The sequence below is a fragment of the Saccostrea echinata genome, unplaced genomic scaffold (genome assembly GCF_033153115.1).
Source record: "Saccostrea echinata isolate AGI-Se365-2 ecotype Australia unplaced genomic scaffold, CSIRO_AGI_Sech_v1 ptg000001l, whole genome shotgun sequence".
Lineage (NCBI taxonomy): Eukaryota > Metazoa > Mollusca > Bivalvia > Ostreida > Ostreidae > Saccostrea > Saccostrea echinata.
The window spans coordinates 51,683,010-51,890,614 of record NW_026889750.1 but is presented as its reverse complement, the minus strand read 5'-3'; the positions used below and the strand labels follow the sequence as shown (position 1 = coordinate 51,890,614).

Here is a 207,605-nt window from a genome sequence, read left to right as displayed (position 1 = left end):
TGCTCTGCTCCTATTTTGTATTGTTTGATGGACTTTTGAGCCTGAATACTGTTCGTAATCTTAATATATTTTACCATATAAATTGAGGTCCAGTGTTGCAGTAAGTGCTGGCACAAAAAAAACATCCGTCACTGCTCAATGACTAGGTGCCGGGTAAAGGTCTATATTTGCAGCCCTCCACCATCAAGTGGCGTTTCAATATGAGTGAAAAATTCTCGAAAATGACATTAAACAAAAAACAAACAAACAATACACCCAGACAAGATGTAGTCAATGACATCGATCATACAAAAGACCAAAAATACATGATGTCTCTTTTGATTCACTTTCACCTTGCGTCAAAAACAATTAGGTCTTCATCACATTCGCACTAATCTTTCCTTAAATATTTTGAATAGACTATTTATAGTCTAAGCTAAATCAAATCCATACTTGGATTGTTCATCTAGTGTTTGTGGTTATGGATGTTGCCCAGCACAGGCTCTTTAAGCCACCCCACGTATCAGAAGATGAAAATTCCTTAAAGTTGCCAACAAAGCCAAAGGAATAGATGTTGTAAACATTAGTAATAAGTACTACTAATCATAAAAAAGTTTAGTCTTGTATTCCACCATATTTTCAAGTTGAAGTCTATACTCTGCATTTCCTAAAGATATTCTCAAAACTGTTGCCTCCAAACTTTTCAATATAAACAAACATTTATTTAGTGCCTTGATATTGAACATCTAAAACATTTTCCTCTAAAGTGATCTTGTTCTTTTTTCAATTACAGTCCTGCTGGACATCTCGTTACCGGTGATGTAAATATACAATTTACTTGAAAATGACGACCTAAAAGCAATTATCTTAAAAGATCCTAAATACAGGGAGCCCCGATCTTTCAATTGGCGAGAGAACTTCATTTCTGTTATGAATTCTGTCGAAGATTATGCCAGACGTTGGGATAAAAATGAAGAGGAAGACTTGAACACTTTCCCAGAATGGATTCTTTTAGAAATTTAATAAAGAATTGTTTAGAAAGTTAAAAGGCAATATGCAAATCATCTATCGGAAGAATAACTGATTTGCATATTGCCTTTTAACTTTCTAAACGATTCACTAAATTAATCGGAGGTGATAAAATAACCAGAAAGAGTACATGAACAAAATGCTATGGCTCCAGCAGACAAGGCTTATAAAAATATCATCTGTTTGTAAGGCTAATTATCATAACTATATTTTAGAAGAACTGGGTTTTAATTCTACGTCTGGAAATCCAACTTAAACTCACGGTTCACTTTCTCCTCCATGGCACCTGACCCCACCTCTAAATTTTGAGGTTTGCTCTGCTCCGTATCGTTTCATTGGACTTTCGAGATTGAATACTGTTCGTTATCTTCATATTTCATTTCTAAGGATGAAATTTTTCAACATCACATTTCAGTGTTTAATACTTTTACTGTTTCCCTAAAGTGAACTTTTCGCATATTATCGCCACAGGCAATAGTACTATTTTTATTTACCGGTGGAGAGGCAATCTACAAAACTATACAAAAAAGAAAAAAAATATCTGACAATCACAAGATAGGATGAAATATGAAGATAACGAACAGCATTCAACCCCAAAGCCTATTCAAACAATGAAAAATTAGAGCAGAGCAAACACAGACCTCTAAAAACATCAGAGGTGGGATCCCCTAGTTTCTTTCTTCTTGAAGAAGTTGTCTACTATATCAAAAAACACAATCTTTAATTTTATATCCTGAGGAATGCTAGTATAATGTGTTCAAAAATCATACAATTTTTGTGTTACTGACTTTGAAAAAAATTGTTATTTTAAAATTTTTTAGCGGTTTTTGAACGTCTAGATTTGATTTACTGCAGTACACAACTTCTTGAATATGCTGTAACGTAGAACGCCTGCAATTTCTCCTTCATAGCAGTTAATATTTTTAATATTAAGAAAGAGGCTCGTTAGAACATTTACTGGATCCCGTTATGTATCTTTATTTGTAAAAGCTTTCATTTCGTTTAGGAATCGAATCCAGTTTTGACAGGGTAAATTGGAAGTCACTTTCGTTGACTGGAACGTTAAGAGCATTTTTTATAGACTGGAGCATGATATTGAAAAATTTCATTCTCAGAAAGTGAACTAGGAGTTTAAGTTAGTTTTCCAGAAGTAGAAAAAAAAGTTCTTCCAGCAAATCCCTTACAAGATGTTCTTGAGATGTGTAAGCTATGCATTGATGTAAATTCTTATGTTTAAGAGATTTACTTTACAGTCAATTGATTAGAATATAGGTATCAAATACATACAGATAAATACTGTAAATCTGGTTAATTTTTTGTTGTAAAATTTAAATGAGCTGTTCCATTATATGTATATATACTTGTATACTGTAATCGTTATAGAAAAAATATCTACCTTTTGTCCCAATTTGAAAAAAATAATAAATGCAAAACTTTTCTAGGCACCAGTATACAGTAAGCTGTATAGCTGTATCTCATAATAGACATCAGAAAGGGGGGAGACGATGAAGGGTCTTGTATATGGTCATTCTAGTAGTTCATCTTTAATAACTTTTGTCAAAGATGACCATGAAATAAGAGATAATATGTACTGAACAACAGTTAACTTTCACATGCATGTATAATCGGGATGCTGTAGGTTTGCTGATTTCAGTGCGATATCTTATTATTATGCTAGAAGACATTCAAATTCTGAAACTGATAAATATATTTAGCAGATCTGATACAAGTACATATAAATCATGTTTAACAACTTCCAGATCGGACACAGGGTAAAAATCTGTAGTTTGGGTCAATATTCAACGGCGTCTATTTTCAACACATTGTTGACTTCAGTGCCGAAAAAATAAACTACAAGGCTGTAAAAAAATTATTCCCTGGTGCAAAATTCAGTACGTTTGGTTTTAATTTTCAAAGTTGAAAAGTCATCCTTGGTTCACTGTTCAACTTTGAAAAATAAACCCCGAGTCAATTTTCAACCCAGTTCAAAATTCTTCGTTACACCCGTGTCCAGCAAGTGCTCTACCTAGCCCCTATATTCACTGCTTACAAAATATTAACTGCTGTAAAGGAGAAGTGGTACAGCATACTCTAGAAGTGGTGTAAATCAGATGTAGATTCTCAAAAACTCCCAAAAAACTTTTCGAAAATTTAAAATCACCTAATTTTTTAAAATTCAGTAACATCTAAGCGTACGACTTTTCTACACTTTAAACAACCATTCCTTACGATGAATTAAACATAGGTAATCAGAGATTACAGAGCTCACCTCAACGAATGTTGTCTTTAAGTAAGGCAAAGTCCCACACTAAACTAATAATCTAGGAGTGTGCATCCCTAGATGCAACATTTATGCAATTTTGGTCTGATAGGACTTGCAGTTACTTGGGAATAGACTTATCTGAAAACTTAAAACTAGTCACTCATCCAGAAAATGTAAGTCAAATCCAGCATCCGAAGCAAGTTTTGAGATTGTTCGTCCCTTGATGCATCATCCATGTAAGTTTGGTTCAGATAGGCCTTATAGTTACTTGGAAATGAGATCTGCTCCAAAAACTTTAACCTGGTTACTCATCCGGAAAATGTAGGTCAGATCCAGCATCCGAAGCAAGTCCAGTAGTGTGAATCCTTAGATGTATCATCCATGCAAGTTTGGTCAATATAGGGTTTATAGTTTCTGGAAATGACATCTGCTCCAAAAACTTTAACCTGGTCACTCATCCGGAATATGTAAGTCAAATCCAGCATCCGAAGCAAGTCCAGTAGTATGCATCCTTAGATGTATCATCCATGCAAGTTTAGTCAATATCGGGCTTATAGTTACTTGGAAATGAGATCTGCTCCAAAAACTTTAACCTGGTTACTCATCCAGAAAATATAGCTCCGATCCAGCATCCGAAGCAAGTCCAGTAGTGTGCATCCTTAGATGTATCATCCATGCAAGTTTGGTCAATATAGGGTTTATAGATACTTGCAAATGACATCTGCTCCAAAAACTTTATCCTAGTCACTCATCCGGAAAATGTAGGTCACATCCAGCATCCGAAGCAAGTCCAGAAGTGTACATCCTTAGATGTATCATCCATGCAAATTTGGTCAATATAGGGTTTATAGTTACTTGGAAATGACATCTGCTCCAAAAACTTTAACCTGGTCACTCATCCATAAAATATAGGTCAGATTCAGCAACCGAAGCAAGTCCAGTAGTGTGCATCCTTAGATGTATCATCCATGCAAGTTTGGTCAATATAGGGCTTATAGTTACTTGGAAATGAGACCTGCTCCAAAAACTTTAACCTGCTCCAAAAACATCAACCTGGTCATTCTTTAGCTGAAATTGCAGCATCTGAAACCTTGACTGGTACAATAAAACACACTAGAAGCATCCTCCATGCATCTCTGACTAATATAGGCCATAGAAGTACTTGAAAAGAAAACTGCTCCAAAAACCTTAACCTGGGACGCCGACGCCGAGGGTATTACATAAGCTCCCCCAACTTCGTTGAGGTGAGCTAAAAACTTGGCTTTGTGATGTCATAAAACCACTGCTTTTTCAATAAAAATGGAACTCGGACATTTTCATATCTTGTGATTGGTCATCAAGAAAATGACTTTGTTAAAAATCACTCTGATTTTACACACAAGTACTTTGAGGTTGATATTTTAAACAAATGCCAGAGTTCCTCTTTGACAATATCTAGGTAGTCTTTGGAGACCATGTCTTACAACAATCTGTTGGAGCTTCGATGGAAAGTAGTTGTGCTCCTTTATTTGCCGACCTGTTTTTATATTCCTAGGAAGCAGAATTTATTCAAAAACTTCTACATAAAAAGAAACATTTTCTGTGGCCTTAAATTGGACATTCTGATATATCAACAATGTTTTATCAATTAGAAATAGTTCATATGGCGACGATTGAAAAAATGAAGTTATCACGTTTATCATAAAGCTTTGATGTTAGGTTACCATTAAATTCTTTCTCTAGTAAAATATCCAAATATGAAACAGATGTGTCAGACTCTGTAGTATCTTTTATTTCAAGCTCACTGAGATATATCGAATAGACATATGAAGGGAAGTAACTTTTGTTAATTGATAATATGTCGTCGATATATCTAAATGTCGAGTTGAAGGCCACAGCAAGTGTTTTCTTCTCATGTAGAGGTTTTTGAATAAATTCTGCTTCATATGAATACAAAAATAGGTCTGCTAATAAGGGTGCGCAATTGGTACCCATGGGAATTCCAATAGATTGTTGGAAGACCTGATCTCCAAAAACTACATAGATATTGTCAATTGGGTATTCAAGCATCTTTTAGATATCAACTCCAAAGTACTTGTGTCACTTTTTAGGAACCTGATTCACCTCTGGCTTTCCAGCTGCAGAGGTATGTTTTTTAAAATTTGTTCATGATTTGTATTGTTTTAAGGATTCATAAGATTGAATTCTGCTCGTTTTCTTCACCTTTTTCATTACATTTTTGATATTGCGTTGATTTTACCTGTTTACACATTCCTGCGTAAAATATGATATCTTTCTTGTATCTAGTTTTACAAAACGTAGCACACAATTAAATGGACTTTGAATTTAAATATCCCATTACTCAGCTATTCAGTCCGTCTTATTCTTCTTTGATCGAAACACTTCCTGGTCCGTTATAAATAGTTATGACAAGATGGTTGAGAAAAAGAAACGAAAACTAACTCAGAGCTATTTGTATTTGTGTTTGATTGTGCTAGTTTTAACTGTCCAGACAATATACACAAAAGTGGATACATGTTCGTTGTCTAACTGTGTTGAGGGTAGATGTATGAATGGATCGTGTGTGTGTGACGTAGGCTGGGCGCCACCTGAATGTAAACATTGTACTGGTAGAATCAGGTAATGACTTTTTGTGTAGGTTTGGTCTGTAATACGATTCTTTGGTTTCGTTAGCCTAACTGTTTGCTTTTTTCCCCATTGATTGCACCTCTGAATGCGCTACTGCCAGAAAGGGTCAGGTTCATATTGGCAATAAATTCTTATAATTCAATTTTGGTTGTAACGCGTCATTTGTTTGGATAAAAAAATTCGACTAAAGGGTATAACATGGGTTGCCTGCGTCACAATGACTTACGTCAAAAACGTATCAAACCGCTTGACGTTACATTTAAAGCAATATGAGCTGCAAACAGAATGACAAACGAGGAGACTTTAAATTTCCTTACTTTATGTATTAATATACCGCTAACACCTGCATACTAAAATAGTCCTCAGAGTGATCGGGAGGCCCAGGTTCGAATCAAGTTCGCAGACTTAAGACGTAAACATAGGTAGTGACTGTTCCTTCGCCAAGTGCCCGGCACTAGAAGTGAAAGTCATGGGTCTATGAGACCCTAAAAACAGAGGTTCCGTGTCACGCAGTAGGCGTTGGCATGATAAAGAACCTCACTGCTCAAAGGTCCTGAGTGCCGAGTATAGGTCAAAATTTGAAGCCCTTCGCCATATATGATGACGTCTATATATGAGTGAAAAATTCTCAACGTAAATTAACATACAATTATTCAATCAATCAGATTGCCCCGTCTATCTGATCAGTATATAGGGCTCATGGTAGATGTGACTGGTCAACTGGGGATGCTTACTCTTCTTAGGCATCTGATCCCACCTCTGGTATTTCCAGGGGACCATGTTTTATGCCCTGTTCACTTTGTGTCTTTAAGAATTTTATTATCATTTCATTTTCTTTGACATCTTTTACTTTTTGTTGAATTATTACCAATCGGCTATCTTGTAAACCTGGATTGGATTCCATTATATTTTCATAGTGTTGGTTATTGTTTGGTCCTGAATGCAATTCAAACAGAATTTTTATCCACGCAATTTTTAAAAAAGAAAAGTTGAAAATTGAAATTTCCATGTCATCTACTTGAGATTTTATATAAAAAAGTAGAAAAACTGCAACTTGCAAAAATACATAGTTTAAAACAGCTTGCTAATTAAGCTATTTGGAAGAACTTAAGAAAACTTTAACTAATACAAACTATTTAGCTGAACTGAGCAAGAGTCGGACCTGCCCAAGATGATATAGATGATGGGGAATGGTGAATACTTTTTATCTACCCTGAATAGGTAAATGCTGTGTTACTTAGATTCCTTCCCTTGTTGATTTACTGTAAGAAGACATTCTGGACATACTTACCACATTCTTTACTGGGTTTCCATGTGCTTGTATTTTTACCTTGTGCTCGTTTTGATCTGTTTATAAGATTTCTAAGGTTGATCACTGTTCGCAATTTTCTCCTTTTCACTACTTATGTACTTAGTATTAAAGAATCTGTACCTTATCGAAGTTTCCTAAAATTATGTCATTTTTAATGTTCAGACTTGAGTTGATTGTGACCCAATTTTTGTAGGCTTCAATGCTTTTTGAAGCATCTTCATTCAGAATAACATGTAAGCCAGTTTCACGGTACAATTTTGATTGGTGGTTGGGCTTTCTGGACTGGTTGTCTGATGGGTCCAATTGCTGTTTTTCAGATTGTGATTGTGTTTTATAAAGGATACATTTTTTATTTATAGATTACAAAATACAGATGGGATAATCTCTGATGGTCACGGTAACTACTCTGAGGACAATAAATGTACGTGGTTGGTAGACACGGGGCGTGAGAACACCTCTTTGTGGTTCCAATTCCATCAGTTCTCCACGGAGTGTGGCTGGGACCACCTCTATATCTACGACGGGGACTCTGCCTTCTCTCCCTTACTGGCAGCTTTCAGGTCGTGATTAAACCTCAGAATTCTTTTCCTTTTTATTGCGATAATTTTATTCACAAAATGAGTAAAAAATAAAGCGATCGTGGCTTTTTCGAAAAGAAAAAGGACGCTTGACGTACATGTAACGTTTTTCTTTCATGAATATTCTTTAAATTATCATTATAGTGGTTTAATACATAAAGATTACACGTCCACTACTGAACTACAAGAGATCCGAACCAGTTCTGGCAAGGCTTATCTGTACTTCTACAGCGATGCTGCGTACAACATGTCAGGGTTTAATATTACGTACAGGTAAAAACACTTAGATCTTCCGATGTTCAAAAATGTTCATTACTGTAGTGCATATTTTTATACAAAATCTTGAATTTTTCTATAGAAGACAGGTTGCTCTTTTACAAAAAAATTACGACTAAGACAAAGATTTTCCCATTCCTCAAAAAGTATCTAAGCTGTAGTAGAACACAATAAATCTTATATTTCTATAACATTAGATTACACTGTACAAAAAATTGAGAAAAAAGTAAATATGTTTATTAAACAAAAAAAATTAAGTTTATCAAACAAAAAATTAAAGAGCTGTCAAATTTTTATCTTAAAACATATTGTGAAAAGGGCCATTGATTTAAGACACTTGTTAAGTGTTAGGTTCTCTTTTAAGTTTTTCTTGCACACAGTCGAAGTATTTTTAATCACGAAACGTAATTTTCGCGAAGCACTGACCATGAAATTTCCATATTTGTAGAGGTTACTTCTGCATGAACAGTCACCTAGTCACCATCCACAGACAAAAAATTTATTTACGCGAACTCAACTAGAACTGAATCACCTTTTTTTTTGTTCCATGAAATTGACTGATTGTAAGTTGCTTATCAGTTATTTGGCAGGTATTGGTACTGCAAATTAAAATCGCGTAAATAACGTTCTCGCGTATAAAAAGCGATTTACAATAGCTAAACTTCTTTATGATCTAAATTTAAATGTGTTAATCTTCTCTCCCCTATAAATATGGAAACAAAAACATATTAAATATATGCAATCACATTTCCAAATTATCCTATTGTGAAGTTGTTAATAATTTCCTCTTCAACTGCATTTTCAAGTTTACCATTTCATTGTGTATATTAATACACAACTGTCATTAGTTCTAACGTAAACATGATTTATGTACAAAAACTTGAAATTTCCTTGTCGTTTGATAAATTTGATGAATAATTAAACTCCTTTGCATCACTAGGACTGGTGGTTGCCCTGAGAACTGCTCAGGGCGAGGGAACTGCTCAGGGGACGTCTGTATCTGTTACTCGGGGTACCAAGGGGAGGACTGTAGTGAAATCATCTGTCCCGATAATTGCTCCCTCAATGGGGACTGTCTCAACAATCATTGTCAGTGTCACACGGGATTCACAGGTTCGGGGAGTTATTTACCAAATTCTTTCTAGTCTTTGTTAGTCAGTGATGGAAGGGTAATGAAGAAGTTGCATACTAGAAAGATGCTATATTAATGAATTTCAATTCTATTCTTCGGTGTTCTGTGTTTTATCGTATTTTACTTGGCCATTTCCTTTTTAATTACATATAAATGAACATTCACATGGTTGTATAACATATGAAGCACCTTTCTAAATATGTCCAATTGAATTTCCAGGTGATGACTGTAGCTTGACAGCTGATAAGGCCTCCTGGCGACTTAAGTACTTACAGAATGAGCTCCTAGCCCGTGTGTCTTCTGGAGTTGCAGTAGTTGGGGAGGATATATATTTAGTTGGGGGATACTTTTTCAACAAATCACAAAAATTTCTTGTTAAGTAGGTAGTAGCAAAATCAATTAGATTTATTTACATAAAGCTCATTTTGAAATTTGAAAGTAAAAATGAAAGCAAATACCATCGTCTCTTCAACATTTTAATTAATAATCTATTCATTTTATTAATAATTCCTATAAATTGCACTTTGATTTCATCTGTGAATCTTTTTGCAGGTATAAAACATCATCAAATGATCTAGAATTGGTTAATCCGGTCTCAGTAGAGAGTCCTCCTCCTCGGTATGGACACTCAGTGGTGGCGTATCAGGTAAGTTATTCACAGTTTGGACATTCAAAGTTGACCATCGTATAAAATATGCATTTTATTCAATAACTTTCATCGTGCTTAATTTAATGCAGAAGTATGCCTCTCAACCTACATTGTCTTTTTTGTTTGCAGAATTATAGATACATGTAAATACAATTGTGTAATAAAATATGTAGAATTTTGTTATCTTATTATCTTTGAGTCAAATGCTGACTGACGTTTTTCATACGAATTGTTAGGCCCTTATTTATATACTAAACTGTCTACGGATTTTTCCGTTTTTCCTCGATCATGACAAGGAGCACACGGCGGGTGTGACCGGTCGGCAGGGGATGCTCACTCCTCCATGGCACCTGATACCACCTCTTAATTTTGAGGTCCAAGTTTGCTCTGCTCCAAAATTGTATCGTTTCATTGGACATTTGAGATTGAATACTGTTCGTTATCTTCATATTTCATTATATAGTTTTGCAGATTTCAAAGTTAGTAAAAAGAATTAGTTATTGGTTGCAGAGGAAGATGAAATAAGCCTTTAATATAACGGTCGGAATATACATTTACAGAACAAGTTGTACGTATTTGGAGGAGTGGAAGGGAATGATACGTCTAAAGATCTGTGGATTTTCAATACAACATCACTTACTTGGTCGGTACAGCATTACAACAGTACAGTAACTATACCTATAGGTGTAGCAGGACATACAGCCCATATTGTTAGGGGAGTCATGTATGTTCTCTTTGGTTACAGTCCAATCTATGGCTACCAGAATAGGATCCAGGAATACAATATAGGTAAGAATACCTGTATGCAGGAAGAAAAAAAGAACGGCGAATTTTCTAGCGGTAGAAAAATACCAACTGGGGGGGGGGGGGAAATCTAGTTTAATATTTCTTACAGGAGAGCACATCTGTGTTTTTGGCATTTTGGTTTGTGTCAATGTAAGATGATTGGAAAAAATGAAGAAGATATCACCCAAACTGATCCTGTATTCCTATTTTGGGAGATCACCATAGGGAATTTATTTGTGTGTTGTGTACAAATATGAATCAGATGCGCTAGACCCTACGGTGTCTTGATTGGAATGAAATATGAAGATAACGAACAGTAATCAAGCTCACAATACAAATTGGGCGCAGAACAACCACTGTCCTCTAAAACATCAGAGGTGGGATTATGTGCCATGGAGGAGTAAGCATCTCCTGTCGACAGTTCACACCCACATTGTGTTCCTTTTCATGATCGGGCAGGTGGGAAATTCTGATAATGAAAATGCAGTGTAAAGAATAATGGCTTAATGACTTTTTTATGAAAAACGTTAGTCAACATTCGAAATAACGGTGGCTTTGCTAACTAGGTCATTCTATCGACCATAGAATTTGAGAAATGTTGACTTAAAACGAGGATGTTGATGTCCTTGTATCATCAGCTTATTTGTCAATAGGTTGCCTCGTTTTAGAAATAGCTCCTACGTAGAACATGTCCTTAGTTCATAATATTGAATCAACGTAAAACCGAAAATGAATATTGTTATTTAATAAAATGCTGTCATTATATCTAAATGATGAACTGAAGGCCACAACACTACCAGATATGCCTTTCTTATCCTTCTTTTTGTAAGGCTCATTATTACCATCGCATTTTAAAATTGAATTGTAGCCCGCGTGGCGCAGTGGATAGAGCGTCTGCTCTAGAGTCGCAGACTAAGGAGTTGATCCTTACGTTGCGGGTCGGAATCCCACTGTGGAACGTGGAGACCGGTCCTTCGCATGAGACCGAATAAACCGAGGTCCCGTGTCGCAGAAGGTGCTGGCACGGAAAAGATCCCTCACTGCTCAATGGCCCTGAGTGCCGAGTATAGGTCAAAAATTTGCAGCTCTCCACCGGCAAGTGGTGGCGTCTCCATATGAGTGAAAAATTCTCGAGAGGGACGTTAAACAACAAACAAACAAAAAATCAAATTGAATTGAATTTATGTTGTTTTACGTCCCATTCGAGAATTTTTCACTCATATAGAGACGTCACCATATACAGGTGAGGGGCTTCAAATTTACACATTTACACGGCACTCAGGGCCATTAAGTAGTGGGGGTTCTTTATCGTACCAGTGCCTACCGTGACACGGGGCCTCGGTTTTTAAGGTCCACAACTTTCACTTCAAACTGCCGAGCGCTTGGCGAAGGAACAGTTGCTACCTTTTTTTTTTTATCGACTTAGATCAGTAGCGGCCGTGATTCGAACACATGACCTTCCGATCACGGAGCGAGCGCTCTACCGACTGAGCTACCGTGACGCTTCTCGCATATTAGAGGATTGAATTCTACTAGTAATAAACCAATTATACTTATAGTTTACTTTTTGAGGAGGAGATCCTTCAAAATCAAGTCAGTTTTAGTACAAAATTGAATCTGAATTACCATATGTATAATGGATTCCAAAACTTCATAAAGATTCTTCAAACAAATATACATATCTCGATCTAGCAAATGTTCTATCAAGCTTCTTCCTTCCCTCCTTCCGAAAATACTAATAACACTTATGGAGAAATTTCAGCAATAATGTGAAACAACATGCTTGATTTGTTAACTAAATTTAGATACTAAAATAGTACAAAGAACGCAAAACTTGAATTAAAAAGTTTTGGCAAAATTATCAGCATCAAAACGTATGATTTTTTAACACCATTAATAAAAAAAACTCGGACTTTTTGACATTCAAATGCTTTTTCAATAAGTTAACTTTCAAATTTTTCTTCATTGTCATTGGACGATAAGGGCCAACCAACAACTAAACTGTATGACTAGCGTGATGACTTGAGCTTTTTCATCGTCAACTTTCCTTATTTATGTAGTGATATTCCACTATCACGTGCATATGGTGTGTGTGTCTCCCAACTTGTTTGATACGTAAGAGCATGCTCCGAATACGATCAATTTTTAAACTAAGGCAAGTTACTGACAAATAATTGACGTTATAGGGATTTCAACAACATTGTTTATGTCAGAATTTCGTAAATTTTGTGGTCAAAATAATGATATTATTTGCAAATATAATCTATCACTGGGTTGTAAATATTTTGACTGACAGATTTGACTGACTGTAGGCAAGGACAGCAGTTTGCTGGACTGGTACCTGTAGCTTGTAGGTATTAATTTTATGTAAAGACTCCTGTATTTAAAATGTTACAAATATGACATCTGCTAAGTTTTTTGTACATACGGGCACCTGTTAGCTTGAATTTCTTAACTATAGATAAAGATCTTTCTGGGTGTCTAAGGTCCCGGTTAGCTTGAGAAAACCTTAATGTATTTTAGGCAACATATGTGAGGTACCTGTTAGCACATCTGTGTATGTAGAGTACCTGTTAGTCTATAGTCAGTGGTTAGGGAAACCTAGTCTTGTAGCGTGTTAATTACATCAATTTTCTTTTATTTTTTAAACTATTTACAGCTTATAAGAGGTGGACTTTGTCGCGGACAAGAGGAGCGCTGGTCCAGGGAGGATACGGTCATTCTAGTGTTTACTACCCCGCCCTTGATAAGATCTATATCTACGGAGGATATCATGCCCGCAGTACCTCTAACTATGATCTCACAGATCAACTGTACTCATTTGAACCAGCTACAAGAACCTGGTAAGTTGGGGTTCGGGGGGGAGGGGGGTGACAAGGTGGGTGATTCATTTTGTACATTTCAGTGTTTCAGATGGTATCCCAGTGTGATAACTAATTAGAAACTGTTGTATTTCAAAATAGGATAAAATTACGTCGTAACCAGCTTCCACGGTATCTTCACTCGGCCGTCATTATTGACGGAATGATGATTGTGTTTGGAGGAAACACCCATAACGATACGTCCATCAGCCTCGGAGCCAAGTGTTACTCACCAGATGTTTTACAGTACGACATCAGTAAGTCATGTTACGGAGCAGGGCAAAGAACGATATCATTTTAACATCTGAAGTACATCATTGAACAAATAAAGGAAATTGACTTAAAATCATTCAGTACAGTTGTCGGTTAGTCCTTGTTTATATCTACTTGTATTTTGTTTTTACATTCTGCAAAGTAAAACTGACTCATTCTTTATCTACATGTAATTTTATTTATTTATCAATTAATTGTTAGCACTGTCGATCCTGAACTGGTTGTTCTCCATTTAAATTCGTAAAAGATTTGTAATTGTATGTATATATTAGTTTTTTAACTTCAGGATGTAACAAGTGGTCCCTGCTAAACTCCTCTGTACTAGCGTCACACGGTGCTCGTTATGGTCACTCGGCAGTCACTGTCCAGAGGTGAGTTATAAAAAATAACCAAAAATTAATTCCAGAATCTACATAGTTATCATTACTTTCCATTTCCTGTCAAGGGCAGGAAATGAATCTTTTGGTGTAATGAAATATATGGAGATAATGAACAGTATTCAAGCTCAAAAGTCCATTAAACAATACAAATCAGGAGCAGAGCAAACACGGGCCTCTAACACATCAGAGGTGGGATCAGGTGCCATGGAGGAGGGAGTAAGCATCCCCTGCCGACCGGTCACACCCGCCGTGTGCTCCTTGTCATAATGTCATGCTAATGATAATTCGGAATATACTATATACACATGCAAAAATGGAGACTTCCAACTCAGTTATTAGTGAAGTAGCTGGCTCTTAATTCAATTTGTCTTCTGTCACTATTCTGTTTTTTACTACAAAACAAGAAAATCTGGCACAATGTTTTAGAACCTTTGGCACATTGATATGTATGTGCTAAGTAACAGAGTTCACTAATTATTTTAAAAGATTCAGAGATGTCTAGATGTACTGTATGCTAGTACCATGGACATGTATACTATAAAGTCTAGATGTACTGTATGCTAGTACCATGGACATGTATACTATAAATGGTCATTATAACGTGAACGTATATATTACTTGCAATTTTTATTGCATTACTGCATTTCATACTTAATGAAAATTAACAGGTTTTTAAAATTATTTTCATATTCTTTTTTTTTTAATTATACAACTTATCTTTGCTATGTTACCTAGCTACTCGGTTTATATAATCCCCACAATTCACATGAGAAAAAAAACTGTCAATAAAAAAAAAGAAACAATACTAAATGTTAATACTTACATTCCCCACGATAAATTAAAGTCCAGGATTTTTGATATCATTGACACCTGCTTTTTCAATAAAAATGAACTCGTAAATATACTTACCTTGTCATTGATCATTTGCAAAATTGTTTTGTTAAAAACATTCTGATTGTACACACAAGTACTCTGAAGTTGATATTAAAAAAATGCTTTAGTTTCTGATTGACAATATCTATGTGGTTTTTGGAGACAAGGTCTTCCAACAATGTATTGGAATTCCCATGGGTACCAATTGCGCCCTGTTATTAGCAGACCCATTTTTATATTCATGTGAAGCAGAATTTGTTCAAAACCTTATACGTGAAAAGAAGTAAACACTTGCTGTGGCCTTCAACTCGACATTCAGAGACATCGACAACGTATTGTCAATTAACAATGGTTTTTTCCATTCGTATGTCGATACGATATATCCCGGTCAGCTTGAAATAAAGGATATCACAAAGTCTGACACATCTGTTTCATATTTGGATATTTTACAAGAAAAAGACGTTAATAGTAATCTAACAACCAAGCTTTATGATAAACGTGATGACTTTAACTTTTCAATCGTCAACTTCCCTTACTTATGCAGCAATATACCTTCATCATGTGCATAGGGTTTTATATCTCTCAGTTGATTCGATACGCAAGAGCATGCTCTACGTATGAACAATTTCTAAAACGAGGTAAGTTATTGAGAAACAAGTTGATGAAACAAGAATATCGACTGTCTCGTTTAAAGTCATTATTTCGTAAGTTCTTTGGTCGATACAAGGACCTTGTCAGCAAATACAATTTATCATTAAGTCAAATGCTGACTGAAGTTTTTCATACTAATTGTTAGGTCATTATATTTTTCCGTTATATCTCGATCATGACAGGGAGCACACGGCGGGTGTGACCAGTCGGCAGGGGATGCTCACTCCTCCATGGCACCTGATCCCATCTCTGATGTTTTGGAGATACGTGTTTGCTCTGCTCCAAAATATGTATTGTTAAATGGACTCTTGAGCTTGAATACTGTTCGTTACTAGTATCTCCATATATTTCATTACATGTTAATGTATCTTATTAATGCAATATACTTATTTTAATATTGATTCATGCAAAATTTTATATACAGTATTGTTTGACTGTAGGAATGGTAAAACAGAGATGCTGGTGTTGGGAGGGTTTAGTGGCATAATGGAACCCAATGCTCTCCTCTTATCCCCAGGTAAATATTACATTTACCTCAGTGAAATACTGTAATTAGTGATATTCAATCACAGCATGAAAGGATTTCAAAGTGATATCTGTCACAGTGTGACAGAATATTAGAAGTGCGACAAAACACTCGATTTTCTTTTCCTTGACGATGAATGTGGTAAAAAGTACTCCTTGGCCTGTTATAAGATAGAATAAGTAAAATAAACCATCCTGACAGAGACTAAAACTGCCAAAGTTTCTCCAAATATGTTATTGAAATCAAATATTTACAATTTTTTTCAATCGTCTCAACCGCTCGTCTATGACGTCACAGCCTATGACACTGTGTTACGGAAAGACAGAGGCAAAGGGAAAATGAAAGAAAATAGAGTAAACTGAAAATTCAATACTTCATAGTTGGATATGGACTCTTAAAAATATTTTTTTTTAAAATTCTGTCCCACTCGTGAAATGAATTCCATACCCTACTATAAAACATTGAATATCCCCTATTCATAATGACAGCATTAATACCAAAACAGAAATAAAAGCAGGAAAAATGCACTTTTATCTATTTAAGGAAAAAAAAATGGTAAAAAAGACATTCGATTGAAAGTGCTTCTAGAATTCTTATTAAGGAAGGTTTCCGTGTACTTCTTTTCTGCAGGGAATTGCTCTTATTACACGTCTAAAGAGGACTGTTTGAGGTTCGTACAGGAAAGGTCATGTGTGTGGACAGGGGGGCGATGTCTGTCCTTGTCTGACCTTGATCCCAGTATGGTTGGAGCTGAGGAGAAGCAGTGTGATCACACCGAAGGTAGGTTTGAACATATTTTATTGTATATGTAACAGGGTTTTCTTATGGTGTTAAAGAAGAACTCCTGCGTCTAAGGTTCGATCATTTTATTTTGTCATGTTGAATAAATACATCAATAAAGCCCTGAAAATATCAATAACAAATAATAAGTATTTAGAAAACAAACAAACATATTACATTTATAATGATATTCATGAATTTAGGCATGAATTACTTTATAATAATCGATCATAAAAGTATTACACATTATACTGAGCATTGAAATAAATACATGGAAAAAGTAAGAGTTATTTCCCTTACATCAACGTATTGAAAACGAGAATATAAATCGAACAGAACTATTACAATAAAATGAATAGTTCACAAATCTATTTACAATAATATATACATAATAAATAGAAAATAATAGCAGGTATACCTGATTGTGGATCAAGGCTCAAACAATGGGCCACCCGATAAAAATAACGGGTCTTGATATATAGACTCCTATTAAACAATAATTATATTCTATATACACTTCTGCATAATTGATATTTTATTTACATACTCAAAGAATTTATACTTTAAGCTTCATTTAATAATGATAAAGTTGAACTCAGTATATCTTCACAAAATTACATTAAAAATCAAAGACGATGAATTATTGGAAAGTATAGAATAAGAATTAGTATAGATAAAAGAAATAGAAGTCAACTTACAGTCTCTGTCCTGAGGTCTCGTCTCAAAATCAAGTATAATAATAATAATGACCACAATATGTATATGTATATCTTTCTCAATGGCCTCTCGATGTCAAAGTGATCAAACAAAGAGATCGGCGGGAAAACGTCCCTAACCAATCGCAAGCTTGGTTATTAAAACTGACCAATAACATTATATACCCTCAGGATAAGTAAGAACTTCTAGAACATAAGTAAAGATTAAAACCAAATGAAGTTGTAGTATTTTATTAATTTTATTAACGGTGAGCGCAAAACTCCGTGAAAACGAAATGCTGCGCGATGCTAAAAATAAAATATATACACGTGAATATTAAGTCACTGAACTATATAATATAATATTCACTTAATAAAATAAATTAAAATATCACTCTATCACTTATAAATAATATATAAATGGTTTGAACACAAGTTCTAACAACTTACGAGGTTCTCACCATAAATGGCTACAACTGTCAAGGTCTATATAATAATTAATTGAATCTGCCAGAATCTCTTATAAATTTTTGTACAGATTGAAAAATATATTTATTGATTTCAACATTTTGTGTCTCATCTCCCCACAGAAGTAGGTGACAATCAATAATATTCAATTTAGTGTTTGGTAGGTCCCCCCCACACCTTCACTTAAAACAATTCAAGTGCTGGATAACTCCACAAACATTACAGAATAATTATTCAATACAGATTTTGAAAATCTTTTGATTGATAGAGAAGATGGTGTTGAGGTCTGTCCTAATTCTTTTGAAATGATATATCATTAGTGGTATAGTTTTATTTTGCGACTCCTCTGTTAAACAGAGTGAATACTTGGAAAAGGTAATGAACAAGCTGAGTAACACTTATCGTAGTTTCATTTTCAAGTTTTATTATGGTGCATTGTCTTACATGTATGTCCTGCACCAATTTAAAGGTTATAATTTCAAGGATAAAATATTTCAATAATAAAATTGCGTCGACCATGATTTAGAAGGTCTGCTTTGCGTGTAAAGCTTTAGATAATTATTCAGTCAATCAACTTGTATTTTGTAGGTGGTGATAAGCAATGCGGTACCTTCACGACGTGCCCCACCTGCCTGTCCACGGCCTTCAACTGTGTGTGGTGTCTCGATAAATGTACCGCGGCTGACAAATGTACTAGCACCAATCAAATGGTACGAAATTTATGCACTTATAAATTTTCTTTATATTTGTTATAAATACATGTAGTCATTCAAAAAAGTTATGTAATTCCTCTACCAAGCCTCTATCTTTACTCCATAAAAATATTTTCTGCTATAAAGGAGAATCGTTAGACGTACTGGGCTACAGCATATTCAAGAAGTGTGTAAATCAGATGTGTATTCTCAAAAACTCCAAAGAACTTTAAGAAAACTTAAAATCATCAAAGTTTTCAGAAGTCAATAACATCATTGAAACGTATGACTTTTCAACACTTTATATTACAATTCCTCACGATAAATTAAAAACTAGGCTTTTTGATATCATAGACAAATGCTTCTGCAATAAAATTGTACACGGACATTTTTCGTATCAAGTGATTGGTCATCAATAAAATTACCTTGTTAAAAATCACTATAGTTCTATACAAAGATAATCTGAAGTTGACATTAAAAGGATGCTGGAGTTCCCCATTGACATTTCATGAGTCTTCGGAGACCTGGCCCCAAGACCATAAACTGAGAACAGAACTTAAGTCAAAATTTTAAACCAATATAACTTTTGAAATAATTTTGATAATGAAACAAAATTTTTATTATATATTGGAATTTAAATGTTATGTAAAATTGCAAATTTTTAAGCAAATACATTAAATAAAACTCAAGATATTAAAAATCAAAATTTTGACTTAAGTCTATTCTCAGTTTATGGTCTTGGGGCCAGGTCTACTAATAAACTGTTCTAATTTTTATAGGCACTAATTGTGGTCCTTTATCAGTCGACCCGTGTTTACATTCCTATGTAGCAGAATTTATTTTAAAAATTTCTGCATAAGAAAAAGAAAATACTCACTGTGGCCTTCAACTGGACATTCAGATAATTATACCGACGACGTTTAATGACAAACAAGATGACTTTTACTTTACCATCGTCAACGTTCCTTATTTATGTAGTAATAGTACGATCAAAATATTTAAACCGAGGCAGGTATTTGAACAACCTCTTTCAAAGTCAGCATTTCGTAAATTCTATTATTGTTATAATGACCTTTTTGGCAAATGTAACCTATCATTGTGTCGTATTGTAGCTGACGTGTTTTATACGAATGGAAGCAGATTACGTACCACAGTCCACAATTGCAAAAAGTTTTAATGTTGCACCATTTCTCACCTATAAATAGATACTAACAGCATGGTTCAACAAATAATCATCAAATATTAGTATATAGTAGACCATGCATGATATTTTCAGCACAAGATCGCTTCATTGGTTTGTTTAATCTTCATCAAAATTCCACAATGATCTCGTCTACAGCATTAGCTTTGCCTGAACTGTACAGAATATCAAAAAGACTGTTTGCAATTGACTACAAGGTGCCGTAATAAGAGCCATAGGACTTATTCATGCCATTGTTGTGACCCAACAACACCGCAAATATCGAAATCAAAGGTCTCATAATACATGTAGCACGGTATGGCCACAGCAACACCACTGAACATTTTGGCTTGGCTTTAGCAAAAATGTTTATTACAAAGTCTGATACATGTAGAAGAGTCAGAGTGCATAAGCTTTGTAATGAACGTTTTACAGAAAACTGCCACCCGGAGGTTGATGAATTTGGTGGTGGTCGTGTAATGATCAATGGAAAACGATAGTAAATACAAGCAGAGCTGATTTGGTTCATTGTTCATTCTAAGGACTTTGGCGGCAAAATAGTGCTCTAAGGATATCCTACCTGTACATGTCTTTCCAATAATGCAGATTCTTGAGCCGTATTTAAATCTGACATAAGAAAACCACATACGACTCGTTTGACAAGCCCATTCTTACAAAACCCACAGCATCCTCTTCTGCCTAAGCCATCTAAATCACAGATTTAAACCATCGAGAATGCATTGATCAAAATGGATAGGTATGTCCGCCAAAGACAACTGCATCCTTAGACTCTGCAACAGCTGACCCAAGCTCTACATGTAGAGTGGAATAGCATTCCAATATAGTTTTAATACACTCATTTGCGTCCATTGGGATGGCGTTTTAGGCTATCATTGGTGCCGGGGAGAGGGGTCATACCCGATATTGTTTTTTAATGACCTTGAATTGTCTGTGTAAAACCAAACTTCTAGAGTAATTATGATATCAAATTGTAGACATATTATTTAACACATTTCTTTATTATCAATACATCATTCTACTAAGTAATCTTAATGTTCAATGTGTAACTAAAATTTTACAATGTATTTATTTTTGAACAGTATACTAGTATTATGATGACAATTATGTCCCCTGGGTTCATTAAGATAAACCTTACAGTCTTATAAACATGAACAAAGAGTTTAGATACGTGCAATTTGTTGCTGTAAATTTGAGCTTGATAATTTTTGTTGCTTTATTTTGATTTTAAGTCTGTTTATATTTTTGTTTGTTTAGCATCCTGAGTTTGCCGGTGATCTCTCACAGTGCTCCAGTCAGGGGGAACAACCCTGCTCTGAACAACACAGATGTCAGGGGTGTAACTCCTTCCCTGACTGTCAGTGGAGGTCTGATGGATGTAAACCTGTCTCCCAGGAAAAAGACAACAACAAAAATGAGAAAAATGTCACTGGTTAGTATTGAAGCGTTAAATTTTTACCTGTGTAATATATATGCAGAGGCATATGGACTGGCTTGTTATCTACTGTATTTTATTTCATTGTCTTTTATAGCTTAGTAGTTTAGCCATTAGTTTGGCCATTGTAAACTTTATTAGTCTTTGTAAACTTTTGAAAATATTTATGAAACTTGGAAAGACTTCTCATTATCAAAAGTTTTCCCCAATAATTAATATTGCTCACAGATTTAGTCATCACAGTTGGTAATTTTCAAATACATAGGTAATTTTTACCCTGAACATGCAAGGGTGACCCCATTTTTGACCCTTTTCCTCCTAGTTGTAGGTCTTTATCATCGTATACTTGCTAATATCCTGTAACTGTTTGTGAATGTACGCCATGTTAAATAAGAACAACTTAAGATTGCTGGACTGTATTTAGTGCAGACATAGTTTTATCAGGGTTGGATGTGTAATGTGTAATTGACATAAAATGGCAAACCAAGAAGTCTGCATAATTTATCCTCACAGATTGAACAGAAATTGTGATTGTTGCTGCATTCCATAAAAGATGCTCTTGTTAAGTTTTTCAGCCATATGAAGTCGCTTTACATGCTTTAAAGATTTTTAAACATTTGACTAACACTGAGAAAGTAGAATGACCCAGGTCAGTGTAAAGCCACAAAAAGTAGTCCAAAGTTTTACATGGGGATAAATAAAAAAAAATATTAGACAAGTCTTAAAAATAACTTGGGTACAGTGTCTGAACATTATGAAAGCATCTGTATGTGACGTAAATTTAAATTTCTTCAATTCTGAGTAAGAGCTAAGTGTTATCATTACAATCAAACACACTTCTCTTGTATATGCATCTCACCGATTTCTTGCTTTTGTAATATTTTTTTTTTACTTTCTCTTTTCTTTGGTTTTTTTGCTTTTGATATTGTCTTTTTCTGCATGATTTTTGGGAATAATTATTTTGTGGTGTTAGTCATTAGGAAAACTAGAAATTATCTTTTAAATTAGTAAAAAGAAAAAAAGGGGGGCGGAGTCTTCAACATAAAGTCAGTGAACACAGTGTTACTCCTCAGAGGGATTTTACGAGATCCCATTCAGGTGTTTTTAGTTCAACTCAACTGATTTTTAGATCACGTCCACTCGCATTCATCGCTGTCCCTCTAAACACAGCAGTGTGTGTTCTCTCTTCCACAACTGTGTGGCATGTGTACAGTCCAAAACCTGCAAGTGGAATCAGACTGTTAAAGAATGTCAGAAACGCTCACATGCAATTGGGACTCACTGTAAGATTTGGTAGATGTTTCAGTTTGAAGGGGGTGATAAATCTGTTTTAAGGGAGATAATTCTATAAGTAGGAAGATGAGTCTACTGTGAGTAGTTTCCAGGAATCATTATTGTCCCTTTGCTCACTTGATATTAAACGCTAATTTTATGAACTGTCATAAGCTTCTTCATTTACCTTGAATTTTTTTTCTGTTGACTCAGATACATTTAATAACTTTGATGACCCTGAAAAGACTCAGTGTCCTACACCTTGCTACATGAACAAGACATGTGAGACCTGTACGTCACAAAAATGTATGTGGTGCAGTAACCAACAGAAATGTGTGGAAACCAACGCCTATGTGGCCACATTTATATACGGCCAGTGTATGGAATGGACCACAGACAAATCTAAATGTCCAGGTAACTTTCGTGAAGTCAAACATAGTGATTAAAATTCAATCATTCATTTTTATGTTTAGTTTGAAGAATCACGTTTTCTGAGCAATGAAATTTTTGGAAATGTTGAATACATGTATTATTAATGCCACTTCAAAATAATATGTCATGTAAGAACTTAAATTTCTCTCTGTAGCAACTCGCTGCTCTGATCTTCACTCTTGTAAGGATTGTCAATCTAACCCTTTGTGTGGGTGGTGTAACGATCCCAGCAACACAGGGATTGGTCGATGTATGGAGGGTGGAGCCTCAGGACCTGTCAATCAAACTGATCACCAGCTCACTGACCTTAGCAAATGTCCAGCCAATCAATGGTTTTTTATCAACTGTCCAGGTTAGAAGATGACAGGAATAATTAGAATCTTTCATTCATTGTTAATTCCGTAACTGTAGATTCCTAATTTTACACGAGTACTTAATACCTTGAAATGACTCGAAGATGTCAAAGCAGGAAAATATGGATTCACAAATACTATTTTGATCGAGGTATTTTACATGTATCTTAGCAATATAAGAATAAAAGCAAGTAATTTTATTTGGCAAGTGGTGCTTCTCATGAAATTATGTGATAATAAATTCTTTGCTTATATTTAGGAATCTATGGTATTAAGGTGACCTAAATGCACTGTACTTCAACATGTAAAAAAGGAAATAATTTGCATTGAATTTTCAAAGATAACATACATGTATTGTGTAATAATTGATTGTAAAATTATTTGTCAGGAAAATCATTTTTAAAATCATGTTTTATTGTAGATTGTCAGTGTAATGGACACAGCACGTGTCTGAATGTGACGGGAGTGTGTGACAGTTGCCAGAACATGACGGAGGGTAAGAAACTGATAGTGTCTGTCTGCCCCATTAATTACTGAATACAATAATACTGACAGTGTCTGGGCCAATAATTACCGAGTACAATAATACTAATTGTGTCTTCACCAATAATTACCGAGTACAATAAAACTTATCTCGTCTGCGCCAATAATTACCGAGTACAATAATATTGATAGTGTCTTCACCAATAATTAACGAGTACAATATAATACTGAGCGTGTCTGGTCCAGTTAAACGGGCACTGAATACAATATAACCGATAGTATCTGCTCCAATAATAACCAGGGTTCTCCACATTTGAAAATTTAACCATGGAGGAAGCTGCGCGAAAGGGAAATATGATCGAAAGCTTGAACGCGTGTTAGACTCTCTAAGCTTCATAACAATGATTGATTTCACAAAACGTAACCACAGTGACTGCAAAACAAGAAGATGAAATACACCCCCCCCCCCCTTTAAAGAAATTTAAAAAAAAAGAAAGAAAAGAAAAGAAATGAAAATAAAACAATAAAAAAGATAATGTATCTTAATTTACAAAAGTACCAAATGTACCAAAATTGGACCAAAACTGTAGGATCGTTTTAAAAGAATTTCATATTTTTTAAAAATTTTAATACATGTATATAGTAAACATTGCAACAAAGTTAGTCGAATTTTATTCAGAAGCTAATATGCAGTACTGATCTTGCCTGTCGCATGAAAAGTTTTATTTAAAAAGGACAAAAACTGATGAAGACTCAGTAGTATTTTGAAAAAAAAAAATTACAGACACACAAACGAACACACGAACGAACCCCGACATCTATTGCGTGAGCTTTTAACTGCATGGTCTTTGAAAGCTTACTGATGGTATAAGATAACCAGGGGCAGAAATTTGAAATAACTGTAACATTGCTTTCTCTGTTCTTTCTAAAAGTTTTTCTACACTGCGTTTTTCGCTGATTTTCTTCCTCCATGTGATGTGCCCAACTGCTAAAAATAGCGCCACGCGACGTTTCATAAAAACGGGAGATAACTCTAAAACTTGGATTTGGTGATAGGCGTTCGTGTCCATTTAATCAGAAAAATAATAAAATTGTTACAAACGGAGCAAGAGGTATTAATTAAATACAACGGATAGAAAAATTCTTTTTGGCCACAGAAACTTGATTCGAATGCTTGTCGATTATTAGACATCGTTACGTTACTGCGCGCTGTGTTATCTTTTGTAAATTTGTTATTACATACAGTGAACACGTTGAAGTTCCCCGAAATTACATGTGTACAGAAAAATTAATTCTAAAGATATTGACATCAACTGATTGACTCAATTGTCACGCTTCACGGTATTCGCCGATCAACGACCGTGTTTGTTTAGCACGTACAGTCCGCTTTCTCTCAAGGTGCATGCCAGCCGTAGTATAAACACAATTAACAACTCAGGTCATTAAAAATTAAGTGTCAGTACTGAAATTCAATAAAATTTAATCATGGCGGCCGCCGATTTTAACCATGGCGCAGCTCGTTTAACCATGGCGCACATAAACTTAACCATGGCGGGCCGCCATGGTAAAACCCCTTGTGGAGAACCCTGAATAACTGAATACATTAAAACAGATAGTGTCTGTTTCAGCTATTACTGAATACAATAAAACTGAAAGTGTCTGTTTTAGCTATTACTGAATACGGTGAAATGTATGGAGATAACGAACAGTATTCAAGCTCAAAGATCCATTAAACAATACAAATTTTGGAGCAGAGCAGAGCAAACACGGACCTCTAAAACATCAGAGGTGGGATCAGGTGCCATGGAGGAGTGAGCATCCCCTGCCGACCGGTCACACCCGACGTGTGCTCCTTGTCATGATCGGGTAATAACGGAAAAATCCGTCGACAATTCAGTGTGTAAATAATGGCCTAACAATTATTATGAAAAACGTCAGTTAGCATTTGACTTAATGATAAATTGTATTTGCTGACAAGGACATGGAACTTACGAAATGATGACTTTAAACGAGACTGTTGATATTCTTGTTTTATCAACTTGTTTGTCAATAACTTACCTCATTTTAGAAATTGTTTAAACGTAGAACATGCTCTTGCGTATCGAATCAACTGAGAGATATAAACCCCGTATGCAGGTGATGAAGGTGTATTGCTGCATAAGTAAGGGAAATTGACGATGGAAAAGTTAAAGTCATAACGTTTAACATAAAGCTTGATTATTAGTTTGCCATTGACGTTTTTTCTAGTAAAATATCAAATATGAAACAGATGTGTCATAGTCTGCGATATCTTTTATTTCAAGCTCTTCTTATATCGTATCGACAGAAGAATGGAAAAAACTATTGTTAATTGACGATACGTTGTCGATATATCTAAATGTCGAGTTGAAGGCCACAGCAAGTGTTTTCTTCTTTTCACGTATAAGGTTTTGAACAAATTCTGCTTCATATAAATACAAAAATAGGTCTGCTAATAAGGGCGCGCAATTGGTACCCAAGGGAATTCCAATAGATTGTTGGAAGACCAGGTCCAGGGATCATGAAACATCTTAGGCTTAAGTCAAAATCTTTATGTTGTACTAAATTTTTGTAGAAGCCATGCAGAACAAAATCAAAATATTTTTCAATTTTCCTTTACACAAGTATTGTTATCTGCAAATTTAGAGATAAATTCAATATTTAATGAACATTTTATAGGGGGTTGAAAATTTGACTTAAGTCTAAGTCTGTTTCATGATCCTGGGCCTAGTCTCCAAAAACAACATAGATATTGTCAGTCAGAAACTCAAGCATCTTTTTAATATCCACAGTGTCTACTCCAGCAATTACTGAATACAGTAATAACGAGAGTGACTGGTCAAGTAAATACTGAATACAATAAAAATGACAATATCTGCTCCAGCAGATATTACTGAATATGATATTGACAGTGTCTGCTCCAGGAATTGCTGAATTCAATAATACTGATAGTGTCTGCTCGGGAGCAGAGTAAACACGAACCTCTAAATCATCAGAAGTGGGATCAGGTGCCATGGAGGAGTAAGCATTCCCACCGACCGGTCACACTCGCGTGTGCTCCTTGTTATGATAGGGAAAACGGAAAAATTCGTAGACAATTCAATGTGTAAATAATATAATGACCTAACGATCAGTATGAAAAACGTCAGTCAGCATTCGACTTAATGACAGGTTCTATTTGCTGACAAGGTCATTGTATCGACCATAGAACTTGCGAAATGATGATTTAAATGAGACTGTTGATATTCTTGTTTCATCAACATGTTTGTCAATGGCTTGCCTCAATTTAGCATGCTCTTGCGTATCGAATCAACTGGGAGACGTAAACCCCTTCTGCAGGTAAAAAAGGTACATCGCTACCTAAATAAGGGAAGTTGACGATAGAAAGGTTGAAGTCATCACCTTTATCATAAAGTTTAGTTGTTAGGTAACCATTAACATCTTTTTCAAGATTTCATTGGAATCTAGCAAAAGCAAAAATAAAATTTTATAGTTATTTACTTTCAGGGAAGTCATGTGAGAGATGTATTGATGGTTACTATGGTGATACCAGTAATGGTGGGAGTTGTTCTGGTGAGTGATGAAAATAAAAAATAAATAGACTTCGACAATAGACATTGTTTAAAAATTCCGCCTGAAAGAGTTCATTACAAAGAAAATTGCGCAACAAACAAATGGAAGATAACATGATTTTACAAAACACGGAATTACGAAAATTCAAAATATATTTGGTAACCTGAAACCAGTAGTTAAAAATAGAAATTTTGTTAAAATAAATCTACATATAAAATTCTTAAGCATTATAAACTGTATTAATAATCGTAGGCGTTTTATGTTTAGTATGTCAGTGTAATGGACAGGCAGACTATTGTGATCAGAAGAATCGTGCGTGTCACTGTAGAACAAGGGGAGTCATTGGAGATCAATGTGAAAAGTAAGTCTATGTCACTGTAGAACAAGGGGAGTCATTGGAGATCAGTGTGAAAAGTAAGTCTATGTCACTGTAGAACAACGGGAGTCATTGGAGATCAATGTGAAAAGTAAGTCTATGTCAGTGTAGTGCTAGGGGAGTCATTGGAGATCAATGTGAAAAGTAAGTGTACGTCACTGTAGAACAACGGGAGTCATTGGAGATCAATGTGAAAAGTAAGTTTACGTCACTGTAGAACAACGGGAGTCATTGGAGATCAATGTGAAAAGGGGGTCTATGGGTTAAGTATAAAATTAAGAAAGTCAAACCATAATCTAAATGCAAAGGTCATGAAAATATTAGAATGTATCGACGAAAGTAAAATATATCAGTGAAGACAAATATTTAAACAATAAAATGCTTTCTTTGGTTGTTAGTATAGGAATGAATGCTGCAGCTATTCTGCAATAGCTGCAAAATTAATTCTCAAACTAACAAAGAAGGACATTTTATTGTTTATTTTTAAACAATAATCCAGTAGATAGTATCCAGTGGATGTAAAATATATACAGTTTTACATCATTTTGATGTTTTTTCAGGTGTGATGAACCCCATAAATATTTTGGAAATCCATAAACAGGAACATGTCATTGTGAGTAGTTTAAGATAACATTGCAGCTGTGTAAGATTTCTAAATTTTTCATAATACATGATTTACATTTTCATTATAATGGATAATAATCCTACTTGATGCATGATTTTGATTTTAAAAAAATCCATAATAATAGATGATATTTTGCTTGATACATGATATGGATTTCCAGATAACTTGATAGCGGACTATCAGTACACCTTTAATCTTTCCAAACCAGAGGATAGGCCATACACCCAGATCAACTTCATGAGCAACCCATACTTCGTAAGGCTATAACTGCTGATATAAATTTGAATTCTACTTTTATGTTGAAATAAATTGACCGACCCTCTTTTGACTCAATTACGCTGTTAAGTTGTTAAGTCAATTAAGTTGTCTGTCTTGAGCTTCAGCTTGGGCTTAAGAAGTAATGAGGCATATAAATAGTTAAATTCTTTGAAGAATGCGTTGCAGTGTTGGAGATAAAACTGTGTATATTACAAAAATATAGCTATGGTATTGATTAAAACCAATAATGCACATGATTTCTCTTATAGAGTCAGCGTGATGTGGACTTTGCTCTAAAATGCTCGGATATAGCCTACTTCTATGTAACAATGAAAAAAAGTAAGGGTTTAAAATTTTTTAAAAATCAGATGATGGTCATCGCAATTCTTCTCTGTTGATTTATATTTAAATGATATTTCTCATATGAAATGTACAGCTAGTTTGATTAGCTGATAACCATACTGATATAACTCTAACTAGTTTTTCATTATTGTAAAACCTTTGCTTTAGTTTTTGTTGCCTTTTTCTAGAATCTACGGGTGACAGGGAGATAATGATTGTCAAACAACGTCCATGCCATTACTTTCGGGCAAGGTTTTACCACTGGGAATATTTCTTTGGACCCAAGGAAAACACAACATTCTTCGTATATGTTTATGAGTTTAAATCTCCGTTCTGGCTACGGGTATGCCAGAGGCCTACATTTGAATTACTCTCTATTGTTGGAACTCTTTTGAAATAAAAAAATATGACCATCTGTAAATAATTACATGAGTTAAACTATTACCCAAACTCTTTAATCATTCAAATGTAAGGAAAACAAGGTTTCATTTGCAATTATATATTAGTGTACTTCTTTTAGACAAAGGAGTTACTTTTCGGTACTATTGTATTCTGTGAAGATGCAAACAAAACAGTTTTACATACTTTCAGGGTATTTAGAGATATTTAGTGTTCTATATATACTTTCTTTTCTCATACCAAGATAAAAATATCAAAAATGAACAATAAAAATGGAAATCCAGAGATTCCAAGGAAAATGTATTTATAGCTATAAGACTCAATTAAAAAAAAATGATAACTCAAAATGTTTTCAAAATATTCTTTTCTAAAAATACTTTTTGAATTCGTAAAATATGGCAAAATTTATTGTTTCATTGGAATTACATTACTGGAACATTAAGGTGGTACAGCCTTGTTATTAATTAAACTCTGCCTACTTTTCCTGCTATTTATAGAAGACTAGAATTTCTGCAAGGAGAGTAATTCAAAAATGCCCCATTACATGTTTAACAGAATGTAAATACTAAATATTTCATTCAATTTTACAGACCTAGTACATTGTTCACAGTTTATAAAATTGTGTCCGCATTAACTAATGATTGACACAGAAAAAAATTCTTTTTTTCAGGTATCTTTTTCACGGGTTCCCATCTTTAGTTGGGGAATATCATCGACAGCAGGAAGTATCTCCTCTATTGGCATCGGATTCCTTTCCTTCATTTGTTTGAGCACATTGCATTACTTCAGCAAAATGTTTCTTTAGACTTTAAAAATATCAAAGCCATGACCAAAATTGTATTTCATAATCAGAAACACATGTCATATTAATGAAGAGCAGAAAATCTCTATTTTTGGCAGTATAAATGGTCAAAAGACAATTTGAACCTCTTGGTCGCTGTGTTAAGACATTAAACCTAATGTTGAATCTTTTAAGCCTTGACGTAATCACTGCACAATGACTTTGAATTGATTGTTACGGCTTCATTTTCTATGTGAGAAGTGTAGTCAGCAGTCATATACATGTCTATGCATCCGGTAAAGAAATAAAGTTAAGCATTTGTTTTCATTCTGCATTTTAACAATATGAATAAAAATAGATTACTGTACAACTATAAATTCCTAAGAAAAGATTTTTCAGCTTTTAGAGCTTTTTTCACTAAAATACATCAACTATTGCTTCCAAACTTTTTAATTACAAGAAAACTTTGCAAAACCTGGATATTGAGCATGAAATGTACATAGTGAAATATGTGGAGATAACGAACAGTATTCGAGCTCAAAAGTCCATTAAACAATACAAATTTTGGAGCAGTGCAAACACGGACCTCTAAAACATAGGAGGTGGGATCAGGTGCCATGGAAGAGTGAGCATCCCCTGCCGACCGGTCACACTCGCCGTGTGCTCCTTGTCATGATCGGAAATAACGGAAAAATCCGTCGACGATTCAGTGTGTAAATTATGTCCTAACAATTAGTATGAAAAACGTCAGTCAGCAATTGACTTAATGATAAACTGTATTTGCTGACAAGGTCTGAAACATAATAATATATCGTATTCATGTTCTTCTTCACTCTGCAACTATAGTCCTGCTGAACATGTTATTACTGTTGACGTAAATATGTAGTTAATAATGAGGATCTTAAATCACTAATTTTAAAAGGGCCAAAATTTAGGGAACCTCGATCTTTCAACTGGCGTCATACTTTCATAAATACTGTGAATTCTCTGGAAGATTACGCCAGGTGATGGGCCAGACATGAAAAAGATGACCTTGACACTTTGTCAGAATGGATCAAATGTATCAGATGTATGTTAAAATCACGCATTAAGCGATCGACGGGCAATATGAAAACCATCTATAGTACTGTATTCAATAATTCAGAAGTGAAAAAAAGAATTGGAAAGACTACACGAGCAGTATGTACTGGTCCCAGGTGACAAAGAAGGTAACAACATTGTCTTTGTTTGTAAGGCTCATTGTATTATAGAGGAAATGGGATTTAATTCTACAAGTGGTAATCCAATTTATGCCCATAGTCCCCTTTCTAAGGAGGAAATTCTTCAAAATCATATGTCAGTTTGAATATTTTAATATTCCCAACAATGAAAATGAATTTGAATTACCACATTTAAATTGGATTCCGAAACGTCATTAAAATCCTTACAACAAAGATAAATATTGGGTTCCAGTAAATGTTCTATTAAGCCTCTTTCTTTACTCCGGATGCATACTTTTTCTGCCATTTACAGCGGAATTCCTGCAAGGAGAGTAATTCAAGACTGGTCCATTATGTGTTTAACAGAACGTAAAATACTAAATAGTACATTCAATTTTACAGATCTAGTACATTATTTACAGTTTATAAAAATTGTGTCCTCATTAATTTATGATTGACTAAGAAAAATTTCCTCTATTGGCATTGGATTCCTTTCTTTTATTTGTTTGAGCACACTGTATTACTTCGGCAAGCTGTTTCTTTAGACTTGTCTTTAAAAATATCAAAGCCATGACCAAAATTGTATTTCTTAATCAGAAACACGTACCATATTAATGATGAGCAGAAAATCTCATAAATGGCAGCATAAAAGGTCAAAAGACGGTCTGAACCTCTGAGTTGCTTTGTTAAAGGGACAAAGATAATGCACGTTAACAAGTATTGTAGTTAAGAGATACAATTCTTTTTAAACACCGTATGGTATATACAAGTCCAAGTCGTTCTGATGCACTGTGCAGAACAAAGTCATATGCACAGACATGATATTGACATCGACATAGAACTTAAACTAGAAATGTGAAAATAACTAGTAGCAATCGAGCCAAAAAACAATTAAACATTGCAGATCGAAATCAGAGCAAACACTACCTCGTGTAAACATCAGTAGGGAGTTATTTGCTTGTTGGAGTAGGCATCCTTGTTGATGTTACATCCGCGGTGAGCCCTTTGTCTTGATCGGGGGATAGGGTTAACCGTAGACAAAGCTGTATTAAAATAATTGACTAGCAATTTGTATTAAGAACGCCAGAAAAATTCTATCAAACATAAGATTGCATTTTCAAACAAATAAATTGCAAAATCTTGACTTTATTACAGATTGACCCCCTCAATCTTCATGTAGCCAAATGCAGTAATCAGTAATGAGTCGCTGTGGTGATTATGGTATATAAACCTGAATGAAATGTATGGAGATAAAGAACAGTATTCAAGCTCAAAAGTCCATTAAACAATACAAATTTTGGAGCAGAGCAAACACGGACCTCAAACATCAGAGGTGGGATCAGGTGTCATGGAGGAGTGAGCATCCCATGCCGACCGGTCACACCCGCCGAGTGTTCCTTGTCATGATCGGGTAATAACGGAAAAATCCGTCGACAATTCAGTGTGTAAATAATAAGCTAACAATTAGTATGAAAAACGTCAGTCAGCATATGACTTAATGATAAATTGTATTTGCTGACAAGGTCACTGTATCGACCATAGAACTTACGAAATGAAGACTTTAAACAAGACTGCTGATATTCTTGTTTCATCAACTTCTTTGTCAATAACTTACCTCGTTTTAGAAATTGTTCATACGTAGAGCATGCTCCTGTGTATCGAATCGACTTAAAAATATAAACTCTATATGCAGGTGATGAAGGTATATTGCTGCATAAGTAAGGGAAGTTGATGATTGAAAAGTGAAAGTCATCACGTTTATCATAAAAACATTGCATGTATATATTTACTCTTGATTCCTTTACACTTTCAGCACTTTATACAACCATATTCTTCATTACGAATTAAAGACCATAGTATAAAGTAAATTTTGATGTTACTGACTTTTGAAAAATTGGTGATTTTAAATTTCTAAAAGGTTTTTGGAGTTTTTGATAATCCACATCCGATTTACACTACTGCTAGGATATGCTGTAGCAGAGTATCTAAAGTTTCTCCTTTACAGCCGTTAATATTTCTGTGAGGAATAAAGATATCTTTGTTTGTAGGGATTTTTATAAAGTGTAGGAATCCGGTATAGGTAGGCGAACTCATCTTCATTGAATGCATGGTACCGTCACGATGCTCAGTCGGTAGAGCGCTCGCTCCGTGATCGGAAGGTCGTGTGTTCGAATCACGGCCGCGTCTGACCTAAGTCGATAAAAAATAGGTAGCAACTGTTTCTTCGCCAAGCGCTCGGCACTTTGCAGTTAAAGTTGCGGGTATTTCGCATGAAATCTTAAAAATCGAGGTCCCGTGTCACGGCAAGTGTTGGCACGATAAAGAACCCTCACTGTTCAATGGCCCTGAGTGCCGAGTAAAGGTCTAAATTTGAAGCCCTTCACCGGTGTATGGTGACGTCTCTATATGAGTGACTGAAATATGATTTTGAAGAATTTTATCCTTAGAAAGTGACTTGGTATAAGTTGGATTTCCAGATGTAGAAATAAAACCAACTTCTAAAATACAGTTATAATAATGAGCCTTACAAAGACGATATTGTTACAGGCCTTGTCTGCTGGATCCATAACATATTGTTCATGTCCTCTCTCTTATTCTTCAATCACCTCAGATTTAGTGAAAACGGAAGTATAGATGGTTCGTATTTTGTCTTTTAACTTTCAAACACAACTCTTAAATATATTTTTTAATACACTTAATCCATTTTGACCAAATGTTCAAGGCTTTCCTTCATATTTCGCCCAACGCCAGGCATAATCCTCGATAGAATTCATAATAGATTAAAAGATCGGGGATCCCTGTATTTAGGACCTTTAAAATTATTGCTTTTTGTCATCTATATTAATATCACCGGTGATGACGTGTCCAGCAAGACTGTAGTTCAAAGAAGAAGAAGAGCAAGAATTGTTTTAAATATGCAATATCTAGGCACTGTGAGGTTGGTCTGTTATTAAAAAAATTGGAAGGAACAGTTTGGGAATATCGGTATGAAATGCAGGGACTTCAACTTGAAATATGGCGGAATGCCAGACTGAACTTTTTGATGATTAGAAATGTTACTAACGTTCTCAGCATCTATATATTCCTTAATTGACAAATTTCAGTTTATGGAACCTACGGGTTGAATCAGAATTATTATCTTCCGTCACACTTGGTGACGTTCATACTTCAACATGCATTCATAGCTTACAAACTCTGTTACATTAGTAAGAATAAACTCTTTAAGATGAAGATAACCAACTGTGATTAAATTCATGAATCAAATAAAAATACGAAACGCAAACATGACAAAAAGAAAGGACCTGTGACAAAACCAGAGGAAGAATCAGGTGCCTAGGACTAAGCATCCCTTGTTGATATTAGAAAGCCTTATAGTTTCAACTTTTCCTGCCTCTGTTTAAAAATTTATCGCACTCCTTAAGAGGCGTAAAATCTGAACGCCTGGTATTTACAATTTCAGAAACCCTTTGAATATCCTGAATAATCTATTGCAAAGTTATGTGCCTGTGGGTTTTCCATTTTTGATATAATGGGGTTTTTTACTGTCATTATATTGTACAAAGATCGTGGATGCATAAGTTTCTGTTTAAACTCTCGGAAGTAAGCGAGAGTTTTATACTCCAGGGGTTATAAAAAGCATAACTGAGATTCTCAAATAAACTTCATAAGAAATGTGTTAACATCATTTTACTGTTTTTTTTTTTTTTTTACTTATGCCTGTATGATTTATTTTGCGATTGATTGACTGGAGATTTTACAATTTTCTCTTTGTTTTTCAGTCTTTTATCACCTATTCTGTTTTTCCCCGCAGTTATAACAGTCTACATTTGTTTCCCACTCGGATGATATCAAAGACCCTAGTATCAATGAAGTGGGTCTTTTTTCCTAATGTATTTTTAACATCTGTTAGCACTGAAGGATGTTCCAAATTCATTTTCTGTAATGCTGATTCAAAACTTTTATTTGTTCTTTTAGAGCTGTTTTCTGTAAAATTTTATTTTATCAGGAGTAGTAGATCTACTATTAAAATCTCGTAAAAGCTCATCATACACCAACTTATTACTTTCGGGTAAATTTCCTTTATCCCTTTAGTGAAATATAGAGAACAAGATGTGTTTGTGAAACACTGATGCCCCCGTATGGCAACTTACAGCAAAGGTTAAACTTTCTCAAATGCAAATCAAATATGTTGGTACCCAAAGTAAGGTCTTGTCTCGAGGAATATACTAGTGAAATATGAAACCACTAGCAGCAACGACATAGAAAAGGTTAAAGTTTTTCAAAAGTAAGCCAAACATCAAGGTCAAGGTCAAATGGTCAAAATTAATGGTGCCTTAGGAAAGGCCTTCTCACAAGAAATATACTAGTGAAATATGAAAACTGAAGCACCAATCGTTCAAGGTTATGACCAAGGTTTAAGTTTTTCAAAAGTAGGTCAAACTCCAAGGTCAAGATCAATGGATTACAATTGTTGGTATCCAAAGGAAGGTCTTGTCACAAGGATTACATATGAGAAGTATGAAAGGCCTAGCACCAATGGTTCAAAAGTTATGGCTAAGGTTAAAGTTTTTCAAAAGTAGGTCAAACTCAAAGGTCAAGGTCAAAGGGTCAAAGTTGTTATTATCCAAATGAATGTCTTTTCACAAGAATCACATATGAGAAGTATGAAAGCCCTAGCACCAATGGTTCAAAAGTTATGGCTAAGGTTAAAGTTTTTCAAAAGTAGGTCAAACTCAAAGGTCAAGGTCAAAGGGTCAAAGTTGTTATTATCCAAATGAAGGTCTTTTCACAAGAATCACATATGTGAAGTATGAAAGGCCTAGCACCAATGGTTCAAAAGTTATGGCTAAGGTTAAAGTTTTTCAAAAGTAGGTCAAACTCAAAGGTCAAGGTCAAAGGGTCAAAGTTGTTATTATCCAAAGGAAGGTCTTTTCACAAGAATCACATATGTGAAGTATGAAAGGCCTAGCACCAACAGTTCAAAAGTTATGGGCAAGGTTAAAGTTTTTCAAAGTAGGTCAAACTCCAAGGTCAAAGGGTCAAAGTTGTTTTTATCCAAAGGAAGGACTTGTCACAAGGATTATACATGTGAAGTATGAAAGCCTTAGTACCAATTGTTCGAAACTCATGGCCAAGGTTAAAGTTGGATAAACGGTTCAAAAGTTATGGCCAAGGTTAAAGTTTTTCAAAAGTAGGTCAAACTCCAAGGTCAAAGGGTCAAAGTTGTTTTTATCCAAAGGAAGGACTTGTCACAAGGATTATACATGTGAAGTATGAAAGCCTTAGTACCAATTGTTCGAAACTCATGGCCAAGGTTAAAGTTGGATAAATTTTTGCAAAACTGGGTCAAACTCCAAGGCCAAAAGGTCAAATATGGTGGTACCCAAAGAAAGGTCTTGTCACAAGGAATACACATGTGAAATATGAAAGACATAGCTCCATCCAATCAAAAGTTATGGGCAATGTTAAAGTTTTTGCGGACAAACAGACAAACAGACAGACAGACAGATGGAATGACAGAGCAAAAACTATATACCTCCGAATCTTCGATACGGGGGCATAAAAAGTGGTCATTTCTTTTCATAACCCCCGACCCTGAGTAGGCTTACTATCATCATTCATTGCTTAATTTCTTTGACAGCAAGAAACTCAATGACCACAACGCTCACCTGAGTAAGTGTCTTCCTACTGTTCTTCAACAGATGAGTAAATTTTCCCTATATATTCCTATGTTAAACTTTGATTGCTCATTTTGACCCCACCCTATCCTCGGGGTTATGATTTGAACAAACTCGAAACAACACTATATAATGATTAATAGAAGCTTTCACATAAGTTTTAATTCTTCTGGCCCAGTTGTTCTGAGAAGGTTTTTAAAGATCTTTTGTTTTCAAGAATCGGTATTCCCATGTAAAACCTTGATTGTCTGTTGTGGCCCACCCTACCCCTGGGGGTTATGATTTTATACTTGAACTTGATTCTATACTATACATGAGATATCTTCCATATCAATATGACTTTTATGCCTTTGTTGTTCTTGAAAAGAAGATTTTTAAAAAGATTTTCCCTATTTCTATGTAAAATTTGATTTATTGAACTCGATTGCTGTTTGTTATCTTCATATTTCATGTAAAACTTTGATTGCTCATCGTTGCCCCCGCCTTACCTGCAGTGGTCATGATTTGAACAAACTTGAATCTTCACTATGTAATGAAGATTTTACATGAGTTTCAACTTTTCTGGTCCAGTGGTTCTTGAGAAGATTTTTTAGAGCTGCCACCAAATTTTCACTAATTCTTCATCGTCTCCCCTTGAAAGTGGGTGTAGCCTTTCATTTGAACAAACCTGAATAATCTTTATCCAAGGATGCTTTGTGGCAAGTTTGGTTAAAATTAACACAGTGGTTTTGGAAAAGAAGTCAAGAATGTGAGAGATTTACAGACGGACAGACAGACAGACCCATGTACAAATCGTGATGAGAAAAGCTCACTTGAACTTTGGTGAAGATGAAGAGCAGTGATCAATCTCATAAATTCTGTAAACAATACAAATTTACAAGAACTGGGCAAAAATACGGACCCCTGGAAAACCAGAGGTGGGATTAAGTGACTAAAAGAAGTCTATATGATATCTTTAAAATAAAATAATTGAACAAAAATTTATTTTATATGATATATGTATAGAGTTTTTTTTTGACCGATAGTCACATTATGGAGAAAATGAAAAATGCATACAGTGTATTTTGTAATTAATCAAGAATGTTAGAATATTTTTGCAATGATGAATAATAAAGAATTTGGTCCCTGTGTATTTTTTAAATATTTTAAAACGTGTGATAATTCCTGAATGAAAAAGGTGTGAAGATCACGAACAGTGATCGATCTTATAAAGTCTATAAACTGTATGAATTGAGAATAGGGCAATAATTTGAACCCCTGAAAAAATCATATGCAGGATTAGGTGCGCAAGTAAAGTAAGTATTCCCTGTCTACCGCGCGGTCACACCTGTCTCTGGAGATCTGCATTGGTCGGGTATATAGGTTAAATTGTAGTCAAAATAATTAATTTAAGATGGCCTAACAATTCGTATAAAACAGTTCAGCCAAAATTCGATCCAACGATAGATTTAATATATGCAAACAAAGTCAATATAACGACAGTCATTATGGAATTTGCGAAATGTCGACATTGAACGGGACTTTTGAAAGCTGTGTAACATCAACATATTTTTCAGTAGTTTGACTCGGTTTCGTACAAACAACTTTTTTTTTTTTTTTTTTTTTTTTTGTATTGAATTAGTTAGGAAACACAGTCACCATATGCAGATGATAATGGAATATTACTTCATAAATATTGGAAGTTGATTATGGAAAAGTTGAAATCATCATATTTGTCAGGTACAAGTACTTTAGTTTTTACTTTGAAAATAACGTTTATATTGAGTAAGATATCAAAATATATCGAACAGTCATTAATTTTGTATGAATGAAAATGAAAATCTTTAGTTGATAAAACATCGTCGTTATATCTAAGATTTTCACTTCTCGTAAATAGATTTTTAGGGGAATCTACTTCATAAAATACACACACACACACACCCTCACACACACACACACACACACACACACACACACACACACACACAAACAAAAAATCGGCTATTGAAGGAGCACAATTAGTTCCCAATGGAACTCCAAACGATTGTTGGAAGTCATTGTCTCCAGAGACTACCGGTACATATATATTGTCAATGAACTCCGGCACTTTTCGGTATTAACTTCAGAGTGCTATCATGTTGTAAATTTTGAATTTACTAGGGGGAGGTAAATGCAAAATTTACAACATGATAAAATTTTGCATTTACCCCCCCCCCCCTAGTAAATTCAAAATTTACAACATGATAGTACTTAAGTGCAGAATAAAATGAATATGATATAAATTTCAAGGAATGTGACAGACGAAAAGCTGACGATAATGAACAGTGATCAATTTCACAAATCTTATTTTAGAAACATGAACAGGGGTATACACTGGGCGTGCTTGATTTAGCTTAACTAGGTGTACACCAGTGTACACCGGTGTGAAAGGTGGTGGTGCATAATCAAGTGCATTTTACGAGGTGTAGTGTATGTGGTGTAGTGTATGTTTTGCATCTTGCCTGTGTGGGGCTAACATTTTTTGGTTTAAAGTGAAAAAAAATAAAAATACATTAAGAATTGACTAATTTATTAGTTAAAAAATAATTTCAATGTCATCACTTACACACAAAAGACAACTTGAATGTGATTTCTTATCCTTTATATATTACATAAAATCATTTCTTAAATTTTCAATCGTACCATTCTCCGCCATATTGGATTCAGTGTACACCTTTCAACACATGCCCTAAATTTGGTGTAAGAAAGTGTACACCAAGTGTACACCAAAAGGCTACACCCCTGCACTTGATTAAGAAAGGTGTACACGGTGTAAAAGTAATCTCGGTGGAGATTCGGCTAGCCCAGCCGAATCTCCACCGAGATTAGGTGTAAAAGGTGTGAGTAAATCAAGTTCGCCCTCTGTCCACTACATTTTGCCCCACTCCCCCACCATTTCACTTTAAAAAGTTTGTTAATTCTGTTCAGATAATATCATATGAAATAACCTGCATCTAAACCTTGTATTTTATTAAACACTTCCATAAAGTATGATTGTTCATTGATTTTAAAATTTCCCGCTACTTTCATTTGGCATCTTTAGCTTCCGGTTCAAACACTTCCTGTTTAGTATGACAAGATGGCGGACAAGAAGAAAGGAAAACTAACACAGAGCTATTTGTATTTGTGTTTAATTGTGTTAGTTTTAACTGTCCAGACAATATACACAGAAGTGGATACATGTTCATTGTCTAACTGTGTTGAGGGTAGATGTGTGAATGGATCGTGCGTGTGTGACGTAGGCTGGTCTCCACCTGAATGTAAACATTGTACTGGCAGAATCAGGTAAATAATGAACGGTACTTATGGGTCGAATGACTTCGACCTGCAGTGGGTTTGTTTAATTCTCTCAGTCCACCTGATTGTTTTTTCTCACATGTAAGGGGCAAAAATATTAGTTCAACTTCTGGATCCGATGTGTTACTACCAATATAACTGCCAAGTAAGCACTAAATGTTTTGTTGTCCCACTGAAGTATCTTCACCACATTTTAAGCGATCTCAAATAAGACTGGACATGTTTTCATAGAAAATGTCATTAAACGTTGGTTCTGTGGCACAGGTACTTGTTTTTGCCACAAACTTTAATAACACAAGGTATCTTAACTCCTAAATTTCATGGCATATGATACCCCCCGTAATTGGGAAAGTGTCTCTTTTCATTTTCTTCTGAAATAATTTATCTGCAAGACCACATAAAGGACCCTTGCCTTTATTATCTTTTTTCTGTGAAAACTGCATCAAGACATTGCTCGCCAAGTGGAAAAAAAGAGTGAAACATTTTCAATATAAAAGTCAAAGAGGGAATTCAACAGTCAGGGGTGAGACTTAAATCTGTCATTTCTGAAAAAAGATGGATAATCGTCATATTTACTAACTACGTATTTTCGTCATTTTTGTCAATATGACTTACTATTGTCATATTTTCTTTTTCAACTTAATTCTTCTATCCTGGTTACATAAAAGCGAAATTTGAATTCACCGCTGAAAGAAGAGTGTTTATGCAAGTTTCATTTCATCTGGGTCACTTATTACTGCCAACCACGTGCCTTAGAACATCAACGTGGAAGGTGAAAGTTATTATTTAGCGGTAAAATGTCGAATTTTGGTAGAACTAATTCGCCATTTTTACATGGCTTTTAGCCCTATAAAAACATATAGCGCACCATCTGAAAGAATACGTACTTGTAGAGAAAAGTTTCGACAAAAAGTTAAAGCCATAAAAAAAGTAAAGCGCCCCGTAAAACAATCGAGATATTTCAGTGCGCCCAGACCCTCCATTTTGAAAAAAGACGGAATATCGTCATTTTCGTCTTCTTTCCTATTTAATGCAAATAAATTGACAAATAACGCTTCCACTCTTATTTTTGCTTGGGAAATTTGTACTGTCAACATAACTAGTATTGTAGTCAACTGTATTAGAGAAATGAAGTTTGTTTACGATGTTTTTTGTCCTTTTTTTCGGTTGGTGGATCTAACATTTTTCAAAGAGAGGTAACTCGGTATTCTAGAAACACTCTAAATTTTTATGACTGTTTTTCGTCATTTTCTTAAAAATGACAAGTTTTAGTCTTAATAAAAATTTTATTTTATGACTAAAAATCATCATTTTAAAAGTGACGGATTTCAGTCTCACCCCTGACTGTTCAAAGATATTGAAATATTAAGAAAGCCTGCTTATGTCAAACCAGTCATTTTTTTTTTTTTTTTTTTTTTTTTAAACTAATGATCGTTTTCAGCAATCAGGGATTGTATTAGTTAATTATTTTGAGCAGGGAATTTGTATCAGACTAGCAATGCTGTACATGACTTTCTGAAATTTACAGCCTAGAGCTGTCTTTTTCATGAATAGTTTAAATTTCTTCAGAACCTGCATCAAAACAGCACATCGATTTACCCAAATGGACACAAATAGAACCCAAATGGAAACCTAAATGGACCCAAATGGAAATCAAATGGACCCAAATGGAATATTAAATATATATTATCGTATTATCAAGTTGTTACTTATTTAAAATGATGAAAATAATGAACTTGCAAATGGAGAGTACATGTATTAATTATTCATTTCTAATATTGTATTTTAAAATACGAATTCATTTCCTATCGTATTCTATACCTCGGCAAAATTATTGGGGGGATGGGGCGCCCCCCCCCCTTTCCTACAGCCATGAAAACTACTGTATACAGGGTTAATTTCGTCCCTAGTTATATTTCGCCCTTTCACACTTGCAGACAATTTTACCTTACCCCGTTTTAATTTGCCCAGTCACATTTTTGTTTAAGAAATTATACTTTTTTTCTTTGAATTTGCCCCGTCTTAAATTTGCCCACTTGTGTCTAGGGCGAAAGGGGCGAAAATAAAACGGGGGCTGAAAATTTCACTGTATACAGTATATAAACTTTAATATGAAATTCTTCAATTTTGTATTCAATGATATGCAAAAGTTGTTACAAATAGAAAAAAAAAATAATTCGTATTTTAAAATACAAAATTAGAAATGAATAATTAATATTCTCCATTTACAAGTTTATTATTTTTCATCATTTTAAATAAGTAACAACTTGAGAATATGACAATATATATTTGATATTCCATTTGGGTACCATTTGGTCCCATCTGGGTCCATTTGGGTAAATCGATGCACCTGCATCAAAATCTAGTTTCCTTACTGTAATCTCTTAATCTTGTATCTATCCGTCAGTCTGACTTCTATCATCATGCAATAACTGCACACGGAGGATGTTAGAAAAAGATGTCTGTAGATGTTGATTAGATAGCTAATGTCCTTTTTAACCAAATGACTTCTCTACACAGGTAAAGAAAGTGTAACTAGAGGCATCTATAGATTTTTGGGCCACTTTGTCTAAGTTCAAAACAAAATATCAAGATAATTGAAATGTCTGCCAACACTTTTCTATAACATCAGTAAAAGTATATATCTGTCAACACTTTTATATGTGTGTAACTGTCATTCATATCAGTATATTTACATTTCCAATGTCTTTGCCCGAGATAAAATTTCAAATAGTAAAAATACTTTATTTCTACATATATCTACTGCTTCATCCATAGGTGTGGTGAAAAAAAAAAATCACGTGTGGGGCGGGACAAATAGAGACAGAAGTGGGGCTTGTAGCACGTGAATTCAAGAGCATGTAAAAATAAGGAATAACTGTCAGATTTTTTTGTTTCATGACGATGATCAATCGATCGGCTTGTGTGATAATTTTATGCATAAACGCCTTTGGCGTTTATGCAAATTATCACGCAAGCCAATCGATTGATCACATCTTGAAACCAAAAAATCAGACAGTTATTCCTTAAATAGTCAATTACATATATAACAGTTCCCTTTTGAATCCCTTTATCTGTCCAATTTGATTGGTAAATTAGTTATATTTTTGTTTTTTACCCCTCAACAATAACACAGATATTTACTGGTATATAAGATAGAAATCAGATGATCAGATAAATCATTTCAAGCATCTATGTAAGTACATGTAACCAGACTTTGTCTGAACTCAACCTTTAAAATGTAAATGATGATTAAAAAAAAAATGCTTTTTCCCAAATGTTAAACAAAACAAAAAAACTTTTTAAAAAATTAATTTAATTAAAAGAAATCACAAGTAATCATGATTACATGATGTAAAAGTAATCAGATGTAATTGATTACTTTAAAAAATAACTAATCAGCTTCAAAGTTAGTAACTGTAATTTAATCGATTACTTTTGAGAGTAATGGATGCCATCCCTGGTGTAACATTAATGGAAACATTTGTGATCTTACTGATTGATCTTATCATTGTCTAGAACAAGGGTAACAGGGAAATATACTACCTGCTATCTTATAGATCTCATATATATACTGAAACCAACAGGGTAATAAACAATAAAGAAAGACCGAGGAAATGTAGTATCACACACTTAAATTCTTCTTACAATTGAGGAAAAACTTTAGCAGCTTTCTTTTTTGGCTATAATTTTTCAATTAAACTATCACACTAAATGGAACCATCTTAAATTGAGGGAGATTTTTTTTATTCCTCCAATAAACATGAACAATAAACAATAAAACTTAACGTCAGGTTGTGTAAATAACATGACATTTATAATGTTGTAAATTCTCTAATCAAACTCTTCAGATAACTGTTTTCCAATGCTGTCATTATATTGTTATATAAGGATGAATATAATTTGCTTCAGTGTTAACTGATTAAGTTAACGTGGCCTGTTTTATTGGATTAGGCTGAATAATTCAGAGTAGACCTGTGTCAAGCAGCAAAAGTATTGATTTTTAGGTTTTATTATGGAGTTGTGATTTTTCATCTTAAGTATACCTAAGAAGATTGATCCAAAATTTATGTGTACTGTTATCTTTTATGATTATATATTTACAATTCCAAATATTTTTTCCTTAAGATTGTTTGCAAATTAGAAAATGTTTACATTCTCATAAACTACCTTGGGGTGAGTAAGAATCTTTCCATTGTGATGTAATTGAAGACAAAAAATAGTGCAAACTTTTTTTTCAAAGATGATCATTGAATGACAAAAAAATATGTGTCAAGTCATCGGAAAAATAATGTGAATATAAGATATGAATTTAATTTTTGAGAATTCATGAGGTACATGAACTACAATGCTTCATGCCTGCATATTTATCATGAAGTGCTAACGTGCTTCATGAAATATGCCGGCTTGAAGCGTAGTAGGTCATGTCCTCATGAATTCTCAAAAAATTAAATTCATATCTTAAAATTATGTGCTATCCATCAAGTGGAAGTCATGAATGGTGCCATAAGAAGTTAATTTTTAAATCATTAAGAGCTCCTATGTATAGTTATGCTAATTAATCTATTACCTACAGTTGATGTTAAATCAAAAGCTTTTTTAGCTCACCTGAGCTGAAAGCTCAAGTGAGCTTTTCTGATCACCCGTTGTCCGTAGTCCGTCCGTCCGTCTGTAAACTTTTCACATTTTCAACTTCTTCTCAAGAACCAATGGGCCAATTTTAACCAAACTTGGTACAAAGTATCCCTGGGTGAAGGGGAGTTTAAATTGTTAAAATAAAGGGCCAAGTCCCCTTACAAGGGGAGATAATCAAGAAAAGACAAAAATAGGGTGGGGTCATTAAAAAATCTTCTTCTCAAGAACCACTGGGCCAGAAAAGCTGAAACTTAATATGTGGAAGCATCCTTGGGTAGTGTAGATTCTAAATTGTTAAAATCATGACCCCTGGGGGTAGGACGGGGCCACAATAGGGAATCCAAGTTTTACATAAAAATATATAGGAAAAATCTTTAAAAATCTTCTTCTCAAGAACCACTGGGCCAGAAAAGCTGAAACTTATGTGGAAGCATCCTTGGGTAGTGTAGATTCTAAGTTGTTAAAATCATTACCCCTGGGGGTAGGGTGGGGCCACAATAGGGAATCCAAGTTTTACATTGAAATATATAGGAAAAATCTTTAAAAATCTTCTTCTCAAGAACCACTGGGCCAGAAAAGCTGAAACTTATGTGGAAGCATCCTTGGGTAGTGTAGATTCTAAATTGTTCAAACAGGACCCCTGGGGGTAGGGCGGGGCCACAATAGGTATTACAAGGGAGGGGGGGGGAATCTGGTAAAGAACAGCATGACTAAAGTTACTCAGGTGAGCGATGTGGCCCATGGGCCTCTTGTTTTAATCATGATACATGTATCAAGTTTTTATGCTCTTACTTGAGTTTCCTTTAACAATAAAATCTTTTCTATATGCATGTTAAATCTTCTTCTTCTTATAGATTACAAAATACAGATGGAATAATCTCTGATGGTCACGGTAACTACTCTGAGGACAATAAATGTACGTGGTTGGTAGACACGGGGCATGAGAACACCTCTTTGTGGTTCCAATTCCATCAGTTCTCCACGGAGTGTGGCTGGGACCACCTCTATATCTACGACGGGGACTCTGCCTTCTCTCCCTTACTGGCAGCTTTCAGGTGACCAGACACAAAAAAGTTTTTTTTATTTTGTTTTCTTATTTCAAAGTAAAGACAAGGCTTTGGTAGAATGCTTTATAAGTGATAATTTTCTACTGTCATATATATTTCTTACTGAATTATCATTATAGTGGTTTAATACATAAAGATTACACGTCCACTACTGAACTACAAGAGATCCGAACCAGCTCAGGCAAGGCTTATCTGTACTTCTACAGTGATGCAGCGTACAACATGTCAGGGTTTAATATTACGTACAGGTAAATACATTATATAGATCAACAAATTTGCATCAATATTTTTTTTCTCTTAATTTAACAGTCTTTTGTAGGAAGCACCCCCCCCCCCCCCTCCCTCCACCACCAAAAAAAATATGGACACAAAAGCTCATTAAACATATATAGTCACTTTCCCAGCATTTAAACTAGAGTACTTAGTTTATGACTTATTGTATTTTGAATGTAAGAATAATTTTTTAGCTTGATATTTCAAATTTTAACCCGTTTGATCTGTATGTATATCAATCAAAGTTTATTTTTATTATAAAATCTATCAAAAACTGATTTTTATTAACAAAATATTGAAATTTTCAGGTCTTGTGATGAATAATTAAATGATTGTTGTTATTTTTTATATTCCTAGGACTGGTGGTTGTCCTAAGAACTGCTCAGGACGAGGGAACTGCTCAGGGGACGTCTGTATCTGTTACTCGGGGTACCTAGGGGAGAACTGTGGAGAAATCATATGTCCCAATAACTGCTCCCTCAATGGGGACTGTCTCAACAATCAATGTCAATGTCACGCAGGATTCACAGGTTTTGGGATTATTTACTGTATTCTGTCTTGTCTTATGGCAGGGTAATGGATGTGTTGCATTTTTGGATAGAAACAACAGTTTATGATATGAATGCAGTTCAGCTCTTTAGTGGTTAATGGCTCTTTATCTTTTATTTTGGGAGGGGGGGGGGTAAAAATAGATAGTCATAAAACACAGAAGAGCTGAACCGGATTCATATGAGTGTTTATGAAATTTTTTTACAAGGAGAAATATGTAAAGTAAATGATTTTATCTTCATTTTTCTTATAGCACTTTCATGTATTTATTATCATGCACATGGTATGTAAAACATATGAAGCACCTTCTTAAATATAAGTACAACTGAATTTCCAGGTGATGACTGCAGTTTGACAGCTGATAAGGCCTCTTGGCGACTTAAGTACTTAGAAAATGATCTCCTAGCCCGTGTGTCTTCTGGGGTGGCAGTCATCGGGGAGGATATATATTTAGTTGGCGGATACTTCTTCAACAAGTCTCAAGAATTCCTTGTTAAGTAAGTAGATCAAAATCAGATTTTATTGTAAAACATTTTGGCTTCAAATGTAGCAATGAAATCAAGTCCATGAAATTGCCTCTTGATCTTGATTAATTTGTCACTTCAGTGCATCATCCCATTAAATTGTACTTAAGATTAATTTGTTCATCCTGTTGCAGGTATAAAACATCATCCAATGATTTAGAGGTGGTCAATCCGGTTTCATTAGAGAGTCCCCCTCCTCGGTACGGACACTCCATGGTGGCCTATCAGGTAAGTTATATACACAGTTTGGTGACTTTGGTCATTCAATCTCTATTACATTGCATTACATTACACTATTACATTCTTTGGTCATTCAATCTCTATTACACTTTACACTTTATAATGGATCTCTGTAAATTTGTCTCTCTAAGTTCTTCTTTCAGAAATTAATGTAGACATTTGTATTTCATCCTGTTTTGAATTTGCAGGATTTAGATAAGTGTAAATATAAGTTTGTTATGAAATGGTTTGGATTCTATAGAGCTGTAGTTTTGCAGGCTATTGCTAAGTTTGTAGAAATATGATAAGTTTGTAGAAATAATCAGTTATTTGGTTGTAAAAGATTATAAACAAAGCCTTTGATATAATGGTCAGATTAAACATTTACAGAACAAGCTGTACGTATTTGGAGGAGTGGAAGGGAATGTGACATCAAGAGATCTGTGGATATTCAATACCACATCACTGAGTTGGTCGGTACAGCGTTACAACAGTACAGTACCTATACCAATGGGAGTAGCAGGACATACAGCTCATATTGTTAAGGGAGTCATGTATGTTCTCTTTGGTTACAGTCCAATCTATGGCTACCAGAATAGAATCCAGGAATACAATATAGGTAAGAATACCTGTATGCAGGTAGATATGGATGGATACCTCTGACTTGGAAGGTGTGTGGGGGGGGGGGGGGCAGAAATCTATCATTCTCTGTTTAGAACATATTTCACTGTCAATGTGGAATTAGAGGCAAGTTCTTAGCTAGTCCTCTCACAAACTGATCATGCATATGTATCCCTGTATGGGGAGGGCACCTGTTAGCTTGTAGAACTTGAATGTAAAGTAGGGCACCTGTAAGTGAGGAGGACGTGTGTGAGAGAAGGGTATCATTAAACTTTTACAACTTATATAGATAAGGGCACCTGTGTGTAGGTAGTGCACCAGTGAGCTTGTAGTTCTTTGACTGTTAACTGCTGGTAGAGATGCCTATATGTTGGTCATATGTATACTAGTATTAGCTTGTAAAATCTAACTGAGGGTGTGGACATCAGTGTGTAGGGCACCTGTTACCCTGTTGGTCTTGCTTAGATACATAAAATCACTGTGTTAGGGGAGGAAACGTTTACCTTGTAGGTTAAGTCAGTGTTTTGGGTTGGTATCTGTTTGCTTTTAAATCCTAATTGCAGACAAAGTGCAAGAGTCAGGAGTATAATGTCTTTAGATCTTAATTAACTTTGGCTTGTTAGACTAAATGTGGATGAAAATCTGTTGACTGTTACATTGAGTGTAGTGAGACCAAATATTAGCTTATTGTCTGTGTACCTCAATATAGGTAGGAGAATCTTTGTGTATATGAGTTTGTTTGGGGATGGAGGGCTTTAATCTTGTAGAAGAACATTTGGTGATTAGGATTTCAAACAAGAGATTTCATTGTCATTAAGAACCATGCATCAATGAACAAAATATTGTTAGTCTCTTGTTAGAAACTTAGATGGAGCTTTGTAAAATATGTGTAATAAGCTTTAGTGAATGGTTTCCAATTCTGGCAATTCATGATGACTATTATAATATATCTCTTGTTTAAGAAAATAAATTTCACTGTAGTAATTGCAGGTTTCTTTGTGTTTATAAAATTAAAAAATGATTGAAATAATTATAGCAAATGAAAGCTGGAGCGTGCCAAGGACAAGAGGAGCTCTGGTCCAGGGAGGATATGGCCATTCTAGTGTTTACTACCCCGCCCTTGATAAGATCTATATCTACGGAGGATATCATGCCCGCAGTACCTCTAACTATGATCTTACAGATCAGCTGTACTCATTTGAACCAGCTACAAGAACCTGGTGAGTTGGGGTTTATTTGGGGGGGGGGGGGGGGGAGATGGGTAATTCATTTTGTACATTTCAGTGCTTTAGATGGTATCCAAGTGTGATAACTTAAGGAGGTTGAATCCTGCCATCAAAAGTAATGAGAATTTTTTACCAAGTATATTTTTAGAATTTATACACATAGCTTTATTAAAAATCAAAACAAAAAATGGGGGTCAATGCACTTCTTTTGGCACTACAGAGCATTTAGTTTGACCTTTTTGCACTGTAAATACGTCTTACATATACATCAATTTTCAAAGTTTTTCCTCCAATATTTTTTGTTCAAATAAATTATGGGAACAAAAACAGTCTTATTTCATCTTAAATAGACACATTAAAATTTGTGACAACGAAGAAATTTTCAAATTACTCCGCATGTTCAATTATTTGACCTTTTTGCACTCAAACATTTTCATTTTTCTGGCATTAAAAATTTAACAAGCAAAAAAATCATTTAAAAGTAATGACATTTTACTGAATTTAAGAAGAATGGTTAAAAATATCGTATATATTCATAAAAGAATATTAAAAGTTGGAGTCTGTGATGTTAATTTTTAGATATTCCCAAAATAGTGCTAATTTTAAGCTTAAATTAGGGCTATTTTTTTTCTTCATTTTCACAATATATTTGCTATATTTATCAAATATGATGATAGAATTCATGACAGTTTATTTAATAGATAATTTAGGACCAGTATAAAACAACCCACTGCACAAAATAACTATATGTGCAGACTGTATGTAAAAATAGGAATCCAAACTTAACATACTTTTAATACTTCGAAAGAGAAAAAATGATCATTTTCTTCTAAAAAAAACCTTCCGCCACAAAATATAGTTCCTCATTCAATGCTTTTGGTATTGAATTTAATCATGGAGTTTTAACTGAATATAGTTAAATTGGCATTGTAGAATCCAAATTTATTGTAAGAATTAAAACATTATGCAGAATTTTTGAAATATAGGTTAAGATAAAAATCTGCTCAAAAGCTCAGGAGCGAACCTCGTTAATAGAAACTATTGTATTTTAAAATAGGATAAAATTACGTCGTAACCAGCTTCCCCGTTATCTTCACTCGGCTGTGATTATTGATGGAATGATGATTGTGTTCGGAGGAAACACCCATAACGACACGTCCATCAGTCTCGGGGCCAAGTGTTACTCACCAGATGTTTTACAGTACGACATCAGTAAGTCATGTTGACATTCAGGAATAAATTAAAACAACACTGCCTTTGATACTTGATTCTGTGTTACTCCGTACCAATCTCCTATGCAGAGTTATTGTTCGTTCCTCTCTCAGACACCTCTGCAATGGGCTCGCGTCAAAATTTTTGACATAAAGTAGAAAACATGATATTCCAAGGATTATTTCAAATTAAACTAATAGTACTGTTCTATATCTATTTAGGAAATATCTACCTTAAAAGACAAACATTAGCTCATGAATTAATATAAACTCTCTATTTCCCGTGCTTATCATTGTGATATATGCGAGCCAACGACAGAGGTGAGTGTATGAGCTGATGGTAGAGAGTGACTCAGTACAGTGTATGTTTAATGCTTGTAAACATCAACTTTTATTATATTATCATCACTTTCTGCACTACTTAAATTGACTCATTGTTTATTTATAGATGAATTATAACCTATTGCTCTAAAAGAGATTACAATTTGAATATGTAATAGAATTTGTAAATGTATGTATACATTAATTTTTTTTTTAACTTCAGAGTGTAACAAGTGGTCGCTGCTAAACTCTTCTGTACTAGCATCACACGGTGCTCGTTATGGTCACTCGGCAGTCACTGTCCAGAGGTGAGTTCTGAAGAATAACCCAAAAATTAATTCGAGGGATTGTATGGGGATCACTTATGAAACAAGCACCCCTGCCTATGTTATTGAAATTTAAATTCAAGACACTTGGTCATTCTTGACCAAAGGTTGTACATGTAGGTTAGAATCAGCTTAGACAAAGAAATTCAGTAGTACAAAAACAGAACATTGTTATAGTCTTTTTTTTTTTTTTAATACATGAACATGTGCATGTATTGTCTAATACAGTGACTTTTATCTGCTAGATAAAACGATGTGCTAATTTATTTCAAGATTTTTTGGAAGAAAAAAAGTTTTAATGCATTGTATATAGTCCAAGGACCTTTTTTTTTTTTAACTCAAATGGTCATTGGACAATTGAGAAATTTCCCTGCAATTGCATTATATAAATGTACATATATACAGTACATGTATAAGTATTGATGGTTTGATGATGTTTCCTTATTCTGTAATTGTAGATGCAGTAATTATAATAATAAATCTGTATTAAGTTTAGGCTATGCATGCCACTGATTCAACTCCACTTTGATACTTTACTGAGGGGTAACTTAAACATCTTGATGTATCCTTACCTTGCTTATGTCCCACTCTTCACAGGAAAATAAAATTGTCAGTATAAATTCTGATAGAAATATTACAGACATGTATTTTGTGAATGCTACATGTACATTGAAGTCTTGCAAAAATTAAAGTCTTACAAAATACAGTTGAACTGTGGTATCCAGAACACCTATATCTCGAATACCATGGATATGTCAAAATAATTTGGAAGTCTTTATGTATTTTATCCCCGATATCTCAAGTCCTCAGATGTCTTGAAGGTTTTTTTCCAGTCCCATGGAATTTTGAGATTATGAGGTTTGACTGTATATGATTTACAGTAATTGTCTGTTTTTTGACTGTAGGAATGGTAGAACAGAGATGCTGGTGTTGGGAGGGTTCAGTGGAGTCATGGAGCCCAATGCTCTTCTTCTGTCCCCAGGTAAATCATAGCATTCATTAACTACCAAAAATAGTAGTAGATAAAGACTAGGAGGTAATTGTGACATTATATAATATAAAAAATAATTATATTTAATAAAAGTCATTCAGGATCATATGTTTTTTACAGTATTTAAGACAATCTTTTGAGAGAATATTAAAAGAGGTTCAACTATACTTCTCTTCCACAGGGAATTGCTCTTATCACATATCAAAAGAGGACTGTTTGAAATCAGTACAGGGAAGGTCATGTGTGTGGGCAGAGGGGCGATGTCTGTCCTTGTCTGACCTTGACCCCAGTGTGGTCGGAGCTGAGGAAAAACAGTGTGACCCCACGGAAGGTAGGTCCCCCTACAGCTTCATTTGTACAAAACATTAGCAAATTAATTGTAACAAATTAGAAAAAAAGACATTAAATGGAAGTGGAGGTAAGATCTCTCAAGTTTTAAATAAAAATAACCATTAGAGGTAAAGTTTTATTTTGTAATACATCTGTAAACACTGTTAAATACTTGCTGTAGGAAATGATGGGTAAAATTTTTTATTGTTTCATAAACTTCAAATTGTATAATGGGTATTGTTTTAGATGTGTAATGACCATGTTTTGTACTTTTTTAAAGTATAAATTCATGGAAAATCTTTTATTGATAAATGTTGGCAATAATCATTCGGACAATTGTCATTCATTAGTTTCCTTTCTTTGTAAAGTTTTAGATCAATATTAAACCAGATGATAATGTACAATATATATTGTAACTGTGTAGGTGGTGATAAGCAATGTGGTACCTTCACGACGTGCCCCACCTGCCTGTCCACGTCCTACAACTGTGTGTGGTGTCTCAATAACTGTACCACGATAGACCAGTGCTCTAATACCAATCAGATGGTAGGTCATTTATACACAACTGAAAATTAATCAAACAGGGTTTAAATTTGATTTGTTAGACAAACTTTTTTAGTTTCCTTAAAATGATCTACCAGTATGTGCATTGTCAAATTAATGGCTTACTCTTGATGTTTTATAAGTTACATGTACATAATTTGGAAAAAGAAAGATGACAATATTGACAATAATAATGAGATGTGATATTATATACATGTATGAGATAAAGTTTATGGATGATGAACCATGATATTATATATAAGATAAACATTATGGATGATGAACTGTGACAATATATATGAGATAAACATTATGGATGATGAACCCTGACTTTGAGGAGTAACACTACCCTAGCTTTGTGTTGTAATTATTTACTTACAAAATTCTTTATACCCGTACACAGAAACTTCACAGTAAAGGGAGAAAATTTGGCTGCATTCAATCCTTTGAAATAGTGATGTACCGTACATGTAATTTTTTTTCTTTTATCAAAAGAGGACCTCTAACTTTTAAAATTATATGACTTTGTCATGTATTTAGATTGAAGTTATTCTTAAGTCACATCAAATAAAGCCCCCCTCCCCCTCCCCAAAAACATTTTTTTTTTTTATATTCCCTTACAGCCTTCAATATATATATACTGTAAATCACTTTTTATTCGCAATAATTTTATTTTATCATAATTACACGAGACTCTGCTTGTGAAAATTTCATTCTCACGCATATTTGTATTATCAAAGATTATAAGAATAACCGAAAATAACTGAAACATAAATAACAAATAACTATCTCGAGAAAATAAGGTGCCGCAAAAATTTAGTAATCTACACTAGACTGCTTGTTTAGATATATGTATTTTGTTGTTGCACATTTGAGCATGTTGAGTTTGTTTATGTGGCTGTATTTTTAGTTTTGGGTTTGCTTTTTCTTTTCTTTTTATTGTTTCTTTAGCAACCTGAGTTTGCCGGTGATCTTTCACAGTGCTCAAGTCAGGGGGAACAACCCTGCTCTGAACAACACAGATGTCAGGGGTGTAACTCCTTCCCTGACTGTCAGTGGAGGTCTGATGGATGTAAACCTGTCTCCCAGGAAAAAGACAACAACAAAAATGAGAAAAATGTCACTGGTTAGTATTGAAGCATTAAATTTTTACCTGTAATATATATACAGAGGCATATGGACTGGCTTGTTATCTACTGTATTTTATTTCATTGTCCTTTATAGCTTACTAGTTTAGCCATTAGTTTGGCCATTGTAAACTTTATTAGTCTTTGTAAACCTTTGAAAATATTTATGGAACTTGGAAAGACTTCTCATTATCAAAATTTTTTTTCCCAATGATTAATATTGCTCACAGATTTAGTCATCACAGTTGGTTATTTTGAAATACATAGGTAATTTTTACCCTGAACATGCAAGGGTGACCCCATTTTTGACCCCTTTTCCTCCTTATTGTAGGTCCTAATCATCTATACCTACTAATATCCTGTAACTGGTTGTGAATGTATGCCATGTTAGATAAGAACAGCTTAAGATTGCTGGACTGTATTCGATGTAGGCTATTAGTTTTATCAGGGTGGGATTTATTTACGCTATGTAGGCGGTCACAATGCTCTTGTTAAGTTTGTCAGCCATATGAAGTCGCTTTACATGCTTTAAAGATTTTTAAACATTTGACTAACACTGAGAAAATAGAATAACCCATGTCAGTGTAAAGCCACAAAAAGTAGTTGAAAGTTTTACATGGGGATAAAATTTAAAAAAATATTAGTCTTAAAAATGACGGGGGTATTAGTGTTTCAGAACATTATGAAAGCATCTGTTTGTGACGTAAATTTAAATTTCTTCAATTCTTCGTGTTATCATTACCATCAAACATGCTTCTCTTGTTTATGTATCTCACTGATTTCTTGCTTTCTTTGTCATATTTTTTTTTACTTTCTCTTTTCTTTGGTCTTGTTGCTTTTGATATTGTCTTTTGCTGCATGATTTTTGGGAATAATTATTTTGTGGTATTAGTCATTAGGAAAAGTAGAAATTATCTTTTAAATTAGTAAAAAGAAAAAAAGGGGGGGGGGGTCTTCAACATAAAGTCAGTGAACACAGTGTTACTCCTCAGAGGGATTTTACGAGATCCCATTCAGGTGTTTTTAGTCCACTTGACTGATTTTTAGATCACGTCTGCTCGCATTCATCGCTGTCCCTCTAAACACAGCAGTGTGTGTTCTCTCTTCCACAACTGTGTGGCATGTGTACAGTCCAAAACCTGCAAGTGGAATCAGACTGTTAAAGAATGTCAGAAACGCTCACATGCTATCGGGACTCACTGTAAGAATTGGTGGATGTTTCAGTAAGAAAGGGAGATAAATCTGTTTTAAGGGAGATAATTCTATAAGTAGGGAGATGAGACTACTGTGAGTAGTTTCCAGGAATCATTATTGTCCCTTTGCTCACTTGATGTTATACACTTATTTTATGAACTGTCATAAACTTCTTCGCTTACCTTGTATTTTTTTTTCTGTTGACTCAGATACATTTGATAACTTTGATGACCCAGAAAAGACTCAGTGCCCTACACCTTGCTACATGAACAAGACATGTGAGACCTGTACATCACAAAAATGTATGTGGTGCAGTAACCAACAGAAATGTGTGGAAACCAACGCCTATGTGGCCACATTTATATACGGCCAGTGTATGGAATGGACCACAGACAAATCTAAATGTCCAGGTAACTTTGGTGAAGTCAAACATAGTGATTAAAATTCATTCATTCATTTTTGTATTTAGTTTGAAGAATCAGGTTTTCTGAGCAATGAAATTTTTGGAAATGTTGAATACATGTTTTATTAATGCCACTTCAAAATAATATGTCATGTAAGAACTTAAATTTCTCTTTGTAGCAACTCGATGCTCTGATCTTCACTCTTGTAAGGATTGTCAATCTAACCCTATGTGTGGGTGGTGTAATGATCCCAGCAACACAGGGATTGGTCGATGTATGGAGGGTGGAGCCTCAGGACCTGTCAATCAAACTGATCACCAGCTCACTGACCTTAGCAAATGTCCAGCCAATCAGTGGTTTTTTATCAACTGTCCAGGTTAGAAGATGACAGGAATAATTAGAATCTTTCATTCATTGTTAATTCCGTAACTGTAGATTCCTAATTTTACACGAGTACTTAATACCTTGAAATGACTCGAAGATGTCAAAACAGGAAAATATGAATTCACAAATACTATTTTGAGCAAGGTATTTTACATGTATTTTAGCAATATAAGAATAAAAGCGAGTAATTTCATTTGGCAAGTGGTGCTTCTTGTGAAATTATGTGATAATAAATTCTTCACTTATATTTAGAAATCTAAATGTACTGTACTTTAATATGTAAATAAGGAAATAATTTGCATTGAATTTTCAAAGATTACGTGCATGTATTGTGTAATGATTAATCATAAAATTAATTGTCAGGAAAATCATTTTTAAAATCCTGTTTTATTGTAGATTGTCAGTGTAATGGACACAGCACGTGTCTGAATGTGACGGGAGTGTGTGACAGTTGTCAGAACATGACGGAGGGTAAGGAATAGACTGGGTCTGCACCAATAATTACAGAATACAATGATACTGACAGTGTCTGATCCAATAATTACCAAACACAATAATACTGACAGTGTCTGATCCAATAATTACCAAACACAATAATACTGACAGTGTCTGATCCAATAATTACCAAACACAATAATACTGACAGTGTCTGATCCAATAATTACTGAGTACATTAATACTGACAGTGTCTGTGCCATTAATTACTGAATAAAATAATACTGACAGTGTCTGGTCCAATAATTACAGAGTACAATGATATTGACAGTATCTGGGCCAATAATTACTGAGTACAATAATACTGACAGTGTCTGGTCCAATAATTACAGAGTACAATGATATTGACAGTGTCTGGTCCAATAATTACCAAGTACAATGATATTGACAGTGTCTGGGCCAATAATTACAGAGTACAATAATACTGACAGTGTCTGGTCCAATAATTACCAAGTAAAATAATACTGACAGTGTCTGGTCCAATAATTACCAAGTAAAATAATACTGACAGTGTCTAGTCCAATAATTACCAAGTACAATAATACTGACAGTGTCTGGTCCAATAATTACCAAGTACAATAATACTGACAGTGTCTGGTCCAATAATTACCAAGTAAAATAATACTGACAGTGTCTAGTCCAATAATTACCAAGTACAATAATACTGACAGTGTCTGCACAAATAATAACTGAGTACAATGATACTGTCAGTGTCTCCTTCAGTAATTACCAAACATTATAATACTGATAGTGTCTGCTCTAGCAATTACTGAACAGAAAATACTGTCAGTTTCTGGTCCAACTATTACTTCAAACAATAATTTTGACACCTTATGTTGTAAATTATAGTAATTTTTCATCTTCTTAATCTTCTAAAGTAAAGTTCTATAAATTTCCTGGAAATTTAACAAAATTACAATTTATTGTTTATTCATTTCAGGCAAGTCATGTGAGAGATGTGTTGATGGTTACTATGGTGATGCCAGTAATGGTGGAAGTTGTTCTGGTGAGTGATGTGGTTTTCACGATTAGACATTATTCTGACAAGTGTGTTTGGACTTTCCTTCAGAAAGGATCATTAGTGAACAAAGTACAATCTAAACAAGGACAAGTGGAAAGTGGAGCATCTCCTCATAAAAGATACATCAATAATGTACATTATAACTTCTGTTACACACACACTCACTCACACACACAAGGGCATTACTGTATCCCCTCCAACTTCATTGTGAGGGGATAACAAATGTAGAAAACATCATTTAAACCACCAAAGATTTTATTATATTGAATATGGTACATGTAATAGCTAAAAGAGAAGATTATTGAATGTATAAATACAATGTAAAAACTTTAAGCATCATGAACCATGAACCATACCAACACTTTTAAGTTTAAATCACCAATTTTTTTTTTTAATATTTAGCTTGTCAATGTAATGGACAGGCAGACTCGTGTGACAGGAAGACTGGGGCGTGCTACTGTAGAACCAGGGGAGTCATCGGAGACCAATGTGAAAAGTTAGTAGGGGAAGGGAAGAAAATTCAGAAATTTAGTTCATGTTCTAAATTTTATGCTGAGATAATACATAGTTTGATTGATGGCTAAAAACAAAAACGTTAAAGAAAGATAAAAATGTATAGTTTTGTATCATTTTGAATGTATTTTCAGGTGTGATGAACCCCATAAATATTTTGGAAATCCTAAAACAGGAACATGTTATTGTGAGTAGTTTAAGATGACATTGCACTTGTGTAAGATTTCTAAATTACATGTGTGTTGTGGTATTATATGGTTTACTCTTCTGTAATAATAATATTTCCAATAATACCCATTATACATGTAGGTAATCAGATATGTTTTCATTAATGCATGATTTGAAATGTCCATAATACGTAATCAATAATATTTCCATGAATACAGTATGCGAAATGAATTTCCAGATAACTTGGTAACGGACTACCAATTCACCTTTAACCTTTCCAAATCTGAGGACAAGTCGTACACCCAGATCAACTTCATGAACATCCCTTCTTCGGTAAGGCTGAACTAAAGTTAATGTTTATAAATTACTATACCGTCCTCGGAAGGCTAACATGAGTATGCAACAAGTTCAAGTGAGCTAATTTAAAGCCAGTTTGTTGTCTTTTTTTCTGTCATAATACTTGACCTCTTTGGCTGACATTGATGATGTTGGATGGGGGAGAGTTGGTTAAAGATTTTGGAGCAGGTTCAATTACAACCAAGACTAAACTGATGATGCATGTAATGATTAGCATTTACTGTACTTTGAATCTTATAATTTACTCATAAATTATTTAGTGGCTAGTTTTCAGTTTGTATATCTTCATATAGATGAACCGTACATAGACAAACCTTTGGTGTGTTGCATGTGGGAACTGGAAATACATTCTTACTTCAGTTCTACAATTTTTTAAATGTTAATTTTTTCCTTACAGAGAACATGTACATGTATTTGGGTTTTTCAATCATTTATCATATACATGTATTTATTTTGCTCAGCCATAAGTTACACAAATCATTTTTGCATAAAGGGATTTTAATTTTCATTGATTTATGACCACTCCAATCCATTATTTAGAAATAAACATGAAATGGAAAAAAAACAGGAAACACGTTTGACTATCTTTTAAAAGCAAAATTTCTCAAACTGATTTGGCGGTCTTGAGGAAAGGCTTGAGCTGCAAAAGAAGGTAGAATGACTCGGTGATATTTTGTAAAGATAACATTGTAGCATCACAGATAAAAATTGAGTGAAATTAACTCAAATTAAGGGTATATTGAGAATTGTACTAGATGCCTGTCATAAAAAATGTGTGCATTGTAAGATAATTTTTATTATAGTGTTATGGTATTAAAATTATTTAATAATGCACTTTATTTATTTTGTAGAGTGAACGTGATGTGGACTTTAAAGTGAACTGCTCTGGTGTAGCTTACTTAAATATAACAATGAAGAAAAGTAAGGGTTTAAAATTAAATAGCAGATCGTAATTATTACAATTCTTTTGGTGTCAGTTGTTTTCCATTAAAATTAATCTCTTATATTAAATGTACAGATGGATTAGACAGCAGATATTTTATTTATACTGATATATGATTCTTCAGTTTCTTAGTATTGCAGACTTTGTTTTAGTTGCGAGTTTGTCTGTTTGTAGAATCTCAGGGTGACAGGGAGACAATGATCGTCAAACAACACTCATGTAATTACTTCAGGGCCAAGTTTGACCATGGGGAATATTCGTTTGGACCCTCAGAAAACACTACATTCCTTGTATATGTTTATGGGTTTAAAACCCCATTCTGGCTACAGGTTTGTCATTGGGCCATTTTTGAAATCCCTATGTTGGAACTCTTTTGAAATGAAAAGTACTTTTAGTGCCTCATTCTTTTGACAAGGAAATAGTACAGGTACCTCAAGTAAATATACATGCAAAAGAAGAGTACAATATGAATTTAGATATTGGACCTAAATTTTGAGTTACATGATACAGAATGTTTTTAAAATGCTGTTTTCTTGTGATTCCTATTTATCAATTTGAAATGATGTTAATTTTCTATATGAATTTGGGGGGAGGGGATTTTTGTTGTTACAATGAATATTTAAGAACTAATCAGCCACCTGAAACCAATTACTAGATACTTCCTTTTTAAGAGTATGATGATGCCACTTGGCTTACTTTTCCTGATCTCTTTTACAGAAGAATTCCTTCAAGGGAACTAAAAATGGCATATTATGTGTTTATTGAAGTGATAACATCTATAAAAGGTCTTATTTCTTGTCATTTTTAAGAATTTCAATCAATTGAGACAAAGATAGATAGAAAATATTGTTTAACTGTTGATTTATCAGATCATGAACACATTAATTTATCTGCAGTTGAATACAATTTTTTTTCCTTTCAGATCTCTTTCTCACAGTTTCCCAAGATAGATTTGGTTCACTTCTTTGTAACATTCTTCAGGTATTAAGTACTTTAAATATACACTCTGTACTTTTAATTAGCCAAAGAGAAATAATTATTTCTGTGTATTTACTGATCAAGTTACTGTACTTCACTTTATAGACTCAAACCATCACATGCAAAACATTACTGGGTAAACAGCAGTTATTTTTATCAGCCAAAAAAAAATGTTGAGTAATTTTGTACAACATGATGTTATCTTTATAAAGACATCAAATTGGTAAAGTGAAGGTATTCCTTGATGACACATATAAAAGCTTCTAAGATTCCTGTCAATTTTGGTAAACAAGAACTTTATTTGGAAACACAGGTATCAGTAATTGGCAGTGCTCGAGTTTATCAGTACTTGACAGTTACTTGATTGTATCAACACTTGACAGTTACTTGAGTTTATCAATACTTGACAGTTACTTGAGTTTATCAATACTTGACAGTTACTTGAGTGCATCAATACTTTTTTTTTTCTTTTATTAAAATCATAATAGGTCACAAACATATCATAACATCAATATTAACGTCATATCAGATATTAGTATTAGATAAAAATATACAAAGATGCATAGTAGTCAATATCATTATAACACACACACACATATATATATATATATATATACATACATACATACATATACACACATATATACATACATACATATATATACATATACACACACACACCCACCCACACACATCCTCTCACACATATATATATATATATATATATATATTTTACAAAAAATCAGCTAAATCATGATAAATATCACTTCTAATCTGACCAATCTTTCTAAGAACATCATTTTGAATATAAAGCATATATTTCAACCTGTGAAGGGGATTTTCCTCTGACATTTTCTCATTTTGTAATCTACATTTCATCTTATATTTATACATAGTGAAGCTAATAAATGCTAACAAATTATTAAAAAGCAAAGTTTTTTCACTACTTTCATTATAAAATCCAAGTACAATTAATTTCCAAGTAATGTCAAATTTTAGAAAAAGGCTCACTTTTTCCCATATGGGTTTAATAATTTTCCAATCAAACAGGAGATGTTTTGTATCATCTTCATTTTCACAATTTTCACACAAAGGAGAAATATCTTTGTTCCACTTGCTTACAGAAACATTGTTGTTCAAAATACCATGTAATAATTTATAATTAAATTCTGATATTCTCTTCTCGTACATATTTGAAATCTTGTTTTTATAAATATTTTTCCATATACAACCATCCTGAACATTAAATATTTTTTTCCATCTGTTTTCAAATAAAGGTTTTTGAAATTTCATACCAATAAAAATTGCTTCTTATCTCTCGAATTGATTTTAAAACCTGTTTTTTAAATAAAAAATACATGTTTGGTTTTACTTTCAGTCAAAAATTTGTTTATACTCTTTAACAGCTTTTTTAAGCATATAATATTCACATAATATGTTATTTTTTCGTTTCAAGTTGTTCAAAAAATAATTGATATCATACATTTCCCCTGATTCGTCAAATATAACTTTAATATACAAAATACCACTTTGTTTCCAATTTTTAAAACACAGGGTTTTGAATTAAATTGAAAAAGATTATTATTCCATAAAAATTCACTTAAAAATTCGTCTCTCTTTAAATTATTGGCATTTCTTTGCATTTTACATCTGTTAAATGCTGTAAACACATTGCCGTAAAATTTTGGCAGATTCAACATTTTGAAAAACTCGGATTCGATAAAATTACACTCGCTAGTTTTGATAATATCAAATACTGAGATATTGTACTGTTGCAGAATATTATTAAGAAATCGGTGTGTAACACTTTCTATTTTAACTATTCTGCTAATCCATGATGCCTTTGCAGCATGAAATTTGCTTTCAACATCGACGATTCCAATTCCACCGTTTTCAACATTACCAATAAGAGTATTTCTTTTAATTCTACCTCTTTTTTTCCATATAAAGTTATATATGAGCTTAGAAACATTTTTGAAAAAAAAAGACGACATTTGAATTTTGTCGTATGAAGGCATTATACAATATCTCAGAAATAACTAATGTGTTTATGATGGTACATTTTCCGAATATTGTTAGATTTCGTCTTCTCCAGACACTTAGTATTTTTTCAAGTTTTCCAAGTTTACTTGTCCAATTTTTTTCATAACATTCAACCTTGTCATGCCCTAAATAAATACCGAGAGATTTTACACAAGTTTTGGCGATTTTAACTCCATTAATATCTGTCTCATTGGCGAATTCATTTATCAGGGAGCCAGTTAATATACATTCCGTTTTTTCTAATTTAAGTTTCGGTCCAGCAACTTGTATCAATGTGTGTGTATCAATACTTGACAGTTACTTGAGTGTATCAATCCTTGACAGTTACTTGAGTGTATCAATACTTGACAGTTACTTGAGTGTATCAATGCTTGAAAGTTACTTGAGTGTATCAATGCTTGACAGTTACTTGAGTTTATCAATGCTTGACAGCTACTTGAGTGTATCAGTACTTGACAGTTATTTGAGTGTATCAATACTTGACAGTTACTTGAGTGTATCAATGCTTGACAGTTACTTGAGTTTATCAATACTTGGCAGCTACTTGAGTGTATCAATACTTGACAGTTACTTGAGTTTATCAATACTTGACAGGTACTTGAGTGTATCAATGCTTGACAGTTACTTGAGTGTATCAATACTTGACAGCTACTTGAGTGTATCAATACTTGACAGTTACTTGAGTGTAGCAATACTTGACAGTTACTTGAGTGTATAATGAGTTGGATGAGAACAGCTGTAAAAAGTTGTATTTTACAGTAACAGATGGGTAGCTATTAAATGTCTGTTCACTGTAAATCCATTCCAAGAGGTTCTGAGAATAAATTAGAAGTGCTGTCAGACTGTAATGATTTGTTTGTTCCATTTCAGTTGTTTCCTGTCGCTGTTAATTATAGCTGCGGTTCTATACAAGATCAAACATAAATATGACATCTACCGCCGGAGACAGGTATGTGATGCATTGATTCTTGTTTACTGTTTTATAATGCTTGTTTGAAATAATTTGTGTCATTTCCTGAGTGCAAAGTTATATAAAGAGAAGAATAGAATGATGCTTGCTTCCTAAGTAAAAAAGTGAAAAAGTTAGATTGGTCTCATGTCATTTGTGTCTGATACTAAACTACAGTCAAACCATGACTGACATTTCAATGTATATTCAAGATAATAGTGTTCAAGATACAAAAGTTCCAGGGACTCGTATTTCTTACCAGACCTAAATAAGAATTTTGTCATCATTTTCAGCGTATGATGGTGGAGATGGAAGAAATGGCAAGTCGGCCATTTTCTTCAATCACTGTGGAGATAGACAGAAAGTATGACCCAATCGGAGCAGAGAAAAAAGAAACAGATCTCAGAAAGCGTAAAAAGGTCAGGAACTTTATAAAAGTATTAAACAATTTGCTATTATAAATGATAGAACTTCCGAAAATGATTTGCACACTAACAAAAGACTTTTTGTAGTTCATGAGTAGATAATTAATAGGTTAAATAATATTTCAGTTTTTTGTTTGGCTTTTCCAGACTAATACAAAACCCAGTCAGATTGCGTATGAGCCACTAAATCACCAGAAGGCTGCAGTTATATCACTGATTGTACAGCTACCAACGGGGGATGATGAGTGGACCCCTAATGGGGCCTCAGGGGTAGCCATAGCCAGTGCTCTTGTCACAGTTGGTAAGTCTAGATCCTTAATGGGGCCTCAGGGATGTCAATAGCTATTGCTCTGGTCACAGTTGGTAAGTATAGACTCCTATTGGGACCTCAGGGATGTCAATAGTGCTCCGGTCCCATGGTACCTCAGGGATGTCAATAGCGCTCTGGTCCCATGGGACCTCAAGGATGTCAATAGCCATTGCTCTGGTCACAGCTAGGAAGTCAAGACTCCTATTTGGGTAACTCAGGGATGTCAATAGCAATTGTTCTGGTCAAAATGAGTCTGGCCCCTGAGAGAGAGATATAGGCAGTGATGAATGCTTTATTCAGTGGCTTAGTATTGATCATGTTAAAGACCTCAGACAATCATTTCTACAATAACTAGTACAGTTTCACTACTGTCAAATGGGCATTTTACATGATTTTAATCATTAATTAGGCAAGCCACTAGATGACGGATTGATTTAGTAAATAAGACACAATAGAAATGTACAAAGTGTATGTAAAAGTCCTATTTATGAAATATTTTGATGACATACATTGTCCAGTGAGTAGTTGTGAATCATACTGTTCTTGTACAAGTTACAGAAGTCTCAATAGAAGTCATTATTCCCCTTTGCAATTAACTGCTTTTTCCTAGCTTATTAATTTGAACCATTATTTTTTAAGGCCATCATCGAAAGCAAAGCTTGGAACATGGAGGGAAGGGGGACAAAAGTAAACATAAAAAAGTGTTGTTTCCTGGGAACCAGGATATGTGTGTCTAGTATCGAGAACACTCCCCAGGGATCCACCCTCGTGTTCACAGGAAGTGATTATTGTGTGTTACTGAAAAGGGGGGTTATTGATTAACCTTCCTTCATGAATCTTACAAAAAATCAAGGTGCTAATGAAAATACAAAAAAAAAAAAACACATTTGTTGCATCTGTTTCAACAATGCAATGTTACTTACAAAGAAGAATACTTACAGCTATTGTATATGTGTTATATATTTAAAGATTTTAACATTTTATGATTCCAATCAGAGTCGTTGATTTCCTTATTTTATTTTTGCATTAATTTAAGTCTGACATGTGTTAGAAACATGTTGTTTATTTGTGTATCTGAATGATCATGGTTGTCTTCTAGAGTTATGTCAAATTCTCACTAGTCATTGGATCTTGATTTTTCACAATGCTCATTTTTTGGTCATGTGTTGGAAAGTATGTTTCAGAATTTACAAACGTTAACGGGTTTTAGGTTGCCAAAAGTGCTATCAGCTCCTTTTACTTTTAGTCAGTCTAAACATTGATTGGGAAAGTCAATATAAACATTGATTTGTAAAGTGTAGCAGTTGAGTGATTTTTGTTACCGTTAAAGTGGCATTTGATACGACATCTACCTTCAGCACATTTTTCCATCATCATCATCATCATCTTCCTATCATTGCCAATATCCTTTTTTTCTGTGATATTTTTCCCGTTTTATTTTTTTATTTGTAAATACTTTCTCTAAACATCTCCAAGTATGATTGTTGTATAGTATGTAAATAGTAACTCACCTGTGTTATCTGTTGTACATATATGTAATGATTTTTGATTTGTTGATGGCTTTATCACTATTTTCACAGTTTTTTGTACAGAACTTATAAAAACAAATATGATTTTCCAAAAAAGAAACTGACTGCCTGATTTAGACTCAAAGTACAGGGCTCTCGATTCTCTATATTTGGGGCCATTCAAAGGCCCCATTCCCAATTCAAAAAAGACACCTTTTTTCCCAATTGATTGTGTTAATTTTCTCAATCTGTCACTTCCCCAAATATTAAACAACATTTAGAAAGATATATAGTTACTAAACTTGTAATTCATATTTCTCTGCTTTACAAAACAGAAATTAAGTTGATAACAACCACCAGAAACTCAATATATTATGAATTTAATGTGTAATGTCTAGTTATGATTTTCCCAAAATTACCCAAAAGGTCGCTAATTTTCCCAATTTTTATGGCCCCGGCCCCAGTCCCAAAAAGTGGTGTGAGAGCCCTGAAGTAACAAAATGTAATAATGATACATATTAATGTTTGTTCTTTATGTATATATAGTTGTTGGGAGATGCTTGATTCATATTCATTCATTCTTGTGCACAATTTTTCATGAACAGTCATTGATTTTACAGCAGTCAGCAAAATATCACAATCTACTGTTTGTCAGAAAGCCAGATCTACCAAAGTCATGTACAAAATTCATTATAATCAAATATTGTATATACTGATAATTTATTGATCTTATTACACTTAAAATTGATGTATGTTTGTGTATGCGTGTCAGAGAGAGAGAGACAGAGAAGGGAAGAGAGAGAAAGAGAGATGTACTGCAAGTTGGAATGGTGAGTGATATGAAAATCATGTGTTTACATATCTATATTGTGATAATTGATGTGATTTTGTTTGTCTTTTTTCAGTGAATTTTATGTGCATTCCACACATGAAATATCCACCTATGTTTGATGTTGAGAATATGCATTATTATATTTGAAAACAAAACTTTTCAATTTATTAATTTAATCAAATATATATTGAAACAGACTGGCAAGCATTTGTAAAATAATGTTAGTTTTTTTTTTCTGAAAGTGTAAGTAATTACTGTAGTCTGAACTGAAAATATTACCAGGTATATAAAATTTTCAAAGGAGCTTACTTTTTAGAATTTATTTTAAATGGTCCTTACAAATTTAGTATATTTTATGTAGATTTTGATCTAATTACATTATATAATTCTACATATGTGCTCACAATGAGTTCATATTTTGATGGCATAATTATGTTTTTGTTGTGTGTGTGTTTACTAAAACTTTTCTGTTGTATCAGGGGCCCTATTTTAAGGTTCAGCATGAGATTTTTTTCACAATGTAAATTTTCTGCAGATTTATATTGTAAGATTGTCATTTTGTGAAATTGTTAGACATTAATGTCCAACTCCAGTTTCTCTCTATTTCTGTCTGATTCTGTAAATGCAGTTAATTTAGAAAGTAATCCAAAGTAATATAAAGTATTATTTACGTTTGAATTAAAAATTATTTTATTTTCTGATCATTTTTTACAAAGAAATTTTGTTTAAAAACAATGCCTCATGGTGTAACATGAGAGATGATCTTTAAGCTTTTACCAATATATAACTGGATGAATGTCAGAGAGAGAGTTATATGTGTGTCCTTTGTTTTTCTGAGTGTTGTAGTTGATCACGTTTGAGTACACATGTAGTCTATGGAATGGTGGAAATAAACAGAAAACAGCTGATTTGTGTGTTTTCATTACACCAGCTCACAAAAAAATCATGTGTACTTGCATCAGGGTCACAGATCCTAAATTGAGTTAAAGTGAATATTACATCTATGACAGCGGGAACAAGTGTTGGCCAGACTGGGACTTGTGTAGTGGAACTCTTGACAGTTTAATTATTCTTTTTTTGTGCAATGTAAATCTATACCAATTTTATCCAGGCTATAATTTTGTAATGTAGAGCCATTGGAAGCTCATACTTGTTACAAAGATTATTTATGGTTCCAGGGTGTGTCATGACCTTGAACAAGGTCATTCTGGCGAGTTCAAAGTCACTGGCAGAAATTTTTTTTTAAAACTTGTCAAGGCAGTAAGTTTGTAATGGAGAATCATTGGAAGCTCATACTTGGTTCAAAGATTTTCAATGACCTAAGGGTGAGTCTTGACCCAATGTCATTCTGGTGAGTTCAAGGTCACTGGTAGAAAAAATGTTAAATTCTTGTCCAGGCTATAATTTTGTAATGGAGAATCACTGGAAGGTCATACTTGGTACAATTTGAGATTGTTTATGACTTGAGAATGTGTCATAACCATGATCCAAGGTCAGTTCAGGGGTACTGAAAGAAAAAATTATTAAAAAAATTATGAAATTCATGACAAAACTATAATTTTCATATAAAACATTGTATGTCCATATTTCACTAAAGATTATTTATGACCACTGGATCAGTCTTTTTTTTTTTTACCAAGGTCATTTTGGCAAGGTTCAAGGTCAAATTTACAAAATTGCACATAGACCCTTTAAAAAATTGAAGCAGGGGGAATAATTTTGTGAGCTTCCTCCCAGTACCTCGAGTTACAAATGTGCATATTCTGTACATATGTAAAGAAGATGGGAGAGACTCCTAATAGAGTTGGGGGAAGTGGAGCACAAGTGTCTTTGTAACCATGGTCTCACAATTCACCAAGTGTAGGAAATTTATACCAGCTTAAGTCAATCAATTATATATTTTAATACAGTACACCACAAGGGCACCTGATACCCCCATCAGAAAAGCAGGTCAATTACTTCAGACGTCTGAAGACAACAGTGAAAGATAGAGGATTCTAAACCCCATACTGAAGATGAAATCTGAACATGCTCTAACTATAAATATCTTCATCAGTTCATATACAAGCCATTCTGCCTCAATCTTCAGGTCTACTAGAAAACAAGTCTTGCAGCATGCATCCATAGGAGTATAATCCTGCAGGTACTTGGGAACCAGACCTGCTCAATAAATTTTCCCTGAAATGCAGATAAACTGTCACCAACTTTGTCATGGGCTCATGGTGGGGTTTTGACTCTATAAGAGGTAAAATACAGTGCATGTATTTGTTCTGTAATGTCATACCACAATTCAGGACAAGATCTCATCAGAATTTAACTGTTTATTGAAAAATATCCAGCTTTTGTATCAACATTAGTGAGGCATTGTACAGTTAGAGAAAAACTAAGCAAGCTCACCATATCTAACTTTTGTAAAAATCTATCATTAGCATTGAATAGTTATTGCTTGATGTGGCATGTCTCTCTTCATAGTAATTCTCTTGCTATAGATTCAGATATGTTATAATTATACACAACTCTTCTGTTTTTGACAATCATTATGTCATAAACCTTAAAGGGACCAACTAGGGTTTCCATTACATTAAATGTAACTGTATTCTGAGATGGTCCCTAAAAATACCCTACAATAGATTTTGATGAAACTTTGCATGTACACTGAAGTCAGTGTAGGATATACATGGTATAAAGGAGAGCTTTTCTTTTGTAGTTTTTACACTAAAAAAAAATCCCAGTCAGCTCCCTTAAAATTCACAAGCTTCTTTTGATTACAGGCAAAAGCATGACAAAAACATCACACAAACCAATACTTCAGGAGAAATATTTCTAACTGCCAAAATTGACAGTATATATATATATATATATATATATATATATATATATATATATATATATATATATATATATATATATAATATATATATATATATATATATATATATATATATATATATATATATATATATATATAACAAAATATAACAAAGCAATCACCCAATAAAGTAGCAAATTATAAGTACATTTATGTAAGTACTTATCACACTATATATGAACAAAAGGAAAATTAAAAGTTACAAACCATTTTATCATAATCAACATGATAAAAATGTACTAGAATTAACGAGCTAACCTGAGTAATAATGTTCAAACTGTATACGTAGTCTAGAAAACCTAGGAAGATGATGAAGCTTAAGGAGCCCCCCCCTTTTTTTTTTACTTATCTTTAGGAGGTGCTCAAAGATACTTTGCTTATGTTAGTAAAACCTAACACATCTAGAGTCTACTTATCTCTTTCTATCAAATTACAAAGTTTCTTTTCCTTTTTTCCCTGTCAGTGCTGTCCTTCCATGCATCTTTCTTGATATATTATACAAGTTACATAACTTTTATATACATTAAAATGTGATTAAGCTATTCTATGAACATTACACAAATATTGCTGTTTTTGAGGTTAATATGATGATTTAGCCTCTTGAGGAGTACAATATTCACCAAGCCCGAAGGGCAGAGATGAATATTGTACTTTGAGGGTGGCTAAATCATCATATTGACCTCAAAAACAGCAATAATTGATTTATTATATGATTCAATGATTTATTAATGATACAAACTAGTTAAGCAAACTTTGCCATCTTGATTGTTCACATTTATTGAAGTCCTAATCGAATACAGTAAGAGAAGCGAGAATAAGAAAAACATATTCAGTTGTATTAATTTAGATTTTCTTAATCTATTTTGTGAGATGTACAATGTCATAGAAATAAATGCAATCTAAAAGTCAGGTGCAGGTGAAATACAACTTTTCTTAACCAGTTGTATCAATTTAGAAGTTCATAGTCTATTTTTGGTCCAATGTAAAAAAAAAATACATGTTATGTTTACCTGGAGGGCAGGTAAACATAACTTTTCATACTTAATTTATCAATTCAAAATTTTGATTTATTTTTTGCTCTAAGGCTGTCCAAAGTTAATTCTACATTTAATGTCTCCTGTGCACGTAGGTTTCAAAGAAAGTGGCACTTTGTAAAAACAAACTGGTATTTTTATAGCTTGTATACTGGTTTGCTTTTACCTAGAAAAAAATGGAAGGTCTCATGCAGGTGAAAATAACTTAATATGATTTCTACACTGTTGGACCTCAGTCAGTCAGAGAGCTAGGAATAATTATTCATCCATATAATAACTAAATAAATGTAGACTTGTCTGTCTGGAAAAGGTATTTACAATGACAACTTCATATGATAATTATGATGCGTTTCATGTCACAAAAATCATTTTCAAAACAAAAATAAGTTCCTCTCTAGTCATATCCTGTTTTTTAATAAATGTTGTACATGTATTGTACATGTACACACGATCTGAAAAGTTATTTTACATTCTCCCTCATGGAAAATCATAAAAAAAAATGACTTATGACTGGCTGGCTACCAACTTTCTGACAGAACTAGTACATGGCGTCCTATAATTTATGAGATAACATGCAGTTTTCAAATATATTTTTCCTGCATTATAGGGACAGGTCTCTGAAAATTTTAAAAACTTCATTCATCAGAAAAAAACTGCCAAAAAAAGAGTACTTTTCTAAAACGAATTCCATTGAAAGTTTGATTAATTCTGACACACTTAGAGCAGTAATCAAGAAGGTACGCATGTACTGTAAAAACAGCATTTTTTGCGAGGATTTAATTTTGGCATTATTAGTGAGAGTGTTGAAACTGTTAAAACTGAATATCATTCACAATTCATTCCACATCAGATATAAGAGTTATATTTCTTGGAATTAAACAACTGCTAAATTACTTCTAACAAAAATTATATACCAATTTTTAAGGACATTTTTTGCCAGATTTGTGTCTAGCTAAAAACTACAGTACTCCTAAATACATGTACAGAAATTATACAGAAGTGGTTGTCAGCCAGAAGTGAATTTGATTTAATTTACAATATCTAGAACGGTCTAACAAATTATATCATATCATTGTATGTTTTACACATGGCACCATTATCATTTACAAAAGTTCCAATGAATCTTTTGGTCTATATCTTAATTGGTAGAATGTTAGCACATTGATCTGGAAAGCTGAATACATATGACTTAACACAGTTTATCCTTAAAATACTGAGAAAATACAAGACAGTAGTATCATAATATCACAATTTCATCAATACTTGTCCATCATCAACCAGCTGCAAATTATTATTTTTGAAAAAGCACAATCCTGGCAGAGTTATCTCCCTTTCTCTCATTTTCCACCATAACTTATGATCATGCCTATGTCACTACTCTAGTCATGTCTAGTAGCTAGGATGAAATTTAGATTCTTTTGTTGGAAAAATTCCTGAAATAGTGTTTTTCAGCGTGTCTGAATTGATTTTGTTGGCATATGAGGTCCAGATACCTTTCTTACTAGCTATAGTTACACAGATGATGATGTAGTATTGTCCTCCATAGGATAGTCTTTGATTACACGATTTGCCTGTCGTAGATATTGCTGTTGTTTATAGTAAATCTTCAGTGCTCCTTTAAGTATTGTGAAAGCTACACCACCCTGAAAATCAAAAATTGGTAATTTATTTTTTTTTTCATATATTAAAATGTCTTGTTGTACAAAAAACAGTCCGACTGTGTAATAAATGTGCTGAACATATTTTGCCTAGATAAGTAAATGACATTTATTTAAACTCTGGTACTTTGGAAGGAAATTTTTTTTTCTTTAGAAAATGGAAATCTCACAAGTCAAGAAAATTTGTGAACAGTTAACATTAGAATGTAGAATGGACTGCATTTTTAATTTTGAACTGGTTACTATTTATTAAGCTTTTTTATGTGTTTCTATATACCAGTAGCGTGCGCTGGAAGTTTGAGTGAACAGATCCCAGCATGATTTTTCCCATGATGGTGGCAATGGTTGGCATGATGAGGGCGCCACACAACATCCTGGTGGCAGAGATCGGATCAGAAAGTGGCACTGTCTCCGCAGGAACACGGAGGTTTCTGGCACCTACTAAAAATAACATCTAATAATTAAAACCTACTAAAAATACCAACCAATAATTAAAACTTACTAAAAATAACATCCAATAATTAAAACCTACTAAAAATACCAACCAATAATAAACTTACTATAAATAACATCCAATAATTAAAACCTACTAAAAATACCAACCAATAATTAAACTTACTATAAATAACATCCAATAGTTAAAACCTACTAAAAATAACATCAAATATAAATTTAAATCTACCTGGTACTTAAAATGCCTTCCAATAATCTACTAAAAATAACCCCCAATTAATTTTTGATATTTCTTTTTTTTTATTTTATGTATTCTACTGAACTTACAAGTGTTAAAACTCAGAAAAATAGAGCTGTGTTAATGTGTTATTCTATTAGCTATAAACAATTTTTAAAAAGAACATACTTTTGAAGTTTTTTAACATAATGTCGCACATTAACCTCATCTCTAATGATAGATATGATTAAATTATATTCTTTCAAATTACAATATACTTTAATATTATTTATATGTAATCATTCTGAAATAATTGTATATGCCCCCTGAGGGCCCTTAATTGGTGAATAAACATATACATATACATGTATATATACCCGGTATATCTTAAAAAAAAAAAACTTTCCCCCTATGAGGTGATTATACAGGCTTTGGAGATTTAGTCTGTACAAGCCTCCTTCTTCTCAGCTTTATATAATTGTGACCTAGATACTCTAATACTACACTGTTATCTTAGTCTAGACCAGCTTGTCATCATTAGTCCTGTATGACAGTGTGCCCTAGATAACTCTCACATGCTTTATATGTACTTTGCAACTCTCTCATAGTACCTATGGCTATCAAACTATAAGTACTGCAGTATATGACACTTGACACTCTGCATCAGTTGATCATAATTTGTCTAAATCACAGTACTTGAACTTTATTACAATCGTTACTCAGAATTGTGAGTAAAAGTGATCTTATGATACTGTTGAAAGATAAAATCTTCATTTCCAGTGAAAAGAATACAACTAGTTTCTTGTTATGATTCGATCCCAATACATTAGTACTATATACATGCACTGTTAGTACTTAATTAGTTTACGAATATGTAGGGGACTAAATCAAGCTACACTTGAAATAATTCATATCGATCTGTTCTTGAGAGAAAAAAAACTGATTTTCAATATGGCTTGTTATTTTTGTTCTTTCAGTTTATCTCAGGTTTTCACAAGCTGTCACACCAAACTTCAGGTAAGCTTTCATTGAATGTATTTAAAAAAAAAACACACACACACAAACCAAAGGGAACATCTGATTTCTTTGTTCAATATTTAGAACTCCAAACAAAGTAATTACTGGTACACGTACGAAAACCTTTATATATTACATTATGATAATGGTAACTTGATCCGAAGAGCCATATTACATTGTGTTGACAGGTGCAGATTATCAGATCAAATGGATTAAATGCGTAGTATTGAGTTTGATTTAATGATTTGCACCTGTTAACAAGACATCATCTGGCCTTCAGAAACAAGTTATTGTTAAAAATGATAAATTTATTATATACCTGGCTCTACATCATATGAGCTAAATATCATAAAAGAACATTCTGGGATTAATAACACAATGTTTATATATCTAACAAAACACATTTCAAAGGAATTTTAATGATATACAAGAAAAAAAGAATTTTTGTATACTGTGCACTACGTCATCAGTTTCAGAGAGTACGTGGTGATATACGGATTCAGAAAAACAAAGTGTGGTGATCCGGAAAATCAGATCATACCGTCCTTTGATTGCTTAAAATCAACAGTAAAACTGAGTGATACATGGTATATAACAACAATACATAGCATATAATAAAAGTGATGCTAATTTACTCACTACAGAACAAGTAACAGCACCTCACAGCTAGCGAATGAGAAGAGTTCAAATGTACATGATAGTTGTATTAGTCATGTTAATTAGGTAGTCAGACCAATTATTTACAATACATTGACAGATTAAGACTTTCAGTTGTGCACTTAAGCACCTTATCACCCTGTTCTTACTCGGCTCCCCGTGAACTGGTATCAAACACTGCCTAACACCCTAGTCAACTTCCAACAGCATCGGAATCAAGCTGTGTACAGGAAAACCTCTTTACAAAATTAAAATTCCGTCTCAAAATAGCTAAACAAAGAGGATAGGAAGATAATTTCTGATTATCTAAGCATGATTCCTATTGTTTACTTAAGAGTGGTGCTGCACTTTCCATGTTTTCTTTGTTGCAGCTGATCAAACTCCACTTTAGAGTCCTGACTGCCAGACAAGCCCAGCTGCTGAGCAAGGATTACCTCCCTTTGATATCAGAGTAGTGATCTAGAGGTAGAATCTAGCTTAAGCAAGGAGGCATCTGTCTATAGATTGCTTAAATGGCATGTATAATTATGAAACATTCACACTCATATTTTCACTATACATGTAGTACTTTATAGGAAAAGTAACATAAATTGGATGATATAAACCTATAAGGCAAATTACTACATACACATAGAGTCATGTTCTGTTCAATAAACATTTTAAATCCAGACTTTTCACCAACTGCATGTAGTTTGATGATGGTATATAGAAGCCAATAATACCACATATCAGTGTTTTGCCTTTAAACTTCATGCCTTAAAATCATTTACTATACAGTATACCCATTAATCAAGCCAAATCAATATACTATTACAGCTGAAAACTCATGTAACAGGTTATTGCAGAGATGTATCAATTAGAAAGACATTCTTCATCATTCCCAATTCTAGATTACCATATAAGGGGAATTTTTAGCAAGATATATTAAGCGATTTGTCCTTTAAAATCAGTATTTAATTTTAGTGATTTTATGGTGAATAGAAAGATAATGGTAACTTTTAAAGCGAAATAAATTGTTAGCAATATGTAATTTTAGTGATCTCAACACCCTTGCTAAAAATGACAATGTAATTTTAGTGATCTCAACACCCTTGCTAAAAATGCCAAAATTGAATCCTCGTTAAAATTTCTGCTTATACGGTATATTACTATAAGTTGTACATAAATTTGTGACCTTGACCTTTCAGTGACATCCCTGCAGCAAAGCAGACTGTACATTTAATTCATAAGGTTGTCTGATGGACCATCAACAACAAGAAATACTCTCTGCCTGGAGTCTAGGAGTCATAATATCTGAACTTTCCTCTATAGGAATTCAATAGCCTTATTTATTGGTGGATAAGTAAATGGTATGCTTGTAGAACGCCCTCTAGGGGATGATAAGTCCTGTATCACTTCTAGCCTATCTCTCATCTGTAAACAGTCTCCTGTCCTGCTCCTTGTCACATACTCACTGTAACCTAACCTCTTTGAGTCTACATATTCTTAGCTTTGTCTGTGTGTTTGTCTGTGTCTGTCCTGCCCTGTGTCACATGATCACTGTAACCTAACCTCTTTGAGTCTACATATTCTTAGCTTTGTCTGTGTGTTTGTCTGTGTCTGTCCTGCCCTGTGTCACATGATCACTGTAACCTAACCTCTTTGAGTCTACATATTCTTAGCTTTGTCTGTGTGTTTGTCTGTGTCTGTCCTGCCCTGTGTCACATGATCACTGTAACCTAACCTCTTTGAGTCTACATATTCTTAGCTCTCCAGTGTGCCTTTCTGTGCAATGATGTGGTTTCCAACAGTCTAGCTTTTGTGTTGTCCACAAATTTTTACTTTTTATTTATTAGTAGGTATTATTTTGGTGGGTTTTAGTGCATTTTTGAAGGCATTTTTCTCATATATGGTATATAATAAACAAAGCATAAAATACAGTAAAATCCGGTTATGAAGAACTTGCTTATAAGGAAATCTCGAAATATGGAATCTTTATGAATCACATAGAAGACTTCTCTATAATATTCCTTATACAGATATTAAGAATCTCAATTACAAGGAAGAAAACTGAGGTCCCAGTGACTTCCTTATAAGCAAGTCAAAATGATTTTAATTTGTTCTAAAATAAACATTGTATTTCAGGATTTTTTTTTAAAGGGGGTGAGAGGGGTGAGGATGGAGGTGGGAGGTGGTTTTTGATCACTCCCAATACCACACCTATTCTGACAGCCTTGAAAATGTCACATATTTAATTTCCTGATAATATGTAACCTATTGAAATTACAAAATGTAACCTAGGTAATTTCTTGACAATGTGGTAATCTATTCATTACAGTATGACATATATACAGTATATCTCATTGAATGAATTGACTCTGTGGTAATCTTTTCAGTAGAATATTTAACCTTGCTAATTCCTCAGCTCCATGTCAACTAATTTTTGGAAACTAGCATCGTCGGAAACCCACGGCCAACCTTGCATATGCTTATTGACCGTTGGCCAGACTAGGAGCATAATCTAGGTAATTCCTAATGATTCTCAACTATAATGACTAACTACACTTTGTAACTTAAGTTATAACACTACTCTTTAATGATCAATCTAATTACATGTACTTGCTCTTGGATTAAAAATGAATATTGTATGAACTGCATGTTTATCAGTCTGAGTCCTCTAGATGCTCTTTTCCTATTGTTTCTGTCAGATGATGATAAAGAGTTTTACAGACTTCATTTAATCACTACAGACATCGGGAGAGCTAATACTGGCCAGTTGATGAACATGCTCGTGTCACATTCTGAAGGTCAGATCAGATCAATGAACTTGAGCAGAAGAATATTGATGTCTAAAGCCCAGGGTCATACGAAACAGCATTCTGTGAATGAAACTTTACTGAGATTCCTCATCGATACTCCATTTTTTGTTACACTGCACCGAATACACAGCTTAATTTATCTATAACTAAATTATCAGATACATATGCTAGGCTCTCTTTAATTTAGGACTTTTTGTGCATATGTACCCTAAATGTTCACTGACATAGCTTCATGTATAATTCTGAGAATAACTGTTTAACACTCAATTTCTCCTGAGACTAACACTCAATTTCTCCTGAGAATACAATGCAAGAAGATTACTTTAACAAGTATATTTACTTTTTATAAAATATAATTTATCATTCAATTTTAATTCTACTTAAATATTATCCAATCCATACATAATAGCTGGGTTGCTGTTTATAAACAATTATAATTAAACTAATCCCAGCAAAATCTGTTAAATTCATGTTGAAAAAGATTAAAGTCAGCAAATACAATAGTCATCAGTGGGTGTAAATATAAAAATAATGAAGTGTTCCTAACAATAGTCCACAAACAAAACCTTACACAGCTAAATAATGAGAAGACAGAGGAATCAAAACATGCTATTTATGCCAATATATAGTGAAATCACAAATTTTCGTGGGGGTTAATTTTCAATATTATACTTTCATGTAAATTAGTTGAATCTGATTCGTCGAGAAACATTTGTTAAAAAACACTATTACCCGCTGAATGACGAAGCCACGTCCTCCAGCATAGCAACAGTCAACATTGCTTGACGATGGGTGATATTCCAAAAAATAGTGACTGCGCAGAATTTATGTACGCACGGTTCACTGTTATATGTATTTGTATAAAACATGCAGTATTATTTGTATAAAACATGCAGTATAATATAATAAATATTGCATGTAGTTGAGTGTAACATTGAAAATTTTCACCCTAAGAAAACCATTGTCAACCGAGGCTGCGCCTCGGTTGACAATGGTTTTCTTAGGGTGAAAATTTTCAATGTTACACTCAACTACATGCAATATTTATATATTGTTTTTGAGGTATGAAGAAACCCACAAATTTATGTCCACCATGAAATGTAAAATGTCATATACATGTACATAATTACTCAACAATTCTTCATCCACGAAATCAAATCTCTATAAACACACAGTTTTTCCTCAAACTACAAAAATTTTACCCCTCAAAAGTATGTGATCTTACAGTACACAAAATTAGAAATATGTCCATAGGACATGAATGCCCAATCCAGGATTCATTAGAAATGCAACATGAAAAAATTGTATCTTATTTCTTTGTTTAACATTAGGATAAATAGGAAATAGTCAGGTCAAGGTCACAGGGAAGGTTAAGGTCAGAAAATTATGACACAATTGAATAGCTCTCACCAATATCTAGTAGTGTATGAAGTTTAATGAAAATATCTTGAATTGTTTCTTTAAAATTAAGTTTTAAACACAAGACTTTGAACAAACTTTTATTCGTGTGCAAGAAATATTTGTGAGTTTTGCGACATTCCTTTACTCTTATTACTTGTCACAGATTTCAAACTTACAAATCACAAATAAAAGTCATGAATAATATTTGGTTTGCAGTAAATAGTAAAGGCAAAGGTCACAGTGAAAGGCAAAGGTCACAGTGAAGGTCAAGGTAAAAGAAATTGGACACGGGTGACAAATTTTCACCAAAATGTATCAGTGCATGAGGTTAGATAAAAATATCTTTAACAGTTTCTTTAAAATTAAGCTAAATGCAAAATAAAGAAAAGTGAGGTCAAGGGCATACATTTAGGACACACTTTAATAGTTCTCACCAAAATAAATCACTATGTGTGTTTAGATAAAAATATCTTGAATACTTTCTTTGAAACTGAGCTAAATGCAAAATAAAATAGCAAGATCATAGAGAAGGTCAGGGTCAAAAAATTTTGATGCAGTTAATGACTCTCACTAATATGTATTAGCATATGAAGTTTGATAAAAATATCTTGAAAAGTTTCTCTGAAACAAAGCTGAACACAAATTTATTAACAGTAAGGTCAAGGTCATAGAGAAGGTCAAGGTAAATAAAAAATGATGCAGGTGAATAGCTCTCACCAATATGTATCAGCATATGAAATTTAATAAAAATATCTTGAATAGTTTCTTTGAAACTAAGCTAAGTGTGATGGATGGAAAGATGGAAAAACAAGTGGACAGAAGGAAGGAAGACAGACATGACAAACACTATATGTCCTGGTCGTATTCATGGCTGGGCATAAAAATAAGTTTTGAATAACTAAAGCTTAAATCATGAGATCAATGAGTACATTAAGTTGAAGATGTCAGCAGATCATTTATGGGATGGTCAGTTTAATGCAAGTATAACACCCCAGTCCCAGACATAGCATCAATGGAACCATGATAGAAGAGTCTAGCTATTACAATACACTCCCAGAAAGGTTTACAGACACTAAAAACACCCACTGGAATTTTGAACTCAACTCCTATTCTAAGGAGTGGATATTCCAAAATCAATTGATAAAGATTTGCCTACATGTGTAATAACCATTCAACTAAGGGCCTCTTCAGTCTCTATTAATTTCCCTAGTGAAGAAAACGAAATAATTAGGTGCCAAAGTGCCATTTGTGTTTAAGACTATAGCTGCAGTTTTATGGCCACCTAGACCCTAGGAAATACTCAACAAGTTATACTGAAACAGACGCTAACTGGCCTACATACACCTACATGAAAACTGTACATTTTTATACCAGTAAATGGAAATACAGGTGAAAAGATACCATGGTTATCTAATTTTTACACCAGTCTATAAGTAACCACATCTATATATTTACAGGTAACAGACTAACATGTAACCACATCTATATATTTACAGGTAACAGTCCTACATGTAACCACATCTATATATTTACAAGTAACAGTTTACATGTAACCACATCTATATATTTACAGGTAACAGATCTTCATGTAACCACATCTATATATTTACACTGGTAACAGTTTACATGTAACCACATCTATATATTTACAGGTAACAGTTTACAGGTAACCACATCTATATATCTACAGAAAAAAGAGCTACATATTCACGGTGTAGTACCTAAACGGTTGCTATCTGAACAAAAAAGCGTTCATTGTTTCTATTCGTAAATTTTACGGCTACTAGCTGAAAAAATATGTCGGAAAAACTTGGAACAAGAGGTAAAATTGTCAGAAAGTGACCCCAAATCGATTTAGTCTCAGAAAAATCCTTGTGCACGGAACAAGTAAGGGATTTCTTTAAATGATGTCAGATGTATTTTGTAGAACAACCTTCTAAAAATTTAAATATAGTAAAATTTCAGAAGCATTTACCCATTCGCAAGTCAATATACTCGAAGTTTCCATGCTTCTTTTCATCATTTACAGGTTAGTCTGAGTTCATTTTGGTATGTAAAGATGTGTCAATCTATAATGATTCGTAGATATGATAATTTTTTATAAAAAAGTGTATTTTGAAAGAGATTTTTGGACAAAACACGATCTTCTTAAGTTACGGTTACTATCAGAAATGTTGGTATGTAGGCACCGGCTATAAACTGAATATAATGCACCGGCTGCTATTTGAAATATAATTTGTTTTTCAATCAAGAAAGAGAAAATTAAAAATCTCATGGCTGCACAGGCATAGTAAATCTATTTAAAACATCCAAAGAGCATATGGAACACAATGTCTACATGTACAATTGACATTTATTAACTTAACTCGAATTTATTGTGTTCTGCCAAGTAGAGCTGATCTTCGAAAAACATCACTAGACAAAATCAAAAAGAAAGCTATACGAAGGAAACGTAAGTTTAAATTAAATGAAAGAACTTTTCCATCAGTACTTCAAAAGCTTTGGAAAGCTTTCGAAAACTATTTCTTTTTAAATTTTTGTAGCCTATATGTATACTTAAACCTAAATAATATCTAGTAAATTTTCAGTATAACCTTTGACGGTAGTGCTTTGGTACGCTGTTGCATCAGGAAATACAATTAACACGCATTATTCAAACCATCGGATCTTGAATGAATAGGATGTCCGATTCCCCCTTTTGGATGATTTTTCTGGACTATCAAATCTATGCAAATAGAAGAGACAATCACTCCCCCCCAGGGAGGGGGGGGGCCCTCGAAAGAAGAAGGTCTTTCAGATGGAGAAGACTGAGCTACTTGTTTGCTTTTCAATTTTCTTATATTTACTTCTATTTCTCTCTCTCTGTCTCTTTTGAGTGGGCTTTGCCCCCCCTCCCCCCCCCCCTTAAAAAAGGTGGAGATCTGAACATGAAAAAGGCTAATAATTTATCCAGTAAGTAATATATAATTATGTACATTTAAAGGAGAGGGCATTACAATTATTTACAGACAAATGTAGTCTTTTTCGAAACAGAAAGGGGGGGGGGTAATTGTGTGCAATTCCACTTTCGTATTTTCAATACATGTACATATTTTTTGGACATTAGGAGTGTTTGACCATACTGTAATCGTACATCAAAAATTGAATTTCAAAAAAGTAGTTTCTTGAACTGCATGTACAATATAGTAGCATCTATAATAAGGTCTGTTATTCGAGCGAGCCACTCACTTGGATGAAACTTGTAAGGATGGTGTATCTATGGTTGCCTTGCTTACACATAGGATCCGATGCTGCTGATCTGTGGACATTTTCACAAAAAAATCTTACGACATATTTTTATCTTAAGTGAAAACTTATGATAAAAATCGTTTTCACAAAAAGTCTTAAGAAATTCGTAAGTGCAAAATCTGTCATAACTTTACGAGAGCCCCAACCCTCTCTAAGTATTTTAAAATCGATTTTATTATAAAAATATAACGGCAAAAACCAAAATACACGTTAAATTGAACTTTTAAAAGGAACTTCCAATAACATTTCATATTTTTTCACAATCATTGTCGAAAAATCAAATGAAATACACAACAAAATATTTACGATATAAGTTTCACTTAAGATTTTCGTATGACCTACTTTTACGTCAGACTTGTGATTGTGACGTCAGATTTTAAACTTCCTTGCTTCACAAACGCTTGCATTCGATATTTGTTGTCAATAATGTTTGTTATGCTGACAATTGTTGAAAACTTAGTTTTATTTTTATTTTCACCCACTTATTTAAGGATTATAAAGCATAGTGAAGTCGTTGCTAGGGATGAAATCTGTCGTAAGTAAAATCTTAAGTTCAATCTGCTACGAATGCATTCGTGAAACGCACTTAAGATTTGTCGTAAGAGATTCTTAAGTTAAAATCTTACGCAAAAAACTTAAGATTTTTTGTGAAAAGGGCTACTGGCCTTCAATTTTTGAAAAGTGTTTGGGACATGTCCATTCTAAAGAAACTATATTACCACAACTCATTGGATAAAAGTTTATAGTTTATATCCAACCAAAAAAAAACAAAAACAAATAAAAAATAAATAAAACAAAAAAACATGAGCGATCCATTATTTGTGAATCTGGAGTAATTACTCAGGTGAAATCTAATAAATTCAATGGAAGGTGTACATAATTTAAAGACTAACAATTTTATTGTGTGCAGGATACTTAGTAAATGTACAGGGTATTTACAAACACTACTATATTATTAGTCATACCATACATATAGATATTGAAATAAATCAAGGTAATATAAACAAGTCAGTTATTAAAAAGAATATAGAATGAATATTTCAAATATAGTTTTCTAAACTATTGCATAATAGATGTGAATTAAGGACGTGTATTAAAGAAAAATTGAAAACTTAAGACATTTCCAATAGAAACCGGTGTTGTTGTCTAATAGTAGCCGTAACATAAGTTTCTCCGCATGAAAACGCTTTTGTTTTTAAGAAACCGTTTGAAATGGGTAATTCTTTGAAATAATCAATACATTTTACAAAAATACACCGATCTGTCGATTCATTTTTATCAATTATCTAAACATTTTGACGCTAATTAAATATATGTCTTATGTGCATGTAAGTGTGTCCGAGACTTACGATAGTTTTCGTTCTATACATCAACAATCCTTTTATTCATAAAAAATTAGAGATACATGTTAGTTTTAAAAGGTATGTTACGTTCCGTAAGGGTGAAATAATAAGCAGCTAAACTTTGATAATTGAATTATTGACCATTTTATTGAGCCAGCGAAGAAAAATACTTACCATTTCGTCCATTTTTTTCCAATAGCAACCGCACAATTTTCAGATAGCAGTAATGTACGCGCATTTTTTCTGATAGCAACCGTTTAGGTACTACACCGTGATATTGTAACCAAATCTACACATTTATCTACTGGTAATTTATTGTATCTACTGTTAGCATTCATACCAATGGGAGAGAACTCTGTCAGCCCGATAATAACAACAAAAAAACCCTGACCCTCTCCAGGAAATGATGACAACTCTAAGACTGCTACTTGATCTTAAATCTTAAGAGCACTCAATTTGCAATAAATATAGCCCTACTGACACCAACGAACATCTTTGAAACAGACTGTATTTGTACAACCTAGCTGCTATTTCAGGACATTACTTTATAATATTTAAGATAGATATGGCAGGTTGATGAATGATTTTTAAGTGCCGATAACTACAGAAAAAAGATTTATTACAAAAATATTTGTTTTAATCTACGGTAATAATTACTACTTTTCTGGAATGGTTTGACAGAAATGGTGGACAAACCACTTACCACTAGATAAGATGTTTTGTAGGAAAGGGATTTTGGCCACATGCTTTCTCCACAATCTTAGAACATAATCCTCCCAGCGACACATCTTACCAAGGATAAGAACCACAGGAATAATTGGTAGACAGATCAATAAAAAAATTGGATCCACACCCTCCATTACATTTAGGCCCTCCTTGTGACCCAAAACCTGCAAAACGTGAATATACAAATACTAACAACATGCTTAGTTAATGCATTATTACATTATAATTATGCATATTTGCATGGTCAAATCTACATGTTCACTCTCAGATACTGTAAACCAAGTAATATTCGTGTCTGCTCATCTTTTATTCGCGATTCTTCAGTTTGAATTCAATCTGCGACAATTAATTTCCACAACGAATGAAACATTCATACATATATAAAACAAAATAAATGGTTCATGGCGATAAATATTCACGAGTTAAAGAAAGTCGCGTAACTCGCAGATATTTCTGGCATGCGAATAAAAGTTGGTTTACAGTTATTTTTGTTTATCCCTCTTCTGCATTTTCAGTATAAAATTTCTCACTTCCCAAAAACTACACCTTCAAGTTTGCCTCTCTTCTGCAGAGAAAGAAATTTAAAGGTTATAAAAAGTTATTATTGTGGGTCCACAATGAATACAAAGGAACATATTATTGTGGGTCCACAATGAATATAAAGGAATGTATTATTGTGGGTCCACAATGATTTAAAAGGAACTTATTATTGTGGGCCCACAATGAATATAAAGGAATTTATTATTGGGGGTCCACAATGATTTAAAAGGAACATATTATTGTGGGCCCACAATGAATATAAAGGAACATATCATTGTGGGTCCACAATGAATACAAAGTTTGCTGATGGTGAGCATATACACCAGCTAGCAGAATATAGGACTCTGCTAGTGCATATTACAAATAGTAGCAAGCTGGTAATTTTGACAGTGTCAGGGCACACAAGGAAAAGAGCAAACAGTCTATTTAACTGAATAAACAAATTGTAAGAACAAGTAGTTAAATTACATAATTTTATCCAGCTAGATAAACAAGAGCCAGTGACCTTGAATTTGACCAAATGATATTTGATCAAGGTCCTAACACAGCCTCAGCTCATAAGAAATCTTTGTACAAACAATGAGCTCCTAAATTTCTAAAAGTGACCTTGACCTTGCCAAAATAAACTTGGTTCAACCTTTTGTTGATATATAATCTTTGCTTGTCAGAGGTATAACCTCCTGCATCTCCATTAAAAAGTTATGATTAAACACGTTTTCCTGCCACTGACCTTGGACTTTTCTAAAGTTTGTTTTATTTTTTTTCATAAAAATAAGAGGTTCAATCAAGTTTTGTTACAACTTTGGCAAAATGGGCAGAACCCTGGTTGTCTTGCTTGTTAATGGGACTTATTATGAGGTCAAGTTCAATTCACTAGATAGATATTGATTCCCTAATATCTTCTGTCTAAGGTATGCAAGACAAATGAAAGGAAGAAAAAAATTGGGGGGGGGGGGGGATTATTAGGTTAAAACTTTAAACAAGAGGTCCATGGGCCACAACGCTCACCTGAGTCAATATGGCCCTGCTGTTCTTCGTCAGCAGATTTCTTCTCCTATATTTCTCCTATATATTCATATATAAAGCTTTGATCGCCTGTTCTAGGCATACCCTACCCCAAGGTGCCATGTTTTGAATGAAATTGAATATAAACCTTCTGAGGATGCTTCTATCTTCATATAACTAATCATGATTTTGCTGTTCTTTAAAACAGAATTTTAAATATGTCTAACACCCTACCCTGGGGGGGGGGGGGGGGGGGGGGGGGTGTCATGATTTGAACAAACTTGATTGTACACTACCTGAAGATGCTTCCATATCAATATGACTGATCATGGCTTTGTTGTTCTTGAGATTGAAGAAGATTTTTAAAGATATTTCCTGTATATGTTCTATTGTAAAACTTTGATCCCCCATTATGGCCCCCTCCTACCACTGGAGGATGCCTGAAACTAGCTTGAATCTACAATATTTGGGGAAGATTCCATATCAATATGACTAATTGTGGCTTTATTGTTCTTGAGAAGAAGATTTTTAAAGATTTTCCCTATATATTCCTATGTAAAACTTTGATCCCCCATTGTGGCCCCACCCTTCTCCCGGGGGTCATGATTTGAACAAATTTGAAGCTACACTACTTGAAGATGATTCCATATCAATATGACTAATTGTGGCTCTGTTGTTCTTGAGAAGAAGATTTTTTAAGATTTTCCCTAAAAATTTCTATGTAAAAATTTGATCCCCCATTTTGGCCCCACCCTACCCCTGGGGGTCATGATTAGAACAAACTTGAATCTACACTACCTGAGGATGATTCCATATCAATATGACTAATTGTGACTCTGTTGTTCTTGAGAAGAAGATTTTTTTCTATATATTCCTATACAAAACTTTGATCCATCATTGTGGCCCCACCCTACCCCCGGGGGTCATGATTTGAACAAACTTGAATCTACACTACCTGAGGATGATTCCATATCAATATGACTAATTGTGGCTCTGTTGTTCTTGAGAAGAAGATTTTTTAAGATTTTCCCTATATATTCCTATGTAAAACTTTGATCCCCATTGGGCCCCACCCTACCCCCGGGGGTCATGATTTGAACAAACTTGAACCTACACTACCTGAGGATGATTCCATATCAATATGACTAATTGTGACTCTGTTGTTCTTGAGAAGAAGATTTTTTTTCTATATATTCCTATACAAAACTTTGATCCCTCATTGTGGCCCCACCCTTCCCCCGGGGGTCATGATTTGAACAAACTTGAATCTACACTACCTGAGGATGATTCCATATCAATATGACTAATTGTGGCTTTGTTGTTCTTGAGAAGAAGATTTTTAAAGATTTTCCCTATATATTCCTATGTAAAACTTTGATCCCCCATTGTGGCCCCACCCTTCTCCGGGGGGTCATGATTTGAACAAACTTAAATCTACACTACCTGAGGATGATTCCATATCAATATGACTAATTGTGGCTTTGTTGTTCTTGAAAAGAAGATTATTAAAGATTTTCCCTATATATTCCTATGTATAACTTTGATCCCCCTTTGTGGCCCCACCCTACCCCAGGGAGTCATGATTTGAACAAACTTGAATCTACACTATGTAATGAAGGTTTCACATAAGTATAAACTTTTCTGGCTCAATGGTTCTTGAGAAGAAGATTTTTAAAAGATGACACCAAATTTTCACCAATTCTTAATTATCTCCCCTTGGAAGAGGGCGTGGCCCTTCATTTGAACAAACTTGAATCCCCTTCACCCAAGGATGCTTTGTGGCAAGTTTGGTTGAAATTGGCCCAGTGGTTCTGGAGAAGAAGTCGAAAATTTGAAAAGCTTACAGACGGACGGACAGACAGACGGACTACAGACAAAATGTGATCAGAAAAGCTCACTTGAGCTTTCAGCTCAGGTGAGCTAAAAAATGGACTCCCATGTTACAAACATAAAGCCTTTATCACGATATGATGTAGACAACATATATAATACAGACAGTACTTTGAGAGCAATCTAGAATATAAATCTGTAGCATTAAAGACTGTCAAGGGGCAAAAAAACTGGCCAAATGCCATCCTACAATTAAAGCATACATTTAAAGAGCAGGGTTATAACAGATTCAATGATTTGCTTTTTCTTTTTTTTTTATGTTGAGGGGAGGAAGGGGTGCAAGGTATACCAAAGATAAGATGAGGTATAGTCACTGTCATGCAAATGTTGAACTTTCAGCCACATGGATGACATATAATGGCTGCTGGCAATGCTTGATGCTTTGCCTGTGTCAATTTAACATTGGGGATCATAAGCGTATCAAGAATTCCAGGCAGACTGATTTGATAATGGCCACAAAAGGCTCTAATAATCTCCTACTAAAGCTGGACAAATAGGCATGATTTGTAATACAATCAGGGATCATTTCCACTAGGCAGCCATCTTGCCAGTGCAAGCTTATGAATTCCTTATTCTGTGAGCAACTGCAAGAGTTACATGAGACACTGCCTTTAAACACAAAAGTATCTGCATTTTTGATAGGGTTAAGATCAATACTGTTTAACAAGACTGACACTAATTACTATCGTATCTCCTGATCCATTATAATTAGTTGTCACAACTTGTTAGAAAAGGCCCCAAATTACCAACAGTCCCTAAACAGACTTCATCAGAAGCATCAAAAACATGATTTTACACTTTCTTTGGAAAAATTATTACCTGTTTCCTGGTCAAACTTTCATAAGCAAAGAAATATAAAAGCTATCAAAATTTCCAAATGGAGATTAAAATACAAAAAATATGTATGCAAGAGCCTCTTGCTTAAATTACAGTCAAACTTTGTTATCTTCAACTCTATGGGAACAAGAAAAAACTTTGAGATATCTGAGCCTTCAAGATACTAAGGTTAAAATACATAAAGAAAAAGTAGTTGGAACTTCCTACTGACTTTGAGATATCCATGGTATTCAAGATATCCATGTTCAAGATATCGAAGTTCAACTGTATTTTTTAAGCTTTGAAAATAACAGAAAATGGCAATGAGCACATTTTAAGCCTGCTAAACATCATTCTGTTTATTAATACACCCCTCTAACATCCAGACACTGTTGTATGGATCTAATGATTGACTGTAATTATAATCTTATGACAGTTATACAAAAATCTAATTACTTCTAATCCTTTACTTCATTACAAAAAACTAAAAGGTTGAAGTCGACAGAGAGAAAAATGCTGTCTCCTTATGTACCGGTATTTATTTATGTATATATGTACTATACAACTAACAAGATACTGTGAGATCATTTCAATTTATAGGGGTCAATGTCCATGGGGAACCACAGTTTAACTGGTTCCCTGGGACAAAATTTCGTGGCTAATTTGTATATACTGAAGATTCAATGAATTGATTTGTTGACAAAGTGGCATGATGCTCACTGGTGTGTAAATTCATGGGTGTCCCCCAAAATCCATGAACACTGATCCCCCACAAGCAAAACTGATTCCACAGTATATGTACTTGTTATTAGAGTAAATATTTACACTTTGTTCTTGTTTGATTCTTTATTCTTTTTTTTCATGTTACTTTATTATAAAGTTACATAGAAAAAGGAATATAGAATCAAGATATAGAGTTTGAAGAGGTCTAAGAATTGCAGTGTAATGTGTACTTTTGTTGCATTCCATGCCCACCAGTTAATTAATGACTACAGAATAAATGACTGTAGCAGGGAACTAATTAACAAATTAACAAAAACAAAATATGTTTCTGTCCTAGAAAAAAATCAAGATGGCAGCAAGAGTACATTGTGATTTATTATGTTTCTGTGATAAGAAAAAAAAATGACTTCAAGAGCCTGCAAGATGGTGGTATATACTGTAAACCAACTATTATTCATGTCATCTTTTATTCGCAATTCGTCAGTTTAAAAGCAATCCGTGACGATTAATTTCCGCAACTCAGGAAACATTCTCTACAAATACAAAGCAAAATAAATGGTTCGCGGCTATTAATATTCACGAGTAAATGTAGGTTGCAAAACTCACAAATATTTCTCGCACGCGAATAAAAGTTGGTTTACAGTATAAGGTTCATACCATCAATTCATCATATCCAAGAGATTTGTACATAACCAGTGTAAACCACATCAGATTTCAGATCAATATGAATAATTAACCCGCAATCTTCTCTGACAGTCAGAAATTAAAACTAAAATTATACGTTTCAAATGTGTAAGAAAGTTAATAAGGTCATTCCAAAGATTTTTCTATATTTCCTGATTAAACGTCCATGAGTAAGTTGGTATTGGAAAACCCTTTACCAGAAAAAAGAAATCAAAAGAAAAGTGTAATCCAGATTTGGAATTTTTTTTTTTAAATATATACTGAATTTAATCAATTTTTCCCCTTATATCTGTCGAGAATTTATTGAAAATAATCAGATTAAAATTAACCAGAAACTTTGTCAATACAAGCAATAGTGCATGTCACCCTTAACTGACATTTCCCAGTTTCCATGGCAACAGTGGTCATTTTAAATGTTGCATACACAAGTGCATTACTGTAAGGTTTCATTAAGATTTTTCAAGCCATTTGCGAGACCTCCTACAGACAGAATTAGGTTGTAACAACATGTCACCTGACTTTGTTTGGGTTGACATATACTTCACACATACTATTCATTTTACATATGACTATAATTTTCTACAAGAACAATATAAACATGAAATGAAACCCTTTGAATGATGTTGTACATATGTTAAGTTTTTTTGTACGTTTTTTGATTGACACTGGACAGAAACCTCAGATGGTCTTACACATGGTGATAATGAATCAATTACTTTATCTATGAAATGTGAATCTATTTTGTCACATTTTAAAATGTGAAGGCAGGAGGTCAAAGACAAGAAAACCTTAATCAATAGAACTGTATGTGATGGTATACTGTTGTATAAGATCCAGGAATTTCCTATTACATTTTACATAAGTCTGTGACTGGAGTCTAGCTATTTTTAGTTTATACAGATGTGTTGACATTTCAGATGGTTATGTAATGGTGTCATGTAGATATCTGTCATCCAGGTGCTTGTGAATCATGTTATTTAATACATGTACTATGTAGCAACTACAAACAGTCTCTACTTCATGTATTTGAATATAACCTTTCAAATCGCTAATTTTCACAAGTTTAAATTCACTTTCAATTTTTTTTTTAAAAAAAAGGAACATTGGTTTATGTTCATTTTCCATCTATAATACTTTTTTTTTAAACAAGTACATATTTTTTTTAAAACAAGCAACGTTTCATAAAAAATATTAATATGAAACTTTGATGTCTGTATAACAAAGGATTCCAAGATGCTAAGCAGACAATATGTTCTAACATGAAGTAGACTGACCCATGGCCTTTGACCTCAAAATCAATAGGAGTCATATACTCCTAGATGGAAACCAAACTACAAAGTGAGACGACTGTCATGCAAAGGGTTCTCAAGATATTGAGCAGAATATCTTCCTGTGTTTACAGTAGTTTCTTGACCTTTGACATTGTGACCTCAAAATCAATAGGGGTATACTTCTAATATACTCTTAAGAGGAAACCTGATATCTGTCAAACAAAGGGTTCTCAAAAATAATGAAAGTCAAAACCTTCCTTTGTCCATTTTGACCCCTGACCTTTGACCCTGTGATCTAAAAGTCGATAGTTGTCATTTACTCTTTAAGGGGAACCAGTGTATCAAGTTTGATATCTGTCAAGCAGGTTCTGGCGATATTGATTAGACAATATCTTCCAGTGTCCAGAGTAGTTTGCTCTTGACCTTTGACCCTATGACCTCAAAATCCATAGGGGTCATCTACTCCTCTGGGATTACAGTGTACTAATTTGATGTCTGTCAAGCAAAGGATTCTCGAGATATTGATTAGAAAATACTTAATTTACTGACAGACCAACTGATATACCGACTGACCAACATGCCTCCTTTCTTCAAGGTCATGAACAAATAGAGTTATAAGTTTGTATCTAAGTTGTGTTGTGGACTGCTGTCCTAAATAGAACCAAACTACATTTTATCAAAGTTCACTAGTCACCTTTCCAAAGTCCTTCAGCTGAATAGGATATACCGGTATGTCAACCAAAACAGTTGTCGTATTGTGCAGTATTTAACACATTTATTAATAAGTTTTTACACAGACTTTGTCCTCAAGGACGCTGGAGTTCTGAATTAACTCCATGATTGATACAAAACATGTTATTCACTTTTTCCAAGAATAAGAAGAAAGGTGGAATCAACAACAAAAATGACCATTTACCTGCATCACAGTTATAGCACCATATGTCACTGCGGTCCAATACACTGATCCTACCACAATGCCCCCCGCCACAAAGGGGCAGACCTTATAAATGATCCGATCAACAATGTCCATCACATAGACCACCGGACCTGAAATTTACAGTTCATTTTCTTTACATATTTAAGCCAAGCATAATTAATCATCAATAAATCTATGTACACCTCAATACTTAGTGTCACAATTGCCTTGCAGTTATCTAACTTACTGCCGCTCTTTTGCAGTGAAGTCAATGAAGCTCTGAATCTTGCAGGATTTCTGGGGAATAACATTGTTTATGCTAGTGACAATTAAATAATCTGAACAATCAGTATGCCAAAAGTATGATGTATTGTCAAGGGTTGAACTATAAACTCCAAATAGTAAGGTGTCTAATTAGGAATGTACAGAGAATATTATCAGCTTCCAAAAGTAACAATTATTGGAATTAAATTAGATTTAACCCAAAAGGACTAGCTCCTCTTAAGTTTTATAAGTGTGGTTCAACAAATGTTCAGCAAGATATTTCACCAGGACTTATTTCTTTTCTGTCCTTCAAAAATTTACAATGATTGATTTTAGGTTGTATTCAACCGCACATTGTCCCAGCTAACACATTTTCTACCTCCACTGCCAGAGAGTTCCATTAAGTAATCGTGATATCAAATATTTGACAAACATCTTTTCTGAATCTTTTAAAAACATACAGCAAGAGACAGAAATATGATGTGACATAAATCATAAAGTTTTTTTTTTTCTGAAAAAGTCACACCGTTCTCTTAGCGCTCTGAAATGAAGATATTTTCTCAGCCTGTAATGACTCTCACCAAGTTTAGGAAAGACAATGATGTATTCTGTGTTGCACTGTGGACATGCGACTTTGGTGGTGCTTTTCCCCTTTTGTTTCTCATCAATCCATCTCTGGAGGCAGAACTGGTGGACCCATTTGGTGGTTCCCCGACACCGACAGGGTCGGACCCAGGGGGTGCTAGTGTCATCATCTTCAGTGGCAAAACATACCCAGCATGTTTTCCTACATTGATATGGGAATTATATATATATATTCAAAATATTTTTAAAATAAAATATTTATACAGTTGTACTTCGGTATCTCGAACACTGATATCTTGAATACCCATGGATATGTCGAAGTGAATTGGAAGTCCCAAATACTCTTGAAGTATTTTACCCTCAATATCTCAAATCGTTGGATTTCTCGAACTTTTTCTTCAGTTCTATTGAGTTTGAGATAATGAGGTTTGACTGTAGTTTGAAATCAGGTTTTTTTTTTATCAAATGACAATACTTGCTAATTACTTATGTGTAGTTTTCAATAACAACTTATTTTCTTTGTATACTTTCAGTCGATTGCTAATGTTCAAAATGATTGCTTTTGAAAAAAGAAAGCCTATTGTAGATGTTTATTATTCAAAGAATTACAACATTATAGCGATGCTTCGGAAACACTGAGTATTCCACTGTTTACTTTTGATTCATGCAGGCCAAAATATTGAAAAAATAGAAAGGAATTCAGCCTAGGGAAAGAGCTGGTAGGGCTAGGAATGAAACCCTATTTTTCTACACTTAGTGTTGTTCTTACTGAGCAAATATCCGAGCCTTCTTTGACCTGTTAATGTTAGTTTACTAGGTCGACAAACTCCTTTCCTTCACCAGATTTAACTATCCCTTACTTATACATAACATAAATTGGCTTTCTATTTTCCAATTGGAAGTAATTTTGAACATCACAGACAACAGGAAGTGTATAAAATAAAAGGTTATCCATGAAAACCGCATGTATCATACGAAAGTAGAGGGTATCATCATTAAATATATACTAAGTTAACATTTATTTCATTATACATTTACTGCATGATATTGAGGGAAATATGAAGATTTATTCAGCCAAGAAAAATCATATTCCCCCGAGGGCTTCACCCAAGGGAAATATGATTATCCTATTTCTTGGCTGAATAAATCTTCATGTTTCCCAAACATTTATGCAATAAATTGTTTAGTATACCAAAACAAGCAAAAACCTTAAAAATAAACATAAGCTTTCAAATTCGGCACCGCTCTGAAATTCACTTTCAATTTTAATGTAAAGTTACTGAAATAATTTACAGAAGTCCTTGGACACTTTAGACTCTGATGAAACAATCAGCCATTTTGTGACGTGAACCAGGCTATTGTGACGTCTACTACTCTCAGGAGTTTTCGTTCAACGAACGATAATCATATATAACTATTGCGGGAAATTATTAGGTCTCCGAAGAGGTTGAATATGACAAAAAGCATGATGACAACAACGAAATATGAAGTCTTATGGCCTTGTCACGTGATAATCTAGAACCAATCAGATAACGTGTTGTATACAATAATTATAATGACGTATAACTTATATGTTATTTATCCAATATCATACATACTTATATGCCAGCATATTTCTTGAAGAGCGTTAGTGCCTCAAGATAAATATGCAGACAAGAAGCGTTGTAGTTTATGAACATCATGAATTCTACGAAATTAAATTCACATCTTATATTTACCTTATTTTTCTGATGATTTGTCAAAAATTTAGGTCATTAAACAATCATTTTCAAAACAAAACAGTTTGCACTATAGTTTTTGATGTCAAGTACAGTTTTATGATGTCACAATGGAGTTATTCTTGCTCATTCATTGTAGTTCGTGAGAAATGAACTGTTCTCTAAATTTCAAGGAAACATTGGGATAAATATATATATATATATATATATATATATATATATATATATATATATATATATATATATATATATACATGTATATATATATATATATATATATATATATATATATATATGACATATGGCTTTAGGAGACCAAGGAGGATATATTTTCTGGCTTAGGGAGACCACTGGATTAAGGCGACCTTTTTCGGTCTCCCTATTATTTTGACCTCATCAGTATTGCAAATGTCTTTTTATAGATAAATAAACAGTCTGCCATTAAATATTATTAATCTTTAACTCTGTTATTTAACATTCAAAAGTTGTCTAATTTCTATCATCTTCCCTAAAAAAGAAAAGAATTTATAACCTACGTATAATTTCAAAGGATAATTTTTCTGCATTTTGGAGACCATGAAAAACATGCAATTAAACAAAAAATCTAGCATATATATTTTTTCCGCTTTTGATTTGTTCAAATGAGTGTTTCTTTAACTTAGTTTTCCATGTTTTATGTTAAAAACCTAAAAAGGAAAAATATTGTAAATTTATGAACCATGTTTTGAATTCTTAGCAAGTGCTTTCCGTCATTTGTTCCGAATGCCATCGGAATGCCCCTTCAGTTTTCAGAAAATGACCTCTGAACACCATGGATGTTGAGAAATTTGGGTAAGTAACTAAAATGATACAGTAATAAGTTGTAATTAAGAATACACAAGACAAACATTCGTTTGGGTTTTTTGTTGTTGTTTTTTTTTTTTTGCCTAGTAATTTAGCTTTCAAGAGAAAAAGTATGATTTTAAATAATCGTTAGACTATAGTTCGGTATATAAAATCCTGAAGGAAATTCGAAATAAAGTTAAATGATAGGCCCCTATATTTTTTTAATTCTTTTATGCAAGTCCACAAACAAATTAAATATTTAAAGATTAGGCCGAACGTTGAAAAAATAGTCTCGCAAGTTGACGCAGCTATTTCGAGCTTAAAAATTTAAATTAAACTTTCTGTAAACATCATGCAGGACATGTTCATCATGATATAGTATAAATGAAACAGACCCTGTAAGAAAAAAATAGCTGTAATTTAATAATTGTTTATTAATATAATGTGGTCCTCTGCTAATAGAATATATATGCTGTAAAAAAAAATCTGAATCAGGGTGAAGCAGATTTGATACAATACATGGCTGAAGGAAGGGGGGGGGGGGCAGGCCCCCTGTAATTTTGCTGAAATTTAGGTATACTATAGAAAACATTGCTCCTTTATGCTTGGGCCCCCTCAATAATAACCTCTGATGATCTATTTTTCTTTTGCTTTTGGGCCCCCTCAATAATAACCTCTGATAATGTATTTTTCTTTTGCTTATTAAAATTTTTTTTGGTTTGTAGCCTCCCCCAACCTGAAACTGAAAAAATGTTGTTTGGTTGTGCTCACCCCCCCCCCTCCAACTAAATTACGTACGGGCCTATTCTCCATCCCTGAGGTTTTCTTTCACCAAAGAAAGATGAATTGGTAACAGTTCAGATATATATAGCAATATTTACGGAAGGGAATATTCTCGTTTAATTATGAAGATGTGACAGTAACTCAGTCAAAGCCACAGTGAGTGTAACATTTATTTAATATTATTGTTAATGTTTACAAATAGTGAAATACTGATACTGTGAAATTTTAATGGATATATAGAAAATATAAAAGTACAAACATTTATTGTAAATCACATACATGAAAAGCTTCTTTTTTTAAGCAATTGGAAATTCTTCATTTTTTCATGAAATTATTTTATTTCGTATGTATGATGATTTATTTCGTATTTTAATTCTGTCAACAAATCATTGTCGCAGCCTAGTTCCCTTCATTATTTTCAGCAGTTCAGTGACAGAGATAAAATAATCATTTGAGGTTTATATCCCCCCCCCCTCCCCACCAAATGAAACTGAAAAATGTTTGGTTTTGGTCCCCTTCAACTGAAATTGATTCCTACTTACCATGCTTACAGGCTTAACTATGAAGATGTGACAGGGAGTGTAATAACAATAATTTTTCAGACGGATACATATTAAGCTGATATACGTATAAAATTTTAATGGATAGATAGAAATTAATAAACAATTACAACCATTTATTATAAACTACATAAAGATAATTTTTCAAGCAATTTGAAATTCATTTTTTATGATAATATTTTATTTCGTATATATGTTTATAGGTTTATTCGTATCAACAAATCTGTGTACGAGTTAATAACGCAGCCTGGTTCCCTGCATTTTCAGTGAACCACAGAGAACCAGAATAAGATTGTAGGGAAACAAGCCTTGTTACAAGGTTTGAGGTTTGTTTATTTTATATTTTAATTTACACTTTTAAAAATTATTATTATTATGCAAAAATCTGTGTGCAGATGAATATTTACATTTTAATGTTATAAGTCGTTTTGTGGTTCATATTTGCGGTGACTATCCCACGTGTGTTTACCTGTTTACATTCACCTACTGACCTAGAGTCTTCAAAATATACCTTCTGTAATCATGACTGTTGTAATCTTGTTTTTATGTTAGTTTACCATATGTAACTTGACTGTTGTATAGATTTATAGCGATCACTGCAAGCTTTTAATATTTAGGTGAAGAGAAATTTCAGACTATCAATCACAGGCACTTGTTTCATATACGGTGCACCCCTACTTATTTTTACCACAAGGTATCTAACTCAATTTCAGGCACCCCCGCTTCAAGCTCGTATTTTGTTCATGTATCATTATCAATCATTAACCTACTTTAAAATGACATCGTTCGCTTCAAGAGACTTTTTTCTTGTCAAATAAATCGTTTCAGACATCTCTGGTCGAGTCTCTTTATTGTAAAGCACTCATTTATTCCACGAAAATTACCTCGATACATTTTAAGACTTTAGATTGGATACAACTTCCAGTTGGGGGTAGAATAAAACCAGAGACTTCAGAGTATTCCATTCAGAGGTCTCTGGTTTTATCCTTCATTTATAACCCCAACCGCATTTTTGTATCGAAAATTACCTTGATACATTTTAAGACTTTAGATGGGATACAAATTTCATTTTTTTCACAGGTCACGAGGTTTCAACTTAAAAAATAAAAATTCTCACTGTTAAGATATGTTGGAAATTTTAGCTTGATGTGTTGATAATTTGCCAAATTATTATGTAATAAAGGGGACTTTATATGATCACCCGGCGCTGTCGCTTTAGTTCAGTCTTCACAACAATTCTTTTTCAGCACATGCCCTTCGGGCATGTAGACCTATCATTTTTACCCAGCCCATTCAAATTTGTACATGTCCTACTCAAAATTCTTACATTTACCAGTATTGTGCAACAAAAAAAACCCATTAGGTATAAAGGTTTTATATTAATTTTTTCAGCGTCGTAAACCAACCATGGCCTGTGATTGCCATTTTCTAAAGCGTTTTTGTTCATAAATAACTTTTGAGTTGCATGCTGGTCATTTGTTGGCCGGTTTAGCTGAACTGAATTTCAGAAATGGGATCATGACTGTAGTGCCACAGTATGTGGCATGGATGAACATCTCGTAATTTAGCAAGCAACTTCGAGAAAACAAAAAGGTTAAACTAAACACTTCAATGATTAGATTGACAATCATTTGACAGGTCGTATCGAGAATGTAGACAGGCAATCCATCGACATTACATATAGCAACGTTTAAGCGAATAATGGGGGTAGGACAGAGTAAATGGCAAGTAAAGATCGTACAATGAAAGAAGATTCACATATGCCCTTTTCGGACATGTAATTTGGCAATTTTTACAAGCCCGGCTGCAAATTTAACAGGTCCCTGGCATTGGACTCCCGGGTTATTTGGAAGACTGTTAGTTTAGTTTTATGAGGTCCGACAACATTGATTCTCAATGTCTGCTCCCTCTACCCCATACACTTATCTTGATAAAATTACATAAATTATATTATTAATTATATAAATTGATATAAATTATATAAACCGGTCTTGTTTATATAATTTTACAATGTCATAAACAGCTGCTTAAGTGCATATAATATTGTACTAAATGGATTTATATATAGGATTAGGGAAAGATCCTCACTTGATTATGGCAGCATATTTAGCCCGTAGGAGTTTATTATCTACCACACATGATCAATGTCACTTTTGGATGTGAATGACTTTTGACACCCTAACTTCAGTTCAAATCAACGTTAACTTTATGTGACATCTCTCTGAATCTTTTTTGGCATGTAACTTGGGTAAAAACAATTAAGTACTCTTGATGCATTTGATTTCTCTTAGCCCGTTTAAACATATCCAAGGTCTATACCAGTTTTTGCAGGGGCGAAACTATGTAGAAGTTGGAGAAACCCATCCCCTTTTTGACGTATTTGGTTTTCGAGGGGTGAAAATTTTCAATATTACACTCAACTACATGCAATATTTATTATATTATACTGAATGTTTTATACAAATACAAATAATAGTGAACTTTGAGCGCATAAATCTGCGCAGTCACTATTTTTTGGAATATCACCCGTCGTCAAGCAATGTTGACTGTTGTGACACTGGGCGTGGCTTCATTATTCAGCGGATAATAGTGCTTTTTAACAAATGTTTCTTGACGAATCAGATTAATTCATCTAATATACCTGAAAGTACAATATTAATTAATTGTCATCATTTTCCTATATTAGCATTTTTACTGGTAATGGTTTTGAAATGATAGGAACATGCACTGTTCAAAAAGTCTTAAAATTTTGTTTTGGCTCAATTTCTTTGTTAAATTACTGTGTTGAACTAAGGCAGGTCAATTAAAGTAACATGATCCTATAGATTCCATGTACATTTAGTACTGTAAAGTAGACAAATTTATTGTTCTCACAAGTAGTTCTCAAACATTGATTTAAGTTGGTCTCCTGAAGGATGTAATAATGCAATTGGTCTGCTTAAGGTATAGTGTATAATATAGACATGCATATTTTATTTTGAATTTGTATTATGTCAATCATTAGAAATATATGGATCTTAATTAAAAAACATTGTTTTCATTAGAATTTAAGATATGTATAATAGGCATATATTCTTCATGCTTTTCCATAGTTAAGTCCTTTTTTACAGGGTCTCTGCTAGTATCATGTGGACCCCAGTGTAACAAATCTATGGAAAGAGAGAAAATCTCAGCTCAAGGGTCAACATGTCTTTATTCCAAGAAAGGTAAATTGATAATTTTTTCTGCTAAAATACTCTTTTATAAAATTATAATATCAATGCAAAAGAGTGAACAAACAATGTACCTAACAACATTTTGAAAATGAAAGTGCAATAACAGTTAATAATTATGATCAATCGAATGAATGTTAATAATCCAATCAAAGTCCTTGTTGTATATCATTTTTGCTAGGGCTGTGTATTGAGCCAAAAAAAAAAAAAAAGAAAGACATTTTTTAATGCGATATGCAATATATTGAATTCTTTAACAATTCTATCAAAAAAGTCTTATAAATCATTATGCATGAATTTTATAAAAATAATAATTGTTTTTTTCTCATTTTTAATTTTTTGTCTCACCGTCTTTAAAAATTACACTTCAAATTCAAACTTTTCTTGACTGTAAAATCAACATGTTAAGTAAAGTTGTCTATGTATTTTTATGATTTTGTAATAATCATTTAAGATGTGCTACCTCCTTAATGATTATATCATTTTTGATCAGTTTTAATTCAAAACAATTACCGGTAAATATAATCTTTGGTGATTGAAATTCCCAAGTTTTTCACAGAATTACATAAAAAAAACTGCCTGCCCAAAATGTATTGGAATTAAGTTATTTTTAGCTCACCTGAGCCAAAGGCTCAAGTGAGCTTTTCTGATCAAAATTTGTCCGTTGTCTGTCGTCGTTGTCGTAAACTTTTCACATTTTCATCTTCTTCTCAAGAACCACTGGGCCAATTTCAACCAAACTTGTCAAAAAGCATCCTTGGGTAAAGGGGATTCAAGTTTGTTCAAATGAAGGGCCACACCCTCTTTCAAGGGGAGATAATTAAGAATTAGTGAAAATTTAGTGGTATCTTTTAAAAATCTTCTTCTCAAGAACCACTGGGCTGTAAAAGTTGAAACTTAGGTGAGACCTTCATTACATAGTGTAGATTCAAGTTTGTTCAAATCATGACCCCCTGGGGTAGGGTGGAGCCACAATGGGGGATCAAAGTTTTACATAGGAATATATAGGAATAAATCTTTAAAAATTTTCTTCTCAAGAACAACAAAGCCACGATTAGTCATATTGATATGGAATCATCCTCAGGTAGTGTAGATTCAAGTTTGTTCAAATCATGACCCCTCGGGGTAGGGTGGGGCCACAAGGGGCGATCAAAGTTTTACATAGGAATATACAGAAAAAAAAATTGAAAAATCTTCTTCTCAAGAACAGCAAAGCCTTGTTAAGTCATATTGATATGGAAGCATTCTCAGATAGTGTAGATTTAACTTTGTTCAAATCATGACCCCCAGGGTTAGGGTGGTGCCACAATTGAGGATCAAAAACTTCAAAAATCTTCTTCTCAAGAACAGCAAAGTCATGTTTTGTCATACTGATATGGAAGCTTCCTCAGGTAGTGTAGATTCAAGTTTTTTCAAATCATGACCCCTGGGGGGTAGGGTGGGGCCACAATGGGGGATCATAGTTTTACATAAGAATATATAGGGGAAAAAAACTTGAAAAATCTTCTTCTCAGGAACAGCAAAGCCATGTTTTGTCATATTGATATGGAAGCTTCCTCAGGTAGTGAAGATTCAAGTTTGTTCAAATCATGACCCCTGGGGGTAGGGTGGGACCACAATGGGGGATCATAGTTTTCCATAGGAATACATAGGAAAAAACTTCAAAAATCTTCTTCTCAAGAACAGCAAAGTCATGTTTTGTCATACTGATATGGAAGCATCTTCAGGTAGTGTAGATTCAAGTTTGTTCAAATCATAAACCCCAGGGGTAGGGTGGGGCCACAATGTGGGATCAAATTTTTACCTAGGAATATATAGGAAAAAATCTTTTCATCAACAGAAAAGCCATGTTTAGTCATATTGATATGGAAGCATCCTCAGGTAGTGTAGATTCAAGTTTGTTCAAATGATGGAGGGGGGGGGTTAGGGAGGGTCCACAATGGGGGATCAAATTTTTAACAAGGGAATATATAGGAAAAAAATCTTTAAAAATCTTCTGCTCAAGAACAGTAAAGCCATTTGTAATATTGATATGGAAGCATCCTCAGGTATTTCAAAATCCAAGCCCCCTCCCCTTTAAATTTTTCAATACTGAAGTGATTTGTGCTTTTTCCTAGCCAATGTGCTCAGGTGAGCGTTGTGGCCCATGGGCCTCTTGTTTTTGATACGATATATTCATTAATCTAGATACGTATCGATATACAGGTAAACTTCGGTATCTCGAACACCGGTATGTCGAATACCACGGATATCTCGAAGTGAATCAACGGTCCCAGCCGTTTTTATTATATTTATGATTTTAAAAAACCCCGGTATCTCGAACATGGAAATCTCAAATACCTCGCTTATCTTGAAGTAGATTTACGGTCCCAAGTGCTATAAACACGTGTTATCTCGAAGTCCAACAAATTCTCGCTCCACTGAATTCACACCTTAGTACACAATAATCCCATTATGCTAATTTTACGGTCTGTTGAACGTTTCCGTTAGGTCTAGCACAGGCTTCATGGGACCATTGCTGATAATCACACCTTATTAGTCCCAAGCTGTTGTTTTTGGTAGTTAAATTTAATTACGCAAGCCAGGTGATTTGGAGGTGTTAATAAAATGCACTCTCAGAGATACTATGACACGATAATGAAACAGCAGCTTGGGGACGATTACTGTACTAGAAATTTAAATTATCGAAAATACACGCTTATACACATCATTACATATCAAAGTAAACACTGAACACATCAAAGTGATATTGACCTCAAGAAATTAAACAATTAAAGACATTATTTTGAGTATAAAAGTCAGTACCAAAAATCAAATCTTCAGTAAATATCATGCCCAATAAGGCAGTCTAACGAAGGACCCGGTAGCCAACCAGGGGGGATAGTTAGATTATCTGACCGTAGTGGAAAAAGAAAACTTAAAGTTCATACAATCGAAACAAAGTTTGCTTTTGTTTATTCATATTGGCAATTTCAATAAATTATTGTAGAACGATAATTCCTGTTGTTACATTTAGGCATGTGGGTATATGTACATATCCTGTTAAAGTCTTTGTGTATCACATTATATCATGATATACTTCAGACAAATTAGTACACCCGTAGTTTTGAATACAATTCATACATTGATTTCTTTTGCCACAGTGGTCTCTTTAATATTGCAATAATGCATTTGGTCTTCCTAATGCATGTATAATGCAGGTACTGTATATATTCTATGTCCAGCTTATAGGTGAGTCATAAAAAGATTAGTATTTTGAAACCAGGTTAAAACATCAGAGCATTGATTTGAAATTGTCAATTGATTCTGGCAAAAAGTTGTACCAATTTATAAGCGGGTCAATAGCAAATCCCTCCAAAATAACCTCAAAAAATACAACTGACTCATAGGTGGACCACCTTATAGGCAAGTATATATACGGTATAGTTTTTGTTGAATTTTGCTAACAGCAAAACACTATGAATAATGAATTTTGGAAAAAAAAGATTATTAAGTTTAATGATGCATGTATGTAGTATAGAAATATTGTTCATATGCCTGTACATGGTACAAATATGCATTTTACAGAGTGTACATATGCCAGAATCATATGGACCGCAGACTGGCCCTGGTGATTCCGTTAAAAAAAAAGAGGAAAAATCAGTGCTTGTGCTCATTGGTCATTGGACAAAGGTAACTAGATTTATTTCATGAAACTAAACATGTAAATTACTAGGATATTAAAATATCACAATTAAAATACATGTACTGATTTATATATATATATGGATATCAGTTGGTCTCCTTGATGGAGTTAAATGCATTTGTTATCCCTTTTAAGTGGATCATTTAAATATTATGCAGTTTATTTAGAAGCTCTTTATTATCTGCACTCTTCACTTTTACAGGGTGAATGCCAGAATTTTTTCAAGAACAGTCTGAATCTGACATGGAAAAATGAAGAAAAACAGCCTTCCTGTTTATAAATCTACATTCTGACAAAGGGTAATTTTGTTTAGTTCAATTAGAAGTGCACATTTAATTTCAGTTGCTTTCCTTAATGATATATTATAGCATTTTTATTCCCTTATGAACAATATGTATACTTGTAAAGCATGTATCACAAAATCTTCTGCAAACAAAGTTTTGGGTGTAGAGTGTTTGTTGTTTAACGTCCCTCTTGAGAATTTTTCACTCATATGGAGACGCCACCACTTGTCAGTGGAGAGCTGCAAATTTTTGTCCTATACTCAGCACTTACGGCCATTGAGCATTGAGGGATCTTTATCGAGCCAGCACCTACTGTGACATGGGACCTCGGTTAATACCTCTGTCTCATCTGAAGAACGGGTCTCCACGTCCCACAGTGGGATTCAAACTCGCGATGTAAGGATCAGCTTCTTTCTCCGCAACTCTAGAGTAGACGCTCTAACCACTGCATCTGCTCTACTTTGGCAACTTTGGGAGTATATAAGCATAGGAATCATCATGTCCATCTGTCTGTTCATGTGTTTGGCCACTTTTATGATTAGTTTTTTTGTTCCAATTCTGGCTGAGATAAATTGATTTAGGTCATCTAAATACAAACAAATTAAGGGAAATTACTATGGTATTGGAATGAACTTTTTGGAATACTGTCTAATTGTTCCATTGTAGTTGGTTTCTTTAATGTTGAAGTAATGCATCTGGTCTTCCTAATGCATGGCATACACTGTATGCATGTGTAATGTTAAAGTTGGCTGAATGTAAAACAGTTCTTGCGTTATGACAAAGGTAAATAGATTTAGTTCATGTAACTAAACATGTAAATTATTAGGGTATTAAAATCTCAAGTTTTGAATACTGATTTACATGTGGAGAGTAGTTGGTCTCCTTAATGCAGTAATAATACATTTGGTCTCCCTTATGCATACTGTATATTATATAAAGGGGGAGTTTCGATAAGGTCGCTCAGCGGCCCACTTTTTTTCATAAAAATAAATTTCAATTTATTTTTTCAAAACTAGTTAAGAATTCAAGAAAAATATATTAACTTTTGTTATTTACATTTCAGAGGTTAATATGAGATGAATTCACAACGTAGCTGATACATACTTAGATGTACCCTCAGATCCGTTAACATTAGGCTTATGGGAAAATATAAGAGGGTGGCATTTAAAAATCGATGTTTAGAATATGAAGTGCATGAGGGACACTCACCTAATTTTTTTCAGTAATTAGATATACTCTGCACACTAATTTCTTGAAATATGATGAGTGTCGCGTGTGCACTTCATATCCAAAAAAATGAAAATTGCATAAAATTTGCATATCTAAAATTAGAAGCTCCTGGTTTCTTGATCTGACTCTGTGTTAAAATACTAGGCCAAAAGTAGCATTTTTTTTTAAATCAAAGAAGATTCTCGATTATATTAACAGTAGAAAACATTATCGTATCCTATCTTCATTTCGACAGTTTTTTTGGTTGCCAACGTATAACGTTAACGTCACATTTTTAGCTCACCTCCTTGAAGTTGGGGGAGCTTTCGTAATACCGTCGGCATCGGTGTTTCAGGTAAAAGTATTTGAAGCAGATTTTTTTTTTCAAGTATATCTATGCCCTATATTAATCAGAGTCACATGATCCAGCTTGTTTCCTTGTCACCAGTCAGGTTTCAGATGCTGGATTTTTAGTCAAAGAATGTCCAAGTAAATGTTTTAAAAGCAGGTTTAAGTTTTTGGAGCAGAGCAGCTGAAAGCACTTGTTGACCAGACTTGCTTTATGATGCACACTACTATATTGCTTCAGATGCTGGATATGACCTACATTTCATTAATAAGTGAGCAGGTTAAGATTTTGAAGCTGGTCTCATTTTTATATAACTATAAGCCCCATTGTGACCAAACTTGCATTGATGATGCATCTAGGATTGCACATTACCAGACATGGTTCAGATGCTGCATCTTTCTTACATTTTCCTACTGACTGAACAAAAAATAAGTTTTCGAGCAAGTCCATTCCTTAACGTTATTCATCATGCATAGTTATATTTTTGACTTTCTTGTAAATAGAAATCCACGCTCCGACATGCTAGAGAGGCGCCCATGTATTTATGTGTGGTTGATAAAGGAAACGTGGCTTGTTTTAAGTCTGGATGTCTAGGGGCATATGTCTGCTTGATTACGGATTAAACACATATCTTTGGCGTTTTCACATGCATTTCGAACTGCGCTCTGTTCTAGCAAATCATATATAATGAATTCTAGAACTCTCTAAATGAGAAGTGACTAGAAATGGTGTAAAAACTTAAGTATCTCTGGAGATTTGAGAAGCGAGAGGAAATAAGTCCTGGCTGGGATTCTCTCAGTTACGCTGAAAACATAATGCAGATCTATGTGGGCAAATACTTATAAGTTTCATAATGAGAAGGAAAATTTAATGCATTATAGATTTTTCCATCATATTACGTATCATGATAAAATACTTTTGACTGTAATCAATATCATTCATATTATCAAATACATTGCAATATACAGAAGCCAGTAGGTGCAAGGTAAAAAAATATGTTATCTGTCAGCCGCCAGATAAGTTTCTGCCATTGAAATATCTGGCGGCCGCCAGATAAAATTGTAGTGTTTTTGCCAATCAAATTGTAGCACCCAATGATATACCTCAATGCACTTGATTGACAGAGGTACACAGACCAGGTATTTTCGAAGGCGGTGCTTAAAATCTCTGCCTTTAAGGAGGCTGGGGGGTCAACAAATTAACCATCAGATATAACTTAATTTTTTAGATATGATATCTTAAGCTGTCAACTATTATTTGGCAAAGAAAAATTTCATACATTTTTGTTTTAAAATTTGATCATTTTTGTATATCTTTATATGGAGCTCTTCTTCTGAAGGAGATCAATATAGTCTGAAAATGGCCACAACCCCCCAGCCATCTTAACGACATCTACAACTTCTCTTTGAAGTCAAATCTTGGAGTTTCATGCCTTATTAGCAAAGATAAAATCTACACTTCATACAAAAATTCACTTCATAAGGTTTTCACCTCATAACTTTAGATTTATGTTTTATTAGATTACATGTCTACACCGCAAGGAACTTATTTGTCGGATTCTAGTTATTTATGTTGCGGCCAACAGATAAGTTTCTGGTCGCCGCCAGTCATTTATGTGGTGGCCGCAGGAAAACTATTTGGCCGCCGCCAATTTTTCTAGCGGCCGCCGAATAATTATGTGGCGAACGCCAGATAAAATATTTTTCTTACCTTGCACCTACAATGTACTGGCTTACCTAGCAATATGATGCTTTTAAGTAAACTTTTTATTCATGTATGTATTTAAAATATTTTTTAATCTTTTTATTTCAAAACATGTTATTTAATTTCAATTTTATGATACTAAGGTATATTTTTATAAAACATGTAGTTGTATAACCTTATTGATGAAAATGTAGTGCATATACCTGTATATGACGTTTTTACATTCACCTATCTCATGTCTACATATCTTTTCATTTGCATTTTTCGTATGGGAAAATGTTAAATATTGATTATATAGTTTATGTATAAATTGTTGATTAATTATGATGTTAAATCTTTCTATATATTTTACGTTTCATAAGTTAAATCCATCCTCTTTTAAAGAAAAGTAACATTTGACACACCAGAAAAATATCGCACCTTAAAAAAACATTCGCATAAGATAAACACCATTTTCCGTAAAAAAATTGTTGAGATTGGTTAATTTATGTCTTTATTCATATTTATCCTATTTCATTTACGATTTTGACGGTTAAAAAATCCACTTTCCCCCTATGAAAATGTCTACTCCCAAAATATACGAAATGGGGGTATACTTAAATTTTCAATTATCACGTGACCGGAAAATGCGTAACATAAATTATTTTCATATTTTTAGGAAGTTTAGAAGTTTTTCTACAAAATATCAAAATTTCATAAAATTTCGTGAGGGGCCGAAAAACGGCCTTATCGAAACTCCCCCTTTAATGACTGACATGTACGAGGGTTGATCCAAAAGTTCATGGAATTTCTTCATATTTTATTTATTTATTAGTGAAAGTGGTTGAATACTGATTTACATGTGGATAGTAGTTGGTCTCCTTAATGCAGTAATAATACATTTGGTCTCCCTTATGCATACTGTATATTATATAAATTTAATGACTGACATGTACGAGGGTTGATCCAAAAGTTCGTGGAATTTCTTCTAGTGTTGTACCGATAATCAGAAAACATCGATTGTCGACAAAAAAAATGCTACTGATTCCGATGATCCATTATAGTTTTTCATAATCGATCATCGGAAACATACTTCTAATACAATACATTCCGGAATTATCCATTTCTGGTTAAAAATTTATTTCTTCTTAATGAAAGAAAATGGCATCTGCATCTGATACTAGCCAACTAGCACGAAGCAGAGGTGATTAAGAACCGAAGATGCATATATAGGGCCTAAAAAAAATTATTTTTGTTTCCTGTATTAACCCGACCGACCCATTCAATTTACCCCCGGGTGAATTTTTTTTCTGCCAAATCTGTGTTTGCTCTTTGGTTTGATCAATCAGCAGATTCTTTTTATTCAAAAAATATTAATTGTATCTTTTATTTGAGATATAAAATATGCAACTTAGTCAACATTTACCTTAAATATAGAGTGAACAATTCCCCCCCCAGCTTTTTGAAGTTCGTTTTCTGCCGCTAGGCAGCCATGTTGGGTGTCCACTGTAAATATTTTTAGGTCTAGAAAGTGTAAAAGAAGCAAAACAACAAAGAAAATAATATATTATGTATTTTATATATTCATGTTAAAGAAATAAATGAAATTATTGTAATAGTCTGCTTTTTGTATACAAAACTATGAAGAAATCCGATTATAATCAGTGAAATCGCATCAGAAGCAGTAACCAATTCCAACCGATGATCAATTATGAAAATTAACCGATGTCTCATCACTAATTTCTTCATATTTTTTTTTATTTATTAGTGAAAGCGGTTGAATACTGATTTACATGTGGAGAGTAGCTGGTCACCTTAATGCAGTAATAATACATTTGGTCTCCCTTATGCGTACTGTATATTATATAAATTTAATGACTGACATGTACGAGGGTTGATCCAAATGCTGATGGAATTTCTTCATATTTTATTTTTTTATTAAGTGAAAGTGGTTGAAAACTGATTTACATGTGGATAGTGGTTGGTCTCCTTAATGTAGTAATAATACATTTGGTCTCCCTTATGCATACTGTATATTATATAAATTTAATGACTGACATGTACGAGGATTGATCCGAAAGTTCATGGAATTTCTTCTTATTTTATTTATTTATTAGTGAAAGTGGTTGAAAATTACAAATAAAAATATAGACACTTCTTGAATTTTTTTAATAAAAAAATATTTTAAATATTAATGATAGTAACTCTATGGCAGTTGCCATAGCAAAGGATGTTTTAAAATGCAGGGGAGACATTTACTCGTTCATTATCATTTTAATTCTTAATACGTGATATAAGAAAAAACCTGCGCTAAGTGGCAAATAAAATGAGAATTTTGTCATTATTACGATTGCTTGACCACTAATATATCTGTCTGTGAGAGTTTTACTGATTTAACTTGATATTTAGATTATTAGTTGATGATTTCTTGTTCATCTTTTAATTGTTAGAGAACGTCACATTTCAGTCAAGTTATAAGTTTTGTTAAAATCTTAGGAACACTCTGACTTAATGGGGTATACTACTGATACAGGCTGGAGAAAAATGCATTTAGCAACTGATTTTCCAGTGGCGTGAGAAATTTAAGAACAATAGAACTTCCATGGAGGTTGATTAAAGGTGTGGCTGCTTTTGGAGGGTCTGTTTTTCTCGTAGACAAATTAAGCGTTGATGGATGTTGACCACTGACGTACTGTGCTTGACTTTGCTACTGAAATTGGAACATCATATGGAAAGATGGGGAGTATTTTTGAAATATGAGTGTAATATAAAGATAAGTTGATTGGTGGATACCCAGGCTTTTCTTGAGAGAAAAAAAAGAGAAAAAGGCAGAATATTCTGTAGAATTACTTAGTTGAATTGAACATGAGGGTGAGATGCTCCTATAACATGACATGACTTACTTAACTTGACGTTACGTTGAAGTCTCCCCCGGATTTTACAACTATCAGTGTTCAGAAAGCTCATGTGACCTTATTGGTAATTGGAACGTGGTGAAATTTTCCAGTATTGTTGCATAATGACTCTATATTATAAATATGCCTATTGTTTGCTTTCATCAAATCACAATAAAATTTTAGAAATAATTAAATCCCATGAACTTTTGGATCAACCCTCGTATTAGAAAAAAAGATGGATCTAAGATTGAACAGGTTATAATTCACCTGAGTCATTTAAATTACTTATTGCTATCTGTTCTTGTTCAGTCATCATGTGTCAAGTATTGTCTGTAAACTATTGAACATTTTCAGCTTCTTTTCTGGAACCAGTTTCAACTAATTTCTCGGTTGAAGTACTGTATAGGGGATTAATTTCAGGGGTTGTAATTTTCATGTTTTTCTCTCCTCTGACACGATCGCGGTGTGTTGAATTCGCAGAATCGGTATATAACTAAGGTTACATGTACCTCCCTTCAATGTCTATATCTGTTTAATCCATAGCATAGCTAGAAGGCATTAATCAGCGTTATGTATTCACCTCACGAACAACAGGGTAGATTTATATATACATCAGCAAGTTCAATAGTTATTTGAATGATTTTTTAAAACCAAAATGTCGATAAAAACATGATAATGCAGGTAACAAATACACATCGTAACATAGTTACGTACGGGTATTCAAAACCCATGACCCTAGTGTTTTGATTGATGAAACATGTAGCGTTGGCTATTAAAACAGTTTTTTTTTTAAACAAATACAGGTTATTATCTGCTGGGTGATCTAAATTAATGTCAAGCATTTTAATTAAAATAATTGAATGACAAGTACGATTCGTAATTACTGAAATGACCATGCACTGCACATATATTTACCTATGATATCGTAGTCTATTCTCAAATTTCCAAATATAACATGTAGGTTATTGAAAACTTATTCACTGTTTCTTGAATTCACGGATTTATTCACACCGTGAATATAGCGAATATTAACACCGCAAGTTATTTTCCCCCTATACAGTATACAGACTTAATATAGAAATGATTTTATCGACTTTCTCAATCTATCATGAATTTAAAAATGTAAATATAAGCATTTAATTGTAAATATTAAACATTTAGCATCTCATAACCAGAGTTGGAAATTACTGACTGCCCGAGGCAGTCTGTTTTTCAGGTAGGCAGGGACAAACTTTAGATTAACCTCGGTGGTCGGGGTCATTTAAACAGGTAGTTCCTGTTTTCCTCCTTTTTTAGGTCACCTGAGTCACTCAGGTGACCTATTGCTATCCGTTTTCGTCCGTCGTCGTGCGTTGTGCGTTAACATTTGAACATTTTCAGCTTCTTCTCTGAAACCGCTCAACCAATTTCAACCAAATTTGGCATATAACATCTATGGGTGAAGGGGGACAAAATTTGTGAATTTCATGGTCCCTGCCCCCCTGGGGCCTGAGGGGTGGGGCAAAAACCACTAAAATTAATGCAATCTTTAAAAATCTTCTTCTTTACTCCTGGACATCAAGCAGTCAAACTGTTAGCATGATTGTAATAAGCATTGAGCCCTCTACCAAAATTGTGAAATTCATGGCCCCAGGGTAAGGGGTTCTGGGGCTAGGGCGGGGCTATATAGATCATATAGTAAAAGTGCATTATTTCTTCAAAAATCTTCTTCTCTGCTCCTGGGTATAAAATAAACTAACTAAGTACACAGTTATGATAAGCAAGAATGCCCCTTCCAAAATTGTGAATTTCATGGCCCCTGGGTCAGGGGTTCTGGTGAAAAGGGGGGGGGGCTCTATTGATTATATAGTGAAAATGCATTATTTCTTTGAAAATCTTCTTCTCTGCTTATGGGTATGAAATAAACTAACTAAGTACATAGTTATGATGAGCAAGAGTGCCTCTTCAGAAATTTTGAATTTCATTGCCCCTGGGTCAGGGGTTTTGGTGAAGGGGGGGGGGGGGGGTTATTGATTATATAGTGAAAATGCATTATTTCTTTGAATATCTTCTTCTCTGCTTATGGGTATTAAAGAAATTAACTAAAAACATAGTTATGATGAGCAAGAGTGCCTCTTCAGAAATTGTGAATTTCATGGCCCCTGAATCAGGGGTTCTGCTGTTAGGGTGGGGCTCTATTGATTATATAGTGAAAATGCATCAATTCTTTGAAAATCTTCTCTGCTCTTGGGTATTATTTAAACAAAGGAATTGCATGGTTATGATAAGCAAAAATGCCTCTTCCAAAATTGTGAAATTCATGGCCCCAGGGTCAGGGGTTCTTGTGAAAGGGGGGTGGCTCTACTGATTATATAGTGAAAATTCATAATTTCTTTCAAAATATTTTTTTCTACTCCTGGTTATAAAACAAAGAAACAAGTGTATAGTTATGATGAACAAGGATGCTTTTACAAAATTTTTAGGTCACCTGAGTCACTCAGGTGACCTATTGCTATCTCTTTTCATCCGTCGTCGTCCGTCGTTCGTAAACTTTTGAACATTTTCAGCTTCTTCTCTGGAACCAGTGAACCAATTTCAACCAATTTTGGCATATAGCATCTATGGGTGAAGAAGAACAAAAATTGTGAAATTCGTGGCCCCTGGCCCCCTGGGGCCTGAGGGGTGGGGCCAAAACCATCAAAATTAATGCAATCTTTAAAAATCTTCTTCTTTACTCCTGGACATCAAGCAGTCAAACTGTTGGCATGATTGTAATAAGCATTGAGCCCTCTACCAAAATTATGAAATTCATGGCCCCAGGGTCAGGGGTTCTGGTGCTAGGGCGGGGCTATATAGATCATATAGTGAAAGTGCATTATTTCTTTGAAAATCTTCTTCTCTACTCCTGGGTATTATTGAAACAAATTGAATACATAGTTATGATGAGCAAGAGTGACTCTACCAAAATTGTGAAATTCATGGCCCCTGGATCATGTGTTCTGGTGTTAGGGCGGGGCTATATAGAACATATAGTGAAAGTGCATTATTTCTTTGAAAATCTTCTTCTCTACTCCTGGGTATTATTGAAACAAATTGAGTACATAGTTATGATAAGCAAGAGTGACTCTACCAAAATTGTGAAATTCATGGCCCCAGGGTCAGGGGTTCTGGTGTTAGGGCGGGGCTATATAGATCATATAGTGAAAGTGCATTATTTCTTTGAAAATCTTCTTCTCTACTCCTGGGTATTATTGAAACAAATTGAATACATAGTTATGATGAGCAAGAGTGACTCTACCAAAATTGTGAAATTCATGGCCCCTGGGTCAGGGGTTCTGGTGCTAGGGCGGGGCTCTTTTGATTATATAATGAAAATGCATTATTTCTTTGAAAATCTTCTTCTCTACTCCTGGGTATTATTGAAACAAATTGAATACATAGTTATGATGAGCAAGAGTGACTCTACCAAAATTGTGAAAACAATTTTTTTACCGTATATTTTTTTAAAATTGATTTTTATTACTTAAAAAAAGAGGGAGATAACTCTTCAACAAAGGTCAAGTCATAAATTAGGACACTTCCATTCTTTACTGCTAATAGTAATAAATGTAGATTATGTCTAAATATTCTGAGTATTCCACCCGTACACATCTGTTATGTATTCAAATTCATTGAATCTGAGGCTATTAGGGATGGAATACCAGTACCTTAAATGTTCATCAAAGACCAAGAGTCTTACTCAGGCCAATGTAAGAGATTTCCACAAGGAATTAAAAGAGTACAGAAGCACTGATAGTTTCTTAATATACTGTCTGGTGAGAGTGATAAATGGGGAACAGATTAGAACCCAATTTATGAACTTTTAATGAATACTAGACTAATTATTTTGTTAATCCTGATCACCCTATTTTTCTTGCTTTTGGGCAACAAAGCTTCACCTTTCAGTTCATTTTATACTCTATGGATCCTCTAAATTGTTGTATTATACTCAGGTGACCGTTAAGGCCCTTGGGCCTCTTGTTTTCAGGGTATAGTAAGTCTATAGAAATTAAGTAAAATATAGTATATCAAAGGAACACTTCTAGTTAAAAATATGAGATGACCTATAGGACCAATATTGGTTTCTGTCTTTAGAAAAAGCTTACCGATATATGTTCCGGTCACTGACTTTAGGCCACATGTGTGTAGTTTCTTGTTTCTCATGTATTGCTTTAGTTCTACATTAATGGTAATCTAACAACCAAGCTTTAAGATAAACGTAATGACTTTAACTTTTCAATCGTCAACTTCCCTTACTTATTCAGCAATATACCTTCATCACCTGCATATGGGGTTTATATCTCTCAGTTGATTCGATACACAAGAGCATCCACTTTTGCCGAATGATACTTCTTGTGCTATTTTACCCGAGAAAAAAATCGAATGAAGTTGTATAGATACCTGTATCCATAGTGATCAAACTAAGAAATTTGCATGCTTGCGTTTGAAATAATACAATAACTATTAACATTAGTTCCTTTAAATTTTAAAATGAAAAAAAGTGTATTTAGGTGGCTTTCAATACCAGTACCATTGTCTTGCATGAATGTTAAAAATGTTTGACACTTTTATTTATGATGACATTTTAACGACACTAAACTCTCCTAACCATCCTGTGTTCCTAAAACCAAATACATACAAACTTCTCTATGTGGCTTGACTTCGATATAATGATACAAAACGTGGTTATGTTTTACAGTGAACATCTTTGAGGAATGTTTACCTGGGTAGAACCCACGTGACTACCAGTATTTTAAATAATTTATTCCACGGGTGGGTTCAACATAGGTCATACAGGTAAATAGCTCTTGCTTGTTATAGGAAAAACATTGAACTTTTCATACATTTTTAATATTTTAAGTACAAGCCTATTCATGTACAAATTTCCTACTTTCACACAAGTTTTATAAATGTATAATGCATTTTTTGTCAATCGCACAAGTTTGTACAATGTTAGGCTGACAATAAACAAAAGCTTTGAAATGAATGACCGTCCTCGATTTACTATAAAAAATCACGAATGTCGGCTGACCCCTACCACATTGTATGGCTTTGCTCTTTGTATATTCATGAATTTCAGTGATAAAATTTGTTGAATCTTATGGTTTAGATATCAATTAATGATCTGAGATGGAAAATTATGCTTAATTTAATTCTTCATTTTGTCACATTTTACCGGGGCCCATAAGTGCACTCGTTCTTTAGTGTTTATACAGGTAAAAAGTTTGAAAAAATAAAAATGTGCCAACAAATGGTTTCGAACCAGGACACTAAAAATGTTCATGGTGAGAGTCTGCGGTCTATCGTTCTGGGCTATGCTGACTATGAGGACATTTGTAATAAATATAAACCAGTATGATTGAAATAGGTTTTCACGTTTTTTGTAGTTTTTTTTTTCTATGAATTTCGACCCTAGGCACCTCTAAAAGAACCTTGTTTTAAATAATTGCTTACTAGATCAAAATCTATCAAAATTTCATAATTTAATTTAGGGGCAGGCAAAGGGTGATTATATTGCATCCATCGGGTATAATTTTCTTATCAGAAAATTGTAGAGATATGCAAGGTTAATTAATGACAACATTTATTTTTCCTTTTTGCCTAATACTTTTATGATTATTGAAAAAAAGCCTTTAATATGACTGCTGATTTTATCTCCATCTGTTAATTTTCAACACCTTTTCTCATGATTATAGTAGATAGAGAACAGATTATGATTTCTAACATTTACTAGCTTTTACAGATCATTTCCTTGAGATAGGTGGAACCAACAGTCAAATACAGACACTTTTTAGAAAAGTAAAAATCTGGCTCAGGTTAAAAAAAAAAAAAAATCATTTACAGTTTTAACAATTAGTAATTTTACCTTAATTAACTGGAAAAATCTTATTTGACGAAATACAGGTCAAGAATGAAGAGTTTAAAGCCTAGTAGGGATTTTGGTCACGCAGGTAGGTTAGGCTTCCCGTAGAATATCACAGTGCACTCTGTGCCTTCACATCTCTGAACTACCAAAATATGACGTCATAATGGAAAATGACGTCAAGTCACTGAAATCTTGAGGTGTTATGACGGGGAGAGTGTCATGAACTTTACACTTTATTTGAAACTGCATGTAAAATGCTAGGTAGCTATTGCAAAATTCACGGGTCGTTAAAGGTTTTTTTAAGTCGTATATGTCAGAATATTTTAAAAATACACCGCTTACCTACCCTTGATTGAAATTCAGCATGTTCAAAATGCTTATGAAAAATATACTTTTGAAATGTACTCTGTTTTATACCCGTGGTTGGAGGTAGAATTTATTTAGTGTGTATAAAAGAGTCTGGCGCAGGTGAAGAATGAGGATTAATCTGAGAATTTTTGTTGAAATCTGTAAGAAGAGGTTGTTCTCTAACTGAATCTTGCTTGGGAAAAATGTGTGTTGGCTTTGTTTTAATACAGATTACGATATTGTGTGGAAAATACCCTCAAATTTGTAGGTAAGTTGAATTTCTCTGGAAATATTTTGTATCTAAGTAACACTATGACTTTTCCCAAGCACATTTCGGATACACAAGGATACGATGAGCTTATTTTTATAACAAAATGTTAATAATTATTGTGTAAATCAACTGCGCCGAAGCGATTTATATGAAACACTTCAAAAAATTATAAATGACAGTCACGTGATCAGCAAAGTCATGTGATATCATAACAAATATGTTAATACATAGCCGAGGAAATCCTCTATATAAATTGGAAGTACTTAAGTTCAATACTTTTAAATTAAAACTAAAACCAACCTCGCAATGACATATTATGTTTTGAGCCCATTTTAAAGCTTCGGGAAGCCTAAACATAGCTGCGCAATCATTACAGGTAATCTGCAGGCCCTCTCGAGAATTTTACACTCATATGGAGACGCCACCACTTGCCAGTGGAAAGCTGCAAATTCTGTCCTATACTCTGCACTCATGGCCATTGAGCAGTGAGGGGTCTTTTCATGCCAGCACCTACTGTGACACTGGACCTTGGTTTATAAGGTCTCATCCAAAGGACTGGTCTCCATGTCCCACAGTGGGATTCAAACCTGCGACATAAGGATCAACTCCTTACTTCGCGACTCTAGAGCAGACGCTCTAACCATGGCGCCACGCTTGTGACTAGCTCAGTTTTAAAGAAATCATTCAAGATATTTTTTATCAAACTTAATATGCTGATACATATATAATTAGTAAGATCTATTCAACTATTTCAAAAACTTTTGACCTTTCCTGTGACCTTGACCTCACTTTCCTTCAATTTGCATTTTGCATGGTTTTAAAACCATTTAAAATATTGATATCTAAGGCTATGCATCTATACATAATTTGGTGAGAATTTATCATCTATATCCATTTTTTTTAGATTTCAATTTCAATTTTAAAGAAACTTTTCAAGATATTCTCATCAGACTTCATACACTAAAACAAAATTTCATGTTGCATTACTATACACTCGGCAGGCATACATGTCCTATGGACATATTTCTAGTGTATTGCTATTTCTGTTGTTTGTTTACTTCCGGTCAGTAAGTGCCCTCTAGGGGCAAGCCCCAGTCCTGTTTTCTTTTCCAGGGTTGCAACAGCGCCCCCTAGAAAAACAAGTTGCACCATCCAATCAAATCGTGTTTTGTGCTGCTTTATGCCAATGAAATTAAGGCTGGACAGCATATGTATTATATTCTGACCAATGGGGTTGCCGTATTTTCAAATAATTAGGATAGACTTACCACTTCAGCATTCCTTTCATCACTGAAGTGATATACATGGTCAAAAATTGACTAACTTTCATTTTTGTGTCAACTGCAGAGCAGAACGACACTTAGAGATCACTTTACCTGGTGTCTGTCTGTCCGTCTGTCACACCTTATATCTCCAAAATTTTGAGAGGCAGGGTTTTGATAATTAGCATTTATATATGTTTTTGAGCTCATGATACTATACTTTGAAACTGTATGAAATTCAGTTACCACACAAACTTATATTTAAATACTATGAAAATACATTGGGATCAGTATTCCACAATGAATCGTGTTGACTGACAAAGTGACAATTAAAGTAAAGACAGTCTGAAATTCCTTTCCTCCGAGGATTGTTGGAAGCACCTACATGTGTATTAATAAAATGATAAATAGTTATTCCTCATAATTTCAATTAAATTATTCATTTGAGGACTGGGGAACCATATTTTCTTTGATTGCCAGATTCTATCCCAGTCTTTTACTTTTGGATCCTTTTTTTTCCTTGCAGGCAAATGCATGAACCTCCATGCTAATATTAAATTAATAGCTGACCACTCTTAGATTTATTTACCTCTTTAATGACGATACCTAGCAGGTGACATATACATTCCTTGAAACACTCTAGTTCCTATTTGATTTTCACTAATATAAAGATTATTGAAAATTAAGACTAAGGTGCTCTATAGTGATCAGTCTATTCATTCATCTGTCTGTCAAATACATATATCCCATGTTCAGAGTACAGGTGACTCTAAATACTTCAAACTTTATATTTTTTAATTAGATACATGTAGCTGCTTTGGAACATCTGAAAGGTCTATTACATTATCACTAGTTTTACTAGTTTTCTTCATGTAAGTTGAATATATTTTAAACTTTTAAATTTTTATTTTTTCCAGGTAAGAAAGAAATTCAGGAGTTCTTAAATTGCCCTTGGAGTTCTTGGATTGCATCAAACTGCTAAAAGACCTCAACAAAAACAGCGTCTTGAAAATAAAAATGAAAATATTCAGTGAAAAAAAAATGATGAAAGAGCCACTAAAAATCTTCAAGCCTTTGAGCTGAAATCTGGAAGTCAATCTGTGGACTTTACTAGTATGTCATAATTACTAAGTCATCATTTGTGTATAATAAATACACTAAACTGTAAACACTTGTTAAAATGTGTATAATTTTTAGATATAATTTGTAGCTCACAGACTTCAATAGTTTCATGTAATGTAAGTAATAATGAAAATTTCCTGTTGTCTAGCTAGATTAGAAACTATTATTGTCCAATTTTGGATATTGTGAAATAATTCATCTAGTATGCATACATGTGTGTACACTTACGTGTAAATTAATTGTTATAGCAAATTCAATCGATCATTAAGTTGAATGTTGACTAATGTTTTTCATCAAAATTGTTTACACTGAATTGTTTGTGGATTTTTCCATTTGCCCAGTCATGTCAAGAAGCACATGGCAGGAAATGCTTTCTCCTCCATTGCACCTGGTGTTTTTAGAGGTCTGTGTTTGCTCTGCTCTAATTATGTATTGTTTCAATGGACTTTAAAGCTTGATCACTGTTGGTAATCTTCATATACTATTAGAGTACTTGAAGAAAACTGTAAAGATTTAACATACAGTATAATGCATGTATATTGCACTTTAAGTACAGTGTATGTGGTTAAGAAATGTTAAATCGTCTCATAGTGCATTGAATTTGTTGAAAATTAGAAAATGTGTTGAATTTTTTTTTAAATAATGTTAGATTGCAGATTTTTTTAAATCATGCAAGTAATAAATTGCTAAATATTTTTTAGCTTTTCTGGACAGTCTAGATGAGTTCTTATTATATACCTAGCATTGTCATCCCAGTTAAAATTTAAGGAGCAAGGTTCATTCCTAAGCTCTACCTGGACAAACTTGCATGGATTAAAGCACATTAACAGATTTACTTCAGATGCTTGACCTGATCTACATTTTCCTCATGTGTTTTTTTTTTTTTGTTTTTGTTTGTTTGTTGTTTAACATCCCTCTCAAGAATTTTTCATCCATATGGAGATGCCACTACTTGCTGGTGGAGAGCTGCAAAATTTGACCTATACTTTGCACTCAGGGCCTTGAGCAGTAAGGGATCTTTTTTGTGCCCACATCAACTGCTAGGCGGGACCTCAGTTTATATGGTCTAATCTGAAGGACTGGTCCCCACAACCCCAGTGGATTTGAACCTGAGACTTAAGGATTAAATCCTTACTCGCGACTCTAGATTACAAACTCTCTCCTTTGCGCCACATGGGGGACTCCACAAGATTAAGTGTTTTGAGCAGTCCTATTCTCATGTAATTATAAACTCTATGTTGAACAAACCTGCAAAGATGATGTATGTACATGTAAATGTTTCAGGGTACCAATCCTTGATTTGACTTAGATTTTCTGGATTAATGACCAGTTTTTTAGAGAAGGTTCATTCAAAGTAACAATATACTCTTTGGTGATCAGTAAACATAGATGATGTATCCTGCTTCTGATGCTGGATGTAACATACATTTTCAGGGTTATTGAGCAGTTAAATCTAACCCAGACCAACTTGCATAGATTTTGGATCCAGGTGATATACATTACCAGAGTGTTTGTTGAGTGAGACTTTGCCTTACTAGTAGATAACATTTATAGAAGTGAGCTTTGTATTCTTTGATTAGGTATGTTTTTTCTTTGCTCAGGATATATATACAGTGTACCATCAGTGCCAACTACCATACATTTTATATAATAGATGTAGCTGTTGTTCAACTGAATATGATAAAACTGTGGATGAAAATAATTTGATTTTTGTACCTTTGAATGTATTGAATTCATTTGTAAAAGCTGTTATGATACAATGTTTGATATTTTATAAAAGCTTTTAGCATATGCAATCAATAAATGTATCAACATTTTTATTTTATTATACTTTTTACCCTGCAAACTTCTTAAAAACAGAATAGTAATGATCCATTTAGCTGATACTAGGTTAGTGTCACATTGTACTGGTATATCATGTATACTGAACTGTAAATAAGAAACATCTAAATAGGTAAAATCACAGCATGAATCATTGGATTATGTAAGAAGTGCACTATCTTGTGCTTTGGTATGGTATTAATAATAAATGTTAAACTATCATTTTTTTTTCAAATTAACAAAGGATATGCTTGAGTGACTGTATTTTGACTAGCAGTAAAAATAAAATGATTTTTAAGCATTTGAATTATTTTGATTCATGGTCTCTGCAAGTTTAATGATAGCAAATATGCATATTGAACATGGCATCCACATATTGCTATACTGGATGGGGCATAACTTTTACTGAATCTTAATCACAACCTTGAAATTTTATGTAGTACATGTACTCTTGGTTTCAACTGGTCAAATGTATTCTTAAATCAGAAAGAATTTAAACAAATATAGGCATAGGTCAGAACTTCATCAATTAGTTGGAAAGCGAATGCACTCAGTGACTATATGGTTTAAAAGAAGCTTGGTATAAATAGCAGGAAAAACTACTTGAAGTCTACTGTGAACTTTGTGTCCTCAACAAAACAATATGGAGTATACTATACTTGGTTTAAAGAATAATCTATGTCTGCATTCACTTTTAGGTTAAACTGTTTTGGGCATTGAGAGTTTGTTTGTTGTTTAACGTCCCTCTGGAGAATTTTTCACTCATATGGAGATGCCAACACTTGCTGATGGAGAGCTGCAAATGAGCTATGCTCGGCACTCAGGGCCAATGGGCAGTGAGGGATCTTTTTCATGCCAGCATCTACTGCGACACTGGACCTCTGTTTGTACGAAGGACCGGTCTCTACGTCCAAAAGTGGGATTCAAACATGTGAGAAAAGGATCAACTAACTCCACGACTCTAGAGCATTGGCTCTTTCCACTGCACCACGTGGGCGACAGCATTGAGAGTTAAATGTGGATATCAGAACAAGCTACTCTGGGCTTATACTCTCTATATATTGATTGATTGTATGTTGTTTAACATTCCTCTCAAGATTTTTTCACTCAAATGGAGACACCACCACATGCCGGTGGAGATCTGCAAATTTTGTCCTATATCGGCACTTACGGCCATTGAGCATCGAGGGATTTTTTTCGTGCCAGCACCTACTGCGACACAGGACCTCGATTTATACGGTCTCATCTGAAGGACCGGTCTCCCCATCCCACAGTGGGATTTGAACCTGCGACGTAAGGATCAACTCCTTACTTCGCTACTCTAGAGCAGACGCTCTAACCACTGTGCCACTGGGGCAACTACTCTCTATTTAAGTCACTTGTGCAATGATAAACTTTAGTTTAATTCAACGTTTTGTACTGATCATGTTGAGTCACATTAGCACAAATATCTTTCTGCTGACCTTGACTAATGACCATCCGCAACTATTCTGGTTGGAAACAATATGTTAATTAATGCATAATAAGTGAAATTACTATGAAAGAAAAATGGTCTACTTAAACCACAAGTCATATTTATAAAAAATATACACTGGTCTCCTTAAGTCATATGAGAGAAACATAAAATATTAAGGAGACCATTTTTTTCATATATTTTTAGGAGGCATTTATTATGAAAAAATAAAGCAAGAGTCGACTAAATGGTGTTCTATAGATCTTTGATCTGGTATTTCTTTTTAGAAAAAAGCAAATTTAAAAAATTTGTATATTGTCTCCTTAAGCCATATATAATGGTCTGGTCTCCCTAGTCCTTAAATCAGAGTTATATATATATATATATATATATATATAATCATCTGATGATTACCCACGTGTGACTGGCTGTTCATGCTTACCTCTCTTCCTCTCGCTGCACTGCCATAATTCTGTTTCCTTCTCCGTCAATAAATACTGTTTATGGTCATTCTCCTCAAATGTCTCCCACCATCACTGTTCATGAATACAAAACACGAACGCACATTAGTGATGATAAAATCACCTCAGGGACAGATAAACTCAAGGTTGACAAAATATTATTCAGATTGGATAAAGAAATAATTGAGTGTATTCTTTCACCAAGAAAAAATCTTTCGAATGGATTTTTTCACCACGCGTGAGCATGAATAAGTCCTAAATCTGTCTGAGACCTCTGAATTTCTGTTCCCACCGTTCTGTTGTTGACACTTTTAGACCGGAAGTTGAATTCCGGATAAGTCGATCGTGATGGCTTTCCTGGAAAACGCGAGTTATTTAAAAATGCCATCATTCAGAAAAGAATATAATAATAAATAATGAATCTAAGCTCATGACTTATTGGGCGAATGATGCGAATGTCTTGTCTTATACTTTGTGTTTCTTCTTTCTCTTTTTTCATTCTTTCTATTGGGGGGGGGGTTACTATTTACGATAAATGATAAATTTCTGTTTTCATATTCTCTTTAGAGAAGTGGATAGGCCAAAACCTGTCCACTTCTCTAAAGTGAATACTTTCTTTCATTGCTCTCATTACTTCTTAAACACACTTTTGCACCATAAACCAAAGTACATATATCCCCAGTCCTGATTTATTTTGCCAATGTGTGTCATGTGAAGATCTAACCCCCCCCCCTTTTTTTTGCAAACATAACCTTTTACAGTTAAAAATGTTCATTGATTGGCCCCCACTTTTCGTTGGAGTAATAGTCAAATCAGTACAGGTTTAAGTTATAGTTTTTGCGATAGTGAAGGTCAAGAACTAGTAAATGAAAGGAGCAGCCTACAGATTTCTTAAATTAGAGACATGAATTCCTTTAATGGTGCTTTATAGCTATAGCTTGGTCAAATAAGGTGTATGGGGGCATGATTTGTAAGTGAACAAGACGAAAAATCATATTTAAATTATTGTTTTCACTGAAAAATTAAGAAAATCGGTCATGATTTAGTCATGAATATGCCGGGAGTTTTTTGGGGTTTTTTTTTCGTTATCAGACAAAGGAAATGTATCCAAATTACCTACAGTCTCTCAGAAAACGGTAATTTATATGTTATTAGCCTCTTCTTTAAAAAAAATCATTAATTTGAATTTAGGTATCGGGATTACTTTTCACATATTTTCAAATCGAATTCCATGAAAATATATACTTTATTTTCTACATAATTCTATTGTAGCCGTAAAGTACGGGGTATAAAAAATTAATTAAGTTTAAATTGATTAGCCGGGGACCTACATGTTATTTACTGTAGATTTCTGGTTTAGATACTATAGACATTTATATAATTATATACATAGGTGGCCTGACTGTTGATCACGTAATATTTCTCGTCTGTCCGGGTTTTAGAATGGCAGGTAAATTACCAGATGGTATAAGTATTTTGTTTTTTTATATTTGATGTACAAATGATGTCAAAAAAGAACTTTCACATATCACCCTCCCCCAACCCCTCAAATTCTGTAATAAAATTCGATTATTTTATTAAAGGTTAATTTTATAAAGAAACATATTATTCGCCATTAACAGTGTGCATTTTATTAATTTCAAAATTCAATCTAGTCCCGTAAATATTAAAGCAGTAAGATTCCGGTAATCTAATGGTTATTTTACATAAAAATTTAATTTATGGCCGTCCGGACCCCCTTCCTCTGTTAGATCTATGCACGTTTGCTATGTATACGCCCGCAAAAAACAAAAAAAAAACAAACAAAGAAACAAACCACAGATACTTGTGGACAGGACCCCTCCCCCCCCCCCATTCAACCCCGATGTTTGTTGGACATTTTTTTCACAAATTATATTTATTACACTTATTCATCATGTGTACCATAGGAAAAAATCGTAAAACCCCAAAAATAATCGTTCCACACAAAAATACCCCACTATACATTATAAGAGAGAAAGGTATGCCATGCTGTTTAAGGAGAAATTGTGGGATTCTTACGAGATGCAAAGTCAATCCGATAGCATGAACTAAGACAGAAATATGTAGAGACAGTGTGAACCGACATTTTAGGTTGAAATAAAATATAAACGTGTTTTTTAACCCAGGAAGACCAGTGGGGGTACAACGTAAACAAAATGGAGTGGCATACCTTTCTCTCTTATAATGTATAGTGGGGTATTTTTGTGTGGAATGATTATTTTGGGGTTTTCACGATTTTTTCCTATGGTACACATGATGAATAAGTGTAATAAATATAATTTGTGAAAAAATCTCCAACAAACATCGGGGGGGAATGGGGGGGGGGTCCTGTTCACAAGTACCTGTGAAACAAAGAAACAAAAAAATACAAGCGGAACTTTAGCGTTTTAAAGCAAAACTAACATACGTTAAAAGAATAATTTATATTAACTTTTTTTTATTAACGGGGTGTAAATTCACAAATTGATTTATAATAATACGTTCAAGTTGTATAATTTGAATTATAGTACGCAAAAAATCTTATTTTCATTTTCCCGTCATTGTTTATCCCTTATTTTCATACATATTCTATGCAACCATGTACTGTTATTAAGAAAAACATACCAAGTGACTTTAAGAAGTAAGAGTCACCATATATCACCTATATTTATAATACATCTTCTTTTTATCCTGGTAAAATTATTAAACTTTAAGATGAAAATGAGAAAGTCTAACCGAGAACGAGCATTGCAATTTTTTCTGGTAATCACCCTGCGTTGGGGATCGAAATCGCCATTCATAGAATTTATTTTTATCGATATATTCGGGTCGAGGCAAGTTGAACATTGTCACAAAACGTGGACATGTTGATAAATAAGAACTTAAAACATGAAACAGAAGAAGACATGAAACGAGGGGGGGGGGGGGTGATCTTACATCATAAGTATACTGTATTTATAATATTTAATAACATATTATAATTGTACATTTTTTCATATTCATATTAAAGCTGGAACAGCATAAGTAAAATTTATTTCAGGTCCGCGTAGGAACAGGATGGAGGGAGGGGTGCGGATGGTGTGCGGGTGCCCCTATGCAATATTTTTTTTCCCAAATATATACTTTATTATAGAACACAAAGCTAATTTACAGTTGTGTGTTGTGTTCCCTCAGTTATTGTGCGAGTACATATACTATATTGACATTAGGAAATTAAGTCAGTTGACTGTGTTGTGCCCCTATACTTTTTATTGGGTAAGTGAATTAACAGATCTGTACATGACGTGGTTTCGGAATAAATGGGAAGGAAACGAGTGGTTGATTCTGGAGTTCATAAATTATTATTATTTTTTTTTTTTTACAAATCTTGAGACTACATCCTCTGAATACTCAAAGAATGCAATAATATGGGTTTCTGGATTTCTTTTTTAAAAATGTTCATTTTTAAATAAGAAAATAACTTTTGAATATTTGAACAGTGATTTCTAAGTAAGAGATATATGTATTAAATATCTTCAATGCTTCATCGTGATTTTTTCACAATTTTTTTTTAGCACTGTATGTGAGGATAATCTTTAAGGTTTTTAGTTCGAAAAACATTTATTAACTGTAAATTAATTATAATTTGCAATTAAAAAATACAATGTGATCTCCAATTCTATTTTTAGATTGCAAATTCGATATCAGGTTAAAGGACAACATTTTAAATATTACACACACACACACACACACACACACACACAAAATAATCTTTATCGTGCACACGTGAGAAAAAATAGTCTCCCAAGATTTTATCTTATAAATATGTGACCAAAAGACTTTTGTTGCACACCGTTAAGGCTAGCGGAAACATCACAAGCTTAACTGTATCCTTCCGTGCGTTTCCTCTTCTCTCCGGGTTAAAAATAATTATAGACTAAGACACGTGTTTTTTTTTTTGTTTTTTTTTTAACGTTTGTCCGGTGTAAAATCTAATTCCTGTCGTTGCCACTAAGCGGAAAATATCGCTTTTATCTATATGTACATCTGTTGAAATCTTTAAGACCATGGTCAGAAAATACATGTACATCATTACAACCATGTTAAATACTTTATGTTCTAAATTTATGACGCATGTCCACATTTTAATTCAAAATAAAGACATAATTTTAATTTATACAAGAAGCCGGGCTTTCTGTAAATAAACAAAGAAGTTATTTTTCATAGTAAAAACCACATTTAGAATTCAGATGTGTCATCTTAAAAATATTGCAATTAAAGAATGACTTTTATTAAGACAGTTTCTAAACATTATACAACTGACAGTTAAAATGAATTGAAATTCCGAGCCGTGGATTACGTTTGATAACAAACGATGCTACTCGATATGACAAACGAATAAGTCCAAATTTGTCAATCCATGCTGTTATATAAAATACAATTTGTGTGCACCGAATAACCATGTTAAAAAGAGTTCCACGTGATTTTTCTCAATGCCTGTAATATATGTTCCTCATTGCCGGGCCCAAAGTGATTTGACGTTGTTTTTTTTTCCGGTCCCAATTTCTGCAAATCCTGCAATGGGCTAACAAAACTTTCTTCTCATTCATAAAAAGCGGGGGGGGGGGGGGATCTAGATTAAATGCAGTTACATTACAGAAATATTTTTAAATTTACAAATAAATCATACCAATGAAACAAACATGTAGGACGCGGGGGAGGGAGGAGGCACAGGGACCGTGCCCCATCTCATTTTTTTTTTTTGTTTGTTTGTTTTTTGCCGTTTTTGTCTTGTTTTTGTCTGTATGTTTATTTGTTTGTTTGTTTTTTTTGGGGGAGGGGGGTGTTTGTGTGTGTTTTCTTTTCTTTTTTGTTTTGTTTGTTTGTTTGTTTTTTATTTTGTTTGTTTTTTTTTTTTTTGCCAATGTACCGTAGAGGGCACTAGGCTACTTATGGTGTCCCCTCAATAATTATCCGATGTCGGACCTTTTTCCGGGCTTGACGTTGTCAAGGAATTTTGTTTGGTACTACACCAACCCCCAACTTAAAATGTTTGACGTGGTCCTCCCCAAAACAAAAAACAAAACAAGACACTAAAATTGCTTCCTACTGCCTGCCACTACAGTGTATACATCAAAAAGACTTCAAACCTACTTCTATCAAGAAAGCATGCAAATTAATAAATTTGAATGTTATCTGATTTTAGAATTGTACGTAGATCTTAGAGAATTATCAGAAACTGTAATAAAAAGGTATTGAAAATGTTTAACTAAGATTTCATATATATTTTGTTCACTAATAAATAATAAAATATGCAAATTATTCAAATAACGGTATAAAAGGTATAAGCCCCGCCTACTTATGATTATTCAAATTACTTAGTTTCTAGATCACCGTCTGTCATTTTATGTTTTGACTTTATTCGCAATAATTCCATCCGAAAACTGAAAGAATTATAAACTCCTGTCTTATTTACACAATGTTTAATTCATGTATTTACATAAATATCCTTACAATGTCTAGAAAAATCTTTTCATTATTTACATTTTGAGGATTAGAAACTTAATTTACAAAGCGGAAATGAAGGGCAGTGGGCCAAAATACGCAGAAGAGCAGATCCGAGCCATCAGGAGCAGACGTGGCGGACGAGGAACATTGTAACTCCCCCTTCCAACCATATTTACGTTATTTTATTGATGGGGGATTACGGAGTTGCAGTTGCCACTAACATCGGAGGATTTTCGTCGCTGAATTCAAAGAACATTTTACAAAGTAAGTCCATATTTAACCCTGATCCGCGTACAATGCAAGATGAAAACATACACGAGAAAACCACATCTCAGCATCAGCAACTCACACAAGTCGTGGCAGAAAACGGAAATGTACATGGTTCGGAAATCAGAAACAAATCGGATGCAAGTACTTTATCAGAAGAGAAGAAAGCCGATTTATTGACTTCTGTGAGCTCTACACAGGCGCACGGTACCGTTATGGAGACTATTTCGTCAACAGCTGTTGTGTCATCAGGGACTTCTGGCTCAAGCTTATGGACAAACCAGCCTTCTGAGGAAACTGTAATACCGGCATACCACTCACTTAACGGGACTTTAACAATGTCTCAGTTTCCAGCGGTTCATAATAACTTCTACAGTGCAGGAATTGCCACCCATATGGGGTTAAATATGACACAGCAACCTCCACCTCCCCAAAGGAGAGCGATAACAGGGCATCATAACTTCCCAGCTCGTCAACAACAGCCAGGAATACTGATCAACAACAATTCTAAGGGCTACCCAAACTGGAGCAATGCTCCACAGTGGTCCCACTCCCAGGGCCAGGGCCAATCATGGGGAAATATTCACTCCACGCAACACCAGAGGCGGTCCGTGCCAAACTTCCCCTCCTCACTCAATACAGCATCTTTTCAGATGAAGAAGTCCCCTGTGTCGTACCAACAGCAGATCACCAACACTGCTCCCCTAATAGCTCCCTCCCGATTCCGTAGGAGCACTTCATTTCCCGGTCAAATGCACCAGGCCACAATGCTAAAACCAGGTCTGGAGATTGGAAGTGTTGATGATACACACAGAGAGTCTATGTTATCATACCAGGTATGTCAAACATTTTATTTTTTGATATATATATATATATAATTATGAATTCACAGTGCTTGATATATGTATTCTAAACACACAAAACTCTTCTTTGATATTCTGACATAGTGTGGTAGTGATTTTCTTACGTGAAACTATCATACGAAATGCAGTTTGCTCCAGGCTTTGAAAAATATTGGAGATACAATAGCTGATTATTGAGTATTTTCTCATAAATTATGACAAGATGCAGATGTTTTCTGTAATGAAGAAAATATGTGTTATCAAACTGCCTGTATCTGAAAATCATCTCTGATGTCGAGAGAGAAACAAAAAATAGATCTATGGAGGCCCCAAACACAAGCTGGTACACTGTGTGATATGTAAAATGCAGAAGCAATATGTACGCCCTATCTAGCTCCTGAGGTGAATTTAACAGATGAAGATTCGCCATTCAAATATTGCACCTGGTGCCCGCTTGGGCAGCATTTTCTGCATTCCAACAATCAATTTCCTGGCAGTGCCAGCAATTTGGAAAAATGTTGAGCAATATGTGACATTGAGGCTCTGAATGAATATTGCGTGGGTCGTCGTCCTCTATTGATTTCGTACCCCAGAATCTTGTTTGATTATTACACTGCTCCAATCAATAGACTACAGAACAGATGTATACATGTCTCTGTTTGTTTTGATGCTAATCAATTGAGTATTGACACCTCATTGGTAGCGTTTGTCCTGTATAGAGGCTTATGAATGCTGTATATTTGATTCTTGTTTAATTTTGACAGATGTTGCTCTGGGATCAATACCTACATATGGTAGATGAGAGAATATGAAATCAAACTCCGAACTCAAGCCCCCTTAAACCATGCCAGTTTTAACTGTTTTATGCCAGCAAAGGCTAAAAATCAATAATTACATGATGTAACTCTTGGCTCCTTTAATGCAATTAAGAGCATGAGGTTTTTGATAAGTATCTAAGGGGCAAGCTGGAGAATTTTATGTATTCATCATACAGTATAGTTTTCATTTTTATGTACCAAGGAGATAACAAACAGCTCGTTTAACATACACCAGTAGCTGTAATGTATTACTGTACTGTTGGTCATAACTATAGTGAAAGATTTATGGGGAGCTATTGGCTTATTGATTCTAGTAATTTAATGCATGGTCACTCAGAGTCATTGACCTTGAGGTCCCTGGTGTGTAGTAATAGACACCCTCCCCCAGGACAGAAGTTAACCCCATGTGTTGTTAATGGAAACATGTACCAAGGTCTAGACAAATCTGTACCTTATGGGTTTATAGAACAGGGGGTTGTAATTGTTATATCTGGCTTAATTGGGTGTGTCATAACAGATGCTGATAACATTCTGATAACATCAGGAGAAAAGAGAGAGAGAGTTTATATTGAATAAGTGAAACAAAGGACACAGGGACAGTGATTTGAATTTGTATATATAATCACAAAAATCTAGCTCTCCTAAATTTTACATGGAACGTTCTGTACTCAAATATTGTTAAAAAAAAAAAACTTAATAGTTCAATTTGTTCTGCCTCTCTTTTACAATTTTACATGTACTTTAATGAACATCTGGTTATATTATTAAATTTTAAATGTGTTATCATATTTTTTCACCTTGCAATATCATTATTATGGAATTTAGGATAGGGGAATAATTAGGTTGTATTATTATCAAATTTTCTTGTCCGTAAGGAATCGTCCAGTATACAATTTTGAATTATTTACCTTTTACATCTCTGGCCCTTTATCTGTAACCCAGTTCTGTGTTTGGGTTACACACTGGGTTGACCTGTTCAAAAGTCTGCCAATACATTAAATAATCTTTTTACTTGATAAATGTTCTGAGTTATTTATTCCATCAAATAAGAACAAGGTGTGAGCTATTTATAAACCTAATGCACACCAGACTTTGTAACAAAACAAGTTGTTGGATGTGAGCTCCTGAGATCTATCTTATTGTTTACTAGATCATGTTTTTGTCAGATTTTGTTTTGAAGTCCAGTTTGTAAGGAAGAAATCATCTTGGAAGTCCAGCTAAAACTCAGTCTATCTTCACCATTTTTCCATTCAGTCTATTTTTTAAGGATTGAGGATGGAAATCAAATGGCTGGAATATCCAGATTTGATATACAAGTAAAAAATCTAAACTTGGTAAAGAGGAAGAAATGATTAAGTACTCAGAGTTAGGTCAAAGGTCTAGTGCTATACTAAAGTATGAATCAGAGAAGAAGAAACCTACATAACGGTCAAGGACTCAGGCATTCAGGTTGTCATACAAGTATGATATATTTTATTTGTTTTGTTTTGTTTTGTAAGTGTTAGAAAGGCAGATGGAAATATCAGGGGTCAAAATGTATTTTCATGCACCATAATTAGGCCTAGGTAAATAAATGAGTGTTTTGGGTTCCCACACAGACCCTAAATTATATGAGCTGACCCTGAAAATGTTTCTAATGTATGCTTCTTGGAAGTAGACCATTCTGGTTTCACTATTAGAAATGAAGTCCTGTAGATAGAAAAGTATTTGTATCTTAGTATATATGATGTAATGAGAAACACTTAAATTACAGTAAAAATCAATTATTGTTAAATAGGGAGGGGGGTGGTAAATAAAACTGGGTGAGAAAGTACATGTAGTTGGAAAGAAAGATGGGTGGTGACAAAATAGAATAAACTGAAGAGAGAAAGGGGGGGGGGGGGGAGGAGGAGAAACATCAGTCCTATTCTATTCTATTCAATCACTGAAAATACAGATTGAAAAATCAAATTCAGGGCATATGATGTGAAGTCAATGAATTGATTAATTAATTGGGACAGCACTACTGAAAATGTGTTGCATCCCCAATACTGTGCATGTTTGTATAGAATTAATATAATTGATACATTAATTTTGTTTTACAGGACAGGAGTAACTCGTATGACAGTATGAGGTTTTCGAACTTTGAGAATCAGCTCCTTGACATCATGAGGAATTCTGGGGATCATGCAGATCCACTCAAAGGTTTGTTACCAGCTAAAATAGGAACAAACACTTCATTTCAAAAAGTGTCAAGCTTTGTCACCAGTTAGAAGTCTTTCCAGCCCTTTAGTGGGTTGACTTGTTATAGGGGTAACCAAAATGATAGTTATATAATTTATGGATCCTTATGAAATTGGTTGATATAAATTCCTTGATAAAATGCTTGTACCTTTTTCAATGTGGTGGCCATTATGGGTGTTCCAAAAATGCCCAGTAGAAATCCTATAGCAGGTAATGAAAAATATTAATTTTCAAAGAACTTAAATAGGAAATGAGAAATATAACCACAAGATTCCATGATTGATGTGTTTAGTGTGAAATTTATAAAGCATGTTTCAACCATCTAAAATAAATGGTGAGTTGGCAGGTTAAAAGTGTGACATCTGCAAATGCTTGAAATGACACAAAAGAGATTCTGATAATTAATGAAATGAAAATAAAATATATGCAAATGAGAAATTATTACAAAAAAATAACCCACATGCTAATTAATATAAAATGATTATGAAATGTTTCAAATATAAGTATTTATTAATTAGCTCACCTGAGACAGACAATAGCATTTATAAAGCAAAAATTACTTCAAAACCTAGTTCATCAATTATAATATATATTCAACTACATGACGAAGTGAACTCTGGTTTTTATCCTTTCAGTTAATTTCTCAGTTCTGATACAGAATAGAATCAAAGTAAATAAACAGTGCTAATGTTGCCCTCATTACATGTACCCACATAATTTTGACTTGACTTTCGGCATTCATCTTCAGTTCATTCTCAAATCTATTAAATTTCTCAAGTGCTTCTTGATTTTCATGCTTTTTAATTAGTGTAATTATAATTAAAATTATCATTACTGTCATTTTGCTGTAATTTTCTTGTGCTGATTTATTTTTCTATAGTATATTATACAGTTATTTTTTTGTAAATTATTTAAAATGTCTAAAGTTCATTTCCATATTCATATTGTTGTGCGTAGATCTTGTATATATCGTAGGATTCAAGAATATGTGATGATCTTCCTTTCTTCTCCCTATGTTATTATGTCAGACACTTTATTACAATAAAAAAGATTCCGAGAAAAATAGCTTTACAAAAAAAAAATGTTGCATTAAATGTAAACTGGAAATAAAAAGATAATCAGCTAATCTTGAAGTCACTTCGTCTTGAAACCCTTGCAATAGGAGAGGTTTATATGGTGAAAATGAATATGGAAATGAACTGTGGAACAGTTTAACATGAACCATTTAAAAGTATTATATATAAATATATATTTTTTTTTTTTATATGAAATTTTTAGGCAACAGTCAAAAGATAGGGGTATAAGTTACAAAGTGTGTATTAAAATTTTTTTGATAACATCCATTTATTAAAGATTTTATAGCATGTGACATGATTAGTTTTGAATCGGACAGTTATACTGAAAGAAGCCTCATTTAGATTGAAAATAACAATGAAAATTCTGTGGCTGACATTACATCACTGACAAACAACAACATGACGTAAGCCTAACCCATTTATCAGAGAAAAAGCTGTATGCATTGACTAAAACATTTGAAGGACACAACCATTGCTAACACTTTGATCTTGTACAAAATGTTCAGCGTACATCATTATTTTACTGGTGTGATGCAAGTTTGAATGTGACATCTACTACTGGAGTCCTTTATATCCATGACCATGGAGTTGTAATGCATTACCATATATTTAACTTGGTAATGAGAAACAGTCAATTTAGCACAAAACTTTTTTTTGTTAGAGGATAATCAGGGATCTCAATTGAAGGAAAAATAATTCTGGAATTAAAAAAAAAGTAAATTAGAGTTAAAGATCGGCCAGAATGAGGCAATGTTTAGGAATATATCTGTCAGATATGTTTAAAATGGTGTAATGCTACATCAGCCATAGACCTCTCATAAGAGAACATTCAAGCTAAAGGAAGAAGCAAACTCTAAAAGGGGAGAGAAAGACAATTTCTACTACATGTACTGTTATTGCAAAGATCAAACAAATGCAAAGGCTTTATTCTCCAATAATTCACAAACGTCATCATCAAACTATTAATAAATTTGAATCCATTTCCTCTAATTTTGACTGTTTTCGCTATGAAAAGGATAGAGGCATCTTTAGATGATGTTGGTGGGAAAATATTTATTTTGCCTTTGGATTATACATGACACTTTTTCTAATGCTTGAAATACACATGAAGGAGGAGTAGCATTCATTTGTGACATCATAGGACACTTCTGATGATGTCCAAATCTAGCTTCTGCTTTTTTCTACATAGAAGTTTAAATATTAACCATAGCAGAATAGAAATGTTTCTCCTGTCATCAGAATTGTTAGAGGATATACCCCTCAGTCTCGAGATTTTGTTGGCAAGTAAAAAAAAACATCCTTCGTGTTCAGTTTTCTTTTGACAACAAAATCTCTCAATTATTGGGGTACACTAGTATTCTCCAACAATTCCTCAGACACAGGAATTATTTTTTAGATAAAATGTTATTCCTCACCACAAGGGATCTGTAATGAGAATCAACAATTCATAATAGCATACTAATTTTCTTATTCCTGATTTGCAGGAAAGCCAACATTTGGATTTGGAGAACTAGATGAAGAGACACTGGATCCGAATTTGTCTGTACTGGGGTGTGGACCGCGGGGATCACCTGGGTCCCAGGGGGAGAGGATTGAGCGCTTCTCTAGAAAGGTGTTTGTAGGTGGACTTCCTCCTGACATTGATGAAGGTTTGTGTGCTCTCTATAGAAAGGAATGTTATACATGTCAACTGTACAAGTAGAATATGTTGTGGTGTTTTTACTTTCACTATGTTTGCAATCAAAGAGTTTTCAGTGAAAATTAAGTCATCGTGAATATTGTTGACATATGAATGTATAAATATTCAATTACAAATACAACTGAACACTTTAAAATCCTGTTTTTCTATTTTGTAATGTTCAGTAAAACAAAACCTGAGTTTAATAACAGTAGTGTTACTTAGTGAATCGGTTTATTTTAAATACTTCACTATAAATTTCTTTGTTTTTAAAAAAATAAAAATTAAAATTGCAAATACATTGTAAAGAAAAATTCAGTGATTGTAAAATTAGACCACCATCAAATGTACCAACATGGAAAATTGTGAACTGTTAAACGAGTGAAATTAAAGATGTTTACAGTATTTTTAAGATAAACAGAATGCATAATGGGAGAGGGGTCGTGTTTCAGGTACAGGTACTATGTGTGAAGATTAGAACAAAATAGGCCATGAATAATTTATAAAGATTTTTAGTCTGTGAAAACCGATTGGGTTAAAATCATGAAAGAAATATACAACTTTGTGAAAAAAATGACAATCTTGTTGTAAAGGTGCAAACTAAAATATTACATTTAAGTGGCAAAAGACACATTTATTATAAGATTTGCTTTTTTCAAATTTTTCAGTTTTCTGCAACTTTTTGTTAGAGAAAAACTATTACCTTCCATTTAAAAAAAGCAATGTTGGAAAGTGATCAATTTACCAATATCTTAAGGTGTAATTGCAGTCAAATTAAGCAAAGTTTATGAATTCCTAGCTTTTCTAAGACTTGTACCTATTCTTTTATAAGATATTCTCCAAGAAGAAATGTTTCATAAACCTTTTTTCTTCTAAACTGAGTATCTTGTAGTTTGCTTATACCTAATATTATATATACTAACCTATTTAAGCACATCTGCCAAATGTATTAAAATATTTAAAAGTGTTGTTACAGTAGTTGCTGACTATCGAAAAAATTGTCGTTGATGGCAGCACATTGACGACCATCGATAGAAAATCGATAGTCGCTAATATTTTTTTAAAATACATTTTTTAAATAAAATGGTTTATCTTTTAACATTATCAAATGATGTTCCTCAATGTTTCTTGTGATTGGCGCACACAAATTTTCCCACTAGGCATTAATGGAAGTTGGTCTCACGTTTTTATTGAAATATCGTTTTCATTTCTGAGGATATCTGAATATTTTATGGTTAACTTTATTTAATTTAACCTTTAAATTAAAGTTCAAATTATCGATCACATAATCGATTGTATGCTTCAGATTCAATTTGATAATCGATAGTAAATTTGGTCCAATTTTGCAACACTAATATCTAATCAATCAAGTTATTTTGTTGCGGGTTCTAACCCATTAAAAGAAAATTCAAGAAAGGGTATGAGGAATTCTTAAAAAGTGACCACCCAGAATTTGAGCAGTCCCTGTTTATTTTATTTTATTGATACATTTTGTTGATGTTTTTGTTTGTTATTTTTGGCACCATGGGCCTAAAATGTTAAGCAAAAGTTCCACCTTGTGAAGAAATTGACTTCTGCTTAATTAATTGTAGAGGAAATTACGGCTGCATTCAGAAGATTTGGGCCCCTGGTTGTGGACTGGCCCCACAAAGCAGAAAGTAAATCCTACTTTCCTCCAAAAGGTATATACACAAACCTTTTATGAAGTACCTAGTATATCAGATATCAGATCTGTAATAATTAAATAAACAAAGGATGAGTCACAAACTGAATGATGTTAATTTGTTTATGCAAATTTAATGAGCTGCATTTCAGGTGGATTAAAATGATAAAAAGGAATTTGTAAATGTCATTTTATTTTCATAAGACGAGGTTTTTCATAAGACAAGGTTTTCCCAAGGTATAGACAAAACAAGTCTAATGTATATTATTAGTCATCCAGGTTCAATCAAGGGAGTAAAGGGATTTACCCCGAGTTGTATTCCATACACCCTTCTGCCTCAGGGTGTATGGAATACAATCCGGGGTGAATCTCCATACATCCTTGATTGGACCTGAGTAACGAATTTATTTCCTTTGTAACCAAATAAATTCTTTGCAAACTCAAGTTCAATCAATGGCGTTTCAGACTATCGATATGATTTACCATGCTACAATGCAGCCTGATGTCATGTTATTTGCTTTTTGTTACAGAGAAACTATATATGCATTGTGATGTCGCATTATTTACCCCCGGCTCAAGCTGTGTGTACAGAAATTTACACCCAGCCTCAGACCTGCCTACCCTTCCGCTTTTGGCGTAATTTTTCCGCTTTTTACCACCAAATTACACTGTTACGCCATGAAAACTAATTTTACGCTTTTAAATATTGTTCCTAAACAACTTAGTGAAAGGCTAACTTTGGAGTTAAAGTAAAGGCTTTCCTAAATGAAAACGAGAAGGTAATTAATACTAATTAATAGAGGGTTTCGGTTCTTCACGATATGCTTATTTACGATACAAACAACATGCGTAATATACCTTGTAGTTATGCCTTTTATACGGGTGGCATGATAAAATTAAGGAAAAAAAACTTTTGAATGATGTGTGCAATAAGTAAAGTCAGTTTAATTTTCAATTCGGTTTATTATTACTTTGCTTAGAACAACATAGAGACAAGTAAATGTAAGAAAAACAACGAAATAGTGGAATAATGTAGAATTTGTATTAATATGGAATTGAAAAAATTATGTGATTTGCTAAAAAACGTTCATTAGGAATGTAAGTTATATAAGTTTGATATGACTGCATTTAGGATACCAGTTTTTACAACAAAGGGATTTTTTCTCTATAAATGATTTGAAAAAGAAACATTCATGCTTGCTTTGTTCAATGATGTACAATATTCAGGTTTATTTAGACAGTATTGTATCATTGTAAAACACCAAACTAGGGAAACATAAAGGATTACGCCTTTACCTCTGAAATTCCACCTAATTGAGTATTGAAATTACACCCTCGCAATGAAAAGGGTAGGCAGGTCTGCAGCCTGCTAACCAATCATATCTCATGTTACTTTTATTTATTAGAGACTATTGCTCTTTGTTTGTGATGTTTGTTTCTGTCTGTTGTAGGCTACTGTTTCCTGTTATTTCAAGATGAGGTGTCTGTCCAGGCTCTGATAGAACACTGTATTGTGGATGATGAGAAGCTGTATTGGTGTGTCTCCAGTCCCACAATGAAAGACAAACCAGTAAGTAATCTCTTCATGTAACTAAACAGCTGGACAGATGATACAAACAAAGATATGAATGCCTAGATTTATATATATGTTTATATATTCTTAGACCTATTTTGGTTGTAAATGATGCAAATGTAATTATCAAATTTCTAAAATATTACCAAATTGTAAACTTTCTATGATGTTCAAAATTCTACCTTGCTGCAATATTCCTTATAAAGCTATACAATTTTTTAATCACTATGTAGGACATTATTTCAAAACTTTTAAATGAGAAATTAAGATCTATACAGTTAAACTTTTTTACCTATATATTATAAACATGGTTCTAGTTGTTATTTTCATGATTTTGAAAAAAAAAAAAGTTTGTATCACACGTCCTTAAAATGGCAAATAATGAGTATGTAAGAAAAAAAGTGAAAAGTTTCATGATACCATGAAACAGTAATACCGGTAGATGATATTTCGTGATTGGATATGGTCAAATGGGTGAGTAAATGGTTATGATTGTATGTGGACTAACTGGTAAGTTACAAGGTCATGATTGTATAAGGACGGAGTGGTAAAATTCTAGGTCATGATTGAATATGGACTAATTAATAAATTCCTAGGTCAAGATTAAGGACAAGAGGTAAGATAACAGATAATGGTTGTTTAAGGATTAAATTCTTAATTACTAGGTCATAATAGTTTGGGGGAGGAAGGTATGCAAAAATCACTTTGTCTCTCTGTCCAATCTTGTTTGGGCTATAACTTTGTAATGGAGAATCATTGGAAGCTCATACTTGGTAAAAAGATTGTTTTTGACCTGAAGGTGTGTCATGTCCTTGACCCTAGGTCATTATGCCAAGTTCAGGTCACTGGTAGAAAAAGTATAAAATGATTGACAGCAGTTAGTGATATCTGACTACTGTGTGAAATGCATCTCATTTTTTTATGCATTGTCTGTCAGAAGAAGGTCAAATGCCTCATTAGTTTGGCACAATTATCAACAAGTCCATTGCTCCCAAGGATACATATAAAATTTGTGTTTGGGCTATAACTTTGTATTTGAGAATCATTGGAAGCTCATACTTGGTACAAACTTACAAAGATTGTTTAAAACCTGAGGGTTTTGTCATTACTTTGACCCAAAGTCATTTTAGAAAGTTCAAGGTCACTGGCAAAAAAAAGTATAAAAATGTTCCTTTGCCCATGGATGAATATATAATTAAGGCCAAAGTTTTTTTTTCACTTGGTTTACGATTCCGCCGACCCTAATTTTCACCAATCATGAAAATAAAAAAAAATGTCTTTTCCCGACATATTTTTCCGGATTTTTCTCAGCTGAGCTGGTGGGTTTTAAATTTTAGAATGCATCTTAGTCAAATAAGCGTTTATAAATTATATAGAACTTTACAAACATTTAGGTGACCGTAAATAAACACATGTGCAAACCAAAAATGGCGGTTCTGTCATGTAATAAGGTAATTCCTCACTGAAAGCAATGACACACACTTAAAGAACTTTTTCTGCATGGAAAAGTGAATAAAATCTTGGATGCATGATCCCTTTCTCCAATTGCAATGTCTCAATTGGCTAAATTCATACAGTAATATTGAGAAGTGTATGCCCAACCCTGATCGACCTAACAGACATACACCTATAGATAACAGGGATTTATCAGTGCCTTCTCAGGGGCCGAAATTCGGCCCCATTCCCAATTGAAAATGAGTTCAGTTTTTCCCAATTTGGCAGTATTTTTCCCAGTTGGTGAACACTGAACAATGCTTTTATTTTTAATTATCTTGGAAAAAAAACAAAGTAAAATTGTCAGATTGTCTTTAATTTTCATCTATTTAACTCATTTATTAAAGCTACAGTCATAACACATGTTTAAAAACACTGTAAAAACATCGCCAACTTTTAATCCGAATTTCCTCCGTTTTTCTAAAAATGATGATATTGTGTAATTATATAGATTTATTAAGTTATTTCCACCTACTCAATTGATCTGCGAGTGAATGGTAAGGACTTTAGGCATTATTTCAGATAGAAAAATATATTTTCAATGCATTAATACATATTAAAAGAGGACTTTTAGAAAATGTGTACTTAGTATAATTTTTGCAGGAGGTTTATAATCTCCAGAAACAGATTCACTATAATGACCTAAATTGAAATCTCATACACACATGTACTTGTACTACCATAAGTTTTATAAATACTTTATACTCATTGAAGTCCATTTTACTTTTATTAGTCTATTATTCATAATTGATCTTGTATGATGAAGATGGATCATATTTAATTGTCGTTTGGTTGCCCAAATTAGAGTTCATGCTGAAATGTTAAATGAATTACCCCTGAATACATGATTTAGCAACATTTTAAATTTTTTTTCCAATTTCATCAAATAGACAATAATTTGTTTACCCATTCCCCAAAAATGGCATTTCCCAAAATAGGGAGATAAATCCATGCATGATCAAATTATTATAACCTTTATTTCAACGTCAATTACTTTTAATATTGTTAAACAATTAAATTGTATTTTTCTTCAATCTAAATTAAACTTAAATTTGGATCCATATTTTTAGTTTGTGGGGGTACTGAGGTTTATAACACATCACATATCACTGAAGAGCATATAAAGAAGTTGAACATCATGAACCAAGCACTGATTGACATACAAAAATCAGAACTAAATGAAAATGACATTCAGTCTAAAGTTAGAAATGAATTAAAATTAAATAAAAAGAGTTATGTGATCTAGACAATAAAACTTAAAAGTACTACGTGTATTGATGTGTATTATTTTTATTAAAATAAACATTGCTGGTATTTTAAAATGAAATTGTTGAATCCTAAATTATTTTTATTTTTATTTTTCGACCGCCCAATGCAATTTTTTGAGACAGAAAATCGTAAACCAAAAAAAATAAAAACTTTGGCCTAATGGAAAACTTGGTGTGTTTAGGTTATTGATATTGATAAAGCTATTTATCAGTGGAGAGAGCAATCTATTTATCAGTGGAGAGAGCAATCTATTTATCAGTGGAGAGAGCAATCTATTTATCAGTGGAGAGAGCAATCTATTTATCAGTGGAGAGAGCAATCTATTTACCAGTGGAGCGAGCAATCTATTTATCAGTGGAGCGAGCAATCTATTAGTAAACAACTTATCTGATATTAAATGGTATTTAAAGAAATAATTCATTGATTAACCTGTCTGAGATAAAAATTACTAATGATGATAATAATAATATGTTTTTAACAAAACATGTTGACAAAGTAATGAATAAAATGTAATGTATGTATCGTGTGAAAGGTACTCTGTCATGATTTAACAAACAGATACTGTGGACATGCAGTATACTGATAATACAGGGTCATGAAATCTGACAGAGTGAAGTCTATAAAGTATATATATCTCCAACAAACTGATAAACTGAAAACATAGAACTGTGTATATTGAATATTTCAGCTGGTTTTGATTGACAGCAGTTAGTGATATCTGACTACTGTGTGAAATGCATCTCATTTTTTTGTGCATTGTCTATCAGTAGAAGGTCAAATGCCTCGTTAGTTTGGCACAATTATCAACAAGTCCATTGCTCCCAGATATCATGGTGAGAAACTATCCGCCAAAGGTATTTGGCCTTGATGCCTTATAAAATACAGTTACTACATCTGTATCTGAAGGGGGCATGCTGCAACATTTGAGTTGTGGCTATTTAAGTCAAATATTCTTGTAATATGAAAAGAATTTTTTTCAGAAATCTTCACCATAGCATTGAGTACCCCATTGAGTACCCAGCTTTTAATTTGTATCCCCACCCCTCCCCATAAATATTTTTAAATGTTGGCACTGGGGTCATATAATTTGAAATGTTCTACACATTTAACTCTCAAACTTAAATGATTGTGCATGATGATGATAAGATGGGTCCAAACCAAGTGATTTAACAATATCTGGGTATTTGACACTGCAAGACCATCTTTAAAAAATTATCTCTTTACCCTCTCCCAACTTGCTGACTAACATGGCCTGATTCAAAACTTTTTTTAAACCTCCAGGAATTTTTTTTTCATTCCAAAATTTTGTCATCCTGTCAATAGCTATTTTGATTTTAATAAATACCTTCAATTTCAATAATTTTGAAAGTTCGGCATTGATGTTGAAAATTTTTGAAAAAATTTCTCTATGTACCTAATGACCCAATTTTTTTTTTCCTGAGGCAGGAGAAAACAATTTTTAAAAAAAAGAAAAGAAAAAAAGATGGCCTATCATTAAGTAGAAATGATCAAGGACAACTAGACTGAGTGAGGTAGTTTCTTTATACAATTTAATCAAACATCTGAAATGATTGATTTTATTTTTCTACACTTATTTCTCCCTTGAACAGGTCCAGATAAGACCTTGGAGCCTGAGTGATTCTGATTTTGTGATGGACGGGTCACAACCTCTGGATCCTCGTAAAACTATATTTGTAGGGGGCGTTCCCAGGCCATTAAGAGCAGGTAACTCATAAATATTAACCTGTTTTAAATTTGATCGAAAGTCGTAGAAAAATTCTCTTGATTATGTGCAAAATGAAAATTCTCTCTTTTTCCGTAGAATACACATTTTGTTTTGACATACAATGTATTCACTTGACTGTAATCCTACGTAAACCAGAATATATTTGCAGTTTCTGCTAGTATGTTTCCAGATTTGTTCAGTAATACACTAATGCTACTTAGATTGCTTGCTAAGTCCTTCATTATGTGAATCTGTCTTCTAGTGGAGCTGGCCATGATCATGGATCGTCTGTATGGTGGCGTCTGTTATGCAGGGATAGACACTGATCCGGAGCTAAAATATCCCAAGGGGGCGGGGCGTGTGGCCTTCTCCAATCAGCAGAGTTATATTGCTGCCATTAGTGCTAGATTTGTACAGCTCCAGCATGGAGAAATAGACAAGAGGGTTAGTACCAGCAAAATTGTAATCTATCTTACATGCAGCCATTTTTTTTCACTCAACAATAATGTAAAGTTATCAAATATATTGAAGAGAGGTAAATCGCTGTATTAATGCAAAGTGACTAAAATTGTTTTGATGTTGTTGGTCAATATCATGAAATCTTTCATCAGCTCCTACATATCCTGATAATTTTTAGCTCACCTGAGCTGAAAGCTCAAGTGAGCTTTTCTGATCACATTTTGTCCGGCATTTTGTCCGGCGTTCGTCTGTCTGTCCGTCTGTCTGTAAACTTTTCACATGTTCGACTTCTTCTCAAGAACCACTGGGCCAATTTCAACCAAACTTGCCACAAAGTATCCTTGGGTAAAGGGGATTCAAGTTTATTCAAATGAAGGGCCACGTCCTCTTTCAAGGGGAGATAATTAGGAATTAGTGAAAAAATAATGGCATCATCTAAAAATCTTCTTCTCAAGAACCATAGGGCCAGGAAAAATGAAACTCATGTGGAAGCATCCTCAGGTAGTGTACATTCAATTTTGTTCAAATCATGACCCCCGGGGGTAGGGCAGGGCCACAATGGAGGATCAAAGTTTAACATAGAAATATATAGGAAAAATCTTTAAAAATCTTCTCAAGAACAGCAAAGCCATGATGAGTCATATTTATATGGAAGCATCCTCAGGTAGTGTAGATTCAACTTTGTTCAATCATGACCCCCGGGGGGAGGGCAGGGCTACAATGGAGGATCAAATTTTTACATAGAAATATATAGGAAAAGTCTTTAAAAATCTTCTTCTCAAGAACAGCAAAGCCATGATGAGTCATATTTATATGGAAGCATTCTCAGGTAGTGTAGATTCAAGTTTGTTCAAATCATGACCCCTGGAGGTAGGGCTGGGCCACAATGGAGGATCAAAGTTTGACATAGAAATATATAGGAAAAATCTATTAAAAACCTTCTTCTCAAAAACAGCAAAGCCATGATGAGTCATATTTATATGGAAGCATCCTCAGGTAGTGTAGATTCAAGTTTGTTCAAACCATGACCCCTGGGGGTAGGGCTGGGCCACAATGGAGGATCAAAGTTTGACATAGAAATATATAGGAAAATATCTTCCTCTGAAGAACTGCAAACCATGATTAGTCATTTTGATATGGAAGCATCCTCAGGTAGTGTAGATTCAATTTTGTTCAAATGATGACCCCCAGGGGTATGGTGGGGCCCAATGGGGGATGGAAAGTTTTACATAAGAACATATAGAAAAAATATTTCTTCTCAAGAACAGAAAAGCTATGTTAAGTCATATTGATAGGGAAGCATCCTCAAGTAGTGTAGATTCAAGTTTGTTCAAATGATGACCCCTGGGATAGGGAGGAGCCACAATGGGGGATCAAATTTTTACAAAGGAATATATGGGAAATTTTTTAAAAAATCTTCTCAAGTACAACAAAGCCATTTGTTATATTGACATGGAAGCATCATCAAGTAGTTTAAAATTCAAGCCCCCCCCCCCCCCCCCCCCCCCCGGTAATCTTTTCAATACTGAACTGATTTGTGCTTTTGCCTAGCCAATGTGCTCGGGTGAGCGATGTGGCCCATGGGCCTCTTGTTTAAGTTGTTGTTTTAAATAAATGAAATTTTACTGAAGGTTAAAACACTGCATATTTTTTTGGAAAAATGAAAAGCAGTATCTACTAATTGCATTTCACAACGTTGAATGTCTACAACACTGATTGTAATTTTTACAAAGGTGGAGGTGAAGCCGTATGTTTTGGATGATCAGATGTGTGACGAGTGCCAGGGATCCAGGTGTGGGGGTAAATTTGCCCCATTTTTCTGCGCCAATGTCACCTGTCTACAGTATTACTGTGAGCAGTGCTGGGCTCAGATTCACTCTCGCCCGGGACGCGAGTTCCACAAACCTCTCGTCAAGGAGGGAGCTGACAGACCCAGGGCAGTTCCATTTCGCTGGTGTTAGAACAAAAGTCGACAAGCTTTTTCTTCAAAAGAATTAAAACTTGTAGATGTATTTAGTCCAGATTTAATATATTATTTATTTATTGAATTTTTATCTTGTTAATGTTTATTTTTGTCAGTGCTGGATGTGGCTATTGGTTAAGGTAGCCATTAAAAACGTTCCCTTGCCAACTATTTATTACAGATTGTCTCTAGCCAGAGCATTCCATAGGAAATCTAGCAGTTTTAACAATATCCCAACCTTTTTATACAGGTGTTTTCCCTTTTTTTATTCACGAGAGAAAAAGATGACCAGTTAAATATTTTTCCACGAATAATATCATAATTAAAGCAATATATATCACACATGCAATCTGTGTTCATGAATTTTGTAATTTTTCCATCATGCACGTTGTGTATTTAATGAAGAATATGAAGTTTTTTTTATAATCAGTAGATCACTAGGTGGATAGATTTTTTTTTCTACTTTTGTGACCTTTTTAAGCTAGAGACAATCCAGCTATTTATATCTGGTTCTCTGATTTTGTACAGTGTGATTCTATTCTAGTCAATGTCTTGTATGTTTGTTCTGGTCAGTGTTGCTGTTAATCCTTGTTATTTATAAACAAAAACTACAGAAACATGTTGCAGGGATTTGTGACAAAAAAGAAAACTTTTCAGAATTCAGCATTTTGATTTTTTTTACCGTTTATATAACTGTTTTATACTTTTATTGCTGATTAAGAGTTACTAGTTATTGCATGCTGTTTTTTTTTGTTTAATTAGTTTGATATATTTTTTTTTTTCAATTAAATATTTGCTATGTTGTATGAATTTTCTGTGATTTACCATATTTATGTCATTTCTTGTTGCGGCCAGTGGAGAGTTTCCCTGGAGATGTGGGATTTTATTGGGCTTATTTTTTATCCTACCCCCCATGATTAGTCACATACTGTACTGGCTTGTAGTCATGTTTTCCAGGATAGTTTTCTGCATACCATTTAAACCGGTACTAACTGTATATAGCACTATAAAAAATATTGTTTAAAAAAAGGGCCTCATGTACTCACAGATATAAATTTGCTCTCTTTTTTCACATTTTTGATTAATTATTTTTTGCAGTCACTAGCTTTTGGTTGTGGTTCCTCTATATGATCTAGTTATTCATTTTTTGCTCAACAACAGTGTATAATAGAGAAAACTAGTTTGTTACACTTATTTTTTTATGATCTTTTTTTTAGTTATTAGCTGTCATAATTCATCTTAGCCATCACCCAGTGTAATCATGTAGTCACTCCAATTTTTATTGTTTTATATATTCCAGATATTTTTCACATATCACCCAGCTTCCGCTTTGTACATTCTGCAAAAAAGAAAAAAATACAAAAAAGGCTTCTCATCCTTATCCTTTTTATGGAAAACTATATATATTCTTTTTGTATAAATTGTACATTCACTACTTCCATTGTTTTTTTCCTCTTTTTTTATAATTGTAAAAATATATAAAGAATTTGAACAATATAAGAAATAACATGCACTTTTTTCACAATGTATTTTTTTAATTTTCAGTAAGCCAAATAAATCTGTAATATATTTTATTATCAACTTACAAATTTCACCGTCAATCAAACTCTGTGTTGTCTCATGTCACAACAATGCAAGCTGTTTGCCAGGACCGACATTTTGTACCAATTCCTCAGAGTTTTTTTATAGTATGACTTTTTGCTATAGATGTCATCACTTTTAGAAATCAATACTATTAAGATTTAAATTGTTTGTGAGGTAGTATGATGTAATTTGTTTTGTTTTTGTTTACAGGTGCTAGTTTTAAGATAAGAATTATTGATGTTTGTTTTCCTCTGTAATATTTTAAGTGTATTTTCTTTTTACTGTTAGTTCAGGAGAGGCACTTTTTTGTACAACATGATTAAAACTACAAGGAGCTGCTGATACAGGAGACAGAATTACTAATTACATGTAAATGTTAAATGACTTAGTCGAGCAGAGGGGAAATCAAATTTATCTGTTGGTCTAGACTTAGGTACTGTTTTTTAACAACACTTGTATTGTTAGTGGAGTTTTATAATAACGGGGGCAACATTATTGTATATGTACCATACAAAGATTAAGTAAATCAAAAGAAGGTCAAAGGAAGTATGGATAAGGTACGAGGTGTTCCAAGTTATTAATAGTGCCAGATGGTGACTGTAAAATGTGTTCCTTTGTAAAGTTTATGAGCATGCCCAGTGGTAACAGCCAACTGTGATTCTGTATTCTAAAAACCAGTTGTTAGTTAAAGTTCAGGTGGATAATCAAGATATTACTGGTAATGGGGTGTTGGTTTTCAGCGGGGGGCGTGAGACTTCCTGTTTAACAGTGTAACAGCCTACCTCAGTTAATGATCTGATGTCCATAAATACCTCACCGCACTGTAACCCTTCTACTGACCAGTAATTCTGACCATTCAATACAATATACCCTACAACAGTGGTCATTCCTTTGTGGAGCTCCTTGTTTATCAATTTACTCCATTCAGACTTATAATAATTGTGTTTCCTCATAACACTCTATAAATATAATAAATTTAGTCTGTGTCTACTGCAGCAAATGGCCCACCCAAAAATGACCACTTGTATGGTATAGAAGCCCCTCCCCTATAGTACAGGATCTCCCCCTCGCTGAAAGCAAACACTGCTAAGTCTTTCATGTAAAGAGTGCCACTGTGTCAATGATATGATTTGGTTTGTACCTAGCTCATATTGTGCTGGGGATACCAGAGTCTGATATAGAATTTTAATGAGAAGGGACTTCCAGGTAATGGAGGAATTGGATTTGGTTGAGTTGTTTCTTGGTAATAGTAGTCCGTTTTTCTGTTTGTTATTCCTTTTGTTTACATTTTTTAATACAACAGTTATTACTTTTTTATTGGAATGAGTGTCTCTTATTAATCAGATAAGAAAATCTATAAGTGCTTCTCTTCAAGTGGCTCTTCAGAATTTTATTTGTTGAACAGAGCACAACAGATCTCGGTATTCAGCCGTGACAGCTCCTATAGATTTTCTTTCATTTTATAATGGAAACTGGTATTTTTATATTTTTTAGTTCAAAGATATTTATACTTTTATATTTTATAAAAAAAAAAAAAAAGAAGAATTTTGCACGAGTCCTAAGTATGGTGTTGTTTCCATGTAGACTTCATAGTTTATTAGATTCTGCGAGTGATACTTTATGAAAAGGATACAGTGTGTGTTTGTCATTAGGAATGGATTCGAAGATAAACCTCATCTTTGTGAAATTAAATGTTTGCCTTGAAATCTGTAGAGTATGATGAAGCTTCAGCACTTTTTATATCTTGTTTAAAACACAGCAGTTTTTCATCAATTAGTCACTCAGCTGCAATTTTTCATCAGATTCAACTTGAATTAAAAATATGGGTATAAGGTTTTATCATTGCTGCCAAAATTATACTTGCCAGAACAGCAAAGTCATTTGTTTTTTAATCATCACTGGAAAAAGATGAAAAAAAAATTTGTGGGTCTATCATTTCCGAGAACTAGTCACTTAGATCTGTGTTTAGATAGAAAACCACTCCCGTGGTGATGGGGTATGATATTTCTGTTGTGCAATAACTTTTTTATTCAGTTAGATTATTATGGGCAAAGAAAGGCAGTGGATTTTCATATTTCAGTTTAAATAACAATTGTATCTGTAAATTCTTGACAACATTATATCTTATTTTAATACATTAGTTATAGTTATTTATGGTAGAAAATCAATTCATTTTGGTACCTGCCTCATAGGACTTCAAGTTTTTATGAGCTTTTCTGATTAATGTTTGTTGTCTGTCGAGTTAGATATATTCATTTTTTTTTTATTTTTAGAAAAGCCTTAGTATATGTTACAGTTGAAAAAATTATACATTCTTACAAAGGAACTGGGGAGTATTAAAATATGGCAAAGGAAGAATTCAAAATGTACGTTGTGAAAGAAATCTATCATTTATGGAAGCGTGCAGGACAAAATTAAAAAAAAAACTTTTTACAATGTCGCTTTGAATAGTGTTTGAAGGGAGAACGTTTCCTTTTATTTTTGTTTTGTCAAAATAACAACAGAAAATTGAGATTAAAATGAAATTCAAACAATTTGAGCACAATATATTAGGCAAAATTTGAAACAAACTATTATTAGGATAAAAAAAATGTAAATAAAATAATTTTTTAAAATGTAGTTATTGCCCTTACGAAAGATCTGTTGGTCTTTAAGCATTCATGATTTATCATTTCTTCCCAATAACATCTGCAGAGCTGTGAAAATTCCATGTTAATACAGGATTTTAGTTTCAAAATGTGGATTACAGTTCGACCTCTGTAAATTATGCTTCATTGTTATGCTCAGAATTAATTTTTTTAGACAGATTAATATTCTGATTATCATTTATGCTTGATAGTTCCTGACAAAACAAATAATAGAGAAATAATCAAAAATGGTTTATCTTTTAATTTTATCGAATTATACATTAGAAAGAATTGTGATCGAAAAGCAGACCACAACAAATTACTGAAAACTGCAAAATGGGTAAACGCCTCTGCATCTGCCAAATGTCTAACTATTACACTTCATCTCGCTATGTGTTCCTTCCTGACTCCTATAAACTAAAATCATCCTACCATCCAATGACCATTTCACGGGTCAAGGTATCAGGACGTACATATATATGTTACATTTTGTTGTTTTGGTTGAAGGTGAGCATTGTGACCTATGGACCTATTGTAATTTTGTTATTGTTTTGAATCTATTTTTGGATTATTTCCTCCCTCCTTCCCATTTCTTGTCCAGTTGCCTGTTGCTTTTGTTCAGTATTATTGTACTACATCTATAATACTTTCCCATATAACGCCAATCATTACATTATAGAAGACACTGATTAAGTGACCCAAACAAAACATGTGGGATTTATTGCAATTGATTGGACTATTACTCCAGTAACGTTTCTTGTGCATGTGTAGTTTTTGACCAATTTCATACATGTTGTGTTTTGTATAATGGGAAGTTTTCAAAGTTATTTTGTTTAAAGTTATTAACTGATCCTGAAGTTTCTATGTTTTTTAATAAAGCTAAGTCATTCTTTTATAATAATAAATATGAATGGTGTTGTTAAGTTGTGTTTTGTCTGTTTATGAGAATCTCTGTCACTGAAATATAACCTTGTAAGGCAAGACTGCAATTTAATTCCGAAGGGTAACAGCAAAATTATATAGATGCCACGCCGTGGAAAGAGTTTAATGCTGTTTTAAATAAGAACTCCTTAGGCTATATCAATGTGTTGTGCGAAATTTTTCTTAAGACATTCCTTGCAATTAGCCCATTTACATTATATGTACATACAAGCTTGTGTTTGTCCTTTATAAATGCATGACACAGAGGAAGATCAATTTTCAGGAAGAAAGATGATGATGTCTATGAACATGCTTACACTATGAACCTGGTAGCAGTGTGCAACTTAAGCACTCTAATTTCATGTATAATTCTGATGAAGGGTTCAGTACATGTATGTATGTTTGTCAGTGAGTGAAGAAGGAATTTCACAACTACAACCATCCCTAGGCCTAAGGAGAAGGGGTGACATTGAGATTCAATTTTTATGCCCCATAATCAAAGATTCGGGGGCATATAGTTTTTGCCTTGTCCGTCGGTCAGTCTGTCTGTTTGCAAAACCTTTAACCTTGCCCATAACTTTTGATTGGTTGGAGCTATGGCTTTCATATTTCACATGTATATTCCTTGTGACAAGATCTTTCTTTGGGTACCATCACATTTGACCTTTTGACCTTGGAGTTTGACCCACTTTTGCAAAATTTTATGAGAATTTAACCTTGGCCGTAACTTTTGAACAGTTGGTGCTTGGGCTTTCAAACTTCATACGTATTCCTCGTGACAAGACCTTCCTTTGGATACCAACAACTTTGACCTTGACCTTGGAGTTTGACCTCCTGTTGAAAAAACTTTAACCTTGGCCATAACTTTTGAACAGATGCAATGCAAAATAAGAAGATATACAATTTTTGCTGGTTTTGAGGTCAACATGATGATATAGACACTTGAGGAGTACAATATTCACCGAGCCCAAAGGTCAGGCCTGTAGGATGCAATTTCACTTTGAGGGGGTATGACTATACATTTTCAATTGGGGGGGGGGGGCTATCCACTACCAAAAATCCTTGACAAGCCAAAAAAAAAGATCATTAAACAAGCATATAGTATGTTTTCTATAGTATTCTATATATCGGAAAACTTATTGGGGAGCACCCCCCACCCCACCCCCCACCCCATGCCACCCCCAGTTCCCACGGCCATGAAGGTGGCTAAATCATCGTTTTGACCAAAAAAAACCCCCAGCAATTATTGTTTTATTTCTAGTATATGATTCAATAATTAATTAAATGACAAAATCTTTAAGCAATCCATGCCATCTTACTTATTTACATTTACTGAAGTAATAGCCAAACATAATGAGAGAAACGGTTAAAATAAACATAGCCAGTTGTATTAATTTGGAATTTTTATGTCCTGCCATGAATATGGTCAGGGCATATAGTGTTTGTCATGTCCGTCTTCCGTCTGTCCTTCCATCACGCTTTGCGTTTAGCTCAGTTCAAAACTCAGTTTCAAAGAAACTATCCAAGATATTTTTAGCAAACTTCATATGCTGATGCATATTGATGAGAGCTATGCAACTGCCTTTACCTTTCTTTTGACCTTGACCTCACTTTTCTAAAATTAGTGTTTAGCTCAATTTTAAAGAAACCATTCAAAATATTTTATCAAGCTTGATATGCTGATACATACTGATGAGAGCCAATCAACTGCATCAACATTTTTTTTACCTTGACCTTTCTTTTGACCCTGACCTCACTTTTCTTAAATTATTGTCAAACTTCATATGCTGATACATACTGATGTAAGCTAGTCAACTGCATCAACATTTTTGACCTTGACCTTTCATTTGACCTTGACCATACTTTTCTCAATTTGTATTTAACTCAGTTTTAAAGAAACCATTCATAATATTTTTATCAGACTTCATATGCTAATACATACTGATGTAAGCTTTTCTATAGTATTCTATACTTCCATTTCATATTTCAAATTTGCATTTTGCTTAGTTTTAAAGAAATCATTTAAGATATATTTGTGTAAGCTTATGCACTTACACATAATTTGGTGAGAATTTATCATCTATATCCAACTTTTTAGATTTCAATTTTAAAGAAACTATTCAAGATATTCTCATCAAATTTCATACACTAATACAAATTTTCTTGTTGCATTACTAAAATACCCTCGGCTGGGCATTCATGTCCAATGGACATATTTCTTGTTCTATTTTAGGTGCAGTGTAGAAAAAATAAATGTCAGGCACATATATATAAGATCGATTTTGAAAAAAAAAGTGGGGCATCATAAGGAAAAAAAATAACTTTAATTAATTAATTAATTCTTTATTGCATAATACACCCATATGGGTCAACTTACCCGAAAAATTCTGTGAATCTCTCCCCCCCCCCCCCCCCCCGAAAAAGGAAAATTCTCCCAAATCAAAATTTTATTTGGTGGGATGTTAAGATCCATAAACGGGGGAAGGAGGCCTTTCATTGAACAGTTTTATCCTTAAAATTTCAATTAAAAATGTGCGTTCTCAGTGGAATCAATTTGGGATTTCCCGATCTTTTTTTATAGTCTAATGTGAAGAAATTGTGAAGAAGGTGCTCTAAATTACAGGCTTCTCTAATTATTTTTCTTTAAAAAAAAAGTCCCAATACTATAAAAGTTTGGGGATTTTTTTATCAAAGAAGAGAAAGGCTTAAAACATCAAGTGAAGAAATTCACCTCGAAGGGCACTGCAGGTGAATATGACGTAGTATTTTTACTACAATGTTGGATCTCAGCCAATCAGAGGGATAGGAATTATTCAATCATACAATAAAATATGTCGTTCTGCAACTGCAGTCCAATTTTTCCGATATATCTTGGTGTCAACAGTTTATCAATTACAGAGGATATTTTTAATTCTCTTATCATATTGCAGCATAACTAAAAGACACAGCAATCTTTAAATTGTTTTATTTTTTTAATTTATTATTATTTTTTTTTTTTACATATCCCACTAAAGGAACACCCTGCAGACACCAAACCTACTGCCTTATCACACTTTCAAATGGTCAAACTCTTTCTTTTCTGAGTTTTTATGAATGTTATCATGAAGAAAATAAGCATAGTTAAATGAGAAAATAAAAAAAATTATTCCTCCAAATTTTCATTCATGTCTTTGGAGTGTTTCTGCTTTTGTTAACATTGCATTCATTTATCAGTTTAAGCATTTTAATTGCTTGCGTTTAAATGTGGTAACTTATTTAATATACATGAAAGACGTCTTAAACAATTTATAAAAAGGTAAATATTACCAGCAGTAGGAAGCAATATCAGTTTGGGGGGTACAACCTATCAAAATATCCCCCCCCCAAATACTTTGTTTTCTACTGTATACTATATACTGGCAAAGTTATTGGGGGCACAACTGTTATTTAGCCTGTATTAATTTTCGATATGTTGCCTTAGCAACTTTTTTTTCTCTCCTACTGTTTATCATTGCGACAACATGGTTCTTCATAGGTGCTTGTTGACAGAACTCCCCCCCCCCCCCCCCCGCTTCGTATCCCAAGGGTTCTTCAACTTTTTTTAATAAAGTTTTTTTTTCTATGACATATTTGTAAGAATTACAATTGAAAAATACAAAATATAACCTAAAACAAACTTTTTATAAAAACTCACTGGTACTGAAAAAGCGAACGAAAAGGTCCCGTCCTCAAGCACCTGTGGCTTCATAAGAGGAAGTTTAATGGGGGTGGGGGCTGGCAGATTTTAGAAATAAGTAATCCGTCCTCGACAAACAAGAAAATAAGTCATCTGTCCTTGATTAGTGCCACTCCCCTCCCCCTCCCGGTAAATAGAAAAATAGAAGTTGAGCAATTTTCTTTTCTTTGTAAATTTTGTTTTGGTTTTTTGCTTGTCAGACTAGAAAATAAATAATCTGTCCTCGTCCATCTTGGAAATAAATAATCTGTTCTTCACAAATATGAAAATGAATAAGCTGACTCGGAAAAATTTGCAAGCCCCCCCCCCCTTTCCTCTTTAGAATCAAATGGTCGTCCCGTAACATAATTAATACAAAATTGAAATATAAGTAGCTAACAAGGAAACAATATACAATGTACTTTATCTAATTAACATTCAAGACCCAAAGCATCGTCTCAAGCCACGGTCCGGAGTCCGCATATAGCTCTCTCTCCTACAGAATGGGAGAGGATCGTACATTTTGGCCGTGGTTTGCGACGATGGACCCAAAGAGGCATAAAAATAAAAATGATTTTGATTCATATAAATCGTGGACTTTGTACTTGTATTTAAAAAAAAAAACTTCGATGACGGGTGTATCCTAAACAGGAAGCCTGTTTAAAACGAAAGTAAATGTTTACCAATATATACAAATACTCGGAAAGATAGAAATTGCCAAAAACGGAAAATGGTGCTTGTTATGTATCCTAATTCGATACAGGGAGAGATTTTCTGACGGCCATCTCGATGGCTGAGAAGGGGAAAACATATATGGTTGTCGCCGCCATCGACTTCGGCACGACGTACAGTGGATACGCATTTTCCTTTCTGAGTGACTATAGAAGAGACCCTCTTAGTGTGTACACCAACACACGGTGGGAGAATGAGGGGGATGGAACCTTTAAGACACCCACTACCATTCTCTTTGACGAACAGGAGCGTTTTCATTCCTTTGGATACGATGCCGAGAAAAAATATGCTTCTTTGGCGTCTGAAAACGAAGAGGACGAAGAAGGAGAGGACGATTTGGAAAAGGAGAATCATCAAAATTGGTTTTATTTTCGTAGATTTAAAATGAAATTGTTTAAGGCTATATCTCAAGGAGGGAGACCAAGGGTAGGTATTAAAGAGGTCGGGATGGGGAGGGGAATTGAATATTGTAAATTTCTGATTTTTACCAAACTCCCTGAAGTATCGAAATTGGTTCAAATGAAAGAAAAAAAAACATTTGCAATATTATTTTCTACTTGCAAAACAATTGCTGTATGAAACAGATTCGGAGCTTTCTTCTTGATATTTTTTTTTAAATAAATCGTAGCAAATTATAACAGGGTAAACGAATCACAGAAGATATGCAGCTTACTGCTCAAAATGGAAATAAAATGTCTGCAATCAAAGTATTCTCCGGGGCAATACGGTTCTTGAAGGACCACTTGGACAAAGTTTTGGTAAAGCAGCTTGAAAGCAAGGAAAAGAGCGGGAAATCTGTAAAGCAGACGTCATGGGCAGACGACATACGTTGGGTTCTCACTGTCCCTGCCATCTGGTCAAACGAGGCCAAACAGTTTATGAGGAGAGCCGCCGAACAGGTAATTACTGACATGAAAAACATATACAGGTAGTATGTTATAAATGATTGAAAACCCTTCCTTACCTTATTGTTAAACATATGCTCCATAGGCGTCGGAACGGAGGGGGGGGGGGGCTGCCCCCCTTTTTTTGCAAAGATAGACATAATACAGGCAATGAAAACTGGGGATTGTGTGTGTGTTCGACGTAGAAACTTTTTTTGTTGGTTTAGCCCCCCCCCCCCTCTCAATTTGCTTCCGACGCGTACATGTGCTCAGTTGAGCTTTTCTGATCATAGATTGTTCGATCGTCATCTTTTTACTTTAAATTTCTTATTCTCTAAATTCATCATGGGAAATGGTCATATAAATTCATTAAATTTATTTCCAAGCCTCCCCCAGTACTAACAGAAAAAAACAATATTAACTGTAATGAAATTATTTGTATTGTATTGACTCTTTACTCCAGTAAAAAACACTTAATGTGCTGTTACATGAATATTTTCAGGCTGGTATTAAAGGGGATCAGTTGATTTTAGCCCTAGAACCAGAAGCAGCGGCGATATTTTGCAAGCAGATTGCACTGAGCAAGCAAAATGACGAATCGGAAATCAGTGCATATCAACCTGGGAAGAAATTTATGGTGGTTGACTGTGGGGGTAAGCATCTTATTAAGATATATCATTTTTCTGTAAAGTCGAACGGGGGAGGGGGGATCCAAACTTTTGTGTGGCTTGCTTTGAAACCAATGGAATTCTTTACACTGCTACTTATAGACTTCAGATCGAGAAAATTTTTGTGGCTTGCTTTGAAACCAATGGAATTCTTTATACTGCTAATTATAGACTTCAGATCGAGAAAATTTCAACTAAGATTCTATTCATTTAATTTTATTCGAGACTTCAGATCGGGAAAATATTCAAAAAGGTTGCAATTGTTTGTTTTGAGACCATTAGTATTCAATTGATTCACTTTTTTATTTGAGACTTTATTTCTGGCAATTAAACAAGAATGTTTATTAATTTATTTATTTATTTATTTATATGCAGGTGGAACAGTTGATGTAACAGCGCATAAAGTGGTCGAAGATGGATCTCTAAAGGAGCTCCATTGCGCCACTGGCGACGCTATTGGCGGTACAAATGTCGACAGAATGTTCTTTGATGCCTTAACTCAATGGTTAGGGGCCGATGTTGTAAATCAATTTAAACGGGAAAATGCTGCCGATTGGTTAGATTTGGAGAAAAATTTTGAATCCAAAAAGAGAGGTATCGGTCGAAATGAAGAAGAAAACGTTACCTTCTCAAATTTGGGAGAACTTTGCCAAAAATATAAATCACGATCGGGTAATTCAGTCAATTCTAGATTTGCTGATCTTAACATGCAGAAAAGTGTAAAAGTTTTTAAGGAAAACAAGTTTCGATTTGAATCCTCGTACCTAAGGGAGCTTGCGTTTGATGGACCCATCAACGCAGTGATTAATCACTTAGAACGACTTTTTCTGAACCACACATTGTCTGATATCGACACGATCTTGTTGGTCGGAGGGTTCTCAGAATGTCCTATACTTCAACAAAAAATCAAAGATTCTTTTCCAAACAAAATAGTAACTATTCCACCAGAGCCCAACTTAGCTGTCTTAAAAGGCGCAGTCATATTTGGACACAGTCCGAAAAGCATTTCGCAAAGACTAAGTCCAAGATATTACGGTATCGCGACCAACGTTCCATTTGAAAGAGGAAAACACCCTGAAAGTAACTTGATGCATATTGATGGCGCAGATATCTGCACTGATGTATTTAAATGTATGATTAAGAAAAATGCCCCTCTTACTCGCATCCAGAAAACATTTACCCCTTCTACTGAATATAGCCGCTATGCAAATATTGAAATCTATGAATCTGACTCTAACGTTTTCTTTTGTAACGACTCTGGATGTCGTATGCTGGGTAACATTGTTGTAGAGATTTCAGAATGTTTAGGCAAGGACAGAAAACGGGAAATCGACGTTTCCTTGGAATTTGGATCCACCGAACTGTATGTTGTTGCCCAAGACAGAGACACGAAGAATATCCAGAGTGCGAAGTTTGAATGCCTGAAAAAATGAAACTAGGTCGATTATTTTGTTACGTGTATATTTTGACATAAATATTTCCTGTCTTCATTATACACTCTCCAAATATACATGCATATCTAATATAATTAATATATCTATGTCTTATGATTGTATTTGTGTAATTTATTTCCGAGTTAGTATTCAGAATGTAGTGGTCCTTTCAATTTTTTGTCATACAATTAAAACAAAAATGTATGCTTAAGCTGATCTACAGTTCTAAACACATTTTTATAAATTATCTCACAGTTTGCTATTCAAAATAGCACAAAAATGTATTTAAAATGTATTTACTTAATTAAGGAATATATAGAGATAACGAACAGTATTCAAACTCAAAAGTCCATTCCAACAATACAAATCAGGAGTAGAGCAAACACGAACCTCTAAAACATCAGAGGTGGGATCAGGTGCCATGGAGGAGTGAGCATCCCCTCCGACCGATCACACCCGCCGTATGCTCATTGTCATGATCGTGAAATAACGAAAAAAATCCGTGGACAATTCTGTGTGTAAATAATGGTCTAATAGCTAGTATTTTAAAAAGCATCAGTCAGCATTTGACTTAATGATAAATTGTACTGACTGACAAGGTCATTGTATTGACCATAGAACTTACGAAATGATGACTTTAAACGAGACTGTTGATATTCTTGTTTCATCAACTTGTTTGTCAATAACTTACCTCGATTTATAAATTGTTCATACGTAAAGTATGCTCTTGTGTATCGAATCAACTGAGAGATATAAACCCCATATGCATATGATAGGGGTATATTGCTGCATAAGTAAGGGAAGTTGACGATTGAAAAGTTAAAGTCATCAATGATCACGTTTATCATAAAGAGACTTTGTTGTTAGATTACCATTAACGTCTTTTTCAAGTAAAATATCGCAAATATAAAACTGATATGTCAGACTCTGTGATATCTTTTATTACAAGCTCACTGGGATATATCGAATCGACTTATGAATGGAAATAACTATTGTTAATTGATAATACGTCGTCAATATATCTAAATATCGAATTGAAGACCAGAGCAAGTGTTTTCTTCTTCTCGTGTATAAGATTTTGAATAAATTCTGCTTCATATGAATACAAAAATAGGTCTGCTAATAACGGGGCGCAATTGGTACACATGGGAATTTCAACAGATTGTTGGAAGACCTGATCTCCAAAAACCACATAGATAATGTCAATAAAAAAACTCTAGCATCTTTTTAATATCAACTTCAGAGTATTTGTGTGTACAATCAGAATGTTTTTAACAAAATAAATTTGCAAAAGGACATACGCAACGTAGTTTTGAACTGTATTTTCTTTTTTTTTTTTCCTGTCATGTATAATTTGAGAGTTTCAATAATTGAAGAACCTTTGCACAACCTTTTTTACAATGCCTAACGATGATATACGCCTAACTAATTTTCAGAAAATACTGGCAAATAAAATCTATGTGTTTGGCATTTCTTCTTCGAATAAGACACGAATTTTCCCCATTTGATATCTAATTTAAAACCCCTGGTAATGCATGCTGATTATTTGTCAAAGAACATCTGATTGTACTGTGATTTTAAATTAAGAAGATTTTTTAAAAATTATTAATGGGTAAGGTACATTGCCAAGCAGTTGTAAGGTACGGTACGTTGTGTATGACAAGGACGGCTATGCAAATATCACGTCATTACTCATTATCTACCGTCGGCTCCTTCACCCTCTGTTCACCTGACTCCCGTATACCGCTGTGATTATAGCACGATAGTGCGTTTTTTAAAAATCCATTATAATGAAACATATGCGAAATTAACTGTTCGTTTTGCTTTAACGTCTTTTATACTCTTTTCTCTCTTGTGTGTATGTATATTGTATTACATGTATATATAAATGGTAATTTACAAGTACTTGCTTTTTGCCCCATGATCGAGGGCCCTTAATTGGTAAATAAACTAATTGAATTGAATTGAATATACCCTTTCCGCCGCCCATAGATCGCCTGTTCATTGCAACTACAGTGTTGTTGATGCTATAGTACTTTTGTAATTTTTTTTTATATTTTTTATAATCGTGTTAATGAGTTTTTATTAATGTTCCAGACTGTATGCCGACATTGTCAAAGTGAATTGAACAATTGAATGATTTGAATACATTGTATATATAAATTGTATATAAAGAAAACCAAAGTTTTAAATTTGCATTCTTTTTATCTTCGTTAAAAGTCCTAAATAAACAGATCACCACCCTTAGCGAAGATATTTATTTTCTCCCGGATTTCTAACGTTTACCATGAAGCATGGACTTTGAAGTTTATAGATATTCAGACTTTTGTAAACGCATCGTTCATTGGTTAAGGACTTGCACTACGCTTAGATACGTCGACGTAAATAAATATGGCGGCGATGTAGACTGAAAAATCGGGAAATCTTCAGATTAGGTTAAAGTAGAGCGAATTCGAAAAAGGAAAAATCACAAAAAGGAGACCAAGTGCTCAAAATTACAATATTCAAGCCTAAAAAGTCGCAAACAGGGAAAATTCAGGTATGAAATAAATTTTTTTTTTATGTCTTTCGATAATCTGCATGTGTCAGATATATCATCATAATGCATCATTATCCATATTGTAATCATTCCCATTTTATGATTTTTACAGGGTCCAGTATGTCAACAGATGACGTTTATGCAGATCAGGCTAAGAGGCTCGTGGATGAGGTGATTGACACCGCGATCAAGCGACTGGAGACAAACCTGTCTCTGACAGAAAGAGAGAAAACTTTTGAATCTCTGAAGGCAGAAGAGTTCTCCAGGCAATCTACATTTGTCAGAGATGATAACTTCGAAGTCAAAAATATCAAATGGCTGACTATATCAGAATTTTCTCCAGAGAAGGCTGAACAGAAGATTCATGAATTTATCAAAGTTTGTATAATATTCAAGTGATTGAGGCTCATGTCAATTTTTTGCACATTGTTATAACTGATATAAGTGATAATGAAATTTCACAGATAAGTGTGTGATGGAAGTTGTATGATTAAAGGAAAAAAAAAACATGTAACTTATAATTATTAAAGTTTTGTCCATTTTACTTATGAATATTTTATCTCAGAAATGTGCTTTACACACTATATCTGAATACAGACTTGGGAATATGAGGACAGCTGGCTGTATTGTATAGACTTCCTCGGAGAGGACCCTCATCAGTTTGACACCAGATACAGATTCCGTGTGCGATGGAGCATCCCTACTCGTAGAAAGCCCATTCCTCGCGCCACAGCCTGTGTTTATTTTTCCTTTGTTGTTTCTTCAATTAAACCTGGGGTATGTTTAATCTCAATACCTTAGATTTCAAAAAGAAGCCAAAATGTGAATGTATTTGTTGATATGTGGCCAACTCAAATAGAATTTATTAAGATGCATATTACAATTGATTGCATGGATTTTGATTAATGTAGCCATGGTTACTAAATGTAGAAATTTCTATCAATTTCTTTCAAAATCTACTTCTCCTTTATTTTTCGTCCTTTTCAATAAAACTTTGTACTCAAGTAAACTATAATAAGATACATAAAAAAATAAAAAATTATCTAAAATTCTTCAAATACTTTAACTTTTACACTTTTAATCAAATTTCAATAAAACTAAGTAACTATGTAATTAAGTGACAGAAAGATACATAATTCTACTTATTCTGTTTAGCACTTTTGATTTCAATGAATGATCATGTCATGGTTCTAGAAAATATGTTTGTGTAATTATGTTTCAGACATTCCCTGTTGATGTTTTCTATGTGTTTGAGACCCACAGATTGGTCCACAAGTAAGTACTGGCTCAGTGATAAAACAAACCCACAGATTAGTCCACAAGTAAGTACAGGCTCAGTGATAAAACAAACCCACAGATTGGTCCACAAGTAAGTACAGGCTCAGTGATAAAACAAACCCACAGATTAGTCCACAAGTAAGTACTGGCTCAGTGATAAAACAAACCCACAGATTAGTCCACAAGTAAGTACTGGCTCAGTGATAAAACAAACCCACAGATTAGTCCACAAGTAAGTACTGGCTCAGTGATAAAACAAACCCACAGATTAGTCCACAAGTAAGTACTGGCTCAGTGATAAAACAAACCCACAGATTGGTCCACAAGTAAGTACAGGCTCAGTGATAAAACAAACCCACAGATTGGTCCACAAGTAAGTACTGGCTCAGTGATAAAACAAACCCACAGATTGGCTCAGTGATAAAACAAACCCACAGATTGGTCCACAAGTAAGTACAGGCTCAGTGATAAAACAAACCCACAGATTGGTCCACAAGTAAGTACTGGCTCAGTGATAAAACAAACCCACAGATTGGTTCACAGGTAAGTACTGGCTCAGTGATAAAACAAACCCACAGATTGGTCCACAAGTAAGTACTGGCTCAGTGATAAAACAAACCCACAGATTAGTCCACAAGTAAGTACAGGCTCAGTGATAAAACAAACCCACAGATTGGTCCACAAGTAAGTACAGGCTCAGTGATAAAACAAACCCACAGATTAGTCCACAAGTAAGTACTGGCTCAGTGATAAAACAAACCCACAGATTGGTCCACAGGTAAGTACTGGCTCAGTGATAAAACAAACCCACAGATTGGTCCACAAGTAAGTACTGGCTCAGTGATAAAACAAACCCACAGATTAGTCCACAAGTAAGTACTGGCTCAGTGATAAAACAAACCCACCGATTGGTCCACAAGTAAGTACTGGCTCAGTGATAAAACAAACCCACAGATTGGTCCACAAGTAAGTACTGGCTCAGTGATAAAACAAAACCACAGATTGGTCCACAAGTAAGTACTGGCTCAGTGATAAAACAAACCCACAGATTAGTCCACAAGTAAGTACTGGCTCAGTGATAAAACAAACCCACAGATTGGTTCACAGGTAAGTACTGGCTCAGTGATAAAACAAACCCACCGATTGGTCCACAAGTAAGTACAGGCTCAGTGATAAAACAAACCCACAGATTAGTCCACAAGTAAGTACTGGCTCAGTGATAAAACAAACCCACAGATTAGTCCACAAGTAAGTACTGGCTCAGTGATAAAACATTTCATAGTATGTATGTATACAGTATTATTAAGTATGTACACAGTATTAAACTTAAGGTAGAAATTGTGTTTGTAGAGAGAAACAAGAGTTACATAAGCATACATTTCTTATTTATTAACAGTGATCAGTTTTATATATTCTTTTCTTATCTGTATATTTTTAGACAGGGAATATCTTCCATTACATCCAACTGCTATCAATATATAGTTTAATAATTAATATAACTTTTTGTTCATGTCTTATGTACTGTAAAGGCTAGCCCACAGTTTTAGGAACTCACATGTATTATGAAATACATGTAGATTGAAGAATTAAAGCTAATTTCTGTTCAATTTATATTTAAACATAAGAAACATATACATTCAATTCTTTTTTTTTTCATAAAAAAATTGTTGCATTTGCAGACCAGGGGAGTCTAGATTCCGTGAAAAGTGGTTAAAAGACATTATAGAGAACAAGGTGATGATGATGCAGGTCATTGAGTTTTAACTTGGAACAAATTAGTGAAATAATCAATGTTACCATTTAGAAGGTGTGATATCATTTACTCTTGCTAAATCAGTTATAATCTGTGTCAATCTGTGACCTGAAGCAAGAATAGTGTATATGAAATTGTTTTTTTTTTCAAAGATTATATTTTTTGGTAAATCTATGTACTTTAGCTGGAATAGTGTATATAGAATTGTTTTTATAAGAGTATAAAGTTTAATGTATTTATTTGTAAATCTCCTGAAATCATGATGTGCATTATGACAGTTTATGAAAATATTAGTGAGAGATATGCATATCTGTTTGATTTACTTTTTTAGTAAGTATTTAGCTAATTTGACTAAATGTTTCTGTTTAATCATGTCAAATTTTGTCATTGAATAAATGACGTAAATTCCTTGCTTAAATCATCGAGACAAGAATACTGATTGGTCCATAACAAATTCCATGTATTTATGGTATGTTTTTCTATGTGTTAACTTTTACGTGTGAAAGGTGAATGCATCTTCATAGATGTTAATTATGTCACTCCAAATAAAAGCTGGAATTGTGAAAGAGTTGAATTTATAATTAAATTTGATGAGGAGTTTAACATAATTATCAATATTTTGGAACATTATGATCTCTTTCTGAAGTAAGGCAATTTTGTTACCGTTTAAGAGTTATTCCCCTTGATACAGACTACAGTCATGTATTATATGTAGAATTATGATCTATGTAAAATTTAATTTGTTTTCCTTTGAGGGCTCTCAAACAGTGCATACCTATGCCAATCTTAGTAATAAAATTGAATTATGGCATATTTTAGAAAATATTCCAGCTCTCGGTACACTAATTTGACTCCGATACTGTGGAATTATTAGATTTTGTGGTACTCAATATTAATTTTGTGGAATTTGTGAGAACACTGCATCCACAAATTCACATCTTCAATGAATTAATAATTCAGGTTTTAAGAGTCATCTTTCATTTTGTAGATACGAATGAATACAATAAGTTACATCCCCTCAAACCTGTAAAATTCAGGCAATCCACAAAAATTGGCCCCCATGAATTTTGAATGATTCCACAGTATGTCTTTGTTCCTGAAGTGAACCCTACCATGATTCTAAAAAATCTGGAAATAAAGCCAGCATCCTTCTTTTGAGCTCACCTCAGAATCTATTTTTTTTTTGTACCTGGACATTTGTACTCCTGAGATTTTCACTGAAATCTGCTCAACAAAAATAAAATTTGGAATAAAGAAACTGAAAATTTTTTTAAAATCTACGTTTGTTTATAATAATTGTCAGAGAAAATACTACATTTTGTTGTCCAAAAAAATACTGTTTCTATGACTCGCTTATAATTTGGACATCAGGTTTTGGACCAAAATTTATCTCCCCAAAATCCAACCTATGTATGGGTACATATGTTACATATAGCAATTTTATAAAATCCTCGGAAAATTTTGAATTTATTTTATATTTATTGATGTGTTTTATTGTCTTACAAGGGCTCCGATTCTGGAGTTGATGCAAAAATATTTCCCACCTCGGAAACGTGATCCCAACCAACTGTATACGGCTGAAAAGTCTGTCACTTGATCCCAATAAATTGTAAAAGACAGTGAAAAGTTTGTCACCTGATCCCAACAAACTGTATAAGCCTGTGAAAGTCTGTCACCTGATCCCAACAAACTGTATAAGACTGTGAAAAGTCTGTCACCTGATCCCAACAAATTGTATAAGACAGTGAAAAGTCTGTCATCTGATCCCAAAAAACTGTATAAGACTGTGAAAAAGTCTGTCATCTGATCCAAACAAATTGTGAAAGACAGTTAAAAGTCTGTCACCTGATCCTAACAAATTGTATAAGACGATGAAGAGTCTGTCACTGTACAGGCATCAGTTGTCATCTAAAGCTTTCTCTCACTAAAGCTATATTCCCGAGTCTATCTCTGCCTGTTGTATGTTTCCATTCAGATTTTTTATGAAAACAGGGAAACACAGACAAGTAATGAACTTAGGTTTATTCAATCAGTAAAAAAAAAGATTTCAAATAAACAGACAAGATACATAAAGTTCTATCTAGCTTTTTACATGTAACATACATGAAATACTGATTCATACAATAATAGGATTATGGATATGTAATGGAAAATTATAGCAAGATAGAATACAGTTACTTCCCCTGCAAGAGTTACTTCCCTTTAGCGTTCAACCATAGTTCAAATAGATAAAGGTATATTATCTTTGTAAAATTACACATAAAATTATTTTTAATCATTATGTATACGTTTTTCTTTTCAAAATTTAAATTCCAGACCTAGTCATTATTCTATTAATTTAAAGACATAATTGACATACAATGAATGAACAATATCTAAACCTATTCTGACCTGGCTCTTGTTAAGTAGTTTAGTTTGATTAACTTTCCACAATTGCTCGCGTATTAAGATTTTGCCAGGATAAGTTAAACACACAAGTAAAACAGACTCCACATGAGGCAGTAAAAATCAAGGTGGAGTGATCACAGGGACAATAGCAAACAAAGCAACAACAACAAAAAAAAATCATCAATAAAAATCAGATTCGGCATAAAAAAAACGTGAATCAAATTCACAGCATATCACAGGATGTTGTGATTGTAAATCTCATAGAGAATTCATTGTCATGATCAATTTATAACAACATTTGGACGGAAAAAAATAATAATCCCTACAGATTCATAACAAACATTTATCAGAAAAAAACAGTAAATACTTCCTACAGATTCATAACAAACGTTTATCAGAAACACTACAGTACCCTTTTGTATTCATAATAAAACTCACAATATACATCTTGTCAATGAGGTATTATTTACTCTAATAAAAGTTACTTAATTTTTTAAAAAATATATAGCCATTACTCTTCAAGGGGAGATAATATGAATATGTGCTTTTCTCTTTATTTCAGCAATTTTCAGTGATCAAATATAAAACTGCTCAGTAGATAATAAACAATAATCAGATTTGTGACACCAGTTTGGCAGCTTCAAGCAGTCTGTGCACAAATAGTATCCTTTCCAAATTTGACAAGTCTCTTCATTACTTTTTTTTCAAATTAAAAAAAAAGTCAACAACATTTCCCTATAAAGGTGTCAGTTTCATATACAGGTGTCAGATGAACAAGTTTTTTGGTTTCCTCTGAACAAGTAAATTTATTTCTAGTTTGTTCTGAATACTTATTCGGCGATTTTGTCTTGAGTTTCCTCGTTGGATTTTGTTGGTGATTCTGTCGGTTCCTCGGAGGATGTCGATTTCTTAGGTTCCTCCTTCTTCTCCTGAGTCTTTTTCTCCTTTAACTCCGTCTTCTCCTCTTTTTTCTCCTCTTTTTTCTCTGGCTTCTTCTCTTTTAGTTCTGTTTTTTCCTCCTCCTTCCTCTCGTCTTCTTCCCTTTCTTCTCGTCTCTCCTGGTCTTTGCTAGATCGTGTTTTCTGAGATCGACTATCAAGTTTAGACTTGGTCCTCTCCTGAAACATTTATAAAAACTGCACTGACAAATGATTTAAACATTACGGTATTTCATTTCTCTCTCAACTATGCATTTCAATTTTTGCAAACAAGTTTTAAAATATCAATACTTATTTGTAACAGACACTGATCTTTGAATGTGTTGTGGCATTTACATTTTAATTTTTTTGATGATGGTATATATGCCATGCACTGAGTTTTACCTTCTTCATGAGCCACCAGTTTTTGGGGTAGTGGCTGATGTTATCGATGAACTTCTGCTCCTCGTCCCAGATATCCGCCCACCGTTTGGCACTGTATTCTGGTTGCCTCATGGTGACTCTCTGTAGAATGGCCTGGTTCTCCTTAGTGACACGTAAAAGCTCACGTTGCCGTTTCTCCTTGTTTAAACTGGGGACAAAAATAAAAATATTAATCACTATTTAAAAAGAAATAAAACTTGAAATATAATATGTTATGTAAATAATAGTCAAAAAATGATCTAGGCAATACGACTCAGTATAAGAAAACCATTGTCAATGGAGGCACAACCAAGGGTTGATCATGGTTTTCAAGGAGTAAAAATTTTCTATGTTACCCTCATCTACATACAATATTTATTACATTAATATATTAAATGTTTTATATGTCAAATACAGTCTGTACATAATTATAACAGTGAATTGAGTGTGGGTAAAATTCTGTGCAGTCAACATTTTTTGGAATATCATCCATCGTCAAGCAATGTTGACTGTTGCTATGCTGGAGGGCATGGTTTCATCATTCAGAAATTTTTTTAACAAATGTTTCTTGACAAATCAGATTCAACTAACTTACATGAAAATATAACATTTAAACTTGATTTTATTCTCTGTAGATGGGACAGGTTGAGCTTCCCCATTGTTAAATATTTGTATGTTAGTAAAATGGCTTTTATTTGAAACTTCAGTCATACAAGTCCTTTGTAAAATGTTTCTGCAAATGGTACATAAAAGTTACACTGAAATGATTCCAGAACTAAGATATTTAAATCTAATAGGGAATTGTTGATAAATCATAAAGTGACTTTAAACTTAACTTTCTCTTGAATTTCAAACCTATTTAAATGACAATAATACAGCACTCTAAACCATAAAGTTAAGAAAAACTACAACATTTAAATGTCAATGTTGTAGGAAGGATCAAACTGTGGACTTCATGTTGACTGCAATCAAGTGGCTTTTGATGGGTGTCACTTCAAAAGTTCAGAAAATAGACTCAATGTGAGATATTTACATCAAACCAGATTTCAACTGTCATTTTAAAAGACAATTTCTGCAAAACAAAAAATTACTGATCACACAACAAAAACTAGCCATCATTAAAAGTCACAAGGTTCACAATTTATCCATAGTGATCTCCCTTGGTGTAAGTGTATCTTTCATGGAGTGTTTTTGTGTCACTCTGATTTATCTCCCTTGGTGTGTATCTCCCATGGAGGTGTCTGAGTTATCTCCCTTGGTGTGTGTGTTCGTTAATTTCTGAGTTAATCAATTTACTATCTGACGTGTCCCAGTCTGACAGTAATATTAGAATTCCCTTTATGAGCATTATTCGATTAATATAGAGAAGAAATTACTTTCTGACAAATCAATGATGTGTATTGTTCAGGAGAATTGAATAGAAAAGAACGTATATTCTAAAAGCCTTAACAAGAAATTGATCTTTTAAGATTCACATGACAGAGGATAAGGCTTCTGGGTAATCTTTATGAGTCTCGGAGTTTCTTCACGCTCACAGAATAATGCTTACAAAGAAAACATCAATAGCTTCATCTTGTGTATATATCATCAAAATTTCATGATGCCTCAATCAGCCTAACATTAAATATTTACACTAGATGGGTTAATCGATCCATTCCAGTAATTTTTTTTAAATCTATTTCCTTTAAATTAACACTGAATCTAAAAAATGATTGAAAACCAAATGTCTCCATGAGAAGATAATGTGAACAAAAATCACATAAAGAAGAACTGAGGCATTTTCATAGGCACTTCATTGGCATAATATTTTTTTCTCTTTTGAGAAGAGAAAATAAGTATGACACAGAGTGCTTGTGGTTTCACAGCCCTCACCCAGGAGGAGGTGCTATATGTCCTCAAGGAGAGGTAACCAAGTTCCTCAGGAAGACGTGCATAAAGGATGCATTCTTTAATTAAATTAAGGAACTCCCAGGTGAATTAACTTGGTAAGGATCAAAGGACCAAGTGTACTGAGATGAAGTAATTCGAAGTTCTTATTCTTTGCTTAAATATGTATTTGACACTTAAATCTAACTGACTTATTCAACAAATACTATTTTTATTATTTAATTTAAATTTAAAATCCCAGGTTTACCCGTCACAAAACAATATGCAGCTGACAGTTCATAAGTAAATAATTACCAAGCTGTATAAATATTGTGTGCTCACCTTTTATATTCATACATATTCCTATTATCTACACGGCCTCTAGTCCTCATGATGTAAGACATTTTTTCTAGTAAGATTCGGTTGTCTCTTTCTATCGTTGCTAGTCTCTCTTCTTCTAACTGTAAAATCAATGTATAAGCTATGTTAATTACAAAACATTAATTATCTTTCATTAGTTCTCAATCACTAGTAAGTAAACAAAATCATGATTCTGCCTCCTTTGATTTACGTGAACATCATTCTGTTTATTTCCTCCTGAGTTAAACTGGTCCTGTTTGAGTTGTTTTTGTCTAATGCCGGATTTGTTAGGGGAGATAAGTCATCTTTTAAAGATATACATGCTACATAAACACCAATTTCTAATGATTAAATGATTTGAGAAAAATGATGTGTAATGAAAAAATAATACTTTCCACAAAGTTTTACTGAATAGGTCATTTTAATTAAAAACAATTAAGCAAGATCTGCAGTTAAGAATTTAGTCTTTTCATGAATATTGATGAAGGAAGTGCGTAAACAGTATAAAGACATGCATGTCCGCTGGAATTCATAGACAATGAGATACATTGCATTTTGACTACAATTATAAATAAAAGGTTAATATCTGTCATTACAGAGTAGAGGATTAATACTGGTAATGCTTTAAAAGATAAGTATCTTTAAGCGTTAGACGTTTGCCATCCATGTCAAAAGTTATTTGTATACCAAACGGCCTACCTCGATTTCTTGATTTCATTTTTGTTTTTCAAGAAAAACAGATGATGAAACATCATTTAGATTTTATTACAATCACCAAATGATTAACATAACGAATGAATATAAATATTTGGGTGTTGTGTTCAGATCTGATGGAAAAATGAAATTTGCAGCTGAACAACTATCAGAACGTGCTAGGAAAGCATATTATGCTATTAAATCAAATTTTCCTGCAAACATTAATTTTTCAGCTGAAATTATGTTAAAATTATACCAGTCAATGATAATACCAATTATTACATATGGATCTGAAGTATGGATAACTGACTTCAAATGTGATTTAATATCTTCAGACCAATTTCCTTTTGAAAAAACACAACACTTAATATTTAAAGACATACTAGGGGTACATAGAAAGGCATCAAATCTTGCTGTTTTATGTGAATTGGGTCGTTTTCCTTTGTACTATTTATGTTATGAATATATGTTTAAATATTTTAAGAGACTTAAGGAAATGGAAAACAAACATGATTATAATAATTATTTAGTGATTTCTGCATTTAAAGAAGACAAAAAACTTGTATCTAGAATATCTTGGCAAAGAAAACTGTCTTCATTACTACAAAAATTAAATATCACTTCTTTGGATATTTCTCACACAACCTTGAAAAACAAATTACAAGAGCATTACCAAAACAAGATACATGAACAACTGAAAAATATAAGCAAATCAAACTCTGGAAAGTTAGCTTTTTATAGTAAAATTGTAATTCAAAATGAATACAAATTGCAAAGTTATTTAAAGCTGCCTTTAAAGAAAAGTTTTAGATCTGTATTAACAAAATTAAGGATCAGTGCCCATCCATTGTATATTGAAACGGGCAGATACTGTAAACCCCCTATTCCTAGAGAAAAACGTTTATGCTATTCATGTAAATTATTTATTGAAGATGAAAAACATTTTGTTCTATACTGTTCAAAGTATGACCAATTTAGATGCAACTATACTGATATATTTAATGTAAACACATATACTAGTGATAATCCCATTAGAAAAATTGTCAATCCTACAAATATTACAACTGCTAGAAGGATATGTTGTTTTTTGAAAAAGTGCTTTGACACCAGAAAAGAAAGTCAGCAATGAATACTTAGAAATATGTGAATATACTCTACATTATTTTGTTCAACTCACATTTGTCATTTTGTATATGTATGTATTATTCTTGTTAATTCATTTTATGTCATGACTGTATGCCGACATGGTAATTGTCAATGAAGTGAATTGAATTGAATCAATCTAAAAGTAGTGACAGTGTCATGTGATACATTAATTTAAATAAAAGCATTACTTTCCTGGCAGGAAAATAAATAATTATAACTTGACATCTTTATAATGTGTTCATTTTCAATTGTGTAATTTACAGTATTTTCGTAATTTTAATTGGTTAACAAAATAAATTAATTTCCAACCTTATCTTTAACTGACACAAGTTATAGCATGTAAATCTTTAATGTTAAGAGTCCTAAAAAGCTGGATATATTACGTGACATGAACATATTCTTTATAATCATGAAAGTGATTTGGGATACCATGATATTGCATGGGTTCATTTAAAAATGAGCTGATTGTAAAAAAGGGGGAAAAAAGACACACACACCCCAAAAAAAACAACAACATAAAACATGCATAACAGCTAAATTTGAAGTATAAGCGATATAGAAATGTTTTTTGCTCAAATGAAGAGTCAGGACATAGAATGTATTCTTGGATACAGATAATTTTCTTCCTTATGTAAAAAAATCAAGACCTGTACAGGTAACATAAGGTTCAAATCCAAGTCTCACGCCAAGCTCTCTCTGGCAGACATTAAGTAGAGGAATAAATTTGGCTGATCACGACTAAAAAAAAGTAAGGAGAACTCAAACCTCACTAATTAAAAATCAACATTTGCCCGTCCAGCTATTTAAATGGATGTACAAACCTCTTAAAGTCTACAGATTTAACTGCTAAGTGAAAATTAATGTTGTTTCACAAATGGAACTATATATTATAGGTAAACATGGTCTACAAATCTAACTGGGGCTATTTTATGATGGATGAGCAGGTACTAGAATACGGTGTTATTTTGTTAATAGTGCGACCATTATCAGCCATGAAAGCTGAGGGGGAGTCGAATATTTAAACCATTATATCTTTCAGTGGCCCTTCACGATTAGTGTGTTTACTTTAGGTTAGGTGAATGTGGATTATAAAAAGGACTATTGTGTACATGTGTATGCCATTTAGGCCCTGAATAAAGGCGGCATTTAATCCAAATCTAAGAATGCATGAAACAGTTCAAAAGCTTTTTTATAATTCTATGTCAGAGAAATATCGCAGTCAGGTGTCGAGTGTCATTTTCTATATTATGAAATTTTTGTTCAGTTCTTTGCATTGGCAACAAACAAACACAGCTAACACAGAAAAAATAGTAATTAACACTTAATTAACTTCATGTTGTTAATGAAATATTGGTAGACTATAGCCAGACACTTCTTATTCTAGTCTAAGACTTGGAATATACAAGCTATATCCAAGAGGTCAATATTACCCATGTTAAGTATCAGATTCTTTATACAAGGTGACCTGTGCAACTCACTTTGATGTACTCTTGGTGTTAGATGTCAAGGGTCGAAATTAACAGGAAATACTCACTTAATGTGAATTATATAAAAACAAAAATTGCGAGTTAAAAGCGATCTGTGGTCACCAAATTTTGCGACTAAAAAAAAGGTCTTTTTCAGATTTTTTCCCCAGTTTATTCAAGGGATGTGCAATTAGGATTGCCTCATGCTCGGGGCTACCATTTTTGGGGTTGGGCTAGTGATTTTATGCACAGTAATACATGAAAAGCACTAGAGGTATTTTTATTCACTTTTTTTGCTATTAAATTCCCAAACAATGAAAAATATTCAGGTAGCATCATGTATAAAAACTACATGGTATTCTAGATACAGGAACTGAAGATTAAAACTTAAATAATATCTATGATTACAGAAAAAGTTTGTTAATCTACAATGGATGAGTTGATCAGAGGGAAATCTTAAGAACATGAATGGACTCATTGATTAACTCTCCTCAGGAAAAGGGTAAATGTTTATGTGGGTTATTGACTTCTTATTGATTTAAATGCACAAATCTCATCCCATTAAATATTCCCCCCTACTGAGTGAGACGTAACAGGGATGAAGAGGCTGATTATATCAAAGTGACTGGCTCCATTTAATTCTGTAAATCATTAAATTACATCAGAATGTAAAGGGGTGCTATATGTGATATGGATGCCTGCCATTTCAGTTTAATTGATCGCTGATATGCAATGTTCCATGTAAATCCCAGATTGCTTAACAGACCTTTAATTAAAAAATCAAGCTCGCATATATAAAAAAAAATCCTCTACAGGTATAACAATGAAAATAAAATATCCACATTAAAAAAAGTCAAAGGACCCATTGATCATTGTTTTAATTTTCACATGATTCATTATAGATTTTAGATTTTGATTTTTTCATAAGCTTGATGTATGTGACACTTTAATAGTGAGGTATTGATATCTAATAGAGAGGCTCTCTCTCCTGGTAAACAAGAAGCTCTCAAAGTAGAATATTGCTTGTGTCATAAATCTGCAGGTATTTTCATGTCTCCTTTAAATTTTCATGCACAACATCCACAGTTTTCTTCTTAAATCATTTTTAAGATTACTTTTTCAAGCCCCCCCCCCCCCCCCCAAAAAAAATAAATACAAAATTACAAAATGCTCTCCTGCTAGAGTGAGCAGATTTCCAGTTAACACAATTAGATAAATTTAACCTGGGCAGTTCAATTTACAGTCTTCAACACAAATGCAAAATATTAATTGAAAATATCAAATTAATGTTCACTCTAAAATGCACAATACATAATCTATAGAGAAATATCACTGAGAAGAGAGGCAGGGCTTTATAATAATTCTTCATAAAGTTTGTTTCTACTGAATTCACGAATGAAATGATCAACTCAATGTAGTTTCCATTTTGTATTTGCACAGACAAATACGCTTTGCTTTGGATTTCAATGACAGTTTTCCCTTTTTGTCTGTTCCTTGAGCAGGCAGAAATTTAAACCCCCAGGACTTCATGATCTCATAATTCTCAAATATAGATATACTTTTATGAGTTTAAATTGAAAGATTTTGAGTCAACAATGACATATGAGATAAAGTCTTCGAAAACTTATGATTTAATCTATTGGATTGTCCATTTTATGATTTGAATCTGACACTTATTGATGTTTGATTTGGAAAGTAATTGGTCGATATCAGGCTTATGTTTATATTTACATGAATAAAATTCCAGTAATATTTTATCCAACAATAAAATTGTATTTGGATGTCTGTTAATGATGTTCTTAAATTTTCTAAACCATTAAAACAAAATAGTTTTTAATGCAAAATCTTTCATCTGTACATTACCAATGTTTTGCTGCAGTGAACACCTTATTTTCATGGGAAAGTTATTTGGTATATACAGTCAAACTTCGTTACCTCGAGCTTGAAAGGACCGAGAAAATACTTCAAGATAACCGAGGATTCGAGATATCCAGGGTAAAATACTTAAGGAATAAGTAGTTGGGACCTCAAAATTACTTTGACATATCCATTGTATTGGAGATATTCATGTTCGAGATACCGAAGTCCAACTGTATATAAGTGTGACAAAATTTTCATTAATTTTGGTTCTTAATTGCTATATGTAATCTGTAACGTATACACAAGAATAAAATTTTTGCAAGCAGATGGTCTCACATAATTATAAGAAATTAAAGTTCTGAATCATGAATAAAAAGTGATTTAAAGGAGTTAATTAGATCCAAAATATCTAATGAACATAATTGCAGAAGGTTCAAGAATTCTTTGAAAAAAAAAAGGATAACCTACTTGTAGCTTTTTGAGTTTCAGGTGAAGGTGCATGTAAGTGGGGGGAGCTTTTGTATCAACCATTGGAGCAGCCGTTCGCACCTGTAAAATATCAAATAAGGTGATACTGTTATACTAAATGACAAAGATTTTATGTAAAAAAAAAAAATGAAAACTTTACGTTTTGATCACTGAATTCTGGAAAATAATTAAAACAAGTCAAATTTCTACAAACATAAGAAAAACAAAACCAATCTTAATCTTATGCTTCAATTCATCACTACTTACAAATAAAAGTTTAAGTGTTTATAAACAGGAACAATTAGTATTTTTGTCCCTGATATGAATTAATATAATTAATAGGAGTCTTGAATATGGGGAAAACAATTTTAAAAAAACAATTTGTTAAAATAAATTTTAAAAAACTTCTTAAAAACTTCATCAGAAGTGAATATTTCAGATGATATGGTAGGAGGAGATTATCAGTAGTTGATTTACATCTGATTACACCAAACACTGATAAAACAAACAAGGACCCTCTTCTTCAAACACAACGAGATCTAATGATTAATTACCTTTCGCCTGTGTTCATCATAATATGTTGTGTCCCATCGCTTCTGTAGGAGCTTGTTGTGGGTCGGCAATATCGACTGATAACTTTTGTGCATCTTTACTATCTACAACTAGCACCCCTCCTCTACAAAAACGTAAATAATGTATTTTTGTACACGCATTCAATGCTGTCTATACACTATTCAGGTTGCTTGGTCACGTGATCACGCACAATCTCCATAACGACAAGATCTTAACTAAAAATAAGCGAAAAACAATCGGAATCGCCCAATTTATAACCTAATTATAGTTCACTCAAGTGGAAATGTATCAACTATGCAATTCATATATTAAAATTATCTCTTTTTTTGTTAATTACATCCAAAAATGCCAAAATCCGAAAACATGTGCCCGTCAATATCACAAAAACGCTTTGATTATAAATAAAAATAGAAGTCAAATTAGTTTTGCCGGAATATGCAAGCCAGAGTAATTCCCCTTAGATCGTCCTTAAATTTAGATTAACGCTAGATGGTACTTAAATTTATTCAAGTACGTGTCTGATTACCCATTTCATTCATTCATCTACAAATAGCAAATGTTTTATAGCATATGATACAGCATATTATGTCAGTTTTGGATCATATTAGGATGGTGTATTTTGTACATGTGTTTTTCTATCATGTCAATGTTTATTTAAAAATGGAAAATATGGAAAATGGCTGAAATTCGCAGCTTATTTTTACACCCACCCCCCGAAACAACAAATCCTGAATTGTCATTTCACAAATTCATACCGAAGATTTTGTTTTCTCACGGGGGTGGGTGATGGTATATGTTTAAGGTCCGTATCAACGGTTTTAAAAGTGGGGGGAGGGGGGCTCCAAAAAAAATCTGCCCCCAAAAAACTAAACTGTCCAGACTTGAAAATCCTATTTCGTGTGTATGCGTGTGTATGAGAGAGAGAGAGAGAGAGAGAGAGAGAGAGAGAGAGAGAGAGAGAGAGAGAGAGAGGTTGAAGGTTGACTTTTTTGTCTTACTTTTTCGTAAGAATTTTTCTTTTTCAAATCCTGGACTTTGTCAGTACTCATCCTTACAGCAACAAAAAACGTGGGGGGGGGGGCAACCAGCATTTTATTGAAAAGTAACTTTAGCAAAATACTACGCTCAGAAAAAAAGTGGGTTAGGGCGGCGAGGGGGGAGGGCCCCCTCCCTCCCCCAGCGTTCTATGGGCTTGTGTTTACAGACTAAAACAGGAAAATAGTCATTTTATTACCAATTTCAAATGAGAAAAACATATGAAAACAAAAATATCTATTGAATCATTTGCATGCAAGGAAATGTGGGAAATAGATGTTTTGTATTTAAGAGAAAATACTCCTTCCTGTCCTAACTATTATTTATTCCTTCCTAGCCTTCACCATTTAAAAATTCCTGAATTTTTGTTATTATTGTAATAGTCTTGCTACTATAGAGTTTATTCAAGCATGCGTATTCAAAATATTAAAGATAACAAAACAGGCAATATCATGTATGAGCAGTGGCAGTTGGCAGTAAGCAGCTGGCAGTAAGCAGTTGGCTGTCGTATATGGAATTCCATAGTATCTATTCGGCTTAGACACTTTTTTTTATAAACATTTTCACCCTTGAAATTTTTGCACAATTCAGTGTGTGTGTGTATATACAGGTAAACTTCGTTATCTCGACATCGACGGGACCATCGGAAAATGTCGAGATATCCGAGGTGTCGAGATATCAGAGTTGATACTTGACGTCCAAGATTTCACAGCATAGCAAAGCAGACAAGCTTATTATATGTACATGACTTTAATATCGACTGTAGCTCAACATATTTCAGAATTCCCTCTATTTTTATTAAAAATCTAAGATATTATTTTAAAAATCTTGTTTATAAAACGTGTTCTTAATCGAAATCTTTCTAAATTCACAAAGTTTCAGCACAAAGTTACAGCATTGAGCTGCATTCGCGTGTAACTTGCCTTTTCGTCAGAACAGGATACGAATTGCGCTCTATAAACTTCGAACCGTATAAAGTCGACATCCGATATACGGTAAAAAAATTAAATGTGGATTATTTTTGTCTTATTTCATTCAGGAAGAATGTACATTAAAATAAATTTTTTTAAGAGATTTGTGTATCTAAACTAGCGTAGTGATGTTACAGATGCACGAATTACGGCTGATTCGGTCAATCGTGTCGTTAATTGGATTGTTTCCTGTTGAATACATTTTAACTTCAAAATATCATTAAAACATTTTTTTTAATTCCTTAGTTTGAATTTTTCAGTGTGTTTGTTATTCATTGTAATTTAGTTATCTTTTTTTTCAATTTTTTTTCAAATTTAAAAGTTATGTTACGTTTCGATATAAATAACATTCTGTACATTGACGCAGAATCGTGTAGATTTAGCAATGATATTACCCAAGCTCAATTAACTTCTCAAAGACGCCGAAGGGGCTTGGGATTCACCTACAAATACAGTCTATAAAATTAATTAAGCAGCATGCAGTCAAAACATGGGTGTGAAAGGTGTGAAACTTTGACGACGTCGAGATGCTCGGAGTCGTCCGAGCGTGACGAGCGACCCTATCTGACAAACAGTTAGGTTCAGTAGAGCAGAAAATTGCCGATGTCGACATATGACAGGTAAATTTTGCTCTTGGGACTGTGAATATACGTCGAGATAACCCGGGTTGTCGACATTACCGAGGTTGACATATCAGAGTTTTTGCAAATCATTTATATAGTAAATACTGCCGGGACCGCGGAAGGATGTCGACATATCCCAGGTTGTCGACATATCCGATGTCGAGATACCGAAGTTTACCTGTATATATATATATATATATATATATATATATATATATATATATATATATATATATATATATATATATTCTGCTTGTCAGGAAATTTTCTGGGTTGGAAATTACCGCGCTTGTATTTTAATTATCTACTCAGATATCTCGGAAAAATTCAGTGCGTGCATGATCAACTTAATGCCTACTTATCCTACTATTTGAAGAGCGCAAAATATTTAAGAATATGTAAAATAGATTAGATTGTTGTCATTCAATATTAATGTAAATTCAAGCAAAATCTCAACAACTGTCGGTCATCAACCTACAGGTAATTCATTTGCTTTTAAGATTGCAAACTGATAACTATTATATCCGTGCAATAAAACTAACACCATAAGCTGGTCATGAAGAATCAGTAATGGTGTCAGTGGGCCCCGGCCATACTGGAGTTCGATCAGATGACATTGCATAAAATCCAGGCGTACTTGGTCACCAGACCCGAGCCTTCATCGATAGCGCCGCTCCACTGATATTGATCCGCCTCTGGTCATTCTCGAACACACTTTCCTAAAATCAGGTCTACAACGCGTGAGAAATTTAACTTAAATATTTTTCTCCAACGGGCAGACAGATCGGGATAACATTGACAAAGAAAATGTAACAGCCCCAACAGTTAAAACGAATTTTTGCGTCATTATGTAATAACTGCCAGGCCTTCTGTCCGGACTTTTTTGGGTACAGCTAGTAAAGAGCTTACAACCCCGCGGACCCTGAGACAATGTTGAGAACCGGACTGCTATTGACGCTGTCCTTATTGCTATTAATTGACCGCCCGCTGGGTGTAACTGGACACGGGTTTCTGAGGGACCCTCCTGGACGATCCTCCATGTGGCTCTTTGGATATGATTCGCCTCCTAACTATCAACACATGGAATTGTTCTGTGGAGGTTTTCCCGTAAGTTAAAAAGTCTTTTCATATGGAAATAGATTGTTCAGATCCTCATAGATGGGAAATTAGCAGAGAACAGTTTCTTATAATTCATTGAACCATTATTCAGTGCCAAGCGTTTGTCATATGGTAGGTATGTTGCCGATATAATACCGATTTTCGAATTTATTGGACAAACTTTTTAATTCATTATTTCTATTTCTAATACAAAGAAACACGACGTCGTAGTAATAAATGTTTTGTTTTGTTTTAGACCCATTGGTGGATCAATAATGGGAAATGTGGCGTGTGTGGCGATCCTTATGACGCACCGCGGGAGAACGAACCTCCTAATGGCAAATACGCCCGAGGAATCATCACCAAAACTTACGTCTCCGGGTCCGTCATGCGGGCCACTGTTCACGTGACAGCTAGTCATAAGGGCTATTTCGAGTTTCGTCTCTGCCCACACAATGACCGGAAGGTCACGGTTACTCAGGACTGCCTGGATCAGAACCTGCTGAAGGACCCCGTCACTATGGGAACCAAATTTTTTGTGGATGACAAGAGTGTGGGTATTTATTTCATAGAACTCCAGCTTCCACAGGGAATCATATGTGACGCATGCGTGCTACAGTGGCGATATAGAACGGGTAAGAGTAGTTTTCATGCTTGTCTGAGAACCATTAAATTTAGGGCGGAAAAATTTGGCTATACTCAACGAGATGTATGTGTCAAATTTTTAAAACGCAGAAGATTCTTTTTATCAGATGCTTTATATGCTTTTGCTTTCGACGGCTGTCTTACGCCGCCTAACTATAGAAAACACACAACTCGTGGGTTAGAGTTTGAGTTGGGTTAAGAGCTTGGGTTAGGGTTTGGGTTAGGGTTAGGGTTAAGGTAAGAGTTAGGGTTAGAGTGTAGGCTAAAAGTCATATCTAATCATAAAACAAGGGAGATCCTTTATATATGACATCACAAGGCGAGAGAATACAAAGTGTGCAATAGGAAAAATGTATCCAATGAACTATAATTATTAAATCGAAGGATAAACATGATTCTGGTGCATGAAGTATTAGTCAACTCTTGTCCCTAACATGTATTAAAATATGATTGTAGGAAACCGTTGGGGTTGTTACAATAACGACTTTACTAAAGGTCCATGTGGCCTGGGATTTGGACCCCAAGAGGAGTTTTACGCATGCTCCGACATCCAGATTGTCGGAAACAGGACTTCGACACAAACAACAACACCATCCTCAAGATCGACTTCTGTATCACAATCAACTAACAAATCAACTGTGACAACTAATTCGACGCCATCTTCAAATCCTGTCACATCCCCAACAAGTCCCACAACGTCTTCTAAACCTGAGACTGTTAAATCCTCCACCATGTCATCAGTAAGTCCCATGACGTCATCTAGTCCCGTACTTACATCATCTACAACCCATAGTCCCGTGACTACCACTGCCCCAATCCCTACTGTACAAATCGTATGTAAGGCTGTTGGACCTTGGAAAAATTTTCTACCAATGGACAACTGGTGCCGCATTAACTGCGCACGCAATTACTGTCCTCCAACACATTGTCTGTGTGGTCGGGAAGACCTACTTAGTGTTGACAATGGGATCATGAATTCCGGTAAGACGTGTGTATCCCTACGCCCAAACACGGGCTGGGATCTGTGGTGTGAACATAACTGTCCCATGGGGCTGTGTTATCCCACCATGTGTCGGTGTGGAAGTATAAGTCTATCTAAGATGGTAGAACACAACTTAGGAAGCTAATTATTGAAGCCAGAGACAACACCTCTATATAGACTATGTGTTCAGATCAGACAACGATTAGCATATTGTGTAATCTTGTGTCTGTGAACTCTGATATAACTTACTTATTTAAAATCCGAAGATTTAAAGGTGCTTGGACACAAAGTTAATATTTTCTCAAATTTTCTGTATAATTTCCTGACTTATATGTTGCTATAGCATTTCATACTAAAATATAATACAAATCTTATTTCATCTCGAAGTTATTGAAACTTCAAATTTCTGGACGCGTTTGATTGACACATCCTGGCACTTTCTCAAATTTTAATTTTATTCTTAATACTTAAGAAAAGTGGCAAGTTTGTTGTGTATGAATGAAAAATATTAAAACTATAATCCAGAAAATTCAGAGTTGAAATGTTCGAAAGCAAAACCCACTCACAGTATTGTCAGTCCGTGCTCAGTGGTGTGTGCAGACTTTAACAATTGAACACACTCGGTGAATCGCAAACATTAACATGGCCGTAGGAACCGGGGGGCACGGGGGGGGGGGGGCGTGCCTCCCCAATAATTTTGCCGATATATAGAATACTATAGAAAACATAGCTACTATATGTTTGTGCCCCCTCAATAATAACTTCTGATGACCTTTTTTTTTTTTTTTTTTTTTTTTTTTTTTTTTTTTTTGCTTGTCAAGGAATTTTGGTAGTTGATAGTGCCTCCCCAACTGAAAATGTATGGTTGTGCCCCCTCAAAGTGAAATTGCTTCCTACGGGCCTGATTAACAATAACAGAGCTCGTGCCCTGTTTACAGAAACAGTTTACGTTTCACGGGTGTATTCAATTTGTTAAACTCTGTACACAACACTGAGCACGGGCTGACGATATTAGTGAGGGGGTTTGCTTTCGCACATTTCTACTCTGAATTTTCTGGATTATAGATGTAATGTTTTTCATTAATACACAACAAAATCGCTTCTTTTCTTAAATATTAAGGATAAAGATAAAATTTGTGAAAGTGCAAGGATGTGTTAATCAAACGGGTCCAGGAATTCGTAGTTCCAATAATTTCCAGATAAAATAAGTTTTTAATTATATTTTCGTGTGAAATGCTATTGCAATATGTAAGTCGTGATATTATACAGAAAATTTTAGAAAATATTAACTTCAAATCTGTGTCTAAGCACCTTTAAAGCACGCAGTCTGACTTTTATATATTTGTCATACTAGTGCTATTTTTGGTAAAAAATGAGCCGTGTTTTCTAAATGCTTTGTTTTTTGCGAAACATGTATATACAGTAATTTTTATGATCAATAGCATTTGAAATAGTATGAATTGTTCACATATTAATTGAATGACAACAATAAAGGTTTTTTTTTTGTTAAAAATAAACTGACATTTTACATGTATACATGTTGCTATTTCATTTCAATATATCACCATTTCATCTGACTTTAATATATCATGATCACCATTCATTAAATGGGAGTAGGAGTCTGACTTTACCATGTCACCATTTCATTATATGGAAGCGGAAAACTAACTTTACTCTGTCACCATTTCACTACTATCATTTTATTACATGGAAGTTGGAACTGACCTTTAATATATCAACAGTATATAAATATTGCATGTAGTTCAGAATAACATTGAAAATTTTCATCCCAAGAAAAACCATGTCGAGGCGCAACCGAGGTTGACAATGGCTTTCGAGGGGTGAAAATTTTCAATGTTACCATCTGCAAGCAGTATTTATTAATATTATATTATACCTTTATATAAATTATTTGAATTTGATTCGTTTGTTAAAAGCAGTATTATACCAAACCACACTCTCCTGCGCGATAGAACGTTTATTAGCAACAGTCAACAATTCAACATTGCTTGACGACTGGTGGTGATATTCAAAAAAAAAAAAAAAAAAGGACTGACTGGTCGAAAACTATGCGTGCGCTTCGCGGTTTTTTTTTTGCATTTGCATTTGTATAAAACTTTCAGTATAATATGAGAAATACTGTATGTTGAGGACAACATTGAAAATTTTCACCTCCAAGAAAACCATTGTCAACCTATGGAAATTTTCACCCCCACAAAACCTTTGTCAACCTCGGCCGCGCCTCGATTGACCATGGTTTTCTTGGGGGTGAAAATTTTTCAATGTTACCCTCAACGATATGCAGTATTTATAATACAAATAAAAATAACGAACCTTGCGCGAATAGATTCCGCGCAGTCAAAATTTTTTTGAATGTCATACGTCGCAAGTAATGTTGGTTGCTGCAACGTTTTATCACACTAGAGGGCGTATTTTCATCATTCAGAGAGTAACATTTTTTTAAAAAAAATTAATGATTCTTACGAATCCAATTCAACTAATTTACATGAAAATAATGATTATATGATATTATATTTTTAATTATATAATATCAATTATATGATATACTATACTAAATATTAATACACTTTGCTAATTATATAAAATATAAATTATAATATGGCAATAGGAAACTGCACTCTACCATGACACCATTTCACTATATGGTAGAAGAAACTTATTTTTGATGTTGCTTTTCCAGTAGAAGTTGACTTCTAATATTGCTCGCTTTTTATCATTTGCATAAAAGCAGGAACGGACTTCTTATTTTTCCATTCCACGAATTGTACATGAGAAGAGGAATTAGCCTTTATTGTCGCCATCTTATTTCAAAGAAGTAGGAAATGCTTAAATGTGGCTTCAGTCCCTATTTATAAATAGGTAAATGGAAACTGAGTTTTGATATCAGCATTTCATTAGCTGTAGTACGTTGGAATATGGATGGCTTTTAAAGATTAATAAATACTGTAATTTTGTGTGATGTGATGGGTTCCTTTTGTTTAAACTCTCAAGTGCCATCCATCTTTTGACAGCTAGAGATTAAACCAATCAGACACGCAAGGAAGCTAATTAAAATCATCATGCAACGTCAGGATGCAAAATGATTGAAAAATTGCCAAATTTAAATGAAATTCTTTATAGAGCCCGAATCACTACCTTGACATTTTGTATGTCCAAAATGGAAAACTTAATCTTGAACTAAGAAAAAAAATCGATCTGGTGTTTTATGTCAGTATATAATTCTTATTTTTAATGATGAAGAGATACGATATACATCCATATTTTTGACTTTATCTGAAATAGTGGGATGGGATACCTCCCATGCAGAAACCTGAGCAGACAGACGGACAGGCAAAGGACAATGTGATCTTTACGTGTCGCTGTGTTCCGCAGACGAGACAAAAATATTTTAAAACTTTACTTTGGTCCTGTTGTTCTTCACCAGTTCCACCCCCTTGTAATACTTATTGTGGGCCCACCCTATCCCTGGGGTCTGTGATTTCTACAATTTAGAATCTACACTACCCCAGGATTCTTCCACTTAAGTTTCAGCTTTTCTGGCCCAGTGGTTCTTTAGAAGATATTTAAAAAATTTTCCTATATATTTCAATGTAAAAATTTGATTTCCTATTGTGTCCCCTCCCTACCCCCGGGGTCCATGATTTCAACAATTTAGAGTCTACACTACCCCAGTATGCTTCCACATAAGTTTTAGCTTTTCTGGACCAGTGGTTCTTCATCAGAAGATTTTTAACGATTTTCCCTACATAATTCAATCTAAAACTTTGATTCCCTATTGTGGCCCCACCCTACCCCCGGGGCCATGATTTGAACAATTTAGAATCTACACTACCTTAGAAAGCTTCCACATAAGTTTCAGCTTTTTTGGCCTAGTGGTTCTTGAGAAGAAGATTTTTTAACGACCCCATCCTAATTTTGTCTTTTCTTAATTATCTCCCCTTGTAAGTGGGGTTGACCCTTCATTTGAACAATTTAAACTCCCCTTTACCAAAGGATGCTCTGTACCAACTTTGGTTAAAATTGGCTCAGTGGTTCTTGAGGAGAAGTTGAAAATGTGAAAAGTTTACAGACGGACTGACAGACAGACAAATGGACGGACGACGGACAACAGGTGATGAGAAAAGCTCACTTGAGCTTTCAGCTCAGTTGAGCTAAAAATATGCCTTAATTTTAATGAGATGTTCCTTAAACATAACATATAATATTATTGTTAAAGTCTAAACATAACATAATATTATTGTTATTGTTAAAGTTAGGGTCATATATATGGCGTATATATGGCGTATAGGTCAGACTAACTAAAATTAAACAGATCTTTTTATTTGTTTTATTACTTTATATAAAGATAGGGCTTTCCTTTAAATTACACAATTTAAACCAATCACGTTTTAAAGATTTTAGAAATTTAAAGCAATAACCGATCTATTTGCTGACTCTGCATTAAAATAACAGACACAGTTTAAAGTCAATTTAACTAAGGAAACATGAGGTTATTCAAGTTTAAAATCGGTGAAAATTTTAATTTGAACGTAAATAACATATATCATGTTTATCTACACTAAATCTCGTATTTTTATTTTTTAGTTCAAATACGCCATATATAGCTTTAATTAATTATAAATCATTGTATAAATATTGAATCATATCACTATGTATGTCATTAATTCCCTCTTTTGATGAGTGTTTGTGTAGTTTTAATTAAGACTCCCCTCTTTTGGAAAGATCTGTATCAATAATTTGATCAATCTTTTTTACTATGCTATTTTGGTCATATAGCTGTGTTGGGGACTGAAAAACAACACTGCTGATCGTTTTTAGCTCACCTGAGCCAAAGGCTCAAGTGAGCTTTTCTGATCAAAGAGTGTCCGGCGTCCGTCTGTAAACTTTTCACATTTTCGACTTCTTCTCACTGGACCAATTTCAACCAAACTTGCCACAAAGCATCCTTGGGTAAAGGGAATTTAAGTTTGTTCAAGGGGAGATAATTAAGAATTCGTGAAATCTTGGCATCTTTTAAAAATCCTCTTCTCAAGAACCATTGCACAAGAAAAGATGAAACTTATGTGAAAGCGTCATTACATCCTCTTGATTTAATTTTATTCATATCATGACCCCGGAGGTAGGGCGTAGTCACAAGAAGGGGTCGAAGTTTTACATAGGAATATATGAAAATCGCAGCAAGGTTAAGGACTCCCATATCTACGTCAGCCTATGCAGAGGTTTGGGAGAGCTATTATGACGTCACGTTAAAACAATACAAATGAATCTCGATGAATAAATACTATAATGTTCTTTTTAAAACACACGAAATACTTTCGTTTCTCATAAATGTTATAAAAATAAATGGATGTGCAACTTATCTTGCCATAATAGCACTTAGCGTATGCAGAATGAAAGCCAGCTTGATCTCGCTGTACTTACTGAAATGACGTCATTTCTTAGTTTGACACGCAGTTTCTCTGTATTTGAGGCGTGGATCAAACTTTTATCGTGGCTTGTAAAAATAAAAATAAATACGAAACATGCGTAGTCAGACAAAAAGAGAGACATATTTTGAAATATATTAATCCACATTTTATTGTCAAACTAAATTGATAATGTGTAGACTTTATATATAGCCGTAGGGAGCACATTTGTACAGTAACGTGCTAGAATGAGGGGTCCAGCCCCTCGAAAATATCAAAAGTTCAACGATATCCGTTTCACTATAAATTCTGAATTTTTAAACACCTGTAGCCATTATTCCTACTGTTCTGAAAAGTGCTGGGAGCTGGTTGTACATTGTTCATTTATTCCGTAATCTAACATTATTCCAATGCGTATTACATTTTTGTCTAGAGTTTATAGAAAGACAACTAAATTTTAAACATTTCTCAAGCATGAGGAAGTTGCTCCCAGCACTTTTCGGGTTAAGGAATTTGTCTCAAAGAAAACAAAATAAATTTTATAGCGGAAGAATGTCCGTATATCGTTGAACTTTTACGATCTTTGTAGTAGTACATATATGGTCCAATTTTAAACCTGTCACGTGACAAACAGCTGATGTAAGCGATGTCACTTTGGCCGAACTCAGCAGAGACCCGATATATACAAATGCAATCACCACAATTCACATTTATCAAAACTACTGCTGTTAAAAAAAATATTAAAATTGTATTCATTTTCCCTGAATATATAAAGGCGTATATATTTCATGGGCGTCCTTAACCTAGCTGCGATGTCTTTAAAAATCTTCTTCTCGAGAACAGCAAAGCCATGATAAGTCATATTATAATAGAAGTATCCTCAGGTAGTCCAGATTCAAGTTTTTTCAATCATGACACGGGGGGGGGGGGGGTGTAGGGCAGAGCCACAACAGGGGGTCAAAGTTTAGTTTACCATAGGAATATATAGGAAATATCTTAAAAAATCTTCTTCTGAAGAACAGCTAAGACATTATTAGTCATATTAATAGAGAAGCATCCTCAGGTGGTATAAATTTAAGTTTGTTCAAATCATGACCCCGGGGGTAGGGCGGGGCCAAAACAGTGGGTTAAAGTTTTACATAGGAATATATAGGTGTAATGGTTAAGGGGCATTGAGTAAAACGCATTGAAGACTTCAAATAATGGAATGACCTGCCAACCCTTGGAATGAACTAGTCAAACCAAAGGGTATATTTGAAAGGCAAAGCTTCGGGAAAATTAGGCATTCAGAAGGTAGCTGTAGAAGTTGGATGTTGAATCGTCAATAAAGAAGTTAAGGTATTCCATCCCTAATAGCAATAGATTCAATGAAATTCAATACAGAACAGATGTGTAGGGGTTGAATACTCAGTATATTTAGACATAATTCCCATTTATTACTATTAGTATGTAAGAGTGGGATGTGTCCTAATTTATGACCTTGAATTTTGGTAACAGTTATCTGTCTCTGTTTTTGATTAATAAAACGATCAATTAAAAAAAAAAACTTATCTGGTAAAAAAAAATATCGTTTTCAATTGTCATTCTATTTCTAATGTTTTAATGCATCTTTCCACCACAGTATTTATTGATATTCTTATTATTTGAATTTTTATTTTTAAAAAATCGCTTGTCTCCATAGACTTCAATGCAATCTTTGCTGAGTTAATTACTTTTTTGAAACTTTCTCTTCTTAAATCCTTTTCTACTGTAAAATGCTATAAATTAATATCAGAGTATAATGTACATGATGGACATTTAAGGATAGAGAATTTGGTCCTATCAGGGATGGAAAACCCTAAGAGTAAGAGCAAAATAGAAGTATAAAAGTTATAAACACCAGTGGCAAGTATCCTAGGGAATTAATGTTAAGTTCTGGGTGAAGTAAATCTGAAGAAGATTGAGACACCCGGTTCTTATCTATCAATTGGAACCTAGGGGAGAAACACGGTGCAAGTAGTACCTTAACCAGTCTCCGTCTCTAGATAAGAGAAAATTTAAGTACTGTGTAATTTACCCTCAGACAGAGCTGTCTTAATGATCTTTCCAATCATTAACTCAGACAGAATAAGAGGAAAACCTATATATCCCTTGTAAGAACCTGATCATAGACATTACATAAGAAATATCTTTAAAATCTTCTCAAGAACAACTAAGCCATTATTAGTCATATTCATACAGAAGCAACCTTAGGCATTGTTGAATCAAGGTTGTTCAAATTATGACCCCCAGGGGTTGGGGGCACAAGAGAAGTTTAAAGTTTTGCATAAGAATATATAGGAATCATCTTGAAAAAAAAATCATCTGCTCAAGAACAGCAAAGCCATGATAAGTCATATTATTATAGAAGCATCCTCAGGTAGTGTAGATTCCAATTTGTTCAAATTTAGGGTGAGTAGAGTGGGGCCACAATGAGAGATCAGAGTTTTACATAGGAAAAAATCTTCTGTTTAAGAAGAACAAAGCTATGATTGGTAATATTGATATGGAAGTGTAAATTAAAGTTTGCCCCCCCCCCCCCCCGCCTGTAATTTGTAATACTGACATGGAAGCATCCTGAGGTAGTGTAAATTTTAGTTCCCCTGTAAACTTTTAAATACTGAACTGATTTCTGCTTCTTCCTAGCCATTGTGCTCAGGTGAGCGATGTGGCCCATGGGCCTGTTGTTGAACGTTCTTATCGAATTGTAATATGCCATTATCTGTATGCAATTGAAAATTTCTTGTTCATTTAAAGACCGTTTCTCAATAGATTGAAAAATTATTTGTGTCATATATTCCTACATAGTCTCTAATATCGAATGCTAGTGCTCCGCCTAAATAAATGACGTATTAAAAGTATCTTTTCTTGACAACCTTTATTTATGGTTTTTGCTTTGGTTTTTATGTACAATATGAATTATTAAAATTTCATAGCAAACATATTCAATCAAAACTACGTGAACAACACAAAAACTGCATTCACTGCAGAAATATAGGTCTAATTAAAGTATCTTTGAAGAAAACCTTTAGTTCAGAGCATTGTGTGGTCACTAGACATGCGAGAAAAAGGCCGCCTTGTCTTACTGCATGCAAGTCTAACTTTAATGGTGTCTCATGTTACAACCTTAGAAGACGGGTATTTCAAGGCATTGCATGGAATCCGAATAAAAAACTACGGTCTTTCCGTGCCTTTTCCGTATGTTTCAGACACACATTGCTGTTTAATATGTCTACAGCAAGGCAACTGTCAAAGTGCCAATGTTCACGAGAGAGAAGGACTTTGTGAATTGAATAAGTTTGGACCTCAAGATTCCGGAGCAGTTACGGAAGTCAACCAGTCTTGGTCTGTGTACTACAAATCAAATGGTAAGTAATTTCTTAAGCATTTATGATAGATACAGTTTTTGAGATTTTTATACGATAGTAGCTTGAATATCATATCAAGATAGTAACTTGAAAATAAAATTTACTTATTTCTCTTTGATGTTAAAATATTGCGTTTAAGAATAAGGATAAATGAAATATTTCAAAGTAAGAATTACCCTGAATTTGATTTTAAGGGTGATGCCACTTTTGCTACAGGCAAAAGGGTCATTTTTCGATGTCGAATAATGACCGGGAGTCATTTTCGACGTCGAATAATGGGGGTCATTATTCGTCTTTACATCGGATTATATGAAAACAGATTTGATTTTTTCATACACACATTGTTAGGCTTGTGTCATTTCCAGATAATTATTTGGTGCACTAGGAAATAAAGTAATGGTCTGGATCTGATTATAAAATAATAAAAGCTCTTTGCGATTAAAAACTGTTATCAAAACAGTGATACTATCTCTCGATAACGGAATGGAGACATGTGTGTTAGTGTTTCGAAACTTGAGGTCAATGTCCTGCTGTATTTTAAAAGTCAAGGTCACTTGGCAAGGGGGTTTAGACATGGTGTCAAGGTCATCACTTTTGATCCTTGAAATGTTGTTGCCACGGCCTGAAAGATTTACCATGATGTTATTTAGGACTGCAATGGATAAAACCTTGAACATGTCACGCTGTAAAGTTATTATTTGAAAGCTCAATGTTATTTGACAATGAGATGTTCAAATCATGCGTCGAACAAGTCAAGACAATAACTAAGTAACCAATGATTAAAAAATATTCTATTTAAGTCTTGTTTAAATCAGAACTATAGAAGTTTGAGGACATGCGTGTCATCAATGTAAGATAGTTGTGATAAAAAATAAGAGAAAGAAAAAGTCATGGTCTTTTGTTGCTTCCACAGTCGAGGATAGAGAATTGATGCTTCGGGCGACCTCTGGTGTTGGATTTAGCGTCAGAGACACTTGGCTGGGAACACTTTCCCCACCACCCCCTCAGGACGGGTGTAAATCAATGGCGTCAGCAGTGTGTACTACACACTATAGGAATCCAAAGATCGACCTCTGGGAGACATTATCTATATCTGAGGTAAGTAATTGTTTGGACATCTACGTTTAGGTCATTGTGAATATCTATGGATAAAATTCATTTAAAACATCGGCGAATTATTCTTTATATGCGTATAATTCACTTTGTGCATCAGCGTGTAATCAGTTATAAAACAAAATATAGAAATAAAATTCACAAGACAGTCAATATGATTCAATATACTGATCTTTTTCATAAAAAAAATTTCTATTGATCAAAAAAATAATTTTACCATACTTCAAGGTAATGATAGAACTATACAAGAACGGATCCAGAGTAATGTTCATGACCTTCAACGGGACTGGATCTAACCTTGAGAGCTGGATGTCCTCGTCCAGACTTTTGACCAGTAGCTGGACAACGCTGTCTCCGACCAGAAATTTTATTTACTTCTCCGTCAAGGGGTATGTTCGTAATATATACTTGTACGAGTCAAATAGAACCAATATTTTTTTACTACATCTGTAGAAATTAACTTTAATCCTGCATTTTAATAAATAATTACCTTTCAGGGACCAGCCCTGCTCTCGTGTTTTCTTAATACTACAGAATTATGGTGGTTGCCCTAAAGACGCTGGCTGGTTTGTGGTTCTGGACCCGATCTCATCTGACTGTTGTCCGGGTGAGTGGAGCGACCTCTCAAAGAAACCTAAGTTTGTCTACTCCGCATTGGACAATGTGGCCAGGTATCAGAGTACAGGTAACGGGCCATGAAAGCTATGATTTAGAATAACTTCTGTCAATACCTTGTATTAAAAACAATAATCACATAATTCAGGCTTAACAGCAACTTAATAACGAATAAATCAGCACTTTTTTAAGAACGTCTTTCCTATATATGTGCGTTTTAAGACTTTTTAAATATCACCTTCCTATCAAAGAAATGTTGGACAGTGATTATAATGATTACTGATTATCAACCTTCGACACAAATTCATATGCATACAATTATATTGGATTCCAACTACTAATATTATTAATCGTATCACATTTATCGATGCCAGTATGATTTTAAGCTTTTTTTGCTTATACAGGTATGTATTGTAAATAACTGAAATGAAAAAGATTGATACTATTTTAAAAACTCTTTTCGAAATACTCTGTAGAATCTGGAAACTTCTATATCTTCAGACAATCTATAAACCAATCGAGATAAGGTATCCATGCCCCTGCTAAAGTTGCAGCAACGTAATAATTATTAAGAAGTCAGTTTTGTATTTTATTATTTCTTGTTCTCTTATCTTCTGGTAGATGTCGACTTTGCCGATGTGATGGCGGTGTTCGTCAAGTACACGTAATGAGTCCAGTCTATTTCATGACAACCAGAAACCCGTATCTATAGAGAAAAACAAACCACAGTGGTGATTCATCTTGGTTCCACCTTGTTTTTTTTCAATTTATTGTATCTTTGAAAATACGAAATAAGATTCTCAAAACTACCTTCTTATTGTAGAAGAATTCGACTGGAATGAGAATTTGAGAAACTTTCTAAAAATATAAGAGGTGTTAGTATAATCATGTTCAAAGCATATTCATAATAAATTGTTAAAAAACAAATAAAATGTATGTTTTTAATGAAGTTCGTCTTTTTACATGTGTGCTTTACACCTTCGCCCGTTATGCAAATTATCCCACGTTTCCAACTGTCGTTAATGCCTTGGCATACCCAACAAACTAGACAGTGATTCCTTAAATCCCTCTCCATACTGTTGGTTGTGTTCATTTTTATATCTCTTTCCATCTCTACTTCTTTTTCTATCTGTGTTCCTTTGTCTGTCTCTTCCGTTTCCAGTATAATCTTTCTTCTCCGCCTCTATCTTCTTTAATCTTTCATCTATCTGATGAACTAGTCCTTTAAGGTCCAATTCCCTTTCAACTTCCGGATTCTCTTGATCCTGATAATTCGCAGCTATAGCCATTGTTGGTGTTGATTCACCACTCTCATGTTCCTTCTCTATAAGTCTAACTTCCTTTCTGAGATCATCAAAATCCTTAATGGTATCACATCTGTGTCTTGTTATGTCCTTCAACCACTGTTGTAAACCATGCCAAAATATTGACCTGAGTTGCTCATTCCTTTCACTTTCCTTGGCTATTCTATTCCTTTCATCAAAACCCTCCCGAATATTTCTTCTAATCTATAGCTCCACACTATGCTGTCCTCGTCCTTCTTTTGACTTGTTCTGGAACATGCCTCCATGAGGTTTTCTCCTCTTTCTACACTTCCGAAAATGTTGTCTAGCTTGTGTAACATCTATTGAACTGTGGCAGCTGGACCACGCTGTAATGGCTTTACTTGCTTCACTTTTAAATCAACGTCTTATAGCACGTGTCCTTCCTGATATACTTTATTTCAGCAAATAAAATATACAACATGGCTATCTAATGCAGTTAGAAATATAACTTTTATTGTGCCTGGTAACGAAATACATGTATATTGTACATTATGATCGGAGATATGAATAAAATAACATCCTTTACTTAGCACTTCCCTGTGTTTAATTTCACAATACGGGTTCGAGTCCCACTGCGGGTCGTGGAGACCAGTTCTTCGGATGAAACGGTATAAACCGAGGTCCTGTGTCGCAGTAAAAGATCCCTCAATGCTCAATGGCCCTGGGTGCCGAGTACAGTCTAAATTTGCAGCCCTCCACCGGCAAGTGCACATTTCTAAGCTTGTTGGAAAAACATTACATAAAATACAAAAAATTGTTTTCATCATGAAACAGGTATTTTTTTTTTTACACAAACTGCTTACAGATATTTCATCTTGAAAAGAGCACATTACACAAATTGCTAAAGAATATTCACAATTTGAAACAAGTATATTACACAAAACACCGAGTTATATCTCATCTATTGAAATAGTTACATAACACCGACGTCTATAACTCAGTATATCAACTTGAATCAAGTACATGTATATTACACAAAATACTAATGTTATAAATATGAACGTTCATTTATCTCTTATTAAAAAAAATTTCACGGGATAAAATTGATAGAATTATAGTTTTAAATAAAAGTGAACAATAACACTTTTCAATTCAATTGTTCAAGACATACAATCTTATGGCAATTAATTAATACGTTGTTCAGAAAGTTCATAAACATGGAAAGTTGTACAGTACATATACTTATCACATTAAACAGCTTATATTATACAGAGTTGGAGAATAACATGATATATTTGCATACATATGATTACGAAGTTCAAATGATTTAAAGATATATTTTCCTAGCTTACATAGCTCTTTTACATTATTGGCTCATAACAATTTTCCCATAATATCTTCCTAACTCTTGAATCAAAAGTTTTTTTTTGCAATCTACAAAACAGCAATATTAATACAGTTAATACAAAAATAGCATCAGCTGTTGATAGATAGGTTAATAAATCGAATTGAGCATCTGCTACTATATCATTAGTAGATAACACCTTAAGAGCTTTCTATTTAAAATTGATGTATTGAAATATGAAGATAATGATCAGTAATCAAACTCAAAAGTCCATTGAAACAATACATATTTGAAGAAGAGCAAACACGGAGCTCTAAAAACATCAGAGGTGGGATTAGGTGCCATGGATGAGTAAGCATCCCCCGTCGACCGCCGTGTGCTCCTTGTCATGATCGGGCAAACGGAAAAATCCGTATACAATTCAGTGTGAAAATAATGGCTTAACAATTGGTATAAAAAACGTCAGTAACAACTTAGAAACAACTTTTCAAACTTATTCCTCTTTTTTGAATAGATGAACTATAACAGCTTTTGTCCACTGGACGAACCCCCCCCCCCCCCCCCAGAAGATACAGTATGATTAGAGATACAACATAAATCAGATATTAAATCTTTGAACTATTAAATACTCATTTAATATAAAATCTAATCCATGCGACTTTCCTCGCTTCAGATGCTCGATTGCTTCGATTATTTCCTGAATACTCATATCACTGTCAAGCTATTCTAAACAGTATACGAGAGCCTTTTTACGTTTCAAAATACAACGAAAAAATCTTATCCCAACTGTTTTCATAAGTAAACAATTAAAATTAATGTAACATCGATGATAATGGAAAAAAAACCCTGAATTATCGACATAATAACATGTCTCTCATCAAAATGTAAAATATTGATTATTTCCTTCATGCCAACTATATTTCAAAGAAATCGTGGTAGTTTCGCTTAAACAAAATAAGCCATTGAACTAAAATTGAACTAAAATTCAAACAGGTTAACGTTTGCAAAGTTTTATTGTTCAACAGTCCAGAAAATAGACTGATTGTTGGCCCACGGATCACAAAGCTGAAGAACGGAATATATGAAAAATACAATAATTTGAAAACAGAGCAGATAAAGCAGATAGAGCGAAATTATGGCTTAATCTTCTGTAAATATCTGTTGAATATGGCAAAGATCACAGGTCTTGGAGTATATATCATAGCCACGATTGCGTCTGTTTGCACACCTGTGAAAAATGACATCTTTAAGAAACTGGCAGGTCTCCGAATAAGTAACGGGACTGTTGATTCAGAAAGTGTTTTTTCATTTGGATCCACCCACTGTTGTCTTCTATGTGTACAAAGGGAAAATTGTCACAGTGTTAATTACCATCAGAACAATAGAACATGTGAAATAAACAACTTTGGACCCCACGATTCTTTAGCTGTAACTGAAGTTATACAGGACTGGTGCATTTACTACAAGTCAAATGGTAAGTCTCAATATTGTGTTTTTTGCCACAGAGTATTTTAAAACTTAGTTTTATTTTCATTTCTATTCAAACGGTGAATTCCTGTGAGTTTATGCTTTTACTTAAAATGCACACGAATCGAGTGAAGTGCTAGTTTATTATTCCTTAACTTTATTTATTGCAAGCTAATCCAATTATCAATACATGTATTGAGATCTTTGTATGTTAGAATATTTTTTAAAAAGTAATACAATATTACGTTAATTATCCAAAGACTCGCGGAGAATAAATAACAGTGGACTTACTCCCCTTAAATTCTGCATAAATTATGAATACCGAATTCAAATTTTACAAACTTAACTGAATGTTGGCGTAAATTGGCTGCAGTGGTCGTTAGTTTCAAATGATACCACATTATCAACATACATACATCAGTAGGACCGCTGAACAACTGCGTGGTTTGTGTTCTTACAGTTACATTCCTCGTCTGGTTGTCTGTGTCCTTACAATTACCTTCCTCGTCTGGTTGTCTGTGTCCTTACAGTTATCTGTCTGGTCTGGTTGTCTGTGTCCTTACAGTTATCTGCCTGGTCTGGTTGTCTGTGTGGTCTCTACAGCCCAGTAGCTAAGTAAATCGGTACTAGCTTGAAAATACGGATATATATTTAATTGCTGTGGTAAAATTTAGTAATTTATTTCAAAATTAAGGATTATCTCCCTCATGCATAGCCCCGATCCTTCGACAAATTTGGCTCCAGCCTTTGGCAGCCCTTTTTTCAGCTCTTCAAAGTCTTTTTTATTTAAATATTTTGGATTTCCAGCGTTTCAGCACGAGCATCACTGAAGAGACATAATTTGTCGTAATTTGCATATGGTGCATCAAAATTGGTACCGTATATGATTTACATCCTTACACTTATCTGAAACTGTGCTCAGTCTGGTTGTTTGTGTCTAACAATATTCTGCCTAGTCTGGTTGTCTGTGTCCTAACAGTTATCTGCCTGGTCTATTTGTCTGTGTCCTCACAGTTATCTACCTGGCCTCTTATCGTCCTTACATTTATCTGCCTTGTATAGTTGTCTGTGTCCATACAGTTATCCGCCTGGTCTGGTTGTCTGTGTCCTTATAGTTATCTGCCTGGTCTGGTTGTCTATCTCCTTACAGTTATCCGCCTGGTCTAGTTGTCTGTGTCCATACAGTTATCAGCCTGGTCTGGTTGTCTGTGTCCTTTCAGTTATCTGCCTTGTCTGGTTGTCTGTGTCCATACAGTTATCTGCCTGGTCTCGTCGTTTGTGTCCTAGCAGTTTTCCGCCTGGTCTGGTTGTCTGTGTCCTAGCAGTTATCCGCCTGGTCTGGTTGTCTGTGTCCTAGCAGTTATCCGCCTGGTCTGGTTGTCTGTGTCCTTATAGTTATCTGCTTGGTCTGGTTGTCTATGTCCTTACAGTTATCCACATGGTCCTGTTGTTTGTGTCCATTCAATTATCTGTCTGGTCTGGTTGTTTGTGTCCATTCAGTTATCCGCCTGGACTGGTTGTCTGAGTCCTTACAGTTATCTGTCTGGTCTGGTTGTCTGAGTCCTAACAATTATCCGCCTGGTCTGGTTGTCTATGTCCTTACAGTTATCTGCCTGGTCTGGTTGTCTGTGTAATTACAGTTATCCACATGGTCCTGTTGTTTGTGTCCTTACAGTTATCTGCCTGGTCTGGTTGTCTGTGTCCTTATAGTTATCTGCCTGGTCTGGTTGTCTATGTCCTACAGTTATCCGCCTGGTCTGGTTGTTTGTGTCCATTCAGTTATCCGCCTGGTCTGGTTGTCTGTGTCCATTCAGTTATCTGCCTGGTCCTGTTGTTTCTGTCCTTCCAGTTATTCACCTGGACTGGTTGTTTGTGTCCTTTCAGTTATCCGCCTGGTCTGGTTGTCTGTGTCCATTCAGTTATCTGCCTAGTCCTGTTGTTTCTGTCCTTTCAGTTATCCGCCTGGTATGGTTGTCTGTGTCCTTACAGTTATCTGAAAAGAAGCCCAGCAGCACTCTCTCTTAAAATAAAATCCTTAGGCAGAAGGAGGGGGGTTGGGAGAGATTTAATAATTTATCCTCAATAACCCTTACCTGAACTGAACTTACATTATCTGAAAGTTCTCGAAATAGAAGGAAAGTTTAATAGAAAAAGGACTATTTTTCAAGCCTGCAAAAAATATTGCATTAAAATTGTTAGGTATTAAATTCAGGTATGGTTTAATTATTAATCATACTGCCTTATAAAGACATTTTAAAAAGTATGTGCATTTTAAAAAAAAGGTTCAATAACAAGTCTTAGTCAAATCCTCACTACAAATTTTCAAAAAGAGACTATTCATAGTTCTCTATGATATCTTGTAGCTTGGATTCGGAGGCCTTTCGATTAATCAAGCCTAGAAGTAGCCTGGTCCCCTGTTATGTTTTTTTTTACTTCGATGTACTTTCCTGCCTTGGAGAGGATGGGCCAGAGAACCAAGCCCTTCAGAGCTTACACAATCGGGAGGCTTTGAAAACCAGGCCCTTCAGAGCTTACACAATCGGAAGGCTTTGAGAACCAGGCCCTTCAGAGCTTACACAATCGGAAGGCTTTGAGAACCAGGTCCTTCAGAACTTACACAATCGGAAGGCTTTGAGAACCAGGTCCTTCAGATCTTACACAATCGGAAGGCCTAGGGAACCAGGCTATAATATCTTGAAGATAACTGACGGAGATTAGGATACAGTGAACGGAATACTGTATGCGTACTTAAAATAGCGGGCTTCATATTTTAGCGGCCTTGACACGGACAACGATGCGCTAATTTATGAATACCGTTATTTAACAATATATGGCACGTTTGTGTGTAGCGCTAATTCATGAATACGCCAACAACTCAATACCCAGTGATCGCGCTAAATTTTGAATACGCCAATTTATGTACACGTACAGTATTCCCTGTTCATTTTCCTCTAGTCCCAGATCGAATACTAGGTCAAAATTTCATTCAAATTTAAGAGTATCTGCGGATAGACGAGCTTAAAGCTGGATCAAAGAGAGAAAAAGATCATATGACCTGCTTCAAACTCTCTCTCTCTCTCTCTTTATCTCTCTCTGTTCATATAAATGAATATCTATCTATCTATCTATCTATCTATCTATCTATCTATCTATCTATCTATATATATATATATATATATATATATATATATATATATATTTATTATACCTCTGTGAATTTTTTCTATGTAAAAATATTACGAATAAAAATGCTATTTTTTCCAAACAGCCCCTACCGTGGAATAGTTTTTGTGCTATTTGCCCATGGTTAAATAGTCATTAAACTATTCACCGAGAGCATTCTGTTTCCCTCGCTTTTCATCTCGGAACTCTTCTGGTTTTATACAGATTGTGACGTAACACAAGTAAAGACTGCTTCGGTATAATAAAACACTTATTTACTGACTATTCGGACAATAGCAAGTTTATCGTTCCCCTCGACAGCAACTATTTCCCTCGGCTGCGCCTCGGGAAATAGTTGCTGTCTTGGGGAACGATAAACTTGCTATTGTCCTCATAGCCAGTAAATATGTGTATATTATATATATATATATATATATATATATATATATATATATATATATATATATATATATATATATATATATATATATATATATATATATATATATATATATATATAATATGTAACATCAACGTTCAAACTCCCGGTGGACCCATTTAATTGTATAATTTCTCAATTTTGCAAGTTTGTTGGAATTTCGATCAGAAATACGGAGATCATAAAAAAAATTGAGCTCGGGATTGAAATCTGATAACGACGACAAAATGGATTTTGATGTCAAGGCGGCGCAGCGAGCCTACCTAAAATTTTGTATATCGCCTATCGAGACTAAACGGCCTGCTAAAACAATAACAATGAGAAAAAACATGTCTAAAGGTTTGTTTTCTCATGGGTATATATTTTTTCTTACAAATAAAACAACCAGAGTAAAAACAAAAGCTCCGGACGACCATCAATTATTACGGACTAAATAACGTTGACCCGCGTTGCATAAATCGGTCCTGCGTGATGCTTAGTGACAAGTCAACCTGTACATGACACTTCATGTTTATTTTATGCTAAGGTAGCAACAGCACACATTTTATTTTATTATTTGTAAAGAATCGTTTAAGAAAAGAGATAGTTGATTTTTTTTAATGCAATATGTGATAACAGAGAAAGATAACAGAGAAAGAAGACGTAAATGACGTAGCAATGCTGCTCCAGGTCGATAGACATTTACATGTTTATAATTTCACCGGAACTTATCTAATTATCCTATAAATTAGAAATTTTGCACATTTGTTTTATTTGTGCTTTATAAAATGTTGACGAAATTTTCATGAATTTATCTCTGTCCTTTCCTTTTTGGAGTAAAGAAAAAGTCTCAAAAATTTCCAAAAATCCCTCGTGTATATATATATATATATATATATATATATATATATATATATATATATATATATATATATATATATATATATATATATATATATATATATAAAACTTTGTCTTTATCTCCTAGCCGAGGATAGAGAATTGATGCTCCGGGCCACTTCTGGGATTGGAGTAAGTGTAAAAGATACATGGCTGGGAGCAATCTCCCCACTACCAATGCAGGACACATGTATTTCCATGGCGACCGGAGTATGCATCACTCACTATCGAAATTCTAGGATCGATATCTGGAGTACACTATCAATATCAGAGGTAAGCTAGATGATATCAATACGTATACTGCGGATATCGATATTCTGTGATTTTAAATTACTTTTGCTTTATCCATAGAATGGACTGTATGTTTGCCGAGCAATCTAGACAAATATAGGGAGTTAGGTGTTGGCAATATAGAATTACATAATTATATCAAATGTTTTATTTACTTTAAATTATTTGGTCTTTATCAAAATTTTGAGCCTCTTCAAAACACACATTGGCTGAATGAACTTTCTGTCTGAATCGCTTACACAAAGCCTTTTATGTATCTTTAATTTCATAGGGGGAAATGGTAAAGCTTAATATGAAATAGACACAGTAAAGACAAAGTAATAGAAAGAATCGTTTTGATTGAATGAAAAGGTGAAAATAATGTACAGTGATCGACCTTAAAAAATCTATAAAAAATACAATTCTGTGCAGAGGGCATAAAACATGGACCCCTGGAAATTCCAGAGGTGGGATCGGGTGCCTAGGAGGAGTAAGAATCCTCTGTCAACTGGTCACACCCGCCGTGACCCCTATGTATTGATCAGGTAGACGGAACATCTGTAGTCAAATTAATATAAAAACAAAGGCTTAACAATTGATATGAAATTTGTCAGTCAAAATTCTACCCAATGACAGGATATACTTGCTGACAAGTTCATTATAACGGCCATATAACTTACGAAATGCTGACAAAACGAGCTTGTTGAAATCTCTGCAACAACAACCTACCTGTCAGCATCCTTCCTCGGTTTGAGAAATGATCGTATTCAGAGGATGCTCTTGAGTATCGACTGAGTTGGGAGACATAAACACCATATGCAGGTGATAGCGGAATATTACTATATAGATAAGGAAAGTTGACGATGGAAAAGCTGAAGTCATCTCGCTTGTCATACAATTTAGTTGTTAGTTAACCCTTATCGTCTATGATTAGTAAAACATCAAACAATTATGACAGACGCTGTGGTGTCTTTAATTTTGAATTCAAGGGGATATATAAATATGACATATGAATGGAGGTTACTATTGTTAATTAATAAAACGTCATCGATATATCTCGAGTTGAAAGCCACAGCAAGTATTTTGGGTTTCTCAGAACTTCTGTAGAAGTTTCTGAATAAATTTTGCTTCATAGGAATATAAAAAAAAGTCGGTAAAGGAGTACAATTAGTGACCATTGGAATTCCAACAGCTTGCTGGAAGACCTGTGGCCTTTTTTTTTTCACAAAAAAACTCTTATGACTAAGATAAAACTTCCCTAATTCTGTAAGATTTTGTTTAATAGAGATATTCATTTTTTTCTAAAATATAATTCACAATGTTGTCCAAAGTAATAAAAAAGTTTTTATGATCTGCAGATACTTGTCTGAGAATGGGGAAATTTTTGTCTTAGTCGTAAGATTTTTTTTGGGGGAAAAGGGACACTGTCCTCCAAAGACTTTATAGATGTTGTCGATGAGGATCTCCAGCATACTTTAAATTTCAACTTCAGCGTACTTGTGTGTAGACTCAGAGTGATTTATAACTTAGCAATTTTGTTGATAACCAATCACAAGATATGAAAATTTTTAAGTTCCTTTTTTTTAATTGAAGATTGTCTATGATATCAAAAAGCCTAGTTTTTATTTATCTTTAGAAATTGTTGTGTAAAGTGTTGAAAAGTCATACCATTTGATGTTACTGACTTTTGAAAAGTTTCTAAGAATCCACAATAAGTTTACTCCACTTTTCGATATGTTCAGTACGTCTGAGATCCTCCTTTACAGCAGTTAATAATTTTGTGAGGAGTAACAATAAGACTTTGGTAGAGCATTTGCTGGACCTGGCAATGTATCTTTTTTTTAAGGATTTTATGAAGTTGAGGAATCCAGCTTAGGAAGGGGAGATCGAACTTGACTTGAATGTTAAAAATATTAAAGACTAAAATGTGATTTTGAAGAAATTTATCCTTAGAAAGTGAATTGTGTTTTCCAAGTTGGATTTCCAGATGTAGAATTAAAACCAAGTTCTTCTAGAATACAATTATAATAATAAAGACGATATTGTTGCAAGCTTTGTCTACTGGAACCATAAAATATTGTTCATGTACTCTTTCCGACATTTCCATATTGTCTTTTAACTTTCTAACACGATCCTTTACTGTATTTCTAAAACACTTAATCCATTATGACAAATTGTTCAGGTCTTCCCCTTTATTAATCGTCCAACGTTTGGATAATTCTTCACAATGGAAATTAAGTTCTCTTGTCAGTTTAAAGACTGGGCTCCCTATATTTCAGATCCTTTAAAAATGATTGCCTTTAGGTAATCATTTTCAACTATATTAACATCTCCAGTAATGACTTGTCCAGCTGGACCATAGCTGAAAGGAGAGGAAGAGCAAGAAAACTTAAGAAGATTTTGTTTTAGATGATCAATATCTTCCGGTAGGCACTGTAAGGTTTGTTTATAATTGAGAAGTTTGGAAGCAACAGTTCGAGAATATCTGTAGGGAATGCATGGTGTAGACTTCAACTTGAAACATGGTGGAATGCAAGACCGAGGTTGGGGGTCAACAAATTGACCATCAGATATAACTTATTTTTTTTAGATATGATATCTTAAGCTGTCAACTATCATTTGGCAAAGAAAAAATTCATGCATTTTAGTTTTAAAATTTGATCATTTTTGTATATCTTTATATGGAGCTCTTCTTCTAAAGGAGATCAATATAGTCTAAAAATATCCACGACCACCCAGCCCTCTTAAGAATATTATAAATGTTCACAGCATATATTTTTTGTTGACAAATTTAAGTTTAAGGAACTGGCGGATTGGTTCGGAATTGTCTTCTGATGCACGTGGCGGCTTATAGAGCTGTGCTGGGCAACATCCATAATCACAAACACCATCTCGTATTCTGCAGTTAGAGAATCCAAGTATGGATTTCCAGGGAACCGAGTTAATTTAGTGCGAATCATCATGTCCATTTGGTCTATTGTATGATTGATGTTCATGACTATGCCTACTTTATGTGTATTGTTTAAAGTCCCATCACATTCACACTGGTGCACTGTTGGCTTGAAAGATTCCCTACATTACTTAAGCAGTCGTTGCAATCATATGGAAACGCAGTGCTTAATTTCCTGAACCAGTATTGTTCTCGTTGTCTACGGAATGGAGTAGGTATAGTAGGACTTGTGTTTGGATGATGTATTTTTTTTTCTAAAATTCTACCCCAGATTGAAAGGATAGTGTGGTCAAACGAATTGAAATGTTTATAAAGATGTTGATGGGCCTCAATTATTCATTTCAAACCTATGCGTCTGACATTCTTTTGTTGAATGAACCCCTTGTTCCCCAATATAAATCAGTCCGCATAGAGTACATTCAATTCCATAGACAACGTTTGAAATTTTAACGTCAAATTTTCACCGTTGAGCATAAAAACTTTGTCCATTGAGGCTGCTATTAACAAAATACAATAAAATCATTTATCAGATATAAGAACAAAAAAATTTGAGAGAATTGCTAAATTCTATGATGGTTTATAATTGCACTAATACACTGTTAAATTAATCTATTTTTCTCTCTGCAAAGGTGACGATAGAACTATACAAAAGTGGATCTAGGGTGGCATTTATCACATTCAACGGAACAAATTCGGATCGTGAGAGTTGGATGTCCCCCTCTCGTGTTCTGTCCAGCAGCTGGAATACTCTTACAACAGACAGACACTATCTGATATTCTCATTAGAGGGGTGTGTAAAAATGTTACGTGTTAATTTAACAAGTACTTGAGAAACAAGATAAATGCAATGGCACGTATAAACACATTACAAATTAAGTCTTTTTTAAAATTGTTTTCAAAATTAATGTACCTACTATTTATATTAACATTTGTGACATAAGCATTCTTCTACGTATTATTTACCGATACTCGGTTAATGATTAAAGTGACTTTCACCATAAATTATATTATAATCTTCATCATTTTACATGAAATTTGACGTTAATGTTTTTGGAAAGTCACCCGTAGCAAAGGTTTTCCAATTTCAATGTTTACAATCAAGGCTGCTTTTTATTAAGTAATATTGATTAATTTGCTTATAAAGTAAAAGGTGAAGAAAACGAACAGTGATCAATCTCATACATCCAGTAAACAAAACGAAAGGAGAACAGGACGAAAACACGGACCCTGGAAACACCAGAGGTGGGATCAGGAACCTAGGAGGAGTAAGAATCCCATGTCGACAGGCCACGCCCGCCGTGAGCCCTATGTAAACGGAGTACTAAGTAGTCAAATTTAGTATAAAAGCAATGACTTAACAAATGGTATAAAACCTGTCAGACAAAATACGACCTAACGATAGGTTGTATTTAAAAACAAGGTTATTATAACGACTGTACAATTTGCGGAATGCTGACTTTAAATGGGGTCGTTGAAATCCTGTTCGTTATCTTCATATTTCATTGTAACATAAACTTATTTGTCAGTAGCTTGCCTCGGTTTAAAAACTGATGGTATTAGGAGCATGCTCTTGAATATTGAATCAACTGGGAGACATAAAAAAGATATGCAGGTGATTTTGAGTATAACTACATAAATGATGGAAGTTGACGACGGAAAAGTTAAACATTTTCCATTTGTCGTACAATTTAGTTGTTGGCCATTATCGTTTAAAGTTAGTAAAACCATCAAAATATGATACAGATGTAGCAGGTCTGTAATTGTGGAATCTTTGTTCATGTACATTTTATTTCTCATCCAAAAATTTTGATTAACTTTCTTTTAACTTGAAATCTTTGTACATAAACATTCTATTTTTTTTATCCAGGGAAGCAGGTTGTGCGAGGGTTTTCTTTATTTTGAATAACTTTGGAGGGTGTCCTTCCGATGCTGGCTGGTTTACGGTACTAGACCCCAGGAACTCTGGATGCTGCCCAGCTTCATGGGATGACGTCACAAACAAGCCTCGATTTCTGTACTCCACGATTGATAACCTAGCAACATTTGAGAGCGCAAGTACAGTGATATTCTTTGTACTAATAATATATTCCACTCCTTTTTCCAACTCTTGTAAAAGTTTTTTTTTTTTTAGCAATTAAGGCCATTTAATTTATTTATCAAATCAAATATATTTACTTAAATGATTAAATGAAATTGCTGAGAAATATAAAATCTCTTTTCTATAGGAGACAAATTTTCGGGATTTGAGGGACAAAATAATGTTTCGTTGGGATTCTGTTTCGTAGTTGAAGATGAAACATAATACTGACTGATGTGAAATTTTATTATTTAGAAAAGAACATAAACTTGTTAGTCTCATTCCATGAAACAAAAATTAAACATTCGTGGAAATTAGTAATTTCCCAATAATTTATATCCTGAATAAAACAATAATTGCCAATGAAATGAATAAAAATACTGAAATTAATTTTGCTAGATATGTTGATCTTTGCTATTCTTTTTTTAATTAACCCAGAACTTCTTCTTTTTTTCACTGCAGATGTTGATTTTGCTGATGTTATGGCAATCTTCATCAAAAAAAGTTCATTAGAGTACAATCTGTCATCAGAAATGGGTATTTATAACTTCGAATGACAGTGAGCATAAGACGGAAACTTTCAAAAAAAAAAAAAAAAAAAAAAAAAAAAAAAAAAAAAAAAGGAAGACTTGTAAATAAATTTGCCAATGTAAAAGTATACATTTCATGATTGTCATTAATTGGTGTGTATTGATTCCCTGGAATATTCAGACTGTAAATGGCATTGTTGGTAACTGGTCAATAACATGTCATTATCTTCCAAATCAAAGTAATCACTTAGACATTATGAATAAACTGAAATTGGGTAGTCATATAAAAATGTTTTCGTTGTTGTTGACAAAAATGGGAATATATCTCACTTCTCGATATTTGTCCCTGGCTAATGCTGTATGACCTTGCTGGCATATCCTAGCATCAGTTTAAATACAGCTGACCTTCGGTATCTCGAACACCGATTTCAAGAACACCATGGATATGTCAAAGTGAATTTTAAGTCACAACCTCTCATTCTTTGAGTATTTAACCCCGATGTATCGAAGCCTCGGATATTTTGTAAGTTTTTTCTCGGTGCCATCGAGTTCTAGATAACGAGGTTTGACTATATAAGTGATTTTCATGGTGAACATGACACAAGGTTTTACAATTTTAGCTAACAATGAAAATGTTATTGAAAAAATTTCTCATCACATGATTTTAAAATCTCAGGATACTTTCGCCTCAGTCTTGTGTTATAAGTTAGATCATGACACATATTTAAGCCATAGGATATAGATGTTTTACTTCGAATTCATCCAAATGGGATGCTGTTCTGTCAAAAAGTATTAAAGTTTATATATTTTTTAAACAGCTTTCGTACTGGGAACAGTATGCATCAGATCTATAACAAAAAAGTGTCACTCAAATATTTTTCTGAAAAGATAAAAGTTGATTGGTTAAAATTCTATATGATGAGGCAATGGCTTAGAGTCAATATTTATCTAACATCAGGCATTGAAATGAGATAAATGTGGGAATTAGCAAGATATTTGTACAAATATCCATGTAAACTTCTAGTTCAGAAACACACTGTTAGAACACTTAGGTTACAATCAGTACCTACATTATTCCATCAAACTCGGATTCTGGCGGATAACTACTCTTTATGCGTTATTCTTTTAAACTTATATGTTTTGGAACGTTTACATTGGATATGATGAGAAACGGTCACATCAAAGCGTTCATAGTGTGTATTTTTATACTTATACCTGTCGGTGCCCCACAGAAATTTGGGGTCTTTGAGGTATTTCCTGGACTTAAGATACGAAATGCTGTCGCCTCCGTGATTTTGTCCCAGGATCATACTGAATGTTGTCTCAGATGTTTGGTTTATGATGGTTGTTATGGCGGTAATTACAACGAGAACGACCGGGTTTGTGAGATAAATACATTTGGACTTCAAGGAAACGGTGAGATAATAGATCGGAACGAAACGTGGACACTATACTACAGATCGAATGGTATGTGAT

The 207,605-nt window shown here is 33.9% G+C and overlaps 9 protein-coding genes and 1 long non-coding RNA gene across 11 annotated transcripts; 8 read left to right on the top strand and 2 right to left on the bottom strand.

Annotated features, from left to right (window-relative positions):
• The first annotated feature begins 5,684 nt into the window (after positions 1-5,684).
• On the top strand, positions 5,685-30,703 carry LOC133198366 (attractin-like protein 1). The gene is made up of 24 exons (XM_061334466.1): positions 5,685-5,890; positions 7,571-7,771; positions 7,934-8,062; positions 9,006-9,178; positions 9,417-9,576; positions 9,750-9,843; positions 10,407-10,635; positions 13,292-13,475; positions 13,596-13,750; positions 14,053-14,137; positions 16,111-16,187; positions 16,827-16,976; positions 18,728-18,849; positions 21,287-21,461; positions 22,950-23,150; positions 23,323-23,520; positions 23,943-24,017; positions 27,530-27,595; positions 27,863-27,956; positions 28,532-28,584; positions 28,757-28,851; positions 29,124-29,193; positions 29,385-29,539; positions 30,266-30,703. The coding sequence occupies exons 1-20, from the start codon at positions 5,685-5,687 to the stop codon at positions 28,566-28,568; spliced, it is 2,811 nt and encodes a 936-aa protein (XP_061190450.1). The 3' UTR covers positions 28,569-28,584; positions 28,757-28,851; positions 29,124-29,193; positions 29,385-29,539; positions 30,266-30,703.
• Positions 30,704-40,343: 9,640 nt separating this feature from the next.
• On the top strand, positions 40,344-67,963 carry LOC133194298 (attractin-like protein 1). 2 transcript variants are annotated; one of them, XM_061330289.1, is made up of 28 exons: positions 40,344-40,556; positions 46,058-46,258; positions 46,390-46,518; positions 46,901-47,073; positions 47,430-47,589; positions 47,751-47,844; positions 48,226-48,454; positions 49,493-49,676; positions 50,740-50,894; positions 51,438-51,522; positions 52,446-52,522; positions 52,713-52,862; positions 53,286-53,407; positions 55,579-55,732; positions 55,935-56,135; positions 56,308-56,505; positions 56,910-56,984; positions 57,949-58,014; positions 58,432-58,525; positions 58,677-58,729; positions 58,949-59,043; positions 59,919-59,988; positions 60,185-60,339; positions 60,933-60,991; positions 63,902-63,980; positions 64,274-64,399; positions 64,553-64,706; positions 65,355-67,963. In XM_061330289.1, the coding sequence occupies exons 1-28, from the start codon at positions 40,351-40,353 to the stop codon at positions 65,450-65,452; spliced, it is 3,642 nt and encodes a 1,213-aa protein (XP_061186273.1). In that variant the 5' UTR covers positions 40,344-40,350; the 3' UTR covers positions 65,453-67,963. The 2 variants fall into 2 exon arrangements, with proteins under 2 accessions (XP_061186273.1, XP_061186268.1); XM_061330284.1 differs by lacking the exon at positions 55,579-55,732 and adding an exon at positions 54,356-54,530.
• A 4,006-nt stretch (positions 67,964-71,969) lies between these two features.
• LOC133194268 (E3 ubiquitin-protein ligase MARCHF5-like) lies at positions 71,970-123,301 on the bottom strand. Its single transcript, XM_061330262.1, has 6 exons — positions 123,019-123,301; positions 93,207-93,412; positions 92,362-92,492; positions 84,494-84,680; positions 72,894-73,057; positions 71,970-72,601 (listed from the first exon to the last, which is right to left on the bottom strand). Exons 1-6 carry the CDS (start codon positions 123,042-123,044, stop codon positions 72,470-72,472), a joined length of 846 nt encoding a protein of 281 aa, XP_061186246.1. The 5' UTR covers positions 123,045-123,301; the 3' UTR covers positions 71,970-72,469.
• LOC133194290 (uncharacterized) lies at positions 97,182-119,952 on the top strand. Its single transcript, XR_009722056.1, has 5 exons — positions 97,182-97,422; positions 100,207-100,302; positions 103,876-103,980; positions 104,196-104,292; positions 119,098-119,952. It is a non-coding gene; the product is annotated as an uncharacterized LOC133194290 (long non-coding RNA).
• Positions 123,302-128,591: 5,290 nt separating the features above from the next.
• On the top strand, positions 128,592-150,709 carry LOC133194245 (cytoplasmic polyadenylation element-binding protein 2-like). The gene is made up of 8 exons (XM_061330243.1): positions 128,592-129,627; positions 132,536-132,635; positions 135,235-135,399; positions 137,021-137,110; positions 138,543-138,661; positions 143,038-143,152; positions 143,416-143,597; positions 145,346-150,709. Exons 1-8 carry the CDS (start codon positions 128,713-128,715, stop codon positions 145,571-145,573), a joined length of 1,914 nt encoding a protein of 637 aa, XP_061186227.1. The 5' UTR covers positions 128,592-128,712; the 3' UTR covers positions 145,574-150,709.
• A 4,429-nt stretch (positions 150,710-155,138) lies between these two features.
• LOC133194223 (heat shock 70 kDa protein 12A-like) lies at positions 155,139-158,254 on the top strand. Its single transcript, XM_061330228.1, has 4 exons — positions 155,139-155,559; positions 155,775-156,032; positions 156,520-156,670; positions 157,061-158,254. The coding sequence occupies exons 1-4, from the start codon at positions 155,191-155,193 to the stop codon at positions 158,116-158,118; spliced, it is 1,836 nt and encodes a 611-aa protein (XP_061186212.1). The 5' UTR covers positions 155,139-155,190; the 3' UTR covers positions 158,119-158,254.
• Positions 158,255-160,520: 2,266 nt separating this feature from the next.
• LOC133194234 (A-kinase anchor protein 14-like) lies at positions 160,521-164,254 on the top strand. The gene is made up of 5 exons (XM_061330235.1): positions 160,521-160,657; positions 160,770-161,035; positions 161,255-161,434; positions 161,880-161,932; positions 163,615-164,254. Exons 2-5 carry the CDS (start codon positions 160,778-160,780, stop codon positions 163,697-163,699), a joined length of 576 nt encoding a protein of 191 aa, XP_061186219.1. The 5' UTR covers positions 160,521-160,657; positions 160,770-160,777; the 3' UTR covers positions 163,700-164,254.
• Positions 164,255-165,695: 1,441 nt separating this feature from the next.
• Positions 165,696-176,087, bottom strand: LOC133180709 (sperm axonemal maintenance protein CFAP97D1-like). The gene is made up of 5 exons (XM_061315183.1): positions 175,833-176,087; positions 175,279-175,359; positions 169,625-169,743; positions 167,399-167,585; positions 165,696-167,194 (listed from the first exon to the last, which is right to left on the bottom strand). The coding sequence occupies exons 1-5, from the start codon at positions 175,923-175,925 to the stop codon at positions 166,907-166,909; spliced, it is 768 nt and encodes a 255-aa protein (XP_061171167.1). The 5' UTR covers positions 175,926-176,087; the 3' UTR covers positions 165,696-166,906.
• Positions 176,088-179,382: 3,295 nt separating this feature from the next.
• On the top strand, positions 179,383-181,365 carry LOC133194256 (uncharacterized). The gene is made up of 3 exons (XM_061330253.1): positions 179,383-179,587; positions 179,835-180,213; positions 180,680-181,365. The coding sequence occupies exons 1-3, from the start codon at positions 179,411-179,413 to the stop codon at positions 181,348-181,350; spliced, it is 1,227 nt and encodes a 408-aa protein (XP_061186237.1). The 5' UTR covers positions 179,383-179,410; the 3' UTR covers positions 181,351-181,365.
• An 8,349-nt stretch (positions 181,366-189,714) lies between these two features.
• Positions 189,715-192,455, top strand: LOC133180700 (uncharacterized). Its single transcript, XM_061315170.1, has 5 exons — positions 189,715-190,017; positions 190,931-191,115; positions 191,359-191,519; positions 191,628-191,815; positions 192,367-192,455. Exons 1-5 carry the CDS (start codon positions 189,756-189,758, stop codon positions 192,411-192,413), a joined length of 843 nt encoding a protein of 280 aa, XP_061171154.1. The 5' UTR covers positions 189,715-189,755; the 3' UTR covers positions 192,414-192,455.
• Positions 192,456-207,605: the final 15,150 nt, after the last annotated feature.

What these genes read in the sequence shown, in the direction of transcription:
- LOC133198366 (XM_061334466.1), top strand. Translation starts at nt 5,685, where the DNA reads ATGGTTGAGAAAAAGAAACGAAAACTAACTCAGAGCTATTTGTATTTG. An exon ending in TGTTTTACAGTACGACATCA is followed by an intron (nt 13,751 to 14,052) that starts GTAAGTCATGTT and finishes TTTTAACTTCAG; the next exon opens with GATGTAACAAGTGGTCCCTG. An exon ending in TGCTCTCCTCTTATCCCCAG is followed by an intron (nt 16,188 to 16,826) that starts GTAAATATTACA and finishes TCTTTTCTGCAG; the next exon opens with GGAATTGCTCTTATTACACG.
- LOC133194298 (XM_061330284.1), top strand. Translation starts at nt 40,351, where the DNA reads ATGGCGGACAAGAAGAAAGGAAAACTAACACAGAGCTATTTGTATTTG. An exon ending in ACTCCATGGTGGCCTATCAG is followed by an intron (nt 47,845 to 48,225) that starts GTAAGTTATATA and finishes AAACATTTACAG; the next exon opens with AACAAGCTGTACGTATTTGG. An exon ending in TGTTTTACAGTACGACATCA is followed by an intron (nt 50,895 to 51,437) that starts GTAAGTCATGTT and finishes TTTTAACTTCAG; the next exon opens with AGTGTAACAAGTGGTCGCTG.
- LOC133194268 (XM_061330262.1), bottom strand. Translation starts at nt 123,044, where the DNA reads ATGGCAGTGCAGCGAGAGGAAGAGAG. An exon ending in GTGCAGCGAGAGGAAGAGAG is followed by an intron (nt 93,413 to 123,018) that starts GTAAGCATGAAC and finishes ATATCAATGTAG; the next exon opens with GAAAACATGCTGGGTATGTT. An exon ending in ACAAAACATCTTATCTAGTG is followed by an intron (nt 73,058 to 84,493) that starts GTAAGTGGTTTG and finishes TGTTATTTTTAG; the next exon opens with TAGGTGCCAGAAACCTCCGT.
- LOC133194245 (XM_061330243.1), top strand. Translation starts at nt 128,713, where the DNA reads ATGGGGGATTACGGAGTTGCAGTTGCCACTAACATCGGAGGATTTTCG. An exon ending in AGTCTATGTTATCATACCAG is followed by an intron (nt 129,628 to 132,535) that starts GTATGTCAAACA and finishes TTTGTTTTACAG; the next exon opens with GACAGGAGTAACTCGTATGA. An exon ending in ATGGAGAAATAGACAAGAGG is followed by an intron (nt 143,598 to 145,345) that starts GTTAGTACCAGC and finishes ATTTTTACAAAG; the next exon opens with GTGGAGGTGAAGCCGTATGT.
- LOC133194223 (XM_061330228.1), top strand. Translation starts at nt 155,191, where the DNA reads ATGGCTGAGAAGGGGAAAACATATATGGTTGTCGCCGCCATCGACTTC. An exon ending in CTCAAGGAGGGAGACCAAGG is followed by an intron (nt 155,560 to 155,774) that starts GTAGGTATTAAA and finishes AAATTATAACAG; the next exon opens with GGTAAACGAATCACAGAAGA. An exon ending in TATGGTGGTTGACTGTGGGG is followed by an intron (nt 156,671 to 157,060) that starts GTAAGCATCTTA and finishes ATTTATATGCAG; the next exon opens with GTGGAACAGTTGATGTAACA.
- LOC133194234 (XM_061330235.1), top strand. Translation starts at nt 160,778, where the DNA reads ATGTCAACAGATGACGTTTATGCAGATCAGGCTAAGAGGCTCGTGGAT. An exon ending in TTTCTTCAATTAAACCTGGG is followed by an intron (nt 161,435 to 161,879) that starts GTATGTTTAATC and finishes ATTATGTTTCAG; the next exon opens with ACATTCCCTGTTGATGTTTT. An exon ending in ACCCACAGATTGGTCCACAA is followed by an intron (nt 161,933 to 163,614) that starts GTAAGTACTGGC and finishes TTGCATTTGCAG; the next exon opens with ACCAGGGGAGTCTAGATTCC.
- LOC133180709 (XM_061315183.1), bottom strand. Translation starts at nt 175,925, where the DNA reads ATGCACAAAAGTTATCAGTCGATATTGCCGACCCACAACAAGCTCCTA. An exon ending in ATGATGAACACAGGCGAAAG is followed by an intron (nt 175,360 to 175,832) that starts GTAATTAATCAT and finishes GATATTTTACAG; the next exon opens with GTGCGAACGGCTGCTCCAAT. An exon ending in ACTGGTGGCTCATGAAGAAG is followed by an intron (nt 167,195 to 167,398) that starts GTAAAACTCAGT and finishes TAAATGTTTCAG; the next exon opens with GAGAGGACCAAGTCTAAACT.
- LOC133194256 (XM_061330253.1), top strand. Translation starts at nt 179,411, where the DNA reads ATGTTGAGAACCGGACTGCTATTGACGCTGTCCTTATTGCTATTAATT. An exon ending in TGTTCTGTGGAGGTTTTCCC is followed by an intron (nt 179,588 to 179,834) that starts GTAAGTTAAAAA and finishes GTTTTGTTTTAG; the next exon opens with ACCCATTGGTGGATCAATAA. An exon ending in ACAGTGGCGATATAGAACGG is followed by an intron (nt 180,214 to 180,679) that starts GTAAGAGTAGTT and finishes ATATGATTGTAG; the next exon opens with GAAACCGTTGGGGTTGTTAC.
- LOC133180700 (XM_061315170.1), top strand. Translation starts at nt 189,756, where the DNA reads ATGGTGTCTCATGTTACAACCTTAGAAGACGGGTATTTCAAGGCATTG. An exon ending in TGTGTACTACAAATCAAATG is followed by an intron (nt 190,018 to 190,930) that starts GTAAGTAATTTC and finishes TTGCTTCCACAG; the next exon opens with TCGAGGATAGAGAATTGATG. An exon ending in AGACATTATCTATATCTGAG is followed by an intron (nt 191,116 to 191,358) that starts GTAAGTAATTGT and finishes CCATACTTCAAG; the next exon opens with GTAATGATAGAACTATACAA.